The sequence below is a fragment of the Mustelus asterias genome, chromosome 4, assembly GCF_964213995.1.
Source record: "Mustelus asterias chromosome 4, sMusAst1.hap1.1, whole genome shotgun sequence".
In the NCBI taxonomy this organism is placed as follows: domain Eukaryota; kingdom Metazoa; phylum Chordata; class Chondrichthyes; order Carcharhiniformes; family Triakidae; genus Mustelus; species Mustelus asterias.
The window spans coordinates 54069078-54357435 of NC_135804.1; the positions used below are offsets into that span (position 1 = coordinate 54069078).

A 288358-nucleotide genomic window follows, 5' to 3' on the forward strand; every position below is an offset into this window, starting at 1 on the left:
AAGAGAAATGATAAAGGCAAGAAGTCACTTATGGGAGTGATGTACAGGAATCCTAATAGTAACGATATGGTAGGATAGGTATCAAGGAAGAAATTCTAGGAGTTTGTCCGAAAGGTATGGTGACAATCATGGGGGATTTTAATCTACATCTAGACTGAAAGGTCGCCCATATGAAGAATTCATAGAATGTTTTCAGATAGTTTCTTAGAACAGCACATTTTGATGTCAACCAGAGAGCAGGCTATACCCTACCTGGTATTGTGCAACAATGCACCCCTAGATAACAGCAACTATAATATGATTGAATTTTACAGACTAGTATTTTAGACTTAAAGAAGGGTAATTACAAGGGCATGAAAGCAGAACTAGCTAAATTGAACTGGCAAATTAGGTTAAGGGATTGGTCAATAGAAATGCATTAGCAGACATTTAAGGGGATATTTCAGAATACACAAAATAGATACATTCCAATGAGAAAGAAACATTCCAAACAGAGGATTCACCATCCATGGTTAACTAAAAATGTCAAAGATAGTATCAAACATAAAGAAAAAGCATGTAGTTGCGCAAAGATGGGTAACAGGATAGAAGATTGTATAGAATATAAAAATCAGCAGCAAGTGACTAGAAGATTGATATAGAGGGAAAAAATACAGTATTAGAGAAAGCTAGAAATATAAAGACAAAGTTTCTCTAGATATTAAACAAAGGAGTTAACAAACTTAGGGAATTAAAAATGGAAAATGAGATGGCAGATGAAATATTGCATCGGTCTTTACTATGCAGGATACAAGTAATATCCCAGAAATAGCTGCAAATCAAGAAATGGAAGGGAGGGAGAAACTCGAGAAAATTACAATCACCAAGAAAGTGGTTTAAGCAAATAGTTGGAGTTGCGGGCTGACAAATCCCTGACTCCTGTTGGACTTCATCCTGGATTCTTAGAAGAAGTGGCTAATGAGATAGTTGATGTATTGGTTTCAATGTTCCAAAATTCCCTAGATTCAGGGAAGGTTCCATTAGATTGGAAAATAGGGAATGTAACTCCTTTATTCAAAAAGGGAGACAGAAGGCAAGAAACTATAGGCCAGTTAGCTTAACAACTATCCTAAGGAAGATGTTGGAAACGATTAAAAAATACATTATTGCAGAGAACTTAGGAAGAGTCAACATGGTTTTGTAAGAGGAAAATCACATTTAACCCATTTATTGGAATTCTTTGAAGAAGTAACATGTGCTATGGAACCGGTGGATGTACTGTTCTTAGATTTCTAGAGGGCATTTGATAAGGTGTCACATCAAAAATTATTGCAGAAAATGAAAGCTTGTGTAGAAGTACGCATAATTTTTTTCTGGTTGGCAGGATGGGAAAGGTGTGCCACAGGGATCAGTGCTCGGGCCTCAACTTTTTACAATTTATATAAATGACTGATGAAGATACTGAAGGTGTGGTTGCTAACTTTGCAGATGACACACAGATAAGTAGGAAAGTAAGTTGTGAAGAGGACATGAAGTTACAAAGAGACATGGGTAGGTTAAGTGAATGAGCAAAGATCTAGCAAATGGAATATAATGTGGGAAAATGTGAAATTGTCCATTTTGACAGGAAAAATGAGAAACAAAGCATATTGTCTAAATTATGAGAGATTGCAGGGCTCTGAGATGCAGAGAGATCTGGATGTCCTAGTGCAAAAATCACAAAAGATTAGTATGCAGGTACAGCAAGTAATGAAGAAAGCTAATGGAGTATTTTTGTTAACTGCAAGAAAGTTATTATGAGGATCCCCCTTTCCCCGGGAACTGTGCGCTTTCTCCTCATTGGCTGCGGTTGATGCGCTTCCATGCAATAGGCCCCAGGTGGGCCACGTGACCCATGAACAATCACCCGTTATAGGGGCTACGCTATCATACATGTATTATGTACCGTTCTATCCAGAGCTGCTCCTCCCTTTCCAATCTTTTTTTGGAATGTCATGCACTTTGGAATATTTATTTTCCAACCGTAGTCACCTTTGAACCTGTTTCCGTAATGGCAATCAGATCTAAACGTATTTGTCTCTATTTGTGCGACTTGGCAGTTAATCTATCTCATTCAAAATGCTTTGTTCATTTTGATAAGGAGCCTTTTTTAAACTAATATTATTTTCAAGGTCCTTATTCAGTGATGCATTAGTACCATTAAACTCGCTGTCCCACTCTGTACAAAACAAGCAAAATATACAAAATTTATATTGTTACGCTGTCTGACTGCCTTGACTTACTTCACCTGATTCCTCTCCATCCTCTTTCAATATAAAACCTATTCTCAGCCCCAGTTATTCAATTTGCCAGGACAGTGATCCCAGCCTGGTTTAATTGGAGCCCATCCCAAAGGAACAGCTACTTCTTTCATGAGCACTGATGCCAGTGATCCATGAATTTTCTAGTCTGCATCACTTTATGCCAAGAAAACTGTTCACTTAGTATCATACCTATTAATCTAATTTCTACATCGACTTTCAGAGATCCAAGAGTGGGATGGGATGGGGATGTTTTGGGGTGAAGTGGATGGCATTGGAGGTGTGGATAAATAATGGAATTGGTTATGTGTGGTAAATTGGGCAGGACAATCATTTGACACAACCTATTATTCAAAAGCTATTTGTGTGAAAAAATGGAGGTTCACAGCATTTGAATGAAAAGTTTTATAAAGCTATCAGGTCAATTAAATGAATACCAGTGTTGATTGACAAAGAAGATGATAGTCTGTACTCTCCAGAGTTCCCAAACAGTCTAACTCCAATGGGCATGCCACCACACAAACACAAAGTCAAGGAAGGAGCAGTTGAAATGTTGCTGTGAAACTTGAATCCGAAACGACTTTCGTCTGGAATAAGATGGTAACAATATTTTTGATGATAGGTGCTGAAATTACAACAGGAGGATTTCAAGGAAATAAATTGTTAATTCCTCAAATAACATTGAGCCCTTCAGATATGAAACTGCCTTTTCCACCCAGGAGGTAGCAATTCACAATTAGACTTTCATAAAAGGTCACAAGGCTAGACTCTTGACAAAATATGTATTTACAGGTCTCAGAATTATTTTTACATATAAACAGCTTTAAGTAGTTTTTATTTCCCAGAGAAATCTTGATCCTGTTAAAGTCTTCAGTGAAAAATTGTTGGAAACTGTATTTAAAGAAGCATTGTTGCAATAAAGATATCAATTTGACCATAAATGTTTTGTGAGCTCTGCGAGTTTCCTCTTATTTCTTGATTAATATTCTGTCTGACAGTATAGCTACTGTCAGGGAGCTTATAAATTACTCCCACTGTGTTTTATGATCCTTGTTATTTCTTATCCCTATCTTTACCAATTCTGTTTTGCACGCTTCCAAGACAAGTTTCTTCTTCATTACATACCTGAAATCATACTTTAATATCAGACCTTGTCCATTATTGCCTGTTTTTTTTTTAACATTTCCCTGGAATATTCCTAACCTGGGTCACTATGCAATCATGTCTCTGTGATGGCTATAAATCATACACATTCATGTCAAATTGTCTCATTAATTTATCAATATTGTTACAATGCTTTATGCATTCAGATAGAGTGCCTTTAATTTTATAATTTTCCCTGATTTGACCTTATTCACTGGTGCACCATTGCGAATAAATTTTTATGTTCCTTCCTGAAACTGTTTATCTTTACTCAGATCACTGTGGTACTCTGCTCTGTGGTCTTGAATTTAGGCTTTAGATTTATACATTTCCCCTCTGTTGAACTCTCTCCATATCTTTTAGTTTAGTTCAAAGACCCATCTACAGCCCTGCTTATAGAGTTTGCCAAGACAATAGCTCCTAGCCCAGTTTAATTGGACACATCCCAAAGGAACAACAACCTCTTTTCCCAAGACTGGTGTCAGTGCCATGAATTAAAACTCCTGCTGCCCACACCACTCTTTTGGCCACATACTCAACTTTCTAATCAGTTTGACCTTCTGCTAATTTGTGCATGCCTCAGGTAGAAGTTCAGAGTTTTAACCTTGGAGGTCCTGCGTATTAATGTGAAACTTGGATCTTCAAAGTCATTGAATCATAGAACAGACATGGCATGGAAAAAGGCCACTTGGTCCATCGTGTCTGTACTGGCTGAGAAATGAGCACCCAGCCTAATCTCACTTGCCAGTATTTGGAACATAACCCTGCAGGTTATAGAGTCATAGAGGTTTACAGCATGGATACAGGCCTTTCGGCCCAACTTGTCCATGCCGCCCTTTTTTTTACCACTAAGTTAGTCCCAATTGCCTGCATTTGGCTCATATCCCTTTATGCCCATCTTATCCGTGTAAATGTCTAAATGCTTTTTAAAAGACAAAATTGTACCCACCTCTACTACTGCCTCTGGCAGCTCATTCCAGACACTCACCTCCCTCTGTGTAAAAAAATTGACCTTCTGGACCCTTTTGTATCTCTCTCCTCTCACCTTAAACTTATGCCCTCTAGTTTTAGATTCCCCTACCTTTGGGAAAAGATGTTGACTATCTACCTTATCTATGCCCTTCATTATTTTATAGACCTCTATAAGATCACCCCTCAGCCTCCTATGCTCCATGGAAAAACGTCCCAGTCTGTCCAGCCTCTCCTTATAACTCAAACCATCAAGTCCCTGTAGTATCCAAGTAAATCTTTTCTGCATTCTTTCCAGTTTAATAGTATCCTTTCTATAATAGGGTGACCAGAACTGTACACAGTATTCCAAGTGTGGCCTTACCAATGTTTTGTACAACTTCAACAAGACATCCCAACTCCTGTATTCAATGTTCTGACCAATGAAATCAAGCATGCTTCACCACTCTGTCCACCTGTGACTCCACTTTCAAGGAGCTATGAACCTGTACCCTTAGATCTTTTTGTTCCGTAACTCTCCCAACGCCCTACCATTAACTGAGTAAGTCCTACCCTGGTCAGGGGTGGGACTGTGTAACTGAGTAAACAGATAAGGGGATGGTGAAGGAGCACTCGAGGTGCATACCCAGATACATTTTAAACGAGTTGCTCAGAAGATCCTGATTCTAGGTTCTATGTGTGCCATTGGATCCCACGCGGATCATAACAATTGGATTCCAACAACCCCCCCCCCCCCCCCCCCCCGCCTCCATGCCAGTGTCTTCTCCAGCTGTGAGGAGGTGACTTTAACCCTCCTGGTTCCATTTGCAGAGAACAGTATCTATTTTTCTGGCTACACTGCCCCCTCCTATATTCCTTCTCTTGCTCCCCAATGGAATTGTCCCCAGTACTATGGTATCTTGGCATGTTTGTTCATCCTTCCCTGCAGACTGTACTCTTTGCCCAAGCATCATGAACCTTTTACCTACACAAATTCAAAATACTGCAGATGCCAGAAATCTGAATAAAAATAGAAAATGCTGGAAATAATCAGCATCTACGCAAACAAATAAAGTTAACGTTTCAGGTCCATGGCCTTTCATCAGAGCCTTGTTGAATAAAGAAAAAGGGCAGAGCTCCTCTACCACTGCAAATGGGATCCCCTTATCTGTTTATTCAGTCATACAGTCCCACTCCTGACCACTAACCAGACTTCAGCTACTTCCTAACCTAAAGGATGCGACTGCTTCCTGGATCAAAGTGTTCACATAAGTGTCCACATAACTTGCTCTGATGCTTCACAATGTCTGCAGCTCAGACTCCAGCTCAAAAACTCTAAGATGAAGTTCCTTCAGTTACAAACGCTAACCACAGATTGGTTATCCAGGATTTCTATTCTCTTAGCAAACTCTCATGTTCTGCAGTTGCAGCATAGTACCTGCCTTATATAAACTTTGGTTTATTTATTTATTAATTAGTCCATATATTTAATCAACAGAGTCTGTAGTCTTTTAACAAAGTACTCAATCTACCTTAAGTAATAGCCAGATTTTCTTGTTAAACATTAATGATCTTGATTTGGAAGTACAATGTAAAATTTTGAAATTTGCAGATGGCAGAAATCTTGGAATTATGAACTGTGAGGAGGATAGTGACAGAATTCAAAAGGTCATGGACAGGCAGGCAAGTGGCAAATGAAAGTGAATGCAGAGAATTGTGAAGTGATATGCTTTAGGAGGAAGAACAAGGGGAGACATTATAAAATAAATCCTACAATTCTGAAGGTGGGAACTGCAACAGAGAGAGACCCAAGGAGTATATTTAAAAATAGAAGCAAAGAGTACAAAAGTAAAGAAGCTCTGATGAAACTTTATAAAACACTTATGGAGATACAACTGGAGTATTGCACCCAACTCTGTGCAGCAAACTTTAAAGGCAATATGAAGACTTTAAGAAAGGGAATAGAAAAGGTTAAGAGAATGAGGGACACCAGTTATGTGGATAGATTGGAGAAGCCGGGGTTGTTCTCCTTAAAGAAAGGGTTGAGCAGAGTTGTTCAAAATTATGAGAAATCTGGGCAAATCAGAAACTATTCCTAATGTTGGAAGAGTCAAGAAGCCGGGGTCACCAACCTCAGATAAATGGCAAAAGGATCGACACCGACATGAGGAAAAAATGTTTGATGCAGTGAGTGTTTAGGGTCTGGAATGCACTGCCTGAGAGAGTGGCAGAGGCAGATTCAGTCATGGCTTTCAAAAGGAAATTTGCTATTAATCTGAAAAGATTACTGGGCTACAGGGAAAAGTTTGGATGACTGGGACTATCTGGATTGCTCCTGTTCTTGGGTGCCATTAACATCACGGATCATTAGATTCAGATTCTGTTCAGCTGAGCCCCTCTGACCCAGTGGTATCAAGTTATGCATCTTATTTTGAGCTGCCTGTGAGAACTTCCATTGAAGACACTGCCAGCAACAGCTCAACACTTAACTGCCAATGACAGAAGGGCACCTGCTCAGAGGTTTCACTGTCACTATTCAGTGTGTTAAGACCCAGGCCAAAAACTTGAAGGTGTTTTAGACCTTAAGGTTTTACATTTGAATTTGGCACGGGTGAGCATAAGATTTTTCACTGCAGGCATGATTCAAGTGACCCACTAGGAAACAAAGTTTATTTAAGAACACAGTTAACATATAATAAGATAAATCAGCATAACTTTTACCAATCACAAGAAACAACCATGATATAGTATAAACCTTAACAGCTAGCTATCTATGATGTTCCAAGTCAAACAACATCCCACAAACATACAACCCCTTCTAGACTTGTCACAAAAAGCAAGAATGCTCATGTGATGCTGGATTTTGCAGCTTTTTAACACCTGCTGTGAATTGTCCTTTCAATGTTGGACTAAAACTCTGAGGCTTCCCTGTCCTGGAACTTCCAGCACACCTCTGGAGAGAGAGAGAGGGAGAAAGAAACACTGCTTTTTATCGCAAATCCAAACAGCATCTGAGAAAAATGAAACTAAAACCTTGGACTTTACTGTGGAAACAAATTGTCCCCAGACATCACCTGACCTGTCAATCATGATCCACTGAGCAAAGGATCAGAAAACCCCATGACACTGCATTAGTTCAGATTAAAAATAAACATGATGTTCATTATATTGCTTCAGTAACAATTAGAGATACTGGCTGCAAACAAAATGGTGCCAAAACAAAACGCTAGGAGCTGCTTGAAAAAACTGCAGAGAAAAATTAAAATACATTTCTTAAAGGCACAGTATTGTCACAAGTGCCATTAATAAAAAGAGACTCATTCACCCGGTTTCATGTATCAATTTTTACATGGTTCTCCAAAAGAAAAAAAGTGGATATCTATAAATGATAAAAACTTCAATGACCCCTCAGTTCTCTGTCCAATGTGATGGCATCCACTCTTGTTCATTTCTACACCGTGCTGCACATGTAACCTTGGAAATAACTTGTCTTTTCCTGCAGCTGAGATGCATGGGGTTGTCATCTTTGTTGTGCAGATGCCAGTGGGGGCACCTCCAGAGGCTACTGCACTGGTGTTGTTGCCTTTGCTACTGAGCCTTGCTGCACTAATGCAGTCAGAAGGCCCAAGGAGACTGATAACAATGACAATGATGCCCTGGGGACAGTGGCTCTCTATAAGGTTGGCCACTCACTTCATGGAAGTGGCTGTGTTGTGTTTAAATCAGGCCCATTCTTTGCTACTCTACCTCCATTCCTGTCCCCAAGGGCACCAAGTAGTCACTAAACCTGCCCTCCAGCCAATTATCAGGCTGCACCCATGTATACTTCAGTGACCCAGTGGGGGTTTGTGGGGGATTGACAGTGGGTGTGTGGAGCTGTGGCTGGTTTCCCCAAGGGTGGGTTCCAGACCCTGAAACCGTCTCAGCATCTGTTTGCTGCTCTAGGTGGGAAAATAATAGAATCACAGAATCCCTACAGTGCAGAAGGAGGCCATTTGGCCCATCTATTCAGCAAGTACCCTCCGGCAGATCATCTTACCCAAGCCCTATCCCTATAAACCATGTATATACCCCACTAATCCCCCTAATCTTTATATTTTGGGACATTAAGGGGCAATTTAGCATGGCCAATCCACTTAATCTGCACATCTTTGGATTGTGGGAAGCAACCAGAGCACCCAGAGGAAACCTACGCAGACACGGGGAGACTGTGCAAACTCCACAGAGACAGTGACGCAAGGCTGGAAATTGAAGCTGGGTCTCTGTCGCTGTGAGGGGGCAGTGCTAACCAGTGCCACTATGCTGCCCATGTGTCATTGTGCCACACACCCATTGTGACAATGTATTGCCAAGGAAAAATCCTGCTCCAACTCCAACCTTTGTCATCTGAAATCCCTGTTGCTTCATCACTCACTCAGCAATAACCTGCTCACCAATGTTGAACTTGAGTTCCACCAGGATCACTCAGCTCCTAAGTTCATTATAAATTTTATCCAAATATGGATTGAATTCAAGAGGTGAGTTGAGAGTGACTTCCCTTGATACCAAGGCAGAATTTGACTGTGTGCTGCATCAAGGATCCCTAACAAGTTGAAGACAATGGGGATCGGGGAAAAACCCTCTACTAGTTGAACTCATACCCAACACAAAGGAAGATTGTGATTGTCGGAAGCCAATCATCTTGGCCCTAGGATATCACTGCAGCACTTCCTCATATGGTATCCTAGACCCAACCATCTTCAGTTGCTTCATTAGTGACCTTCCGTCCAACATAAGATCAGAAGTGGAGATGTTTGCTGATGATTGCAAAGTGGCTAATGCCATTACAACTCATCAGACAATGAAGCAGTCTGTCCTCACATGCAGCAAGTCCTGGATAACATTCAGACTTGCGCTGATAAGTGACAAATAACATGCACACCTGCCTCATAAATACCACACAATGTCAATCTCCAACTGGAGAAAATCTGACCATCTCACCTTGACATTCAATGGCACTCCCATCATTGAATGCCCCACCATCGACATCCTGGGGGTTAACATTTCCCAGAAACCTAACTGGATCGGCTGTATAAATTCTGTGGTTCCATGAGCAGGGCAGTGGCAGGGAATTCCATGGTGAGTAACTCACCGCCTGATTCCCCCAAACTCATCCCATATCTATAAGGCACAAGTTAGGAGTGTTCTGGAATACTCTTCACTTGCCTGGATGAGTACAGCAAAAACAACACTGAAAATGCTCTATACCATTCCTGACATTGTACAACATCCCTCACCTCAAATATTCATTCCCTCCTTCACTGCCACACAGTGGCAGCCGTGTGTACCATATACAAAATACACTGCAGCAACTCACCAAGATTCCTTTGACAGGACTTTGCAAACCTGTGGCCTCTACTACCTAGACAAACAAGGGTAGCGGACACATGGGATAATTCCCAACTGTAATTTCCCCTTATTACCATCTCAGTAGAGACCAGTAAGTCATTTTGATAAAAAAGAGGAAGAAATCCAATATCCCAGTTACTTACTGAAGAATGAAGCCACAAGATCCCACGGTTTAAAACAGCTGAGTATTTTATTTTACAAGAGTCAAACAAAGAAAACACTAGATAACATTCGGTAACCCCCTCGACTCTCAAACCCAAAATCAACATAATTTAAGCACGAATTAACAGGAAAATTGCAGTCGATTATAAACTATAAATTATATATTAAATGGCAGATATGTTAAAGACAGATCTTAGGAATTGGCTCAGCAGACCATACAGTGTATATGTCATCAATCTCTGTCACAAAATTATTTAAAATTCTGTGTTGCTTGTGAATAATTTAAATCTCTCTTCTTCTAGGATTTGGCCTGATTCTCCAGCCAACACCAGTGCACAATCAACCTGAGTTCCACGGGTCTGGTCTGCACCAAAAATAGCACAACTTTGTGCAACCTCAGCAACATTGCTTTTGATGGTCTGTATGGTGTTGAACCACCAATTCTATCTTCAAATAACAGAAAAAACTGCAGTATTTATATCTTTGCCGAATCTCAGCTTCTGGATCTGATCTCCATCTTCTTCAGCGTGCTTTACTGCACCACTAGGATCATCATCCAAGCTTGGGTGACTGAGTCCTCTTATAGGAGGAAACTAATTTTGATCTTCCCAGAAGTTTTGGTTTCTAGTCTGAGTTTCAGTTTCCTTAGAAACTGGAAGGATCTGTTTCCTTTCTCACTTTTCTTTTGTGGCTTCCCTTTAGAGCCGCAGATTCCAGCACTGTTCCTTCCCTTGGGAAAAAGGAAAGCTTTACCAAAGCAAAGTTTTCATTGCAACCATTTTGAAATACAGCAAGTTCTTATCTTCATATGCATTTTAACAAATAGATTATTCCACACTGCACAGGTAGTCCTTTTCATATTTCACAATTACACACACAGAGTGGGATTTTCCAGCCCTTCCTGCCAGCAGAATCATCCTGTCCCCCTGCCGAAGGCAAACCCTCCCCACAGTAGGACAGGTGAGCCACGCAAAAATCCCACCAACCGTGTTTCGAAAACCTTAAGGGCTTAACCAAAGCAAAAGCAAATAAATGTAACAATTAGGATTAGCAGGATTCAAACATCCTGAGTGATCATAACTCTGGAATCTGCCTTCTCTCCAACGTCTCTTCTTTAAATCCAGACAAAGTGTTGGGATTACTTTGCGTTTCCTGGCAACATGCTTAATTTTTATTTTTCAAACTCCAGTGAAACACCAGTGAATTGTGATTGGGGTAAATTACGTGTTGGTTTGATTATCTGAAATATATACTTCAAATTGTTAAAGGGCGAAGACAAGATTCAATGTTTCCTTCTCACTTGTGGAGTTGTTTCATTGATATTAATTAAGTTTTCTTGAGAAATAACTGACTGGAGCTCTTTGTCATCATGATCATCTTATAGTGGCACACTCCTATATCTATATCACTAACATCAATAGATATTTTGAATGGTTTATTGAAATTTGGAACGGCCTAAACAGGTTCACTTATAATACAATCTGACAAGACTTTCTCCAGTCAACTTATATATCTTGCATCAAAGGGTTCATTAATGGTGTGACTACCATGCTGAAATTCAGGACAAACTTCCTGTAGAACCAACACATTCTGAGGACCATATTATTCCCAGTTTTGTTTCAGGAAAGGGCAAGTCCATAATCATTTGAATGTTAAGTTTCTGGGCAACACGCGATCTTGCCCCATGACACGTCCCAAAAAGGTACCTTTGGCCATGACAAACGTCACCAAAGTTTTCACCAAATCAGTTTCACCCAGTCTTTCAAATAGTGCATTCAGGAATTCAACATGTTCTTCACAATGCTATCAGTGAATCAAATCAAAGGAGCTGGTGTTCTCCAGTCATACTGACACCAAAATGTGATGGATCATTAAATTCTGCATTGATTACAGGAAAGCTAATGCTGCAAGAAAATCTGATTCTTATCCAATTCCCTTTTGTCAGGGTTCCATTGATAGAGTAGAAAATTCAGATTTTGTTAGTAAGATTAATTTGCTGAAAGGTTATTGGCAAGATCCATGAACAGATAAAGTCAAATATCAATAGATAATGGGTATACATAGCATAGTGGCGTAATCCAGCGATTATTTGGTTTGTCGACGTGGTAGCTAGTGCATTCTTCATTCCAAACGTACATTGGTACAGGGAATCACGGCTTATCAAAGTCAAGGTTTATTTAAAAGCAAAATACTACAGATGCTGGAATCTGAAACAAACAGAAAATGCTGGAAAATCTCAGCAGGTCTGGCAGCATTTGTGGAGAGAGAATAGAGCTCATTGCCAAAATTGTATTGCCCAGCCTGCCACAGAATCAGAGTGGGCGAGGGGCAGACAATGGAAATGTCCACTGATCTTGGGGGGGATTTTCTGGCCTTGGGTCAAGTGAGGCCGTAAAATCCCGCCCAATGTTTAGAGTCTGGGTTACCCTCTCAGCAGGTCTGACAGCATCTGTGGAGAGAGAATAGTTCTTTTGCCACAGATGCTGTCAGACCTACTGAGATTTTCCAGCATTTTCTGTTTTTGTTTGAGATTTATTTGTTGTCTATGGGAGTTTGCTTTGTACAAATTGGTTGCCCTGTTCCCTGCATTACCACAATCACCATAGTTCAAATAGTACTTCACTGATTGTAAAGTACTTTGGGACATTCTGAGATTGTGAAAGCCGGATGTAAATGGCAATTATTTATTTCAATGTAAGCTTTATAGTTTTGACTGTTACATGTAGGCTATTACATTGGTGAAGCTTCCTCAGATGCATGAGAACTTGTAGAATTGGTTTTTGGATTAGTGAAATAGGTTCAATATAGGCTATCTCTACTCATGGATGCAGGATAAACCCTTCGGCACTACAATTACACGAGGTCTCAAAAGAGCTCTGCCAAGTAACGCAGTCCTCAATTAATCTTAATCATACATCAAATACTCAATGTATACATTGTGACGCCGGTGTCCCTCTATCTTCTGGCTAACCAATCGGTCAGGTGTGCAATGGATGGAAGCGTTCATTACAATGGCAACATTGAATGTCCTAAAGTGACTAATCTGTTGAAATCCAGGATTAATCAAATTGTCTTTTAGAAGCATTGACACAGAACAGCTGAGACTAATAGCCTTGACTAACGCCCCGCCCGCCAAAGGAAATGTTAAAATCCCTTTGAGCGGTGCCGTATAGGAACTGGTGGAGAGGAGCATACAAATGGTGTGTGTAAGGGATTTACTATCAGTCTGAAAAATTCAAACCGGCCAGAATAGGAAATGACATCTTGTGTATTTTTGCAGGCGCTGTTCAAGGTGCTGACGCTGTTATTTTGTGGAGCTTTCGTTATAACTCATTGTTCTGGTAAGTTTGCAAGTAGAGAATTGCTTCACAATGTAGTTAAAAAGCGAATACCACCCGCCCTGTCCCTGCTGTGATCCCCTTTCCCAGCCTAGTAAATGTTTTAAATCTCAAACCAGCGACTCTCGACCACTGGTTGAAAAGGTTTAAGGGTTTTGGAAATATTAATATCGAAATGTGACTTTTTTATCAAAACAATTTTGCATTCATGGTCTTAATTCGATCAGTTAGTTTATACTAAACTAGTGTTTTAGTGTAAATTAACTTTGAACTCTTTATCGCTATGACATGATCTCGTGATCCTCTAGCCTTTAATCAGGGATAACGGTCTTTCTCAAATGGAGATAAGAATCGCAACTTCGAGTGACATGTGAGCATAATCCCACAAGTTTAGATTTGATCTAGGAAAAGCCACGTGACTGATTTTGTGTAAATGGCTGAAGTAACGGTAGTTTTAATAATTACTCAATTTGTGTTTAAGTTTAGTCATTAGTGTCACAAGTAGGCTTAAATTAACAGTGCAAGTTACTGTGAAAATCCCCTAGCCATGACACTCCGGTGCCTGTTTGGGTACACTGAGGGAGAATTTGGCATGGCCAATGCATCTAACTGGCATGTCTTTTGGACTCTGGGAGGAACCAGAGCACCTGGAGGAAACCCATGTAGACTCTACACAGACAATGAGCCAACCTGGGTCCCTGGTACTGGGGCAGCAATGCTTACCGCTGCACTACCTTGCACAGACAGTGACCCAAGCTGGGAATCAAACCTGGGTCTCTGGTGCTGTGAGGCAGCAAAGCTAACCACTGTTGCCTTATTTTGGGCAAATATATTTTTATATAAACTTATCACAGTTGTGCTTTTGTCATGAACTCTCAAAAAAGTAGATGTGTTGTGAAATTTGGAATTAACATGGGGGGGAATGGTGTATGGAAATTTGGTTTAAAAGTTGAATACAATCCCTAGTAATTAAGAGCAAAATACTGCAGATGCTGGAAAATCCAGTAGGTCATACTGACTCAATGTTAACTCAGTTACTGCTGAGATTTTCTATTCCCAAAATTGATTTGGAGGGAGACTGAAAGCAAGCTGAGCATCAGATATTGCTGGAAATATCACTACTTATGGCTTTTGGTGAGGTAGTGGCTTGCAAAAAGGGTTTATAAAGACTGAATGAGAACTAAGTAGTTCTGCTTTAATTTGTACCAATTTTATCCAATAGGTTGTGATCCTAATCCTTGTAAAAATGAAGGGACCTGTAGTATTGTGAATGATGTTGCTCAATGCAAGTGTGTTCATGGACTTACAGGCGAGACATGTGAAGGTAAAACTGCCCTATTAGTCATTTTTCAATGTAAGCAGGTGAGGAGTGGTGTACTGAAATTAAATGCAGTGGGTACAGACATTGATGCCATCAACTTGCATGTATCTAAATTTACTGCAGCAATAGTGAATTATCTCTTTCTCTGGTTTTTAAAACTGATCACACCATTCCCTCATCTAGCTGGGTGGTACTACCCTCACCTCGCTACAACTCTTGTATACCTATCCTTGCTCCATCCTGTTTCTCCTTTACTTCAGGACAACATCTGAAAATCCATCTTCAATAGTCGATAAACATTTAAGAACATAAGAAATAGGAGCAGGCCATCTAGCCCCTTGGGCCTGCCCTGCCATTCAACAAGATCGATAAGGGAATTAAGGGATATGGGGAGCAGGTGGGTAAGTGGAACTGATTTGCCTCAGATCAGCCATGCCCTGCCATTCAACAAGATCATGGCTGATCTGAGGCAAATCAGTTCCACTTACCCACCTGCTCCCCATATCCCTTAATTCCCTTATCGATCAGAAAGCTATCTGCCTGTGATTTAAACATATTCAACAAAGTAGCCTCCACCACTTCAATGGGCAGAGAATTCCAGAGATTCGCTACCCTCTGAGAGAAATTCCCCCTCAACTCTGTTCTGAACCGGCCCCCACTTATTCTGAGGCTGTGCCCTCTAGTTCTGGTTTCCCTTCTAAGTGGAAAGAATCTCTATCTCTACCCTATCCAGCCCCTTCATTATCTTGTCTCTATAAGATCACCCCTCAGCCTTCTAAACTCCAACGAGTACAGACCCAATCTGTTCAATCTCTCATAATCTACACCCCTCATCTCCAGTATCAACCTGGTGAACCTTCTCTGCACTCCCTCCAAGGCCAATATATCCTTTTGCAAATAAGGGGACCAAAACTGCGCACAGTACTCCAGCTGCAGCCTCACCAGTGCCTTGTATAGTTGCAGCAAGACCTCCCTGCTTTTATATTCTATCCCCCTTGTGATAAAGGCCAACATTCCATTTGCCACCTTGATCACCTGCAGACTGAGTTTTTGCAATTCGTGCACAAGGACCCCCAGGTCCCTCTGCACAGTAGCATGATGTAATTTTTCTCCATTTAAATATTTCAATTTACTATTTCTTCCAAAGTGGATAACCTTAGATTTGCCAATGTTATATTCCATCTGCCAGATCCTCACCCACTCGCTCAGCCTATCCAAATCTCTCTTCAGACTTTCCGCATCCTCCATGCAATTTGCTTTCCCACTCATCTTGTCATCAGCAAACTTTGGTACCCTACACTCAGTCCCCTCCTCCAGATCATCTATGTAAATGGTAAACAGTTGAGGCCCTAGCACTGATCCCTGTGGCATGCCACTGGTCACTAACTGCCAACTAGAAAAGCACCCATTTATTCCAACTCTCTGCTTCCTGTTAGATAGCTAATCCACAATCCACGCCAGCACCTTACCCCCAACTCCGTGTACCCCAATCTTCTGCAGCAACCTTTTTAGGCACCTTATCGAATGTCTTTTGGAAATCTAAAAACGCCACATCCACCGGTTCCCCTGTCAACCGCACTAGTCACATCTTCATAAAAATCCAGTAAATTTGTTAAACACTACTTTCCCTTCATGAATCCATGCTGCTTCTGCTTGATCGAACCATTCTTATCCAGGTGCTCTGCTATTTCCTCTTTAATGATGGACTCTAGCATCTTCCCAACTACAGACGTTAAGCTAACCGGCCAATGTTTACTTCAAAAACCTTGACAAGACAAGTCTTTGCTCTTCAGTGGAACTGGCTTATTCATAACCTTGGTGTCAAACTTGAGGATTCTGCTATAGCTAAGGCTGTCTATTTTCATCACCTAACTCTACTCTTGCCTCTGCTTAATGCTGCTGAAGCCCTCAACTAAATCTTTGTTATGTGGATTTAACTACTCCAATACCTTCCTCTAGTTCTACCCTCTACAAACTTCATTTATTGCCCATACGTTAATGTGAACCTGGTTCTGCTATATTCTGTAGCCATTAAGCAATATCTCAACTTCTCTCCTTTTGCATCTCTACTCCTGCCAATTCTGGCTGCTTGAAACATTGTTTAACCACTGTCATTAGTGACTGCTATCGGCCAGATAAAGTTGCCTCTTTTTTGAACATACTTGACCTAAAACAGATTATCGTGGATCTCTGCTGTCATTTGGGGTTGCCTTGTATAAATACAAGGCCACATGAAAAATTGCAGTTACAAAATCAATTAATTGCCTGTAGTAGGAAGAGATTAAAAGCAACTTTCTTTTCTCTCTAGATATAAAAATGGATGTGATGTGTAAGCAGACCTACATAAAAGTCTCGGTCTTAAAGGATTACTTTGACTGGAAAAATGTAACCAAGGACTCTGTACAGCTGTTTGAGGGTGCCTGCAAAGCTGCAATAGAAGTTATAAATGGGAATGAATACTACACTATTACCATACACCACAATAATTACTCCAGTTGTGGTACTGTTCTGGTGGTAAGAATTTAATTGAACATGTGATGGGCTGAATGGCCTCCTGTGGTGTTCTGATTTCTATGAAGCTATTTATTTAACTAGATGTCCCCACAGGAGTTCTAGAAGTTTGCTAGTTGTCAATTAGCAACTACATAGCAGTCACAGCATTAGATATGCAGGTTAGTCCGTCACTTGACTAGCAACTTGGTTTGGAGGGAGAAAATGTGAAATTGCACATCTTTCAAGTGTTTGAAGATGACCAATACATTCTCAACTTTCCACGGGAATGTCATAGAATAGTCATAGAAATCCTACAGTACAGAAAGAGGCCATTCGGCCCATCGAGTCTGCACCGACCACAATCCCACCAGGCCCTACCCCCATATCTACCCACTGATCCCTCCAACCTACGCATCTCGGGACACTAAGGGCAATTTTTAGCATGGCCAATCAACCTAACCCACACATCTTTGGACTGGGAGGAAACTGGAGCACCCGGAGGAAACCCACACAGACACGAGGAGAATGTGCAAACTCCACACAGTGACCCAAGCCGGGAATCAAACCCAGGTCCCTGGAGCTGTGAAGCAGCAATGCTAACCACTGCTACCGTGCTGCCTGTCTGTGGACTGTGCTTCTTCCTAATAACTGCAGTTACAGCAACCTCACTATCTAAATAGTACTTTGGAGAATATACCAAGTAATTGAGGGGGGGGTGGGGGGGGGGGGGAAACCTGTGAATCAGTGGCTGTATTACCTTAAACCAGGATTAATAAACTTTCTTCCATTTTCTAAATAGAACAGTATGCCACACATGGCAATAAAATCACAGGGCAATACTGTTGCTCCCAAATAGAGGTTTATTAATATCGTGTCTATTTCAAATTATTCTGCACATCTGTCTATAAAACTGCTGCATTCAAAGCACGTGATATAGGTTACAATTTGTGCTGTAAGATCATTGTCCCCAGCATCAGATTTAATCCAGTCAGGCCTCCATTGAGGTACAGGATTTTTTTGTCTTGGCTATACAATGCAGATTCACCAGAATGATGCAGAGACTGCTTGAGGAATGGTTGAATAAACCAGTGCTCTCTCTGGAGTTTGTAAGGACATTTGGGGACCCTGAATTAGTTGAGCATTAGCCAGAGGTAGACTTGGAAGGCTGCCTTGTCTACAGAACAGCACACTGGCTGTCTTGTCTCAAGTTCAAAGTGGCATGAAGATGACTAAGTAAACCATGCTTAATGCTGGTAGTGTCAGGGGTGTGTATGTAATATTCATTCTATAGTAAGAAGCAAGAACATGCATCCATCTGCAAGTAAGACCAATATGAGCATTATTGAAACACACAGCACTAGTACTTTTTTTATTTGAGTTATGAACATTGCTGGCTAGGCCAACATTTTTGCCCATCCCTAGTTGACCTTCAGAAGGTACTGGTGAGCTACCTTCTTGAACTACTATTGGGAGAATTCCAGGGTGTTGACCCAGTGACAATGAAGGAATGGTGATATATTTCCAACTCTAGATGGTGAGTGGTTTCGGTTTGAGTTTCATGTATCTGCTACCCTAATTCTTCCAGTTGAAAGTCAAGGGTTTGGAAGGTCTTGTCTAAGAAGGGGCCTTGGACAAGAATTTTCTGTAGCATATCTTGTTGATGGTAGACACTGAGGGGAGTGAATGTTTCAAGTGGCTACTTTATTCTGGATAATGTCAAGCTGCTTCAAGCTGCACTCCAGGTAAATGAAAGGGTATCCATTACTGCTATTCTTTGACAGTCTTTGGGGGGTCAGGAGGTGAGTTACTTGCTATGTGATTCTCTTGACCTGCTCTTTTAGCAATATTTATATTCTAGTGAGTTCCTGGTCGATGGTACCCCTGGCTGCTGTGAACATCCCCACTTATGATTGGGCCTAGGACACTACCCTGAGGAACTATATCCTGGAATGGCATTTGATTGACAGTCTGTGAGCAAGTGTTGCTCTATACTATTGGTTACCCCTTCCATTATTTCCATTCAGTAAATTGATGGGGTGGTAATTGGTTCAGTTTTACTTTGTGTACACAAAATACCTGAGATTGTAAAATGTAATCTAGATTCCAATTTGAATTAAAATGCACTGAAGCCCTCTGATATTCAATCATAAGCACTGATTGTTCAAACTGTTTATTTTTTGTGGTCGAGAATAAAAATGTTGCCGAACCACTTGGAAATTCAGTTTAGCTTCTAATGGAAAGTTTGCTCATTCATAGAGTAATGCTACACACATCATGTATATGAATGGATTGCAGACCAAACAAATGACAGGAATCATCACCCGACTGCCTTCTGAAGCAATTGACTTCACTTGTATATACCATCGGCAAAGAACAGTGCAGCTTAAATTCCCAATACAGCCAAAAACAACGCAAGTATTTTTTGGTTTCTTTTTTGATTACAATTTTTGACTACTTGCATTATCAAATTGTAACATGCTTGTCTTTGTCCATGGAAATGAAAAACTGTTGCTGGCTTTCAGACTCTACTTAACTAGCTGAGATCTTCACTTGTCATTGGACTAGTGTTTTCAAAAAATCCTAGTTGTAGAGGAAAACTTGTTGCAAGGAACTTGCTAATCTCAACTTGGGTTCTGAAATGGTCATAGAATCATAGAAGAATCATAGAATCCCTACAGTGCAGAAGGAGGCCATTCAGCCCATCGAGTCTACACCGACCACAATCCCACCCAGGCCCTACCCCCACATATTTTACCCGCCAATCCACGCATCTCAGGACTCTAAGGGGCAATTTTTTAACCTGGCCAATCAACCTAACCCGCACATCTTTGGACTGTGGGAGGAAACCGGAGCACCCGGAGGAAACCCACACAGACACGAGGAGAATGTGCAAACTCCACACAGACAGTGACCCGAGCCGGGAATCGAACCTGGGACCCTGGAGCTGTGAAGCAGCAGTGCTAACCACTGTGCTACTGTGCCGCCCCACTTCACTTTTTCTTTTTTCACTTTTTCAAGAAATGTTTGTCATAACTATGCTAAATCCAGATGAATTCAAAGGGACTCTGTTAAATATCACCAGGGACACAAGATGCATTTGTCTCTGGTACTGGCATCTAACAAATGCATGGTATCCAGTCTCGTGTGCGACTGTGCAGAGGGACCTGGGGGTCCTTGTGCATGAATTGCAAAAACTCAGTCTGCAGGTGATCAAGAAGGCGAATGGAATGTTGGCCTTTATCACGAGGGGGATAGAATATAAAAGCAGGGAGGTCTTGCTGCAACTGTACAAGGCACTGGTGAGGCCGCAACTGGAGTACTGTGTGCAGTTTTGGTCCCCTTATTTGCAAAAGGATATATTGGCCTTGGAGGGAGTGCAGAGAAAGTTCACCAGGTTGATACTGGAGATGAGGGGTGTAGCTTATGAGGAGAGATTAAACAGATTGGGTCTGTACTCGTTGGAGTTTAGAAGGATGAGGGGTGATCTTATAGAGACATGTAAGATAATGAAGGGGCTGGATAGGGTAGAGGTGGAGAGATTCTTTCCACTTAGAAGGGAAACCAGAACTAGAGTGCACAGCCTCATAAGGGGGGGCTGGTTCAGAACAGAGTTGAGGGGGAACTTCTTCTCTCGGAGGGTAGTGAATCTCTGGAATTCTCTGCCCATTGAAGTGGTGGAGGCTTCCTCATTGAATATGTTTAAATCACGGGTAAATAGTTTTCTGATCGATAAGGGAATTGGGGGTTATGGGGAGCAGGTGGGTAAGTGGAACTGATTTGCCTCAGATCAGCCATGATCTTGTTGAATGGCGGGGCAGGCTCGAAGGGCCAGATGGCCTACTCCTGCTCCTATTTCTTGTGTTATGTTCTTGTGTACCCTTCTTCCAACTGCCTACACTGCTATCTTTATGTGTAAATGCTCTGGATTTGATCCTGTAAATGCATGTTACACAATACAATTGTCCAACCAAGAAATGTCTTAGTGGAGCAAGATGAATTTGTCATCCATAAACCAAAAACTCCCTGCTGACTTTAATGCAGGAAGTTCTGATTTGATCCAACTTGACTATTGCTTGTGCCCAATCTGAACATGGCTACCAAGTTCAAGCATGAAAGTGCTGCCCACCCATATGGATCAGAAGTACAGGTATGAGTGCTATGGCCAGTCAGGAGGCTGCTTTCCATTGTGTCACTAAACACCACATGGATGCAAAACTTTCCTCCAACTTCTACTAGCTAGGGTTCTACAAGCCACTACGTATTCATCCTAACTATACCACTAGTCGGGTATCATATTGGAAAACCCAAATATCCTGACACGCTCAGCCCCAAGGCTTTGGATAAAAGATGTTTAGCTTGGACTGTATATATCCTGGGCTGCTTTCAGTATTTGGCAGCAGTTCAGTGATAAAACACCATTCTAATTTCTTTAATTGAAAGAACTATTGTCACATGTATACAGTGGAAAAATTGTTTCTTGCATGCTATCCAGACAAAGCATACAGTTCATGGTGAAGTTTTAAAAGCATAAGACTAAAAGATAAAATTTGAAGCTGGGGACAGCTCACAAAGTCACCATGCTCCAAGGCCATCTTATGATCCTCTTCTCAGTCCAACCACTCACTTCACTGCTTTGCCCAAGAATTTAAACATTAAATGCACTGTTGGTCCTTGTAGTTTTTAAATCCCACATCTAGCTTGCAGTTCCCAGCAGATGTCACTCCATGTTAGTGGCAAACTGCTTCTGAGTGACAAATGCATGCATGTGAAAAGGGACCATTCCAGCTCAGTGATGGGGTGATTCTAACCAATTTATTTCCTTCAATGCTAATTTTGTGGCCTACATGTGTTTTTTCAATTGTGCTCTTAGCAGGATTCCTGAATCCACAGGAACAGTTTTTGTTTACAAGCTGCTCTTCATCTAGAAGTTGCACAAATAATTTAACTACCTTGCTTGCTGGAGTAATTGTAAAGATATGACTTTCTGAATTCATGATGGGTCCTTCTCTGATCTTAACACTGACAACTCTAAGTCCCAGTTAATCAGTTTCTCAATCAAGCGTTTGTTTACTTCCAACTCCGTCTGAAACATTAACCTTTACAATTTGAAAAAGGAAATACAATACCATTGTGCTCACAGGCTTCAGTGGAAATCTATTGTGGGTTAAATGATTTGCATTATTGCAGGGAAGTGATCTCTGACCTAATTCCCTCAATATTGCCTTTCAGTTGTCTGTAGTTGGGTGTCAAATCACTTCCTGCCTTTGCCACTTGCTCAACATGAGCCACTCTAGAAGAAATGGGTGAATGTATTGACATGATTCTTGGCAGTGGAAATGATATGAAGTCTAATGTACACATTTGTTTTTAGAATTGCAGTGCTACATGTGCTTGAAGGAATAGTCACTGTATCAATGACTCTATATGAAAGCTCCAAGTATGAGAATGCTTATGTGGAGTTGCCAGTTCTCTCTTGGACCGAGCGACTGTACATCAGTCTGAAAATTGAACCAGGAGAAAATAATTTTTTTGACTTGACAATAAATGATTGCTGGGCTACACCAACAAAAAATCCAGATGCCTTGCCCCAGTATTATTTAATTAAGAATGGGTAAGTAAAATGTACTTTACCTGGCATAGTGCCCTAACATATTAAGGTTGTTGCTGGTATGACCTTTATCCACACTTGAGACCCATTTTCCAAATGCTTGCATCTATTGGCATTGTAGATAGTGAATCACAATGAGGTAGTGAATAATTGCTCGCTAGATTTTCTATTTTGTCCTTGCTGACATATTAAATGCCTTCACATACCTGAGTTTTAATCTGCCCCAATACTGTAAACAACTTTTATTTCTCATTAGATGCCCTACTGATGAAACTGTGCAATATCACAATCAAATTGGAAATGAGACGATGGCCAACTTCAGTGTGCAGATGTTTCGATTTGTGAAGTATCCAGTAGTGTTCTTGCATTGCAGAACTGAGATTTGTTCACCTGACAGCTTGGAACCTTGTATGATTGTAAGTTGCACTTCCCAATATCTAACTTTGATCAAACTAATGTATAGTAGCAGCATTTAAATTTTCACCAATTACTTTTAATAGGACTGTCCTGGCCTAGCACTGAAGACCAAAAGGGATGTTAACACTCAGTATGAAGGGTTATTGACTTATGGACCCATTCATTGGACTCGCACTAAAACACGTGTGCATGAAGTTGGTAAACCTAGTAAGTTTTTTAAATTTCATGCAACTGGGACAACACAACAATTCCTGTTGCCACCCCTTAACTTTCCATTTAAGACAGTGATGCCCAAGGTTGATGCATCTAATAAGTGATTCTGCTCCCAGATGACTTTGCACAGTACCTATCAACTGAAGTTTGTCATTTGTAATTATCTGCAAGTACTGTGACCTCCATCTGATTTATATGGATGTCACATCTGTTGCATAGTTCAGCAAACACCATGTCCAACCTGAGCTTTATGCTAGGTAATCCAAGTTTGAGAATTCTTGGGCAATTAATTGGCCAGACAATTCAGCTTAAGTGAGCAATGCTCAATTTATCACAGCTTCTGTGACACTTTTTTCCTTCTGCAGACTTGATGCTTGCTACAGTTCCTGGTATTGTTGTGATATCGTCCATGGTGTTCCTTGTCCTTGCAATTACTTTGGCTAAAGTAATGAAGAGGGGACCAGCTAGAGTCATTTGAAGCTCTTTCTGACAATTGATGTAAAGAACAAATTAAAATAAAGTGAATATGCATAACTTGTGTTGAGACATTCATTTAATATCAATTCCAACTGTGGTCTGGCTTCAGTAGTTTGTATAAATTGAGTACCACTGAGCTATATTACAAGTCTAGTAAGATAACATCCAAGCTAACCAATTTTTGTGCTTTGAACACCTGCTCTAATCCTTTAGGTCAACTTGTAATTGAGAACTAGTTTTGATACATCCCATAGTATTCCTTCCAGCACCTGATTGCAGTTTTGCACTAATTTTATAGCCAGAGTTGCATGGAAATGTGCTGATTCTGCTAGTACTGTTTTTAACCATAATGCATTGCTCAAGAGGAAATGGGTTTCGGTAACATTCAATAGGGAATGGGGAAAGAGCTGCAAGTGGATTTCTTTAAAATGGGTTATTGCTGTACTAACTACCCTGAACTTGTTTCACTCAATTGTGATTGGAGAATGCTGTAAACTGTCAGCTGTTTTGAGACAGCTGCTTAAATGATAAACATCTGCATTGTGATTATGTTACTGAATTTGACAAGGGAGACTGGGGCATAAAAAGCCCATGGAATTTGAGGGAGTGTTAACATGGATTGAAAACTGGTTGGCACATAATATAGATTTTTTTAAGTGGAAAGATGTAACTAGTGCAGTACTGCAGGGATTAGTTCTATCCAAGATGGGTGGAAGAGGTTGAGGATATTGATTCTACAACACTACAGATTGGGTGAAAACATGGCAAGGAATTTAAGTGAGGTTGTGCACTTGGGTAGGAGGAATCAAAAGGGAAACTAAGACCACAGGTGAGTCCAGTACAAAGGGATGTAAGTGTTCTAGTGCATGAATCCCCAAAAAGCTAGCAGGCAGGTCAAAGTAGAAACGGTTTTGGAACTTTGAAAATAGGGAGGGCTTTGTTATACTGGGTTCTGCATTTTGGTCCCCTTAGTAACATTCTTGCAAAGTCTCCCTGCAAAGAGACTAATAGCCTGGATCTGCATTCCTTTGAGTGAGGGGTGACCTTATTCAAACACTGAAGCCCCCTCAGGCTCTTCTCTCGGTAGATAGTGAGATGGGTCTCTAACAAGACTAAAAGATAAAGGGCTGGTCTTAAAACTGAGGCCGCAAAGATTTTTTTTCAGGTGGGGGCGGGGGGGGGGGGGGGAGGAGGAGGAATCTCAATTTCCAACCCCAAAAGGTGGTGGCGGTTGGATCATTTGGGGATTGATTGATATTTTGATAGCTGAGGGCTATGGGAAATAGTCATGATGTGGAGATGCCAGTGTTGGACTGGGGTAAACATAGTAAGGAGTCTAACACTAGGTTAAAGTCCAACAAGTTTATTTGGTAACAAATGCCACTAGCTTTCGGAGCACTGCTCCTTCGTCAGGTGAGTGGGAGTTCTCCCACTAGCCTGACAAAGGAGCAATGCTCAAAGCTAGTGGCATTTGCTACCAAATAAACTTGTTGGACTTTAACCTAGTGTTAGACTCATTACTATGGGTAATAGCACAGGAAAGGCTGGCATAGATCAGCCATGATCACTGAATGATGAGGCAGAAGAACCTGCATTTGTGGACTGTTACATAATAAGAACACTTGCAGACAGTGAATTGCAGTGTAGCTTATACTAAAAATATTGAATTTCAAGCCTAAAAGTTGCATAAAGGGACAGAACTAGGTGAAGAATGTAGCTATATTGATATCCTGTACCTTTTTTATAGGGCTGAACTGAGTTTGATTTATGCAGGACTGTTAGTAGTTGGGGCATTAGTGCCAGGCAGTAACCCAGATATTATACAAGTGGTACCTGCCCTCTTACCAATTGGCTCAGCTTCCTGCAAGATCATCCATAGGGTCCAGACCAATCATATGGCCCTCAGGAAATGCCTGTCACACTAAGTTTAATTGGTCTAAAGACTTCCAGGTTCTGGTAGTCAGTTAGGTGGGAGGCTCTTCTAAACTTAAAAGGCCTGATGAGAAAGGCAAACTCAATACTCCTAGGACCTAGTGGCTCTGCAGCAACCTCTGGCCCCCTGTCACTACTTTGATATATACATTTTTCCTGTTTCAGCCTAACCCGATTCCTTTAAACCATCTAAATTTGTTCTGTTTTCTTCAGTGATCAATGACTTGTATGTTGTCCAGATACATCCCTACACTAGGGATGTCTTGCTAGAGACTCTCCATCATACACTGGAAAATGGCACAGGTTGAGGAGACTCCAAAAGGCAGCCTTGTATACTGGTACAACCCTTGTGTGTATTGATTATCACCAGCTTTTGCGAGTCCTCATCCAACTCCAGCTGCCGATAGGCATGCCTGAGGTTCAGCTTGGTATATTTCTAAACCTAGTTTTAAGATCTTCAATTCTTGGAAGAGGTATCTGTGCTCCACTATTGCTAGTTAATTTGTAATCCCTGCAAATTCTTGTACCCAATTTGGTTTTAAAATGGGGACTTCAGAGAACTGTATGGGCTTTATGAGCTTGATTTGCACCTTCTGATGAAGGGCATAAGGCACCAGATGGCCCTGAGGAAATTTGTGTTGCTTCCTGATCTAAATAGATTTTACCATATCCATCCTAATTAATCCTGTAAAACTTTGGAATATTTATACAAGAGCTCCTAAAAAATCTCCACCCTCGGGTTTAATATTTCCAGTGGTACAGTGATTAGCACTGCTGCCTCGGTGCCTGGGATCTAGGTTCAATTCTGGCCTCGGGTCACTATGGTTGGAGTTTGCATATCTCTTCTCCCCCTCCCTCCCTCCCCCCCCCCCCCTGCTGTGTCTGCATGGGTTCCCTCCATGTTGAACCTGGTTGATTGGCCAGGGTAAAAATTGCCCCTTAGAGTCCTGGGATGTGTAGGTTAGAGAGATTAGCGGGTAAATATGTGGGGGTAGGGCCTGGGTGGGATTGTGGTCGGTGCAGACTCGATGGGCCAAATGGCCGCCTCCTGCACTGTAGGGTTTCTATGATATTTCTACGATTTGTGTTCTGGTTTTCTCCTACAGTCCAAAGCATAGCCAATCTAAGTTGTCCCTTAGGGGGATTAGCAAGGTAACTGTGGCATTACAGGGATACGGCCTGGGTGGGATTGTGGTTGGTGCAGGCTCGATGGGCCAAATGGTCTCTTTCTGCACTATAGGCATTCTGTGACCCTTGATTATCAAGACCAGCAGCTTCCCTGACTGGTTCTGATATGTTACTCTTGCTGCACCTAAAGCGTCTCTGCAGGATATGTGAACCTGAGGTACCTGACTCATTTAATCTAAATGGTTGGATTTCTTTTTGGAAATAACAAAATGCCTGTTCCTTAGGACTAAGGTCACTGCCCTGTATTGACTTCCATTTTAAGTGCTTTCCCATTTACTAGCAAGCTTATCTCTTAGGAGGCACTTTGCTGAGCTGGACCTGATTTAAGGTGAGTGACTCAGGTCCTTGCTGGGCTCCACATCTAATTTCAGGGGAGTTAAGCTAGTAGTCACTATCTTTTCTTTTGTGCTGACTGTACTGGTTGCTTCACTCTACCATGCTTTTAAGTGACCTTTACTACTACATTGAAGCGCACAATTCTTGCATCGACGAACTTCTTGGGAGTGTTCTTTCCCATATCGAAAACACACTTTAGCTCTTGCTGTTGTACTACTTCAATCTGGCAATGTTGCTCCTGGGCTGTTCAGCACCAGAGTTATTTTGTGCTATAAATAATTTACCTTTGGCACACCTTGCAACTCTCTTATCCTGCTCTGCACATTCAGTTGCCTGGCTTAGCTCTACCGCTTTTTATAAAGTGATTTTGGTCTCAACTAGTAACTACTTTTTATATGGTTAGATTTTTTTTTTGTACCACAGACCATTCTGTCCCTTAACATTTCTCCTATTGCTGGGCCAAATTCGCAGTTTTCTGCCAGTTACTTAAGTCTTGCCATGAACCCTGAGACTGTCTCCCCTGACTCTGCTTTCATTAAATTTGTATCTCGGCATAATGATTGAGGGATGGGGTTTAAAATGATTTTGACCATCTCCACAACCTGGTCAAAGGGCTCTGTCTGGATAATGTTCTCACTAAACTCCAAGTCTATGGGTCAGGCTGTTATTTAATTTGTTACAAAGAAGTAACTGTCCCCAGTTGTCTATTTGGAGTCGAGGCTCAATTTTTCCCATTCTAGGCATTGTACAAAGTAAATGTACCTTGTGTCTTCATATTCTCAACACTTACAGAATCTCTGACAACTTTGATATTTTGTCTCATCACCGTAATGGATCGTAATGGCTTAAATCAACAAAGGCTTTATTGCCAAACAAGAATAAATATACAACAGGGTCAGACTAAATTACAATGTGACTGCTCTACATGACTCTCTGGCTCTAACTTTGAGTCTCTCCTTAACCCATGATACGTGCCTTCTTGCTGCTTGGCTTCTCATGATGACAATCCATAGGGTCCAGAAGGATCACAGGACTCTCAGCTGGCGGGGATATTCACAGACATCTTCAACTTCTCTTTACAACAATTTGAGGTCCCTATCTGTGTCAAGAAGACAACCATCATCCCCGTACCTAAGAAAAACCAAGCAGCGTGCCTTAATGACTATCGGCCGATGGCTCTGACATCCATCATTATGAAGTGCCTTGGAAGGTTAGTCATGGCACGAATCAATGCCAGCCTCCCGGACTGCCTGGATCTCCTAGTTTGCCTACTGCTGCAACAGGTCCACATCAGATGCCATCTCCCTGGCCCTGCATTCAACCCTGGAACACCTAGATAACAAGGACACCTATATCAGACTCCTATTTATTGACTACAGCTCAGCCTTCAACACTATTATTCCCACGAAACACATCTCTAAACTCCAGGGCCTCGGCACCTCCCTCTGTGACAGGGTCCTGGACTTCCTAACTCACAGACCACAATCAGTAAGAATAGGCAACAACTCCTCCACGATCATCTTCAACACTGGTGCCCCACAAGATTGTGTTCTCAGCTTCCTGCTATACTCCTCCTACACGTGTGACAGTGTGGCCAAATTCCCCTCCAATTCGATTTTCAAGTTTGCTGACGACACCACTGTAGTGGGTCGGACCTCAATGACGAGACAGAGTACAGGAATGAGGTAGAGAAACTGGTGCAGCAACAATAATCTCTCCCTCAATGTCAACAAAATGAAGGAGATCGTCATCGACTTTAGGAAGCATAAAGGAGAACATGTCCCTCTCTACAGCAATGGGTACGAGGTAGAAAGGGTCGAGCGCTTCAAGTTTTTAGCTGTCCAGATCACCAACAACCTGTCCTGGTCCCCCACATGCCAACACTATAGTTAAGAAAACCCACCAATGCCTCTACTTTCTCAGAAGACTAAGGAAATTTGGCATGTCAGCTACGACTCTCACCAACTTTTACAGATGCACCATAGAAAGCATTCTTTCTGGTTATATCACAGCTTGCTCTGTCCAAGACCGCAAGAAACTACAAAAGGTTGTTAATGTAGCCCAATCACACAAACCACCCTCCCATCCATTGACTCTGTTGACACTTGCAGATGTCTCGGCAAAGCAGCCAGCATAATTAAGGATCCCACGCACCCCAGACATTCTCTCTTGCACCTTCTTCCTTTGGGGAAAAAGGTACAAAAGTCTGAGGTCACGTACCAACCGACTCAAGAACAGCTTCTTCCCTGCTGCCATCAGACTTTTGAATGGACCTACCTTGCATTAAGTTGATCTTTCTCTATACCCTAGCTATGACTGTAACACTACATTCTGTACTGTCTCGTTTCCTTCTCTATGAATGGTATGTTCTGTCTGTATAGCGCACAAGAAACAATACTTTTCACTGTATGTAATACATGTGGCAATAATAAATCAAAGCCAAATCAAAATGTGCCCTTAAAGTATTTAGCTTCTACAGTGCCTTTCCTTCATTGTCACTGGTTCAAGTTCCTGGAAGTCTCTAACAGCTCGCTCTGTGTGTACCTGCACCAGATTTGCAATTGTTCAAGAAAGTGGCTTACGACCACCTTCTCCAGGGCAATTACAGTTGAGTAATAAACAGTGGCATTGGCGATTTAAGAAAACTGCTGCTTTATATGGATGAGCACAGTAAGAAGTCTCACAACACCAGGTTAAAGTCCAACAGGTTTATTTGGTAGCAAATACCATAAGCTTTCGGAGCGCTGCCCCTTCGTCAGATGGAGTGAAAATCTGTTTTCCAACAGTGCACAGAGACACAACATCGAGTTACAGAATACTAATTAGAATGCAAATCTCTACAGCCAGCCAGGTCTTAAAGGTACAGATAATGTGGGTGGAGGGAACATTAAACACAGGTTAAAGAGATGTGTATTGTCTCCAGACAGAACAGCTGGTGAGATTCTGCAAGATCAGGAGGCAAGCTGTGGGGGTTACTGATAATGTGACATAAATCCAACATCCCGGTTTAGGCCATCCTCATGTGTGCGGAACTTGGCTATCAGTTTCTGCTCAGTGACTCTGCGCTGTCGTGTGTCGTGAAGGCCGCCTTGGAGAACGCTTACCTGAAGATCCAAGGCTGAATGCCCGTGACTGCTGAAGTGCTCCCCCACAGGAAGAGAACAGTCTTGCCTGGTGATTGTCGAGCGGTGTTCATTCATCCGTTGTCGTAGCGTCTGCATGGTTTCCCCAATGTACCATGCCTCGGGACATCCTTTCCTGCAGCGTATCAGGTAGACAACGTTGGCCGAGTTGCAAGAGTAGGTACCGTGTACCTGGTAGATGGTGTTCTCACGTGAGATGATGGCATCCGTGTCGATGATCCGGAACGTGACCTTATATGGATGATGCAGTTTGACGTGTTGGAGGGGAGGGAATTTCCGGAGAATAAAAGTCTCAACCTCTGCTTGCTGGTGTCACTGAGCATGGAGAAGGGGCTGGGAGAGGAGGGTTGTCTCGCAGCTGCAGCTCTGGCACTGGAAAAATTTCAGGACGGGTCCGGGGGCTGCCCGGCTTCTCGCTTCACTTCCATCGATGCCGACTGCCTGCAGCAGCCGAAGCGCATCGGCTCTGGGGGTTTTGGCGACGTTTACAAAGCGCGGCACCGGAGCTGGAGCACTTGGGTAGCGATAAAGTCAATGAGAATGAACCGAAAGTATGGAGCCTGCAGCTACCCAGTAGTCGCACTTTGTAACAAGGAAGTGGGCAGAGTATAACTGGAAATTAGCTTGTTGTAATTGCGGATTTACAGTAAATCCCAATAGAGTTGGTAAATTATTGTGAAATGATTGGTGAAGAGTTTGTTCTCTGTGACTAACTGAAATAACTTTTGAGGGTGTAACTCAGGGAGCTGAACATTCACTGATCCTACATGAGTTCCGGAGACGATGTCTTAACTGGGCTGGGTGTGTAGGGGGTAGGGGAAATGTGAATGTCCTATTTTAATAGAGAGGACATCCGCCTTTCTCTCCAAGTCACTACAGGAGGGCTGCAAATGTCCCACTTGGGGGCTGCTGTGTTCGTTGTCGGAGTTAAACAGGAATCACTCCCTGAATTTGTTTAAAACAAACGAAAAACTTTACAGCATTTTCATTTGTTGGCAAAGGGGTAGAATTTACTGCAGATGACGAACAAATGGCGCTGTTTATTAGACCTGCCTTGCCAATCCCCATCAGAGTTTGCACAGAAAATTGCTATATGCGGGAGATAAAATGTACCTTTTATAGCACACCTGGGATCTAAGTGAACAGGGCAGGCAGGAGAGGTGATGATGTCATGGTATTGTTACTGGATAGAGATCCAGAGACCCACCATAGCAAATGGTGAAATTTGAATTCAATAATAAAGTCCAATGGTAATCATGAAACCACTGGTGATTGTGGATGGCATGGTGGCACAGTGGTTGGCACTGCTGCCTCACAGCGCCAAGGATCCGGGTTCGATTCCAGCCTCGGGTGACTGTGTGGAGTTTGCACGTTCTCCCCATATGTGCATGGGTTTCCTCCGGGTGCTCTGGCTTCCTCCCACAGTCCAAAGATGTGCGGGTTAGGTTGATTGGCCATGCTAAATTGCCCCTTAGTGTCAGGGGGAGTAGCAGGGTAAATATGTGGGATTACGGGAATAGGGCCTAGGTGGGATTGAGGTTGGCAAAGACTGGGTTGACTGGCCTCCTTTTGCACCGTAGGGATTCTATGATTGTCCTAATTTGGTTCACCAATGTTTTTTAGGGAAGGAAATCTGTCTACAAGTGACTCCAGATCCACAACAGTGTAGTTGACTCTGAAATGGACGAGAAAAGGCAATTAGATAGTCAAGGATGGACAATGTTTGCCCAGCCAGCAATGCCCACATTCCATGAATGATCTTTTTTAAAAAGTTGACTGCGTAGTCCAACCAGATTGAAGGATCATTATAGAACAGTGCAGGATGGCAACCAGCAACATATTAATTAGGATATTGAGTTCAATGTCAAGTCGAGTAGAGAAAACAAAATAAAGTGAAGGACAGCAAGTTTGAATCTCCTTCTGATACTCCCTTGAATGAGGATATTTGCCTTAGAGCCTATGGCAAGAACCTACAGGTGGAGGAGTCCTTTTGCACTGCGGCTACCGCATGCTATCCAGGAGACTCTTGCCATCTGCCATAATGGAAACGATTGTAGGTTGATAACTAATCTGTTTGGTCACATCATGAACATATCGTCCAAGGCCATCAAACCCTGAAGTGGGACTTGAACCCATAATCTTTGGCTTAGAGATGCTACCCACTACAAGACCTCCACAAGGTTGGATTAAGAGAGAGAGAGAAAGAGATAAACAAACCCCAGAGAAAGTAAACAAAGCAATTGAAAGCTGAAGGATTCAGACTTCACATTTGCAATAGTTAATTTTCAATGCCAGAGAGGTTGCTCAACAATAGTTAGGACATATCTTGTCATTAAAATGGACAAAACCTAACTATCTGGGTCAATTTGGTCCATAGCTGCCATTCATTCGAGTACAGGAATATCACACTATTCAACATATGAGTCAACCACATTGCCGTGAGTTAATGTCCTTCTCTAAAGAGCATTACTGAACCATCTGGGCTTTTATGACAATGGTTTCATGGTTATTATTAGACTTTTAATTCCAGATTTTTATTGAATTCCACTATCTGCCGTGGTGTGGTTTGAACCTGGGTCCCCAGAGCATCACCTTGGGCCTCTAGATTTCTAGTCCAGTGGGAATACCACTATGCCAGTCTGCCCCGGTGAAGTTAGCTCTGAAGTGCTTTGGGACATTCTGAGATTTTAAAAGTGCCATATGAACACAAATTGTTGCTGTTCCATCAATGTTTAAGTTGTGATGTTTTAATGTGATGATGTATTGCATTGTTTCTATACATAATCCTCACAGATCTGAACTCCAATACTGTTGTCTTGTGCTTAGCCCTTGGTGCACTGTGGTAAAATGATAGGACTCTGGAATTTTGCCTGTTTAAGCTATGTTGGTGATGAAGTGCATCATTGTGACATCTCTTTGTGACCTGCATGCTATTACAGTGATGCGCGTGAGTTATTGGAAGAAGCAGAGAAGATGCACAAGGCACAATTTGAGCACGTTCTTCGGCTATATGGATTCACTAAATGGTCCTTGGGGAATGGAACTCCATCGCTTGGCTTGGTAACTGAATTCATGGAGAATGGATCATTGGATAAACTCCTTGAGCACTATGCCGTCCCTTGGCCTCTTCGCCTGCGTTTTGCATATGAGATCGCTTTAGGAGTGAACTACCTACATAACCTCAAGCCAGCCCTCTTTCACCATGACCTGAAACCTGCCAATATTCTCCTGAACAAGGACTATCGGGTTAAGGTGAATTGAATATAAGGTCAAGCTTGATGCACTATTCTAAAGAACCATTAATATTGCCATCACTGACTGCCTTGGGAAGATTTGAGAAATGGTGGCTTCTCTCTGGAGCCAGTATCTGCAAAACAAACAGAGAGGAAAAAAAAACGGCAAATGGCAGAAATCTAAAATCATATCCGAAAATGTTGCAGAGCAGATCAGTCAGCATCTACTAGGTGGAAAGACAAGTTAACATTTGGGATAAATATACTGCATTACAATCTGCAACATGAACCTGGGGCTTGGAAGCAGGACCTATGCCAAGCTGTTGGGTAGGAGGGTGAGGCTTGTACAATAACTGTATGTTCACTGTGCTGAATATGCATTCCCCAATCATTGAGGAGGATAGAGTCACCAGAAACAAAGTCACAAATAGCAAAGCACCTTGTACAGAAGCTGCCTCGAACTGCCATATAGCCATGAAATCATCCGGTTATATTTGTGGGAAAGCTTCCACAAATGTTAGGTGACTTGGCCAATTTTACACTCCTGCCTGAGTGAAAAGGGACTTTCTTGCTCCAAGTCTTCTTTCAAATCATGTGTCTCATGTCTGATCTTTCTTTCTTTCTTCCTAGATCTGTGATTTTGGCCTGGCAAAATGGCGGAGGTCCACCGGCCAGCATAGCATCAATAGCGAAATTGAGGGCACACTATATTATATGCCACCCGAATGCTTCAAAGACATCAATACCAGAAAAGCTGTGAAGTATGATGTATACAGGTAAGTTAGAAAAGTTTCTCTATTGTAATACTGACAGAATTTTGTCTTGTGTTTCTGAAGTCTGGTTTCAACAGTTCATTAGACCAATGAGTCCCCAAGTATCATTCAACCAACTCACAAATACAAAAAGGGGCATCAACCATCTCTGCAATACCTGGTTGTCCTTTCAGTTCTCTTGCCTCCTCTCGGGATATTGACTCTTGCTGGAGCCGCTTTGTTGTGAGATTGGACAGCTATGTTGGTAGCACAGCTGACTCTTGAGACAGCTCTGATAGATTTCACTTTGTTGTGGCCTTGTGGACCAATGGCTGGTTACAGAGATTCCCTCACTTGCATTTTTGTTTCGATAGCGATATTATGCCTGGATAGCAAGTTGCAAAGTAACTTGTGCGCACATTTTCTAGCACAGGTCATTAGATAAGAACACAAGAAATAGAGCAGGAGTGGCCAATATGGCTCCTCGAGCCTGCTCCTCCATTCAATACGACCGTGGTTGAACTTAGGCTTCAACTCCCCATATTCCTTGATTCCCTGAGAAATCACAAACCTGTCTATCCCACCCTTAAATGTATTGAACGATGGAGCATCCACAACCCTCTGGGATAAAGAAATCTGACTGGAAATATTTCTTGTCCTAAATGATTGCCCACTTATCCTGAGTTTATGCCCTCGTGTTCCAGATTCCCAGCCAGGGGAAACAACACATCAATCCCTTTACAATGTTTCAATGAGGTCATCTCTCATTCTTCCAAACGCCTGAGATTATAGAGCCAGTTTAGTCAGTCTTCCATCGTAAAACAACCTTCACCCCAGGAACCTGCCCAGTGGACCTTCCATGCACTACCTCCTAGATAGCACTCAGAACTTTATTTTGAGTTTTTTCCCTTACTTCATCCACAGTCCAGCAATGTCATGAGAGATCTGCTAATAAGTAAAAGTTTTGATATGTCTGTCACACTTTGTGTACCGTGTTTTGTCCAAGAATTAAAACATGTCATTCCCTGCTGGAGATGTTTTGATAACTGCATTTTTCAGCTCACCTTTTTCTATTTATAATCTTGTAGCTATGGAATTGTCATCTGGGAGATACTAACCTGTCAAACGCCTTATAAAAGTAAGTCCGATGGATTATGTGTTTTAGTGGCTGAGGGCATGCGGAGGAGCTAGTGCTGTAAAATGAAGTGAATGTTACTTTTCATCTTTCCATTGTCATCAGAAGTTGCAGCTTTGTGAAAAGTTCACTCGTTGAGAAATGTATTGGGGAAATGGCCAGTTTTTAAAATTCCAAACTTGAAGAGCCAACGTTTTATTGAACAGCAAGTGTAGACGAGTTTGTGCAACTTCAGGTTGTGATATTTTGCCTGTTCACTGATACGGAAACACTGCTGTCTCATTGTATAGCGATTGGTCCCGAGTTTGTGCCATTTGTTCAATGATGTTTCTGTCTCCCAGATGCTGTAAATTCCCAGCACTTAAAACTTTGTGTGGAAAATGGTGGTCGGCCAGACATTAAGGATATTCCTATTGAAAGACCGGAATCATCTGAAGTACTTGTTGACTTGATGGAAAAATGTTGGCGTGAGAACCCTGATGAACGTCCGACCTTTTTAAGTATGTATTTACAGTCACAGACATTATGGGCCTGATTTTATCAAAACTTCGCGCCTGTTTTCGGGCGCAAAATCGCGGTAAAGTTGGGCATCGGGCCTTTAACGCGATCTGCACCTGAATCCGAGCAGATCACGCCTTTACCGACACCTGATTCGGGCGCGGGGCCGGCCCGCGTCCAAATCGGGTGCATTTAAATCGACTTAATGCATTTAAATCGACTTAATGAACCGCGCGCCCAACTCTACCGCCAAGTCCCACGTTACTGTCTTCTGGCCCCATCCGCGTCTGAGCTGTAACCGACCTGCAAAATAAAAGTCTGAAGCCGCCGCTGCAGCCTCCGAAGAGCGGGGTCAGAGACTGCAATGGCTCTCTGACCCAGGTCATCCTCTGGTCGGGGTGGGAGGGGGGTGGGAGGAGGAGAGGAGGTGTGACGTCTCATCCCCTGGTGGGGGTGGGGCGTGGTGTGACGTCTCATCCCCTGGGAGGGGGGGGGGGGTGGTAGGGGAGGGGGAGTGACGTCTCATCCTCTGAGGGGGGTGGGAGGGGAGGGGGTGTGACCGATCATCCCCTGGGCCGGGGGTGGGGGGGGGGGTGTGTGACGTATCATCCTCTGGTCTGGGGGGTACCGCTGCGTGTCTGTGGCCGATCCCTCCTGGCACCATCACTGGTACACTACCAGCCACAGATTACTCTTCCCTGCAGTTGCAAGAGAGCGGGAGAGATGGCTGTGGCTGGTAGTGTACCAGTGACGGTGCCAGGAGGGATCGGCCACAGACAGGCAGCGGAACCTCCCCGACCAGAGGATGAGACGTCACACCCCCTCTCCATCCCGCCCCCCCCCCCCGGGGATGATCGGTCACCACCCCCACCCCTCCTCCCCCACCCCCACCCACCCACCCCAACCAGAGGATGAACGTCAGAGAGCCGCTCTCTCTGCTTTCTGCTTTTTTTCGCACCCAGGCGCGCTGTCAGATTTTTTTCAAACTGCGCATGCACAGTTCAGAGCTCCGATCGGTCCGCCAGCGCTAAGCCCCGCCCACAGCGCGGATCGGGCCGGAGCCAGCAAAACGCGTATGGGCGCGCTGGAAAGAGGATTCCAGGCGCTGATATATTTGACGCCCAGATTCGGCACTTAGACTCAAAATGGTAAAATTCCCCCCATTTTCGAAATTTTACCGCTCGCCCGCCACGGGAATCGGAGCGGACGAGCGGAGGAGCAGGGGAAGGTACATTGACCTTCAGCAGGATTTTCTGGTTTTGGGGCGAGCGAGGTTGTAAGGTCCACCTTATGAAACATTACACAATCATGAGATAGCTCAGGCAGCAATTACTCTGATAATTGCTGAGAAGTAATATTCACAGCCTCCACCTTTCACCATCTACAACCATCTTTTATCTGCTATGTTTGATTCCATCCGTAACATTTGATGCCATCTCTTGGCCTTTGCTGTTTCGTAAGTCACTAACAGCGATGCAGTTGCTTGTGGAAAATATATATCCTTCAGCCTTGTGTATTGCACAGTCTCCAATACACACTATCACAGCGTCAGGATCGAGCTGGTAGATTTACTGCCTCATTAACACACGGCCCAGCTGCCACCATTTTGGAAAGCAAAGGCCTTGCCTGTTTACATGGGATCAATCTCTCGATTTTGCAAATTGTGGTCCTTGAACATAGTTAAGACTCTGAGTGCAATTTTAAGGGACACACGAAAGGACTGTCCCGGGTGAGATAGAAAGGGCCTGGAAATTGGATAGTCAGTCTGCGGAACCAATTAGAAATGGTTTGGCATGAGAGGCAGTCGGTCTGTGGATCAAAGTGGAAATGCTCTCAAATGAGAGAGTCAATCTGATCTGCGGTGATCGGTGAGGAGGTTACAGTGTTTCATTACAATGGCCGGATTGAGAATATTTCAACACTTACAGCTGATGTACCTCTTTTGTCACAGAGTGCGTATATGATCTTGAACTAAAACAGTCCAATGAACAGGAGCTTCAATTTGCAATCCGTACGCTGACCCAACAGGTACAGTTTACCATAGCACCATGCTGCCTGTGACACAACAGGTACAGTTTACCATAATACCATGCTGACTGACGCAACAGGTACAGTTTACCATAGCACCATGCTGCCTGTGACACAACAGGTACAGTTTACCATAATACCATGCTGACTGACGCAACAGGTACAGTTTGCCATAGCACCGTGCTGACTGTGACACATCAAGTACAGTTTATCATAGCACCGTGCTGACTGACGCAACAGATACAATTTACCATAGCACAGTGCTGACTGTGACACATCAGGTACAGTTTACATAGAAAATAGGAGCTGGAGTAGGCCGTTTGGCCCTTTAAGCCTGCTCCACCATTCATTATTATCATGACTGATCATCCAATTCAATAGCCAGATCGCGCCTTCCCCCCCATATCCTTTGATCCCCTTTCGCCCCAAGTGATATATCTAACTCCTTCCTGAAATCATACAATATTTTGGCCTCAACTGCTTTCTGTGGTAGCGAATTCCACAGGCCTACCACTCTCTGGATGAAGAAATTTCTCCTCATCTCAGTCCAGAAAACATTACATATCAGAAATGTTGAGGAGTCTATAGAATCTTGCAAGATGACCCCCCCAATGCATCTACTATTTCTCGGGCCACTTCCTTAAGTACTCTGGGATGTAAATCCTGAGGATTTATCAGCCTTCAATCCCATCAATTTCCCTAACACCATTTCTCTGCTAATGCTCATTTCCTTCAGTTCCTCCCTCCTACAAACCCCTTTATTTCCCAACATCTCTGATACGTTATTTGTGTCCTCCTTTGTGAAGACAAAACCAAAGTATGTATTTAGTTGGTCAGTTATTCCTTTGCTCCCCATTATAAATTCCGCTGTTTCTGACTGTGAGGGACCTACATTTGTCTTCACCACTCCTTTTCTCTTCATATACCTATAGAATTTATTTACAACATAGAACATTACAGCGCAGTTCAGGCCCTTCGGCCCTCGATGTTGCGCTGACCTGTGAAACCAATCTAAAGCCCATCTGACCTACACTATTCCAATATCATCCATATGTTTATCCAATGACCATTTAAATGCTCTTAATGTTGGCGAGTCCACTACTGTTGCAGGCAGGGCATTCCACGCCCTTACTACTCTCTGAGTAAAGAACCTACCTCTGACATCTGTTCTATATCTATCACCCCTCAATTTAATGCTATGTCCCCTCATGCCAGCCATCACCATCCGAGGAAAAAGGCTCTCACTGTCCACCCTACCTAATCCTCTGATCATCTTGTATGCCTCCATTAAGTCACCTCTTAACCTTCTTCTCTCTAACGAAAACAGCCTCAAGTCCCTCAGCCTTTCCTCATAAGACCTTCCCACCATACCAGGCAACAGCCTGGTAAATCTCCTCTGCACCCTTTCCAATGCTTCCACATCCTTCCTATAATGCGGTGACCAGAACTGTACGCAATACTCCAAGTGCGGCCGCACCAGAGTTTTGTACAGCTGCAACATGACCTCATGGCTCTGAAACTCAATCCCTCTACCAATAAAAGCTAACACACCGTACGCCTTCTTAACCCTATCAACCTGGGTGCCAACTTTCAGGGATCTATGCACATGGACACTGAGATCTCTCTGCTCATCCACACTACCAAGTATCTTACCATTAGCCCAGTACTCTGTATTCCTGTTACTCCTTCCAAAGTGAATCACCTCTCACTTTTTACTGCATTAAACTCAATTTGCCACCTCTCAACCCAGCTCTGCAGCTTATCTATGTCCCTCTGTAACCTGCAACATCCTTCCGCACTGTCCACAACTCCACCGACTTTAGTGTCATCCGCAAATTTACTAATCCATCCTTCTACGCCCTCATCCAGGTCATTTATAAAAATGACAAACAGCAGTGGCCCCAAAACAGATCCTTGCGGTACACCACTAGAACTGAACTCCAGGATGAACATTTCCCATCAACCACCACCCTCTGTCTTCTTACAGCTAGCCAATTCCTGATCCAAACCGCTAAATCACCCTCAATCCCATGCCTCCGTATTTTCTGCAATAGCTTACCGTGGGGAACCTTATCAAACGCTTTACTGAAATCCATATACACCACATCAACTGCTTTACCCTTATCCACCTCTTTGGTCACCTTCTCAAAGAACTCAAAGGTTTGTGAGGCACGACCTACCCTTTACAAAACCGTGCTGACTATCCCTAATCAAATTATTCCTTTCTAGATGATTATAAATCCTATCTCTTATAATCCTTTCCAAAGCTTTGCCCACAACAGACGTAAGGCTCACTGGTCTATAATTACCAGGGTTGTCTCTACTCCCCTTCTTGAACAAGGGGACAACATTTGCTTTCCTCTAGTCTTCTGGCACTATTCCTGTAGACAATGACGACATAAAGGTCAAAGCCAAAGGCTCTGCAATCTCCTCCCTAGCCTCCCAGAGAATCCTAGGATAAATCCCATCTGGCCCAGGGGACTTATCTATTTTCACACTTTCCAGAATTGCTAACACCTCCTCCTTATGAACCTCAATCCTGTCTAGTCTAATAGCCTGTATCTCAGTATTCTCGACAACATTGTCTTTTTCCTGTGTGAATACTGATGAAAAATATTCATTTAGCGCCTCTCCTATCTCTTCGGGCTCCACGCACAACTTCCCACTACTGTCCTTGACTGGCCCTAATCTTACCCTAGTCATTCTTTTATTCCTGACATACCTATAGAAAGCTTTAGGGTTTTCCTTGATCCTACCTGCCAAAGACTTCTCATGTCCCCTCCTGGCTCTTCTTAACTCTCTCTTTCGGTCCTTCCTGGCTAACTTGTAACTCTCAAGCGCCCTAACTGAGCCTTCATGTCTCATCTTTACATAAGTCTCCTTCTTCCTCTTCACAAGAGATTCAACTTCTTTAGTAAACCACGGTTCCCTCGCTCGACCACTTCCTCCCTGCCTGACAGGTACATACTTATCAAGGACACGCAGTAGCTGTTTCTTGAACAAGCTCCACATTTCAATTGTGCCCATCCCCTGCAGTTTCCTTCCACATCCTATGCATCCTAAATCTCGCCTAATCGCATCATAATTTCCTTTCCCCCAGCTGTAACTCTTGTCCTGCAGTGTATACCTATCCCTTTCCATCGCTAAAGTAAACGTAACCGAATTGTGGTCACTATCACCAAAGTGCTCACCTGCCTCCAAATCTAACACCTGGCCTGGTTCATTACCCAGTACCAAATCCAATGTGGCCTCGCCTCTTGTTGGCCTATCTACATACTGTGTCAGGAAACCCTCCTGCACACATTGGACAAACCTGACCCATCTAAAGTACTCGAACTATAGCGTTTCCAGTCAATATTTGTAAAGTTAAAGTCCCCCATAACAACTACCCTGTTACTTTCGCTCCTATCCAGAATCATCTTTGCAATCCTTTCCTCTACATCTCTGGAACTTTTCGGAGGCCTATAGAAAACTCCCAACAGGGTGACCTCTCCTTTCCTGTTTCTAACCTCAGCCCATACTACCTCAGTAGACGAGTCCTCATCAGAAGTCCTTTCTGCCACCGTAATACTGTCCTTGACCAACAATGATGTGGAGATGCCGGCGTTGGACTGGGGTGAACACAGTAAGAGTTTTAACAACACCAGGTTAAAGTCCAACAGGTTTATTTGGTAGCAAAGCTAATGGTGTTTGCTACCAAATAAACCTGTTGGACTTTAACCTGGTGTTGTTAAAACTCTTACTGTTTTGACTAACAATGCCACACCTCCCCCTCTTTTACCACCTTCCCTGATCTTACTGAAACATCTAAACCCCGGAACCTGCAACAACCATTCCTGTCCCTGCTCTATCCATGTCTCCGAAATGGCCACAACATCGAAGTCCCAGGTACCAACCCATGCTGCAAGTTCACCCACCTTATTCCGGATGCTCCTGGCATTGAAGTATACACATTTCAAACCACCTTCCTGCCTGCCAGTACACTCCTGCGATGCTGAAACCTTATCCATTACCTCACTACTCTCAACCTCCTGTACACTGGAGCTACAATTCAGGTTTCCACCCCCCTGCTGAATTAGTTTAAACCCTCCCGAAGAGCATTAACAAATTTCCCCCCCAAGATATTGGTACCCCTCTGGTTCAGGTGTAGACCATCCCGTTTGTAGAGGTCCCACCTACCCCAGAATGAGCCCCAATTGTCCAGGTATCTGAATCCCTCCCTCCTGCACCATCCCTGTAGCCACGTGTCCAACTGCTCTCTCTCCCTATTCCTCTCCTCGCTAACATGTGGCACGGGTAACAAACCAGAGATAACAACTCTGTTTGTTCTAGCCCTAAGCTCCCACCCTAACTCCCTGAATTTCTGCCTTACATCCCCTTTTCCTACCTATGTCTTGAGTGCCTATGTGGACCACGACTAGGGGCTGGTCCCCCTCCCCCTTAAGGATCCCGAAAACACGATCCGAGACATCATGGACTCCGGCACCTGGGAGGCAACACACCAGTCCCTCTCGTTCCCACAGAATCTCCTAAGTGTCCCCTTAACTATGGAGTCACCAATAACTAATGCTCTACTCCTCTCCCCCCCTTCCCTTATGAGCAACAAGGACAGACTCTGTGCCAGAGACCTGTACCCCATGGCTTACCCCTGGTAAGCCCCCCCCCCCCTTCCAAAACGGTATACTTGTTATACAGAGGAACGGCCACAGGGGATCGCTGCACTGACTGCTTCTTACCCCTTCTGACAGTCACCCAAGTATCTTCATTTCCAGGAGTATCTGCCTCCCTGTAGCTTTTATCTATAACTGTCTCTGCCTCCCGAATGCCTCCCGAACAATTTATCATGGCTAATCCACCTAACCTGTACATCTTTGGAAAATCCGGGAGTTTTATTCACTGTTGGCATGGACTGCACTTATGAAAGCCTCCTCAATAACAATTAAATGAAGCCTGCCCCAGGTGAATTAAGATGGGTGATGTTAAGTTTGTAAAGTCTGTAGAAAGAATCGGGAGGAGGAGAGTGCACAGCTTTGAAGGCATGACAAGGCGTGAGTTGGAGAAGAAAACACTGTAATTTGCCCTGATTGAGGCAGCCAGGAGGTTGGAGGATTTGGAAGGAGGCACTGCATGACATTTTTGCAGCTTAGAGTCCAGAGGGGAAGCTGACAGTATCTCGGTGTAAAGTTGTGGGTCTTGTGTTTCTTCTGATCTTTTCACTTTTCTTGCTGTGCAGGTGCCACATCTTGTGGATAGGTATATTGACCGGAGCACTCCAGGATCCAGCGAAGCCACCTGTGACCTCTGCGGTAACCAACATCAGGATCTGCTTTCACAAACTCACATTACTGTCCAAATTAAGGAACAATATTCTTCTTTGAACTTGGGCACCCTTTCAATCATTGGACAACAATTTCACCTTCAGATCCATCATTTTTAATATTCTTTGTCAAGAGATCTTACAGTGAGCCCCTGCAGCCACCCCTCCCTCACTCCCCACCCAACAACTGGCGCTGTGAAACTGCCCCCACCCACTGCTGCTTCCTTAGGGACCACCCAGCACAGGAGGTGTTTCAACTAAAATCAAACCCAGCACTGGAGATGTCATAGCTAAGAGCTGAGCACCCAGTGCAGAGGTGTCATAGCCAAGAGCAGACCACCAACCATCCAGCACAGTCCCTCTCTGTGCCTCCTAATCAATTCGGGCTCCACTTGGCAATGAGGAAAGCAGAGAATTTCGAACTGATCTTGCTCTCTGATATTTAATTTTACAGCTACAACACTCAGCAGCTCCTGAAACCTCGTTAGTATTTATAATTCTGACCTTTCCTGTGTCATGCAGCATCACTGAGTGTGGCGAGATGAGGGGATGGTGGTGGGGAAGTAAGTGATATGTTCCCAGGGCGGCACAGTGGTTAGCACTGCTGCCTCACAGCGCCAGGAATTCCAACCTTGGGTCACTGTGTGGAGTTTGCACAGTCTCCCCGTGCCTGCATGGGTTTCCTCCCGGTGCTCCGGTTTCCTCCCACAGTCACAAAGATGCGCAGGTTAGGTGGATTGGCCATGCTAAATTGCCCCTTAGTGTCAGGGGCATTAGCAGGGTAAATATGTGGGGTTACAGGAATAGGGCCTGGGTGGGATTGTGGTCGGTGCAGTCTCAATGAGCTGAACGGCCTCCTCCAGTACTGTAGGGATTCTAATGTGTTAGCTGCTCAGTGAACCGGCAGACGTGATGATGATTTTCATCAGGCTCCCGTTCCGATGAGGGCCTTTGAATGCCAAGCCGATCAAAAATCACCGCCAGTGTAAACCAAAACCAGAAAAATGGACCACTCGCGGTTTCCACGGCACTGACTAATTGTGCTCACCAACAGTGTCTACCAGGCCTCAGATTAGCTGGGGCACCAAGGGCTCTTATTTTGAGCAATGACCATAAATACTGAACAAGTTAAAAAAATCAGACAACCAAACTTTAGTCTTGTCTAATTGGGCAGAAGAAGCATTCATCAAAATTTTGAAACTAGATTTGAAGCAGCGATTGGATGCTCTGACTGAGTTGAAACCGGTTTCTCTGTTTTGTATATCTCTTCAGCTGCACAAAGCTTTTAGCAAAAGAATCTTTGAATCTCCAGGAGGATGCTGCAAATCTGAAATAAAAGCAGAAAATGCTGGAAAAGTTCAATAGGTCTGGCAGCATCTGTGGAGAGAGAAACAGAATTAACATTTCAGATTGATGACTTTTTCCCCAAGCTGTCTTTGAACTATTTCCTCTTCTCTCTTCCCATGTTTAATAACACACAAGGCAGACAAAGCATTTGCTCATGTCTGCTTCCATTCCTAGTCTATTTACCTTGAATAGGGTTTGCTAGCTCGTCGCCAGTGGGGCGCCACTCCACACCAAGCATGGCTGACCCAGGAGTCTCTCCTGCCCTTACTGTATCAGAAGGATTTACAGGTGGATAGTCAACCTGTTTGGCAGGTAATGAATGTACCTTCCGAGGCCATCAAGTCCGGGAGTGGGACTCGAACCCGGAGTTTGTGGCTCGAGGTACGCTATCCAGTGCACAAGACCCCCTGTTTACCTATTTAGAGTCTGTTGAATTTGCCCGAGAGTATAAGGTCAGGAATGCTAGATTTGTTGTTTCTGTGGCTATTTGCTTCAGTTTCACTGAGGGAACTGGGTTCACCAGCGTCGACTCGCCCAGGTGTTTTACAGAAAACTCTATCTGTGTCTCTGTTTCTTGACAGTATTATTGAGTATAGGTTATTCATGAAAGGCCACCTTCTCAACCTTACCCCTCGCCTGAGGCGCGGTGAGCCTCAGGTTAAATCAGCCTACAGTCATTTGGGACTATGGCAACTTTTACCTGTTGGGTATGATACCTGAATGAGCTTTTCCTTCCCTACCTGGTGTGGATGCTTTGGGATGATATCACCAGATGGATTCCCTTAGACTTGAGCATGGATTTTCTGAACCGGCTTCTCGGTATTAATCTGCACACAGCAAATACCAGTGACGCTGAACAGACATTTTTCAAGGACTAATACCAGCACTGGATGGTCAGCCCATTGTTCGCTGTAAATGGTGCACAGAAGTACAAGTGCTTTTGAAGGGAGTCATTGCTAAGCACTGGGACATTCCCAGTTCCTCGTTTACTTACACTTTGAAGAGGGAAGAAGCTTTTTAAAAATCAGATGTTGTCCATCTGCTGCAGTTCCCCTGAGTCACCACTTGGCAGCACTATAGGCCCTTGCCTTCACATTGTACAGAAATGCATCCGTCAGTGTTGTCAACACTGACTTGATCTGTGTTTTAAATGGTCTCCACTCAGGAATGCAGACATCCCTCTGTTGAAAGATAAATTCCTGTTACAGTATCTCCTGCTTATTGCGAACTGTTTTCTGTTTTGTTTAGAACCAGTTCAGGAACAGAATGAAGCCACCAACCTTCTGGGTGAGTCAGTGATTGTCTCCATGGAAACAAGTATTAAGTAGGCGCCCCAACACTGTGTTTCCCTAAAAGCTTTGTTTTAATCTTGGGGCCTTTCCAATCTCTTCTCTGTGCTGCTTGAACTAATCTCTTCTGGTGTCAAAGTAATTGGTCTTAGTTTATGATCATTGTTCCTGATCTGTGTGTTGTATGCATGTACACGTGTGTTCGTGTGTGCATGCATGTTGCTCTGTGTGCACAGACGTGCAGGTTAGGTGCATTGCCCATGCCACATTCTCCCTCAGTGTACCTGAACAGGAGCTGCAGTGTGGGGACTAGGGGATTTTCACAGTAACTTCATTGCAGTGTTAATGTAAGCCTACTTGTGACACTAAATAAACGTGTATGTGTACACATGCATGTGTGTTTATACATGTTTCTGTTTGCACGTGTATGTATGCACATGTATGCATGCATATTCATGCACCAGAGCCTATTTCATTCAAAGAGCATGGGGTGCTGACTGTGAGGTTCAGAGCCCGGAGCTCAGCTTTAAACTGTTTGGGTGAGTGAGGACTGGAGAGATTTCACCTGTATTTGTATGGTCTGCTCTCACTTATTATCTCAGCTGCCTGTCTGTGTCTTGAGGTGGCAAGAGAGAAACAGTGACTAAAGTAAGTGGGGCTTTGCAAATGGGACCTGACAACATAGTACAAAGTGAGTACGTTCACAGCAGTGTAATGGGAGCAGCACAGTTTGGGATGGACATGAGACTTTAGAGAAGATGCAGAAAGGATGAATGGGAGATTCCGGGATGAAAGACTTTGGTTACTTGAATAGATTGATCATTTATATAATCAGCAAATTTACCAACCATACCTTCAGTCCCTTCATCCAAGTCATTTGCACAATTTCTAAAATGTTGAGGCCCCAGCACTGACCCCTGTGGCGCATCACTTGTTACAACTTGCCAGACAGTAAATGGTTCATTTATGCTTACTCTCTGTTTCCTATTAGTTAGCCAATTGTCTATCCATGCCAATGCTACCCCCATGCCATGAACTTTTGCTTTCTGTTATAACCTTTGATGCGGCACCTTATTAAATGCATTCTGGAAATCTTAAGTACAGTACATCCACTGGTTCCCCTTTATCAACAGCATGTGTGACTCATTGAAAAACCCCAATAAATTTTCTGATTTCATGATTTTCTTTTCACAAAACCATATCGACTGCCTGATTACCTTGAATTTTTCCAAGTACCCTATTGTATTGTTATTAATAATGGCTTCGCTATATCAGATGCACACTAACTGTTCTGCCGTTTCCTTCTCTCTGTTTCCCTCCCTTTTTGAATAACGGAGTTACATTCACTATTTTTCAATCTAATGGGGCCTTCCCTGAATCTAGGGAATTAAAAAAATTAAAACGGATGCATCGTCTATCTCATTAGCCATGTCTTTGAAGACCCTAAGTTGAATCCATCAGGAGTCAGAGATTTTGTCAGCCTCCAACTCCAACGATTTGCGAAGTACCACTTCACTGGAGATAATAATTTTCCTGGTATCTTCCTTCCCTTCCATTTCCTGACTCACAGCTCTTTTTTGGATGTTACTTGTGTCATCTATGGTGAAGACTGATGCAAAATACCTGTGTAATTAGTCTCCATCTCCTTATTTTCCATTATTAACTCCCCAGACTCACTTTCCAGAGGATCAATGCTCCTTTGTTAGCTCTTATGTTTTTAAAATACCTATAGAAACTCTCACTATGTGTTTTCATGTTTCTAGCTCGCTTTCCCTCTTACTCTTTTTCCCTTCTTTATCATTTATTTAGTCATTCTTTGCTGTTTTTAATATTTGTTGCATTTTAAAATTCTTCTGACCTGTCACCTTTTTTGCACAACAAAATGCTTTCTCTTTTAAGTTTGATGCTATGTTTTTTAGTTAACTGTAGATGGTGGGTTCCTGCCCTCGGAATTTTTCTTTCTCATTGGAATGTATCTATTCTGTGTATTCTGAATTATTCTCTTAAATGTCTGCCACTGCATCTCTTGTGACCTATCCCTTAACCTAATTTGCCAGCTCACCTTGGCCAGTTCTGCTTTTGTGTCCTATTAATCACCCTTATAAGTTTAAAATACTAATCTTGGCACCGTTCTTCTCTTCCTCAAACGGAATTTAAAATTCAATCATATTATGACCGTTGCTACCTAGGGGTGCCTTTTACTAAAAGGTCATCAATGAATCCTACCTTGCTACACAATACCAGGTTTAGTATAGCCTGCTCTCTGGTTGGCTTTAGAATTGCTTTTCTACAAAACTATCCTGAAAACATTCTATGAAATCCTCTTCTGTGCTACCTTTGCCTACCTGATCTCTCCAGCCTATACATTGCTCCCACAGTTGACATCTTGCCATTATAATTTCTCATCTCTACCCAAACAGCTTCTACATCTGGCCTCCTGAACTTCGGCCTTTGGTCTCTATTTTACTAATACCATCATTAATAAATGGAGCCATACCTCCAAGATTCCCTAGCTTCCTGACCTTCCTAAATGTCATGTACTGTTCAACACTCGGGTCCCAACCGATGTCATCCTCCGGCCTTGTCTCTGTAATGGCTATCAGATTGTATTTATTTATTTCTATTAGTGTTATTTCCTCCTGCACTGTTTGACCCTGATAGAGGAGAGGGTTTGAGACTGTTGCACTCAATACTGACAAAGGTTTAGCTCGAGGGATGACTTTCAGTAGATTGCAATGAGATAGCTGCTCTGCTATGTGAAAACCCTGAGTCCTCCACATACTGCAGTTCCTCTGAGCCACCAATAGGTAGCAGTACCTGCCCATGATTTTGGATTGTACAGCATTACATACAGTAAGAAGTCTCACTACACTAGGTTAAAGTCCAACAGGTTTATTTGGTAGCACAAGATTTCGGAGTGTCGCTCCTCCTAAGAAGGAGCGACATTCCGAAAGCTTGTGCTACCAAATAAACCTGTTGGACTTTAACCTGGTGTTGTGAGACTTCTTACTGTGCTGACCCCAGTCCAACGCCGGCATCTCCACATCAGCATTACATACGGCAGTGTTGTGAAAAATGACTTGACCTGTGTTTTAAATGGCCCCCACTCAGGAATGCAGAGCTCCTTCTGTTCAAAAATGAATTCATGTTACAATGTCTACTTCTAACTGCTAACCATTCTCTGTTTTATTTAGAACCAGTTGAGGAACAGAATGAACACAAACACTTTGTGGGTGAGTCAGTGATTGTCTCCCTGAAAACAAGTATTAAGTAGGCGCCCCGACACTGTGTTTCCCTAAAAGCTTTGTTTTAATCTTGGGGCCTTTCCAACCTCTTGTCTGTGCTGCTTGAGCTAATCTCTTCTTGTGTCAAAGTAATTGGTCTTAGTTTATGATCATTGTTCCTGATCCGTGTGTTGTATGCACGCACGCGTATGTTTGTGTGTGAACGTGTGTGAACGCATGTTGCTCTGTGTGCACAGACGGGCTGGTTAGGTGCATTGCCCATGCCACATTCTCCCTCAGTGTACCTGGACAGGCGCCGCAGTGTAGCAACTAGGGGATTTTCACAGTAACTTCATTGCAGTATTAATGTAAGCCTACTTGTGACACTAAATAAACTTTAAAACGTGTATGTGTACACATGCATGTGTGTGTATATGTGTTTCTGTTTGCACATGTGTATGTATGCATGCATATTCATGAACCAGAGCCTATTTCATTCAAAGAGCATGGGGTGCTGACTGTGAGGTTCAGAGCCCGGAGCTCAGCTTTAAACTGTTTGGGTGAGTGAGGACTGGAGAGATTTCACCTGTATTTGTATGGTCTGCTCTCACTTATTATCTCAGCTGCCTGTCTGTGTCTTGAGGTGGCAAGAGAGAAACAGTGACTAAAGTAAGTGCGGCTTTGCAAATGGGACCTGACAACATAGTACAAAGTGAGTATGTTCACAGCAGTGTAATGGGAGCAGCACAGCTTAGGATGGACATGAGACTTTAGAGAAGATGCAGAAAGGATTAATGGGAGATTCCGGGATGAAAGACTTTGGTTACTTGAATAAATTGTAGAGACTAGTCTATTCTCCTACAGGAGGGACGGTTGACAGGAGGTTTAATAGAGATGTTCAAAGTTATGAGAGCTTTAGACAGAGTAGAAATGGAAAAGCCGTTCCCATTGGTGGAAGGGTCAAAGACCAGAGGCTATCAATTTAAAATGATTGGCAAATAAAACAATGATGACAAGAGGAAAAACATTTTTGCCCAGTAAGTGGTTAGGATCTGGATTTCACTGCCCGAGAGTGCGGTGGGGGAAGATTCAATTGTGGCTTTAGGAAGAGAAGTACCTGAAGAGAGAAGATTGTCAGGGTTGAGGTGAAAAAGTGCGGGGAGGGGGTTAAACTAACTGAATCATTCTTGCACAGAGCCAGCATGGAGACAAAAGGCTAAATTGCCTCCCCACACGAATTTATGAACATACGAATTAAGAGTAGAAGTAGGCCATTCAGCCCCTTCATGATAGATTGGATTGTAACTTCAACTTCACATTCCCTCCTACTCCTTATAACTTTTCACCCCTTTACTTATCAAGGATCTATCTACCTCTGTCTTAAAAATGCTCCAAGACTCTGCTTCCGACCCCTTTTGAGGGAGGGAGTCTGAAAGACTCAGCACCATCTAAGAGAAATAAAAATCTTCTCATCTCTGCCTGAGATTGGCGACCCCTTATTTTTAAGCAGTGACCCCTTGTTCTAGATTCTCCTACAAGAGAAAACATCCTCTTCACACCTCCCTTGTCAAGACCCCTCAGGATCTTGTATGTTTCAATCAAGTGGCCTCTTAGTCTTCTAAACTCCAGTGGATGCAAGCCTAGTCTGTCTAACCTTTCCTCATAAAACAACCAATGGGCGGCACGGTAGTACAGAGTTAGCACTGCTGCTTCACAGCTCCAGGGTCCCGGGTTCGATTCCTGGCTCGGGTCACTGTCTGTGTGGAGTTTGCACATTCTCCTCGTGTCTGCGTGGGTTTCCTCCGGGTGCTCCGGTTTCCTCCCACAGTCCAAAGATGTGCGGGTTAGGTTGATTGGCCAGGTTAAAAATTGCCCCTTAGACTCCTGAGATGCGTAGGTTAGAGGGATTAGCGGGTAAATATGTGGGGGTAGGGCCTGGGTGGGATTGTGGTCGGTGCAGACTCGATGGGCCGAATGGCCTCCTTCTGCACTGTAGGGTTTCTATGATTTCTATGAACCCACCCATTCCTGGTATTAGTTTAGTAAACCTTCTCTGAACTGCTTCCAGTGCATTTATATCCTTTCTTAAATAAAGTGACCAATACTGTACACAGTACTCCAGATGTGGTCTCACTAATACCCAGTACTGAAGCACAAAAGCATAACTGTCCTACTTTTGTTATCAATTCCCCTCACAATAAATTGTAACATTCTATTAGCTTTCCTAATTACTTGTTGTACCTGTATACAAATCTTTTGTGATTCACGCACTAGGACACCCTGAACCCCCTACATCTCAGAGCTCGGCACTCACTCAACATTTAGATAATTTGCTTTTTTTTATTCTTCCTGCCAAAATGGACATTTTCACATTTTCTTACATTATACTTCAAATCTAGATTTTTGCTCACTTATTCATCGTATCCATGTCCCTATCTAGCCTCATTACGCCATCTTCACAACTTTGTTTCCTGCATATCTTTATATAATCAGCAAATGTACCAACCATACCTTCAATCCCTTCATCCAAGTTATTTGTATAATTTCTAAAAAGTTGAGGCCCCAGCACTGACCCCTGTGGCGCATCACTTGTTACAGTAACTTGCCAACCAGTAATTGGTTCATTTATACTTACTCTGTTTCCTGTTAGCTAGCCAATTGTCTATCCATGCCAATGTTACCCCCTACACCATTAACTTTTATTTTCTGTTATAACCTTTGATGCGGCACCTTATTAAATGCATTCTGGAAATCTAAGTACAGTACATCCATTGGTTCCCCTTTATCAACAGCATGTGTGACTCATTGAAAAACCCCAATAAATTTTCTGATTTCATGATTTTCTTTTCACAAAATCATATTGACTGCCTGATTACCTTGAATTTTTCCAAGTACCCTATTGTATTGTTATTACTAACAGCTTCCCTATGTCAGATGTACACTAACTGTTCTGCCGTTTCCTGCTCTGTGTCCCTCCTTTTTGAATAATGGAGTTACATTCACTATTTTTCAATCTAATGGGGCGTTCCCTGAATCTAGGGAATTAAAAAAATTAAAACGGATGCATCAACTATCTCATTAGGCATGTCTTTGAAGACCCTAAGTTGAATCCATCAGGAGTCAGAGATTTTGTCAACCTGCAACTCCTACTATTTGCGAAGTACCACTTCACCGGCAGCACATTGGCACAGTGGTTAGCACTGCTGCCTCAGAGCGCCAGGGACCTGGGTTCAATTCCGGCCTCGGGTGACTGTCTGTGTGGAGTTTGCACATTCTCCCCATGTCTGTGTGGGTTTCCTCCGAATGCTCTGTTCCTCCCACAGTCCAAAAATGTGCAGGTTAGGTGGATTGGCCTTGCTAAATTGCCTGTTTGTGCCCCAAGATGTGTTGATTAGGGGGCTTACTGGGGTGAATACTTGGGGTTACAGGGAACAGGTCTGGGTGGGATTGCTCCTTAGTGTCAGGGGGATTACGTGGGGTTACAAGGATAGGGCCTGGGTGGGATTGTTGTCAGTGCAGACTCAATGGGCCAAATGGTGGCCCCCTGCACTGTAATGGATTCTATGATTATAAATTTCTTGAGATCCTCCTTCCCTTCCATTTCCTGACTCACAGCTCTTTTTTGGATGTTACTTGTGTCATCTATGGTGAAGACTGATGCAAAATACCTGTGTAATTAGTCTCCATCTCCTTATTTTCCATTATTAACTCCCCAGACTCACTTTCCAGAGGATCAATGCTCCTTTGTTAGCTCTTATCTTTTTAAAATACCTATAGAAACTCTCACTATGTGTTTTCATGTTTCTAGCTCGCATTCTCTCTTACTCTTTTTCCCTTCTTTATCATTTATTTAGTCATTCTTTGCTGTTTTTAATATTTGTTGTTTTTAAAATTCTTCTGACCTGTCACCTAATTTTGCACAACTAAATGCTTTCTCTTTTAAGTTTGATGCTATGGTTTTTAGTTAACTGTAGATGATGGGTTCCTGCCCTCGGAATTTTTCTTTCTCACTGGAATGTATCTATTCTGTGTATTCTGAATTATTCTCTTAAATGTCTGCCACTGCATCTCTTGTGACCTATCCCTTAACCTAACTTGCCAGCTCACCTTGGCCAGCTCTGCTTTTGTGTCCTATTAATCACCCTTATAAGTTTAAAATACAAATCTTGGACCCGTTCTTCTCTTCCTCAAACGGAATTTAAAATTCAATCATATTATGATCGTTGCTACCTAGGGGTGCCTTTTACTAAAAGGTCATCAATGAATCCTACCTTGCTACACAATACCAGGTTTAGTATAGCCTGCTCTCTGGTTGGCTTTAGAATTGCTTTTCTACAAAACTATCCTGAAAACATTCTATGAAATCCTCTTCTATGCTACCTTTGCCTACCTGATCTCTCCAGCCTATACATTGCTCCCACAGTTGACATCTAGCCATTATAATTTCTCATCTCTACCCAAACAGCTTCTACATCTGGCCTCCTGAACTTCGGTCTTTCGTCTCTATTTTACTAATACCATCATTAATAAACGGAGCCATCCCTCCAAGATTCCCTAGCTTCCTGACCTTCCTAAATGTCATGTACTGTTCAACACTCAGGTCCCAACCGATGTCATCCTTCAGCCTTGATTCTGTAATGGCTATCAGATTGTATTTATTTATTTCTATTAGTGTTATTTCCTCCTGCACTGTTTGACCCTGATAGAGGAGAGGGTTTGAGACTGTTGCACTCAATACTGACAAAGGTCTAGCTCGAGGGATGACTTTCAGTAGATTGCAATGAGATAGCTGCTCTGCTATGTGAAAACCCTGAGTCCTCCACATGCTGCAGTTCCTCTGAGCCACAGAGTTTCACTGGCTGTCTTGTCTGGAGACAATACACATCTTTTTAGCCTGTCTTGATGCTCTCTCCACTCCCATTGTTTTGTTTCTTAAAGACTGGATTAGTTGTAAGTATTCGCATTCCAACCATTATTCATGTAAATTGAGTCTGTGTCTTATAAGTTCTGTTTGTGAACAGAATTCCCACTCACCTGAAGAAGGGGCTCAGAGCCTCGAAAGCTTGTGTGGCTTTTGCTACCAAATAAACCTGTTGGACTTTAACCTGGTGTTGTTAAACTTCTTACTGTGTTTACCCCAGTCCAACGCCGGCATCTCCACATCATGACCACCAATAGGTAGCAGTACCTGCCCATGATTTTGGATTGTACAGCATTACATACAGTAAGAAGTCTCACTACACTAGGTTAAAGTCCAACAGGTTTATTTGGTAGCACAAGATTTCGGAGTGTCGCTCCTCCTAAGAAGGAGCGACATTCCGAAAGCTTGTGCTACCAAATAAACCTGTTGGACTTTAACCTGGTGTTGTGAGACTTCTTACTGTGCTGACCCCAGTCCAACGCTGGCATCTCCACATCAGCATTACATACGGCAGTGTTGTGAAAAATGACTTGACCTGTGTTTTAAATGGCCCCCACTCAGGAATGCAGAGCTCCTTCTGTTCAAAAATGAATTCATGTTACAATGTCTACTTCTAGCTGCTAACCATTCTCTGTTTTGTTTAGAACCAGTTGAGGAACAGAATGAACACAAACACTTTGTGGGTGAGTCAGTGATTGTCTCCCTGAAAACAAGTATTAAGTAGGCGCCCCGACACTGTGTTTCCCTAAAAGCTTTGTTTTAATCTTGGGGCCTTTCCAACCTCTTGTCTGTGCTGCTTGAGCTAATCTCTTCTTGTGTCAAAGTAATTGGTCTTAGTTTATGATCATTGTTCCTGATCCGTGTGTTGTATGCACGCACGCGTATGTTTGTGTGTGAACGTGTGTGAACGCATGTTGCTCTGTGTGCACAGACGGGCTGATTAGGTGCATTGCCCATGCCACATTCTCCCTCAGTGTACCTGGACAGGCGCCGCAGTGTAGCAACTCGGGGATTTTCACAGTAACTTCATTGCAGTATTAATGTAAGCCTACTTGTGACACTAAATAAACTTTAAAACGTGTATGTGTACACATGCATGTGTGTGTATATGTGTTTCTGTTTGCACATGTGTATGTATGCATGCATATTCATGAACCAGAGCCTACTTCATTCAAAGAGCATGGGGTGCTGACTGTGAGGTTCAGAGCCCGGAGCTCAGCTTTAAACTGTTTGGGTGAGTGAGGACTGGAGAGATTTCACCTGTATTTGTATGGTCTGCTCTCACTTATTATCTCAGCTGCCTGTCTGTGTCTTGAGGTGGCAAGAGAGAAACAGTGACTAAAGTAAGTGCGGCTTTGCAAATGGGACCTGACAACATAGTACAAAGTGAGTATGTTCACAGCAGTGTAATGGGAGCAGCACAGCTTAGGATGGACATGAGACTTTAGAGAAGATGCAGAAAGGATTAATGGGAGATTCTGGGATGAAAGACTTTGGTTACTTGAATAAATTGTAGAGACTAGTCTATTCTCCTACAGGAGGGACGGTTGACAGGAGGTTTAATAGAGATGTTCAAAGTTATGAGAGCTTTAGACAGAGTAGAAATGGAAAAGCCGTTCCCATTGGTGGAAGGGTCAAAGACCAGAGGCTATCAATTTAAAATGATTGGCAAATAAAACAATGATGACAAGAGGAAAAACATTTTTGCCCAGTAAGTGGTTAGGATCTGGATTTCACTGCCCGAGAGTGCGGTGGGGGAAGATTCAATTGTGGCTTTAGGAAGAGAAGTACCTGAAGAGAGAAGATTGTCAGGGTTGGAGTGAAAAAGTGTGGGGAGGGGGTTAAACTAACTGAATCATTCTTGCACAGAGCCAGCATGGAGACAAAAGGCTAAATTGCCTCCCCACACGAATTTATGAACATACGAATTAAGAGTAGAAGTAGGCCATTCAGCCCGTTCATGATAGATTGGATTGTAACTTCAACTTCACATTCCCTCCTACTCCTTATAACTTTTCACCCCCTTACTTATCAAGGATCTATCTACCTCTGTCTTAAAAATGCTCCAAGACTCTGCTTCCGACCTCTTTTGAGGGAGGGAGTCTGAAAGACTCAGCACCATCTAAGAGAAATAAAAATCTTCTCATCTCTGCCTGAGATTGGCGACCCCTTATTTTTAAGCAGTGACCCCTTGTTCTAGATTCTCCTACAAGAGAAAACATCCTCTTCACACCTCCCTTGTCAAGACCCCTCAGGATCTTGTATGTTTCAATCAAGTGGCCTCTTAGTCTTCTAAACTCCAGTAGATGCAAGCCTAGTCTGTCTAACCTTTCCTCATAAAACAACCCACCCATTCCTGGTATTAGTTTAGTAAACCTTCTCTGAACTGCTTCCAATGCATTTATATCCTTTCTTAAATAAAGTGACCAATACTGTACACAGTACTCCAGATGTGGTCTCACTAATACCCAGTACTGAAGCACAAAAGCATAACTGTCCTACTTTTGTAATCAATTCCCCTCACAATAAATTGTAACATTCTATTAGCTTTCCTAATTACTTGTTGTACCTGTATACAAATCTTTTGTGATTCATGCACTAGGACACCCAGAACCCCCTACATCTCAGAGCTCGGCACTCACTCAACATTTAGATAATTTGCTTTTTTTTATTCTTCCTGCCAAAATGGACATTTTCACATTTTCCTACATTATACTTCAAATCTAGATTTTTGCTCACTTATTCATCGTATCCATGTCCCTATCTAGCCTCATTACGCCATCTTCACAACTTTGTTTCCTGCATATCTTTATATAATCAGCAAATGTACCAACTATACCTTCAATCCCTTCATCCAAGTTATTTGTATAATTTCTAAAAGGTTGAGGCCCCAGCACTGACCCCTGTGGCGCATCACTTGTTACAACGTGCCAACCAGTAATTGGTTCATTTATACTTACTCTGTTTCCTGTTAGCTAGCCAATTGTCTATCCATGCCAATGTTACCCCCTACACCATTAACTTTTATTTTCTGTTTTAACCTTTGATGCGGCACCTTATTAAATGCCTTCTGGAAATCTAAGTACAGTACATCCACTGGTTCCCCTTTATCAACAGCATGTGTGACTCATTGAAAAACCCCAATAAATTTTCTGATTTCATGATTTTCTTTTCACAAAATCATATCGACTGCCTGATTACCTTGAATTTTTCCAAGTACCCTATTGTATTGTTATTAATAACAGCTTCCCTATGTCAGATGTACACTAACTGTTCTGCCGTTTCCTGCTCTGTGTCCCTCCTTTTTGAATAATGGAGTTACATTCACTATTTTTCAATCTAATGGGGCGTTCCCTGAATCTAGGGAATTAAAAAAATTAAAACGGATGCATCAACTATCTCATTAGGCATGTCTTTGAAGACCCTAAGTTGAATCCATCAGGAGTCAGAGATTTTGTCAACCTGCAACTCCTACTATTTGCGAAGTACCACTTCACCGGCAGCACATTGGCACAGTGGTTAGCACTGCTGCCTCAGAGCGCCAGGGACCTGGGTTCAATTCCGGCCTCGGGTGACTGTCTGTGTGGAGTTTGCACATTCTCCCCATGTCTGTGTGGGTTTCCTCCGAATGCTCTGTTCCTCCCACAGTCCAAAAATGTGCAGGTTAGGTGGATTGGCCTTGCTAAATTGCCTGTTTGTGCCCCAAGATGTGTTGATTTAGGGGGCTTACTGGGGTGAATACTTGGGGTTACAGGGAACAGGACTGGGTGGGATTGCTCCTTAGTGTCAGGGGGATTACGTGGGGTTACAAGGATAGGGCCTGGGTGGGATTGCTGTCAGTGCAGACTCAATGGGCCAAATGGTGGCCCCCTGCACTGTAATGGATTCTATGATTATAAATTTCTTGAGATCCTCCTTCCCTTCCATTTCCTGACTCACAGCTCTTTTTTGGATGTTACTTGTGTCATCTATGGTGAAGACTGATGCAAAATACCTGTGTAATTAGTCTCCATCTCCTTATTTTCCATTATTAACTCCCCAGACTCACTTTCCAGAGGATCAATGCTCCTTTGTTAGCTCTTATCTTTTTAAAATACCTATAGAAACTCTCACTGTGTTTTCATGTTTCTAGCTCGCATTCTCTCTTACTCTTTTTCCCTTCTTTATCATTTATTTAGTCATTCTTTGCTGTTTTTAATATTTGTTGTTTTTAAAATTCTTCTGACCTGTCACCTATTTTTGCACAACTAAATGCTTTCTCTTTTAAGTTTGATGCTATGGTTTTTAGTTAACTGTAGATGATGGGTTCCTGCCCTCGGAATTTTTCTTTCTCACTGGAATGTATCTATTCTGTGTATTCTGAATTATTCTCTTAAATGTCTGCCACTGCATCTCTTGTGACCTATCCCTTAACCTAACTTGCCAGCTCACCTTGGCCAGCTCTGCTTTTGTGTCCTATTAATCACCCTTATAAGTTTAAAATACAAATCTTGGACCCGTTCTTCTCTTCCTCAAACGGAATTTAAAATTCAATCATATTATGATCGTTGCTACCTAGGGGTGCCTTTTACTAAAAGGTCATCAATGAATCCTACCTTGCTACACAATACCAGGTTTAGTATAGCCTGCTCTCTGGTTGGCTTTAGAATTGCTTTTCTACAAAACTATCCTGAAAACATTCTATGAAATCCTCTTCTATGCTACCTTTGCCTACCTGATCTCTCCAGCCTATACATTGCTCCCACAGTTGACATCTAGCCATTATAATTTCTCATCTCTACCCAAACAGCTTCTACATCTGGCCTCCTGAACTTCGGTCTTTCGTCTCTATTTTACTAATACCATCATTAATAAACGGAGCCATCCCTCCAAGATTCCCTAGCTTCCTGACCTTCCTAAATGTCATGTACTGTTCAACACTCAGGTCCCAACCGATGTCATCCTTCAGCCTTGATTCTGTAATGGCTATCAGATTGTATTTATTTATTTCTATTAGTGTTATTTCCTCCTGCACTGTTTGACCCTGATAGAGGAGAGGGTTTGAGACTGTTGCACTCAATACTGACAAAGGTCTAGCTCGAGGGATGACTTTCAGTAGATTGCAATGAGATAGCTGCTCTGCTATGTGAAAACCCTGAGTCCTCCACATGCTGCAGTTCCTCTGAGCCACCAATAGGTAGCAGTACCTGCCCATGATTTTGGATTGTAAAGCATTACATACAGTAGTGTTGTGAAAAATGACTTGACCTGTGTTTTAAATGGCCCCCACTCAGGAATGCAGAGCTCCTTCTGTTCAAAAATGAATTCATGTTACAATGTCTACTTCTAGCTGCTAACCATTCTCTGTTTTGTTTAGAACCAGTTGAGGAACAGAATGAACACAAACACTTTGCGGGTGAGTCAGTGATTGTCTCTCTCAAAACAAATATTATGCTAGGTACCCCAACACTGTGTTCTCCTAAAGTCTTCACTTTAACCATAGTGGCTGCAGGGTGAGGAGGGAGCAAGTGACCTCTTTCTATGCTCTTTCACCATTTTGATTCTGTGCGAGTGTCAGGGTTACCCGGTGCCGCTGGCTTGTGATGAGTTGTACTCTCCCAAGCTCGTGTAACATCACTCACTAGTGAACGTGCGACCTCCATTCCCGCTCTGCAACTGCTGGATCCACATCAGGAATCTTCCCTCTCAATCCAAAATCCCGTTGCAAATACTGGCTCGTGGTTTAACTCGGATAGATCTGATCTATCTATTTCAATTGGGTTGCTGGCTCACTGGCCAGCTGAAGCCCTGTTAAAGAGATGACGGCATGGTGGTAATATTAGTAATCCAAAGGCCAGGTTAATACCCTGGGAACACTGGTTCAATCCCTCATGGAATTTAAATTCAATTAATTAATAAAAATCTGGAAAATAAAGCAGATCTCAGTAATGCTAACCATGACAATTCTCATTGATTGTTGTAAAAACCCATCTGTTTACTAATGTCTTTTAGGGAAGGAAATTTGCCATCCTTACCTGCTGTGGCCTATATATGACTCCAGAGCCACAGCAACATGGGTTGACTTTTAAATGCCCTTGAAATGGCCGAACAAGCCACTCAGTTCAAGGGCTTTTCGGGATGGACAATAATATGTTGGCCTTGCCCATATCCCATGAAAACATGAACAAAAACTCATGAAGTTAGAGGCCACACATTTTATTGAAGAGTTTCAATAAAGAGGAACTGTTTCCACAGACAGGAAGGCAGTAACTGTGGTGAACCATAGATGGTTACCACTATGGGTACTGAACCATAGATGGTCAGCACTATGGGTACTTGTACATATGTTACTGTTGTCACTGTTGGGGTTAGGGTTGGGGTGTTCTACCTGTTGGTATTGTTCTGTGGTACACTCCAGTTGGCTCCGCCTACTTGTAGGAGTATAAAGGTCACTGCACTGCCTGGTGACCCTTTAGTCTGGGATTGTATTGTTACATAGTATGCTCCATTCTTGTTACTAATAAAAGCCTTTATTTCCCGGGTACGATCTAGCCTCCCGAGTGATTTAATCGCGCATCAGTAACCATTGTCACTAATTTAAGGTAATTAGCCAAAAAACCAGCAGAGACACGATTTTTGTTCTCCCATGAGTTGGTGTGATCTGGAAAGTGCTGATTGGAAAGGTTGATGAAAGCAGATTTAATTGCAACATTCAGAAGGGAATGGGTTATATATTTGAAAAAGAAGCATTGGCAAAGCTATAAGGAAAGAGCAGGGGAGTGGGACAAATTGGATAGCACTAGCATGGTGGGCCAAATGGCCTCCTTTGATGCAGTATCCTCCCATGATATCTTTCTATAAGCTGCTCCTACATACTAAAATAGCAAAACCTGTGGATTTGTGCACTGAGTGACAATATGAGCTTGTTATGTCAACATTCTCCATTCTAACCTATTTTTTACATTTGTTTAATTAGTTTATAGTACAGAACATGGTCAAGAAATTAACTCCGAGAATTGTATTGCTGGTGAGTTTGATGCTGGCTTCCTGCGCTGATCAAAATCTGTGGAATGCTCTTAGCTCACTAGGGTCTCCTTGTAACAAGAATTGAGAAGGGCAATTTTCCTCTCTGGGCCTTCACAGATGAGCTGAGACACACAAAGGCCTGGATTTTACGACCTTGCTTGGGCGAGGCTTGGAAAATTCCACCCGAGGCCAACGGAGAATTCAGTTCTGTGAGCCACGCCCGCCCAGACGTTGCGGTAAAATTCCAGCCAATGTATCCAAGCTCTGTGAAACCTGTGAGGACAGATATACTGTTTGAGGTTTAAAGATAGTCTGGGTGGTAATGTGGAAATGAAGAAATAAAGCTCATCGGTGCGAATCTTTGGTGTTCGATTGCGAGTTCTGGGGATCAGCAGCAGTACTAAGAATAGGTTTCTGCAGAAGCTCTTGAGTGTGTGGCAGTGAGTAGCTCTCTCACCCACCCCATACTAATGAGTCTGTATTTACTGCATTTACAAACTCCATTGTGAGAATGCCCAGGGAATTCTAGGGCAAATACCCAGTGTGACTGTCCCTCCTCCATTTTCTCCTCCGCTGTGCCTGACTATTAAATATTCTCCAAGTGTAAAGAAGAGGAAAGCTTCCCCCCAAGGAGTGAACAGTGCTCCTGTGCCTAGCCGGACAGATAGCGCTCCTCTCCTTATGTCCTGGACTAACTTACTGAGGAAAGCAAAGAGTCAGTGGTGAGAAAGATATCCAGGGAGAATTGGATTGCTGGTGAGTTTGATGCCGCCTTCCTGTGCCCATCAACACCAAGCGAACAATAGAGATATGGGAGGATTGAGCTTGAACAATACCTCTTCTGCTGACTCATGGCATCAGTCGATAGGGCCTTTCATCTAGTCCTCTGACCCCAGGAGGCATGTGTCTAAGTAAAGACTGGAGGTTTTGGTGAGGGGAGGGAGGGGTGAAATTGAGGCCAGTACCCTTTGTTCATGGTATTGTTAGGATGCACAGGCGAACGGTATTTACATACTTTGAGCACATATAAATAGAGGACAACTGGGACACTGGGAGGAGAGATGTAAATCGGAACAGTCAATAAACTCTCTGAATGGAAGAATGTTCTGTGCCTTTATTTCTGTTTCACCAGCTTGCATCCTCTTAACACCCTTAAAAAAATAACTATGTGATTTTCATTATATCCTTTTGTAGAATCAGTTCAGAACACTAGCCAAGAAGAAATTGTAAAGTGTGAGTAATATTTTTACACTGTTTGAATAGGAAATACCATGACTACTTGGAATTTTCCTGTCTGTGAGCTGATTGGAGACAATGAAACCTAATGGATTATGGGCGGCACAGTGATTAGCACTGCTGCCTCACAGCACCAGGGACTCGGGTTCAATTCCGGCCTCAGGTGACTGTGTGGAGTTTGCACATTCTCCCCGTGTCTACGTGGGTTTTCTCTTGGTGCTCTGGTTTCCTCCCACAGTCCAAAGATGTGCAGGTCAGGTTGATTGGCTATGCTAAATTGCCCCTTGGTGTCAGGGGGTTATGTGGGGTTACAGGGATAGGGCCTGGGTGGGGCTGTTGTCAGTGCAGGCTCAATGGGCTGAATGGCCTCCTTCTGAACTGTAGGGATTCTACGATTCTGAAGTATCCGAAGTCTCTCTTGATAATGTCTGTTCTTTATGTAATATGTTCATGGCCTCCCTCAGCTTCTTACATAAATCTCACGAGCAAATCCTTCAAGGATATATTTTAGTGCAGAATTCATCACTGCTCCCTGTACTAGGTAAGGTGGTTGCAGAATTCAAAGTCTGGACTAAAGAAGGCAGACTAGGGGGGTTAATTTAAACAACCCTGATTTTTCCACTTGCCATCTTTCCAAATACAGAAAGGTATCTTGCTGTGCTTTTCTCTTTATAAGTAGCGATGTATCTCCCAACCCTTCAGTTTTGGTGTGATCCAATTTCTATTACTAACCCCACATCAAACTTGTGATGGGATGAACTCAAAAGGGTTAGTTTATTTACACACAGTCAAAACATAGGAGGGTGGGTTGCCACATGACCTCCTGTACACTCATACATAAAAGAAGGATAACGAAAAGAAAGATTTACAGTGCAAAGACCACAGAGAAAAGGATTCTTTTTTCACACGAGCCCAGAGTCAAAGTCCAGTGAGTTATTCCTTCATGGAAGGTTGCAGGTTGAAAACCTATGTTGTATAATCCACTTTTCCAGTGGAATTGACTTCACATGAGGAGATGGGCATGCAAAGGTGAATCAGTCTTGTAGGTGATGGTGCAGAGATTCCAGTAGAAACAGTGTAGATGGGGCCATGTATTCAAGCTGGACAGAGCCCCTTATCCATGCTGCTAGTTGTAAGTTATAAATTGGCAGACTGAGGTTTTTCTTTCAGTACAGTAAGGCAACATTACTAGTTACACAAGTTAGAGGATTCCATGTGATATCACTCTCACCTCTTTATGGTGTCTTTGACGAAGGGAGCATCTCCTCCATCAGGGTTCCTGAGATGGTTAAATGTTTTAACCTTGTCTTTGACAAAAGGATGTGTCTCGACTGTCTGACTTCTTGAGATGTTTAAATGTTTCAACCATTAAGACTTGAAAGGAAGGTTGCGAGTAACTTTCCCATATCCTTGAACCTTATGATATTGAACGTTATGATATTTCAAGTGCTCATGCGAATATTTTTTAAATGTATGGCTCACACAAGGAGAGGGTTTTTAAATTTTTACTCCACTCTTAAAGTTACAGATGGATAGGCTCTGGTTGGACAAGCCTGGCTTATGAAATGCAGATGCTCTTTGAATTTGGTCTCTGCAGCCCACAGGAGCCATGGATGTTTCTTCACAGATGATGACAGGGCAGTGCCACAGAAACTTGCTGTGCAGGTTTCTGTGGCACTGCCTTGTTAGCTTCTATTGTTCAAAGGTCACAGACAGACAGAGCTTCAGCCACTTTAGAAGGGTCTTTGTCCAGTTTTTCTAAATTTTAGAAATTAGGATTTCCACATATTTTTATGAAAATAGAGTGTCAGGTTTGTCCCCTGACAAGGAACTAGAAATGGGCAATAAATACGAGTCTTTCTCATTTCCTATGAATGAATTGAAAAAAAAATCACTGAACAAAAGTGATTTAAAAATTATGGAATATTTATTCTGTTGGAGTTGCCACTGAATATTAAACCCCAACCTAGTATTTTAATTCTGTGGGCATTAACACACATTTAAGTGTATTTATTGGTTTCTTTGTACCCTGTTTTATATTTAGCCTTTTTATTTGGTTTCAGATCCTCTATCCATTGTTACTTCAGATGAATGTATGACCCTGGCCAAGTTGATCAATAAAGACTGGAAGATGCTAGGCAGATCCTTGGGTTTGACTAACGGGGATATCAACTGCATTGATCATGACAACGATTGGGCTGGCTTGGACGAGCAAGCCTATCAGATGCTTCAGAAATGGATGCAGCAGCAAGGGAAGAGTGCTAATCGCAGATTGCTAGTGTTCCACCTGAAGAAGATAAAGAGGAATGACCTGGCAATGCTGTTTTGCTGTTGACACAGTGACAGATTTGCTGTTTGCCCTAACTTGTAGCAAGCTTGGAGAATATATTGTTGATTGTCGTGAAAGCCCATTTGGTTCACTAATGTCCTTTAAGGGAAGGAAAGCTGTCATCCTTACCTGGTCTGGCCTACATGTGACTCCAGATCCACAATGATGTGGTTGACTCTTAATTGCCCTCATGTTAGAGCAATAAATGCTGGCCCAGCCAGCAATGTCCACATCCCATGACTGAATTTCCTGATCAAGTCCCAGATGGGGTGCAATGCCTTATCTTGTCAGCTTGGATCTTGTTTGTCTCTCTTGTGGGGACCATGAATTGGATTCAATTGGAATTTGAATTTGGTTTTTGGAGCAAGCCAGGAGATGGATTTGGATTAGCCCTGTCCACTCTGAGCATTGGCTTTGTAACTTTAAGAGTGGAGTAAAAATTTAAAAACCCTCTCCTTGTGTGAACCATACATTTAAAAAATATTTGCATGAGCACTTGAAATATCATAACGTTCAAGGATATGGGACGAGGAAATAGGATTAGTGTGCCTTTAATGGTAGTTGTCGGTGCAAACTCAATGGAACGAAGGGCCTTTTCTGCACTGTATGTATATATGACATTTAATAGTGGCAGAAGATACAGCCCCACTTTTGCCAATTGTACAGTGTTCTCAGAGTACAATTAAGACCTTGTCGCATTGCATTCGCATCACTCACTATACATGAACTTTCCCACTGGGGAAAAATCAGATTTGCAATTTTTATTGGTCATGGATTTTCTTTTAATCCAGAATTTTATTATGCTCTGAAATACACTGCCTGGAATGTTGGAGGGAGCAGACCCAATAAAAGGGAACGAATAGATACAAAATTTCAGGGCAATGAGGAAAGAGCAGGGCAGGGGGATGAATTCCTCCGTGCAATATAAGAACGTAAGAACTAGGAGTAAGCCTTCTGGCCCCTCGAGCCTGCTCCACCATTCAATAAGATCATGGCTGATCTTTTTGTGGACTCAGCTCCACTTATCCGCCCGCTCACCATAACCCTTAATTCCTTTACTGTTCAAAAATTTATCTATCCTTGCCTTAAAAACATTCAGTGAGGTAACCTCAACTGCTTCACTGGGCAGGGAATTCCACAGATTCACAACCCTTTGTGTGAAGAAGTTCCTCCTCAACTCAGTCCTAAATCTGCTCCCCCTTATTTTGACGCCATGCTCCCTAGTTCTAGTTTCACCAGCCAGTGGAAACAACTTCCTTGCTTCTATCTTATCTATTCCCTTCATAATCTTATATGTTTCTATAAGATCTCCCCTCATTCTTCTGAATTTCAATTAGTATAGCCCCAGTCTACTCAGTCCCTCCTCATAAGCCAACCCTCTCAACTCTGGAATCAACCTAGCGAATCTCCTCTGCACCCCCTCCAGTGCCATTAAATCCTTTCTCCAGTAAGGAGACCAAAACTGTACACAGCACTTCAGGTGTGGCCTCACCAGCACCTTATACAGCTGCAACATAACCTCGCTCTTTTTAAACTCCATCCCTCTAGCAATGAAGGACAAAATTCCATTTGCCGCCTTAATTACCTGCTGCACCTGCAAACTCCCTTGTGACTCTTGCACAAGGACACCCAGGTCCCTCTACACAGCAGCATGCTGCAATTTTTTACCATTTAAATAATAGTCCATTTTGCTGTTATTCCTACCAGAATGGATGACCTTACATTTACCAACATTGTACTCCATCTGCCAGATCCTCACCCACTCACTTAGACTATCTGTATCCCTTTACAGACTTTCAGCATCCTCTGCACACTTTGCTCTGCCACTCATCTGCAAATTTTGACACACCACACTTGGTCCCCAACTCCAAATCATCTATGTAAATCGTAAACAATTGCGATCCCAACACTGATCCCTAAGGCACACCACTAGTCACCAATCGTCAACCAGAAAAACACGAAAAAGTATTGTTCTATGTGAAGCCAAAACCTAAAGTTCTGCAGTCTCCTCCAGAAATTTTTCTCTTCTCTAGCTGCTAGTCATAAAGCAAAGCTTCCAACACAGGTGGGACTTGAGTAATGTCGCAACTTGATCAAAATCTTTTATGCTTTAGTGTCATCCTCTGATTGTAAAAAAATAAAGCTGTATATTTTTACTACATAATAAAGTCTCAGGTTATTTTATACTCTATCATTGAAAGAAAAGAGGTGAGAAAGTAGCTTCAGTCAGTCAGAAGGACGGCAAAGTGGGGATAGTGTTTGCCAAGCAAGAAAAATCATAGCTGAAAACTAACTTACTTGTTCCTTCACTGTCGCTGTGTCAAAATCCTGGAACTCCCTCTAACCTCATTGTGGGCGTACCTACACCACATGGACTGCAGCGGTTCAAGAAGGCAGCTCAGTCACATCAAGGGTAGTTAGGGATGGGCAATAAATGCTGGCCTAACCAGTGACATTCACACCTCAGGGGACAATTAGGGATGGGAAGCTATTGCTAAACTAACCAGCGACTTCTGCATCCCATGAATTAATATATAAACTGTTGTGTCCTCCCCCCGGGTTATACTTTGCACTCTGGGGGGGGGTTCCCTTCAACTGCTTCCTGTCTTTCACTACCTGTTGTAAACCTCGCTGACGTGAAGTCATGTCAACGAGGGGGGAATTCCTTACCGAGGGAGGAACAGACGGGAGGAGGGAGAGGAGCCCTTTCAGTTGATGTTAAATGAATTTAAATAAGGTTCCCACCCCTTTTCACAGGGAACCTCATTGTGACACTGGTGGGGAAAATTTGAGAAAAGATCTTGCCACTGAGATACTTGGTTCTGCGGGATTTACCAGCAGTGTAGCCATTTCCGCTCACGGCAAACACCAGCAGAAAATCCCCCTCCCCTACTTTTTAAATGTCTGAGTGATTTTACTCCAGGGTTGCTGATAATAGTGTCATGGGCATTGATCCGTAAACATGGAGGATTGGTAACCCTATGACACGCTATAGTCAGTTTCCCTATTGGGGACCATCAGGACCATTAATATTGTGATAAAAGCAAAATATGGCAGATGCTGGAATGTGAAATTAAAAAAAATGCTGGACAAACTCAGCAGGTCTCGGCATGTGTGGAGAGAAACAGATTAACATTTTGGATCTAAGTGACTTCTATAGAATTGTTTGTGGCTGTTGTATCTTTTCAAAGCTCCCATTTGACTCAAGTTCAGTGATTGTGCAAGCGAGTCATTTAAATGTAATGGGGGTGATATTGAGGCGGCACTCTCTGTGGGAATGGCGAACATGCTCAGAATCCAGATAGACTAGAAAATGAGATTTGCACTGGTGAGTTTCTGAGTTCCGGATCTTTCAGCCCCCTCACTGGCGTGAAACACGCCACGGGACCCCAGAAAGCACGCTTTTAATACATTAACTTGTCATCAGCTAACACCGTCTCCCTCACTGGATATTCAGTGGGTACTGGCATGATGTCATAACGACACCTTTTACAACAACTCTAAATAAGTGTGAACTTGGCACCTTCACCTCCGAGGGGGATTTCGGAGGATAGTGCTCAAGCAGCCAGCACTCTCCGGGGTATCGCTGCTCAGGGAGCACTGGAGCGGAGGACACAGGTAAATGCAACTTGGGATGGGGGGTCCCACAATCGTCACATCGGGGAGAGGCGTTGCTTTCCTTACTTTCCCTTCATTTCAGGGCACTCCTTGCTCTAAAGGAACTGTGAGGTTGGTGTGCAGGCAATGCTTCCCGTGACCTCCTTCCTGGCGTCCTGTCCATATAGCAGCTGAGGGAGAGTCTTTCCCCAGTGGGAGCTGGCCAGAGGGTGGGAGGGTTTGAAAACAAGAGGCTCAGCATGGAGGACGCGAGGGGGGAGGAAGAGGGGGGTGGTGGTGGGGGGCTGACTGTGAGTTGCCCGGGTGGTGTCCCATGAGAGGGCGGATTGTCAGGGCAGAGTGGGGGAATCAGGAATGGGCTGTGTCTCCCCTCATGCGGCCTGAAGGACTTTGCACTCAGGAAAGGATGACTACGGTGTCATTGGAACCCACATCTGGGCAGCGGTGTGAGGACAAAGGGGAGAGGCTTCCTGGATGGCCAAAACCAATTATCGGGGTGCTTGCATGTAATGGTAGACTTCAATGGGTCATGGAATGCTCTCCACTCTGCAATTCTTGTGACCTGGGAGAAAGAGAGGAATGAGCAGGACATGCTAATTGCTGGCCTCACACAATTCAGCTGTACCTTGTCTGCCATAAGAGGAAGACACTTGCCTGAACAGCGACCCCAGCCTCCTCTCACTGGCTATGGGAATCAATGCTGTGCAGCCAAATAGCACTGCCGTTTAGTGGAGGCCACCTTTGAACCCTTAACCCTTTGTAAGCATATGTCCCCAGCATTGAGCTGACACTCCAGGAAAGGCTTAACATCACAGATAACACTGGCGTGATGGTGAAGTCTATCATCACTCACCCCATTCGAGGTCATGACAAGGTGCATCGGTGAGGTCCCCCGTCAGGACGCAAACACTGGTCACATGCAACCACTCGACTGCCCGCTAATGTGATGCCAAGTTTCTTTGGGGGGGATGGGGGCTGGGGGAATGTGAGTGTTTGGTGCCACTGAGACCCTGGTGGGTCCACACACTGCATCTGGCTGGAGTTGACAGGGACCAATGTGGTTATAGTGTCCGAATGGAGGGTGTGAGGGATGGCATTGAGACGCCTACTGAGTGTACTGCGATTGGATGGTCATCCCAGAGAAATTGAGGGAGGCGGATTGGGACTCTCTCATGAACCCTTATTCCTCACTGTGGTCTTTTCTTCGCAGTGCATGGTCTGGAGGATCATGGAGCCTGCTGAGTTGGCTGTTCTAGTTATTGGCATAGAGCAGCAGCAGAGATACCAACATGCCGTGGCACCTGGCCAGAACCAGCGCCTGTGGAGGAAGGAGAGGCTGGGCCTGTTACTGTTCCAGGAGCAACACCCCAGATGCGTATGCCTCATAGGTACCGGCTGAGGGCATTCTGACATTGGTCATCGTACCTGCAAGTGCCTTAGAAGGCTGCGTCTGTCCCAGGAGATGGTGGACCACCTCTGCCAGACCCTACAAGAGCTGGCACCCCATGGAATGGGAGGACACCCACTGCCTGTGACCCTTAAACTCCACAGCGTCTTTGAATTTCTACACGAGTGGCTCATTTCAGGGCAGCACGGGCGACCTGTGTGGTATCACCCAGTCAGCCACACAAATGCATCCAGGAGGTTACAGATGCCCTTTACGCGAGGGTTCACAAACATATCAGCTTGGACTGGGCCCAGGTGAGTCACGATGCCAGGATCATGTGCTTCGCCACCTGAGCAGGCTTGCCTCAGGTGCAGGGTTTAATTGACAGCACACACATGGCCCTGCGCGGTTCAGGGTGCCATGTGGCGCCATTCATTAACTGCGAGGGAAACTCATCCCTCAGCTTATCTGTGACCACATGATGCACTTCATGCAGGAGTGTGCCCATTCTCCAGGGAGCATCCATGACAGACACATCTTGGGGTGCTTTCAGATCCCAGCCATCTTCAAGGGAACACAGTGGATGGCTCCTTGGAGACAAGGGCTATCTTCTCAGGAAGTGGCTGATGATGCAGTGCGGAGGCCACAAACACCAGCTGAGACACGTTATAACAAGGCTCACACTGCAATGCGCAACTGGTCGAGTTGGCAATTGGCCTGCTGAAGATGTAGTTCCGGTGCCTGGACCGGTTTGGGGAGCCCTATATTATTCAGCTACTAATTTAAACTTTTTCCAAGCATTCCAGTTTAATATAACAAACCAAAGACAGGAGTCAACTCAAATTCCCTTAACAACCTTCCTTTTATTTAATCCTTTTGGTACCAAACTCAAACTTACAACACTTCAACTTTTTTACTGAACTTAATTCTGAATTGAATATTAATTCTAACTGAATATTAATTCTAACTGAACATTAGCTTTTTAACTGAACATTAATGCTAATTCTTTAATTGGAAACAGACACTACCCAGTTTAGAACAAAATGTCCAGGTCCGTTCCTGTAAGAGGAATTTTCTCAGGTATCCCCTGGGGTGCTCTGTACTTGTTGAACCTCACTCAACCAATACACAGACTGTGAAATACAGTATATAGTTAAAGAACAAAAAGGAATTTATTTGGTAATGCATGCATCAGGAGAGAGACACAGTCAATGAGGGTTGACTGTCCTCTCTGAGGTAATATTGCTCAGTAAAATTATTATATTATTCTGAACATTTCAATATCCCACCCAGTCTCATCAATCAGACTGGAGGGCCCAATCACAATATTAGACATTATTACCTTAGACAATAACGTTCCACCTGTCAACAGGAATAGGAACTTATTAGCTTATTGCCCATATAGGTTCCTTCCCCTTTACCTAGGAAACCTAACCCACGTCATTACCAGTAACCAAGGCCATTACTAACATCTGTGATTTTTAATTGGTGAAAGGAGTCACTCTTTCGTTGGAACCTGGGCCTCCTTTATCAGCTTGAGAGACTGCTCCAGCCTCGCTACCCATGAATGAATTTACTCCCTTAAATAGCAGGCCTTTCGCATATTCAAAAACAGATAACAGAAGCTGGCTTTCTGTGCTCTATTGTATTAACAGAATTTGGTCTGTCTACCACTGTGTTTCCCATCATGCTGCATTCAGGACGAAGTTGGCCAAGGCACACAATGCATATGTCTTGAAATTACAGTTTAAGCTTATATTACTTGGTTAATTTGTGGTTATACAGTTTATAATATCTTTGTATATTTGTTCCAGGCACATTGTGAATTCTTATTATGTATAAAAGGCACTTTATAATTACCTTAACCTAGTCTACTTATTATAGTAAAACTAAAATGAAGGGCCTGATACTAGAATTCTATACTACCCCCATCAGTCCCTGCTTTTGGCTCTTGGCTATAGCCCAAGATAAGGCCACTAAATAGAAGTGTCCCAATTCTTGTTCCTGTGTCCTGAAGGATGACGTTCCGTCGTATCCTTGCTTGCTTAACTTCATTGCCGTCTCTGGTACCATCCCTTCTGTGGACTTGGACAACCTTGCACAGGCACACTTAACTACATTGACAAGCACCATCAGTGCCAAGATCACCATGAAGAATATTGCAATCCCTTGTAGGATTGATGTTTCCAAGGAGCCTCGCCTGCCTGAGAGCCAACCAGCTGAGGTAAATGGTTCAGGGTCTTTGAGTTTCTCCACCTCTTTCCTGATATGATTAACCAGATCAGTTATGTTTTCTGAACTATCTGATATGTACGTGCAAAACTCTGATCCAATCACTGCACAAGTTCCACCCCTTGCCACCAAGACATAATCCACTGCCAAGTACCACACAGTGTGCATGGCTACCATCTCATCATTAACCTTAGCAAGGGCAGTTACTGTACCATTGGCAACTTGTTCCAAAATGGAGCGTAGAACCAGAATTTCACTCATCGCTTTAGCTACTCCATATTGGGGAAACAATACGCCAATGAACCATTCTATTTCTGTAATAGCTCGTTGATGTCTTGGCAGAGGAGGGAGTTTAGGCGTGTGATGTATGGGATTACATATCCAATGTAACATGACCCCTTCCATCCCACAGGGAGCCAAGAATATGCCCTATCCCCACAAATCCAATATGTTCCATTGAGAGTTGGATAAGTGTTGCCTCCTCTAAAGCAATGAGAAATATTGCAAGACTGGTCATTACTGGGTGGACTCAGGCATGGCCGGATGGTTCGATCTACCATGTGGTCACATTCACTCATGCATAAGTTTTCCCTTTGGCCTTCCATGTTTCTAGCACAATATATCCCTTTTGGTTTTGGTGTTGGCTGTTTTAAAACTAACTAGGAGCTGGTTTCCCTAAGTTATAGATAGGTGTATCGGTGTTTATATGACCTAACTTCCCTGCACAAGACTCACTGATATGAAATTCTTTTCTTACCTCTCTACTGATTCCCCCTCCTGTATGTATGGGGATGTGTGAATATACCCAACACTTCGCCTGACTGGTCAATCTAGCATATGTGTGTGCCATACATAAGTAAGTATTAACACGGACCTCCCGAGGGGAACGCTGAAGGACCTCAGTTGCTGGTCCCACCTGAGTCAAAATCTGTACATTCAATACTATAAAGATATAATCACGTGCATTCATTAAAGCAGTCTCTACAACTTCTGTCTTACAATCAAACACAATTGTTGATCAATGTCGGGTAATAATACAGCTTTTTTACAAAACTTGCACAATCACCACGCCACACTTTGCATACACTCGCGACTTGACTTGCTTCTGCGTTGGGGGATGCCCGGTTGATCTTGATTGGAGCTGTGGCAGGTCAGAGATCTTCTGTGCACATAATCTGCAATAGAATCCAGATGGCCTCACGACCTTAAATTTAGCAATCAGAATAAATTTGATCTAATCAGATTCTCTCCACTTCCACTATTATAATAAATATTCAGTTGCTGGTTTGCTATCTTGGGGCTTATCACCAGGGTACGGCTTTAACTGAGTCCAGTGCCTCCAGCGCAGGCCGCACTTCTCATCAATTAGAGCACATGTCTGCCCTGTAACCACCACATCAAAAGGCCCTTCCAAGCGTGTTCCTAGCCCCTTTTTGTCTGTCATGAGTTTCACCATTACCTTATCTCTCGGTGAAGGCAATTTAGGAGTACTCTTTCCTGGTGCTGCTGTTGCATGATCACCTGCTTTTTAAGAAAATGTAGATGGTCTATTAGATCCCTCCATATTCAATTCATCCTCTCCACCATCCCTCAACTCTGAGGGTGACATGGTATGTGAAACCTCTGCTTTATTCCCAACATACGACAGACCTCTTTCAAAACTCTCCCGGTGAAATGAATTCCCTGATCAGAATCCAGCTGAAGAGGTATTCCCCACCTGGGAATTATCTTATTTGCTAATATCACAGCTACTGTTGTAGCTGTGGCATCTTTACATGGGAATGCTTCAACCCACCGAGTAAACTGGTCTATAATTACTAAACAGTACACTGTCCCTGTACCTGTGGTGATGGCCCTGTAACATCCATTTGTAAATTCTCCCAGGCTCCTTTGGGTCTGGTTGACTTCCCATTTTAGTCTTGCAGGGACATCCTGGCACCACTAGGGTGCACTGCAGACACTTCTGACAATACCAACATTTCTTCAATAAGTCAAGCATTCTGTCCCTGCTCGTGTGTGCTATTCTGTGATAAATCATCAGCAGTGAATGCTGTATTACTTTAGGGACTATTATTTTCCCTTCTCTACTCCATATTCCATCATGACCTTACCCTCCTCCATCTTTTTTCCATTGCTCCTTTCCCTCTTCATCTGCTTGTTCCTGCTTGAGATAGAGAGATAGGTTCTTGATTAATCAGGGGATCAGGGGTAATGGCAGGAGAATGGGGACGAAAAAAAATCAGCCATGATTGAATGGGCCGAGTGGCCTAATTCTGCTCCTATGTCTTATGGTCTTTCTGCACGTGTTTTACATCAATATCTGGACTGTCCTCAACTGTTACAGCTGCCAACCCTACAGACTGTGTCCACTCACAATCCAGTTTTAATAAGGCTTTTGCTGCCTAGTTGGTAAAATGATTCCCTTGCTCTACTTTATCCTCAATTTTCCTGTGAGCTTGAACTTTTATTACTGCTGCTTCTAAAGGAGCACTGGCTGCCTGGAGTAAATTCCTGAGTATGCGGGCTATGGACGATTATTTTTCCCAACGAGGTGTGGGGCTCCGACAAACTGACCGCCCACGAGCAGAAGCTAGTGCCCTCACACACTGATACATCCCTCTGGCAACTGAACGGAGTAATACCCTATCAGTCTCAATCTGTCCCCATGCTGCTGAGCAACTGTAGCTGCCTTTATTCCATCATTTTCCTCAAAAAAATGTGTGATGGTTTGGTGACTGTAAGGGGAAAAATACAAGGGAGCACACTTTAAAATGGCAATACAAGAAAGCACACTCTAAAATGGCTGCCTGGCACATAAAGGGTTAACTGGGAAAGAAGCCAGAAAAGCAGACACAGGTTCCCGCTGTTCAGAAATCACTAAGTCAACACCTAACAGACAAGCCATTTCCAAATCACAGACAGTGACTCATAGCAAACAAACACCTCAGGAAGCCAAGCCAAGGGTCAAAACATCTTTTAAGATAAGGAAACCCCGAAACAAAGAGCTTAGATTAACGTTAGAGGAACACGGGAAATATGAATGCGAGGGAACCGATTAGCACCTGAACGAGACGAAACTAGCCATTGATAGATACAGACATAAGGAGATGTACCCATTCATAAAATGTTAAATGTCTATACCTGTTTGTACTTATGTAAACATGAGGAAATGTACCCATTCATAAAATGTTAAATGCTTGTACTCACTTAAACGATGTGATAATATTCGAATCACCGGCTTACCCATTGTGTAAAGCGTATAAAAATGAACCGCTCCCGACATACTAGTGAGAGAAGGTTTGCTCCAGACATGTGCCTTGTCTCCACGGAGCTCCGTTTAATAAATCGTATTTTCTGAATCTCGAAGTCTGACTACTAGTGGATTTTTCTCACAACAATTGGCATAGTCGGCAGGATCCTATTACTGGTGAGATCGATTGGTCACGGTCGCAACCGGGGTAGAGATCACGGAATCTGTGACAGTCAGACTGGATCAGGAAATACGGTTTATAAGGGGAAATATTTGTACTGTTTATTTGTGATAGTATTTGTTATAGTGATAAGTACTAACTGCTGATAGTAATAAATAACTGTGATTTGTGCTGATCGACAAAAGGACAAGGTAGTGCCTGTCTCAAAACCTCTGCCTTAGACTGGCTATTAAGAGCAGAAATCTGCCACGTGAATGTCAGGAATTGAAGTGAGTGAGAGACACCAAGGGCACTAAAGGATTGTGAAGCACAAAAGGGCAGAAGTCGGTTTAACATCACCCTCTGTAGTGGCGAACAGACGCAGAGGTGCCAGCTGATTGCATGAAAGTTATTGAAAAGTTGGAAACTGTACTGTCAATGTTGTGAAAAGCGGGGCGGAACAGGAGTTTGATCAACTCTGACCTAAACCAGAATCCGGTGGAGAAGCACATTGCCGAAGTGGTAATCGTGGAAGCCGTGAGTATAACTTAAAACCCTGTAACGGCAGTGAAACACGGTGTGAGAATAGCAATAGTGGCCGGGGATAGTGAAGTCCCTACGGCAGAGAGCACACTTTGCTAAGAGTAGTAATAGTGGCCGGGGGTAGTGAAGTCCCTACGGTAGAGAGCACACTTTACTAAAGAATAATCGTGGCCGGGGTTAGTGAAGTCTGCGAAATGGCAGATAGTGAAGTTAAAAGGGGATCTGCAGGTTCCCTGATTGAAATCTACATGACAGACAGGAAGGAGTTAATAAAGAGAATGCAAAAGGATGGCTGGGATACTTCTCAAACCTTAGAGCAGCAGAGAAAGTGGATAGATAAAGTAAAAAGAAACAGAACGAAGAAAGCAGGAATAATGTTAACACATCAGTTAGCAGGTCTAATTGAACAAACAATTGCCTCTACAAGGAAATGGAGAGAGGATAAAGAAAGAATTAGAGAACTAGAATCCCAAGTGAGGGAATTGGAAAAACAAAATCAGGTTTTAGAAAGGCAAGGGGGAGGAGAAACTGATCGTCTACCTTCTTATGAGTCCACCCAGCAAGGGCCAACGGCACCCTCAGGAGAATGGGAACAGCTGGAACACAACTTAGCGCCCATAACCAGAGGGGGGACCGCAGCGCGACCCAAGGCAAATTATAAACCCTTTACCCCAGGTGAGAGACAGCAGATAATGGCTTCCCTGGGCAAATTACAAACTAGAAGCGCGAACACTACATTCTGGGAAGAATTAGACACAATCTGGGTAGGACATCAATTACACCTAAGAGACGTACACCAGCTGGTCAGGGCAGCCTGTCCAGCGGATAAGTGGAGGCAGGTAGTAGGGGGACCCGTTGCCCCTATAGCACAGGATTATAATGGGGTACAGTGGACACATGTAATCCCCCTAACAGCAGAAATAGATGCCCAACAGGCACCCTTCTTACAGTTTAAAGAAGAAATTCAGAGGGTCTTAGGGAATGCTCCCACTAACTGGAGCAGAATTACCACCACAAGACAGCTAAAGGGAGAAGGAGCCTCTGAGTACGGGGAACGACTGTTCCGGATATACCAAGAGTGCTCAGGACAAGGGAATCCAGGGCGAGGAGATCGAGCGTTCATCCAGGCTTTTAAGGATGGACTCTCTAGTTCTCACCAGGTCATCCTAAAAATGGGAGTGATTATGTCCCAAGATTACGATGAATTGGTAGAATGGGCTAGTGGCATACCTGGAGATGGATAGGAGAGATCTTAGTTTTTATATTTGTGTGTTTGTGAGATCTGGTAGCTTGTCGAATGTAGGTGGTTGTTGTTGTATTAGATTGAGAGCAGGGAGCTGCAGAAGCCTCTTTGTTCCTGTGGAATGTTTGCTGTAGGCAGTGGGTGCAGTGCATTGCACCTTGGTTTAGCCTCAGGGGGGCTGGGAGAGTGTTAAAACTGTTAAAGATTAAAGTGATAAGATTTCTTGAATTTACTTCTGTTTTGAGTTAATTACAGTTTGGAAGAAAGAAGAATAAAAGCGACTGTCTTAATCAATGTTCTGTATTCTCTTTGAATGTTTCACACTCATCCCAGTTTGAAATGATAAGTTTGAAATGAAAAAGGATGTGCTGTGGAATGACGTTTGGAAGCTTCCATGTGTATGTGTGTGTGTTTAAACAAAGTGGTTGCGTGGATGTTTTGTTGTTGTTTGCTTTAATGTTTTAATGTTAAGAAAGAATTTAAACCTTGGAAGGAAGCATGTGCTCTTTCCTTTGTCTTGAAGTAGAAATTATAAGAGTTAGTTGAGGAGTTAAGAGAAGAAAATAAGTAATTTTGTGGAAAGGTAGAAAAGCAGGAACAAAAGACTAAGGTAAATATATTGTCTATGAGTCAGTTTAAAGTATATCAAGTCAGTAAAATACAGTATTAATCGCAGAATATCGCGATTTACGAACGTCAGATAGTTTAATATTCTGAACTGGTTAAAATTATGTACTGCCGTCGGAATTTCATGTGCCATTTATTGTTCAAGGTTTGCCAAATATAAAAGCACTGCAAAGCTTAAAATCTAGCCAGTTAAGAAACCAAAATGTTCCTAATCAAATAACTGGTATGTACTGTACCTGCTTTGATTTTGATTCGGCGCCTGTTACTTTTCCTAGAGTGCGGGGGTTTTGATCTGGAGCTCAGTTTAAAAATGGAAACGGCTTGAATTAAAAGGGTTTGGATATCACGGTTACGATGTGTAAAGTGGTATGATACAACTGCCGCTTGATTATTTTTATTATACAGTACAGCACTGCCATATAGACACAAGAGTAACATCAAATCCTGAAAAGCCTTAACCAACTTTGTATGATATATTCATATACTATATTGTGTATTGATAAAGACATAATTATTTTGTGAAGTACTGTGGTGCGGCGCTTGCACGCAAACAAATGATCAAATTAGAGATAATGTAAGAGTACTCATATAAAGATCGGAACTGTATGGCATGTGATTTTAATGGGGAAAGCGATATCTTTTGATAAGATTACATACAAATGAATGGATGTCCAACTGCAGCCAAAAAAGGCCAGTACAAAGTGTTATTTAATTCACACTAAGCTTGCTATGGAAGGGGGATATATAGTTAAAATGTATAATGCACTAGCTAAAGCCATACAAACATCAGGGAGAAGGTGGACAGAGGTATTGCCCACTATTTTAAAGAAATTAAGAGCTACCACAAACCGGACAACCGGATTAACCCCTTATGAGCTAATGACAGGACGGGTGATGCAATTACCAGAAAGCATCATAACAGGTGGGACCGATGTCGGTCCACTAAAAGATAAAATCAAGAGATACGTTCTGGACCTGAGCACCCAGCTAAAAGGGATGCGCAAATTGGTAAAAGACAATCAGGAAATAAAAGACGCAGAGAGAGAGCTGGAAATGCTCCCTGACGTCCCAACAGTGGGAAGTCGCGTCCTAGTAAAAACACTACCCGACAAACCAGGGTTTGCACCAAAGTGGAATGGGCCATATGAAATTATAATTCGTGGGGACACCTGTGCCTGTATAGACATAAGAGGGAAAGGTGTCTGGAAGCACTGGACGCAGCTGAAATTACACAAAGGAGATAAGTAGCTAAATTGATGAACGAACTGAACTGCTTTCCTCAACACAGGCAAAGACTGCAAGCAAGAGCCGGCGTGCGCGGGTTAATAAATGAAATAACTGTAAAAAATTGAATTGTAGTGTTAAGTTTTATAACTGTTGCGAATATGTATGTAATCGCGTATGTAATTGTATTATTTTGTGTTGTGGCAACTGTAAATCTGACTGGGCTGGAAGATAATTTGTTTTACAAAGCTCACATACATTTACATGGGAATCGGACTGTATGTTACCCATTAACTCAATCTGTAGAAGCCCTATTTGTAGCCACCCCTGGGTGGACCCCTCATGACTTATATACTGTAGATACATCAGAGACACCCTGTAAGGGACAAATTGGCAAATAAAGAAGAGGTTTACAGGGGAGATGTGTGGGACTTGTAAACCCCACAAATCCTACATGCGAGGGGTCCCAAAAGGAGGGAGGAAAAGCTTGCCCAGATACTGCAAGCTATCCGCTTTGTTTCACGGGGCAGGGATGGGGATATGCCTATGCCCTAGTCCCCAAGAATGATTCTTGTGTACAGACACAGTGTGTCCGTCAACATTGTCGGATTAACAAGGGACAGATTACTTGTATTTGTGACGAATGGAAATGTTTAAATATAACCACGGGAAGACAGCTTATTTGCGGGCAATGTAATGGAACTCACGTAAGCTCAGCCAAATGGACATACCCCTTTGATACTTACCAGGTGGTGGGATCAAACGGGAAGCCAAATAAACTGAACAAATGGCAGTATGAGCAAACTCATAATCAGGACACTAAATGTTACCGGGCTAAGAAGGGGTATGTATTCCTCTTCAATGGTACCTACATGACAAAAACACCAAACCTCCCAAACCGTTTTGTGGTAGGAACAATCGGGCCACTGACTGTTCCATGCCCTCAGAAGGGGTACATTCGGAGGAGAATAGTAACCCGGGCTATTAGCAGGGAATTCTGCGCTGACTGGGAAGCCCTGGGTACACTGGGATCCTCACTGGGGTATGGGTTCCTTGGAGCTTTATCTCTAGGGGGGTCAGCCGGGGTAATTGGAGCAAAGAATAGAAACCATATTGTTTGTGGACTAACAATCCTGGGAAACAGCACTTCAAAAGCATTGGAGGCTGTTAACCAAGAAATGGCTGAGTTAAGATTGTATGCTCAGCAGACACGATACGCAGTGGACTACCAGTTAGCACAACAAGGGGGAGTATGTGCAATCATAGGCAACAAATGCATAACCCATGTCACAGATGAGTCTTACAATATTACACAGGTCATCAATGACATCAGGACGCAACTTGATAACTTTAGACAGGGACCCAGGAGAGGAAGTAGTTGGCTGGCATGGCTGGTGGGAGAATCCTGGGAATCGTACCTGTTACATGGATTGGTCATACTCATTGTCATTATACTTGTCGGTTGTCTGACTGTGGGATGCCTTTAAGTCTGTTTTAAGATAATGTTGACAAGAATTGTGCCAGGAGCCAGTGTGTACATCGAAGAAGAGCCCCTAATGAAGATCCCCGAAGACGTCAGAAGAAATGAAGATACTGGAAGAAATAAAGACATCAAAAGAAGAAAAGAAGGAGAGAAGAACGAAGACCTGTATGTGTGAATGTATGAGTGTTGGTCTGGGGATTGTTCAAGCTATAATCCGACCAAAAAGAGGGACTGTAAGGGGAAAAATACAAGGGAGCACACTTTAAAATGGCAATACAAGAAAGCACACTCTAAAATGGCTGCCTGGCACATAAAGGGTTAACTGGGAAAGAAGCCAGAAAAGCAGACACAGGCTCCCGCTGTTCAGAAATCACGTTAAGTCAACACCTAACAGACAAGCCATTTCCAAATCACAGACAGTGACTCAGAGCAAACAAACACCTCAGGAAGCCAAGCCAAGGGTCAAAACATCTTTTAAGATAAGGAAACCCCGTAACAAAGAGCTTAGATTAACGTTAGAGGAACGCGGGAAATATGAATGCGAGGGAACCGATTAGCACCTGAACGAGACAAAACTAGCCATTGATAGATACAGACATAAGGAGATGTACCCATTCATAAAATGTTAAATGTCTATACCTGTTTGTACTTATGTAAACATGGGGAAATGTACCCATTCATAAAATGTTAAATGCTTGTACTCACTTAAACGATGTGATAATATTCGAGTCACCGGCTTACCCATTGTGTAAAGGGTATAAAAATGAACCGCTCCCGACTTACTAGTGAGAGAAGGTTTGCTACAGACATGTGCCTTGTCTCCACGGAGCTCCGTTTAATAAATCGTATTTTCTGAATCTCGAAGTCTGACTACTAGTGGATTTTTCCCACAATAGTGACCAAAGCTGGGGCTGTCACTAAAGCCTGCTTCAAATCTGAAAAAGCCTGTATTGCTTCATCTCCCCACTTTATCTTTTCCTGATTAGCCCTTCCTCCTTTTATCAAGTCTTGTAAGGGCTTTGCCACTTGGGCAGAATCTTCCACAACATTCCTACAATAATTAAAAAGTCTTCAATTCTTACCCCTTTTCCGGTGAAAAGCCTTTGTACACAAATAACCTTCCCCCAGTCCTCTGGAAACTATCTTTTTTCCCCCCGAATACGATAACCTAATAACATATTTGAAACAGAGATCAAATCTTTCAATTTGATCCTAGGACATAACTTACTTTAATTGTTTGTTCTTGTCTTAAATAACATCATTTCATTAAGGTAACTTGCTTACAGCACATTTTCTGATGTCAGAATCAGCCCAAACTCAGACAACAGTGTTTTGGGCTTTCAGCTGCCCATTGGTGTCTATCTTATCTCTTCTTTCCTTTAAGAAAACGTTGTTCCTTCATCTATAGCCATCACCTAAACTGTGTTCTACTTCCTAGAATCCCTTTAAATGTCTCTCTTGTATCCAGTGAATCCCACTTTTGATTCTGTCCTCCTCTGTTTACTATCAGCTCCTCTATAATGTACCTTTTATTACCCTGTTCATTTTCCTTTCGCATTTATTCCACTGAACTATTCCCTCATCTCTAATTATATTAATCTCTCAATTTGGTGTTATAGGCGGGCTCTCCCTTTTAGCCCGTCTGGCATCTAACACAGCTTTCAACCTTCCCATATTCAAAATTTACAACAGGGTGTGCTTTGTGTTAAAAACTCCTCCAGTTTTGTGGTTGATTCACTACTTTGGATTTGGTAAAATCTTTATCATTATTTCCAGATGAACTTTTCCCCCACCCCCATCCCCACCCCCACCACTTTATTGGTCTGAAGTCTTTCCTACAGTCCTTATTATCCTTTCTGCTAGAATTCAATCCAAGAGCACCATGTTCCAGTGGTCCAGCTTCTTCCTGACCCAGAGCTGGAATCAATGTCCGGTGAAATCGAATCCCCCTTTCCAAACCAGTCTTTCATGCAAGCGTTCACTTTCCTGATCCCTTTGTGTCTCTATCAATTAGCTCATATCCCATGTTATAATTCTGAGATTACGCCCTTCAAACTTCTTCTTTTCACTTTAACTCCAAAGCTTCTGATATTCGCTGAGCCGAGCAGAATCTCTTTCCTGTTCTTCCCCATGTCACTGATCATGACATGGACCATGACCACCCCTCCCTTGCTAGGAACCTTCCCAGCTGCTTTGAAGTACCCTGCCTCCAGGTAAACAGTACAGGACTTTGGACTGTGACCGCAGGGTATACTGTCTATCTCTTGAATTATTGAATCCTCTGTTAACTGTAATATTTCTGTTCCACTCCTGCCTCCTGCTCACAGTAGGTCAGTGAGCATCTGTGTAACCCACGAGACCGGTGAAGTTCAGAGTCTTGACTTCCTACTTTTTGGACTCCGTGTGGAAGATGAATTTATTTGCTTTGGCCAAGAGTGGATTTGCTAATGTTGCTCCTATCACCTGCTGCAGCCCAGGATTATGTAGAAATACCAAGTCACCGTCACATTCAGAGTGTGTGATCTGGGGCTGAGTTCCTGTTGCTGCTGCAGGAGACATAATTGTGTAACTGTGCACCTTGTGTGTCTGGTGAAGCAAAGTTCTTGTTTGCTGAACACATCAGATAATACCTCTTGCAACCACTTCTCCCTTGTCCTCTTCCCCACTCTTCGGGTTGAATTTTATAGAGCCTGCAGGAGTGGGATGGGTGAAAGGAGGAACCTAAGGATTGGGAGGTAGGGTGGCAAGTGGAGTCTCCATTAGCTTCCTGCTGCCACAGAATTCAATCAGTGGTGGAAAAGGTGCAAGACAGTCCATCTGTCCACCAGCCAATTAAAGGCCTCTTCTTGCCCTCCCCGCACCAAAGTTCGCCTGACTAGCTCAGGCGACCCCTGACTTCACTTATAAGCTGTGAGGGCAATTTCCACCGCTGTGCTCGCTCTGCTGGGTGCAGTCCCAAGAATGGCCAGCACTCCCAGTGGCGCTGCTCGGACTGAAGATCTGCCAGCCATGTTTTTTTAAATTCATTTGTGGGTCAGGGACAATGCTGGCTGGCCAACATTTATTGCCCATCCCTGGCTGCCCGTGGGCTGTTAAGAATCAACCACATTGCTGTGGCTCTGGAGTCACACGTAGGCCAGGCTGAGTAAGGACAGCAGATTTCCTTCCCTAAAGTCCATTAGTGAACCAGATGGGTTTTTCCGACAATCGACAGTGGGTTTCAGGGTCATCAGTTGACTCTTAATTCCAGATATTTTTCAGTGAATTCAAATTCCACCATCTGCCCTGGCAGGAGTCGAACACAGGTCCCCAATACATTAGCTGAGTTTCTGGATTAATAGTCCAGCGATGGTATCACTAGGCCATCACCTCCCTATGTGATTAGTTGACAGCTCCTGGGGGCAGACTCACATCTTTTAAAGGGATGGAAGCTCAATTGGTAGCTCATTAGCCACACCATATGGTTGAAATATGGTTGGGGATTCCCTCATATGGCTGAGGCAGAGTTGCCCCCTGACTTCCTGACCCACGGCTAGAGCCAGCCCTTTCTCTTCCTGGTTTTCTTGCCACAATGGCAGACAGAGGAACCCAAGCAAGCTCTCGGGAAAATTGAAAATGTGAATAAGGTTCTGAAACAGAAGTCAGGCCCTCATTTACATTTTATTTATTCAGGCATCTGGTAAAATAACATTGACTCAAAATGGCTGCTGGTATATATCTGAAAGGAGAGATCCTAAACCAATTGGAGGGCCCAGTGCCCATTTTGTGACACAAAATAGACAATTGTAAGTTGAAACTTTCTCATACTACCCAACATGTCGTGATCATAGATGCAAATAAGGACGGAACTTTCGATTCCATTGAACAAATGTCTGGATTATTAGAGTTGTTTGTCACCTTTGTTTCTGTGAGGTGTGTTTGTTTTGAATTACATGTAAATTTTGATTTGACTGTTTCTTTGTCCATTGTTGGAAATGTAATTCATTTAGGAGACATGTTACTGTCATTGTCATGGATTTAACAACAGAGAATAGAATACATTATTAACTGAAAGAGTTAAAAATGCAACAGCTCTGCCATTTTATCCATCGATTGCCTGATATTTCTCTGACCTTTTTTCCTTGGCTTCTTCTCCGTCAGGAAAGGGCGGCCATTTTCAAGAACATTCAAAGTAATGGTTTAGGTTGAACTGCCTCAGGTCCTGTAATCTAAGAGACCAAGCAGAAAGGTGAGGCTGGGGACCTAAAAGGAGAAACCCACTCATCATTTGCAAGCTCTTTGTGGATCTTCATGTCTTGAGTGCTTTTGGCTCCTGTTCTCACCAATAACTAGAAGGTCTGGATGCTGATAGCCAACTTAGGCCTGCACCTGCATTCCTGACTTCCAGTTACAAAACTCTGCGAAGGGGTAGGCCTACCCAGGTAAGAATTATGTTGTACTGTTGAAGGGCTTTATAAGATTTCCCAATTTCTTCATCTTATGGATGATACAGAAAATTCCAATCAAGAAGCAAAAGCAACTATCAATAAACTTATGGAGAAGTGGAATCAAATGAAATTATTTAGAATACATTTGACAACAATTTAGGAATATAATAGGACAAATTCCATTGCACCTGTCCATATTGCAAAACTACAATTCCAGCCTGCAGTTCTTCATTCATTGAAGTCAGTACAGAGTAAACCACAGGTTTACCATGGTAAGCAGTTTTCCAATATGGACTCCCAGCATACACCAGGATCAAATGAATTTACACTTAAGTGCTAAAGTAATTTGAAACATTCATCTTTAAGCCAGTGCTTCCCAAACATTTTCCTGGTGTGACTCCGTTTTAATTCCTCATGTGACTCCAGAGTGAAAACTTTGGGCGTACAAGAGTTGTTGAGTGGGACAGGGCAGGGGTTGAGGCTTCAGCTATTGAGTGGGGGATGAGGGGTTTTAGTTCTTGACTGGGATGTGGAGGGGAACAGGAACTGAGTCTGGAGGGAAGGTATCGTGTATTAAGTAATATGAATCATATTTTGAATGTAATAGGAACCTTATTATTCATGTACTAGGATCTTGGTTATTAATGTCATATATATTTAATATAATAGGATCCACACTATTGATGCAATAGTTCATTGAAAATGTTTTATTGTTATTAATGTATTTGGTCTCTAATTATTAACGCAGTAGCATCCTGATTATTAATCTTATAGGATCATGATTATTGACATAGTTCATTCATGAAGGAATAGGCTTGCTGAGAAAAATGAGCGCTTCCCTTTTCAAAGGCTTTTGCTGAGGTAGCAATCAGGCCTCAGAGAGCAGTTAATGGAAGCTACATCCACAAACAGAAAGGGTTGAGGATTTAAAAGGGCCTCACAGCTGTCAGAAATCAGCCCAAGCTCCACAGCAGCCATTACTGCCTCAGAGCTCACAACCCCAAAATCCTGTCCTGTGACCCCAGTGGGGTCATGACCCACAATTTGGGAACCCTCGTTACATGTTATAATAATGAGGCCTGTAGTACTTTGCACATACCACTACTTCTGTCCTAAAATGTTCCCATTATGACTACTTTCTGTTCCCTATTTTAAATTTGTTCTCTAATTTAGTACAGCCACCTGCTCCATGACTCCTTAGCCATTGGTCACATGCTGACAAAGGCTTTATCAAGTCCAAGCCTGTTCTATCCACTGATGGCCCAATCCTTGCTTTGTTTACATGAAAAGAAACCCATGTCGAGCTAAGATCTGGCCTCAGAAAATAATGCCTGAGGCGATTTCTGAAATCTCAGCTTGTGTACTTTGTTGCTTCTTGTTCCTTCTTGAGTTTGCTCAGACGGAGTGCCTTAACTGAGACAAATCATTCTACTCAAAAAGGTAATCTATGATCATGCCCAATGACGCCCTCCAGATCCGATCCTACCAGATGCTACAGGGTGAGAGAGTGGAACTTATTAGCATGAGGATACATGAGCTGCTTTGAGTGAATCTGCGGTACCTACCTCCTCCATCCCAATAGAAACATTTGTCTTTGGATTGTCAGGAAACCTCCCTCCCCAAACTCCTGAGCATGTGGGCCAATCAGTGATTTTTGTTTTGAACAAACGAGTGCTATATCTTTCAGGGTCAGACCACTTTCCGAGTCAGCAGCCCCCAGGGAGGCCCACATGTATCCTAAAAGCGGTTGCTGTGTCTCCATTCACTTGGTGTACTGTTATGATCTCCATAAAGTACGATAACTTTTAAAGAGAAATTTGAACTTCCAGTTAACAGCATGAAAGAATGACACACCAAAATTTCACAATTTTAACTTTATTGTATCAAATTAGTTTTAAAATGCTATTGACTAAACACTACTTCTTGTACGCAATTTTTACTTTAAACAACACCAAAAATGATTTCCCATTTAACTTTTAGCATGACAGAAAATCTCCCGCTATGGTTATACATTACATTGTCTCTTAAATGAACATTTCACTTTCCAGGAACCAGTCTCAAATTATTCTCAGCTCCTGATGGTTTGCTTCCTCTTTATTTAATCTCGGAATTGCCTTTCACTGTCACAGTTATGGTGTAGATCCCTTCCTCTAGTTCCATCTTCAACCTGAGCATGAGCTCCCCAACCACATTCTGCACGGTGAATGATTGAGACAACATATTCTCTGCTTAAGGTGCAGTCCTGGCAGCCCCTATTGTTTGCTCTGTACCTCGCAGATAATTGTAGACCAGAAGACAAAACTGTAAACTACTGACTGTTTATGATATTCAGGGGTTTATAGGGAAGTGTGTAATCTTATCTTTAAAAGGGCTGCCTCTATGCTCTTCGCAGTAAGAGTTTTAACAACACCAGGTTAAAGTCCAACAGGTTTATTTGGTAGCAAACACCATTAGCTTTCGGAGCGCTGCTCCTTCGTCAGATGGAGTGGAAATGTGCTCTCAAACAGGGCACAGAGACACAAAAATCAAGTTGCAGAATACTGATTAGAATGCGAATCCCTACAGCCAGCCAGATCTTAAAGATACAGACAATGTGAGTGGAGGGAGCATGAAGCACAGGTTAAAGAGATGTGTATTGTCTCCAGACAGGACAGCCTGCAAGTCCAGGAGGCAAGCTGTGGGGATTCGCCTTCTAATCAGTATTCTGTAACTTGATTTTTGTGTCTCTGTGCCCTGTTTGAGAGCACATTTCCACTCCATCTGACGAAGGAGCAGTGCTCCGAATGCTAATGGTATTTGCTACCAAATAAACCTGTTGGACTTTAACCTGGTGTTGTTAAAACTCTTACTGTGTTTACCCCAGTCCAACTTCGGCATCTCCACATCTATGCTCTTCCCCATGGCAACAGGAAAAGTAGAAATGCTAATTAATTATCCTTGATTCAGCTTCCTTTCATCTTAGAAATAAATAGATAGTTTATAGCATGACTTTTTTTTTACAATCCAAAACCTATGACACCTTTCTGGGGCTTTGGGAGCCTCATGGTTTATTCATGGTAAGCTTAGAGACTGTGGTCATTGTCCCTACATATAAATACCTTTCTCTCAGTTAAACCAGCTAAGTCTTTTTTTGATCTCTCACAATTAAACTCCCAGGCTTACTGTCAGGACAGATTGCAGAACAGGTTGCATGATCCCCTTCACTTACCCTAAATTTAAAGAACCATTCCTTATAAATCTCATAATTGTAACAGTGCCGACCACCACACAAACACTGGGTTCCTACTATGGAACTCAATGGAGCAGGAAGTTCTATTTAAGGAGGCCCCATCTCTTGTCCATCATTTGCCTTAAAGTTCCAACCTTTTCAGGACACTGATGAAACTAACTCTATGGAATCCACCTTCAGAATTCCAGTCCTTAATTATTTTTCTATCAGCATTACCTTACTGTGAGACAGTTATTATTAGATGTCTTTGTACTCATAGACTAGAGGGAGCTTTGGTCCAAAGTATATATGGTTTACAGTTATAAAATAAGCAACATTACAAGAAATAAAAGATGCTAAAATACAAAGGTTACATTTGCAGCATTCTACCCAAGTCATTCAGATATAAACTGCTGAACGTCACAGTCTTCTAAAGTAATCAAACTTCTAGCAATCAGCCGCATGCGCTGGCTCTGCTGTGAGAACCAGTCTAAAATCTCTATTTTAAATAAAGCATATTTAATTTAATGATTTATTATTTTATTGGACCTTGTGCTGCTTTTGGGACAGCGGGTCAATCAATTTCAATATTTCTTAAGCAATGCAGTCACCTAACAACTCCTATAGATTCCATAACAAGCAGAAACTATTAATTAACGATATCCATGTTATGTTCTCTTAAGCTGACGCAGGGTTACAGGATCCTGGGGGAAAGGCATTGATTGGGATTGCTCCACAGTGAATAGGAATGGACTTGATGAGCTGACTAGCCCCTTCTGTGCTGTGAATGGGGGCAATTCTCCCATCCCGACACGCTAATGTTTTAGCGCGTAAGGCCGGGAGAATCACGTGTGCGCCAATTCGCAGGATTTGCGCATGCGTTCCCGACACGCGCGCATCTCCCAGCGACAGATATCCGGCGGGGACAGCAGGTGAGTTATTGTAATCTTATTTAAATGTAATTTAAATGTGATTATCGGGCCCAGGACTGAATTCTCCAGGCCCGCTAGCATCTCCCACCCCACCAGTACAATTTCACTCCGGCGGGGTTTAGAGTAGCTCCCCACTTTCAGGGAACTAGCGGGAGATCCCGCTGGAGTGAAGGGGCAATCAGGGCCACCAAGGGGGTTGGGTGGCGGGCTATGGTGCCCCCTGGGCAAGGGCACCCTGGCAGTGCCAGCCTGTGCCTCCCGGCAGTGCTCAAGGGGCAAAGTAACCATGTCCAGGGGGCAACTTAGCACTGCCCATCGGGCATTGGGGCCTATTGGGGACAGGGCTTAGGGGGCGATTGGTGGGGTTGGGGGGTTCCGTTGCCATACTGCATTGGGATCTGGTTGGGTCAGGTGAGAGGCCAGTGATTGGGGTGGGCTTGTGGGGGGGGGGTTGGTCTGCCGGGGGAGTTGGGGGGGGGGTTTGCCTTCCATCGGTGGGGGGAGTCTGCCACCCGTGGGAGGGGGGGAGTCTACCTCCCGTGGATGGAGGGAGTGTTGGGGGGGGGATCCTCACTGCTGGAGGGGGGGGGGGGGGAGCTGGCGATCGGGGTGCTCCGGGACGGGGTGGGGGGGGAAGAAGTCGGGGCTAGCCTGGGAATGGATGGGGGGCCGCAATCAGGCCATGGGGGATGGTGGGGTGGAGGGTTGGAGGGGCAGCACTGTGAGGGTCCCGGGCTGGCCAGCAAACTGCAGGCTGACAGTTCGGGGCCACTGCACATGCGCAGAGTTCCGGAACTGTCAGACTCCAGCGTGAATAGGCCCCGCCCCTGAGCTTTTAATGATATTCACGACTGTCACCTCTGCATTGCACAGCGTGTGGGCGATTCCAGTCTGAACTCCCAATGAAAAAGCAATCGTGAGTTAGACCGGTTTTCCTGTGAATGCAGCACTTAGAACTCTTTTTGGGAGAATCGCCCCCAAAACCTCTATAATTCTCTATAACTACTGCAGAGAGAGTGTGGATTCCTACATGAGCTCATCAAGGATGTGCCAAGTGGACAATGGCTGGGATTTTCCAACCCTTCCCAGCAAGATCAGGCCGAAGTTGATCCCTGCTGCGGGTTTCTTGGCAGTGGAAGGGGGGGTTGGGTGGGGGGAGAGGCGTGCAAATTTGCGCTGACTTTGGCAGGATTGGAAAATGCCGCTGGCCGTCAGTGGTAGCTCTTTGCAGGAAAAGACACTGTGGCAGGCTGGAAAATTCCAACCCATGTTCAATGAGCTTCAGACAAGGCCTTTAGATCCTTCTGATGATTTAGACAGCAGCTTGCAGAAAATGCTTCCTCACACCACTTTAATTGCATGCTAAAGATGAGAAGCTGTGTTCTGCACACAGTTACCCAAAATATAAAGTATTTTTCAGTACACAAAATAGAGTTGAAAACTTTCTAGTGCACCTGGATTTTGAAATGACAGTTATTCTGCCGATGAATTTTTAGTTTTGCCTATTTGAACTCTGTAGATTAGAACCAATAGAGTTACAGGATATAGTCAAGCCTCAATAAAACAGCAACCTTGAATGAGGTTCATTTATGGTGGTTTAACTTGAGTTTATTAATAAAGCATGCTGCATCTGTCAGATGAGCAACTATTTAGAGCTTGGCATCACCGCTTTTCAAGAAGGCCTGTTGTTGCATCTTGTGACATCCAGGCACTTAACAGGCCAGCGGTCGGCCTTCCCCAGGGATTAAGGACCCCAGGGACAGAGGTCATGCCTGCCGAGAGCTGCTGACCAATCAGACGGTTGCTGCTGGCGATTCTACACCATAACAAAGTAATGTATCAAGGAGGATTTAGGAATGAGTGAGTGACGCTGGGAGGTGGGTGGCAAGGTGGGAGTCTCTGGTTTGGGGATGAGGAGACATGGCAGCAATGGTAGGGGTTAGCTTTCAATGTGCCCATCTTTCTTCAGGTAATATTGATCAGATACTGAATGACCTCCAAGAGCCCACTGTTTGCTTGTCGTGCCCTCTCCCTCGGGTGAGCTTTCTGCATTGATTGCCCACTTAAGGTCCTCAATTGGCAGTGGAGTGGGAAGGCCATAACTAATGAAGAATTATTATTGATTGTCACTTTCAGGAAGGAAATCTGCCAACCTGGTCTGGCCAACATGTGACTCTGGACTGAGAGCACTGTGACCGACTCTTAACAGCCCTCAGTTAGGAATGGGTGGCAACAAATGCTGGGCTTGCTAGCAATGCCAACATCCCATGAAAAAATAAATGAAAACATCGAAAAATAGACAAAACTCCAGGCAAATATTACAACATGAGGAAACATTTTGGGATGTACAGACAATTCTGTGAGTAAGCATCTGCGGCACGGTAGCACAGTGGTTAACACTGCTGCTTCACAGCTCCAGGGTCCCGGGTTTGATTCCCGGCTCGGGTCACTGTCTGTGTGGAGTTTGCACATTCTCCTCGTGTTTGCGTGGGTTTCCTCCGGGTGCTCTGGTTTCCTCCCACAGTCCAAAGATGTGTGGGTTAGGTTGATTGGCCAGGTTAAAAATTGCCCCTTAGAGTCCTGAGATGTGTAGGTTAGAGGGATTAGCGGGTAAATTTGTGGGGGTAGGGCCTGGGTGGGATTGTGGTCGGTGCAGACTCGATGGGCCGAATGGCCTCCTTCTGCACTGTAGGATTTCTATGATCTTATTGCGACTTGTTTTAACTTTTTACTTGTTCCTCTTAAATGTCGTTGTTATTGCTCAGTGAATTTCCAGGACTGTGTAAAACTGGAGATGACAGTTCAAACTAACCTTAAATGTTTCTGAATAATTGTTTACGTTCTGCCATTTTATAGTTTGGTGTTGGTAGCTTTCAAACAAATTGACGGATCCAATTGCTGAACTTTCTGCTGCTTGATATTTACTGACTGAATGGAACTGATTCTGATCATGATGATGAATTGGAATTTGATCAGTAATTTATCAGAAAAGTTCTCATTTCAACCAATCACAAGTGCTTGTCCTATGGGCTGTGATGTGATGATGCAGACTCAATGCAAGCTGTTCAATTATAAAGACAAAGATCTTCAAAATAAGTGGGAATTCCTGGCAAAGAAATGTTGGAAATTTTAGTCCTGATTTCTTGGACACACTGAAACCGTGAATAAACAAAACAACTTCACTCATACTTAAAATAGTAAGACATCTCACAACACCAGGTTAAAGTCCAACAGGAGCAGTGCTCCAAAAGCTCATGATTCCAAATAAACCTGTTGGACTTTAACCTGGTGTTGTGAGACTTCTTACTGTGCCCATCCCAGTCCAATGCTGGCATCTCCACATTATACTTAAAATACTTTACAAAGAGTGATGCCCTTGAAGGAAAACATGTTTGAAGCCCATTATAAAGATGAACGGATCACAGGTAACTCCATTTTCACCTAATCTTTCAATGTTGTTGTGAAACTTGATATTTCCTCTTTGGATGGTCGTTTCAGAGCACAGTACCACAAGAAAATGAAAAATCCTGCAAAGATTCAAGATAAATTACATGGCCATTAGTTACTCCATGCTGTGCTCATTGCTCTATTTAATTTTTGCCTACACAAGCTACCTTATAGTTGTTCAGAGCTGCTGAAAAATGTAAGGCTCATGACAAGGATAAAATCATCTCTGCAGACTTTTCTTATTCATTGAAGGACTTCGCTGGTTCGGCCAGCATTCATTGCTCATCCCTAATTTCCCTGGGGGAGGTTATGGTGAGCTGCCTTCTTGAGCCGCTGCAGTCCATGTGGTGTCGGTTCACCCACTGTGCTGTCGGGGAGTAAGTTCCAGGATTTTGACCCAGTGATAGTGAAGGAACAGGGAAATATTTCCAAGTCAGGATGGTGAGTGACTTGGGGGGGAATCTCCAGGTGTTCCCAAGTATCTGCTGGTCTTGTCCTTCTGGATGGTAGTTTGAAAGGTGTTTTCCAAGGCACCTTGGTGAGATCCTGCAGTACATCTTGTAAATGGTACATACAGTTACCACTGTGCGTCAGTGGTGGAGGAATTGAATGTTTGTGGAATGGGTGCCAATCAAGCTCTGCTTTATACAAAAGGCATTCCTGATTATTTCCATTTCGAAGAACTTGGGCTGGATTTTCAATTGCGTTGGGGTTGGGAGTGGGTGCAGGCGTAATTTTAAAAAGCATTCCTGGAAGGGGGTATTGGACCGCACTGCTGCTAGAATATGACACAATTTTCAATGTGAGAGGGGGAATAGGGAATTCGTAAAACTTCAATTAATAGCTCATTAATCTCCTTGAGGAGCTAGTTAATTGGGTTAGGGAGGGTCAGAAGGGAATTTTCAAAGTGGAATTGGCCAAACCCAAAAAATCCAAAGCATGTTAATGTGCAGCTGTTGAGTTCTAGGCAGATGGAAGCTAACTTTTTTTACATTCACAAATTTCAGGAGCAGGGGAATTTTGTGCTAGATCTTGTGCTTTACATTTCCTTTGGCTGTTTGTGCTTGGTGAGGCTGCTGGCCCTACGCAATATTCTCTGCTCTCTTCTACATGTTTGCGGCAGGCTCCATCATGGCTGCCTTTTGCAGCTCAAGTTCTGCAGGCAGCTCTCATCTCTTGGTTCCCCTCAGCACTGCTAATTGGACTCCAAGCTCACCTCCAGGCTAATTAGGATATTGACATGATAAAAGGGTGTTGTGAGTGCGATACAGATGCAGTTCAGGGTTGAGACCTGAGAAATTATACAAATGTCTTGTACCTGACCCCGATTTTAAAATCCCAGTCCCTTATTACATAAATTAAAAGAATAAAAAAAAATTACACTAATGTTCTTATCATTGTCTATTACCATTGCTTGACCACCAATATATACATGTAGCACGAGCGTGTTGACTAACCTTGCAAGGAATTTAAGATGGAGAACAAGTACATTTGAACCACATGGAGTGGTCGAAACGAAAAGAAAGCCAAAGCCCACGTTGTGCCCAATAAGCAACAGAGACCAAGAACTGTCCACAGATCCTTCCAAACAGACCTCTGCTCATTACTGCTCTGTCTCCGCAGACAAATTAGCTTGGCACAGGTGGTGATCAGCATTACTGTATTCCCAAAGCATACAACACTGAAATAGCCACAGTTTGTAACATAATGGACTACCTCGTTTGTTATCCAGCACCTGTTCAAAAAGAAAGAAGCCTTGAAATAATCAATATTGAGCTTTACTTTAGATTTTATACAGGATTACATGCTATTGTGTCTTCCTAGTGCCTGACCAAGTATCTTTAATCAGACGCAAAGGGGACGATCTTACAAAAAAGATTCAAAGTCAAGGACCAGCATGAAAACGGGAGAGTTTCTGATCCATTTTTTTGGGCGAGTCCAAATCTGTGATATTATGCACTTTGTGAAAAAAACCAGCAAAAACTGTTTCTCGCCAGTAGGGGGAGGGGGTGGGGCTTCAATTGCCCGACTGCTGGTTGAGAGCAGCAGAGGCACAATTGTGCATGCGCAGGTCCGTCAGCTATGAGAGCAGAGAAGGACTGTTACTCAGCCTTTGCAGCTCTCAGCCAGCCACCATGTCCTCAAGCTGGCATCTTCCTCAGCTACCGCGGAGACCTGCGGCCTATTGTGACACACCCCAGCGCTCGGACTGACCCCCCTGCCTCTCCCCTCCCCTCCACCCCCCACTGATCGCAATGCAGAGTGACAGCGGGCACCCCTCCCTCCACAACCTCCCCCGGCCCCTGATCGCCACGCCCAAAACCCCTTCTGATGCCCAGCCTGACCACTCCCCCACCCCCCCCCCCCCCCGCCCCATGGTCAGCCCCCCTGATCGCTGTGCAGCGTGGCAGTTTCCCGCACCACCACTGATCGGCCGCCCCCAGTCAGGCCCCACCCCCATGGCACTGTCCTCTTGCCCCTGACCTTGTTGGGGGGGCCTGAATGGCCATTGGTTCTATCGGTGAAGTCATCATGTCCCCATTGCTGAGAATTAGCTGTGATTTGCACCAGAGAGAACCTCTCCCGGTGAGGCCACAGAGGCAAGTGAGCCCAGACGATAACTTTCCTGGCTCGCTAATTTCATGTAAATAATATTTAAATAATTTATTCAGCCTCATGGTGGAAATGGGCACGAGGCTGACCTCGCTGGATATCTGGCACCGGTAAGATCATGAGAGGTGAGAAATCGGGCATAAACCTGATTTCTCGGCTGTTGTGCGATCTTATTGGCTCGCTCTGCCTATCGGCCAGTGGGGCATGATGGTAAGATCGCCCCCGAAACGACCCCCCCCACCCCACCAACTGTTGGACAAATTCTTGTTCTTCACGCATAGAGAATACAAACTGAGATATAGGCGGCGATTCTCCTGAATTGGGGCTAAGTACCCATACCAGTGGGAAACCTGAAGAAGGATGCTAATCTTTTCATATCGGACAACCCGCTGACTTTCACACTGTTCTGAGACCGGGATGCTATTTTTGAAGGAGGTGAAACCACAGACTGTCAATCAGGATCTCCATTGTGGTCAGGACCAATGGGGTACCTCCGATGCAGTCAGCCATGAAGGGAAATCAAAATAAACACAGGTGGCTGGAGGATGATAGAAATCCATTGATATGAAAGCTGAATCTTTTACAAGGCACTGCAGATTGTACTTGTTGCAGATCAAAGGTTTCAAATGCAATGGAGAGGGTTTCAATAATTTCAGCTTGCTGGGAAGCCTCAGCAACTTCAAATCAAAGCTGGGTGCATACAATGGGGCTCAGTGCACAGCTGCGCAAACTGGAAACCCCCTCCCCCAGGTGAAATTGACATCGCTTCTCCATTAGAGGATTTCAACAGGTCTGCTCTCACCTGCAGCTTTTGACAGGGACAAAGGAAAATCTGTGCTACAGAATGGAGTGCTGCAATGATTTAAAATCCTGCCAGGTTGAGGGGGGGGGGGGGGGGGGGGCTGGGGAGGTTGCGGGGTGGGGGCGGTTTTGTATGGTGGTTAAAGCTACCTGATCACTTCAGAATTTGCAAAGCTAACAAGAAGGAATGCCGATGTTGATCAGAAGGCTGCCTGAAATCACCATGCCAAGGGTGATCTTTAGGTCTGCCAGAGCAAGAAAGGACAGTCCAGCCACAGGACCACCATCCTGGAGGAGAGTGATGAGGTCAACACCTTGCCCCCAGCCCGAGCCCACCCAACCCCCAGGAACCTTGATGGACCCTTCCTCTGCAGCCTGGCAGCAGCAGAGGGGTAAATAACCAGTGGACCTACCTCCCCGTGCCCCATGGGGCCCAAGGCGCCAGGCCAGGTTGTTGGCATTGCCAAGGTGCTTGGCCTGAAGGGCGGCTGTGTGGGGTTCTGAGGAGGAAGGGGAGCTGAGTGGAGGGACTGGGAGAGGGTCTGGTTGGATAAACCTCATGCCAGTGCAGGCGGGTGGGGTGGGGGAGGATGCCTCTCATTGCTGAGGGGTCGGTGGTGCTTCCTCGACCCTCGGGTCCACAATGCAACTGAGAGCCTGTATGAAAGTCTGCTCACTGCAGATCCCGTTAGGGGGAGGGGAGGGTGGGTGAATAGCGAGGGCCATTGGACTCGGGCTGCAAGATCGCTAATTATATTTAAATGTGTCTGGTTTTGAATCTGCATCGGGTTCCTGCCAGCTATGGACAGGAACCCGATTGAGGCCGACAGGGTGGCCTGGGAAGGTCGCAGTGGGTTTGGCGCCCAGTGGAAACACTGCTCCATTGACTCCCGATTCTCCAAGCCATCGTGATTCGCGATTGGAGCTAACAATCCCCCCCCTCCCCCTCCCTCCGGTGTGTCAGCATTTTGGACAGTTGAGGCTTCAACCTAATCCCTCCCTTATAGGTTCAGATGGAGTGTAGCTTTGTAACAGGAACAAAAAACTGTTTACTTATCTGCGTAAGGAAATGCCAAGTGTCACAACTTACCTCCTCACATGATATACCACTTGCTGCTTCACAAGCAATTAGTCTTTGTGTAATTCTGCCTATTTGTTTCACAGTCTAAAAGTGAATCATGTTAAAGCTGTATAGAACAGGAAATAGTCACTTACTGTTCCATGCAGCTCTTTTTGAAATTATTTTGCTACAAGATCAGGTCACAGGTTAGGAATCCTGCGGCAAATAATTCACCTCCTCATCCCATCAACAAGGCCCAAGTCAGGAGTGTGATGGAATACTCCCCACTTGCCTGGATGGATGCAGCTCCAGCAACACTCGAGAAGCTCAACACCATGCAGGACAAAGCAGCCCACTTGATTGGCACCCCTTCCACAAGACCATAGACATAGGAGCAGAATTAGGCCACTCGGTTCATCGAGTCTGCTCCACCATTCAATCATGGCTGGTATTTTTCTCATCCCCATTCTCCTATCTTTTCCCCATAACCCTTGATCTCCTTATTAATCAAGAACCTACCTGTCCTAAAGACACTCAATGGCCTGTCTTCCACAGACTTCTGCAGCAAAGAGTTCCACAGATTTATCATTCTCTGGCTGAAGAAATTCCTCCTCATCTCTGTTTTAAAGGATCGTCCCTTCAGCCTGAGGTTGTGCCCTCTGGTTCTAGTTTTTCCTACCAGTGGAAACACCCTCTCCACGTCCACTCTATCCAGGCCTTGCAGTATCCTGTAAGTTTCAATAAGATTTTCCCTCATCCTTCTAAACTCCAACAAGTACAGACCCAGAGTCCTCAATCATTTCTCATATGACAAGCTCTTCATTCCAGGGATCATTCTTGTGAATCTCTTCTGGACCCTTTCCAAAGCCAGCCCATCCTTCCTTAGATATGGGGCCCAAAACTGCTCACAATACTCCGAATGGGGGCTGACCAGAGCCTTATGCAGCCTCAGAAGTACATCCCTGCTCTTGTATTCTAGCCCTCTCGACATGAATGCTAACATTGCATTTGCCTTTCTAACTGCCGACTGAACCTGCACGTTAACCTTAAGAGAATCTTGAACAATGATTCCCAAGTCCCTTTGTGTTTCTGATTTCCTAAGCATTTTCCCATTTAGAAAATAGTCTATGCCTCCATTCCTCCTTCCAAAGTGCATACATTCAAAGAACAAACATTCACTCCCTCTGTCACACAGTGGCAGTCATGTGTACCATCTACAAGATGTACTGCAGCAACTCACCAAGGCTTCTTAGGCAGTACCTTCCAAACTCGCAACAACTACTATCTAGAAGAACAGGGGCAGCAGATACCTGAGAACACCACCACCTGGAAGTTCCTCTCCAAGTCACCAACCTTCCTGACTTGGCCACTGTTGATGGGTCAAATTCCTGGAATACCCTCCCTAACAACACAGTGGATGTATTTAAACCACATGCACTGCAGTGGTTCAAGAAGGTAGTTCAATGCCACCTTCTCAAGGGCAATTAGGGATGGGCAATTAATGCTAGCCTAGCCAGCGAAACCCACATCCTTTGGATACATTTTTAAAAATCCTTTCCTGCCTTACAAAAATGTTGATTCCTACTGGCTTACAGTTGCACAGGCACCTGTCACCCTTCAATATCCTGTGATGATAATGAATGGCAGTAACTGACGGCAGAATCCATTAGTCTGCTGCTGGCTCCACTGAAGTTCATACATTCTCAGCTGTGCTCACTGGATGCTGATCAGAAACACGAACACTGGAAGATTCCCCTCTAAGTATTCCAGTGTTCGGGTAACACAAAACAGATCTGGCATTGATCTTCAGAACTGACCAGCTCACGTTTGGAATGGAAATATATCTCTCCTGAAACTCTAGAGGCAGTGGAAGAAAATTAAATACCAACATTATTGCTTTTGGCATTTTTACCAAGATGGGGGAGACGGTGGTGTACTGGTAATATCACGGGACTAATAATTCAGAGGCTTGGGCTAATATTCTGGTAACATGAGTTGAAATTTTACTTTGGTAATTGGCGGAAATTCAATTCATTCAATTAAAGCTGGAATACAAGGCTAATTTCAGTAATGGTGACCATGAAAATATTATTGATTGCTGTAAAAACCAATCTGGTTGACTAATGCCCTTCAGGGAAGGAAATTTGCCATCCTTACCTCATCTGGCCTACATATGATTCCAGCTCCACACCAATGTGTTGTCTCTTTAACTTCCCGCTGAAATGGCCGAGCAAAGCCACTCAATTCAAGGGTAAATAGGGATGGGAAGGAAATGCTGGCAAAGGCAACAGTGCCCACATCTCATGAAAGAATTTAAAAAAAACGTACATTGAAACAGTGTTGTTCCTGTCTTGGGTTTCAATCGAAAACCAGCCATAATTGTCTTTGTTCACTCCGATACACACAAACACCACTATAGCAGGAATACCTGTCGATATAAGAAATTGATTTAGGTTTATCTGCATTTAAAGAATACAATACACAAGAACGCACAAAAATAGGAGCAGGAGCAGATCATATGGCCCATTCAGCTTGCTCCGCCATTCAATATGATTATGGTTTAATTTTAGGCATCAACTCCATTTTCCCACTTGCTTCCCACATTCCTTATTTCCCTGTAAGTCCAAAACTCTGTCTATCCCAGCCTTAAGTGTATTCCGTGATGGTGCATCCACAACCTACAGGGGCAGAGAATTCCAAAGATTTAAAATCCTTTGAGGGATACAAGTTCTTCTCATCTCAGTCCGAAATGACTGGCCCCTCATCCTGAGACTGTTCCCCTTGTTTTAGATTCCCTGGCCAACAGAAATAATCTCTCAGCATCTAACCTATCAAACCCCTTCAGGATTTTGCAGATTTCAATGAGATCACCTCTCATTCTTCCAGACTCCAGAGAATGTAAGCCTGATTCAGTTTCTCATCATGGGACAACTCCCGTCATCCCAGGAACCAATTTAGTGAACCTTCACTTTGCTGCCTCCAAGTGTATCCTTTCTTTAATTATAGAATCCCTACGGTGCAGAAAGAGGCCATTCAGCCCATCGAGCCTGCAAGACACCAATCCCACCCAGGCCCTATCCCCCTAATCCCACTCCGGCACCTGTTTGGGTACACTGAGGGAGAATTTAGCATGGCCAATGCACCTAAGCAGCACATCTTTCTGACTGTGGGAGGAAACCAGAGCACCTGGAGGAAACCCACGCAGACACGGGGAGAATGTGCACACTCCACACAGTGACCCAAGCTGGGAATCGAACCTGGGTCCCCCTATTAATCCACCTAATACCAAAGGGAATTTTAGCAAGGCAAATCAACCTAACAAGAGCATCTTTAGACCGTGGGAGGAAACTGGAGCATCCGGAGGAAACCCACGCAGACAAGGGGACAACATGCAAACTCCACACAGACAGTTATCCGAGGCCGGAATTGAGCACGAGTCTCTGGTACTGTGAGGCAGCAGTGCTAACCACCGGGCCACTGTGCCATCATGTGGAGATCAAGACTGCACACAGTACTCCAGATGTAGGGTGCAATTTTCCCACCTCACTACACTGCTCAAGTAGCGTAACCCAGCTGGAAATGTAAGCAGGACTCAGAAAATTGCGGCCGGCAGGTCGCGAATCATCAGGCCATTTTCTTTTGCGTAATCCCAGCACGAGGCTGATTTAAACATTGATATCTTAATTTAAACCCTTTTAGCGAGCTCCAGACACTATTGTTTGGGCTCACTTGGCTCTCCGACCATGCTGGTGAAGGTTCCCACCAGCGGGGATCCCAGCTGGTCCCCAGCAATGGGGACCGGACATGGTGGCCTCATCGGTGGGACTGGAGGCCATTGAGGTCTCCTGAGAGAACGGGGTAGGGAGGGGGGTGCATTGCCCTTGGGAAGTGCCAGCCTGGCACCCAGGCACTGGCCACTGAGCACTCTGCACTGCTAACCTGGCACACTGGCAGTGCCCACTGCGCAGAAGCAGTGCCAAGGGGGCAGGGCCTCACAAGGGTGGAGCCAGATGGGGGCAGAGCCAGGCGGGGGAAGTAGGTGGGAAAGGGGGACTCAGCACTGGGAGTGGGGGCTCATGGTGGGGCCAGCCATCAGGAGTCAGGGCTGGTGAATGGGACGCCGGCGATGTTTGGGGGGGAACGGAGGGATATCAATCGATCTTGCAGTTTACTGGGAGATCAGCGCATGCTAAACTGCCCCCTGACCCCTCTGCTGCCAGCCTCTCAGCGGGTTTAGGCTCTGCCCCTCGCCCAACCCCTGCCCAACCTACTGGTGTGAATCTCTTGATGGCCTCTGTATTGCGCAGAGTGCCATAAATTCATGAAACTCAGCTTGCCCAAAACACTTGATTTTTTGGGGGAGAAAAGCGCCCCTGTTGTCTCACCAAAACCCTGTACAATTGTAGCAACGCTTCTTATTCTTGCACTCCAACCCCCTTACGATAAAGGCCAACATACCGTTTGCCATCTTAATTACTTGCTGCATCTGCATACTAACTTTGTGTTCCTGGTACAAACACACTCAAGTCTCTTTGAACGTCAATTCATTATGCATCTTATCACAAATATTAGGGAAGAAAAAGTTCCTTGAACCAAGGGTTGCCGGTGCTAGAGAGCTATTTTGCATTTTTTTTGGATGTAATTTCAGTTCAGAAAGGCAATGTTAGATGTTAAGCGCCATTGACAAAATTATAAAAAGGAACATATATTAAATTTTGGATTATAATCCTAGCTACTTTTTGGGTACTATCCTGAATCACCTCTCAGCTGATCCCTCTGAATTTTAGCTTGTAAAAAACAAATGGTAAATAGATCAGGAAGACTGATTTATTTCTCCACAAAGGAAAGGAGCTCAGAGAGTATCACCATCCTCCAGACAGTCTTTTTAAAAAGTTGCAGCCAGAGTATAATATTCCAGATATTATGTGGATCTGGAAAGTTCTCCTGGTAAATTTTTCACCCCACAAATGCATCTTTTACTAACCAGTATCTTATAACTGGGTGCAAGGGATCAAGCAGGCAATATGGGGCTGTGTTGCAAAGATGAAAGATGAAAGGCATGCCCATTCTTTGCATTGGGCGCTGATGAAATTTCAAAATGTCAACCTCCTACAGATATGCCAGCTTTCCATTTTTATACTTGGCATATAAGTTGAACCTAGTTTTTGGAGGGATTTTAATGTTTCAAAGGTTGACTTGGGCGGCACAGTGGTTAGCACTGCTGCCTCACAACAGCAGAGACCCAGGTTCGATTCCCAGCTTGGGTCACTGTATGGGGTGTGCACATTCTCCCCGTGTCTGTGTGGGTTTCCTCCAGGTGCTCTGGTTTCCTCCCACAGTCAGAAAGATGTGCAGGTTAGGTGCATTGGCCATGCTAAATTCTCCCTCAGTGTACCCAAACAGGTGCCGGAATGTGGCAGCTCGGGGTTTTTCACAGTAACTTCATTGCAGTGTTAATGTAACACTGTAAGTGCATTTGTGTAAGTCCAAAGTGTAAGCCCATTTGTGACAATAATAAATACACTATGAAAAAACAAACTTAAGCTGACATTTACTTATGAATTCTCAAAGCATTCAAAATAAATTTGGATAGCTCGAAGCATTAATATCTGCAGAGAAAGATGTTCCTGTAGCTATAATGGAGATTTGCACTTAGCCTGGTCAAAATGGTTTCAGGAAAGATTGCGATGGGATAAAGGAGGTGTTGCCAGTGTTAGTGAAGAACTCTACCACAGAACTGATGTAGCGCAGGAGAAGAGTTAAGAAATAAAAGCCACAACAGGTTAGGTTCAATATACGAATAGACATGAATAAAAAGGATAAGATAAGATTGTTGCACTGGGGAAAGGCAAACTTGAGTTGCATGGAAAAGGATCTGGCCTAAGATGGATAGGGAGAAAAATTTGCAGAATTACTTCTCACTGCCCTGTCAGTGCTGTTCCCATCTCTGAGCCAGTAGGTTGTGGATTCAAGCAGCACCATGAACTTGGATGAGATATAAAGCTGAAGTCACTTAGTTTCTGATGGAGTCGATCTATAATATCCCATTGGACTTTTCAAAGATGAACACACAGCTTGTCCAGTGCCTTGACCAATATTACCCCATCAATCAGTAATGCATCATTAATCATTTACTGTTTTTCTACAAATTAATTATTGTATTTGTGTCCATAACAACAGACCACATTTCAAAATTCGCCCATTGGTTGTAAAGAGCTTTCAGGCCGACTATGTGGAAAGATGCCAAATAAATGCTTTCATTCTCTCCTGCTTTACCTCTTCATCTTTCATCCTCCACTTTCATCCACTGCTGTCTTTTGTGCTCCTCCTCCATTTCTTGTTTTCAATCTTTTCACATGCCATGGACTGGGGATGTGTTTGGGCAGGTGAACAAGTTAAGATAGCACAACAGCAGGGACCCAGGTTCGATTCCCAGCTTGGGTCACTGTATGGGGTGTGCACATTCTCCCCGTGTCTGCGTGGGTAAGTGGCTTGACAAGTACTGATGTCAGGCAGGCCAGGACATGTGAGCAGATGGATCGGGGAGTACGTAGAGCAAATACATACTGTAATTCAGTCATCCTTTCTAAATATTTTGTTTGTTACCAACAGTGGCAAAATAATTAGAAGTAATCCAGTAAACGCTAATGAAGCTGTATAATCTTCTAACTGAAATCAGTTAATACAATGGGAGATGGGTAGGCTTCATGAGAGTATTATATTTAGAGAATACTTGTTCTTCACTATCCACTGGGTACCTGTCCTCGTCATACTATTGTGTGAAATATTGTACTGGAGCAATTTTCTGTGTGTAAAGCACAAAATGTGGTCAATAAATCAGTCCACAAAAAATGCAAAGGGAATAAATCTTACTCACCCCAACCAACTACAGCCAGTTTCTGCATGTAGTATTTTATATAGGTATTGAAAACTTTGATCAGCATCAGGTACAGCTGAAATGCTTCGATTCCCATCCAGGTAAAGGTGCACAGCAATGAATAGTGTAGACAAACAGCAATGGTCTTACAGAAACCATCATTTTTCACCATACTGAGCCATACATTGGTCAGGAAGTTGATGTTTAGAAGAAATAAGGCAGCACAGAGGTTCATGTGGATCTTAGTGATGTGATCACTTTTAATCTTCCTTAAAACAACAACAAAAAAATGTTTTACCAACATCGTGAGGGTAGATATCCTGTTATACTTCAGGCACCTGAAAAACAGTATGTGTATGCAAGCAGACAGTTCACTTTTACAGCCCTTCCCACATTACTTTAATCATCTCTATTCATTGGTAGAGACCTCTGCATGTCCAGCTGAATTTTTCAATCTCCAATCATTGGTGGAAGATATGTGAAACTGCTGAAGATGTGGTGTGAAAGGCTAAAACAAAGAGAGGTGATTGAGAAACTTCCCACAAAAGCTCCAGGAAAAAGTTGAAAAACAACCAAAAGTTTGCTTTCATTGAACATTAGAAGCCTAACAGTGCGTAAGTGGACATGCGAGCTGATTTGTAATATAACTGGTATAATTGGCGCCTATAAATGAGTGAAGGTACCATTCATTATGTTCCTATCTATTCACGTACACCCTGATTTTCTGCAAGTAGGTTCCTTAAAATATACCCATCCATGTCTGAGTGAGTTTTTGTAAGCAAATGGGAATGATGGACGTGTCAAGACTGTAAGAGGTGAGAGTTTGTGGAAGGTGAGATTGTCCTGGACTCTCACATTTACAATAAAGGTTCCTGATTTGAGAAGTGCAGGTCAGAGTCTTTCATTTGGAGTGCGAGTTGGAAACACACTGAGACAGAAGGGAGGGGATGGAATTTCTTGACAGTTTTCTCCAAAGTTTAATCACACCTCAAGGGAAAGGAGAGGTACAGAAACAAGTGTGACTGTCAATCAGCAGGGTGAAGGAGAATCCAGGGGAGATGGGAAACAAGGTGCAAAGACACCAATCCTATCCAATAGACGAATGAGGGGAGACCTCACAGGGACTTAAAATTCCAACAGGGCTGGACAGGGTAGATGCAGGGAGGATGGTCCCGGTGGTGGGGGAGTCCAGAACCAGGGGTCGCAGTCTGAAGATTCAGGATAGACCATTTAGGACAGAGATGAAGAGACACTTCTTCACCCAAAGAGTGGTGAGCCTGTGGAATCCATTACCACAGGAAGTAGTTGATGCCAAAACATTGAATGTATTCAAGAGGCGGCTGGATATAGCACTTGGGGCGAATGGGATTACAGGTTATGGGGAGAAAGCAGGATTAGGCTGTTGAGTTGGATGATCAGCCATGATCGTGATGAATGGCGGAGCAGGCTCGAAGGGCCAAATGGCCTCCTCCTGCTCCTATCTTCTATGTTTCTATGCCACCTGTGGGGATAAGGATGCAGGCTGTGCTGTGGGCAGTCACAATGCTATCCCTGATAATGTGGTGCAGGGGGAAGTCCAAGGGGTTATGGGGACAGAGAGTGGAATAAAGAGGCTGCAATCATAGGGAATTCAATAATTAGTGGATAGAAAATGTCTTCTGCAATTACAACCAGGAATCTGGAAGAGAATTTTGCCTGTCTTAGGATACCTCAGAGCAATTGGAAAGAAACTTGGAAAGGAGGGGGAAGGTCAAGTAGTCACAATGCATGTTGGAACCAATAGTGAAGAAAAACACGAGGTTCTGGTAAGAGAACATTAGAAGTTAGGAATTGTTATTTTTAAAAAGGATCTCAAGGGTGGTAGTCTCATGATTACTACTCAAGCCACATGTTAACTGGCACAGGGTTAGGTAGATGAGGATGGTAGAAAGACAGGTTTGGAAGCTGAATCTAGTTTGGGATGAACCAAAACAGAGAAGGGAAGTGTAGGGGAACATCCAAGCAACAGCAATTACAACTTAATAAGCTTACTAAAACCAAAGTAGCAATTTTGAGAATATGAGAACGGAAATGGAGAAAGCAAATTCAAACATTTGCTGACAAACATAGAAATGGAACACAGTGGGAAACATGAAAAATAATGATCATTAGAGTTTAGTAGAAAAAATGGAAGAAGAAGCTAGCCAGCAATGTCATAACACGGATAAATACAGAAATGATGACAAAATTTAAACTAAAGAAAGAGGTATACACTAAGTACATCAACAACAGAGGCAAGAATAACATAACGAAATTGGGAAAGATTAGGAGAGATTTAAAAAATTAGAAAGACAAAGAGAAGCTATAAAATTAAATTATCAAGGAAATTGAAAATAGATAGTAAGGCATTCTGCACACACATAAAAAAAACAAAAGAAAAATCAGGACTGAAATAGAACCATTAAGTTATGGAAAAGATAAAGTCACAGAAAATGATGGCAAAATGGCAGAAATATTAAGTAATTGCTTGCCATGGTAGTTACCCGTGAGATTAACATGGTGGCATGACATTAGAAAAATAGATAGAAATGGTATAAAGTTATTTATGATAGAAGGGGGGAATAATTGATAAACTAGTCAAACTTGGGTAGGATGCACATCCTGCTCCAAATGAATTGTATCCCTGCATATTAAAATAAATTAATAGCTGAGGCATGATTACATATATAATTTAATTAGAGAAGGGAATAGTGCCGGAGAACAGGGTGACAATCAATTTGTCTCCAATACATAAAGAGGGCGATAGAAAGACATCCAGAGAACCATAGATCATTAAGGTTAACTTGGTGGTAGGAAAGCTAATGGAATCTTTAACCAAAGCGCAATATTAAAAACATCTAGGAACTAAAAGTGTAAGAAGAGCAGTCAGCACGGGTTTCAAAAGGGAAAGTCATGCTGAACCACCTTTACTGAAAGTATATTGTGATTTCCAGGAAGTCTCTGCTAAGATGCAGCAGAGACTCATGATTAACGTCACAACATGTGAAGTCAGGTAGCAAGTTGCAGGCTGCTTACAAAACAGATCACAGAGGGAATAAAGTTAGAAATACTTTGCAGGTCAGGAAGCATCTGAGGAACAAAGATAATGTCAATGACCCAATGCCACTGACAATTCAACATAACAGCAAAAAGTTAGTGAGGTAAAGGTTCCAAATAAGTGCAGAGGCAAAAAGGTGTGCCGGAATTTTTCAATCATTCACACTGGCGGGATTTTCCCATCCAACTGCAGTGAACGGAGATTCAGCTTGTTATCAAATTCACCGCCTTCGCTGCAGCGGGAGCGTGGCGTGAACCGGAGGTAAGGTTGCGTCTGTGGCTCGGGGTGGTAGGGAAACTAAAGTAGACTATGTGATAAAAAAGAAGGCAGAAGAGTTTACAAAAAGGGTGATAGTGTAAGGTAAAGGTAAAGGTGATGGAACCAATAAAGAAACAATAGATGGATCTAGAGGAGGTGGAAAAAGCAGAATTATTATCAACAGCCACCATCCACAAGCAAAAAAAGGGTAGTTTATGATCTGACATTTTTAAATTCAATGTTAAGCACACAAAGCTATAAAACAGCTAATTGAAAGCTGTTTCTCAAGCTCACGTTGAACTGCTATGGTATAGTGCAGGCTGAGGACAGAGGGGTCAGAGTGGGGTGGGGAAACAAAATGACCATTGACTGGAATTTCATTCTGACTGACTGAATATTCAATGACTGACTGGAAAACCGCCCACAGATCATGTTAATAGTTGAGCTCAGGAAATCCTAGCAGTTCTGGGCCTGAGTTGGAAACATGGATTTTGCAGAATTGGCTTTAATTTGCCAGCTCCAGAAAGGCTGGTTCGGCCTCGGTTAACTTTATGTCAGCAGAGTGCATCCCAAAGGAGGCTGCCAAATGAGTTGTCTCTGAACTCAAGCTGGTTAACGGATCATCTTGTCTAGATTACAAACTTAGACCATACATCCAATCCAAGTTTGTCAAGGTTGGTCTTGGGTCAGAGAGTGGGCTTGGAGCAGTAAACACTAAATTTGATATCAATCATGGATGGTGAATACAGCATCAGAATAGTGATGAGTGTAATCACCTGATATATTAGATAGGAGAAGATACTCGGCCTAGCAAGCCTATGCTTTAAAACTACTCTGCAATTTCCCATTGGTGACTCTGGGCCGAACCTTCTGTTCTTGGTGAATGTCTTGCTTGCTTCTTGAATACTAACTCTGTGGAGGAAAGCCCTCCATATCTTCAGACAGTTAAATAGACAGCAACATGCCTTCCTTCAGACAGTTAAATAGAGAGTGACAGGTCTTCCCTCAGACAGAGGAATTCGCAAGTAGACTTCCCACCCACCAAGGCTGCTGACCAACCAGAGGCAGGCGAGCTCTTCCACTTGGCAGCACCATGGAGGAGCCTGTGGCCACTGCCTGAACAACAACCCCACCCCCAGGAAATCCAGGATCATGGGATGACCTAGGAAGAGGTAAGTGCTGTTGAGGGCGGAGGACATTGCGCAGGGTGGGGGACTTAGGAAGAGGGGGCCATGAGGCTGGGCAGCAAGGGCAGGGAGTTGTCTGTCAGTGGTCAGCCTCCTGCCGTATATCCATGTCCTCAATCGTGCATGGACTAGTGCAGACTGAGGGACCTTTCCCCTTGCAGCTAACATAATGGGGGAGATCTTACCGGCTCGTCACACTGGTTGACTGGACTGGAATTGTGAGCTGGTAAGATCGCGAGAGAGACGAAAAACCTGGCTCACAACTGGTTTCTCGCCTCTCACGGTGATACCAGTTCTGAATTGCCAGCATAATCAGCCTCAGGCTGATTTTAATATGTATTATCTAATTTAAATATTATTAGTGAGCCTGCGACATAATCGTCCGGGCTCACTTGCCTTAACAGTTCCGCTGGTGCAAGTCGTCATCGGTGAGGATCATGTATGGTCACACACCAACAGGGACCAGACATGATGGCCTCGCCAGTGGGACCAGAGGTCATTGAGGCCCCCCTCTGTGTCGGGGGCAGGCAGTGCCACTCGGGCACCCTGGCACTGTCAACCAGACAATGCCGAGGGGCAAGGCCTAAGGGAAGGGGACAGGGCCTAAAGGGGAGGCAACATGTTGGGAGCTGCGCACTCTGCAATCAAGAATCATCAGGGCAGCGATTGGTTAGGTGGGGGGGGGAGCTGAATGGAGGGTAGTGGGGGGGGAGCTGAATGGAGAGGGGGAACAGGGGCAGTGATCGACTGAGGGGGATGGGGGTGGCGATCAGCCAGGAAGGCGGGGGTGCTCAGGGATCAATTGGATGTTTGGGGTGGCGATGTCCAGGGGAATGGGGGAGTGACAATCTCCCAATGCACTATGTACACATAGTGCATTAGGAGATCAGGTGCATGCACAATAGTGCTCTCTAGCAGTCAGCAGCCGTCTTCTGTCCCTTACTGGTGAGAATCACAATTTGCCTCTTTATTTTCTAAGTGTGATCAGATTTGAATTCTTCTCTTACTGAAAAAACAGATTTGAAACGCTTTTTCAGCACTTAGAATTTTTTTGGTAAGATCGCCCTGAAGTGTTAGTTTTACCAGATGTGCAGGCTACATGTCAGCAGGCCTACCCAGAGCTGGGAGGTTACAGTGGAAGCAGGAAGAGGCTCTTAAGTGGTCATTAGTTGGATCATGGGCATTCCTACCCATAACGTACTTCCAGTAGATGTGGGAAGGTGTCGTGTTTTGGTCCTGATGCCAATCTGCCCCTCTTTCCTTGCCTCCTGCACGGGCAGAGGATTCTGCCTTCTGGAACAGTGCCTACTTTCCCAATAGAAATTCATCTCATCAATTAGGCGGCACGGTGGCACAGCGATTAGCACTGTTGCCTCACAGCGCCACAGATCCAGGTTCGGTTCCCGGCTTGGATGACTGTCTGTGTGGAGTTTGCACATTCTCCCCGTGTGTGCGTGGGTTTCCTCCGGGTGCTCCAGTTTCCTCCCACAGTCTAAAGATGTACGTGTTAGGTTGATTGGCCATTCTAAATTGCTCCTTAGTGTCAGGCGGACTAGCTAGGGTAAATGCATGGGTTTATGGGGATAGGGCCTGGGTGGGATTGTGGTCGGTGCAGACTCAATGGGCCGAAAGGCCTCCTTCTGCACTGTAGGGATTCTATGATTCTATGAATTTAAAAAAACTTGCCACAGTTTTGTTTCCATCACTCCTGCAAATAATCTGTATTTAATAATGTATCACTACTAAAATTTTGTATTTGTTTTGGGTTCTTTAACTTGATACATTTAAACAAAGAGAGAAAATTAATTCAATAAAGTTCAAGAGAGATTCAACAGTCATATGGCTTTCATGGCTTGATCAGATCTGGATGTGTGAATGAACTGAGCAATATTCCATTTGCGTTCATGATATATCGATCAATAAGCTTTCATGGAAAACCCAGAATTTGATATACGAGTTGAAGTTATTGGAATGCTGGAAGGCAGTCCCATTGAAGATAATCTGATAGTACTCGCTGTGTAACTCACCTGAATGTACAGTAAAGGATAATTGTGATGGCTGAGAAGACGGCAGAAATTCCACAGCCAATCTGTGTGATGTAGATCAGTGACATCAGGACGCCTTCATCCAAAGCTTCCTCCTCACCAAAGTTCTTTGGGAAATAAAGGGGTAGGCAACACTGAGCAACAATTAAAACATCCCTCGCACAGAATACCTTGGTGCCTGTTCAAAACATTTATGGATAAAGCTACTTGAATATTTGGAGCAGCTCAAGTGCATGGAAGTGTGAGTTGGGAAAGGTATTGTAGTCTTGTGTAGATCCCTTGTGAGGGTGCACTTGGGCTATAAAGTCAGAAATGTTCAAGGAACTTCAGGCTTGCCAAATGGTCCCAAATTCAAAGGTGAAAGGAGGTGAACAGCACAGGAAGGTTTGATTTAAGAGGAGAGGCTGGGGCTTTTCTTCCCTGGAGCATAGGAGGATGGTTTGACTTATTATTCTCATATGTATTGGCATACAGTGAAAAGTATTGTTCCTTGTGTGCAAAACAAACAAAGCATACCGTTCATAGAGTACATAGAGGAGAAGGAAAGGAGAGGATTGAGAATATAGGGGGCAATTCTCCCAAAGAAATTCAATGGGCGGGATTTTATGGCCTCGCTCGGGCGAGAACAGAAATTCCCGCCCGGGGTCAACTGAGATTTCTGTTGTCGGACTCTTGCCCACGCCAATTCCATGGCGGGCGAGGTGATAGAGGTCCGGCCTAGCGGGGCCTATTCCCCTGGAGAGGCCAGCAGCATAGCGCTGAGTGCAGGCCACTGCTCATGCACCGGTCTCTCAGTGTCGAGATTGGTGCATGTACAGTGGCCTCTGTCTGCTGGCGTCCTGTTTGCTGGCCAGCTCGATCATTTGCCCCCGTACATGTCCTGGCCAGCCTCGACCCCCCCCCCCCCCCCCCCCGGAATCCCTACCCCGATGGGCAGTGCCAAGATGCCCTGTGGACATTGGTACTTTGTCTGTTGTGCAGTGCCAGGGGGCCAGGCTGGCATTGTCAGGGTGGCAATGTCCAGGGGACAACCCCCAGTGCCCGATCTTCTGGGAGGGGCCTCGATTGGCCCTCCTTCACCTCAGTGAGGTCGGCCCCTCTCCCCACCCACCACTACCCCCCCCACCCACCACCACCCCCCCCCCCCCCCCCCACCACCATCAGGGTAAATACATGGGGGTTATGGGGATAGGGCCTGGGTGGGATTGTTGTCGCTGCAGGCTCGATGGGCTGAATGGCCTCCTCCTGCACTGTAGGGATTCTATGTGCAATTTCAGCTGATGCATCTTTCAAAAATGTTGTCTGGGAGAGGATTGAAACCTGAGAACCAGGGTGAGTTCAGTCCTTGGAGTTTGAGTTGGGAGATTCACAAATCATGACATTTTTCCATAGAAATTTTGGCAAAGCAGAAGGCAATGAAGACTTTGAAGGAGAAACTGAAATGCTCAAATGAGGAAAATATTTGAGGGGATTAAGGGGATAAACTGAGGTGCTTACTGGTGATAACAGACACACTACCATTGCTCATCTCATCATGTACAATGATCAGAAGTCTATAACTTACCAGTAACACAGCAAAGTAGGACAGATGGTTACACCGACATATGGTTTGAGTATCCTGCACTGTTGTAGTACAACCAGTAGATTTCCACTCATCTGTTGCATTCTCTGTAACACAAGTTGATGGTCTAACAATGACAGTTTAAATGGCTTTTCTTAAAGTAACTAAAATAATTTACTAGGCGTTTTGCTTACCATCCTCATTTTCATACAAGAATACACACTGTTGGGAGGATTTATTCTGAAATAAAAAGCATTTGGTTAGTTTGTGTTCACTGTAAAGCTCATGGTAAGTCAGTATACCACCAGGGAGACCATTGTCTTTAGAATACAATGCTCAGGCTACAAGTGGAATATACTGCTGACTGCATCTCACGCTGGGATCAATACAACTGAGCCATGCCCAGGTACATTTGCAGAGTTCTGCTATGGCTTAATGTTCTACGATCACATGACGACGCCTCCACATATCATTGAAAAGACCAAAAATATATTTAGAAAATCCTCAGGAAATCGAGGGCACGTGGTTTTACAGGGCAGGAGTTCTACTGCACCCAGTATGTTTAAAATGGAATAAAACTAATTACTCTGGCACTCCCAAATCTTTATTTCACTGGGCTAAAATGCCAGAGCTGGACTCTTGATGCATTTCCAAACTGATTTGCATCAATATGGAGGTGGCAGTATATTTGCATCCTGAGCGAGGTGCTTCAATTTGTGACAGTGCAGCAGTTTGTGTGCGTGGGAGTTAAGTTTCACTCCCTACAGCCGATAACCAAGGAAGGCGATTTTCCAGCCTCACCTCACTGCACCTGCCGCAGATTGCACTGATCCTGGCAAATTGCTTGTGGGCCTAAAAACCTTGTGGGCGCCAAACTGTTTGTGATCTTCCTGGAGCCCCTCTACGGGCATAAGCTGCATCTCGGCCAGAAAGGGCTGAAGGCCGATTACCATTTTTAAATGTGCTTAACCTGATTGATGCCAGCTTCTCCAGCTCCCAGGATCTTCTGATCCTCTGGGCGCGGCACATGTCCGGGGGGAAATCACTACTGGTCTCTGCCTCGTATTCGGCACGCCAGAGGGTCAGGAGATGCCCGGTGGTCGGTGACATGGCTGGGCAATACCCACCTGGCACATTGACAGTGTCAGTTGGGCACTGCCAATGTGCAAGGTAGTGCCAAGAGGGTGGGGACTGAGGAGGTAGGGGCTGAGTGGGGGCGATGAAAGGGGTGGGGCATGAAGGGGCATTTCGGGGGTCATTTGTGGGGGGGGGGGATGTCGGGATCATGAAGGGGGTGCTTTGGAAGTGTCCCAATTCTGGTAGTGCACATTGAGGAGGAGGTGGGGAAATATATTGGCGATGAGGGGGGTGGAGCGGGATACTGATGTCCATGGGGATAGGGAGGGATGGGCTCTCCCACTGCACTAAGATTCGGGTGCCCATTCAATACAGCGCTGATCGCTTTCTAGCCGGCTCACTTGTGTGTTTAGGCCCCGCCCCTCCTAGAACTGGTGTACAGCTCACCACTCTCCCAAAAAATGACTCGGTGTGGGATGATTACGGTCTGGTCTGCGCTGGATCAAAGAACAAAGAACAAAGAAAATTACAGCACAGGAACAGGCCCTTCGGCCCTCCAAGCCTGCACCGACCATGCTGCCCGACTTAACTAAAACCCCCTATCCTTCTGGGGACCATATCCCTCTATTCCCATCCTATTCATATATTTGTCACAATGCCCCTTAAAAGTCACTACCGAATCCGCTTCCACTACCTCCCCGGCAACGAGTTCCAGGCACTCACTACTCTCTGTGTAAAATATCTGCCTCGTACATCTCCTTTAAACCTTGCCCCTTGCATCTTAAACCTGTGCCCCCAGTAATTGGCTCTTCCACCCTGGGAAAAAGCTTCTGACTATCCACTCTGTCCATGCCTCTCATAATCTTGTAGACTTCTATCAGGTCTCCCCTCAACCTCCGTCGTTCCAATGAGAACAAACCAAGTTTCTCCAACCTCTCCTCATAGCTAATGTCCTCCATACCAGGCAACATCCTGGTAAATCTTTTCTGTACCCTCTCCAAAGCCTCCACATCCTTCTGGTAGTGTGGCGACCAGAATTGAACACTATATTCCAAGTGCAGCCTAACTAAGGTTCTATAAAGCTGCAACATGACTTGCCAATTTTTAAACTCAATGCCCCAGCCGATGAAGGCAAGCATGCCATATGCCTTCTTGACTACCTTCTCCACCTGCATTGCCACTTTCAGTGACCTGTGTACCTGTACACCCAGATCCCTTTGCCTATCAATACTCTTAAGGGTTCTGCCATTTACTGTATATTTCCTATCTGTATTAGACCTTCCAAAATGCATTACCTCACATTTGTCCGGATTAAACTCCATCTGCCATCTCTCCGCCTAAGTCTCCAACTGATCTGTATCCTGCTGTATCCCCTGATGGTCCTCATCGCTAACTGCAAATCCACCAACCTTTGTGTCATCCACAAACTTACTAATCAAACCAGGTTTTCTCAACATTATGATACATAGGGCAGAATTTTACAAAACAAAATCTTTAGTGCCAAACGAATGAGAAAATGGGAGAGTGTTTCAAACTTGGTTTTGCGTGAATTTGAATATGCAATCTTATGGCACTTAGTGCAAAAATAGTGCCAGGATGTGATTCCCACCAAAAGGGGGAGGGGCATGGAGTGTGAGCTCGCCAGGGAAGCCAACTGCTGAGCTGCAAGGGCGCCATTGCACAGGCAACGTACTCCCAGTGTACTGGGAGACTCCTGATGACCCCCCACCATGGACATCGGGACCCCCCATGGACATAACCCTCTGTGCAAAGTTTCCTCCCTCTCACTCTGATTGTTCCCCATCGCCCCCTAGCAAAGTTCTCTCCCCCCACCCCACCGATCGCACCCCCGCCAGCAGAGTCCCCCATCCCTCCCACCCATTCGCCACCCCTGCAGAAACCCCCTTCCCTCTCCCTTGTCATAGTTATTGCCATCCCCAGTCTTTGCCCCCAATCTGGCTCCCCTCCTTGGCACTGCCTCTGCCAATTTGTGGTGTCCGGTGGGCAGTGCTGGGTGCCAAGCTGGCAGTGACAGGCTGGCACTACCCGGCCCTACCTAATCACCCGGAGGTTTCAATGGCCTCTGATTCTCCCCACCCCCCCCCCCCCCTCCAATCCTCCCCGGGAGGCCATCATATCTTGTCCCGATTGGTTAGGACTGGATGCAATTCTCGCTGGGAAGAACCTCAGCCAGAGAATTAATCTTATGACCTCGTCCCGTCTCACCGAAAGTCAAGCGGGATGAGGTCATAAGATTGTGCCCACAGTCATTTTTTGGATAAAATCATGGCTAAGGTGTTTATTGATATATCATTGAGGTATTTACAAATATTCAAGTGGCTGATTTAAGTAGCCCTCAGGAATGCATGCAGGTATCTCAATGCAATACTCCATAAGGCCATAAGACATAGCAACAGAATTAGGCCACTCGGCCCATCGAGTCTGCTCCGCCATTCAATCATGGCTGATATTTTTCTCATCCCCATTCTCCTGCCTTTTCCCTATAACCCCGATCCCCTTATTAATCAAGAACCTATCTATTTCTGTCTTAAAGATACTCAATGACCTGGCCTCCACAGCCTTCTGCGGCAAAGAGTTCCACAGATTCACCACTCTCTGGCTGAAGAAATTCCTCCTCACCTCTGTACTCAATGTAATTAATATCCTAATTAATGCACCCAGGTAGGTTGGGAAAGTTCCTGTGCAGGCTGAGCTGAGGTCGTCCCTTTTAAGTCAATGTGCATCCGTAGCCAGTCAAAAAACATTAAAGGGCTCATGTACTTAAATGAATAGGCCACCCATAACAGAGAAAAACAGGTGGAATGAAGCTCAGAGTGCTCAAGTTTGTGCAACATTGACTTTGCTGGACTGTGCTACTTAAGGCCAGCAAGCAACTTTTAAAAAGGAGCATTCTGTTTGAATATGGTACTGGAACTGAAGGAATGTGAGAAAGAAGAATAAATTTTGGTGCAAAAGACAGAGAGCATCTTGCAAGATTCTCAGAAAGCACTGAATACTTGCATAATTGTAGTAACTAAGAGAAATCAACGTCTCGTTAATTAGTACCGACATGGGGCCCTTCCTGCTGCTGAACACATATTTGGTTGTCTGTATTTAAGGGAGGGTTTTATTTCAAAATGGCAGTGCTGGCGTGAAATCTGCTTGAATGATTGATGCACTCTGTAAACGTCCAGCAGGTGCTCCTTGTGTGTGCGTGCTGACACCATCATCAAAATGGCGCCTCCCATGACTCACATCAGAAGTGCATATATAAGGCGCTGATGCCATTTTGAAGCTAAAACAACACTGAAAGCTCCAAAAGACAGGCGATTAGGAACTGAATTTTGAAGTTTAAATTGTTTAGACAGAATCAACAGAGAACAGTACTTCATATTTTACCCAGGGTAATAAATGTTTATAACAATCTTTTAATCTTTTAGCCGAGATAGTTGAATCATCGATAGTCACGGGTGAGGTACCTGTACATTGGAGAGTGACAAATGTTGTACCTTTGTTTAAAAAGGGCTGCAGGGAAAAGCTGGGAACTACAGGCCAGTGAGCCTCACATCTGTGGTGGGTAAATTGTTGGAAGATATTTCGAGGGCCAGGATCTACAGGCATTTAGAGACACAAGTACTGACTAGGGACAGTCAGCATGGCTTTGTGAGTGGAAAATCATGTCTCACAAATTTGATTGAGTTTTTTGAAGGGGTAACCAAGAAGGTAGATGAGGGCAGTGCAGTGGATGTTGTGTACATGGACTTTAGCAAGGCCTTTGACAAGGTACCGCATGGTAGGTTGTTGTATAAGGTTAAATCTCACCGGGATCCAGGGTGAGGTATCCAAATGGATACAACATTGGCTTCTTGACAGAAGCCAGAGGGTGGTTGTAGAGAGGTGTTTTTCAAACTGGAGGCCTGTGACCAGCGGTGTGCCTCAGGGATCAGTGCTGGGTCCACTGCTATTTGTCATTTATAGTAATGATTTGGATGAGAATATAGGAGGCATGGTTAGTAAGTTTGCAGATGACACTAAGATTGGTGGCACAGTGGACAGTGAAGAAAGTTATCTTCAATTGCAATGGGATCTTGATCAATTGGGCCAGTGGGCTGACGAATGGCAGATGGAGTTTAATTTAGACAAATGCGAGGTGATGCATTTTGGTAGATTGAACCAGGGCAGGACTTACTCAGTTAATGGTAGGGCATTGGGGAGAGTTACAGAACAAAGAGATCTAGGGGTACATGTTCATAGCTCCTCGAAAGTGGAGTCACAGGTGGACAGAGTGGTGAAGAAGGCATTTGGCATGCTTGATTTCATCGGTCAGAACATTGAATACAGGAGTTGGGACGTCTTGTTGAAGTTGTCCAAGACATTGGTAAGGCCACAATTGGAATACTGTGTGCAATTCTGGTCACCCTATTATAGAAAGGATATTAATAAACTAGAAAGAGTGCAGAAAAGATTTACTAGGATGCTACCGGGACTTGAAGGATTGAGCTATAAGGAGAGGCTGGATAGACTGGGACTTTTTTCTCTGGAGCGTTGGAGGCTGAGGGGTGATCTTATAGAGGTCTATAAAATAATGAGGGGCGTAGACAAGGTAGATAGTCAATACCTTTTCCCAAAGGAAGGGGAGTCTAAAACTAGAGGGCGTAGGTTTAAGGTGAGAGGGGAGAGATACAAAAGTGTCAGAGGGGCAATTATTTCACACAGAGGGTGATGGGTGTCTGGAACAAGCTGCCAGAGGTAGTAGTAGAGGCGGGTACAATTTTGTATTTTAAAAAGCATTTAGATAGTTACATGGGTATGATGTGTATAGAGGGATATGGGCCAAATGGAGGCAATTGGGATTAGCTTAGGGGTTTTACAAAAAAGGGCGGCATGGACAAGTTGGGCCGAAGGGCCTGTTTCCATGCTGTAAACCTCTATGACTCTATGACTAATTCTGAGCCATTCAAAATTGAATAAAACAATAGCTATGTATCAAACAGAATGGATTATTAGAATGTTTGTTCGGGTAGCAAAAAGATAAAATTCAATCAATGTGAAGAGTTGAATGATTTTCTTACCCTTGTCTTTTCATTGTGACTAATTGTAAGCGTCACAAGCTCTGAGAGATTCTGAATGCTTGTGTTTCCTACTGTAATTTCATATACATCTCCACTTATTAGGTCAGTATTATTTACATCCTGTAGGAAAATAAGCCATGAGGAGTGTCAGTAATGCAGAACAGGGAAGAACATGGCATCAGACACTTGCAACACCTTAAGAATATATAAATGAGGGCTGAATATGGTTGCAATGTCTGGTGTTCCATTTCCTCTGTGAAATGGAATAGATACAAATTAGGCTGGTATCCAGACCCAAGATTTCAAACTTGCGCGGGAGTTTCTCGATGGTCGAGAAGGGTAGGCTGGAGTCTCTGCTTCCTATCCCAAACTGAGCTTACAAAGGCCGTCAGTGTAGGAGGGGGGTCAAGCTCCAGAGGCAGCGACTCCCAAAGATAAGAATATCCACATCCCATGGCTCTCAGAGCGGGACAGATCTTTTACGATTGTTACATCAACTGAAACTAGTTATACTAATCCACTGAATGGCAGAGCTTGACCCCATCAGAGTGCCCAGGCCTGGGTTATAGCTCCAAGCCAGATCACTTGCTAGCAGTGCAAAAAGTCCCCATGGAAATTAGGTCCAAGGTGGTCCCTTTAGCTACTGTGTATGTGCAGCCACGCAAAAATATTTAACATGGCGAGCACTTAAGTAACTCACCCATGCACCCTCCCCCTGTCAAAAAAGATGTGCATATGGTGTCCTTGCTAGTGGCCTGAACTCCTGAATCTCTGAAAGCCAGATTTAATGGCAGAGGGTTTACAATGGGAACATTCCAAAACTACTTGCGAAAACTCACCAAAAAATGGCAGAGTATTGGTTCCGGCTCAAAGAAGCAGTGTTTCACTCTGCTGGAGCCGGTGTGTTTTCAGTCCGAATCTTATGGTTCATTGGTATCCATTTTTATTCCCATGAGTTTCACACTGCTCCAACAGCACGTTCCCACTGATTCGCCCGCCCTGCAATGACTTAACTGCTGCAAGCTCTGGGGAGCTCTATATATGATGTGGAGATGCCGGCGTTGGACTGGGGTAAACACAGTAAGAAGTTTAACAACACCAGGTTAAAGTCCAACAGGTTTATTTGGTAGCTGTGGCTTTTGCTGTGGCGTTTGGTAGGTGTGGCTTTTGCTACCAAATAAACCTGTTGGACTTTAACCTGGTGTTGTTAAACTTCTTACTGTGTTTACCCCAGTCCAATGTCGGCATCTCCACATCATGACTACCATCGACACCGCAAACCGCCGGCTCCAAGTGGAGAGGATTTCCAAGAAGATCGCGCATATCGAGGTGTGGCTTTTGCTACCAAATAAACCTGTTGGACTTTAACCTGGTGTTGTTAAACTTCTTACCGAGCTCTATATAAACAGCTCCCCAGCAGTCATTGAATCATAGAATCCCTACAGTGCAGAGGAGGCCATTCGACCCATCAAGTCTGACTCAGTGTATTACCCAATCCCTCTTCCTTGCCCTATTCCTGTAACCCACACAGTTTGGCTAATCTATCTAACCTACCCATCTTGAGCTACTGAGGGGCAATTAGCATGGATAATCCACCTAAGCTTAAGTTTTAAGTTTATTTATTAGTGTCACAAGTAGGCTTACATTAACATTGCAATGAAGTTACTGTGAAAATCCTCTAACCCGCACATCTTTGCAATGTGGGAGGAAATTGGGGCATCCAGAGGAAACCCACACAGACACGGGGAGAATCTGCAAACTCCACACAGTCAGTCATCCAAGGCTGGAATGGAGGTATGAGGCAGCAGTTCTAACCACTGTGCCACCGTGCCACCCAAATCCACAGCACTTGTTCCACAATGACTATAGGGGATGGCAGCCAAAAGGCCTGCATTGCGCTTTTCAGAGGGGAGCCCTCACCAGGATGCTGGACGGAGTACAGGAGAGGTGGGACATCCTATACCCCCACTCCAGGTGATGGCCTCCCAGGAGGGTCACCACCCCCACCTGGGATGCTGTGACAGCCCTGGTCAGTGCAAGTGCATTCCAGAAGAGGATAGGGCAGCAGTTTGGGAAGATGATGAATGGTCTTCTTCGCTCAGTCAGGGTAAGTGAACCACCCCCAGTCTCCCACTAGACCCGCTCTCACACTCCCAACATTTCTCTCACTCAGCCACTTGACCTTTGTCAACACCAGGCACCAGATCCCCCCTCCCTCCTACAATCACCATGTTCTCCCAGTAGCTGTTATCCTTCTCACACTCCAGCCACACCCAAGCCCCATGCCTACTGCACCTCATCACCATCTTAAGTGTCAACACTCCTACCTGCACTCTATCTGTGTCATTACAGGACAAACTCAACCATAACAAGTGTGAGTGGACGCAGCCAGCTGGAGTCATGCTCGAACTCCAAACCATCACATGTTTTGGGGAGCGAGACCTTGACCTGGCAGGGAGGAGGAAGAGCGCGCCCGCACTGCTGGTGAATTGGGGGCAGCAGAGAAACGTGAGAATCCTCAACATATATGCTGTCATTCCTCAAGTCTCAAGTGGGTAAACAATGTTCCCTCTGTATCCCCTGTAATGCACTGATGGCATCTCCCTGCTCTTACAGCCTAGACCATCCTTGGGCCCCCAGCACCCACTGGACTCCAGCAGCTCAGAGGGGAACCTCTCCAACCCTACTGTGGAAGATGTGTCACATTTATCACCTGCACCCGGCACCACCACAGACACTCACTAAGTAGACAGGCTTTTGGGTTATTCACTGGGGAGCACCTCACAGCTGAAGATTCACAACAGGCAGAGACAGGGACATCCCAGGGGACTGGCACTCAGAGAGATGCTGGAGCCCAGGACTCTGCTGAGCGCCTTGCCAATGATGCCTGGGCCCAGTAATCCTATAGCTGCTGGAGCTGCAAAGGCAGAGTCGTGAGTATCAGGAAGGGATGACAGAGTTCAAGGCCGATTGGAGGAGTCCCATTGCTTTCTGCCCGAGGAGATCGTGCCGTCCCTGCAGCGCACCAAGGCCAACACTGCGAGGTTAGCATCTGCAGTGGAAACCTTGGTGCAGGAGCAGGGAATCTACACGTGTCAGTGCCAGAGGACGGCGGGGCTTCTGAATCTCACTCCATCCCATGGAGGAGCACAGAGGTCCCAGGAACACAAAGACAACAGGATCAGCAAGAGTACAGTCTGGGGCTCTCCAGCCAGAGGGCGTGAGATGTCTCCAGCCTATCTGACACACCTCTCCCTGTGAACGACACACCTCCAGCCCCTGACACTGAGGAGGGCAGCAATCAACCATACAAGTGGCTTCCCACAATGTGACAAAAATTTTAATTGGTACAGTGAATCATGCTAAATTACTAACAATACATTGTAGTCTCAATGTTAAATTTTAAAGTATCAAAGCAGAAACTGATATATTCTGGATTGAATAGAGAGCCTCAGAACAGATTGGGGATGCGCAAAGGTACTGGGCGTTCAAATGAACAGGCTGTGTATAACAAAAATAATTTGGAGGGTACACCAATCCACTAATATTTAGCCAAGGAAGCTCAAAGAAGTGCTGACTGTATTGGAATTGCCCCCCGCTAACAAATTAACAGCGAATATCATCTGGGTATATGCCAAAGGAGCGCTGTGTTTGAACTGGTTCCATTAGCTTGACTTTGGTTATAGGCAAATTGTTAGACACGATCATTAGAAATACTTTATAGTTCGACAGTAAAGTAGAGTGTAAAGTAAAGTTTATTTATTAGTCACAAGTAAGGCTTACATTAACATTGCAATGAAGTTACTGTGAAATTTCCCTAGTTGCCGCCCTCCGGCACCTATTCGGGTTAATGCACCTAACCAGCATGTCTTTCAGACTGTGGGAGGAAACCGGAGCACCCGGAGGAAACCCACACAGACACGGGGAGAATGTGCAAACTCCACACAGACAGTGACCCAAGCCAGGAATCAAACCTGGGACCCTGGCACTGTGAAGCAGCAGTGCTAACCACTGTGCCACTGTGCTGTACAGAGTGTGGAGTTTCATCAAGTCTATTGTTATAGGAAATAGAGGTAGTTTTAACTGATCTATATTTGTATTTATGGTTATTTCAAATAAGGTATAACTTAAAGTGGGTTGAATTTTGTATTTCTGTATTTGAAAGGGTTAATGACTTCAGTTTGGTTTAGATGCATGTATATAGTGATGAGAGTTCACTGGACAGGACCAGGGAGCTGGGAAAAGTAGTCTTCTCAAAAGAACAAAAGAAAGTCCAGAAACCAGGGAGATGTCAGGATTTCACATGTACAGCCTGTCCTCAGGCTCCCTTTGCAGCCTCCTGCACATCAACCCCCTGAACCCATGAGCACACCCCCTGGAGTGCGACCCCATCCGCTGGCTATCTCCCTCCTCCTAGCTCTCTGGCGCCCCCATCCCCATTGACTCTCTGGAGGATAGTGGCGACCTGTGTGGTCTCCATTGAACTCTTCCTCGGAGGCGAGATGGCCAGGTTCAAGATTTTAAAAACCTGTTGCAAACTTGCGTGATGTCACACTGGTGAGGTTGGTATTTACAATGATTGAGTTGAAAGAAGAGGTTACAGTGGGACTGCCCACTAATAATATTATAATACATGCAAATGAGGTTCTTGGCCTTCTTGGGCATGAATCTTGTTATGTTTTTGGCAGAATGCGAGGACGGGTGTGGCGGGGAGGGGGCGGAAGTGTGGGAGAATAGCATTGAAGATCTAACCGACAGAATTCATATTTTCAGCCACTCATGATACTTTGCACCAACGTTGCCATTTGTGCTCGCAGCGAATGCCGGTGCAAAATCGCGGTCGGCGTCTTTGTCTGTACAGCTATATGAAAAGAAGAGTCAAAAGACACTTCAGAGAAACAAGATGGTGGGCTGGAATCATGAGCCTGTTGACTGCTTTCCCTGTGGATTGATTGATCCCCCCCATGCTTGAAAAAACTCCTTTCTATTTTCTCCTTTTAAAATTGCATTGTCTTGATGACAAAAAGTGTTTGTTTTATTCTGTAATTATGCATCTCTATGCGTCTGGTGCGTAAATATTTTACCTCAAATAGCGATGTATCATTGTGTATTATCAAAGTGATTCTTGATAGATCATTGAGCTGCTCCTTAGCTTTCTTGGACAATTCTGCTGGGAGGTCCACCTCGAAATCAAAATTCTTTGAATCAGAGTTTTTTTCACCTACCTGTACAAGACAAAGAGCAACCATTGAACTGATCAGATTGTTCAATTGTAACTTGTAATACAATGGATTTGGATTATGCAAAATCAGTAATGTACACCAAAAAGCATCTTCTCTGATAACACATCAGTCCCTCACTACTGCACTGAAGTGTCAATGTAGATTGTGCTAAAGTACACGGAGAAAGTTTGAATTCATCGCTTTCAGACCAAGAAGTTCAAGAATTTATAAATAAACCATGTAATTAAAATGAATGAAGAATTATATTTACATATTGCCTTTCACATTTCTTTTTACATTGATGAAGAAATTAATGGGATTTGGTTAACAAATCCACTGGACCTGATAACCTGTACTGTAGGGTTTCAAAGGAAGTAGCTACAGAGATCATGATAGCCTTGGTTTTTGGTCTTTCAGAATTCCTTGGTTGCTATAATGATCCTCATGGATGGAAAGGTATCAAACTTAACCACGCTAGTGAAGAAAACGAGAGAATGGGAAAGCAGGGGAACTACAGGGCAGTTAGACTGACAGCATTGCTGGGGAAAATGTTAGAATCTATTATAAAGGACATGGTAAGAGTATTTAGAGATGTGATCAGGCAAAGTTCATATGAATTTATGAAAGGGAGCTCATGTTTGACAAATAAGTTAAGAGATTTTGAGCCTATAACTAGCAGAATAAATAAGGGCAGACCAGTAGATATAGTGTATTTGGAGTTTCAAAGAATGTTTATGGTGCCAGACAGCAGGTTATTACACAAAATTAGGGCTTATGGAACTGGGGTAAATATTAGAATGGACTGTGGACTGGCTACTGGACAGAAAGCAAGAATAGGACAAGAAACAGTTGAATGTACAAATACTACAGGAGGAGGACAGATTTTAGTGAGTTAAAAAGAAATCAAAACTTTACCAAGAGCTCCTTGGGTATATAAAAATATAGCGCGGGATTCTCCAATCTCATCCGTACCCGCCCCGTTGCTAAGAGAATGGAGAATTTGATGCTCAGCCTAAACTCCATTCACTGCAGCAGCACCGAAGGATCGCAGCCACGGACGAGGTTGGAGATTTTCATGATTGAAATTTAAATAAAACGGAAAAATTAGACATTGGATGATTGCGTGATTGAGTACTAGGTTGAATCTCGAAGGTACTGAAGAAAGCTAAGAAAATAATTAAGAGGGTCAAAGAGAGAGAACAAAAATAGATTAACAACCAACATAAAAATAGTAAAATGGTAATGGGACGGACATGGGTCCATAAAGAAGGGAATCCTTATTAAAGACCATATTAGAGACCATAGAGACTAATGAGCACTTTGCATCTGCCCTCACTAGTAATGTGTATCCTGCCAATGTAGCAGTAAAGGAGGAGGCAGTAATGAAATTGAATGGGCACCTCCTCCACAATTATCCTCAACACCAGTGCCCCACAAGGCTGTGTCCTCAGCCCCTTTCCATACTCCTTATACACTTATGACTGCATGGCCAAATTCCACTCCAACTCCATTTTCAAAGTTTTCTGATGACACCACTATAGTGGGTCAGATCTCAAACAATAAAGAGACGGAATACAGGAAAGAGATAGAGAATCTGGTGAAATGGTGCGATGGCAATAATTTCTTCCTCAATGCCAGATTACCTAGATCCACTACAGTTCATCTAGCACCGCAACAGGTCCACAGCAGACGCCATCTCCCCAGCCCTATACTCAACCCGGCAACACCTGGATAACAAAGACACCTATATCAAACTCCTGTTTATTGACTACAGCTCAGTCTTCAACACCATTCATCCTACAAAACACATCTTTAAACTTTATGGCCTGGGGCTCAGCTCCTTCCTCTGCGACTGGATCCAAGACTTCCTAACCCACAGACCACAATCAGTAAGGATAGGCAACAGCAGCTCCACAATCATCCTCAACATTGGTGCCCCACAAGGCTGTGTCCTCATCCCTTTACGATACTCCTTATACACCTATGACTGCGTGGCCAAATTCCCCTCCAACTCGATTTTCAATTTTGCTGATGACACCACCGTAGTGGGTCGAATCTCAAACAATGATGAGACAGAGTACAGGAAAGAGGTAGAGAATCTGGTGAACTGGTGCAATGACAGTAATCTCTCCTTCAATATCAGCAAAACAAAGGAGATAGTCTTTGACTTCAGGAAGCGAAGCGACATGTTCCTTTCTACATCAACATGGATGAAGTGGAAATGGTCAAGAGCTTCACGTTTTTAGGTGTCCAGATCACCAACAACCTGTCCTGGAACCTCCATGCAGACGCTTTAGTTAAGAAAGTCCACCAATGCCTTTACTTTCTCAGGAGGCGAAGGAAATTTGGCATGTCCGCTATGATTCTCACGAACCTTTACAGATGCACCATAGAAAGCATTCTTTCTGGTTGTATCAGAAAGAATGATACATTCTTTCTGATACAACCTTGATATGGCTCCTGCTCTGCTCAAGACCGCGAGAAACTACAAAGGGTCATGAACGAAGCCCAGTCCATCATGCAAACCAGCCTCCCAGCCATTGACTCTGTCTACACTTCCCACTGCCTTGGAAAAGCAGCCACATAATCAATGACCCCATGAACCCCGGACATACTCTCTTCCACCTTCTTCCATCTGAAAATTTAAGGTCACGTACCAAAAGCTTCTTCCCTGCTGCCGTCAGACATTTGAATGGACCTACCTCGTATTAAGTTGATATTTCCCTACACCCTAGCTATGACTGTAACATTACAGAATGTTTTACATTCTGTACCTTCTCCTTTCCTTCTCTATGTATGGTATGCTTTATCTGTATAGTGCACAAGTAACAATACTTTTCACTGTATACTAATAGATGTGACAATAATAAATCAAATCAAAATAAATGAAGGAAACAGTCATTGACCTCAGGAAATGTAGTGGAGGACATGCCCCTATCTATATCAATGGTGGAAATGGTCAAGTTTCTAGGTGTTTAGATCACCAACAATCTGTACTGGTCCCTCCATGCTGACGCAGTTAATGTGATGCTGGATCTTGCAGCTTTGCAACACCTGCTGTGACTTAGTCCTTTAGATGGAGAATTGAAACTCTGACTTCCCTGTCCTAGAGCTCCCAGCACACCTCAAGGAGAGATAGAGCCACTAATGGCCCCTAGCTTTTAGCCAGCAAATGACTTCAAGAGACAGAGGCACTCTTTGTCTCTAGTTACTAGCTAGCCAGCCGCCAAGAGCTAAACTTCCAATACCAGGGAGAGACACAGAAACACACTTCTTGCAGTCTAGAGTCTAACAGTTTCTAACTAGCCAAACAAAGTGAATCCTTGAATTCCTCTGTGAAAGAACTACCATGACCTGTCAATCAGTGCTCCCCGAACAATTCAAAAGGGTTGTAAAACTCCAGGACATTGCATTAGGCCCAAATTAAAAATAAACAAAAAGCCCATTTATATGGCTGTAGCAGCAATAAAATGACAGACAGCTTGATGCCTGCTTATAACTGCAGAGAACATACTTAAAATACATTTCTTAAAGGCACAGTAGTGTCACAGAGTGAAAAGGCTAAGAAGAAGAAGCAGCTTGGAAGTGGACGGCTGTTTTGTGAGATTGCACTATCTATTAGATTGGCAGGTATGTTGGACCTGTTAGGCTTTTCTTGCCTTTTTTGTACACTGACATTTATTCTCATCATTCTATCAATGTGCTACCAGTTTACTGAGTTAGGCTATATTACTGGCTGCAGATTTGCCTTGGGATGTACTGAGAACTGGCAAAATTATGAAGAGTAGATTCGCTTTCCAAGCTAGATGAAACTAGTACTAGAGATAAACATTAATGGACCAAATTATCTAAATCTCATTCATTTCCTTTTACTTTCTTAGAGGTATATTAAAAGCTAAATGCAACTTGAGAAAAAGATCAAAACATCAAATATAAACTTTGAAATTTATATACATTGGAAACCATTTTAGTTTGCTTTTACAAGGCAGACATTCTTTTCCGCCTTCTTCATTAGGTCAGAGATCCAGGGTGAGCCCTTCTGGCCGTTCATGCTGGCAGGATATCCTGGTCCCACCATCAACGCACTGCTGCCATAGGTTTCCCTGCGGTGAGAGGTGCATTCAGCAGGAAACCCTGTTGACAATGGCAGGACCTGAAGGTCCCATCACCAGTTGATGGTGAACTTCTATTGCGGAAAATCCCACCCCCGAGAGTTGATTGCCCAGTTATGCTGCAACAGGTACAATGTGTGAGTAAAAGACACTTACCCAAGAGGAATTGGCAATTAGTTTTATTGGTTTAAATTCTGAGATAGAACTTATTCTGCTATAAAATTTCATGTTCTGGTTTACTCGTGTGACACTGTCGCCTGAAATGGAACATCCTAATAGTCTTTCCAAGCATCGCCTGTGTTAAAATACACAAAGTGAGTTATGTAGATGGTAAAATTACATTTCATAAATTAATTACCAACAGGGCGGCACGGTAGCACAGTGGTTAGCACTGCTGCTTCACAGCTCCAGGGACCTGGGTTCGATTCCCGGCTTGAGTGACTGTCTGTGTGGAGTTTGCACATTCTCCTCGTGTCTGCGTGGGTTTCCTCCGGGTGCTCCGGTTTCCTTCCACAGTCCAAAGATGTGCGGGTTAGGTTGATTGGTCGTGCTAAAATTGCCCCTTAGTTTCCTGAGATGCGTAGATTAGAGGGATTAGCGGGTAAATATGTAGGGATATGGGGGTAGGACCTGGGTGGGATTGTGATCGGTCAGACTCGATGGGCCGGTGGCCTCTTTCTGCACTGTAGGGTTTCTATGATTCTATGATTCTAGATGAATTAGGAGCAGGAGTAGGCCATTTGGTCCATCGAGCCAGCTCTGCCATTCAATAAGATCATGGCTGATCTACTGTAACTTCAACCCCACATTCCTGCCTGTTAGAAATTTAAAATGGTTGCAGGTTGCTTTAAGAGCTGATCACCTGATTTGATGGTGATGTCACTAGCGTGTTGCCACAGGCTGCTGTTTTACTTTCAGTTTTGTATTCTGTGCATTGCAGAGAACATCGAGAATAAAACTTGTGTGTTAGTCTGAATATATATGTGCAAACCAAGTCTCTTCTTTCTGTGTAAAACCCATAAACCCTAACATAGTTAGGACATTACACTGCCTACCCTGATAACATTTCACCCCCTTGTTAATCAAGAATCTATCAAGCTCTGCATTAAAAATATTCAAAGACTCTGGGCCCTATTTTACCATTTTGATTCTTAGTTTTGAAACTAAGAGTGTTTCCGATCCAATGTTTAGGCTAGTTCTGAGGTGCCCCCATATACACTCTGCCTGCAAAAATATCAGCGAATCCAAATCGTGCTGCACAAGCCTGCGGGCAGGGCTTAATGCCCCTAAAACCCTGCAGCTCCGATCAGAGCCTCCAACTGTGCATGCGCAAAAAAAATGATGGAATGCTGCTCCTCTGCCATATTCCTCCCAGGTTGGATAATGCCTCCCTCTGGCCCCCACAACTTTGCTTGATCCCCTTATCAGCCCCACACCCCTGCCACCTAGACTGATCACGGGCCCCTGATCTCAGGCAGAGTAGCAGCGGGCCCCCCCTTCCCCCATTGATCTCAGGCACAGTGGCAGCAGACCCCCTCCCCCCACCGATCTCAGGCAGAGTGGCAGCGGACCCCCTTCCCCCACCCGCATGCTCCCCAGAATCACAGCTCCTTGAAAAGTTGAGAGGCTGCAGCAGTGCAATTTGCAAGGGCTTTGTGCACGTGCTTCAGCTGGCAGAGTGCCGAGTGCACTAGGACCCAGCAGCATCTCCAAGACCCGAGGTCAGTGCTGAGATTTGGGTCCGTACTACAAATCGGACATTGGACACCCTGCTGAACAACAGCCCCCCCCCACTGCCCCACACACTTGGCGAGCCCCCCGCCCGACCCGAGAAACCAAATGGCCACAACAAAAGGACCCCCGTAAGCAGCAAAGAGCCGTTGGACACTAAGCACTCACCTCCTCACTAACCCTCACTGATGGAGCTCCCGAATCGGACTTATACGGAGCATGTCTGTTTCATGCTGATTCCGGCTGGGCGAACGCGGTGGTAAAGGGGGAAGTGCTGGTAAAATTGGGCGTGCAGCTCATTAAGTCAATTTAAATACACGCAAATGCATTTAAATTGCTGTCATGATCTTTTTTGGCGGGGTCCCGATCGTGGCCACTTTTGGGCCTTGGTAAAGGGGGAACGGGTGCGGAGGTGGGCACAGATCGTGCTACTCGCCTCATGCCTGACTTTACCAAGTTTTTGCGCCCGAAAACGGGCACAATGCTATGGTAAAATCAGGCCTTTTGTTTCCACTGTCTTTTGAGGACGAGAGTTCCAGAGACTCATGGCCTTTTGAGAGAAAACATTTCTTCTCACCTCCAGCTTAAACGAATGATCCCTTATTTGTAAACAGACCCTTAGGTTCAACTAGTTATCTCAGTCTATAAAGGACTTCATTGCCATTCACTTTTTTTATTCTGTGGTTGAGTTTTTTTGACCCTGTTGTGGTGGAATATGCCACGAGGAATGTGACTTCCCAGCCAAAGGTTCATTAACTTCTGGAGAGTAGACAATCCCAGCAGCAGCGAGGCTGGAAAATCCCGCCCAATTCTTTTCCCTTAATTTCTCCCTTTATCTGGCTTGTGTGTTAATAGGTTTCAGTAACTAACCTATAGATCTATGGTTCAATCAGGCATTGACTGCCTGCCAACGAAAGAGCCCACAATAATGCCACTGAGTATGCTGAGTATCATTCAGGAGGCATGGGAGAACGATCCCTGAGCATTCCTGAGCCATTGCTAAACTCAGATGGGCGCAGGGATAATAAGACTTCAGTGAATCACTTATGAGTCTAATCGACATCCCACAGCCAGCAGGCGGGATTCCGGAATCTGGCCCTTCCTCCCCCCAATAGTTGGTGAGAGTTTTCCCAATGTCCAGAATCTGATGCAGGCGTTTCCACCTGATTCTCCTGGCACCATCCTGCATTTCGGTCTGCTCTGGTGGGCAATATATTCCATCCAGTGTTTCCAATGCTTGATTTTGACAACATCGGTATCATAAAGTAACAAGAAAATGTCGTAGGTCTACTTGTTAGTGACTTGATTAAAGCGGCATAATGTGGAGGGGCATTTATATCAAGGGGGCGATCTTACCATCTCGCCCTGCCAGCCAAAGGACAGGGCGAGCCGGTAAGATTGCAAGAGGGCCGAGAAATCAGGTTCGGGCCCAATCTTCATAGCATCATAGAATCCTTACAGTGCAGAAGGAGGCCATTCAGCCTATCGCATCTGCACCGACAATAATCCCATCCAGGCCCTATCTTCATAACCTCACATATTTACCCTGCTAATCCCTTTAACCTACGCATCCCAGGGTCAATTTAGCATGGCCAATCAACCTAACCCTCACATCTTTGGACTGTGGGAGGAAACCGGAGCACCCAGAGGAAACCCACGCAGACATGGGGAGAATGTGCAAACTCCACACGGACAGTAACCCATGCCGAAAATCGAACCCAGGTCCCTGAAGCTGAGGCAGCAGAGCTAACCACCGTGCCATCGTGCTGCCCGTATCTTACAGGCACCGGATATCTGGTGAGATCAGCCCTCATTGCATAGTGTGTTTGCCAAATAGGCCAGAAATGAATTGTACTGATCTGTTAGGGGAAGCAATAGCCGAGTGGTATTATCACTAGACTATTAATCCAGCAACTCAGCTAATGTTCTTGGGACCTGATTTCGAATCCCACCATGGCATTTGGTGCAATTTGAATTCAATGAAAAAGAAATCTAGAATTAAGAATCTATTGATAACCATGAACCCAATTGGTTTAATAATGTCCTTTAGGGAAGGAAATCCTTACCTGGTCTGGCCTACGTGTGACTCTAAAGCCACAGCAATGTGGTTGACTCCCAACTACCCTCCAAGCGCAACTAAGGATGTGCAATAAATGATGGCCAACCAGCAAAGCCCATGTCCCACAAATGAATACAAAAAACTGAGAAGAAGTTTTGAAATAAACTGCTGTAAACAAAATAGATCATTGGAACAAAATTTAGAAGTGGTCTGTTCTTTTCTAATTCCTATTTAGTTTTCAATTAAAGACTAAGAAGGATGATTCTCCTGGGCAGGAAAACAGAAGTTTTTCCTGCTTGTTTTTTGGGCGTACTTTGTTGAATGAATCTCCTGCACTCTGTGCAGCACAGAGTGCCACAGGGGGATTCATGTTGGTAAGGGGGCAGTGGGGCCTGAGCCCTCTGGAGAAGCCAGCAGCATAGTACTGATGGGCCATTGCGCATGCACCTATCTGTCAGTGGGGAGATTGGCGCATGCACACTGGCTGCCCCTGTAGCCAGCCTCCAAATCACCGACATCCTGATTTCTTCCCAATTGCCCCCTCCCCATGATCAGCTCTTATTTCCCTCCCACCAGGTACACTCCCTCCCACCCCACCAATCCCGAAGGCAGAGTGCACAACGGGTCACCCCCCCACCTACCCCGCCCCCCCTCACCACCACCGATCGAGGCCCCCCCACCACCAATCGGCCCCGCACCATGGCATTGCCTGGTGCCTGGTGGGCAGTACCAGGCTTGCACTGCCCATGCGTCCTGCCCCTGACTTCCTGAAGGGCCTCAATGGCCTCTGTCCTGACCAGCGGGGTGATTATGCCTGGTTCACATTGATGGAGACCAGCCTTAATGCCTGCTGGTGGGAACCTCTCCCACTGGCGGGGGAGAGAGATTGGCGAGCCCAGATATTACTGTCCCTGGCTCGGTAATGATATGGAAATATGAATTTCCATATTGTAACCAGCCTGACGCTGAGTTCCGGCTGATGATGTCAAATAAAATGTCCTGGGAGACTCGCAATCGGCCAGACGCTGGTTGCGAACCCTGCTACAGGCAGGATATTTCCTGGCACGCTGTACTTCTTGAGCAGCACAGCGGGGTGGGAGAATGTTTCTTTTTTTATGCCTTTTCCCTGATTATACAGCACTGAAAGCATTGACTCAGACCACATAAACTTACCTTTTCCATTTTTCCTTTCTCCTTTCCCTTCTATTGCATTCCTGTACATTGTTGATTATTTCTTCAAGATTACTTGCATTTAGCTGTTCTGAAAAGGAATGACAAATGAAAATTGATTTCAGGGTCAATTTTTCAGGCTGCTGGCCCCAACCGGGATTCCCAATGGCCCGTTGAATTGGGCATGAGGGACAAATCGGGCTTCGTCAGACCGTGTCTCCCGACCCACTGAGCCTGGCCTGATCAGGTTCTCATCCAGTGCAGTCCTGTTTTATATGAATTTAAATTCAATTAGTGGACTGGATTCACTGGTCTCCTGGAATACTTCCACCACATCCCACCTCAGTGTGATGTTCCATGGATGCCAATTAGTCCTGCTCCTGACAGTTGGGACCAGGCCCCATGGACTCCAAGGGGGGGTGGGGGGGGGAATGAGGTAAAAACAGCCTCCAACTGTGTCCATCGGCTGCTGTGCCGCTGCCAGGTTGCAAAGGGGGGCCCCTCAAGGGACCTGGGGGTTGAAGGTGCGCTTAGGCTTGGGGAAAAAGGTTGACCTTGGGGCTCTCTCGGGGAATGGGACTCTCATGGCTGGACTTCTCCTCATTGCCCTGGAAAATGTGGAAATTACTCTTTGGATACTGATTTTAGGTATCTTTCTGGTAAAAAAACATTTATTATTGTCCCGTGTTCTGTAAAACCTTTGAAGTGGCCTGGTCCCATTAAAATCCATTCCCCTGGAACTTATGGAAACATTCAAAATCACAGCAGCACTTTTTTCTACTGGAGAGCTTGCTTTTGGTTGATTTCAGTAGCCCCAGGTATTACCTGATCTCTTTGAAGTGCTTTGATTGACAGGAGCTGTCTTTTTCACTAGGGGAATTCCCTTGCTTTCTCTCAAGCCCCAGCTGCTCAGAAAACTCTTAGAACTGCTTTGGTTGGCAGAAACATTCAGTTTCACCAGGGAGATTCCGTTCCTTTCTCTCATAAGCCCCAACTGCTCTGAAACCTCTTTGAAGTGCTTTGATGGACGGACGCATTCGATTACATTAGAGAAATCCCCCTTTACAGCTTGAATGAGCTCAGCAGCTCTGAAATCTCTTGGAACTGCTTTGATTGACAGCTCCAGAGCAGATCAAAGAGGGGATTAGCCAAAGTTTGCTTACAAGGAACTGATAATCATTTGCTGCTCAAACTTTTTCTGACTGATAGCTCCAGGGCAGATCAAACAGTTCATTGTTGACACATCAGTTCATATTAAACCTGAAGTGCTTCCTTTTTCACCACGCCTGTTCTGTCTGGCCCCATTTTTTTAAACAGTACATTTTTTCAAGAATCTGACTCTCCCTGGAAAGCAGATATGCTTTCTAATATCTTTGTTTCCCTCCTGCAAAGCTTCTCACTGAACCCATAAGCTTCATATTACCATTTCTGTTTCTCTTGCTGTTTATTTTCTAATTCTGCCAAACTTCAAGGTTGGATAGGCTGGGCTTTTTATCTTTGAGATAGAGGAGGCTGTGGGAAGATTTAATTCAAGTACTTACGATAATGAGGGGGCTTTGACAGTGTGGGAATGGAAGGATCTATTTCTAAAAGCAGAGGAGTCACCAGGCGGTATAGATTAAAAGTGATAGGCTGAAGAATTAAAAGGGTTTTGTGGGGAAATTATCTTAATCTGAGAATGAGGGTGGGTGGTGGGGTGAGGTAGAGGCAGAATGCTTCTAAAACATGCTTGGTTATCCATTAGAAGTACCATGATCTATGGGGCTACTGCCAAGGGCTGAAAAATGAATCTCTTTCAGCTGGCAGACATTGGATGGGCTGAATAGCCATCTCCTCTGTTATTATTATCTATAAATCTATAGCCAATCTCCTTACTTCATCCAACAAGAACCTCAGAAGGACAATTCATAACAGTTAAATAAGACATTCAAACAATTCTGCCATTGATCTATGAGATGGGGTGCAGAATCTTGTCCTTTTGAACATTAGCTCATTTGGTATTTCATTGGCTCTTAGAAATTTCACTTTTGTTGACTTTTGTTGAGGCTCCCTTGGATTAGAAATTGAGCTTAGAGTTATGACAATAGCATACTTAACAAACATGCCGGATCCTACATGTGAAGACTGTTAATCAAAGCACCAGACTTTCTACATGATTTGGCTTTCCCATCATCAATGTTCACCTTCTTAAGAACAGTGCATAATATTTCATTGGCACTCTGGGACACCATGAGGACATGATAAGGTGCTACGCACGATATGATGGTTTTCTCATTATTTTCAGCATCTACAAGTGAGATAGTGGGCAGTTGGTCATTAAGAGGTATGCAAGGGCTGGTATTTGGGTAACTCTCCTTCCCTATGTGGGGAGTGTTTGACTTCCAATGATTGAATGGGATTGGAAACTCGTGAAGCCTTATATGTACTAATTTATACATCTGATCCATTGAAGACATGGCTGAGCAGGCAAGAAATCATTGGTTAGTGATACCCCCCTAAGCTACCTACTGGACATCATGGAGGACTGCTGCAATGTCCTCTACTCTCCCACGCTGGCCACAGGATGCTGCTCTCCACTAGTTAGAACCTTATCAGCAATGAGTGCTCCCAGGCCTTGTTATTGTTTGAAGCCTGATATTTAATTGGCCACTTTTGATTGAAGTGGGTGGTTGGATTGTGACGCTCATGTCATTATGGCCCATGTTGGAGGATACTTGTCCAAGGGAAGAATCACTCTGACTCAATATCCTCCTTGTGAAACCTGAGGGCCTCACAAGTGGGCCTGCCTCGAGTGGCCCTTGCAATTATGACTTTCCCTGTACCAGTGGCTTTGTCAACCTCATCTGTTTCGATATCCTTCTCATTGGAGGAGACATGCAGTTGTCATCTGACAACTGCTCCCCCCTTTTCAGTGCGCAGGAAAGAATGATGGACCCTCTGTGGAGTGTACTGCAATGATCCTCCAGATATGCTGAGGCATCACAATCACACTTTTAAGATTCCTATGGTCTACTCCATCAATGTGAGGTTGGTGGTACAAGGTTCATTGTACCTTCTCTCTGATGCATTTTGTGGCTGGCACAAGGGCGTCAACAGCCATGTCTTTTCATGGTAACCCTTGTGACCAAGCAGCTAACCCTTGATCCTCTGTGGTCTCTCTAAAGTCCAAAATGTGCGACCTACCCACAATACGCGAGTCCAGAAATTTTCCAGGAGCACTCTTCATTTTTGGGAACCTGGAAATCACAGCAAAGCCCAGTGCTCTGGAGTCATGGCTGGCTTGGCCGCTATCAAAGTTAATATATTTGTTGGCCTTGGTGAAAAGGGCGTCTATTATCTCCTGGATACGTTTGTGAATGGAAGCATGAACAATCCGCAGAGGTTTCCTGTGGAGCCATGGAAAGAGCTAATAGCACAGAATTTAAAGTGGCAGGGACTTTAACAGTTGCTGCCAGTGAATGTCCTCCCAGTCCCTGTGGTGTCAAATTCTGCACAGAATTGCAACGGCATCTGCCATGTAAGTAAACTTCCGTTCTGAGTCACTGAATGGTTCTGTGCTTTTGAAACGTTTTGTGCATGGCAGAATTGTAGATGTGAGCCAACGGATTGCTGGGCATGCAGGGGCATCAGTGACATTGCCTCTTGCTCATCTGCAGGAAAAAACATCAGTCTTCCGTAGATCCTCAGTCTTGAGAGCCACCTATTCATGATGTTCATGTGAGCCTCATCCTCTGCATCTCGAGAGGCACCTGCTGCCTTTTACTCACGAGAGTGTAGCTCCTTCCTTTGATGATCCAGGTGCCTCAATCACTCTCCCCTCCTCTTTTCTCCTGTACTTGGTGATGCAGGCTGTAATAAGTCCAGCATCCATCTTATTGAAGGTATCCTCTCTGCTCCACAAATCAGAAAAAGACATGAGTGGGCATGAGTCTCCAATGTCCTATTTCTGTTTATTAATACTGAGTGGCTGTGGGTTCAAGTTGTTGGGTCCAATGTTTGCCCCTAACAGGCACTGAAATCTTGACCATCGCACTTTACCTCTCATGGTGGCCTGAGCAAGACTTCATCGCAAGAGTTCCTGAGAGTTCCGTCCTGAGCCTAACCATCTTCAACTGCTTCATCAATGACCTTCCTTCCATCATAATGGCAGGGGGGTGTTTGCTGATGATTGTACAATGTTCAGCACCATTCAGATCTCTTCAGATACTGAAGCAGTCCATATTCAAATGCAGCAAAACCAGGACAATATCCAGACTTGTGACAAGTGGCAAGTAACATTCGCACCACGCAAGTGTCAGGAAATGAACATCTCCAGCAAGATGGAGTCTAATCATGACCCTTGACATTCAATGGCTTTACCATCACTGAATCCCCCACTATCAACATCGTGGGGGTTACCATTGACAAGAAACTGAACTGGACCAGCCTTATACCTGGTGTAGCTACAACAGCAGGTCAAGGCTAGGGATCCTGAGGTGATTAGCCCACCTCCTCACCATCGCCACCCACCCCCACCCCTCCGAGCCACAGACAAATCAAAAGTCATGAGTGTAACTCTCCACTTGACTGAATAAGTGCAGCTCCAACAACACTCGAGAAGCTTGACACTATTATTATATATTTAAGTGGCTGATTAATTGCTTTAAGAGCAGGTCACATGACTTGATCATGAGGTCATGGGGTGTTTCACAGATTTCTGTCTTTCATTTTCTGTTCTGTGCAGAGAACATTTCTTTCAATAAACCTGTTGTGTGCTACTGTGAATCAATGGGCCCGGTTTTACCATTGCGTCGCGCCCGTTTTCGGGTGCGAAAACGTGGTAAAGTCGGGCGTGAGGCCATTAACGCGATCCACGCCCGCATCCGCGCAGATGGCCACTTTACCGAGCCCGGAAATGGCCACGATCCGATTCACGCCTGTAACGGGCGCAACGGCGATTTAAGTGCATTTGCATGCATTTCAATTGAATTAATGAAGTGCCCGCCCAACTTTATCAGCATTTCCCCCTTTACCACCGCGCTCGCCAATCCGGAATCGCGCCATAATGGACATGCTGAATAAAAGTCTGTTTCGAGCGCTCCAGCTGCTGAAGACGTAAGTTCAGAGTTTCCAATGGCTCTCTGACTCAGATCGGTGGTGGGGAGGGGAAGAAGGTGGGCCCGATCATTCTCTGGTGAGGGGGGTGAGGGAGGAGGGAGACCCGATTGTTGTCTGGTTGAGGGGGGGTGGGGGCGGGGGGAGGTGGGCCAGATCATTCTCTGGTGAGGAAGTGGGGAGGGAGGAGGAGGTGGGTCAGATATACCTCTGGTGGGGGTGGAGGGGAGGGAGGCCAGATCATTCTCTGGGGTGGGGGGGGGGGGTGGGCTGCGGGGGGAGTGAGGCCAGATCATTCTCTGGTTTGGAGGGGAGGAGAGAGGTGGGTAAGATGTATCTCTGGTGATGGGGGGAGGGAGGCCCGATCGTCCACTGGTGGGGGGGGGGGAGGGAGGCCAGATGGATCTCTGGTGGGGGGGTCAGCTGCCACTCTGCGGGCGATTAGTGGGGGGAAGGAGGCAGTGGGTCGCGATCGGTCTGGGTAGCGGGGGGGGGGGGTGGATAAGGGGGACAGTTGTTGTGGGGGTGGGGCGATGTCTGTGGGGGCCATCACTCCCGCTTTTCGCTCCCGGGCTGCTTTATCTGCTTTTGCGGCCCGGGAGTGATGTGACAGGGGTGCGCTTTTTCAAATTTTTTTTCAAACTGAGCATGCGCAGTTCAAAGCTCCGATCGTTTCAGGCACGCTAAGCCCCGCCCACAGCGCAATTCAGACCCGCAATTTGTTTTTCAGGCTAAGTGCTAATGGGGGCGCCTGAAAGCAGATTTCCAAGTCGGATCCGAATTATGCCCAGATTCAGCACTTCGAAAGAAAATGGTAAATTCGGGCCCAATATGCGCAAACCACAGGCACAATTTTCCAAAAGAAAACTAATTACCCAACAAGCCGGAAAACGGGGCTTTTCCCTGCCCGCTCTTTGAGCGAGCTTAGTAAAATTAATTTCCGGCACTCTGTGCAGTACAGAGGCTGTCAGGGGATTTCACTGGTGAGGGTGCTTAATCCTGCAAGAGAGGCCAACATCAGATTGCTGAGGGGGTCAGTGCACATGCGCCAATCTCCCAGTATACTGGGAGATCAGTTGACATGTGCCATCCCTCCCCCGGACATCGCTGGACTCCTGATCACCAGCCCCGACCCCCTCACCAATCAGTGGCCCTGAAACCCTGACCAATCGCTGGCCTCGACTGCCCCCCTACCCAATGGCCAGCCTCCTGATGGCCGGACCCACCCTCTGAGCGTGGCCCCACCACCAGCCCCCACTCGTCCATGCAGAATTCCCCCCATTCCCTCCCCACCTACCTCCTCTACCCCTGGTCAGGCTTCACCCCCTCATGCTCCACCCCCTGACACTGTCCACTGTCAGCTGGGCACTGCAGGGTGCCAGACTGACAGTTTCAGGGTGCTCAGTGGGCAGTGCCAGGGTGCCAGGCTGGCACTGCCAAGGTTCCAGGCTGGCACCGTCCAAGGGGCACCCTGCTTCCCCAACCTCACAATGGTCCTCAATGGCCTCTGGTCCCACCAGCAAGGCCATCACACCTAGTCCCCGTTATTGGGGACCATACCCGATCCCCGCTGGTGTGGACCTCCACCAGCAGGGTCAGAAACGTTAGCAAGGCTGGACGATACCATCCCAGGCTCGCTAAAGAGATGCAAATAAGCATTTTCATTTTGTAATCAGCCTCGCTCTGTTCCCTGGCACGAGGCTGATTACGTGGAAAAAATGGCCTGAGGAGATCACGACTGGCTGGACACCGGTCGCGATTCCTGTTTTTGTCCACCCGCTGACATTTCCCGGCTCGCTGCACTAAGTAACCTTCTCATAAGAAAAAATCCCTGCAAATCTGGGATCAACTTAGTGAGCTTCTCTGGATTGCCTCCAATGCCAGTGTATCTTTCTTTAGATAAGGGGATCAAAACTGTTCACAGTATTCCAGGTGTGGTCTAACTAGTGACTTGTATAGTTTTAGAAATTTGTAAACTCTATTCTCTTTGAAATAAAGGCCAACATTTCATTTGCCTTCCCTTTCCCCTGAAATTACATGCTAGGTGTTTGTGATTTATGCATAAATTGTTGTTCAGAATTGGTAGTCTTATGAATTTGTCCTGATGAGTGCAAGATGAAAAGCGGCAAAATAATTTTTCTTTTAAGCAATGCAATGTTTGTATCGTCAATGATGCTTTGCATTTGGGAAAACCCAGCAATATGGGCAAATTCAAGGGCCTTCTCCTACACATCTGAGGGGCATCCGTCAACTGCATTAGGGTCAATGGACAAAATACTGGCTGATGATGTTGCTGTCACCTGTTATTTCCTGCAATGAAGCTGTGAATAGAAGATGTGGGCCACCATTGCTTCATATATCCATAAACAATGTTAGACTCCAATTTCTGATGCAACAGGCGACATAGGTTAGTAACTGAAGGCCTGTTGAATCAGCCTCCGCATATATTTTGCTTCTGTCAGGTTGAGGTAAGTAGTCAGCAAGGGTGCTGACCACTGACTTGAAGAAAGCATCTCACAAACATCTAATGTGAAGCATCAGCACCAATGAAGCAGTTGAGGCTAACTCGTTGAATGTTTTAAAGGCAAAGATAGATTTTTGAACAGTAAAGGAATTAAGGATTATAATGAGCAGGCAGGTAAGTGGAGCTGAGTCCATGAAAAGATCAGCCATGATCTTATTGAATGACGGAGGAGCCTTCAGGGGCCAGCTGGCCTACTCCTGCTCCTAGTTCTTACGTTCTTATGTAATGATCTTCAAGCCATGGGTTTCACCTTTCCCAATGGCGGTTTAAATCTGGAGCCAAATCAAAAAGGTCTCCAGGTGTGGAGCAGTCGCAAGCTGGGACAACACCCAATCACAATGAAGTATTCGCATAGAGTCATAGAGGTTTACAGCATGGAAACAGGCCCTTCGGCCCAGCTTGTCCATGCCGCCCTTTCTTTTTTAAAACCCCTAAGCTAATCCCAATTGCCTGCATTTGGCCCATATCCCTCCAAACCCATCATACCCATGTAACTATCTAAATGCTTTTTAAAAGATAAAATTGTAACTGCCTCTACTGATACCTCTGGCAGCTTGTTCCTGACACTCACCACCCTCTGTGTGCAAAAATTGCCCCTCTGAACATTTTTGTATCTCTCCCCGCTCACCTTAAACCTCTGCCCTCTAGTTTTAGACTCCCTTACCTTTGGGAAAAGATATTGACCATCTAGCTGATCTGTGCCCCTCATTATTTTATAAACCTCTATAAGATCACCCCTCAGCCTTCTACGCTCCAGAGAAAAAAGTCCCAGTCTGTCCAGCCTCTCCTTATAACTCAAACCATCAAGTCCCGGTAGCATCCTAGTAAATCTTTTCTGCACTTTCTAGTTTAATAATATCCTTTCTATAATAGGGTGACCAGAATTGCACACAGTATTCCAAGTATGGCCTTACCAATGTCTTGTACAACTTCAACAAGACATTCCAACTCCTGTATTCAATGTTCTGACCGATGAAACCAAGCATGCCAAATGCCTTCTTCACCACTCTGTCCACCTGTGACTCCATTTTCAAGGAGCTATGAACATGTACCCCTAGATCTCTTTGTTCTGTAACTCTCCTCAATGCCCTACCATCAACTGAGTAAGTCCTGCCCTGGTTCAATCTACTAAAATGCATCACCTCGCATTTGTCTAAATTAAACTCCATCTGTCATTCGTCAGCCCACTGGCCCAATTGATCAAGATCCCGTTGCAATTGGAGATAACTTTCTTCACTGTCCACTTTGCCACCAATCTTAGTGTCATCTGCAAACTTACTAACCATGCCTCCTATATTCTCATCCAAATCATTAATATAAATGACAAATAACAGTGGACCCAGCACTGATCCCTGGGGCACACCGCTGTTCACAGGCCTCCAGTTTGAAAAACAACCCTCTACAACCACCCTCTGGCTCCTGTCAAGAAGCCAATTTTGTATCCATTTAGATACCTCACCCTGGATCCCGTGAGATTTAACTTTATGTAACCACCTACCATGCGGTACCTTGTCAAAGGCCTTGCTAAAGTCCATGTAAATAACATCAACTGCACTGCCCTCATCTACTTCCTTGGTTACCTTCAAAAAACCCAATCAAATTTGTGAGACATGATTTTCCACTCACAAAGCCATGCTGACTGTCCCTAATCAGTATTTGCGTCTCTAAATGCATGTCAATCCTGTCTCTTAAAATACCTTCCAACAATTTACCCACCACAGATGTGAGGCTCACTGGCCTGTAGTTCCCAGGCTTTTTTTATGCAGCCCTTTTAAACAAAGGCACAACATTTGCCACTCTCCAATCTTCAGGCACCTCACCCATGACTATCGATGATTCAAATATCTCGGTTGGGGATCCGCAATTTCCTCCCTAGCCTCCCGCAATGTCCTGGGATACACTTCATCAGGTCCCGGGGATTTATCTACCTTGATGTGCTTTAAGACTTCCAGCACCTCCTTCTCTGTAATATGTACATTCCTCAAGACATCACTATTTATTTCCCCAAGTTCCCTAACATCCATGCTCTTCTCAACAGTAAATATTGATGAGAAATATTCATTTAGGATCTCACCCATCTCTTGTGGATCCACACATAGATGACCTTGTTGATCCTTAAGAGGCCCTACTCTCTCCCTTGTTACTCTTTTGCCCTTAATGTATTTGTAGAAGCTCTTTGGATTCTCCTTTGCCTTAGCTGCCAAAACAATCTCGAGTCCCCTTTTTGCCCTCCTGATTTTTCTCTTAACTCTACTCCTACACCCCCTATACACTTCAAGGGATTCACTTGATCCCAGCTGCCTATGCACGTCATGTGCCTCTTTCTTCTTCTTGACCAGGGCCTCAATATCATGAGTCATCCAGGGTTCCCTACTTCTGCCAGCCTTGCCCTTCACTCCAAGAGGAATGTGTTTACCCTGAACCCTGGTTAACATACTTTTGAAAGCATGCCACTTACCAGAAGTCCCTTTGCCTTCCCGCAGACTCCCCCAATTAACTTTTGAAAGTTCCTGCCTGATTCCATCAAAATTGGCCTTGCCCCAATTTAGAATTTTAACTTTTGGGCCAGACCTATCATTCTCCATAGCTATCTTAAAACTAATAGAATGATGGTCACTGGTCCCAAAGTGATCCCTCACTAACACTTCTGTCACCTGCCCTTCCTTATTTCCCAAGAGGAGGTCAAGTTTTGCCCCCTCTCTAGTCGGGTCATCCACATACTGAATGAGAAATTCCTCCTGAATACACTCAACAAATTTCTCTCCATCCAACCCTCTAATACTATGGCTGTCCCAGTCAATGTTGGGAAAGTTAAAATCTCCAACTATTACCACCCTATTATTCTTGGAGCTATCTGCAATCTCCTTACATATTTGCTCCTCAATTTCCCGCTGACTATTTGGGGGCCTATAGAACAACCCTATCAAAGCGATTTCCTCCTTCTTATTTCTCAGTTCTACCCATATAGACTCAGTGGCCGAACCCTCAGATATATCCCCTCTCAGTATGACCGTGATGTTTTCCCTAATCAAAAGTGCAACTCCCCCTCCTCTCTTACCTCCTGTTCTATCTTTCCTATAGCATCTGTACCCCGGAACATTGAGCTGCCAGTCCTGTCCCTCCCTTAGCCATGTTTCAGTAATTGCTATAATATCCCAGTCCCATGTACCCATCCATGCCCGAGTTCATCTGCCTTGCCCGTCAGGCCTCTTGCATTGAAATAAATGCAGTTTAATCTGGATTTCCCTTGCTCTCTGTCTTGCTTTTGCCTGATCTGTCTGGATTACTGTCACTGCCTTTACTAATGTGCTCTCTTTAACTTCAGTGCTTTAACATCATCAGCAAACCAGGAAGTTAAAAGCAGTTAGTTTTAATTTAATCTTTTAGATAGCAAAATAAATGATTATGTTTGTATTATGAAAGAAGCTAAAATATTATAAACAAACCTTACATAAATATTATTTAAAAATGTGTCATTGCTTATCAGAATGGAGAAATTTATAATTACAAGATCTAAAATTAGCTTGCCAGTGTCAATGAGAATGTTTTAGCCACAGTTTAAAAAGCCGGCTATATCTCATTCAACGAGGTGTACATTTTTCAAGGGTATTTCCAGAGATACTAACTGTGTAAAATTATCAATTACATGATTGCTTAGGGTTTGCAGTTTTGGGCAGGGAGCTTAACAGCGCACAAACTCCTAAAGTTGCTGTCAGTTTTAGTGGAGTAAGGACTGTGAACACTGACAGTTTTAATGTCATTGCTACCATAGCAAAATTCGATTATTGGTCGAATTTGGTCTTTTATTCGCCATAGTTCTGTTGCTGCTGCAGTTGCCATAGCTTCCATGGTAATCACAGAATTTATTACATTTCTTTCTCCTTTTCTCAAATTTAGACTGTCCTGAATTTCCATTTCCAGATTTTGCCCAGCAATGAATTGCCTGGTAACCTGGTCCCTAGATTTACCAATCTTCAACTTTCCAAACCCACGACCAATACCATCTAAAAGGACAAGAGCAGCAGATACCTGGGAACACCACTACATGGAGGTTCCCCTCCAAGTCACTCACATCCTGACTTTGAAATATATCTCTGTTTCCTCACTTTCACTGGATCAAAATCTTGGAACTCTCTCCCTAACAGCACAGTGGATGTACCTACACCTCAGTGACCACAGTGGTTCAAGAAGGCAGCTCAGCACCACTTTCTCAATGGCATTTAGGAAGGCGCAACAAAAGCTGGCCTGGCCAGTGATGCTCACATCCCATAAAGGAAATATTTAAAAATCCAACAGAGATTAACATTAGCCCAGTATCATCACTGACATATTCACTCACTTACAGTTGCAGGAGTTCCACTTGCCCTTGTTAATATCCACACGATTCCCAGCCTTTGTCAGTTTCAGCTCTTTCTTCTCTCAAGCATCAATTATTTCGTTCAAAACGTCACCCTTTGTCAATCATAGCATTCTTACCTCTGAATCAGAAGCTTGTGGGTTCAAACCTCACAACAAAGACGAAAACAATCAAACTCGGCTGACATTTCAATGACAGACTGAGGGAAGGATGCAGATGCTGCCCTTCATTTGAGAAATTAATCAGAGGTCTTGACCACCCTCAGAGGTTAAGAACAAAGAACAGTACAGCACAGGAAACAAGCCCTTCGGCCCTCCAAGCCTGTGCCGCTCCTTGGTCCAACTAGACCAATCGTTTGTATCCCTCCATTCCTAGGCTGCTCATGTGACTATCCAGGTAAGTCTTAAACGATATCAGCGTGCCTGCCTCCACCACCCTACTTGGCAGCGCATTCCAGGCCCCCACCACCTTCTGTGTAAAAAACGTCCCTCTGATATCTGAGTTATACTTCGCCCCTCTCACCTTGAGCCCGTGACCCCTTGTGATCGTCACCTCCGACCTGGGAAAAAGCTTCCCACTGTTCACCCTATCTATACCCTTCATAATCTTGTACACCTCTATTAGATCTCCTCTCATTCTCCGTCTTTCCAGGGAGAACAACCCCAGTTTACCCAATCTCTCCTCATAGCTAAGACCCTCCATACCAGGCAACATCCTGGTAAACCTTCTCTGCACTCTCTCTAACGCCTCCACGTCCTTCTGGTAGTGCGGCGACCAGAACTGGATGCAGTACTCCAAATGTGGCCTAACCAGTGTTCTATACAGCTGCATCATCAGACTCCAGCTTTTATACTCTATACGCCGTCCTATAAAGGCAAGCATACCATATGCCTTCTTCACCACCTTCTCCACCTGTGTTGCCACCTTCAAGGATTTGTGGACTTGCACACCTAGGTCCCTCTGTGTTTCTATACTCCTGATGACTCTGCCATTTATTGTATAACTCCTCCCTACATTATTTCTTCCAAAATGCATCACTTCGCATTTATCCGGATTAAACTCCATCTGCCACCTCTCCGCCCAATTTTTCAGCCTATCTATATCCTGCTGTATTGCCCGACAATGCTCTTCGCTATCCGCAAGTCCAGCCATCTTCGTGTCATCCGCAAACTTGCTGATTACACCAGTTACACCTTCTTCCAAATCATTTATATATATCACAAATAGCAGAGGTCCCAGTACAGAGCCCTACGGAACACCACTGGTCACAGACCTCTAGCCGGAAAAAGACCCTTCGACCACTACCCTCTGTCTCCTATGGCCAAGCCAGTTCTCCACCCATCTAGCCACTTCTCCTTGTATCCCATGAGCCTTAACCTTCTTAACCAACCTGCCATGTGGGACTTTGTCAAATGCCTTACTGAAATCCATATAGACGACATCCACGGCCCTTCCTTCATCAACTGTTTTTGTCACTTCCTCAAAAAACGCCACCAAATTTGTAAGGCACGACCTCCCTCTTACAAAACCATGCTGTCTGTCACGAATGAGATTGTTCCGTTCTAAATGTACATACATCCTGTCTCTAAGAATCCTCTCCAACAACTTCCCTACCACGGACGTCAAGCTCACCGGCCTATAATTTCCTGGGTTATCCCTGCTACCCTTCTTAAACAACGGGACCACATTCGCTATCCTCCAATCCTCAGGGACCTCACCCGTGTCCAAAGAAGCGACAAAGATTTCCGTCAGAGGCCCAGCAATTTCATCTCTCGTCTCCCTGAGCAGTCGAGGATAGATGCCATCAGGCCCTGGGGCTTTGTCAGTTTTAATGTTCCCTAAAAAACCTAACACTTCCTCTCTTGTAATGGAGATTTTCTCTAACGGGTCAACACCTCCCTCCGAGACACTCCCGGTTAACACGCCCCTCTCCTTCGTGAATACCGATGCAAAGTATTCATTTAGGATCTCCCCTATTCCCTTGGGTTCTAAGCATAATTCCCCTCCTTTGTCCCTGAGAGGTCCGATTTTCTCCCTGACAACTCTTTTGTTCCTAACGTATGAATAGAATGCCTTAGGATTCTCCTTAATCCTGCCTGCCAAGAACATCTCGTGACCTCTTTTTGCCCTTCTAACTCCCCGTTTGAGTTCTTTCCTATTCCTCCAGAGCTCCATCTGTTTTCTGTTGCCTGGACTTAACGTACGCCTCCCTTTTCATTTTAATCAGATCCTCAATTTCCCTGGTTACCCACGGCTCTCAAATCCTACCTTTCCTATCTTTCCTTTTTACAGGCACATGCCTATCCTGCAGCCTTATCAATAGTTCCTTAAAAGACTCCCACATGCCAGACGCGGACTTACCCTCGAACATCCTCTCCCAATCAACATCCACCAATTCCTGCCTAATCCGGCTATAGTTAGCCTTCCCCCAATTTAGCACTCTGCCCGTAGGACAGCACTCATCCTTGTCCATTACTATCCGAAAGTTAACAGAGTTGTGGTTACTATTTGCCACATGTTCCCCTACCGAAACTTTGACGACCTGACCGGGCTCATTTCCCAGAACTAGGTCCAGTATAGCCCCCTCTCTAGTCGGGCTATCTACATACTGTTCCAAAGAACCTTCCAGTACGCATTTTACAAATTCCTCCCTGTCCGGACCTCCAGCTCTAAGCACTTTCCAGTCTGTGCCAGGGAAATTAAAGTCCCCCACTACAACAACCCTATTTTTTCTGCACCTATCCAGAATCTCCTGACATATCCTTTCCTCCACTTCCCGTGGGCTGTTGGGTGGTCTGTAGTACACCCCCAGCATAGTGACTGCACCCTTACTGTTTCTGAGTTCCACCCACAGCGACTCAGTACATGACCCCTCTAAGTTGTCTACCCTCTGCACCGCGGTAATATGCTCCTTAACTAATATCGCTACTCCCCCACCTTTTTTAGCCCCTCCTCTTTCTCGCCTAAAACACTTATACCCCGGAATATTCAGCTGCCAGTCCTGTCCTTCTTTTAACCCAGTTTCCGTCACCACAACCACATCCAAATTCCGCATAAGCATTAAGGCCCTAAGTTCGCCTGTTTTACCCGTTACGCTCCTCGCATTGAAGCAGATGCACTGCAGACCTCCAGGCCCACTCAGGTCATCCTCCTCCAGAGTGCTCCTCTTCTTAGCTAGCCTTGCCCTGGCCCCCAGCTCAACCCCAGCCTCAGTATTTACTGACCTACTGTTTTGTTCCCCACCCCCCTGCCACACTAGTTTAAATCCTGCCGAAACACTCTAGCAAAACTCCCAGCCAGGATATTTGCTCCCTTCCAGTTAAGGTGTAACCCATCCTTTCTGTACAGTTGCCATCCTGACTTGAAGATTTCCCAGTTATCTATGAATTTAAAAACCCTCCCTCTTGCACCAGTCCTTTAGCCATGCGTTCAACTGTAGAATCTCCCTGTTCCGAGCCTCACTTGCACTAGACACCGGGAGCAGTCCAGAGATTGCTACCCTGGAGGCCTTACTTTTTAGCCTAGCACCCAACTCCCTGACTTTCTCTCGTATGACCCCCCTGCTCATCATTTTCACCAATGTGTATAATCACATCCGTTTGACTACCTTCCATTTTAAATATGCTTCCTACCCTCTCGGAGACATCCAGTACCCCGGCACCAGGGAGGCAGACTACCATCCTGGATTCTCGTTCAGTCCCACAGAACCGCCTGTCCGTGCCTCTAACCATTGTGTCCCCCACAACTATCGCTCTCCTAAACCCAGAAGGGGAAAGAAGTTCCCTTTCGGACCCCTGAGCCTGTCTCCGTGGAGGTGATCTGGTCCTCGTCGCTTACCCCTGGAGGGTCATCCCCCTCCACAGAATCCAAAACAATATACCTATTTTGGAGGGGGACAACCACAGGGGATCCCTCCACAGACTGCTCACTCCCTTCCCTTCTCCCATCTGTTGCCCATCCCTTTCTCTTATGGGAGACTGCCACTGGGGTACTTTCTGGCATGTCACCCTTCTGACTATTACCCCTCCTAACTGTGACCCACGTGTCTTCCTTCCGAGACCCTGGTGTCACTACCTGACTATAACTTTTATCTATTAATCTCTCATTTTCCCTAACTAAACTGAGTTCATCGAGCCTCAGCTCCAGCTCCCTTACACGATCCTTCAGGAGTTGCAGTTCCACACATCTGGCACAGATATGGACTTCCAGGAGGCAAGTTGTCTCCAGGAACTCCCACATGCCACACCGAATGCAGTATACTGGCCTCCCACTCATACCAGCCATGTCCTTTTTAGTTTTTGGGAGATAAAACAAAAAAGGGGGTGTAACAGAAGAAAAACAAACAACCTGAAAGGTGTTTTTAAAATGCATTGTTGATCATTTTCACCTTCTATTCTGCAATAATTTTCACATCTTTTTTATTGTTTTGCAGCAGGAAAGGGAAAGGAACTAAAAGTGAGCAGAGATTCCCGATAAAGTATGAAAATTAGGACACTGACCATTAGCCTTATCACAAAGGAAACTGCATGCTTGATCTGTAGAGATAAAAAGAAACAGCTGTAAATATTGGAAGTCAGAAAAGTAAAATCGCTCAGTCTCTCGCTTGTTTTTAGTTCTCATGACAGTGATGCTAACCAGTAGTTGAAAACATTAGTTTAAAACGTAGTTTAAAAATTCACTTCCTGACATAGTCAGAACTCATGTGGAAGAGCAGAGGGTTAAAACTGCAAGGTTAGCAGCAGAAATGGCAGATGATTATCAATTAATTCATAAATCAAAGTTTGGTTCGCAACATCAGTTTCGGTCTGTGAGGGATACAAACTGGGGAAAATAAATCCTCAGGTGGTCAAGGTAAAGGCGACCGTGTGGGAGATAATAAAGATTTTACTCAGGTTTAAAAGGAAATGCAGGAATGTGGAAGAGAAATGAAAAGCCTCAGAGGTTTTCACTGTAATAAATTAGGCCATGCAAAGTTGCAGTGTTGGTGGTTTAAGAAAAGCACTGGAAAGACTGACGTGGTCAAAGGGGATAAGCCAATGGGGCTTGTTAAAGTGAAAAGGGAAATACCAGTTGAAGCGAAAGAGGTGCAAAAGAATATACAGCCTGGTCAGGGGTTGATTGCTAAGAAGGTGCCAGATCTCTTTAAAGAATTTACATGTGTGGATAAAGTTTACTCATGTGTACCAGGAGTAGGTAGAGAAGTCAAAAGTTTAAGAGAAACGGGAGCAAGTCAATCTTTGATAGCAAGAGATGAGGAGTTATGGAGTTTGGAAGGAGTATTGCCAAAAAAGGTGGCAATATGTTGAATTCAGGGTGAGAAGAGTAGTGTTTGATTATATAAGGTGAGGTTGGAGAGTCCAGTGAAGAGTGGTGAAGTGGTAGAAGGAGTAATAGAGAAATTATCTTTTCCAGGAAAAAAGTTTATCTTACTTAACGATATAGCTGGATCACAGGTGGGAGTGATGCCTACTGTTGTTGAAAAGCCAGTGGAAAATCAAACAACTGAGTTGTTGAAGAACACATATCCTGGGATTTTTCCTGATTGTGTAGTAACAAGATCGCAAAGTCACAGGTTAGGACAGGAGGAGGAATCAAAGAGTGAAGATAAGGAAGTTGAAGTTCAATTATTAGAAATGATTTTTGATCAGATGATTGAAAAAGAACAAGAACAGATGGAGGATGGAGTGGATATTTTTGGTTCAGGAAGTTGGCAGAGTTAGAACTATAGATAGAATCATAGAAACACTACAGTGCAGAAAGAGGCCACCTGGCCCATTGAGTCTGCACTGACCACAATCCCACCCAGGCCCTACCCCAACATCCCGACACATTTACCCACCAATCCCTCTAACCTATGCATCTCAGGCCACTAAGGGGCAATTTTTTAGCATGGCCAGTCAACCTAACCTGCGCATCTTTGGACTGTGGGAGGAAACCGGAGCACCCGAAGGAAACCCACGCAGACACGAGGAGAATGTGCAAACTCCACACAGACAGTGACCCAAGCCGGGAATCGAACCCAGGTCCCTGGAGCTGTGAAGCAGCAGTGCTAACCACTGTGCTACCGTGCCGCCCTACAACAGAAGGATCAAGAAATAAAACAGTAATATTTGAAAGCATGCACAGAAGAGGAATCTGAGTATATACCAGAATGTTATTACTTAAAAGTGATGTCTTAATGAGGAAATGGAGACCGTACATATTCAGGCGGATGAACAGTGGGCAGAAGTTCATCAAGTGGAATTGCCGGTAGGGTATAGAAAGGAGGTGTTGCGAGTAGCACATGAGGTACCAATAGGAAGTCACTTGGGACTAAAGAAAACTGAAAAAACTTTTTTATTGACCTGGACTGTATAAATATGGAGTAAAATTTTGTTGGTCATGTCACACACGTGAGTACACAGGGAAACCTCAAGCGGTGAGAAAACCTTAATATCCATTCTAGCATTTGAGGAACCATTTTCAAGGGTCTTAATCCCTAAAATGAAGAGTGGGAATCAATGGGCCGGATTTCACCATTTTCATTCTAAGTGCTGAATCTGGGCGCAATTCAGACCCAACTTGTAAATCTGTTCTTAGACGCCCTTATGCACACTCAGCCTGAAAAAAAATCGTGAGTCCCATTCGCGCTGTGGGCGGGGCTTAGTGCGTGTGAAACGATCGGAGCTCTGAACTGCACATGCGCAGCGAGAAAAAAATTTGAAAAGCGCACCTGTGTCAAATCACTCCCGGGCCGCAGAAAGCGGAGAAAGCGGCTCGGGAGCAAAAAGCGGGAGCGATGGTCCCCACACACATAACTGTCCCCCTTATCCACCCACCCCCCCCACTATCCAGATCGATCACGAACCCCTGCCCCCTTCCCCCCCCACCAATCGCCCACAGAGTGGCACCCCCCACCCGTCCCTCCCCCACCAGAGATCCATCTGGCCTCCCCCCCACAGAAAATGATCTGGCCTCACTCCCCCACTCCCCAGAGAATGATCTGGCCTCACTCCCGCCCCCCCCCTCACCTCCCCAGAGAATGATCTGGCCTCACTCCCGCCCCCCCTCACCTCCCCAGAGAATGATCTGGCCTCACTCCCGCCCCCCCTCACCTCCCCAGAGAATGATCTGGCCTCACTCCCGCCCCCCCTCACCTCCCCAGAGAATGATCTGGCCTCACTCCCGCCCCCCCTCACCTCCCCAGAGAATGATCTGGCCTCACTCCCGCCCCCCCTCACCTCCCCAGAGAATGATCTGGCCTCACTCTTGGCCCCCTGCCCTTCCAGAGAATGATCTGGCCTCACACCCCCCCACCCCCCACCCCCAGAAGTACATCTGACCCACCTCCCCCCCCCAACCAGACAACGATCTGCCCTCCTCCCCCCCCCAACCAGACAACGATTTGCCCTCCTCCCCCCCCCAACCAGACAACGATCTGCCCTCCTCCCCCCCCCAACCAGACAACGATTTGCCCTCCTCCCCCCCCCAACCAGACAACGATCTGCCCTCCTCCCCCCCCCCAACCAGACAACGATCTGCCCTCCTCCCCCCCCCAACCAGACAACGATCTGCCCTCCTCCCCCCCCAACCAGACAACGATCTGCCCTCCTCCCCCCCCCAACCAGACAACGATTTGCCCTCCTCCCCCCCCCAACCAGACAACGATCTGCCCTCCTCCCCCCTCCAACCAGACAACGATCTGCCCTCCTCCCCCCCCCAACCAGACAACGATCTGCCCTCCTCCCCCCCCCAACCAGACAACGATCTGCCCTCCTCCCCCACCAACCAGACAACGATCTGCCCTCCTCCCCCCCCCAACCAGACAACGATTTGCCCTCCTCCCCCCTCCAACCAGACAACGATCGGCCCTACCTCCCCCCTCCACCAGAGAATGATCTGACCCACCACCCTCCGCCCTCCACCACCGATCTGAGTCAGAGAGCCGATGGAAGCTCTGAACTCACCTCTTCAGCAGCTGGAGCCCCCGAATCAGACTTTTATTCAGCATGTTCAATTTTGGCATGATTCCGGATTGGCGAATGTGGTGGTAAAGGGGGAAATGCTAATAAAGTTGGGCGGGCAGTTCATAATTCAATTTAAACTTAATTCAATTTACTCAGTTAATGGTAGGGCGTTGGGGAGAGTTACAGAACAAAGATCTAGGGGGACATGTTCATAGCTCCTTGAAAGTGGAGTCACAGGTGGACAGAGTGGTGAAGAAGGCATTCGGCATGCTTAGTTTCATTGGTCAGAACATTGAATACAGGAGTTGGGACGTCTTGTTGAAGTTGTACAAAACATTGGTAAGGCCACACTTGGAATACTGTGTGCAGCTGGAAAGTCAATATCTTTCCCCAAAGATAGGGAAGTCTAAAACTAGAGGGCATAGGTTTAAGCTGAGAGGGGAGAGATACAAAAGTGTCCAGAGGGGCAATTTTTTCACACAGAGGGTGGTGAGTGTCTGGAACAAGCTGCCAGAGGTAGTAGTGGAGGCGGGTACAATTTTATCTTTTAAAAAGCATTTAGATAATGACATGAGTACGATGGGTATAGAGGGATATGGGCCAAATGTGGGCAATTGGGATTAGCTTAGGGGTTTTAAAAAAAAAATAAGGGCGGCATGGACAAGTTGGGCCGAAGGGCCTGTTTCCATACTGTAAACCTCTATAACTCTATGACTCTAAATGCATGTAAATGCATTTAAATCGCCGTTGCGCCCATTTCGGGCGAGAATCGGATCGCGGCCATTCCCGGGTCTCGATAAAGTGGCCATCTGCGCGGACGCGGGCGCGGGCGCGGATCACGTTAATGGCCTCACACCTGACTTTATCACGTTTTTGCGCCCAAAAGCGGGCACGATGCAATAGTAAAATCAGGTTCAATCTCTATTGACCATAATGGATGTGTCTCCCAGGTTTCCAGAGGCCATTCCAGTATGCAATATTACAGCTGAAAGGATTGTAGAAGTTACTTAATTTTTTTACTAGATATGGACTACCCACAGAAATACAATCAGATCAAGGAACAAATTTACATCAAAGTTATTGAAGAATGTTATGGACAGCTTGGGAGTAAAGCAATTTTAATCAACTGCATACTATCCAGAAGTGTTAGAGTGGTGGCATTTACCTTTAAATACAATGTTGAGGGCTTATTGTCAAGATTATCTGGAGGATTGGGATAAAGGAATTCCATTTGAACTCTTTGCAATTGGGGATGCAGCTAACGAGTCAACCAAATTCAGTCCATTTGAATTGATTTTTGGCCATGAGGTAAGAGGACAACTTAAATTGATTAAGGAGAATTGGAGAGTCAGCGTTCTGAGACTACATTATTGGATTATGTGTCAAATTTTAGGGAAAGGTTGAATAGAGCAGGCTAATTGGCTAGGCAACATTTAAACGTGACATCATGTGATGACACAGGAAGCAGATAAGAAATCAAATATTCGTAGTTTTGCCAGTGGGGGTGAACCTTTAAAAGCAAGGTTTCATGGTCCTTATCAAATTGAAAGGAAACTGAGTGAGATGAATTATTTGATAAGTATGCCAGATAGAAGGAAAACTCACAGAGTGTGTCACGTGAATGTGCCTAAAAAATATTTTGATAGGGACAGGAATTATTTAGTTACCTTCCAGAGGAAAACCAAATTTACTCAAAAGAGAGTTATTAATATCACATGTGGGAATAAGTAGGGAAGTACTAAAATGGTTGTACATGATGTCGATGTTTGAAATGCTGTTCCAATTAAATAACATCCTTGCAGACATAGCCTTTTCAAGTTGCCACAGGTTCAGAAAGAGAAGCTGATGTTTACTCGATCTGAGATGCAGCAGCCGAAAGTCTCGATCAATCACACAAAACTGGTAGAAGTGGAGAAGGAGAACCCGTTACTGGACAATAATGTGACTAAAGAAATTGAGCAGATGTGGAGACAGATACAAGACAAGTTGACTGTTTTGGAACCTGTTACCGAGTTGTTCAAATTGCCTGAATGTAAATTGCAGGACTGTGAAAACAGCTCATTACGCAAAGAGAAGTGTTGATAAATCAACAATTGTGTGTGATCTCAAAAAGGAGTTTGAGGAGAGGAAGTATTGGACTACTGTGGATCAAAGGAAAAGACAAATGAGGCTGTTTGCCAAAACTGTACCATCATCTGAAATGAACTGCTGTCATGATGAATCCGCACAGTTTGGGCGGACATGGATGTCCAGTGAAAGAGTGCTGTTCCCAGCTGGTTTTCAAATACATTACAATGGTTTTCATATCACCATAACTGCCACAGTGATTTTTGGAACCACGGTTGAAATGGATTCTGACACCAAGGAAGACAATCTGCTGTGTGTCTTTGCTGAACAGTGTACAGAAAGTGACAGTGCAGTTCCAGAGCAAACAAAGGAGTCAAATTCCTTAGCAGAGGAGGAGCTAGGGCCAATTGACAAGAAAGGAGACAGAGATTAAAATGACCTTTCTCAACGGCCCTGACTATACACGTGTACAGTTATACCCTGCTGATCCTGCCTAGTTCTCTGAGGCCATTACCAAAGCTAATTTATCATTGTTACAGACAAAAGTGAGCTCGAATTTGGAATCAAAGCAGGATTAAGGATTGAAGGAGAGTCTTGGAGAAAAGCAGTTTGTCACAAATGTGATGAAAGAAGGAATGTTTGATGGTGGCAGACAAGAACTTAAATGGACTATATTACTGTTATGTTTGCATGTTTTGATTTTGTAAAATGTATGGATACATGTAGTGTACTAATAGTGTGAAACTGAAAGGGTTTGAAAAAGGGAGCCATTTTTGATTATTGATGGTTAATTTTATTCTCAAGGGGGAGGTGTGATGCTACTGTACCTTTAAGAAATGTATTTTTAAAAATCATATTCTCTTCAGTTTGTAAGCAGCTTAGTTTGTTTTTATTGTGGCACCGATTGCCTGCTTAGATGTCCTTTTGTTCTGCTTAAATTGTTTAAATGGGGTTTTGTTTATTTTTACTCTGGGCCGAATGCACTTTCTGGGAGTTTACAACCTTTTAAAATGTTGTGGGAAGATTGATTGACAGATCAAAGTCACGTGGACCCTTACCAGAGGAATCCAAGGATTCCTCTTCAGTTTGAGTTGGGAGCTGTGTGGAATCCAGACTGAAAGGCAGTTGTATTTCTGTGCCTCTGTCCCTGTTATTAGAAATTCTGCTGTATTGGAAGAAGGTTTTCTTGCATCTCTCTCTGGAGTGAAAATTCTGCTGTCGGTGGTTTGCTAACTGGTAATTAGAGGCAAGTATTCCCTCTGTCTCTTGCAGCGGTTTGCTGCCTAAACACTAGAGTCCAGCAGTGGCATTATCTCTACCTCGAGGTCTGCTGGAAGTTATAAAGCTGGGAAGTCACAGCTTCAATTCTCCAACCAAGGAACTAAGTTTCAGCATCGCGTGTGCATTTTTATTTTCTGTGCTAAACCTGTGGCAGGTGCATGTTTATAAGGAGGTTTTGTTGTATTGGAACAGTGCATTTCGTCATTAAGATAAAAACAATATCATGTTTTTTTATTCTTGCGTGTAATTGGTAAAAACTGTTGCTAATTTTCTTTCTCTGTGTTAACTACATTCTGAAATAAACTTTGTTTGATTAAAGCTTCCCAGTGGGTCATTTGAATCATACCTGAAGTGAAACATCATGCGGGTGATTTGCCCAAAAAAGTTCTAAGCATTGAATTCGTGTGAAAACTGGAGTAAATCATGTTGTTTTTATCAGTGGGAGTTCAGAGAAGAATCACCCACACTCTGTGCACTGCAGAGTGCCTCAGCGTGAATCATGTGAAAAATCAGTGGGCAAGGCCTATTCCCGCTGGAGAGGTCAGCAGCATAGCACTGAGTGGGCCACTGCGCATGCACTGATCTGTCAGAGTGGAGATCGGCGCATGCTCAGTGGCTTCTGTCTACCAGCCTCCTGTTCGCTGGCCAGGTCCGTGATCACTGCATCGCTGGTCCCCCCACAGCTTGATTGCAGGTTCCCCAAGCATGCCCGGGATTAGCCTCGACCCCCCGCCTGACCGCAGTCCCTTTGTCCCATCCACATCCTCACATCCCCATTCCCATCGGCAGTCCCTCCCTCTATCCCTGCAGCCCTGACCCCGCCAGCAGGCTGACCAACACCCCGTCCCCGCATCCTGATGGCCAGCCCACCCACTGACCTCCCTTCCCTTGTCACTCAGCCGAAATGCAGAGTGCCATCAGGACCCCCCACCCCCACAGATCATCCCCATCAGGCCTTGCCCCCATCAGGCCTTGCCCCCATCAGGCACTGTCCGCATCAGGCCCTGCCCCCATCAGGCCCTGCCCCCATCAGGGCCTGCCCCCATCAGGCACTGCCCCCATCAGGCACTGCCCCCAACAGGCCCTGCCCGATGGAGACTGCCAAGGTGCCCTCTGCGCATTGGCAATTTGCCCCTTGCGTGTTGCCAGGGAGACCAGGCTGGAAGTGCCAAGGTGCCAATTCCCAGGGGACATTCCACCCCCCGCTGACTGACCCTCTGAGGGGCCCCACTTGACTCCTCTTCACTCCAACAGGGCCGGGTCACTCGCTCCCCGAAAGTGGGGTGCTATAGTAATCTCGGCTGGAGTGAAATACTCGTGGCGTGGGGGGACAGGCTAGTGGGCCCGGAGACTTCTGTCCTGGGCCCGCTAATACCATTTAAAACAGATGCAGATGAAGGGCTGCATATATAATGCAGCTCCGTGCCTATTCCTGGTGCGGAGCTGACGGCACCAGGAAATGCTCTCGGGGCTGGACCGCACTAATCCGGCGCTCCCTAAATCTCCTGGCTCGCTGCAGTACAAAATCAGCGCAGCGGGATGAGAGAATCGCCGCCACCCCCCCACATGTTTAACCAAGCCAAACTCAAACTGATAAACTTAAGGTCCAGGCTGACTTCATCAAATACCTTGGAGTGTCTGACCTGGATTATAACAGCAGAATATGGGGGTGATTCTCCCACCCTGCCCCGTTAATTTTCTAGCTCAGTGGGGTGGGAGAATCTTGCTGCGGGGAATGTGCAGGATTCACGCAGACGTTCCCACCGTGCGGCACCTCCCAGCACCGGATTTCCAGCGCCATCAGATCCATGCTGGAAACCGGCGGGATCTCAGGTAAATTTAAATCTTTATTTATTTACATTTAATTTTAATGTAATTGGTGGGCCCGGGACTGAATTCTCTGGGCCTGTTTGCCTCTCCCACACCGACAGAGTATATCACTCTCACAGGGGTTACACTAGCTCCCCACGTTCGGGGGGCTGGTGGCGGAGTGGTGCCCCCTAGGCATGGGCATCTTGGCAATGCCAGCCTGTGCCCCGGCACTGCCCAAGTGGCAAAGTGCCAATGCTCAGAGAGCACCTTGACACTGTTCATCGGTTATGGGGCCCCACGGGACATTTTGAGGGCGGGGCCTCACGGTACAGGGTCTCGGGGCAATTTTAGGGAGTGAAGGTCCCACTGCAACTTTGCGTTGGAATCGATGGGGGCAGGAGGGAGGCCGGAGATTGGGGCAGGAGGGAGGCCGGAGATTGGGGCAGGAGGGAGGCCGGAGATTGGGGCAGGAGGGAGGCCGGAGATTGGGGCAGGAGGGAGGCCGGAGATTGGGGCAGGAGGGAGGCTGGAGATTGGGGCAGGAGGGAGGCCGGAGATTGGGGCAGGAGGGAGGCCGGAGATTGGGGCAGGAGGGAGGCCGGAGATTGGGGCAGGAGGGAGGCCGGAGATTGGGGCAGGAGGGAGGCCGGAGATTGGGGCAGGAGGGAGGCCGGAGATTGGGGCAGGAGGGAGGCCGGAGATTGGGGCAGGAGGGAGGCCGGAGATTGGGGCAGGAGGGAGGCCGGAGATTGGGGCGGGCTGGGGAGCTGCCTGCACTGCAGGGGTTGGGGTGGCTGGAGATGGGGACGGCCTAGGACGCGGGGTAGAATGGTCAGGGGGGTCACAATCGGGACATGGAGGGGTTGGAGAGTCAGTACTCCAGGGCTGGCCAGTGATCGAGCTAGCCAGCAATTGGGAAGCTGACAGTGTGGGGTCACTGCACATGTGCAGAGGCCCCTCGGTTTCAGCCTCCTGGGCGGGAGTAGGCCCCGCCCCTTAAATTTAATGTCATTCACGCTGGCGACCTCTGCATTGCACAGAGTGTGGGAGATTCTAGTCTGAACTCCCACTGCGAAAAACAGCGTGAACTACTCCAGTTTTCTCACGATTCCAACACTTCCGCCCAATGTGTGAGATGTTTCCACTTCATCAAGGGGATGTTTGGTGAACTCTGCCATTTGCTTGGTGAACCACAGCCTCAGGATTGGGTGAGGCATTGCCAGTGGCCAAGAAGTGACAATGAACGTTTCTGTGAGTTAACATTCAGTAAAAGTGCTGAAGAGTTGCAAATGTTGTAAGTTTGAGATTGGTGCTGAAAGTGTGAAATAAAGGGAAGGTTGTTAAGGGAATTTGAGTCGGCTCCTGTCCTTGGTTTGTCACATTAAACTAGAATGCTTGGGAAGAGTTTAAATTAGTAGCCAAATAATAAGCAAGAGGAGGAAGAGCCAATGCCGATGCAGAGAGAAAACCCAGAGACGGGGACATAAACGTTCCCTCTCTGACCGGTCTGCTGGTGGTCAGCTCATCCAGTGCACTCAAACTCAGTTCCCCATGCCCCAATAGTTCCATTCCTTACCATCCCACCATTACTGATCACTGTGTTCTCTTGGTCACAATGCTGAAACAAAAGCCACCACAGAACAAATATTCCAAACTAAATTTCCAATATTCTGTACCAAACCTAACAAATTACACTTGTAAATTCCTTGAGTGCCTGCCTTGTGGTCCCTTTGCTTGTCCTAGGGCTCCGATGTAGTTCTAACCTAATGGCTGCAGGATGTTGAAAGAAGGCTGCTGCTGAATAGTGGGAAATATAGCAGGTGGCTTTGGAAGATGACTTGGAGTTGCCCAGGCCTAAAAGACCTCGCTTTGGACTGCACCACCTCAATATTGGCAGCAGCTACCTGAGCTGCCAGCTTGACTGGAAGCAATCAGGGTATTGGTGGAGTGGCACTGGTAGTCAGAACATCACCCTTTGTTCAATCATAGCATTCTTACCTCTGAATCAGAAGCTTGTGTGTTCAAACCTCACAACAAAGACTAAAACAATCAAACTCGGCTGACATTTCAATGACAGACTGAGGGAAGGATGCAGATGCTGTCCTTCATTTGAGAAATTAATCAGAGATTAAGATAAAAGATTTGTTTGCTCTAATTGAGCATGAGCAGAAGAATGATCATGGCCAACATTTATCCCAAATTCAACATATCTAAATTAAAACAGACAGGCCAATCATTTGACTAACTGCGAATAAGGGATATTTCCTCTCCAAAAACTGGATTTAACAGTGACTAAACATCAAAAATATTTCAATCTCTGTCATGTACTTTTGGAAATCCTGAGGTTAAGAAAGGTGTTTTTAAAATGCATTGTTGATCATTTTCACCTTCGATTCTGCAATAATTGTCACATCTTTTTTTTTGCTTTGCAGCATGTGGTGAACCATCATTGGTTCCCACTAGATAGTACTGAGCCAGGGTCTGGCCAGTACTACAAGTATGTATATATGTTGCTGTTGGGGTTAGGGATGGGTTGTTCTACTTGTTGCTGTTGGGGTTAGGGTTGGGCTGTTACACCTGTATTATAGTTATTATGGTACATCCCAGTCGGGCTCCGCCTCCTGGGAGAGGTATAAAGGTCACTGCTCTGTCTGGGACCCCTCAGTCTGGGATCGTGTATATAATTAGTAGCTTCGTTGTAACAGCAAATAAAAGCCTTTATTTCCTGAGCATCTCAAGCCTCGTGTGTGATAACGCGCATCACAGCAGGAAAGGTGTTGAAGGGAGATTGAAAGAATAGGTTTAGAGGGAACAATATCCTTGGTTTAGGAGCCTGTATAACAATTTATGTTCAAAGGTACCAGTATAGCAATTTATATTGGTAGGAATAAATAGTATATAATAAATATGTATGAATCCACCATTATATGATCACAAAGGGCATGCATGAAAACTCCACCATGTTAACAGGAGCTCAGGATCGCAAAACGACACAAGATGGATGCCAGCTTTTAGCCACATTCCTGAACACCATCAGCTGGCTTGAGCATAAGCTTGTGTACAATAGCTAACAGACACTGGTGACTGGTACCGGTCTATGATCTGAGGTCTCAGATGTAAACAAGACACAGAGGATTAGGGGGGATTAGGGAGGACAGTCATGGAAGATGATAAGGAGGCCCACTGGACAAGGAGTATTGTACACTCAAGAACTCCAGATGGGAAAAAGAAAGATCATATTGATGAGGTGCCATGAGTTGTGTCCATGAGACCAAGAGCTGATCATGCACAAGCCCACCTTACGTAATGCTTATTTCATTGGATATGCGACTAATGTATGTAATCTGTAATCAATATGATTGGACAAGGTCCAGCCGTGATGGTCTGTGTAGATGTTTGAAAAATGTATAAGAATGGATATTTTTCCTTTGTTCATTGGAGAGAGGCACTGGGCTTTAACAGAAGCCATCTCCCCGCCGGCGCAAATAAACCGCTTGATGCGAGGACCAACCCTGAGTGTTGAGTGATTTCTCTGAAACTCTCTCCCACGAACAAAAGGTAAAGGAACTAAAAGTGAGCAGAGATTCCTGATAAAGTTTGAAAGTTAGGACACTGACCGTCATCAGCTCTGTTGCATGCTTGACCTGCAGAGATAAAAAGAAACAGCTGTAAATATTGGAAGTCAGAAAAATAAAATCGCTCAGTCTCTCCCTTGATTTTAGTTCTCATGACAGTGATGCTAACCGATAGTTGAAAACATTAGTTTAAAACGTAGTTTAAAAATTCACTTCCTGACACAGTCAGAACTCATGTGGAAGAGCAGAGGGTTAAAACTGCAAGGTTAGCAGCAGAAATGGCAGATGATTATCAATTAATTCATAAATCAAAGTTTGGCTTGCAACATCAGTTTCAGCCTGTGAGGGATACAAACTAGGGAAAATAAGTCCTCAGGTGGTCAAGGTAAAGGAGACCTTGTGGAAGATAATAACGACTTTACTCAGGTTTAAAAAGAAATGCAGGAATGTGGAAGGGAAATGAAAAGCCTCAGATGTTTTCACTGTAATAAATTAGGCCATGCAAAGTTGCAGTGTTGGTGGTTTAAGAAAAGCACTGGGAACACTGACGTGGTAAAAGGGGATAAGCCAATGGGGCTTGTTAAAGTGATAAAGGAAAGACCAGTTGAAGCGAAAGAGGTACAAAAGAATGTACAGCCTGGTCAGGAGTTGTTTGATAAGAAGGTGCCAGATCTCTTTAAAGAATTTACATGCGTGGATAAAGTTTACTCATGTGTACGAGGGGTAATTAGAGAAGTCTACATTTCAAGAGAAACGGGAGCAAGTCAATCGTTGATAGCAAGAGATGAGGAGTTATGGAGTTTGGAAGGAGTATTACCAAAAAAGATGGCAATGTGTGGAATTCAGGGTGAGAAGAGTAGTGTTTGATTATATAAGGTGAGGTTGGAGAGTCCAGTGAAGAGTGGTGAAGTGGTATAAGGAGCAATAGAGAAATGATCTTTTCCAGAAATAAAGTTTATCTTACTTAACGATATAGCTGGATCACAGGTGGGAGTGATGCCTACTGTTGTTGAAAAGCCAGTGGAAAATCAAACAACTGAGTTGTTGAAGAACACATAGCCTGGGATTGTTCCTGATTGTGTAGTAACAAGATCGCAGAGTCACAGGTTAAGACAGGAGGAGGAATCAAAGAGTGAAGATAAGGAAGTTGAAGTTCAATTATTAGAAATGATTTTTGATCAGATGATTGAAAAAGAACTAGAAGAGGTGGATGATGAGGTGGATATCTTTGGTTCAGGAAGTTGGCAGAGTTACAACAGAAGGATCTAGAAATAAAACAGTTGTATCAGAAAGCATACACAGAAGAGGAATCTGAGTGTATACCAGAATGTTATTACTTAAAAGTGATGTCTTAATGAGGAAAAGAGACCGTACATATTCAGGCAGATGAACAGTGGGCAGAAGTTCATCAAGTGGAATTGCCGGTAGGGGGTATAGAAAGGAGATGTTGTGAGTAGCACATGAGGTACCAATCGGAAGTCACTTGGGACTAAAGAAAACTGAAAAAAGCATTTTTATTGGCCGGCACTGCATAAATCTACAGTTAAATTTTGTTGGTCATGTCACACACATGAGTACACAGGGAAACCTCAAGCGATGAGAAAACCTTAATATCCATTCTAGCATTTGAGGCACCATTTTCAAGGGTCTTAATCCCTAAAATAAAGAGTGGGAATCAATATCTATTGACCATAATGGATGTGTCTACTAGGTTTCCAGAGGCCATTCCATGATGCAATATTACAGCTGAAAGGATTGTAGAGGAGTTACTTAATTTTCTTACGAGATATGGACTACCCACAGAAATACAATCAGATCAAGGATCAAATTTACATCAAAGTTATTCAAGAAGGTTGTGGACAGCTTGGGAGTAAAGCAATTTAAATCAACTGCATACCATCCAGAATTGCAGGGCACGTTAGAGCAGTGGCATTAACCGTTAAAGACAATGTTGAGGGCTTATTGCCAAGATTATCTGGAGGATTGAGATAAAGGAATTCCATTTGAACTCATTGCAATTGGGGATGCAACTAACGAGTCAACCAAATTCAGTCCATTTGAATTGATTTTTGGCCATGAGGTAAGAGGACAACTTAAATTGATTAAGGAGAATTGGAGAGTCAGCGTTCTGAGACTACATTGTTGGATTATGTGTCAAATTTTAGGGAAAGGTTGAATAGAGCAGGTGAATTGGCTAGACAACATTTAAACGCGACATGTGATGACACAGGAAGCAAAAATGAAATCGAATATTCGTAGTTTGCCAGTGAACTTTTAAAAACAAGGTTTCATGGTCCTTATCAAATTGAAAGGAAATTGAGTGAGGTGAATTATTTGATAAGTATGCCAGATAGAAGGAAAGCTCACAGAGTGTGTCACGTGAATGTGCCTAAAAAATATTTTGATAGGGACGGGAATGTTTGAGTTACCTTTCAGAGGAAAACCAAATTTATTTGAAAGAGTTATTAATATCACATGTGGGAATAAGTTGGGAAGTTCTAAAATGGTTATACATGATGTAGATGTGGGAAATGCTGTTCCAATTAAATAACACCCTTGCAGACATAGCCTTTTCAAGTTGGCACAGGTTCAGAAAGAGAAGCTGATGTTTACTCGATCTGAGATGCAGCAGCCGAAAGTCTCGATCAATCACACAAAACTGGTAGAATTGGAGAAGGAGAACCCGTTACTGGACAATAATGTGACTAAAGAAATTGAGCAGATGTGGAGACAGACACAAGACAAGTTGACTGTTTTGGAACCTGTTACCGAGTTGTTCAAATTGCCTGAATGTAAATTGCAGGACTGTGAAAACAGCTCCTTACGCAAAGAGAAGTGTTGATAAATCAACAATTGTGTGTGATCTCAAAAAGGAGTTTGAGGAGAGGAAGTATTGGACTACTGTGGATCAAAGGAAAAGACAAATGAGACTGTTTGCCAAAACTGTACCATCATCTGAAATGAACTGCTGTCATGATGAATCCGCACAGTCTGGACAGAGATAGATGTCCAGTGAAACAGTGCTGTTCACAACTGGTGTTCAAATAAGTTACGATGGTTTTCACATCACCGGAACTGCAACAGTGATTTTTGGAACCACGGTTGAAATGGATTCTGACACCAAGGAAGACAATCTGCTGTGTGTCTTTGCTGAACAGTGTACAGAAAGTGACAGTGCAGATCCAGAGCAAACAAAGGAGTCAAATTGCTTGGCAGAGGAGGAGCTAGGGCGAATTGACAAGAAAGGAGACAGAGATTAAAATGACCTTTCTCAATGGCCCTGACTATACACGTGTACAGTTATACCCTGCTGATCCTGCCTAGTTCTCTGAGGCCATTACCAGAGCTAATTTATCATTGTTACAGACAAAAGTGAGCTCGAATTTGGAATCAAAGCAGGATTAAGGATTGAAGGAGAGTCTTGGAGAAAAGCAGTTTGTCACAAATGTGATGAAAGAAGGAATGTTTGATGGTGGCAGACAAGAACTTAAATGGACTATATTACTGTTATGTTTGTATGTTTTGATTTTGTAAAATGTATGGATACATGTAGTGTACTAATAGTGTGAAACTGAAAGGGTTTGAAAAATGAAGCCACTTTTGATTATTGATGGTTCATTTTTTTCTCAAGGGGGAGGTGTGATGCTACTGTACCTTTAAGAAATGTATTTTTAAAAATCAAATTCTCTTCGGTTTGTAAGCAGCTTAGTTTTTTTTTTATTGTGGCACCGATTGCCTGCTTAGATGTCCTTTTGTTCTGCTTAATTTGTTTAAATGGGGTTTTGTTTATTTTTACTCTGGGCCGAATGCACTTTCTGGGAGTTTACAACCTTTTAAAATGTTGTGGGAAGATTGATTGACAGATCAAAGTCACGTGGACCCTTACCAGAGGAATCCAAGGATTCCTCTTCAGTTTGAGTTGGGAGCTGTGTGGAATCCAGACTGAAAGGCAGTTGTATTTCTGTGCCTCTGTCCCTGTTATTAGAAATTCTGCTGTATTAGAAGAAGGTTTTCTTGCATCTCTCTCTGGAGTGAAAATTCTGCTGTCAGTGGTTTGCTAACTGGTAATTAGAGGCAAGTATTCCCTCTGTCTCTTGCAGCGGTTTGCTGGCTAAACACTAGAGTTCAGCAGTGGCATTATCTCTACCTCGAGGTCTGCTGGAAGTTATAAAGCTGGGAAGTCACAGCTTCAATTCTCCAACCAAGGAACTAAGTTTCAGCATCGCGTGTTCATTTTTATTTTCTGTGCTAAACCTGTGACAGGTGCATGTTTATAAGGAGGTTTTGTTGTATTGGAACAGTGCATTTAGTCATTCAGATATATACAATAACATGTTTTTTTATTCTTGTGTGTAATTGTAAAAACTGTTGCTAATTTTCTTTCTCTGTGTTAACTACATTCTGAAATAAACTTTGTTTGATTAAAGCTTCCTAGTGGGTCATTTGAATCATACCTGAAGTGAAACATCATGCGGGTGATTTGTCCAAAAAAATTCTAAGCATTGAATTCGTGTGAAAACTGGAGTAAATCACATTGTTTTTTATCAGTGGGAGTTCAGAGAAGAATCACCCACACTCTGTGCACTGCAGAGTGCCTCAGCGTGAATCACGTGAAAAATCAGTGGGCAAGGCCCATTCCCGCTGGAGAGGTCAGCAGCATAGCACTGAGTGGGCCACTGCGCATGCACTGATCTGTCAGAGTGGAGATCGGCGCATGCTCAGTGGCTTCTGACTACCAGCCTCCTGTTCGCTGGCCAGGTCCGTGATCACTGCATCGCTGGTCCCCCCACAGCCTGATTGCTGGCCCCCAAAGCATGCCCGGACTTTGCCTCGACCACCTCCCTCCCCGCAGTCCCTTTCTCCCACCTACATCCTCACATCCCCATTCCCATCGGCAGCCTCTCCCCCTATCCCTGCAGCCCTGACCCCGCCAGCAGGCCGAACCCCCCCACACCTCCCCACTGCCCCTCCCGACCAATGGCCAGCCCAAATCACTGACCTCCCTTCCCTTGTCACTCAGCCCAAATGCAGAGTGCCATCGGGACCCCCCACCCGCACAGATCGTCCCCATCAGGCCTTGCCCCCATCAGCCCGTGCCCCCATCAGCCCGTGCCCCCAACAGGCCCTGCCCCCAACAGGCCTTGCCCCATGCTGATGGAGACTGGCAAGGTGCCCTCGGCGCATTGGCAATTTGCCCCTTGCGTGTTGCCAGGGAGACCAGGCTGGCAGTGCCAACATGCCATTGCCCAGGGGACATTCCACCCCCAGCTGACTGACCCTCTGAGGGGCCCCACTTGACTCCTCTTCACTCCAACAGGGCCGGGTCACTCGCTCCCCGAAAGTGGGGTGCTATAGTAATCTCGGCTGGAGTGAAATACTCGTGGTGTGGGGGGACAGGCTAGTGGGCCCGGAGACTTCTGTCCTGGGCCCGCGAATACCATTTAAAACAGATGCAGATGAAGGGCTGCATATACAATGCAGCTCCGTGCCTATTCCTGGTGTGGAGCTGACGGCACCAGGAAATGCTCTCGGGGCTGGACCGCACTAATCCGGCGCTCCCTAAATCTCCTGGCTCGCTGCAGTACAAAATCAGCGCAGCGGGATGAGAGAATCGCCCCCCACGCCCCCACATGTTTAACCGAGCCAAACTCAAACTGATAAACTTAAGGTCCAGGCTGACTTCATCAAATACCTTGGAGTTTCTGACCTGGATTATAACAGCAGAATATGGGGGTGATTCTCCCACCCTGCCCCGTTAATTTTCCAGCTCAGTGGGGTGGGAGAATCTTGCGCCGGGGAATGCGCAGGATTCACACAGGCGTTCCCACCGTGCGGCACCTCCCAGCACCGGATTACCAGCGCCATCAGATCCATGCTGGAAACCGGTGGGATCTCAGGTAAATTTAAATCTTTATTTATTTACATCTAATTTTAATGTAATTGGTGGGCCCGGGACTGAATTCTCTGATCCTGTTTGCCTCTCCCACACCGACAGAGTATGTCACTCTCACAGGGGTTACACTAGCTCCCCACTTTCGGGGGGCTAATGGCGGAGTGGTGTCTCCTAGGCATGGGCGCCATGGCAATGCCAGACTGTGCCACCGAAGTGCCAATGCTCATCGGTCATGGGGCCCCATGGGGCATTTTAGGGACGGGACCTCATGGTACAGGGTCTCGGGGCAATTTTAGGGAGTGAAGGTCCCACTGCAACTTTGCGTTGGAATCGATGGGGGCAGGAGGGAGGCCGGAGATTGGGGCAGAAGGGAGGCCAGAGATTGGGGCAGGCTGGGGGGGCCGGTGGGCGGGGGGGGCTGCCTGCACTGCAGGGGTTGGGATGGCTGGAGATGGGGTTGGCCTGGGAAGGGGGGAGTAGAATGGTCAGGGGGGTCACAATCGGGACATGGAATGGTTGGGGGTTCAGCACTGCGGGTGTCCTTGGCTGGCCAGTGATCGAGCTAGCCAGCAATTGGGAGGCTGACGGTGTGGGGTCACTGCACATGTGCAGAGGCCCCTAGGTTTCAGCCTCCTGGGCGGGAGTAGGCCCCGGCCCTTAAATTTAATGATATTCACGCTGGCGGCTTCTGCAGTGCACAGAGTGTGGGAGATTCTAGTCTGAACTCCCACTGCGAAAAACAGCGTGAATTACGCCAGTTTTCTCACGATTTCAACACTTCCGCCCAATGTGTGAGATGTTTCCACTTCATCAAGGGGATGTTTGGTGAACTCTGCCATTTGCTTGGTGAACCACAGCCTCAGGATTGGGTGAGGCATTGCCAGTGGCCAAGAAGTGACAATGAACATTTCTGTGAGTTAACATTCAGTAAAAGAGCTGAAGAGTTGCAAATGTTGTAAGTTTGAGATTGGTGCTGAAAGTGTGAAATAAAGGGAAGGTTGTTAAGGGAATTTGAGTCGGCTCCTGTCCTTGGTTTGTCACATTAAACTAGAATGCTTGGGAAGTGGTTAAATTAGTAGCCAAATAATAAGCAAGAGGAGGAAGAGCCAATGCCGATGCGGAGAGAACACCAGAGATGGGGACATAAACGTTCCCTCTCTGACCGGTCTGCTGGTGGTCAGCTCATCCAGTGCACTCAAACTCAGTTCCCCATGCCCCAATAGTTCCATTCCTTACCATCCCACCATTACTGATCACTGTGTTCTCTTGGTCACAATGCTGAAACAAAAGCCACCACAGAACAAATATTCCAAACTAAATTTCCAATATTCTGCACCAAACCTAACAAATTACACTTGTAAATTCCTTGAGTGCCTGCCTTGTGGTCCCTTTGCTTGTCCTAGGGCTCCGATGCAGTTCTAACCTAATGGCTGCAGGATGTTGAAAGAAGGCTGCTGCTGAATAGTGGGAAATATAGCAGGTGGCTTTGGAAGATGACTTGGAGTTGCCCAGGCCTAAAAGACCTCGCTTTGGACTGCACCACCTCAATATTGGCAGCAGCTATCTGAGCTGCCAGGTTGATTGGAAGCAATCAGGGTATTGGTGGAGTGGCACTGGTAGTCAGAACATCACCCTTTGTTCAATCATAGCATTCTTACCTCTGAATCAGAAGCTTCATAGAAATCATAGAAATCATAGAAACCCTACAGTACAGAAAGAGGCCATTCGGCCCATCGAGTCTGCACCGACCACAATCCCACCCAGGCCCTACCCCCATATCCCTACATATTTACCCACTAATCCCTCCATCCTACACATCTCAGGACACTAAGGGGCAATTTAGCATGGCCAATCAACCTAACCCGCACATCTTTGGACTGTGGGAGGAAACCGGAGCACCCAGAGGAAACCCACGCAGACACGAGGAGAATGTGCAAACTCCACACAGACAGTGACCCAAGCCGGGAATCGAACCCAGGTCCCTGGAGCTGTGAAGCAGCAGTGCTAACCACTGTGCTACCGTGTCGCCCCGACGAAGCTTGTGGGTTCAAACCTCACAACAAAGACTAAAACAATCAAACTTGGCTGACATTTCAATGACAGACTGAGGGAAGGATGCAGATACTGTCCTTCATTTGAGAAATTAACCAGACGTCTTGACCACCCTCAGAGGATAAGATAAAAGATTTGTTAGCTCTAATTGAGCATGAGCAGAAGAATGATCTTGGCCAACATTTATCCCACATTCAACATATCTAAATTAAAACAGACAGGCCAATCATTCGACTGACTGCGAATAAGGGATATTTCCTCTCCAAAAACTGGATTTAACAGTGACTAAACATCAAAAATATTTCAATCTCTGTCATGTACTTTTGGAAATCCTGAGGTTATGAAAGGTGTTTTTAAAATGCATTGTTGATCATTTTCACCTTCGATTCTGCAATAATTGTCACATTTCTTTGTTGTTTTGCAGCAGGAAAGGGAAAGGAACTAAAAGTGAGCAGAGATTCCCGATAAAGTATGAAAATTAGGACACTAACCATGAAACGTTTTACAAATGTCCTCGAAATTGTCATCTGTAGAGATAAAAAGAAACAGCTGTAAATATTGGAATTCAGAAAAATAAAATCGCTCAGTCTCTCGCTTGTTTTTAGTTCTCATGACAGTGATGCTAACCAATAGTTGAAAACATTAGTTTAAAACGTAGTTTAAAAATTCACTTCCTGACACAGTCAGAACTCATGTGGAAGAGCAGAGGGTTAAAACTGCAAGGTTAGCAGCAGAAATGGCAGATGATTATCAATTAATTCATAAATCAAAGTTTGGCTTGCAACATCAGTTTCAGCCTGTGAGGGATACAAACTAGGGAAAATAAATCCTCAGGTGGTAAAGGTAAAGGAGACGTGTGGAAGATAATAAAGACTTTACTCAGGTTTAGAAGGAAATGCAGGAATGTGGAAGGGAAATGAAAAGCCTCAGATGTTTTCACTGTAATAAATTAGGCCATGCAAAGTTGCAGTGTTGGTGGTTTAAGAAAAGCACTGGGAAGACTGACGTGGTCAAAGGGGATAAGCCAATGGGGCTTGTTAAAGTGATAAAGGAAAGACTAGTTGAAGTGAAAGAGGTGCAAAAGAATGTGCAGCCTGGTCAGGAGTTGATTGATAAGAAGGTGCCAGATCTCTTTAAAGAATTTACATGCGTGGATAAAGTTTACTTCTGTGTACTAGGGGTAAGTAGAGAAGTCAAAATTTCAGGAGAAACGGGAGCAAGTCAATCGTTGATAGCAGGGGATGAGGAGTTATGGAGCTTGGAAGGAGTATTGCCAAAAAAGATGGCAATGTGTGGAATTCAGGGTGAGAAGAGTAGTGTTTGATTATATAAGGTGAGGTTGGAGAGTCCAGTGAAGAGTGGTGAAGTGGTAGAAGGAGCAATAGAGAAATGATCTTTTCCAGAAATAAAGTTTATCTTACTTAACGATATAGCTGGATCACAGATGGGAGTGATGCCGACTGTTGTTGAAAAGCCAGTGGAAAATCAAACAACTGAGTTGTTGAAGAACACACAGCCTGGGATTTTTCCTGATTGTGTAGTAACAAGATCGCAGAGTCACAGGTTAAGACAGGAGGAGGAATCAAAGAGTGAAGATAAGGAAGTTGAAGTTCAATTATTAGAAATGATTTTTGATCAGATGATTGAAAAAGAACTAGAAGAGGCGGAGGATGAGGTGGATATCTTTGGTTCAGGAAGTTGGCAGAGTTACAACAGAAGGATCGAGAAATAAAACTGTTGTATCAGAAAGCATACACAGAAGAGGAATCTGCGTGTATACCAGAATGTTATTCCTTAAAAGTGATGTCTTAATGAGGAAATGGAGACCGTTACATACTCGGGCGGCACGGTAGCACAGTGGTTAGCACTGCTGCTTCACAGCTCAAGGGACCTTGAGTCACTGTCTGTGTGGAGTTTGTACATTCTCCTCGTGTCTGCATGAGTTTCCTCCGGGTACTCCGGTTTCCTCCCACAGTCCAAAGATGTACGGGTTAGGTTGATTGGCCATGCTAAAAAATTGCCCCTCAGTGTCCTGAGATGCGTAGATTAGAGGGATTAGGTGGTAAGGATGGAGGGATAAGGCGGTAGGGCCTGGGTGGGGTTGTGGTCGATGCAGACTCGATGGGCCAAATGGCCTCTTTCTGCACTGTACGGTTTCTATGATTCTATGATTCAGGCGGATGAACAGTGGGCAGAAGTTCATCAAGTGGAATTGCCGGTAGGGTACAGAAAGGAGGTGTGTTGCGAGTGGCACATGAGGTACCAATGGGAAGTCACTTGGGAGTAAAGAAAACTGAAAAAACTTTTTTATTGTCCTGGACTGCATAAATCTGTCGTTAAATTTTGTTGGTCATGTCACACACGTCAGTTCACAGAGAAACTTCAAGCGGTGAGAAAACCTTAATATCCATTCTAGCATTTGAGGAACCATTTTCAAGGGTCTTAATCCCTAAAATGAAGAGTGGGAATCAATGGGCCTGATTTCACCATTTTCATTCTAAGTGCTGAATCTGGGCGCAATTCAGACCCAACTTGTAAATCTGTTCTTAGATGCCCTTATACACACTCAGCCTGAAAAAAAATCGTGAGTCCCATTCGCGCTGTGGGCGGGGCTTAGTGCGTGTGAAACGATCGGAGCTCTGAACTGCACATGCGCAGCGAGAAAAAAATTTGAAAAGCGCACCTGTGTCAAATCACTCCCGGGCCGCAGAAAGCGGAGAAAGCGGCTCGGGAGCAAAAAGCGGGAGCGATGGTCCCCACAGACATAACTGTCCCCCTTATCCACCCACCCCCCCCCACTACCCAGGTCGATCGCAAACCCCTGCCCCCTTTCCCCCCACCAATCGCCCACTGAGTGGCAGCAGACACCCCCCCCCCGTCTTATCCCCACCAGAGATCCATCTGGCCTCCCCCCCATAAAATGATCTGGCCTCACTCACTCCACCCCCAGAGAATGATCTGGCCTCACTCCCGCCCCCCTCCCCCCCACAGAGAATGATCTGGCCTCACTCCCCCTGCCCCCCCACAGAGGTACATCTGACCCACCTCCCACCCCCCAACCAGACAACGATTTGCCCTCCTTCCCCCCACCAGACAACAATCTGCCCTCCTCCCCACCCCCCACCAGACAACAATCGGCCCTCCCTCCACCCGCCCCACCACCAGACAACGATCAGCCCTCCCTCCTACCTTACCCCCAACCACCAGAGAATGATCTGACCCACCACCCTCCGCCCTCCACTACCGATCTGAGTCAGAGAGCCGTTGGAAGCTCTGAACTCGCCTCTTCAGCAGCTGGAGCGCCCGAATCAGACTTTTATTCGGCATGTCCATTTTGGCACGATTCCAGATTGGCGAATGCAGTGGTAAAGGGGGAAATGCTGATAAAGTTGGGCGGGCAGTTCATTAATTCAATGTAAATGCATTTAAATCGCCGTTGGTCCCATTTCAGGTGCAAATCGGATTGCAGCCATTCCCGGGTCTCGGTAAAGGGGCCATCTGCACGGACGCGGGCGCAGATCATGTTAATGGCCTCACAACCGACTTTACCACGTTTTTGCGCCCAAAAACGGTCACGACGCAATGATAAAATTGGGCCCAACATCTATTGACCATAATGGATGTGTCTACTAGGTTTCCAGAGGCCATTCCATGATGCAATATTACAGCTGAAAGGATTGTAGAGGAGTTACTTAATGTTTTACTACAGATGGGCTACCCAGCGAAATACAATCAGATCAAGGATCAAACTTATATCAAAGTTATTCAAGAATGTTATGGACATCTTGGGAGTAAAGCAATTTAAATCAACTGCATACTATCCAGAAGTGTTAGAGCGGTGGTATGAACCTTTAAAGACAATGTTGAGAGCTTATTGTCAAGATTATCTGGAGGATTGGGATAAAGGAATTCCATTTGAACTCTTTGCAATTGAGGATGCAGCTAACGAGTCAACCAAATTCAGTCCATTTGAATTGATTTTTGGCCATGAGGTAAGAGGACCACTTAAATTGATTAAGGAGAATTGGAGAGTCAGCGTTCTGAGACTACATTGTTGGATTATGTGTCAAATTTTAGGGAAAGGTTGAATAGAGCAGGTGAATTGGCTGGACAACATTTAAATGTGACACAGCATGTGATGACACAGGAAGCGGATTAGAAATCAAATATTCGTAGTTTTGCCAGTGGGGGTGAACCATTAAAAACAAGGTTTCATGGTCCTTATCAAATTGAAAGAAAATTGAGTGAGATGAATTATTTGATAAGTATGCCAGATAGAAGGAAAACTCACAGAGTGTGTCACGTGAATGTGCCTAAAAAATATTTGGATCGGTACAGGAATTATTGAGTTACCTTCCAGAGGAAATTAATTGAAAGAGTTATTAATATCACATGTGGGAATAAGTTGGGAAGTACTAAAATGGTTATACATGATGCAGATGTGGGAAATGCTGTTCCAATTAAATAACACCCTTGCAGACATAGCCTTTTCAAGTTGGCACAGGTTCAGAAAGAGAAGCTGATGTTTACTCGATCTGAGATGCAGCAGCCGAAAGTCTCGATCAATCACACAAAACTGGTAGAATTGGAGAAGGAGAACCCGTTACTGGACAATAATGTGACTAAAGAAATTGAGCAGATGTGGAGACAGATACAAGACAAGTTGACTGTTTTGGAACCTGTTACCGAGTTGTTCAAATTGCCTGAATGTAAATTGCAGGACTGTGAAAACAGCTCATTACGCAAAGAGAAGTGTTGATAAATCAACAATTGTGTGTGATCTCAAAAAGGAGTTTGAGGAGAGGAAGTATTGGACTACTGTGGATCAAAGGAAAAGACAAATGTTTGCCAAAACTGTACCATCATCTGAAATGAACTGCTGTCATGATGAATCCGCACAGTCAGGATAGACATGGATGTCCAGTGAAACAGTGCTGTTCACAGCTAGTGTTCAAATAAGTTATGATGGTTTTCACATCAGCATAACTGCCACAGTGATTTTTGGAACCATGGTTGAAATGGATTCTGACACCAAGGAAGACAATCTGCTTTGTGTCTTTGCCGAACAGTGTACAGAAAGTGATAGTGCAGATCCAGAGCAAACAAAGGAGTCAAATTGCTTAGCAGAGGAGGAGCTAGGGCCAATTGACAAGAAAGAAGACAGAGATTAAAATGACCTTTCTGAATGACCCTGACTATACACGTGTACAGTTATACCCTGCTGATCCTGCCTACTTCTCTGAGCACATTACCAGAGCTAATTTATCATTGTTACAGACAAAAGTGAGCTCGAATTCGGAATCAAAGCAGGATTAAGGATTGAAGGAGAGTCTTGGAGAAAAGCAGTTTGTCACAAATGTGATAAAAGAAGGAATGTTTGATGGTGGCAGACAAGAACTTAAATGGACTATATTACTGTTATGTTTGCATGTTTTGATTTTGTAAAATGTATGTATACATGTAGTGTACTAATAGTGTGAAACTGAAAGGGTTTGAAAAATGAAGCCACTTTTGATTATTGATGGTTAATTTTTTTCTTAAGGGGGAGGTGTGATGCTACTGTACCTTTAAGAAATGTATTTTTAAAAATCAAATTCTCTGCGGTTTGTAAGCAGCTTAGTTTTTTTTTTATTGTGGCACCGATTGCCTGCTTAGATGTCCTTTTGTTCTGCTTAATTTGTTTAAATGGGATTTTGTTTATTTTTACTCTGGGCCTAATGCACTTTCTGGGAGTTTACAACCTTTTAAAATGTTGTGGGAAGATTGATTGACAGATCAAAGTCACGTGGACCCTTCACAGAGGAATCCAAGGATTCCTCTTCAGTTTGAGTTGGGAGCTGTGTGGAATCCAGACTGAAAGGCAGTTGTATTTCTGTGCCTCTGTCCCTGTTATTAGAAATTCTGCTGTATTGGAAGAAGGTTTTCTTGCATCTCTCTCTGGAGTGAAAATTCTGCTGTCAGTGGTTTGCTAACTGGTAATTAGAGGCAAGTATTCCCTCTGTCTCTTGCAGTGGTTTGCTGGCTAAACACTAGAGACCAGCAGTGGCATTATCTCTACCTCTAGGTCTGCTGGAAGTTATAAAGCTGGGAAGTCACAGCTTCAATTCTCCAACCAAGGAACTAAGTTTCAGCATCGCGTGTGCATTTTTATTTTCTGTGCTAAACCTGTGACAGGTGCATGTTTATAAGGAGGTTTTGTTGTATTGGAACAGTGCATTTCGTCATTAAGATAAAAACAATATCATGTTTTTTTATTCTTGTGTGTAATTGGTAAAAACTGTTGCTAATTTTCTTTCTCTGTGTTAACTACATTCTGAAATAAACTTTGTTTGATTAAAGCTTCCCAGTGGGTCATTTGAATCATACCTGAAGTGAAACATCATGCGGGTGATTTGCCCCAAAAAGTTCTAAGCATTGAATTCATGTGAAAACTGGAGTAAATCACGTTGTTTTTTATCAGTGGGAGTTCAGAGAAGAATCACCCACACTCTGTGCAATGCAGAGTGCCTCAGCGTGAATCACGTGAAAGATCAGTGGGCAAGGCCTATTCCCGCTGGAGTGGTCAGCAGCATAGCACTGAGTGGGCCACTGCGCATGCACTGATCTGTCAGAGTGGAGATCGGCGCATGCTCAGTGGCTTCTGTCTACCAGCCTCCTGTTCGCTGGCCAGGTCCATGATCACTGCATTGCTGGTCCCCCCTACAGCCTGATTGCTGGCCCCCCAAAGCATGCCCGGACTTTGCCTCGACCACCTCCCTCCCCGCAGTCCCTTTCTCCCACCTACATCCTCACATCCCCATTCCCATCGGCAGCCTCTCCCCCTATCGCTGCAGCCCTGACCCCGCCAGCAGGCTGAACCCCCCCACACCTCCCCACTGCCCCTCCCGACCAATGGCCAGCCCAAATCACTGACCTCCCTTCCCTTGTCACTCAGCCCAAATGCAGAGTGCCATCGGGACCCCCACCCGCACAGATCGTCCCCATCAGGCCTGCCCCCATCAGCCCGTGCCCCCATCAGCCCGTGCCCCCATCAGGCCCTGCCCCCATCAGGCCTTGCCCCATGCTGATGGAGACTGCCAAGGTGCCCTCTGCGCATTGGTAATTTGCCCCTTGGGTGTTGCCAGGGAGACCAGGCTGGCAGTGCCAACATGCCATTGCCCAGGGGACATTCCACCCCCAGCTGACTGACCCTCTGAGGGGCCCCACTTGACACCTCTTCACTTCAACAGGGCCGGGTCACTAGCTCCCCAAAAGTGGGGTGCTATAGTAATCTCGGCTGGAGTGAAATACTCGTGGCGTGGGGGGACAGGCTAGTGGGCCCGGAGACTTCTGTCCTGGGCCCGCTAATACCATTTAAAACAGATGCAGATGAAGGGCTGCATATACAATGCAGCACCGTGCCTATTCCTGGTGCGGAGCTGACGGCACCAGAAAATGCTCTCAGGGCTGGACCGCACTAATCCGGCGCTCCCTAAATCTCCTGCTCGCTGCAGTACAAAATCAACGCAGCAGGATGGGAGAATCTTGCGCCGGGGAATGCGCAGGATTCACACAGGCGTTCCCACCGTGCGGCACCTCCCAGCTCCGGATTTCCAACGCCATCAGATCCATGCTGGAAACCGGTGGGATCTCAGGTAAATTTAAATCTTTATTTATTTACATCTAATTTTAATGTAATTGGTGGGCCCGGGACTGAATTCTCTGGGCCTGTTTGCCTCTCCCACACCGACAGAGTATATCACTCTCACAGGGGTTACACTAGCTCCCCACATTCGGGGGGCTAGTGGCAGAGTGTTGTCTCCGAGGCATGGGCACCGTGGCAATGCCAGACTGTGCCACCGAAGTGTCAATGCTCATCGGTCATGGGGCCCCATGGGGCATTTTGGGGACGGGACCTCATGGTACAGGGTCTAGGGGCAATTCTAGGGAGTGAAGGTCCCACTACAACTTTGCGTTGGAATCGATGGGGGCAGGAGGTAGGCCAGAGATTGGGGCAGGCTGGGGGGGCCGGTGGGGGGTGGGGGGGGGGTGGGGGGGGGGGGGGGAGGGGGGGCGGGGGTTCTGTCTGCGCTGCAGGGGTTGGGATGGCTGGAGATGGGGTGGCCTGGGATGGGGGGAGTAGAATGGTCAGGGGGGTCACAATCGGGACATGGAATGGTTGGGGGGTCAGCACTGCGGGGGTCCTTGACTGGCCAGTGATCGAGCTAGCCAGCAATTGGGAGGCTGACAGTGTGGGGTCACTGCACATGTGCAGAGGCCCCTAGGTTTCAGCCTCCTGGGCGGGAGTAGGCCCCGCCCCTTAAATTTAATGATATTCACGCTGGCGGCTTCTGCAGTGCACAGAGTGTGGGAGATTCTAGTCTGAACTCCCACTGCGAAAAACAGCGTGAATTACTCCAGTTTTCTCACGATTTCAACACTTCCGCCCAATGTGTGAGATGTTTCCACTTCATCAAGGGGATGTTTGGTGAACTCTGCCATTTGCTTGGTGAACCACAGCCTCAGGATTGGGTGAGGCATTGCCAGTGACCAAGAAGTGACAATGAACGTTTCTGTGAGTTAACATTCAGTAAAAGAGCTGAAGAGTTGCAAATGTTGTAAGTTTGAGATTGGTGCTGAAAGTGTTAAATAAAGGGAAGGTTGTTACGGGAATTTGAGTCGGCTCCTGTCCTTGGTTTGTCACATTAAACGAGAATGCTTGGAAAGAGTTTAAATTAGTAGCCAAATAATAAGCAAGAGGAGGAAGAGCCAATGCCGATGCGGAGAGAGTACCAGAGATGGGGACATAAACTTTCCCTTTCTGGCCGGTCTGCTGGTGGTCAGTTCATCCAGTGCACTCAAACTCAGTTCCCCATGCCCCAATAGTTCCATTCCTTACCATCCCACCATTACTGATCACTGTGTTCTCTTGGTCACAATGCTGAAACAAAAGCCACCACAGAACAAATATTCCAAACTAAATTTCCAATATTCTGTACCAAACCTAACAAATTACACTTGTAAATCCCTTGAGTGCCTGCCTTGTGGTCCCTTTGCTTGTCCTAGGGCTCCGATGTAGTTCTAACCTAATGGCTGCAGGATGTTGAAAGAAGGCTGCTGCTGAATAGTGGGAAATATAGCAGGTGGCTTTGGAAGATGACTTGGAGTTGCCCAGGCCTAAAAGACCTCGCTTTGGACTGCACCACCTCAATATTGGCAGCAGCTATCTGAGCTGCCAGCTTGACTGGAAGCAATCAGGGTATTGGTGGAGTGGCACTGGTAGTCAGAACATCACCCTTTGTTCAATCATAGCATTCTTACCTCTGAATCAGAAGCTTGTGAGTTCAAACCTCACAACAAAGACTAAAACAATCAAACTCGGCTGACATTTCAATGACAGACTGAGGGAAGGATGCAGATGCTGTCCTTCATTTGAGAAATTAATCAGAGATTAAGATAAAAGATTTGTTAGCTCTAATTGAGCATGAGCAGAAGAATGATCTTGGCCAACATTTATCCCAGATTCAACATATCTAAATTAAAACAGACGGGCCAATCATTCGACTGACTGCGAATAAGGGATATTTCCTCTCCAAAAACTGGATTTAACAGTGACTAAACATCAAAAATATTTCAATCTCTGTCATGTACTTTTGGAAATCCTGAGGTTATGAAAGGTGTTTTTAAAATGCATTGTTGATCATTTTCACCTTCGATTCTGCAATAATTGTCACATCTTTTTTTTTGTTTTGCAGCATGTGGTGAACCATCATTGGTTCCCACTAGATAGTACTGAGCCAGGGTCTGGCCAGTACTACAAGTATGTATATATGTTGCTGTTGGGGTTGGGGATGGGTTGTTCTACTTGTTGCTGTTGGGGTTAGTGTTGGGCTGTTACACCTTGTATTATAGTTATTGTGGTACATCCCAGTCGGGCTCTGCCTCTTGGGAGAGGTATAAAGGTCACTGCTCTGTCTGGGACCCCTCAGTCTGGGATCGTGTATATAATTAGTAGCTTCGTTGTAACAGCAAATAAAAGCCTTTATTTCCTGAGCATCTCAAGCCTCGTGTGTGATAACGCGCATCACAGCAGGAAAGGTGTTGAAGGGAGATTGAAAGAATAGGTTTAGAGGGAACAATATCCTTGGTTTAGGTGCCTGTATAACAATTTATGTTCAAAGGTACCTGTATAGCAATTTATATTAGTAGGAATAAACAGTATATAATAAATATGTATGAATCCACCATTATATGATCACAAAGGGCATGCATGAAAACTCCACCAAGTTAACAGGAGCTCAGGATCGCAAAACTACACAAGATGGATGCCAGCTTTTAGCCACATTCCTGAACACCATCAGCTGGCTTGAGCATAAGCTTGTGTACAATAGCTAACAGATACTGGTGACTGGTACCGGTCTATGAACTGAGGTCTCAGATGTAAACAAGACACGGAGGATTAGGGGGGATTAGGGAGGACAGTCATGGAAGATGATAAGGAGGCCCACTGGACAAGGAGTATTGTACACTCAAGAACTCCAGATGGGAGAAGGAAAGATCATATTGATGAGGTACCATGAGTCGTGTCCATGAGACCAAGAGCTGATCATGCACAAGCCCACCTTACGTAATGCTTTTTTCATTGGATATGCGACTAATGTATGTAATCTGTCATCAATATTATTGGACAAGGTCCAGCCGTGATGGGCTGTGTAGATGTTTGAAAAATGTATAAGAATGGATATTTTTCCTTTGTTCGTTGGAGAGAGGCACTGGGCTTTAACAGAAGCCATCTCCCCGCCGGCGCAAATAAACCGCTTGATGCGAGGACCAACCCTGAGCGTTGAGTGATTTCTCTGAAACTCTCTCCCACTAACAAAAGGTAAAGGAACTAAAAGTGAGCAGAGATTCCTGATAAAGTTTGAAAGTTAGGACACTGACCGTAATGACGTCTGTTGCATGCTTGACCTGCAGAGATAAAAAGAAACAGCTGTAAATATTGGAAGTCAGAAAAATAAAATCGCTCAGTCTCTCCCTTGTTTTTAGTTCTTATGACAGTGATGCTAACCAGTAGTTGAAAACATTAGTTTAAAACGTAGTTTAAAAATTCACTTCCTGACACAGTCAGAACTCATGTGGAAGAGCAGAGGGTTAAAACTGCAAGGTTAGCAGCAGAAATGGCAGATGATTATCAATTAATTCATAAATCAAAGTTAGGCTTGCAACATCAGTTTCAGCCTGTCAGGGATACAAACTTGGGAAAATAAATCCTCAGGTGGTCAAGGTAAAGGAGACCGTGTGGAAGATAATAAAGACTTTACTCAGGTTTAAAAGGAAATGCAGGAATGTGGAAGGGAAATGAAAAGCCTCAGATGTTTTCACAGTAATAAATTAGGCCATGCAAAGTTGCAGTGTTGGTGGTTTAAGAAAAGCACTGGGAACACTGACGTGGTCAAAGGGGATAAGCCAATGGGGCTTGTTAAAGTGATAAAGGAAAGACTAGTTGAAGCGAAAGAGTTGCAAAGGAATGTGCAGCCTGGTCAGGAGTTGATTGCTAAGAAGGTGCCAGATCTCTTTAAAGAATTTACATGCATGGATAAAGCTTACTTCTGTGTACTAGGGGTAAGTAGAGAAGTCAAAATTTCAGGAGAAACGGGAGCAAGTCAATCGTTGATAGCAAGGGATGAGGAGTTATGGAGCTTGGAAGGAGAATTACCAAAAAAGATGGCAATGTGTGGAATTCAGGGTGAGAAGAGTAGTGTTTGATTATATAAGGTGAGGTTGGAGAGTCCAGTGAAGAGTGGTGAAGTGGTAGAAGGAGCAATAGAGAAATGATCTTTTCCAGGAATAAAGTTTATCTTACTTAACGATATAGCTGGATCACAGGTGGGAGTGATGCCTACTGTTGTTGAAAAGCCAGTGGAAAATCAAACAACTGAGTTGTTGAAGAACACATATCCTGGGATTTTTCCTGATTGTGTAGTAACAAGATCGCAGAGTCACAGGTTAAGACAGGAGGAGGAATCAAAGAGTGAAGATAAGGAAGTTGAAGTTCAATTATTAGAAATGATTTTTGATCAGATGATTGAAAAAGAACTAGAAGAGGTGGAGGATGAGGTGGATATCTTTGGTTCAGGAAGTTGGCAGAGTTACAACAGAAGGATCTAGAAATAAAACAGTTGTATCAGAAAGCATACACAGAAGAGGAATCTGAGTGTATACCAGAATGTTATTACTTAAAAGTGATGTCTTAATGAGGAAATAGAGACCATTCATATTCGGGCAGATGAACAGTGGGCAGAAGTTCATCAAGTGGAATTGCCGGTAGGGGGTATAGAAAGGAGATGTTGTGAGTAGCACATGAGGTACCAATAGGAAGTCACTTGGGACTAAAGAAAACTGAAAAAAACATTTTTATTGGCCGGCACTGCATAAATCTGCAGTTAAATTTTGTTGGTCATGTCACACACATGAGTACACAGGGAAACCTCAAGCGATGAGAAAACCTTAATATCCATTCTAGCATTTGAGGCACCATTTTCAAGGGTCTTAATCCCTAAAATAAAGAGTGGGAATCAATATCTATTGACCATAATGGATGTGTCTACTAGGTTTCCAGAGGCCATTCCATGATGCAATATTACAGCTGAAAGGATTGTAGAGGAGTTACTTAATTTTCTTACGAGATATGGACTACCCACAGAAATACAATCAGATCAAGGGTCAAATTTACATCAAAGTTATTCAAGAAGGTTGTGGACAGCTTGGGAGTAAAGCAATTTAAATCAACTGCATACCATCCAGAATCGCAGGGCACGTTAGAGCAGTGGCATTAACCTTTAAAGACAATGTTGAGGGCTTATTGCCAAGATTATCTGGAGGATTGAGATAAAGGAATTCCATTTGAACTCATTGCAATTGGGGATGCAACTAACGAGTCAACCAAATTCAGTCCATTTGAATTGATTTTTGGCCATGAGGTAAGAGGACAACTTAAATTGATTAAGGAGAATTGGAGAGTCAGCGTTCTGAGACTACATTGTTGGATTATGTGTCAAATTTTAGGGAAAGGTTGAATAGAGCAGGTGAATTGGCTGGACAACATTTAAATGCGACATCATGTGATGACACAGGAAGCAAAAATGAAATCGAATATTCGTAGTTTGCCAGTGAACTTTTAAAAACAAGGTTTTGTGGTCCTTATCAAATTGAAAGGAAATTGAGTGAGGTGAATTATTTGATAAGTATGCCAGATAGAAGGAAAGCTCACAGAGTGTGTCACGTGAATGTGCCTAAAAAATATTTTGATAGGGACGGGAATTTTTGAGTTACCTTTCAGAGGAAAACCAAATTTAGTTAAAAGAGTTATTAATATCGCATGTGGGAATAAGTTGGGAAGTTCTAAAATGGTTATACATGATGCAGATGTGGGAAATGCTGTTCCAATTAAATAACACCCTTGCAGACATAGCCTTTTCAAGTTGCCACAGGTTCAGAAAGAGAAGCTGATGTTTACTCGATCTGAGATGCAGCAGCCGAAAGTCTCGATCAATCACACAAAACTGGTAGAAGTGGAGAAGGAGAACCCGTTACTGGACAATAATGTGACTAAAGAAATTGAGCAGATGTGGAGACAGATACAAGACAAGTTGACTGTTTTGGAACCTGTTACCGAGTTGTTCAAATTGCCTGAATGTAAATTGCAGGTCTGTGAAAACAACTCATTACGCAAAGAGAAGTGTTGATAAATCGACAATTGTGTGTGATCTCAAAAAGGAGTTTGAGGAGAGGAAGTATTAGACTACTGTGGATCAAAGGAAAAGACAAATGAGACTGTTTGCCAAAACTGTACCATCATCTGAAATGAACTGCTGTCATGATGAATCCGCACAGTTTGGGCGGACATGGATGTCCAGTGAAAGAGTGCTGTTCCCAGCTGGTTTTCAAATACATTACAATGGTTTTCATATCACCATAACTGCCACAGTGATTTTTGGAACCACGGTTGAAATGGATTCTGACACCAAGGAAGACAATCTGCTGTGTGTCTTTGCTGAACAGTGTACAGAAAGTGACAGTGCAGTTCCAGAGCAAACAAAGGAGTCAAATTGCTTGGCAGAGGAGGAGCTAGGGCCAATTGACAAGAAAGGAGACAGAGATTAAAATGACCTTTCTGAATGGCCCTGACTATACACGTGTACAGTTATACCCTGCTGATCCTGCCTAGTTCTCTGAGGCCATTACCAGAGCTAATTTATCATTGTTACAGACAAAAGTGAGCTCGAATTTGGAATCAAAGCAGGATTAAGGATTGAAGGAGAGTCTTGGAGAAAAGCAGTTTGTCACAAATGTGATGAAAGAAGGAATGTTTGATGGTGGCAGACAAGAACTTAAATGGACTATATTACTGTTATGTTTGCATGTTTTGATTTTGTAAAATGTATGTATACATGTAGTGTACTAATAGTGTGAAACTGAAAGGGTTTGAAAAAGGGAGCCATTTTTGATTATTGATGGTTAATTTTATTCTCAAGGGGGAGGTGTGATGCTACTGTACCTTTAAGAAATGTATTTTTAAAAATCATATTCTCTTCAGTTTGTAAGCAGCTTAGTTTGTTTTTATTGTGGCACCGATTGCCTGCTTAGATGTCCTTTTGTTCTGCTTAATTTGTTTAAATGGGGTTTTGTTTATTTTTACTCTGGGCCGAATGCACTTTCTGGGAGTTTACAACCTTTTAAAATGTTGTGGGAAGATTGATTGACAGATCAAAGTCACGTGGACCCTTCACAGAGGAATCCAAGGATTCCTCTTCAGTTTGAGTTGGGAGCTGTGTGGAATCCAGACTGAAAGGCAGTTGTATTTCTGTGATTCTGTCCCTGTTATTAGAAATTCTGCTGTATTGGAAGAAGGTTTTCTTGCATCTCTCTCTGGAGTGAAAATTCTGCTGTCAGTGGTTTGCTAACTGGTAATTAGAGGCAAGTATTCCCTCTGTCTCTTGCAGCGGTTCGCTGGCTAAGCACTAGAGACCAGCAGTGGCATTATCTCTACCTCTAGGTCTGCTGGAAGTTATAAAGCTGGGAAGTCACAGCTTCAATTCTCCAACCAAGGAACTAAGTTTCAGCATCGCGTGTGCATTTTTATTTTCTGTGCTAAACCTGTGACAGGTGCATGTTTATAAGGAGGTTTTGTTGTATTGGAACAGTGCATTTCGTCATTAAGATAAAAACAATATCATGTTTTTTTATTCTTGTGTGTAATTGGTAAAAACTGTTGCTAATTTTCTTTCTCTGTGTTAACTACATTCTGAAATAAACTTTGTTTGATTAAAACTTCCTAGTGGGTCATTTGAATCATACCTGAAGTGAAACATCATGCGGGTGATTTGCCCCAAAAAGTTCTAAGCATTGAATTCGTGTGAAAACTGGAGTAAATCACATTGTTTTTTATCAGTGGGAGTTCAGAGAAGAATCACCCACACTCTGTGCACTGCAGAGTGCCTCAGCGTGAATCACGTGAAAAATCAGTGGGCAAGGCCTATTCCCGCTGGAGTGGTCAGCAGCATAGCACTGAGTGGGCCACTGCGCATGCACTGATCTGTCAGAGTGGAGATCGGCGCATGCTCAGTGGCTTCTGTCTACCAGCCTCCTGTTCGCTGGCCAGGTCCGTGATCTCTGCATCGCTGGTCCCCCCACAGCCTGATTGCAGGTTCCCCAAGCATGCCCGGGATTAGCCTCGACCCCCCGCCTGACCGCAGTCCCTTTGTCCCGTCCACATCCTCACATCCCCATTCCCATCGGCAGTCCCTCCCCCTATCCCTGCAGCCCTGACCCCGCCAGCAGGCTGACCAACACCCCGTCCCCGCATCCTGATGGCCAGCCCACCCACTGACCTCCCTTCCCTTGTCACTCAGCCGAAATGCAGAGTGCCATCAGGACCCCCCACCCCCACAGATCATCCCCATCAGGCCTTGCCCCCATCAGGCCTTGCTCCCATCAGGCACTGTCCCCATCAGGCGCTGCCCCCAACAGGCCCTGCCCCCATCAGGCCCTGCCCCCATCAGGCCCTGCCCCCATCAGGGCCTGCCCCCATCAGGCACTGCCCCCATCAGGCACTGCCCCCAACAGGCCCTGCCCGATGGAGGCTGCCAAGGTGCCCTCTGCGCATTGGCAATTTCCCCCTTGGGTGTTGCCAGGGAGACCAGGCTGGCAGTGCCAAGGTTTCAATTCCCAGGGGACATTCCACCCTGTGGTGAACCATCGTTGGTTACCACTGTGGGGTTATTCCAATGTTACTGTTGGGTTAGGGTGTTGACACTGTGGGGTTGTTATAATATTGTTGTTGGGCTAGGGTGTTTACACTGTGGGATTAATATACCTGTGGTGGATGCTGTTATGGCACATCCCGGTCGGGCCCCGCCTCCTGGGGAGTGGTAGAAGACCCTCTGCTCAGGCGGAACCCCTCCAGTCTGGAATGGTGTACTCGTGTTTAGATAGTTCCATTGTTTGTCAATAAAAGCCTTCAATCGCTGAAGCCTTGTCCCTCGTGCTTGATTGTCGCGCATCACACCCCCAGCTGACTGACCCTCTGAGGGGCCCCACTTGACTCCTCTTCACTCCAACAGGGCCGGGTCACTCGCTCCCCGAAAGTGGGGTGCTATAGTAATCTCGGCTGGAGTGAAATACTCGTGGCGTGGGGGGACAGGCTAGTGGGCCCGGAGACTTCTGTCCTGGGCCCGCTAATACCATTTAAAACAGATGCAGATGAAGGGCTGCATATACAATGCAGCACCGTGCCTATTCCTGGTGCGGAGCTGACGGCACCAGGAAATGCTCTCGGGGCTGGACCGCACTAATCCGGCGCTCCCTAAATCTCCTGGCTCGCTGCAGTACAAAATCAGCGCAGCGGGATGAGAGAATCGCCCTCCACCCCCCCCCACATGTTTAACTGAGCCAAACTCAAACTGATAAACTTAAGGTCCAGGCTGACTTCATCAAGTACCTTGGAGTTTCTGACCTGGATTATAACAGCAGAATATGGGGGCGATTCTCCCACCCTGCACCGTTAATTTTCTAGCTCAGCGGGGTGGGAGAATCTTGCTGCGGGGAATGTGCAGGATTCACGCAGACGTTCCCACCGTGCGGCACCTCCCAGCACCGGATTTCCAGCGCCATCAGACCCATGCTGGAAACCGGCGGGATCTCAGGTAAATTTAAATCTTTATTTATTTACATTTAATTTTAATGTAATTGGTGGGCCCGGGACTGAATTCTCTGGGCCTGCTTCCCTCTCCCACACCGACAGAGTATATCACTCCCACAGGGGTTACACTAGCTCCCCACTTTCGGGGGGCTGGTGGCGGAGTGGTGCCCCCTAGGCATGGGCATCTTGGCAATGCCAGCCTGTGCCCCGGCACTGCCCAAGTGGCAAAGTGCCAATGCTCAGAGGGCACCTTGACACTGTTCATCGGTCATGGGGCCCCATGGGACATTTTGAGGGCGGGGCCTCATGGTACAGGGTCTCGGGGCAATTTTAGGGAGTGAAGGTCCCACTGCAACTTTGCGTTGGAATCGATGGGGGCAGAAGGGAGGCCGGAGATTGGGGCAGGAGGGAGGCCGGAGATTGGGGCAGGAGGGAGGCCGGAGATTGGGGCAGGAGGGAGGCCGGAGATTGGGGCAGGAGGGAGGCCGGAGATTGGGGCAGGAGGGAGGCCGGAGATTGGGGCAGGAGGGAGGCCGGAGATTGGGGCAGGAGGGAGGCCGGAGATTGGGGCAGGAGGGAGGCCGGAGATTGGGGCAGGAGGGAGGCCGGATGTTGGGGCAGGAGGGAGGCCGGAGATTGGGGCAGGAGGGAGGCCGGAGATTGGGGCAGGAGGGAGGTCGGAGATTGGGGCAGGAGGGAGGCCGGAGATTGGGGCAGGAGGGAGGCCGGAGATTGGGGCAGGAGGGAGGCCGGAGATTGGGGCAGGAGGGAGGCCGGAGATTGGGGCAGGAGGGAGGCCGGAGATTGGGGCAGGAGGGAGGCCGGAGATTGGGGCAGGAGGGAGGCCGGAGATTGGGGCAGGAGGGAGGCCGGAGATTGGGGCAGGAGGGAGGCCGGAGATTGGGGCAGGAGGGAGGCCGGAGATTGGGGCAGGAGGGATGCTGGAGATTGGGGCAGGAGGGAGGCCGGAGATTGGGGCAGGAGGGAGGTCGGAGATTGGGGCAGGAGGGAGGCCGGTGATTGGGGCAGGAGGGAGGCCGGAGATTGGGGCAGGAGGGAGGCCGGAGATTGGGGCAGGAGGGAGGCCGGAGATTGGGGCAGGAGGGAGGCCGGAGATTGGGGCAGGAGGGAGGCCGGAGATTGGGGCAGGAGGGAGGCCGGAGATTGGGGCAGGAGGGAGGCCGGAGATTGGGGCAGGAGGGAGGCCGGAGATTGGGGCAGGAGGGAGGCCGGAGATTGGGGCAGGAGGGAGGCCGGAGATTGGGGCAGGAGGGAGGCCGGAAATTGGGGCAGGAGGGAGGCCGGAGATTGGGGCAGGAGGGAGGCCGGAGATTGGGGCAGGAGGGAGGCCGGAGATTGGGGCATGAGGGAGGCCGGAGATTGGGGCAGGAGGGAGGCCGGAGATTGGGGCAGGAGGGAGGCCGGAGATTGGGGCAGGAGGGAGGCCGGAGATTGGGGCAGGAGGGAGGCCGGAGATTGGGGCAGGAGGGAGGCCGGAGATTGGGGCAGGAGGGAGGCCGGAGATTGGGGCAGGAGGGAGGCCGGAGATTGGGGCAGGAGGGAGGCCGGAGATTGGGGCAGGAGGGAGGCCGGAGATTGGGGCAGGAGGGAGGCCGGAGATTGGGGCAGGAGGGAGGCCGGAGATTGGGGCAGGAGGGAGGCCGGAGATTGGGGCAGGAGGGAGGCCGGAGATTGGGACAGGAGGGAGGCCGGAGATTGGGGCAGGAGGGAGGCCGGAGATTGGGGCAGGAGGGAGGCCGGAGATTGGGGCAGGAGGGAGGCCGGAGATTGGGGCAGGAGGGAGGCCGGAGATTGGGGCAGGAGGGAGGCCGGAGATTGGGGCAGGAGGGAGGCCGGAGACTGGGGCAGGAGGGAGGCCGGAGATTGGGGCAGGAGGGAGGCCGGAGATTGGGGCAGGAGGTAGGCCGGAGATTGGGGCAGGAGGGAGGCCGGAGATTGGGGCAGGAGGGAGGCCGGAGATTGGGGCAGGAGGGAGGCCGGAGATTGGGGCAGGAGGGAGGCCGGAGATTGGGGCAGGAGGGAGGCCGGAGATTGGGGCGGGCTGGGGAGCTGCCTGCACTGCAGGGGTTGGGGTGGCTGGAGATGGGGACGGCCTGGGACGCGGGGTAGAAAGGTCAGGGGGGTCACAATCGGGACATGGAGGGGTTGGAAAGTCAGTACTCCAGGGCTGGCCAGTGATCGAGCTAGCCAGCAATTGGGAGGCTGACAGTGTGGGGTCACTGCACATGTGCAGAGGCCCCTAGGTTTCAGCCTCCTGGGCGGGAGTAGGCCCCGCCCCTTAAATTTAATGATATTCACGCTGGCGGCCTCTGCAGTGCACAGAGTGTGGGAGATTCTAGTCTGAACTCCCACTGCGAAAAACAGCGTGAATTACTCCAGTTTTCTCACGATTCCAACACTTCCGCCCAATGTGTGAGATGTTTCCACTTCATCAAGGGGATGTTTGGTGAACTCTGCCATTTGCTTGGTGAACCACAGCCTCAGGATTGGGTGAGGCATTGCCAGTGACAATGAACATTTCTGTGAGTTAACATTCAGTAAAAGTGCTGAAGAGTTGCAAATGTTGTAAGTTTGAGATTGGTGCTGAAAGTGTGAAATAAAGGGAAGGTTGTTAAGGGAATTTGTCCTTGGTTTGTCACATTAAACTAGAATGCTTGGGAAGAGGTTAAATTAGTAGCCAAATAATAAGCAAGAGGAGGAAGAGCCAATGCCGATGCGGAGAGAAAACCCAGAGATGGGGACATAAACGTTCCCTCTCTGACCGGGCAGCTGGTGGTCAGTTCATCCAGTGCACTCAAACTCAGTTCCCCATGCCCCAATAGTTCCATTCCTTACCATCCCACCATTACTGATCACTGTGTTCTCTTGGTCACAATGCTGAAACAAAAGCCACCACAGAACAAATGTCCAAACTAAAATTAAAGCTCTCCTATATTCTGTACCAAACCTAACAAATTACACTTGTAAATTCCTTGAGTGCCTGCCTTGTGGTCCCTTTGCGTGTCCTAGGGCTCCGATGCAGTTCTAACCTAATGGCTGCAGGATGTTGAAAGAGGGCTGCTCCTGAATAGTGGAAAGTCTAGCAGGTGGCTTTGGAAGATGACTTGGAGTTGCCCAGGCCTAAAAGACCTCGCTTTGGACTGCACCAACTCAATATTGGCAGCAGCTATCTGAGCTGCCAGCTTGACTGGAAGCAATCAGGGTATTGGTGGAGTGGCACTGGTAGTCAGAACATCACCCTTTGTTCAATCATAGCATTCTTACCTCTGAATCAGAAGCTTGTGAGTTCAAACCTCACAACAAAGACTAAAACAATCAAACTCGGCTGACATTTCAATGACAGACTGAGGGAAGGATGCAGATGCTGTCCTTCATTTGAGAAATTAATCAGAGATTAAGATAAAAGATTTGTTAGCTCTAATTGAGCATGAGCAGAAGAATGATCATGGCCAACATTTATCCCAGATTCAACATATCTAAATTAAAACAGACAGGCCAATCATTCGACTAACTGCGAATAAGGGATATTTCCTCTCCAAAAACTGGATTTAACAGTGACTAAACATCAAAAATATTTCAATCTCTGTCATGTACTTTTGGAAATCCTGAGGTTAAGAAAGGTGTTTTTAAAATGCATTGTTGATCATTTTCACCTTCGATTCTGCAATAATTGTCACATCTTTTTTTTTGTTTTGCAGCATGTGGTGAACCATCATTGGTTCCCACTAGATAGTACTGAGCCAGGGTCTGGCCAGTTCTACAAGTATGTATATATGTTGCTGTTGGGGTTAGGGATGGGTTGTTCTACTTGTTGCTGTTGGGGTTAGGGTTGGGCTGTTACACCTTGTATTATAGTTATTGTGGTACATCCCAGTCGGGCTCTGCCTCCTGGGAGAGGTATAAAGGTCACTGCTCTGTCTGGGACCCCTCAGTCTGGGATCGTGTATATAATTAGTAGCTTCGTTGTAACAGCAAATAAAAGCCTTTATTTCCTGAGCATCTCAAGCCTCGTGTGTGATAACGCGCATCACAGCAGGAAAGGTGTTGAAGGGAGATTGAAAGAATAGGTTTAGAGGGAACAATATCCTTGGTTTAGGTGCCTGTATAACAATTTATGTTCAAAGGTACCTGTATAGCAATTTATATTAGTAGGAATAAACAGTATATAATAAATATGTATGAATCCACCATTATATGATCACAAAGGGCATGCATGAAAACTCCACCAAGTTAACAGGAGCTCAGGATCGCAAAACTACACAAGATGGATGCCAGCTTTTAGCCACATTCCTGAACACCATCAGCTGGCTTGAGCATAAGCTTGTGTACAATAGCTAACAGATACTGGTGACTGGTACCGGTCTATGAACTGAGCTCTCAGATGTAAACAAGACACGGAGGATTAGGGGGGATTAGGGAGGACAGTCATGGAAGATGATAAGGAGGCCCACTGGACAAGGAGTATTGTACACTCAAGAACTCCAGATGGGAGAAGGAAAGATCATATTGATGAGGTACCATGAGTCGTGTCCATGAGACCAAGAGCTGATCATGCACAAGCCCACCTTACGTAATGCTTTTTTCATTGGATATGCGACTAATGTATGTAATCTGTCATCAATATTATTGGACAAGGTCCAGCCGTGATGGGCTGTGGAGATGTTTGAAAAATGTATAAGAATGGATATTTTTCCTTTGTTCATTGGAGAGAGGCACTGGGCTTTAACAGAAGCCATCTCCCCGCCGGCGCAAATAAACCGCTTGATGCGAGGACCAACCCTGAGCGTTGAGTGATTTCTCTGAAACTCTCTCCCACTAACAAAAGGTAAAGGAACTAAAAGTGAGCAGAGATTCCTGATAAAGTTTGAAAGTTAGGACACTGACCGTAATGACGTCTGTTGCATGCTTGACCTGCAGAGATAAAAAGAAACAGCTGTAAATATTGGAAGTCAGAAAAATAAAATCGCTCAGTCTCTCCCTTGTTTTTAGTTCTCATGACAGTGATGCTAACCAGTAGTTGAAAACATTCGTTTAAAACGTAGTTTAAAAATTCACTTCCTGACACAGTCAGAACTCATGTGGAAGAGCAGAGGGTTAAAACTGCAAGGTTAGCAGCAGAAATGGCAGATGATTATCAATTAATTCATAAATCAAAGTTAGGCTTGCAACATCAGTTTCAGCCTGTCAGGGATACAAACTTGGGAAAATAAATCCTCAGGTGGTCAAGGTAAAGGAGACCGTGTGGAAGATAATAAAGACTTTACTCAGGTTTAAAAGGAAATGCAGGAATGTGGAAGGGAAATGAAAAGCCTCAGATGTTTTCACAGTAATAAATTAGGCCATGCAAAGTTGCAGTGTTGGTGGTTTAAGAAAAGCACTGGGAACACTGACGTGGTCAAAGGGGATAAGCCAATGGGGCTTGTTAAAGTGATAAAGGAAAGACTAGTTGAAGCGAAAGAGTTGCAAAAGAATGTGCAGCCTGGTCAGGAGTTGATTGCTAAGAAGGTGCCAGATCTCTTTAAAGAATTTACATGCGTGGATAAAGTTTACTTCTGTGTACTAGGGGTAAGTAGAGAAGTCAAAATTTCAGGAGAAACGGGAGCAAGTCAATCGTTGATAGCAAGGGATGAGGAGTTATGGAGCTTGGAAGGAGAATTACCAAAAAAGATGGCAATGTGTGGAATTCAGGGTGAGAAGAGTAGTGTTTGATTATATAAGGTGAGGTTGGAGAGTCCAGTGAAGAGTGGTGAAGTGGTAGAAGGAGCAATAGAGAAATGATCTTTTCCAGGAATAAAGTTTATCTTACTTAACGATATAGCTGGATCACAGGTGGGAGTGATGCCTACTGTTGTTGAAAAGCCAGTGGAAAATCAAACAACTGAGTTGTTGAAGAACACATATCCTGGGATTTTTCCTGATTGTGTAGTAACAAGATCGCAGAGTCACAGGTTAAGACAGGAGGAGGAATCAAAGAGTGAAGATAAGGAAGTTGAAGTTCAATTATTAGAAATGATTTTTGATCAGATGATTGAAAAAGAACTAGAAGAGGTGGAGGATGAGGTGGATATCTTTGGTTCAGGAAGTTGGCAGAGTTACAACAGAAGGATCTAGAAATAAAACAGTTGTATCAGAAAGCATACACAGAAGAGGAATCTGAGTGTATACCAGAATGTTATTACTTAAAAGTGATGTCTTAATGAGGAAATAGAGACCATACATATTCGGGCAGATGAACAGTGGGCAGAAGTTCATCAAGTGGAATTGCCGGTAGGGGGTATAGAAAGGAGATGTTGTGAGTAGCACATGAGGTACCAATAGGAAGTCACTTGGGACTAAAGAAAACTGAAAAAAACATTTTTATTGGCCGGCACTGCATAAATCTGCAGTTAAATTTTGTTGGTCATGTCACACACATGAGTACACAGGGAAACCTCAAGCGATGAGAAAACCTTAATATCCATTCTAGCATTTGAGGCACCATTTTCAAGGGTCTTAATCCCTAAAATAAAGAGTGGGAATCAATATCTATTGACCATAATGGATGTGTCTACTAGGTTTCCAGAGGCCATTCCATGATGCAATATTACAGCTGAAAGGATTGTAGAGGAGTTACTTAATTTTCTTACGAGATATGGACTACCCACAGAAATACAATCAGATCAAGGATCAAATTTACATCAAAGTTATTCAAGAAGGTTGTGGACAGCTTGGGAGTAAAGCAATTTAAATCAACTGCATACCATCCAGAATCGCAGGGCACGTTAGAGCAGTGGCATTAACCTTTAAAGACAATGTTGAGGGCTTATTGCCAAGATTATCTGGAGGATTGAGATAAAGGAATTCCATTTGAACTCATTGCAATTGGGGATGCAACTAACGAGTCAACCAAATTCAGTCCATTTGAATTGATTTTTGGCCATGAGGTAAGAGGACAACTTAAATTGATTAAGGAGAATTGGAGAGTCAGCGTTCTGAGACTACATTGTTGGATTATGTGTCAAATTTTAGGGAAAGGTTGAATAGAGCAGGTGAATTGGCTGGACAACATTTAAATGCGACATCATGTGATGACACAGGAAGCAAAAATGAAATCGAATATTCGTAGTTTGCCAGTGAACTTTTAAAAACAAGGTTTTGTGGTCCTTATCAAATTGAAAGGAAATTGAGTGAGGTGAATTATTTGATAAGTATGCCAGATAGAAGGAAAGCTCACAGAGTGTGTCACGTGAATGTGCCTAAAAAATATTTTGATAGGGACGGGAATTTTTGAGTTACCTTTCAGAGGAAAACCAAATTTAGTTAAAAGAGTTATTAATATCGCATGTGGGAATAAGTTGGGAAGTTCTAAAATGGTTATACATGATGCAGATGTGGGAAATGCTGTTACAATTGAATAACACCCTTGCAGACATAGCCTTTTCAAGTTGCCACAGGTTCAGAAAGAGAAGCTGATGTTTACTCGATCTGAGATGCAGCAGCCGAAAGTCTCGATCAATCACACAAAACTGGTAGAAGTGGAGAAGGAGAACCCGTTACTGGACAATAATGTGACTAAAGAAATTGAGCAGATGTGGAGACAGATACAAGACAAGTTGACTGTTTTGGAACCTGTTACCGAGTTGTTCAAATTGCCTGAATGTAAATTGCAGGTCTGTGAAAACAGCTCATTACGCAAAGAGAAGTGTTGATAAATCAACAATTGTGTGTGATCTCAAAAAGGAGTTTGAGGAGAGGAAGTATTGGACTACTGTGGATCAAAGGAAAAGACAAATGAGACTGTTTGCCAAAACTGTACCATCATCTGAAATGAACTGCTGTCATGATGAATCCGCACAGTTTGGGCGGACATGGATGTCCAGTGAAAGAGTGCTGTTCCCAGCAGGTTTTCAAATACATTACAATGGTTTTCATATCACCATAACTGCCACAGTGATTTTTGGAACCACGGTTGAAATGGATTCTGACACCAAGGAAGACAATCTGCTGTGTGTCTTTGCTGAACAGTGTACAGAAAGTGACAGTGCAGTTCCAGAGCAAACAAAGGAGTCAAATTGCTTGGCAGAGGAGGAGCTAGGGCCAATTGACAAGAAAGGAGACAGAGATTAAAATGACCTTTCTGAATGGCCCTGACTATACACGTGTACAGTTATACCCTGCTGATCCTGCCTACTTCTCTGAGCACATTACCAGAGCTAATTTATCATTGTTACAGACAAAAGTGAGCTCGAATTTGGAATCAAAGCAGGATTAAGGATTGAAGGAGAGTCTTGGAGAAAAGCAGTTTGTCACAAATGTGATGAAAGAAGGAATGTTTGATGGTGGCAGACAAGAACTTAAATGGACTATATTACTGTTATGTTTGCATGTTTTGATTTTGTAAAATGTATGTATACATGTAGTGTACTAATAGTGTGAAACTGAAAGGGTTTGAAAAAGGGAGCCATTTTTGATTATTGATGGTTAATTTTATTCTCAAGGGGGAGGTGTGATGCTACTGTACCTTTAAGAAATGTATTTTTAAAAATCATATTCTCTTCAGTTTGTAAGCAGCTTAGTTTGTTTTTATTGTGGCACCGATTGCCTGCTTAGATGTCCTTTTGTTCTGCTTAATTTGTTTAAATGGGGTTTTGTTTATTTTTACTCTGGGCCGAATGCACTTTCTGGGAGTTTACAACCTTTTAAAATGTTGTGGGAAGATTGATTGACAGATCAAAGTCACGTGGACCCTTCACAGAGGAATCCAAGGATTCCTCTTCAGTTTGAGTTGGGAGCTGTGTGGAATCCAGACTGAAAGGCAGTTGTATTTCTGTGCCTCTGTCCCTGTTATTAGAAATTCTGCTGTATTGGAAGAAGGTTTTCTTGCATCTCTCTCTGGAGTGAAAATTCTGCTGTCGGTGGTTTGCTAACTGGTAATTAGAGGCAAGTATTCCCTCTGTCTCTTGCAGTGGTTCGCTGCCTAAACACTAGAGACCAGCAGTGGCATTATCTCTACCTCTAGGTCTGCTGGAAGTTATAAAGCTGGGAAGTCACAGTTTCAATTCTCCAACCAAGGAACTAAGTTTCAGCATCGCGTGTGCATTTTTATTTTCTGTGCTAAACCTGTGACAGGTGCATGTTTATAAGGAGGTTTTGTTGTATTGGAACAGTGCATTTCGTCATTAAGATAAAAACAATATCATGTTTTTTTATTCTTGCGTGTAATTGGTAAAAACTGTTGCTAATTTTCTTTCTCTGTGTTAACTACATTCTGAAATAAACCTTGTTTGATTAAAACTTCCTAGTGGGTCATTTGAATCATACCTGAAGTGAAACATCATGCGGGTGATTTGCCCCAAAAAGTTCTAAGCATTGAATTCGTGTGAAAACTGGAGTAAATCATGTTGTTTTTTATCAGTGGGAGTTCAGAGAAGAATCACCCACACTCTGTGCACTGCAGAGTGCCTCAGCGTGAATCACGTGAAAAATCAGTGGGCAAGGCCTATTCCCGCTGGAGTGGTCAGCAGCATAGCACTGAGTGGGCCACTGCGCATGCACTGATCTGTCAGAGTGGAGATCGGCGCATGCTCAGTGGCTTCTGTCTACCAGCCTCCTGTTCGCTGGCCAGGTCCGTGATCACTGCATCGCTGGTCCCCCCACAGCCTGATTGCAGGTTCCCCAAGCATGCCCGGGATTAGCCTCGACCCCCCGCCTGACCGCAGTCCCTTTGTCCTGTCCACATCCTCACATCCCCATTCCCATCGGCAGTCCCTCCCCCTATCCCTGCAGCCCTGACCCCGCCAGCAGGCTGACCAACACCCCGTCCCCGCATCCTGATGGCCAGCCCACCCACTGACCTCCCTTCCCTTGTCACTCAGCCGAAATGCAGAGTGCCATCAGGACCCCCCACCCCCACAGATCATCCCCATCAGGCCTTGCCCCCATCAGGCCTTGCTCCCATCAGGCACTGTCCCCATCAGGCGCTGCCCCCAACAGGCCCTGCCCCCATCAGGCCCTGCCCCCATCAGGCCCTGCCCCCATCAGGGCCTGCCCCCATCAGGCACTGCCCCCATCAGGCACTGCCCCCAACAGGCCCTGCCCGATGGAGGCTGCCAAGGTGCCCTCTGCGCATTGGCAATTTCCCCCTTGGGTGTTGCCAGGGAGACCAGGCTGGCAGTGCCAAGGTTTCAATTCCCAGGGGACATTCCACCCTGTGGTGAACCATCGTTGGTTACCACTGTGGGGTTATTCCAATGTTACTGTTGGGTTAGGGTGTTGACACTGTGGGGTTGTTATAATATTGTTGTTGGGCTAGGGTGTTTACACTGTGGGATTAATATACCTGTGGTGGATGCTGTTATGGCACATCCCGGTCGGGCCCCGCCTCCTGGGAGAGGTATAAGACCCTCTGCTCAGGCGGAACCCCTCCAGTCTGGAATGGTGTACTCGTGTTTAAATAGTTCCATTGTTTGTCAATAAAAGCCTTCAATCGCTGAAGCCTTGTCCCTCGTGCTTGATTGTCGCGCATCACACCCCCAGCTGACTGACCCTCTGAGGGGCCCCACTTGACTCCTCTTCACTCCAACAGGGCCGGGTCACTCGCTCCCCGAAAGTGGGGTGCTATAGTAATCTCGGCTGGAGTGAAATACTCGTGGCGTGGGGGGACAGGCTAGTGGGCCCGGAGACTTCTGTCCTGGGCCCGCTAATACCATTTAAAACAGATGCAGATGAAGGGCTGCATATACAATGCAGCACCGTGCCTATTCCTGGTGCGGAGCTGACGGCAGCAGGAAATGCTCTGGGGGCTGGACCGCACTAATCCGGCGCTCCCTAAATCTCCTGGCTCGCTGCAGTACAAAATCAGCGCAGCGGGATGAGAGAATCGCCCTCCACCGCCCCCCACATGTTTAACTGAGCCAAACTCAAACTGATAAACTTAAGGTCCAGGCTGACTTCATCAAGTACCTTGGAGTTTCTGACCTGGATTATAACAGCAGAATATGGGGGTGATTCTCCCACCCTGCCCCGTTAATTTTCTAGCTCAGCGGGGTGGGAGAATCTTGCTGCGGGGAATGTGCAGGATTCACGCAGACGTTCCCACCGTGCGGCACCTCCCAGCACCGGATTTCCAGCGCCATCAGATCCATGCTGGAAACCGGCGGGATCTCAGGTAAATTTAAATCTTTATTTATTTACATTTAATTTTAATGTAATTGGTGGGCCCGGGACTGAATTCTCTGGGCCTGCTTCGCTCTCCCACACCGACAGAGTATATCACTCTCACAGGGGTTACACTAGCTCCCCACTTTCGGGGGGCTGGTGGCGGAGTGGTGCCCCCTAGGCATGGGCATCTTGGCAATGCCAGCCTGTGCCCCGGCACTGCCCAAGTGGCAAAGTGCCAATGCTCAGAGGGCACCTTGACACTGTTCATCGGTCATGGGGCCCCATGGGACATTTTGAGGGCGGGGCCTCATGGTACAGGGTCTCGGGGGAATTTTAGGGAGTGAAGGTCCCACTGCAACTTTGCGTTGGAATCGATGGGGGCAGAAGGGAGGCCGGAGATTGGGGCACGAGGGAGGCCGGAGATTGGGGCAGGAGGGAGGCCGGTGATTGGGGCAGGAGGGAGGCCGGAGATTGGGGCAGGAGGGAGGCCGGAGATTGGGGCAGGAGGGAGGCCGGAGATTGGGGCAGGAGGGAGGCCGGAGATTGGGGCAGGAGGGAGGCCGGAGATTGGGGCAGGAGGGAGGCCGGAGATTGGGGCAGGAGGGAGTCCGGAGATTGGGGCAGGAGGGAGGCCGGAGATTGGGGCAGGAGGGAGGCCGGAGATTGGGGCAGGAGGGAGGCCGGAGATTGGGGCAGGAGGGAGGCCGGAGATTGGGGCAGGAGGGAGGCCGGAGATTGGGGCAGGAGGGAGGCCGGAGATTGGGGCAGGAGGGAGGCCGGAGATTGGGGCGGGAGGGAGGCCGGAGATTGGGGCGGAAGGGAGGCCGGAGATTGGGGCAGGAGGGAGGCCGGAGATTGGGGCAGGAGGGAGGCCGGAGATTGGGGCAGGAGGGAGGCCGGAGATTGGGGCAGGAGGGAGGCCGGAGATTGGGGCAGGAGGGAGGCCGGAGATTGGGGCAGGAGGGAGGCCGGAGATTGGGGCAGGAGGGAGGCCGGAGATTGGGGCGGGAGGGAGGCCGGAGATTGGGGCAGAAGGGAGGCCGGAGATTGGGGCAGGAGGGAGGCCGGAGATTGGGGCAGGAGGGAGGCCGGAGATTGGGGCAGGAGGGAGGCCGGAGATTGGGGCAGGAGGGAGGCCGGAGATTGGGGCTGGAGGGAGGCCGGAGATTGGGGCAGGAGGGAGGCCGGAGATTGGGGCAGGAGGGAGGCCGGAGATTGGGGCAGGAGGGAGGCCGGAGATTGGGGCAGGAGGGAGGCCGGAGATTGGGGCAGGAGGGAGGCCGGAGATTGGGGCAGGAGGGAGGCCAGAGATTGGGGCAGGAGGGAGGCCGGAGATTGGGGCAGGAGGGAGGCCGGAGATTGGGGCGGTAGGGAGGCCGGAGATTGGGGCAGGAGGGAGGCCGGAGATTGGGGCAGGAGGGAGGCCGGAGATTGGGGCAGGAGGGAGGCCGGAGATTGGGGCAGGAGGGAGGCCGGAGATTGGGGCAGGAGGGAGGCCGGAGATTGGGGCAGGAGGGAGGCCGGAGATTGGGGCGGTAGGGAGGCCGGAGATTGGGGCAGGAGGGAGGCCGGAGATTGGGGCAGGAGGGAGGCCGGAGATTGGGGCAGGAGGGAGGCCGGAGATTGGGGCAGGAGGGAGGCCGGAGATTGGGGCAGGAGGGAGGCCGGAGATTGGGGCAGGAGGGAGGCCGGAGATTGGGGCAGGAGGGAGGCCGGAGATTGGGGCGGTAGGGAGGCCGGAGATTGGGGCAGGAGGGAGGCCGGAGATTGGGGCAGGAGGGAGGCCGGAGATTGGGGCAGGAGGGAGGCCGGAGATTGGGGCAGGAGGGAGGCCGGAGATTGGGGCAGGAGGGAGGCCGGAGATTGGGGCAGGAGGGAGGCCGGAGATTGGGGCAGGAGGGAGGCCGGAGATTGGGGCAGGAGGGAGGCCGGAGATTGGGGCAGGAGGGAGGCCGGAGATTGGGGCAGGAGGGAGGCCGGAGATTGGGGCAGGAGGGAGGCCGGAGATTGGGGCAGGAGGGAGGCCGGAGATTGGGGCAGGAGGGAGGCCGGAGATTGGGGCAGGAGGGAGGCCGGAGATTGGGGCAGGAGGGAGGCCGGAGATTGGGGCAGGAGGGAGGCCGGAGATTGGGGCAGGAGGGAGGCCAGAGATTGGGGCAGGAGGGAGGCCGGAGATTGGGGCAGGAGGGAGGCCGGAGATTTGGGCTGGAGGGAGGCCGGAGATTGGGGCAGGAGGGAGGCCGGAGATTGGGGCAGGAGGGAGGCCGGAGATTGGGGCAGGAGGGAGGCCGGAGATTGGGGCAGGAGGGAGGCCGGAGATTGGGTCAGGAGGGAGGCCGGAGATTGGGGCAGGAGGGAGGCCGGAGATTTGGGCAGGAGGGAGGCCGGAGATTGGGGCAGGAGGGAGGCCGGAGATTTGGGCAGGAGGGAGGCCGGAGATTGGGGCAGGAGGGAGGCCGGAGATTGGGGCAGGAGGGAGGCCGGAGATTGGGGCAGGAGGGAGGCCGGAGATTGGGGCAGGAGGGAGGCCGGAGATTGGGGCAGGAGGGAGGCCGGAGATTGGGGCAGGAGGGAGGCCGGAGATTGGGGCAGGAGGGAGGCCGGAGATTGGGGCAGGAGGGAGGCCGGAGATTGGGGCAGGAGGGAGGCCGGAGATTGGGGCAGGAGGGAGGCCGGAGATTGGGGCAGGAGGGAGGCCGGAGATTGGGGCAGGAGGGAGGCCGGAGATTGGGGCAGGAGGGAGGCCGGAGATTGGGGCAGGAGGGAGGCCGGAGATTGGGGCAGGAGGGAGGCCGGAGATTGGGGCAGGAGGGAGGCCGGAGATTGGGGCAGGAGGGAGGCCGGAGATTGGGGCAGGAGGGAGGCCGGAGATTGGGGCAGGAGGGAGGCCGGAGATTGGGGCAGAAGGCAGGCCGGAGATTGGGGCGGGCTGGGGAGCTGCCTGCACTGCAGGGGTTGGGGTGGCTGGAGATGGGGACGGCCTAGGACGCGGGGTAGAATGGTCAGGGGGGTCACAATCGGGACATGGAGGGGTTGGAGAGTCAGTACTCCAGGGCTGGCCAGTGATCGAGCTAGCCAGCAATTGGGAGGCTGACAGTGTGGGGTCACTGCACATGTGCAGAGGCCCCTAGGTTTCAGCCTCCTGGGCGGGGGTAGGCCCCGCCCCTTAAATTTAATGTCATTCACGCTGGCGACCTCTGCAGTGCACAGAGTGTGGGAGATTCTAGTCTGAACTCCCACTGCGAAAAACAGCGTGAACTACTCCAGTTTTCTCACGATTCCAACACTTCCGCCCAATGTGTGAGATGTTTCCACTTCATCAAGGGGATGTTTGGTGAACTCTGCCATTTGCTTGGTGAACCACAGCCTCAGGATTGGGTGAGGCATTGCCAGTGACAATGAACATTTCTATGAGTTAACATTCAGTAAAAGTGCTGAAGAGTTGCAAATGTTGTAAGTTTGAGATTGGTGCTGAAAGTGTTAAATAAAGGGAAGGTTGTTAAGGGAATTTGTCCTTGGTTTGTCACATTAAACTAGAATGCTTGGGAAGAGGTTAAATTAGTAGCCAAATAATAAGCAAGAGGAGGAAGAGCCAATGCCGATGCGGAGAGAAAACCCAGAGATGAGGACATAAACGTTCCCTCTCTGACCGGGCAGCTGGTGGTCAGTTCATCCAGTGCACTCAAACTCAGTTCCCCATGCCCCAATAGTTCCATTCCTTACCATCCCACCATTACTGATCACTGTGTTCTCTTGGTCACAATGCTGAAACAAAAGCCACCACAGAACAAATATTCCAAACTAAAATTAAAGCTCTCCAATATTCTGTACCAAACCTAACAAATTACACTTGTAAATTCCTTGAGTGCCTGCCTTGTGGTCCCTTTGCGTGTCCTAGGGCTCCGATGCAGTTCTAACCTAATGGCTGCAGGATGTTGAAAGAAGGCTGCTGCTGAATAGTGGGAAATATAGCAGGTGGCTTTGGAAGATGACTTGGAGTTGCCCAGGCCTAAAAGACCTCGCTTTGGACTGCACCAACTCAATATTGGCAGCAGCTATCTGAGCTGCCAGCTTGACTGGAAGCAATCAGGGTATTGGTGGAGTGGCACTGGTAGTCAGAACATCACCCTTTGTTCAATCATAGCATTCTTACCTCTGAATCAGAAGCTTGTGAGTTCAAACCTCACAACAAAGACTAAAACAATCAAACTCGGCTGACATTTCAATGACAGACTGAGGGAAGGATGCAGATGCTGTCCTTCATTTGAGAAATTAATCAGAGATTAAGATAAAAGATTTGTTAGCTCTAATTGAGCATGAGCAGAAGAATGATCATGGCCAACATTTATCCCAGATTCAACATATCTAAATTAAAACAGACAGGCCAATCATTCGACTAACTGCGAATAAGGGATATTTCCTCTCCAAAAACTGGATTTAACAGTGACAAACATCAAAAATATTTCATTCTCTGTCATGTACTTTTGGAAATCCTGAGGTTAAGAAAGGTGTTTTTAAAATGCATTGTTGATCATTTTCACCTTCGATTCTGCAATAATTGTCACATCTTTTTTTTTGTTTTGCAGCATGTGGTGAACCATCATTGGTTCCCACTAGATAGTACTGAGCCAGGGTCTGGCCAGTACTACAAGTATGTATATATGTTGCTGTTGGGGTTAGGGATGGGTTGTTCTACTTGTTGCTGTTGGGGTTAGGGTTGGGCTGTTACACCTTGTATTATAGTTATTGTGGTACATCCCAGTCGGGCTCTGCCTCCTGGGAGAGGTATAAAGGTCACTGCTCTGTCTGGGACCCCTCAGTCTGGGATCGTGTATATAATTAGTAGCTTCGTTGTAACAGCAAATAAAAGCCTTTATTTCCTGAGCATCTCAAGCCTCGTGTGTGATAACGCGCATCACAGCAGGAAAGGTGTTGAAGGGAGATTGAAAGAATAGGTTTAGAGGGAACAATATCCTTGGTTTAGGTGCCTGTATAACAATTTATGTTCAAAGGTACCTGTATAGCAATTTATATTAGTAGGAATAAACAGTATATAATAAATATGTATGAATCCACCATTATATGATCACAAAGGGCATGCATGAAAACTCCACCATGTTAACAGGAGCTCAGGATCGCAAAACGACACAAGATGGATGCCAGCTTTTAGCCACATTCCTGAACACCATCAGCTGGCTTGAGCATAAGCTTGTGTACAATAGCTAACAGATACTGGTGACTGGTACCGGTCTATGATCTGAGGTCTCAGATGTAAACAAGACACGGAGGATTAGGGGGGATTAGGGAGGACAGTCATGGAAGATGATAAGGAGGCCCACTGGACAAGGAGTATTGTACACTCAAGAACTCCAGATGGGAGACGGAAAGATCATATTGATGAGGTACCATGAGTCGTGTCCATGAGACCAAGAGCTGATCGTGCACAAGCCCACCTTACGTAATGCTTTTTTCATTGGATATGTGACGAATGTATGTAATCTGTCATCAATATGATTGGACAAGGTCCAGCCGTGATGGGCTGTGTAGATGTTTGAAAAATGTATAAGAATGGATATTTTTCCTTTGTTCGTTGGAGAGAGGCACTGGGCTTTAACAGAAGCCATCTCCCCGCCGGCGCAAATAAACCGCTTGATGCGAGGACCAACCCTGAGCATTGAGTGATTTCTCTGAAAGTCTCTCCCACTAACAAAAGGTAAAGGATCTAAAAGTGCGCAGAGATTCCTGATAAAGTTTGAAAGTTAGGACACTGACCATAATGACGTCTGTTGCATGCTTGACCTGCAGAGATAAAAAGAAACAGCTGTAAATATTGGAAGTCAGAAAAATAAAATTGCTCAGTCTCTCCCTTGTTTTTAATTCTCATGACAGTGATGCTAACCAGTTGAAAACATTAGTTTAAAACGTAGTTTAAAAATTCACTTCCTGACATAGTCAGAACTCATGTGGAAGAGCAGAGGGTTAAAACTGCAAGGTTAGCAGCAGAAATGGCAGATGATTATCAATTAATTCATAAACCAAAGTTCGGCTTGCAACATCAGTTTCAGCCTGTGAGGGATACAAACTTGGGAAAATAAATCCTCAGGTGGTCAAGGTAAAGGAGACCGTGTGGAAGAATATAAAAACTTTACTCAGGTTTAAAAGGAAATGCAGGAATATGGAAGGGAAATGAAAAGCCTCAGATGTTTTCACTGTAATAAATTAGGCCATGCAAAGTTGCAGTGTTGGTGGTTTAAGAAAAGCACTGGGAAGACTGACGTGGTCAAAGGGGATAAGCCAATGGGGCTTATTAAAGTGATAAAGGAAAGACTAGTTGAAGCGAAAGAGGTGCAAAAGAATGTGCAGCCTGGTCAGGAGTTGATTGCTAAGAAGGTGCCAGATCTCTTTAAAGAATTTACATGCGTGGATAAAGTTTACTTGTTTGAAATGCTGTTCCAATTAAATAACACCCTTGCAGACATAGCCTTTTCAAGTTGCCACAGGTTCAGAAAGAGAAGCTGATGTTTACTCGATCCGAGATGCAGCAGCCGAAAGTCTCGATCAATCACACAAAACTGTTAGAAGTGGAGAAGGAGAACCCGTTACTGGACAATAATGTGACTAAAGAAATTGAGCAGATGTGGAGACAGATACAAGACAAGTTGACTGTTTTGGAACCTGTTACCGAGTTGTTCAAATTGCCTGAATGTAAATTGCAGGACTGTGAAAACAGCTCATTACGCAAAGAGAAGTGTTGATAAATCAACAGTTGTGTGTGATCTCAAAAAGGAGTTTGAGGAGAGGAAGTATTGGACTACTGTGGATCAAAGGAAAAAACAAATGAGACTGTTTGCCAAAACTGTACCATCATCTGAAATGAACTGCTGTCATGATGAATCCGCACAGTCTGGACAGAGATAGATGTCCAGTGAAACAGTGCTGTTCACAACTGGTGTTCAAATAAGTTACGATGGTTTTCACATCACCGGAACTGCAACAGTGATTTTTGGAACCACGGTTGAAATGGATTCTGACACCAAGGAAGACAATCTGCTGTGTGTCTTTGCTGAACAGTGTACAGAAAGTGACAGTGCAGATCCAGAGCAAACAAAGGAGTCAAATTGCTTAGCAGAGGAGGAGCTAGGGCCAATTGACAAGAAAGGAGACAGAGATTAAAATGACCTTTCTGAATGGCCCTGACTATACATGTGTACAGTTATACCCTGCTGATCCTGCCGAGTTCTCTGAGCACATTACCAGAGCTAATTTATCATTGTTACAGACAAAAGTGAGCTCGAATTTGGAATCAAAGCAGGATTAAGGATTGAAGGGAGAGTCTTGGAGAAAAGCAGTTTGTCACAACTGTGATAAAAGAAGGAATGTTTGATGGTGGCAGACAAGAACCTAAATGGACTATATTACTGTTATGTTTGCATGTTTTGATTTTGTAAAATGTATGGATACATGTAGTGTACTAATAGTGTGAAACTGAAAGGGTTTGAAAAATGAAGCCACTTTTGATTATTGATGGTTCATTTTTTTCTTAAGGGGGAGGTGTGATGCTACTGTACCTTTAAGAAATGTATTTTTAAAAATCAAATTCTCTTCAGTTTGTAAGCAGCTTAGTTTTTTTTTATTGTGGCACCGATTGCCTGCTTAGATGTCCTTTTGTTCTGCTTAATTTGTTTAAATGGGGTTTTGTTTATTTTTACTCTGGGCCGAATGCACTTTCTGGGAGTTTACAACCTTTTAAAATGTTGTGGGAAGATTGATTGACAGATCAAAGTCACGTGGACCCTTCACAGAGGAATCCAAGGATTCCTCTTCAGTTTTAGTTGGGAGCTGTGTGGAATCCAGACTGAAAGGCAGTTGTATTTCTGTGACTCTGTCCCTGTTATTAGAAATTCTGCTGTATTGGAAGAAGGTTTTCTTGCATCTCTCTCTGGAGTGAAAATTCTGCTGTCGGTGGTTTGCTAACTGGTAATTAGAGGCAAGTATTCCCTCTGTCTCTTGCAGTGGTTCGCTGGCTAAACACTAGAGACCAGCAGTGGCATTATCTCTACCTCTAGGTCTGCTGGAAGTTATAAAGCTGGGAAGTCACAGCTTCAATTCTCCAACCAAGGAACTAAGTTTCAGCATCGCGTGTGCATTTTTATTTTCTGTGCTAAACCTGTGACAGGTGCATGTTTATAAGGAGGTTTTGTTGTATTGGAACAGTGCATTTAGTCATTCAGATATATACAATAACATGTTTTTTTATTCTTGTGTGTAATTGGTAAAAACTGTTGCTAATTTTCTTTCTCTGTGTTAACTACATTCTGCAATAAACTTTGCTTGATTAAAGCTTCCCAGTGGGTCATTTGAATCATACCTGAAGTGGGTTGGTAAGTTTGCTGACGACACCAAGGTAGGTGGTGTTGTGGATAGTTTGGAGGGATGTCAGAAGTTGCAGCGAGACATAGATAGAATGCAAGACTGGGCGGAGAAGTGGCAGATGGACTTCAACCCGGATAAGTGTGTGGTGATCCATTTTGGCAGATCCAATGGGATGAAGCAGCAGTATAATATGAAGGGTACCATTCTTAGCAGTGTAGAGGATCAGAAGGACCTTGGGGTCCGGGTCCATAGGACTCTTAAATCGGCCTCGCAGGTGGAGGATGCGGTCAAGAAGGCGTACGGCGTACTGGCCTTCATTAATCGAGAGATTGAGTTTAGGAGTCGGGACATAATGCTGCAGCTTTATAGGACCCTGGTTAGACCCCACTTGGAGTACTGCGCACAGTTCTGGTCACCTCATTACAGGAAAGATGTTGAAGCCATTGAAAGGGTGCAGAGGAGATTTACAAGGATGTTGCCTGGATTGGGGGGCATGCCTTATGAGGATAGGTTGAGGGAGCTTGGTCTCTTCTCCCTGGAGAGACGAAGGATGAGAGGTGACCTGATAGAGGTTTACAAGATGTTGAGAGGTCTGGATAGGGTAGACTCTCAGAGGCTATTTCCAAGGGCTGAAATGGTTCTACGAGAGGACACAGGTTTAAGGTGCTGGGGGGTAGGTACAGAGGAGATGTCAGGGGTACGTTTTTCACTCAGAGGGTGGTGGGTGAGTGGAATCGGCTGACGTCGGTGGTGGTGGAGGCAAACTCGTTGGGGTCTTTTAAGAGACTTCTGGATGAGTACATGGGATTTAATGGGATTGAGGGCTATAGATAGGCCTAGAGGTGGGGATGTGATCGGCGCAACTTGTGGGCCGAAGGGCCTGTTTGTGCTGTGGCTTTCTATGTTCTATGTTCTATGAAACATCGTGCGGGTGATTTGTCCAAAAAAATTCTAAGCATTGAATTCGTGTGAAAACTGGAGTAAATCACATTGTTTTTTATCAGTGGGAGTTCAGAGAAGAATCACCCACACTCTGTGCAATGCAGAGTGCCTCAGCGTGAATCACGTGAAAAATCAGTGGGCAAGGCCCATTCCCGCTGGAGAGGTCAGCAGCATAGCACTGAGTGGGCCACTGCGCATGCACTGATCTGTCAGAGTGGAGATCGACGCATGCTCAGTGGCTTCTGTCTACCAGCCTCCTGTTCGCTGGCCAGGTCCGCGATCACTGCATCGCTGGTCCCCCCACAGCCTGATTGCTGGCCCCCAAAGCATGCCCGGACTTTGCCTCGACCACCACCCTCCCCGCAGTCCCCTTCTCCCACCTACATCCTCACATCCCCATTCCCATCGGCAGCCTCTCCCCCTATCCCTGCAGCCCTGACCCCGCCAGCAGGCCGAACCCCCCCACACCTCCCCACTGCCCCTCCCGACCAATGGCCAGCCCAAATCACTGACCTCCCTTCCCTTGTCACTCAGCCCAAATGCAGAGTGCCATCGGGACCCCCACCCGCACAGATTGTCCCCATCAGGCCTGCCCCCATCAGCCCATGCCCCCAACAGGCCCTGCCCCCAACAGGCCTTGCCCTATGCTGATGGAGACTGGCAAGGTGCCCTCTGCGCATTGGCAATTTGCCCCTTGGGTGTTGCCAGGGAGACCAGGCTGGCAGTGCCAAGGTGCCAATTCCCAGGGGACATTCCACCCCCAGCTGACTGACCCTCTGAGGGGCCCCACTTGACTCCTCTTCACTCCAACAGGGCCGGGTCACTCGCTCCCCGAAAGTGGGGTGCTATAGTAATCTCGGCTGGAGTGAAATACTCGTGGCGTGGGGGGACAAGCTAGTGGGCCCGGAGACTTCTGTCCTGGGCCCGCTAATACCATTTAAAACAGATGCAGATGAAGGGCTGCATATATAATGCAGCTCCGTGCCTATTCCTGGTGTGGAGCTGACGGCACCAGAAAATGCTCTCGGGGCTGGACCGCACTAATCCGGCGCTCCCTAAATCTCCTGGCTCGCTGCAGTACAAAATCAACGCAGCGGGATGAGAGAATCGCCCCCCACCCCCCCACATGTTTAACCGAGCCAAACTCAAACTGATAAACTTAAGGTCCAGGCTGACTTCATCAAATACCTTGGAGTTTCTGACCTGGATTATAACAGCAGAATATGGGGGTGATTCTCCCACCCTGCCCCGTTAATTTTCCAGCTCAGCGGGGTGGGAGAATCTTGCGCCGGGGAATGCGCAGGATTCACACAGGCGTTCCCACCGTGCGGCACCTCCCAGCACCGGATTACCAGCGCCATCAGATCCATGCTGGAAACCGGCGGGATCTCAGGTAAATTTAAATCTTTATTTATTTACATCTAATTTTAATGTAATTGGTGAGCCCGGGACTGAATTCTCTGGGCCTGTTTGCCTCTCCCACACCGACAGAGTATATCACTCTCACAGGGGTTACACTAGCTCCCCACTTTTGGGGGGCTAATGGCGGAGTGGTGTCTCCTAGGCATGGGCGCCATGGCAATGCCAGACTGTGCCACCGAAGTGCCAATGCTCATCGGTCATGGGGCCCCATGGGACATTTTGAGGGCGGGGCCTCATGGTACAGGGTCTCGGGGCAATTTTAGGGAGTGAAGGTCCCACTGCAACTTTGCGTTGGAATCGATGGGGGCAGAAGGGAGGCCGGAGATTGGGGCAGGCTGGGGGGGCCGGTGGGCGGGGGGGGGGCTGCCTGCACTGCAGGGGTTGGGATGGCTGGAGATGGGGTTGGCCTGGGATGGGGGGAGTAGAATGGTCAGGGGGTTCACAATCGGGACATGGAATGGTTGGGGGGTCAGCACTGCGGGTGTCCTTGGCTGGCCAGTGATCGAGCTAGCCAGCAATTGGGAGGCTGACAGTGTGGGGTCACTGCACATGTGCAGAGGCCCCTAGGTTTCAGCCTCCTGGGCGGGAGTAGGCCCCGCCCCTTAAATTTAATGATATTCACGCTGGCGGCTTCTGCAGTGCACAGAGTGTGGGAGATTCTAGTCTGAACTCCCACTGCGAAAAACAGCGTGAATTACTCCAGTTTTCTCACGATTTCAACACTTCCGCCCAATGTGTGAGATGTTTCCACTTCATCAAGGGGATGTTTGGTGAACTCTGCCATTTGCTTGGTGAACCACAGCCTCAGGATTGGGTGAGACATTGCCAGTGACAATGAACATTTCTGTGAGTTAACATTCAGTAAAAGAGCTGAAGAGTTGCAAATGTTGTAAGTTTGAGATTGGTGCTGAAAGTGTTAAATAAAGGGAAGGTTGTTAAGGGAATTTGAGTCGACTCCTGTCCTTGGTTTGTCACATTAAACGAGAATGCTTGGAAAGAGTTTAAATTAGTAGCCAAATAATAAGCAAGAGGAGGAAGAGCCAATGCCGATGCGGAGAGAGTACCAGAGATGGGGACATAAACGTTCCCTTTCTGACCGGTCTGCTGGTGGTCAGTTCATCCAGTGCACTCAAACTCAGTTCCCCATGCCCCAATAGTTCCATTCCTTACCATCCCACCATTACTGATCACTGTGTTCTCTTGGTCACAATGCTGAAACAAAAGCCACCACAGAACAAATATTCCAAACTAAATTTCCAATATTCTGTACCAAACCTAACAAATTACACTTGTAAATTCCTTGAGTGCCTGCCTTGTGGTCCCTTTGCTTGTCCTAGGGCTCCGATGCAGTTCTAACCTAATGGCTGCAGGATGTTGAAAGAAGGCTGCTGCTGAATAGTGGGAAATATAGCAGGTGGCTTTGGAAGATGACTTGGAGTTGCCCAGGCCTAAAAGACCTCGCTTTGGACTGCACCACCTCAATATTGGCAGCAGCTATCTGAGCTGCCAGGTTGATTGGAAGCAATCAGGGTATTGGTGGAGTGGCACTGGTAGTCAGAACAACACCCTTTGTTCAATCATAGCATTCTTACCTCTGAATCAGAAGCTTCATAGAAATCATAGAAATCATAGAAACCCTACAGTACAGAAAGAGGCCATTCGGCCCATCGAGTCTGCACCGACCACAATCCCACCCAGGCCCTACCCCCATATCCCTACATATTTACCCACTAATCCCTCCATCCAACACATCTCAGGACACTAAGGGGCAATTTAGCATGGCCAATCAACCTAACCCGCACATCTTTGGACTGTGGGAGGAAACCGGAGCACCCAGAGGAAACCCACGCAGACACGAGGAGAATGTGCAAACTCCACACAGACAGTGACCCAAGCCGGGAATCGAACCCAGGTCCCTGGAGCTGTGAAGCAGCAGTGCTAACCACTGTGCTATCATGTCGCCCCGACGAAGTTTGTGGGTTCAAACCTCACAACAAAGACTAAAACAATCAAACTCGGCTGACATTTCAATGACAGACTGAGGGAAGGATGCAGATACTGTCCTTCATTTGAGAAATTAACCAGACGTCTTGACCACCCTCAGAGGATAAGATAAAAGATTTGTTAGCTCTAATTGAGCATGAGCAGAAGAATGATCTTGGCCAACATTTATCCCACATTCAACATATCTAAATTGAAACAGACAGGCCAATCATTTGACGAACTGCGAATAAGGGATATTTCCTCGCCAAAAACTGGATTTAACAGTGACTAAACATCAAAAATATTTCAATCTCTGTCATGTACTTTTGGAAATCCTGAGGTTATGAAAGGTGTTTTTAAAATGCATTGTTGATCATTTTCACCTTCGATTCTGCAATAATTGTCACATTTTTTTGTTGTTTTGCAGCAGGAAAGGGAAAGGAACTAAAAGTGAGCAGAGATTCCCGATAAAGTATGAAAATTAGGACACTAACCATGAAACCTTTTACAAATGTTCTTGAACTTGTGATCTGTAGAGATAAAAAGAAACAGCTGTAAATATTGGAATTCAGAAAAATAAAATCGCTCAGTCTCTCCCTTGTTTTTAGTTCTTATGACAGTGATGCTAACCAGTAGTTGAAAACATTAGTTTAAAACATAGTTTAAAAATTCACTTCCTGACACAGTCAGAACTCATGTGGAAGAGCAGAGGGTTAAAACTGCAAGGTTAGCAGCAGAAATGGCAGATGATTATCAATTAATTCATAAATCAAAGTTTGGCTTGCAACATCAGTTTCAGCCTGTGAGGGATACAAACTTGGGAAAATAAATCCTCAGGTGGTCAAGGTAAAGGAGACCGTGTGGAAGATAATAAAGACTTTACTCAGGTTTAGAAGGAAATGCAGGAATGTGGAAGGGAAATGAAAAGCCTCAGATGTTTTCACTGTAATAAATTAGGCCATGCAAAGTTGCAGTGTTGGTGGTTTAAGAAAAGCACTGGGAAGACTGACGTGGTAAAAGAGGATAAGCCAATGGGGCTTGTTAAAGTGATAAAGGAAAGCCAGTTGAAGCAAAAGAGGTGCACAAGAATATACAGCCTGGTCAGGGGTTGATTGAGAAGAAGGTTCCAGATCTCTTTAAAGAATTTACATGCGTGGATAAAGTTTACTCATGTGTACCAGGAGTAGGTAGAGAGGTCAAACGTTTAAGAGAAATGGGAGCAAGTCAATCTTTGATAGCAAGAGATGAGGAGTTATGTAGCTTGGAAGGAGTATTGCCAAAAAAGGTGGCAATATGTTGAATTCAGGGTGAGAAGAGTAGTGTTTGATTATATAAGGTGAGGTTGGAGAGTCCAATGAAGAGTGGTGAAGTGGTAGGAAGGGAACAGAGAAATGATCTTTTCCAGGAATTAAGTTTATCTTACTTAACGATATAGCTGGATCACAGATGGGAGTGATGCCGACTGTTGTTGAAACGCCAGTGGAAAAACAAACAACTGAGTTGTTGAAGTACACACAGCCTGGGATTTTTCCTGGTTGTGTAGTAACAAGATCGCAGAGTCACAGGTTAAGACAGGAGGAGAAATCAAAGAGTGAAGATAAGGAAGTTGAAGTTCAATTATTAGAAATGATTTTTGATCAGATGATTGAAAAAGAACTAGAAGAGGCGGAGGATGAGGTGGATATCTTTGGTTCAGGAAGTTGGCAGAGTTACAACAGAAGGATCTAGAAATAAAACAGTTGTATCAGAAAGCATACACAGAAGAGGAATCTGAGTGTATACCAGAATGTTATTCCTTAAAAGTGATGTCTTAATGAGGAAATGGAGACCGTTACATACTCGGGCGGCACGGTAGCACAGTGGTTAGCACTGCTGCTTCACAGCTCAAGGGACCTTGAGTCACTGTCTGTGTGGAGTTTGTACATTCTCCTCGTGTCTGCATGAGTTTCCTCCGGGTACTCCGGTTTCCTCCCACAGTCCAAAGATGTACGGGTTAGGTTGATTGGCCACGCTAAAAAATTGCCCCTCAGTGTCCTGAGATGCGTAGATTAGAGGGATTAGGTGGTAAGGATGGAGGGATAAGGGGGTAGGGCCTGGGTGGGGTTGTGGTCGATGCAGACTCAATGGGCCAAATGGCCTCTTTCTGCACTGTACGGTTTCTATGATTCTATGATTCAGGCGGATGAACAGTGGGCAGAAGTTCATCAAGTGGAATTGCCGGTAGGGTACAGAAAGGAGGTGTTGCGAGTGGCACATGAGGTACCAATGGGAAGTCACTTGGGACTAAAGAAAACTGAAAAAACTTTTTTATTGTCCTGGACTGCATAAATCTGTCGTTAAATTTTGTTGGTCATGTCACACACGTCAGTTCACAGAGAAACTTCAAGCGGTGAGAAAACCTTAATATCCATTCTAGCATTTGAGGAACCATTTTCAAGGGTCTTAATCCCTAAAATGAAGAGTGGGAATCAATGGGCCTGATTTCACCATTTTCATTCTAAGTGCTGAATCTGGGCGCAATTCAGACCCAACTTGTAAATCTGTTCTTAGACGCCCTTATACACACTCAGCCTGAAAAAAAATTGTGAGTCCCATTCGCGCTGTGGGCGGGGCTAAGTGCGTGTGAAACGATCGGAGCTCTGAACTGCACATGCGCAGCGAGAAAAAAATTTGAAAAGCGCACCTGTGTCAAATCACTCCCGGGCCGCAGAAAGCGGAGAAAGCGGCTCGGGAGCAAAAAGCGGGAGCGATGGTCCCCACAGACATAACTGTCCCCCTTATCCACCCACCCCCCCCACTACCCAGATCGATCGCAAACCCCTGCCCCCTTCCCCCCCACCAATCGCCCACAGAGTGGCAGCAGACACCCCCCCCCATCTTATCCCCACCAGAGATCCATCTGGCCTCCCCCCCATAAAATGATCTGGCCTCACTCACCCCACCCCCAGAGAATGATCTGGCCTCACTCCCGCTCCCCTCCCCCCCCCCACAGAGAATGATCTGGCCTCACTCCCCCTGCCCCCCCACAGAGGTACATCTGACCCACCTCCCACCCCCCAACCAGACAACGATCTGCCCTCCTTCCCCCCACCAGACAACGATCTGCCCTCCTCCCCCCCACCAGACAACAATCTGCCCTCCTCCCCACCCCCAGCAGACAACGATCGGCCCTCCCTCCACCCCCCCCCACCACCAGACAACGATCAGCCCTCCCTCCTACCTTACCCCCAACCACCAGAGAATGATCTGACCCACCACCCTCCGCCCTCCACCACCGATCTGAGTCAGAGAGCCGTTGGAAGCTCTGAACTCGCCTCTTCAGCAGCTGGAGCCCCCGAATCAGACTTTTATTCGGCATGTCCATTTTGGTGCGATTCCAGATTGGCGAACGCAGGGGTAAAGGGGGAAATGCTGATAAAGTTGGGCAGGCAGTTCATTAATTCAATGTAAATGCATTTAAATCGCCGTTGGTCCCATTTCAGGTGCAAATCGGATTGCAGCCATTCCCGGGTCTTGGTAAAGGGGCCATCTGCACGGACGCGGGCGCAGATCATGTTAATGGCCTCACAACCGACTTTACCACGTTTCTGCGCCCAAAAACGGTCACGACGCAATGATAAAATTGGGCCCAACATCTATTGACCATAATGGATGCGTCTACTAGGTTTCCAGAGGCCATTCCATGATGCAATATTACAGCTGAAAGGATTGTAGAGGAGTTACTTCATGTTTTACTACAGATGGGCTACCCAGCGAAATACAATCAGATCAAGGATCAAACCTATATCAAAGTTATTCAAGAATGTTATGGACATCTTGGGAGTAAAGCAATTTAAATCAACTGCATACTATCCAGAAGTGTTAGAGCGGTGGCATGAACCTTTAAAGACAATGTTGAGAGCTTATTGTCAAGATTATCTGGAGGATTGGGATAAAGGAATTCCATTTGAACTCTTTGCAATTGAGGATGCAGCTAACGAGTCAACCAAATTCAGTCCATTTGAATTGATTTTTGGCCATGAGGTAAGAGGACCACTTAAATTGATTAAGGAGAATTGGAGAGTCAGCGTTCTGAGACTACATTGTTGGATTATGTGTCAAATTTTAGGGAAAGGTTGAATAGAGCAGGTGAATTGGCTGGACAACATTTAAATGTGACACAGCATGTGATGACACAGGAAGCGGATTAGAAATCAAATATTCGTAGTTTTGCCAGTGGGGGTGAACCATTAAAAACAAGGTTTCATGGTCCTTATCAAATTGAAAGAAAATTAAGTGAGGTGAATTATTTGATAAGTATGCCAGATAGAAGGAAAACTCACAGAGTGTGTCACGTGAATGTGCCTAAAAAATATTTGGATCGGTACAGGAATTATTGAGTTACCTTCCAGAGGAAATTAATTGAAAGAGTTATTAATATCACATGTGGGAATAAGTTGGGAAGTACTAAAATGGTTATACATAATGCAGATGTGGGAAATGCTGTTCCAATTAAATAACACCCTTGCAGACATAGCCTTTTCAAGTTGGCACAGGTTCAGAAAGAGAAGCTGATGTTTACTCGATCTGAGATGCAGCAGCCGAAAGTCTCGATCAATCACACAAAACTGGTAGAAGTGGAGAAGGAGAACCCGTTACTGGACAATAATGTGACTAAAGAAATTGAGCAGATGTGGAGACAGATACAAGACAAGTTGACTGTTTTGGAACCTGTTACCGAGTTGTTCAAATTGCCTGAATGTAAATTGCAGGTCTGTGAAAACAACTCATTACGCAAAGAGAAGTGTTTATAAATCGACAATTGTGTGTGATCTCAAAAAGGAGTTTGAGGAGAGGAAGTATTGTACTACTGTGGATCAAAGGAAAAGACAAATGTTTGCCAAAACTGTACCATCATCTGAAATGAACTGCTGTCATGATGAATCCACAGTCTGGACAGACGTGGATGTCCAGTGAAACAGTGCTGTTCACAGCTGGTGTTCAAATAAGTTACGATGGTTTTCACATCACCATAACTGCCGCAGTGATTTTTGGAACCATGGTTGAAATGGATTCTGACACCAAGGAAGACAATCTGCTGTGTGTCTTTGCCGAACAGTGTACAGAAAGTGATAGTGCAGATCCAGAGCAAACAAAGGAGTCAAATTCCTTAGCAGAGGAGGAGCTAGGGCCAATTGACAAGAAAGGAGACAGAGATTAAAACGTCCTTTCTGAATGGCCCTGACTATACACGTGTACAGTTATACCCTGCTGATCCTGCCGAGTTCTCTGAGCACATTACCAGAACTAATTTATCATTGTTACAGACAAAAGTGAGCTCGAATTTGGAATCAAAGCAGGATTAAGGATTGAAGGAGAGTCTTGGAGAAAAGCAGTTTGTCACAAATGTGATGAAAGAAGGAATGTTTGATGGTGACAGACAAGAACTTAAATGGACTATATTACTGTTATGTTTGCATGTTTTGATTTTGTAAAATGTATGTATACATGTAGTGTACTAATAGTGTGAAACTGAAAGGGTTTGAAAAATGAAGCCACTTTTGATTATTGATGGTTCATTTTTTTCTTAAGGGGGAGGTGTGATGCTACTGTACCTTTAAGAAATGTATTTTTAAAAATCATATTCTCTTCAGTTTGTAAGCAGCTTAGTTTGTTTTTATTGTGGCACTGATTGCCTGCTTAGATGTCCTTTTGTTCTGCTTAATTTGTTTAAATGGGGTTTTGTTTATTTTTACTCTGGGCCGAATGCACTTTCTGGGAGTTTACAACCTTTTAAAATGTTGTGGGAAGATTGATTGACAGATCAAAGTCAGGTGGACCCTTACCAGAGGAATCCAAGGATTCCTCTTCAGTTTGAGTTGGGAGCTGTGTGGAATCCAGACTGAAAGGCAGTTGTATTTCTGTGATTCTGTCCCTGTTATTAGAAATTCTGCTGTATTGGAAGAAGGTTTTCTTGCATCTCTCTCTGGAGTGAAAATTCTGCTGTCGGTGGTTTGCTAACTGGTAATTAGAGGCAAGTATTCCCTCTGTCTCTTGCAGTGGTTCGCTGCCTAAACACTAGAGACCAGCAGTGGCATTATCTCTACCTCTAGGTCTGCTGGAAGTTATAAAGCTGGGAAGTCACAGTTTCAATTCTCCAACCAAAGTATTAAGTTTCAGCATCGCGTGTGCATTTTTATTTCCTGTGCTAAACCTGTGGCAGGTGCATGTTTATAAGGAGGTTTTGTTGTATTGGAACAGTGCATTTCGTCATTAAGATATATACAATATCATGTTTTTTTATTCTTGTGTGTAATTGGTAAAAATTGTTGCTAATTTTCTTTCCCTATGTTAACTACATTCTGAAATAAACTTTGTTTGATAAAAGCTCCCTAGTGGGTCATTTGAATCATACCTGCAGTGAAACATCATGCGCGTGATTCTCCCCCAAAAATTCTAAGTGTTGAATTCACGTGAAAACTGGAGTAAATCACATTGGTTTTCTCAGTGGGAGTTCAGAGAAGAATCGCCCACACTCTGTTCAATGCAGAGTGTCTCAGCGTGAATCACATGAAAAATCAGTGGGCAAGGCCTATTCCCGCTGGAGAGACCAGCAGCATAGCACTGAGTGGGCCACTGCGCATGCACTGATCTGTCAGAGTGGAGATCGGCGCATGCGTAGTGGCCCCTATCTGCCAGCCTCCTGTTCACTGGCCAACCTCGTGACCCCCGCATCGCTGGCCCCTTGCTTGGTGAACCATAGTCTTAGGGTTGGGTGAGGCATTGCCAGTGCCCGAGAAGTGAATGAACCTTTATGTGTCTGGCCTTTAAGGTTGAGTATGCAATGTTCATAACACCTCCCAGTTTGCTATCTACTGCTGCATAAGAGAGATCACTGAGATTCTATATTCCAAGAGACTGGGAAACATTCCATTCTTTTTCACCTCAAGGGGAGCGAAATGAGACTTTACGAGGTTTGAAGGTTTTCCATGGTTTTGGAGCCATGGATTGCAAGCATGTTGCTTGGTGGGCACTGTATGTAAAATCTAAGATGTAGAGCAACCGAAAAGGATTCCATACCCTCAATATCCAGCTGGTATGTGACCATACTCAGTGAATCATGCAAGCCAAGCTGTCATGATGCCTCCATTCTGCACCAACCCACTGTGCTATCAGCACTTGAGCCACTATGATCACTTAATGAGTGGATACTGCATGACTAAGACTTTGCACTGACCAGCTGGCTCATGAGTCCAGTATGAAAGCCACACACACGTGGGCAGCATGCTTATAACAACTGCTGTTGGAAAGCTTAAACAACACTGCTGCTGCCTGGAGAGCTCAGGAGGAGCCCTGCAATCCTCACCAGAGTGCATTTGATTACTTATTGTGGTCTGCTGCATTCTCTACAACTTCACCATCATGAAACCTTGTCACCAGGTATGCAGTGAGCAGCCGAGAAGGAGGAGGAGGAGCAGCATGTGGACGGAGAAAGAATGAATGTTAAGATATACAGTCACTCAACAGCATGTTTAATGTTGGGTTGCATGCAACTGTCATGTAAATGAGCAGGCAGCATGAAGTTTACATGTTGCTTGCGTTGGAAATAATGGGCACCAGTTAACTGCACAGTGTGATCCACATGCCCATTTTCAGAGACAAACAAACTTCCTGACCCCCCTCATGTCCATCTCATGAATTATCTCCCAACTGGGCCAATGGGTGAAGAGAGCCTGAGGGAGTGATCAAACCAAATGGAGGATTCACAAATCTTGTTTTTGAAGAAACTTATAAGATAATGAACTAAAAATCAGAAATGGAATATGAAAAATAAGACTCACCTTTCATCTTGCACTTATTGCCATTGTGTTTGCCTATGGATATAAAAAGGAAAATATCACATAAATTGAGGAGACACTGGATTCAAAATGAGTTGCCAATGAATTTCCACTGTTAGGGATGCTGTTTGTCAACCTTCTATAAATAAATCAAAAAAATTCAAAGGTGTTTATAAGTTACAGATGACACCAAGCTGGATGCAGTAGCCAAAGGTCCTAAAAGATCTGGAAAATTCCAACTCAATCTGAACAGAAAGGCAGAAAGGCACCAATTTGCATGTGGCTTAAGCAATAATCCGGAGATAATTGCCCACAATGTCCTGTCTTTTAATTTAGTTCTTAACTCCTGATTCTCCCTCAGCAGGGTCGGGCACTGGGGGGTGCCCCCTGGACATTGCCACCTCGGTAGTGCCAGCCTGGGCCCCCTGGCACTGCCCAAGGGGCAAAGTGCCAATGCCCAGGGGGCACCTTAGCACTGCCCACCGTGCAAGGGGCATTGCCAAGGGAACGGGTCTTAATGGGGGTGGGTATGATGGGGCGGGATCTCTGGGGACAATTGGTGGGGATGGAGTCTCCCGCTGCCACTCTGCAGTAGGGATTGGTGGGAGATGGAAGGACGCCAGCTATGGGGGCTGGCCATCAGAGTTGGGGGGGGGGCAGGCTGCTGGGAGCATCAAGGCTGCGGGGGGAGGGGGGGAGGGGTTGGCACTACAGGGTGGGGGGGAATCAGTGGGGCACAGGAGGTCAGGGCTGTGGGGGGGGGGGGGGGGGGGGGGGGGTTGGTGGTGTGGGGTCAGGAGATCGAGATAGGCCACGAGAGGTTTGGCGGGGTGTTTTCCTGGGCATGTTCGGGAGGCCAGCGATTGGGCCCTGGGGGGTCAGCGATGCGGGGTTGCGGGGCTGCTGGCCAGCAATTGGGAGGCCAGCAGACAGGGGCCACAGCGCATGTGCCAATCTTGGCACCGACAGATCGGTGCATGTGCAGTGGCCCATTCAGTGCTTTGCTGCCGGCCCCTCCAGGGGGAATAGGCCCTGCCCACTGATTTTTGGATTGATTCACACTGGGGCACTCTGCAAGCACAGAGTGGGAGATTCATTTTGAAACTCCGGCTGAATAAACCTACGTGAATTACTCCAGTTTTCCCGTGAATTCGACACTTAGAATATTTTGGGGAGAATTCTGGCCCATTGTGTTCAACAATTCAGTTCATTCGGATGGGATCGTGCTGACATTCAATCCCAGAGATAATGTAGTTTCTCTGCCACTATGAGTGCTGTGTAAAGAGCTAAGCTGCTAAAATTACAATGCAATGAGTCTGAGAAATTATTACATTTTGTTGGAACATTCCTTACTTTTGGTAAAATTTCTAGAATGCAAATTATTTAATCGCATTATGATGCATTTATGCAGACAAACAGAAGCAATTTCACATTAACTCAAAATTTCGCCACCCTCCATGTGTGTGGTAGAGCTTAATGTGTGAATGCTTCAGGACACCTGGGTCAGGATTTTGAGTTTCTGCAATGTAGCAAGGATTTGGAAAAATGATGGCAGGGCATGAGAAAAGGCCAAAGCCGATACCGGGCCATACAGGGCAGAGAGGCCCAAGACCAGGGACAATGCAATTAAATTGCATCTCTATGACAAAGGTTATCTCCATGTTGGTGAAGTTATTAGTAAATGGCCACCCCATTAAAAATGGAAGTGGATACCGGGGCTGCCGTCTCCATTATCAGGGAGCAGACTTACAATTGCTTCCGGGTTGGCATTCATCTCCTGTGCTTATACAGCACAAAGGCCAGCTTGGCCACCAAGGAGGAACAATTACTGATAAAGGGCACCATGCTGACTCTAGTGACTTACAGGCAGCTGTCGGCTCAACTTCCGGGATTAGTGGGTAAAATATGTGGGGGTAGGGCCTGGGTGGGATTGTGGTCGGTGCAGACTCGATGGGCCGAATGGCCTCCTTCTGCACTGTAGGGTTTCTATGATTTCTATGATTTCTATGATCATTGTATGGAGACAAGGACATAGCCTTATGGGAAGAGATTGGCTCCAATGCGTCTGACTGAACTGGCTGAAGCTTTTTAGGCTGGGCTCAGGGGGACTGTACAAAGTTATCAATAAGTACCTTCCAAAGAAGGACTTGGCAAAACAAAGAGAGCACAAGCTAAGATTTACATCGACCCCAATGCTACGACCAACTATTTTAGAGCAAGACCAGTTCCATACTCCCTACTGGAAAAGATAAAGTCAGAACTAGAACGCCTGGAAAAGCTGGGCGTCTCAAGACCTGTACAATTCGCAGAGTGGACCTCATATGTTGTTCCTGTCCTTAAATTAGATAAGTCGGTCTGACTTTGTGGAGACTATAAGCTTGTGGTCAATAGGGCTTCTAAGCTTGACAATGCCCGGGATTGAAGACCCGTACACCAGATTAATTGGGTAAGAAACATTTTCAAAGTTGGACATGTGCCATGCGTATCTCCAACTTGAATTGGATGAGAATTTCTGAAAGTACGTAAGAGTACGCACAAAGGTCGATACGAATACAGTGCCTGCCCTTGGGGATCTTGTCTGCATGCATCATTTTTCAATGAGTCTTGGAGAGCATATTCCAAAGGTTACCTCAGGTCGCAGTGTACGTCTGGAAGAGATCTTGCGGTGATTTTCGGAGGTCAGGATACACCTGAAAAGGGAAAAATGTGTCTTCCCAGCAAGAACATGACCTATGTGGCAATCGAGTGAATGGCAAGGGCCTTCAACTGGTGGAAAACAAGGTAAGGTCCATCAAGGAGGTACCAACTCTAAGGAACCCCACTTAACTGAAATCCCTTCCTAGTTAGTGAATTATTATGGGAAGTTTATTCCTAATTTAGCTTCACTGCTAGCCCCCTGCATATCCCACTATGGAAACAGCAGGAGTGGTCTTGGGAGCTGCTGCAGCTGGAGGCTTTCAACAGAGTTAAAAAGCAACTTTTGTCCTCTAATTTATTGACTCATTTTGAGCCCAAAAAGGACCTTATCTTGACATGAGATGCCTCCCCTGACGAGGTTGGGGCAGTACTGGCACATGCTCGAGAGACAGAACAGAGAAGCCTACTGCATACACATCTAGGACTCTCTCAGATGCTGAGTGGTGGTATTCCCAGATCAAGGGGTTGGCAGTGGTCTTTAGCATTAAAACATTCCATCAATACGGCTCCAGGAGAAATTTTTCATCGTGACTGATCATAAACCGTTGCTGGGGCTTTTTAAAGAAGACAAGGCAATACCCTACATTGTCTCCATCTGGATACAGCATTGGGCCTTGTTATTGGTGGGTCATGAATACTCCCTGGAGCACCACCCCAGGACTTGGATAGCTAATGCCAGTGCACTGAGTCATCTGCCATTGCCTGGAAAACCGGCCTCACCATGAGCTGTGAAAGAGGTTGTGATGACCCTCAATTTTTTTGGACACCTTGTCGGCATCTGCAAGGCAAATCAAGGACTGGACACAAAAGAACCCAGTCCTGTCCAAATTAAAAAACATTATTCTGTATGAGGGATTCAGAGGACAATCCTCAGATGAAATGAAACGCCTTTGGATGAAAAAAGACAAATCTTTTGTTGAGGATGACATCATTCTCTGGGGTTCCCGCATGGCTGTCCCTTGCCAGGGTGATGTCTGATACTTATGGAATTGCACCATAGCCACCCTGAGATTTCGAAATGTAAATGCGAGCCAGGAGCTACGTATGATGGCCTGGCCTTGATGCAGACATTACTAACTTGGTCAGACAGTGTGAGTCATGCCAAGAGAATCAAAAACTGCCCCCACCCCACCCCTCAGCCTCCCTTCATCCATGGGTGAGGCCTAGTAGGTCCGGGATGCAAGTGCATGTAGACTTCGCTGGGCCCTTTTTGAGCTCCATGTTCCTGATCATGGTCGACGTGCATTCCAAATGGTTGGAGATACATTGGATGAACTCTGCTACTTCCCATGCTACCACTGAGAAACTACAACCAAGTTTCTGCATGCACTGGATAGCTGAAGTTCTGATCTCAGACAATGACACTGCCTTTACAAGAACCACGTTTCAGACATTCATGCATTCCAATGGAATAAAACACATTAGGACAGCACCCTATCACCCGTCATCGAATGGGTTGGCTGAACAAGCGGTGTAGATTTCAAGCTAAGCATGAAGCTGATGCGCAACAATCAAGCACGAGGTACAAGGCTTCAGTAATTGAAGGCTTTTATTGACAAACAATGGAGCTATTTAAACACGAGTACACCATTCCAGACTGGAGGGGTCCCGCCTGAGCAGAGGGTCTTATACCTCTCCCAGGAGGCGGGGCCCGACTGGGATGTGCCATAACAGCATCCACCACAGGTATATTAATCCCACAGTGTAAACACCCTAGCCCAACAACAACATTATAACAACCCCACAGTGTCAACACCCTAACCCAACAGCAACATTAGAATAACCCCACAGTGAGGGCGCCAAGCGTAGAGACTCCTGGTGGTCATCCTCCTCCTCCGCCAGCCACAATGGCGTCGTCCTGGGCTCGCACGTGGACGGACCTCGTGGGTACTGCGACGCCGATGGAGATGATCTCCGTTCTGGAGGGTCACAGGCTGCACTGCCGTTCTTGGGCTTCGATCTGCAGACTTTCGCGTAGTGCCCCTTTTTACCGCACTGATTGCAGATCACCGTTTTAGCAGGACACTGTTGCCGTGGATGCTTGGCTCCTCCGCAAAAATAGCACCGCGGGCCGCCTGGGGCTGCCGCCGTCGTCGGGTCGATATGGGAGCGCGAGCCCGTGGGGCGAGGAGGGATTTGTGACTGCTCCTGCCACGTTGTCTCCACGTGGTCCTCTGGATACAGAGCCAAGCTTTTCGACGCCGCCTCCAGCATTTCAGCCATCTCCATCGCTTGGGTCAGGTTGAGATTCCCTTTCTCCAACGGCTTGAGCCGGATGTACGAAGACCCTACCCCTGCCACAAACGCATCTCGGGCGAGGTCGTACATGTACTGCTCAGCCGACACAGCTTTGCAGTCGCAGCCCCTGGCAAGCTGCAAGAGCTCATTGGCATAGTCCTCCATGGTTTCGCCCAACTGCCTACGTCGTGTAGCGAGGAGGTAACGAGCGTGGATCTCGTTGGGAGGTCTCGTGTATCGCTTTTTCAAGAGCTCGAGGGCCCTCGGGTAAGTGGTGGCCGCACGAATCGCGAGGTAGACAGTGTCGCTTACCCTCGCATGGAGGACCTGGAGTCTGTCGTTATCCGTAGTAACTGCTGCAGAGGCTGCCAGGTAGTCCTCGAAACACTTCAGCCAGTGGTCGAAGGTGTTAGAGGCGCCGACCGCACGTGGATCCAGCGTCAGACGCTCTGGTTTTAGCATTTGCTCCATACTCTCTTTTCTGTCGAGAGTTTCGTGTTTGTCAATAAAATTGATGCGCGACAATCAAGCACGAGGTACAAGGCTTCAGTAATTGAAGGCTTTTATTGACAAACAATGGAGCTATTTAAACACGAGTACACCATTCCAGACTGGAGGGGTCCCGCCTGAGCAGAGGGTCTTATACCTCTCCCAGGAGGCGGGGCCCGACCGGGATGTGCCATAACAGCATCCACCACAGGTATATTAATCCCACAGTGTAAACACCCTAACCCAACAACAACATTATAACAACCCCACAGTGTCAACACCCTAACCCAACAGCAACATTAGAATAACCCCACAGTGGTAACCAACGATGGTTCACCACAGAAGCAAGCTGCAGTGTCCATAGAGACCAAACTGGCATGGTTTATATTTGAATACAGGACTACCCTTCACACAAGTGGAAGTGGAAATGAATAGGGTTGGGAAGCATTTTCTGATCAGGGCCAGTGTGATCTCCTGGACTTGTTTCGTTCGCCTCAGGGGGTCGGAGAGGAATTTCCCAGATTTTTTTTCACCATATTGGCCCTGGGGTTTTCACTCTGGGTTTTCGCCTCTCCCTGGAGATCACATGGTCTGGAATGGGGGGGTGGGGGTGAGTTAATAGGTTGTGATGAACAAAGCATCGTAGCTGTGAGGGACAGCTCGGTGGATAGGATATTAGTATATAGATAGGCTGGAAAATTGGGCGGGGATCCTGGATTCAGGATTCAATCCTGGACTGGGGAGCGGCGCAGGCTTGGAGGGCCGAAGGGCCTGTTCCTGTGCTGTATTGTTCTTTGTTCTTTGTAATAACAGGAATTGGCCCCAACAGAATTGTTAATGGAACAAAGGCTTTGGACAAGATTCAGCTTACTGTTCCCAAACCTTGCGGGGAGGGTGGAGTCCCAACAAGGGACCCAGAAGAACAACAATGATTCTGTAAGAACAGATGGAACATTTAAAAGCGGCGACCCAGACCACATGAGGAACTTCGGGAATGGTCTCAGCTGGGTTCCCTGGATTGTAACAGAAAAAACTATGTCATAAAAAGTCCAAATATAGAGCAAGATCGTTAGAAAACACCTGGATCATCTCTGGAGTAGGGAGCCCGTGTCAGTACAGACCTCATTACCAGTCATGGGGATGGCCATTGCCAGCGTAGAGACACAAATGGGGGTCGACTCCACACCAGTCTCTCCGGGCAATGAAGACACAGAGTCCGACATTGAAGCGGAAGAGATCGGCGCCCCCACGGAAGTAAGACCTCAAGAAGAGTCTGGGTTGGTGGCTTTGTGGCACTCTCTCTGGAAGCTTCACACTGCAGATCCGGTCCTGCCTTCAGCCGACCCCAAGCCAGTCGCTAAGTGTTGGAAATGACCCTCCCCCTTTGTGGGGTTGCAGAGGAAGAGAGGGACTTGAGGGGGGAGGGACGTTATGATGTTCACAGGGGATCATCAATAGATCTCCCCATGGATCTTGTTGAATACAAGCTCCTCTATTAGGTGACTGGGGGCTCGTCCAATAGGGAAAGAGCAGTGGGGAGTTTAAAAGCAGTTGGCTCCACTCAGGCCGGCAGTCAATAGATCGGAAGTTATCTGCATTCTGTAGCCATTGAACGGCACTCAACTACCACTGGAAATAAATAGGTGATTGGTGATGGAAAACTGGCCTTGGTAAGATTATTACATCCTACTTTTTAGTTTAGTTCTAAACTCCTCATTCACTTTCAGCAGAATCTCCTCCTGAAGAGGAATATCTTATTTGTTTTGACATGAATCACGGCAACTGGTTTTTGTTCTCCCCTTTCTAAATTTCTCTCTATCTGCTTCAGGATATTCAGAGAGTGCCATCACTCTCCTTAATTACAGAATCCCCTATCAGTACCACATTTCAATTTTACTCTTCCCCTTTGGACAACTTTCTTAGGCTCTGGAGCTTGGTCTGAATTGTGTCTCTCAACCTCATGAACTTGAGGGGAGTTGTCTGGGTCCAAATTCTAAAGGTTGCTAACCCTCCAACTGGAAAATTTTCCTATCTGATTCCTAAACAGTCAACACTTTAACTTGAGACTATGGCCCCAGATCTAGATTCTGCAGCCAATGGAAACACCACCTTTCAGTATGTATCCTGGCAAGCCTGCTAAGGATTTATAAATTGCAACATGAGATCACCTCTTACACTTCCAAACGTTTCAGAGAATACACGCTCATTCTATTCAATCTTTCCTCATAGGGTAAACTTCTCAGCCTGGTGTTGTCGTGGATTTCAGGAAGGGTACCATTCCCTGGCTGGATAGGGAAGTTACAGGCATAGCTGGATGGCAGAATTAATAGAAGTACATATCTTGGTGCCAAAACCCAGGACCCCTTGCAGAATGAGATTTAACTTGGAGATGTTAAAACAAAGACTAAGGGCTGGGCTGATTTAAAATACAATATGCAAGGAGAGAAATGAAATAAGCATCCGTGTGTTTGTCTGGAAACTCGGAGTGCTGGGAGGGGTTATAGTTACAGGACCGCAAAGTGTCTGGAAATTCACAATGGATATACATTAATATTTAGCAGATTCCATCTCTGTACATGAACAGTGAATCGGGAGCAATTAACATGTACCCTAGAGCTATTGAAACCGGAATTCTTCTGTGTAACATCATTGAATATGTAATGGTAAACGATCGCCAAGCATTGTACACGGCCTCTGGGAAGATATGTTTCAATGTGACAGAGTGTAATAGTCACAGTGTAAGAACTCGGTAATGGCCTTTGTCTGCAGAGGTGGCTCTTTCTCTCTCGTTGCAATAATATCAAAATCTGCTGTAATCCTGCATCTAGTTGGGGTCTCATCGAGGTTTCTTTGTTTCTCCAGGCCACCCTCAATTTGGCAAGTAGTAGCCCTCTTTAAATTATAGACCCTAATAGATTTTCCCTACAACACTGGAATCAGTCTAGTGACCCTTGTCAGTCTAGTGCCCTTGGGGTGGCACAGTAGTTAGCCTGTTGCCTCATAGTGCCCTGGACCCATGTTCAATTCCCAGCTTGGGTCACTGTCTGTGTGGAGTTTGCACGTTCTCCTCGCGTCTGCACTGGGTTTCCTCCCAGTGCTTCGGTTTCCTCCCACCTGTCTGAAAGACGCACTGGTTAGATGCATTGGCCATGCTAAATTCGCCCTCAGTGTACCCGAACAGATGCCGGAGTGTGGTGACAAGGGGATTTTCACAGTAACTTCATTGCAGTGTTAATGTAAGCCTACTTGTGACTCTAATAAATAAACTCAAACCTTGTTGCACCCCAGCTAAGGCAAATATGTCCTTGCTTCAGCACAGAGAACAAAATGATATTCAGTGCTCCAATAATGAAATCACCAAAGCTGTTGGTTGTAGCAAAACTTCTTTCCTCTTATACTTCAACCTCCTTGCAATAAAGGCTGGCATTCCATTTGCCTTCTGAATTGCTTGCTGAAATTGCATTTTAACTTTCTGTGATTCATTTGTAAGCATATCCAGATCTATCTGTTTATTTAAATAATCTGTTTTTCTATTCTTGTTACTAAAGTGGATAATCTCACACTTCTGCTCCACCATCTTGTTTAAATTCTATGTTTTGCTTTTACAGCCTTTTTCTGTTCTCTACAGTCTAGAACAGTCCCTGTCTTTTGGAATGTGTCAAACATAATCCCGACATTTAAGAAATGACAGAGAAAGCAGGGTGCTGTAAACCAAATAGCCAGACTCCAGTAAGACTGAAAATCTTAGTTTATTATGAAGAGTGTTGTAACAGAACACTTAGATCATCGTAATATCATAGGAAGAGACAACACGGATATAAGAAAGGGAAATTTTGTTTGACAAATCTGTTCATTGGGATAGAGGCATACAGGCATTCAACCCTAGAGACAGAGCAGTTTCCACATTGCTATGAATGCCTGGTAAAGAGTTGCCCATTCAACAGAAGTCCTTCCACCTTCTGCCACCTTGCATTGACCGGAATGGCCCACGTTTTAGGCTGCAAATGGACTTTGAAGGCTGCCCCTTAGTACAGATTTTGTCAGTTTCAAGATGCAGCTTAATCAGTTATAATGCAAGCCTGAGGTTGCTAGTAAGTACCCGAGTTTTACAAGGCGTCTTTCTTTTGGTAGTGTCGGTTCATACAGACTTCAGCACACAAATTCTTAAACGTGCATAGACAGGTTAAGAAAAGGCATTATAGAAAGTACTAGCAATTATATAGTACCTTTCATGAGCTCAGGATATGCCACAGTACTTTACAGCCAGTGGATTAATTTTAAAGTGAAATTATTGTTTTGTGGAAAAGTTAAGAAAGCAAATCGTTTTGGAGCGTTTGACAAAGGTGGATCAAATGGAAAAAGTGCAAAGAAGATTTACAAGGATGTTGCCAGGACTAGTGGGCCTGAGTTATAGGGAGAGGTTAGCCAGGCTGGAACTTTATTCCTTGGAATGTAGGAGAATGAGGGGTGACCTTATTGTGGTGTATAAAATCATGAGGGGCAGAGATAGGATGAACGCACATAATCTTTTTCCCAGGAAAGGCGAATTGAAAAGAGGGCATAGGTTTAAGATGAGAGGGGAAAGATTTAAAAGGAACCTGAGGGGCAACTTCTTCACGTAGAGGATAGTGCATTTACGAAATGAGCTGCCAGAGAACGTGTTTGAGGCAGATACAATAGCAACATTTAAAAAGCATTTGGATAAGTACATGGATGGGAAAGGATTAGAGGGATATGGGCCAAACGGGGGCAATTGGGACTAGCTGGGAGGGCACCATGGTTGGCATGGACCAGTTGGGCCAATGGGCCTATTTCCGTGTTGTATTGCTCTATTACCCTATGACTCTAAACACAAAATGCAGAGGTCAGTCAGTCAGTCACAACGTATAAAACAAATTGAAAGCTTGCAACCTTTTAGTTCTAATAAAATAAGAAGCTGTAATATAACTTACCATCACTTTGCATACATGGAAAAATGAGGACAAACAAAATGACGCATATTGTTTTCCACATGAACGTAGTTCTCCTTGTGTTTGCCATTTTACAGATGCAATGACCTGTTCGGAGATAGAAACATTCAATGTAAGACATCATACAGAAGAATTCTCAAAATCCAATGCAGTTTATGGCACGTAAGCCAGATAATAGATGCAGGGTGGCAATAAAGGGTGTTGGCAGACAGAAATGCACACTTAAAGGCAATATACTTGAGCACCTCTTAGCACCTTTCTCAGTCTTTATCATCACTACTTACATTCCCTTTGTCCAATTACAGCTCCCCACCCTCCCCCCCCCCCCCCCGCCCCCACATAGTATAAATCTTGTCTGATTTTCTTTGTCTTCTGAACCATCTGATGAAGGTTCATCCAGACTCGAAATGTTGGCTCTATTCTCTCTCCACACATGCTGTCAGACCTGCTGAGTTTCTCCAGCATTTTCTGTAGAAGTGCAAACTTGTGTGGATAAAATGGAAATATAAATACGCAATGTTCTCAGAAATCGCTAGGGTTGGAGTATTGGCAGAGGAGCAGGAGAAATGTAAGTGATGCGCGATTAATTCACTCGAGAGGCTAGATCGTACTCGGGAAATAAAGGCTTTTATTAGCAACAAGAATAGAGCATACTGCTTAACAATACTATCCCAGACTAGAGGGTCACTAGGAAGTGCAGTGACCTTTATACCCCTATAGGAAGGCGGAGCCAACCGGAGTGTACCACAGAACAATACCAACAGGTGGAACACCCCAACCCTAACCCCAACAGCAACAAGAGTAACATATGTACAAGTACCCATAGTGATAACCATCTATGGTTCAGTACCCATAGTGGTAACCATCTATGGTTCACCACAGTAAGTAAGCAAACTGGCCCTGAAATTTGAAAAAAGTGCTCCCATTACAGATTTCTAACTGCCAATTCATTCGATTGTTGAACCTGACATAAATTGTGAGATCAGCTTTTTTAATTATATACTGACTTTGGCTGAGTGCAATTCCTAATACTGCTCTTCAAATATGGGCGTAAAACAATTATGACTTGAAGATTTCAGTAGCAAGCGAGGGGAGCAGCAGGTAAATACTGACTATTATGTAAAAATGAATGTAATCTCAGTGAGTGGTAATAAATGGCTCAGTTGAGATTTCACTATAGTTTGAAAGAATATTTCACACAAACCAGTCTCCCATCCATTGACTCTGTCTACACTTCCCGCTGTCTCGGCAAAGCAGCCAGCATAATTAAGGACCCCACGCACCCCGGACATTCTCTCTTCCGCCTTCTTCCGTCGGGAAAAAGATACAAAAGTCTGAGGTCACGTACCAACCGACTCAAGAACAGCTTCTTCCCTGCTGCTGTCAGACTTTTGAATGGACTTACCTCGCATTAAGTTGATCTTTCTCTATACCCTAGCTATGACTGTAACACTACATTCTGCACTCTCACGTTTCCTTCGCTATGAACAGCATGCTTTGTCTGTATAGCGAGCAAGAAACAATACTTTTCACATGTGACAATAATAAATTAAATCAAGTCAAATATCTTCCACTGGGGGTGCAGGAGCTAATTAACAGAAGAAATAATTTAGAAGAGACAAGGGCATAAAATGATAAACATAACCTTCAGGTATTCCAGGATGAAATGCAAAGAAGCCTTAGGTTGATTGGCTATAGTAAATTGCCCCTTAGTGTCAGTGGGCCTAGCAGGGTAAATAAGTGGGGTTATGAGGATAGGGCCTGGGTGGGATTGTGGTCGGGACAGACCCAATGGGCCAAACAGCCTCTTTCTGCACTGGAGGGATTCTATGATTCTAGAAGGCCGCTTTGGAGGATGTTAGGTGGAGATGCCGGTTCTACCTAGTTTATTCCCACAAATACATTCATAGGATTGCAGCAACTCTGTCAGTTCGCTTCTGCTCTTATCTGGGAGATGACTTATTTACTGGTTTAAATTTTCCAGCATTTTCTCAAGTGAACTATAGGAAAGTCACTGTTATTATTTAATGCTTGGTCTTCCCCTTGCTTCCTTACTGACAAGACCTCCTGCTTGTTCTCATCGCCTCTAACCCAATATTTCTTTAACATATTCACATGACAAACTCTGTGATTTGCATCTGTCTGGGGTGCATACCAGATAGTTTACCTTGCTCAAATTTCTTTCTATGTGATACAGCCCACTGAATCTAGCTTTCAGGGTTTCACCTGACACAGGTAATAGCATGAGCTCTCTCTCTCCTGTTGTAAACTACAAGTCAGGGCTTTCCTATCAGCCCTGGCTTTCAATCATTCAGCTCTGACAAAAGGTCATCCAGACTTGAAACGTTGGCTCTACTCTTTCTCCACAGATGCTGTCAGACCTGCTGAGATTTTCCAGCATTCTCTGTTTTTGTTTCAGATTTCAGCATCTGCAGTATTTTGCCTTTATTTCATGTCTTACTGGATTGTCTCTAAATGTTTTCCTGCCACCTCACAGCCCTGAAATTTGAGACCTAACCTAAAATGGTAGTCTCTGACTTTGTATTTCATAACTTCTCACAAATTAATTGCAATGATCCTCTAACCTCATGCCTGTAGACTAATTCAAAAGGACTAAATTTAGTAAATTGACATCCCTAATCGCAAATAATAAAAATGGAATCCCTTTGTCCCAATCATGAGGATAGTCTTGGTTACAAACTCTCATCACGGTTTTCAAAGTCTGGTACCACCTCTCTCATGCTCCTCGGGACCCTAAGCTGATGATTTATACTGTTTGATTTCTGGGCTATTCATGACCTCTTTGAATAGCCCTGACATAAAATTTGCCATGGAGATCAGACGTGATGGCCTTGCCGGTGGGACCAGGGACCTTTGAGGCCCGCAAGTGGCCCAGGGCAAGGCTGGGCAGTGTTCCTTGGGCAGTGCCAGCTTGGAGCGGTGGCACTCAGGGTTATACTCTGCAATGGAAATTGGCCAGGACGGCAATTGTCTCGAGGAGGGGGCAGCGACTGGGGCCAGTGATCATCCAGGGAGAATCAGGACTATTGATTGGCTTGGGGGATGGCAGCAATCAGGGGCAATGGTTTGGGGGGGCAGTGATCAAGGCCAGCAATCTGGAGAGGCATTGTCTGGGGGGGTTGGGTGGGCGGGGGGGGGGGGGGGGGGAGTGAGAGATTTCCCACTTGTACACAGTGCACTGGGAGATCAGGGTGCATGCGCAATAGCATGACTAGCAGTTGGCAGCCGGCTTCCCGGCATGACTAGACTCCATCCACTCCCTCTACTGGCGAGAATAACACTTAAATCACCCTTCAATCTCCAGCATAATGATTTTGTGTGGCCCAAATCATTGCAATGAAAACATCTTAGCTGGTATTTCCGGCTGTTCACACCCTGACACCGATGCTGTAAGAGAGGGTGGAGAATTTGGTGCTCAGCCAAATCTCTGTTCACTACAGCAGGACCAGAAATTCCCGCCGGCGTGAACTGCCGAAAAATTTCACCCCTAACCTTTTCTATATCTCTCACCCCTCCAGCAGATTCTGTTTTGTTTTGAGGTGAAGCCTGAATGGCGGTTGTAACCACTCCCATTCTGGCTGGCCTATCGTCTCTCACACTTCCCAATTTCCATCTTCCTCAGATTTAAAAGTGGGTCTATGAACCAGCTCATAGTCATCTGCAAGCTCCACAGCTTGCCTGGCAGGTCTAACTATCTGTTCCTCAACATGATTGCTAATCATTGTAGGCAACGAATCTTTAAATTCCTTCAACAGAATTATCTCTCTAAGGGTGTCATATTTTCCTACCTATCTCTGTGTCATCTGAAAATTTAGGTACCGTGCATTCAACCTTTCATCTAAGCCATTGATATAAATGATAAGAGGTTGAACCCTCAGCCTAGACCCTACAGGACTCCACTTGTCATATCCTGCAGATTCGATGGGTGAAACTAGAACTAGGGGGCATAGCCTCAAAATAAGGGGAAGCAGATTTAGGACTGAGTTGAGGAGGAACTTCTTCACACAAAGGGTTGTGAATCTGTGGAATTCCCTGCCCAGTGAAGCAGTTGAGGCTACCTCGTTGAATGTTTTTAAGGCAAGGATAGATACATTTTTGAACAGTAAAGGAATTAAGGGTTATGGTGAGCGGGCGGGTAAGTGGAGCTGAGTCCACGAAAAGATCAGCCATGATCTTATTGAATGGCGGAACAGGCTCGAGGGGCCAGATGGCCTACTCCTGCTCCTAGTTCTTATGTTCTTTTCTTTTCTATTTTTCCTGTTGAAGTGGACAAGGTTTGGAAAGATGTGCAGTTTAGCTGGATTAACAGCCATACTAAATTGCCCCTTAGTGTCCCAAAATGTGTAGGTTAGATGGATTAGCCGTGGGAAATGTGTGGGTTTATGGGAATAGGGCCTGAGTCAGATACTCTGTCAGAGTCGGTGCAGATTCGATGGGCAGAATGACCTCCTCTGCACTGTAGTGATTCTATGATTCTAAGGCAACTCATCACCACTTTCTCAAGGACAACTAGCAATAAATGCTGGGCTAACCAGCAACATTCACATCCCATTCATATGTTAAGGAAATGCAATTGGGGACACACTGGGGAATCATTATTTCTTTTACTGCTGATCTGAGGTCCCGAAAATAAAAGGAAAATCAAACTGCGGCAAATAGTGGCAGATTAAGCAGGATGCATGAAGTTCTGGATGGTTGAGGATTTGGGCACCTATTCACACTGTGACGCAGCTGGTCCTCTTAGTTGGTCTCTTATCTGCACCATTCTACAAGGTAATGTCAAGTCCAGTCATGGCTGCCATTAGCTTTGTCCTCCGGAGTCAGTCTCTGTCTACACACAGCTCCAGGCATCACTTACAAGGCATCGAGTCCACCTCTGGCCCAATTAGAGGCTTTGCATGTCAAAATAGTGACGTGTCAGCGTGGGAATGATCTGGATATTAGGTTTCTGAGAAATGCGAAATGTCCCAACAACGAATTAATTGTTGTTCTTTGTGGGTCTGAAGCATATGGCTGGGGTGAGTAGAATAAGCTAGCCACACTGTAGCTAACCAGCCCACTCCTTCTGCCCCTACATAAATGAGGAAGTCATTTATTTGTCAATGCTTCACTTTGTTTAAAAAAAACATTTCCTCTGCCTCTTTAATGTGTGCTTTCCTCCACAACTTGTGCCTATATATGTACATTAAATTGCCATCAGTTTATCCTGGATGTCATAATCTTGTCAGGTTGCCCAATATGAGATTATGAAATGTATGGCACTTCTACTTCAATGTTGCGTGCAGTCAGCAGCGAGCAGTTACTCATGTTTTTGTTGCAGGTCCACATAACGTCTTTTATAGGAAGTGTTAATTCCTGATTTTTGTGCCCACAGATCACAAGTGTAAAAATGCTTCAAACCACAATGAGACTGAAAGAGCTAGAAATAACCTTACATATTTTTGAACATTCACAGACATCAAAATTGTACATTCAATAAATCACACTGAAAAAATGTAAGCATAGTTAAAAGAGGGCAAGCTCCTTCAATTACGTCATTGCACTGCATTGCCAAGTGGCATCAAACGTTTTCAGGGTTTTAAAATTAATTTTCTTGTTTTTCTCTTTTTCAGCTTTGATCTTCAAACACTGTGGAGGTTGGAAGTTGTGTTTTCTTAATTTGAAAGTCATTATTATCCTGAAGCAACTACTGGTTCTGTTCTTACAAGCAGTGGCCTGCCAATGGAATGCTACCAATGCTGTTCACAGGATAGTTAGAGGCTCTCTCCTATTCCCTCTCTCCTAATGTGGATTTCTAACCTTGGTACTAGATTTTCCCCTGCAGCAGAGTTGACACTGGAAATGTGGCGTAATTGTACTCCCAGCCAGTCCGGTGATCCAAGTTTTCCTGTCTCTATTCCATTTTTATTTATTCGTTCATGGGATGTGGGCATCACTGGCTGGGCCAGCATTTATTGCTCATCCCTAATTACCCTTGAATTGAGTGGTTTGCTAAACCATTGCCGAGGGCATTTAAGAGAGCAATTTGGCCTGAACATCAGCAGAGATCAGTGTGAGAGGTCTCCACTGCACTCAGGGCATCCAGTTTGAGACCTGCCACCTGCTGCAAGCACAACTGCAGTTGTAGAACAAAGAGAGGACGCATTGCCAATGATGGTTAAGGTGCCCATGACAATGTGCCTTGCTCCTGCTTGTTCGACCACATCTCTCAGTTTGTTGCCCACTGTTGCGCAAGGGGGATCACTGAAGAGCTGTACGCCAAGAGAGTTAATTATGTAGCATTTTTAATGACCCAAGGACTCAAAGCTCATTACAGCCAATAAGGTGCTGCCATTGTTGTAGGAACACAGCAGCCAATTTGTGTACAGCAAACTCCCAAAAATAGTAATGAGATAATGACTAGATCATCTTTTTATGACGTTGAATGAGTAACAAACATTGGCCAAGACACAAGGGATAACTCCCCTGCTCTTCTTTCAAATAATGCCATTGGGTATTTTACATCTAACAGCACAGGCGGAATGGGGCCTTGTATTAACATCTCATCTGAAAGACTGCACCGCTGACAGTAGAGTGCTCCTCAGTACTGCACTGGAGTGGTGGCCTTGACTTTGAACTCAAACTCTGGAGTGGCACTTGAACCCAGGTCCTTGCAATTCAGAAGCAACTGAGCCACAGCTGACACCTCTACATTGAAAGTGTTTAACTTTCTATTGCCAGAAAGAAACAGATAGAGTGAGCAGAGAGCTACACAAGGATTTCAGTCTTCCGCATGGTACGTGGTTCCATTGAGGACACCTGGAATTTGCTTTGGGGGCATTGCTTACCAATTCAATGGGATTTTACTTTCTCAATGCCCAGCTGGTCTGAGCCTACATGCAGAAAATCATACATGTTAGTGCCCAGTTTTCTGGCAGCAGCCATGATGTCTTTCATCTGCACAATCTGCTGTACATGTGGGTAGCATGGTGTATAGCATGTGCCACGCAAAATTAGATTGAGTAAACCGTTGGAGTGCTTAAGAACTGCTTCTGCTGCCTGGAGGACAAGTGCATGTCAGATTTGTGGTGGTGTGCGATGTGATGCACAACCTCACTATCAGGAAGAAACACCTTGTCTTCAAAGGTACTGTGACCATCTAAGGAGGAGGTGGAGGAGAGGAAGAAGGGAGGAGGAAAACTGTGGTCACTTTCCAGCAAGGCTTTCCTTGATTGACTCATCTGACTGCAGCACACAGAAAACACAATGCCAATTTGCCATTCATCAACAATCCCACACTGTTCCTTCTGGTAGCGACCATCACAATGATCTCTTGACCAAAATGCCAAAATAAAACCCACCACAAAGCAAACACTCCAAATCAAATTTATGAGTTAACATGTTGCTTTAAAAGGCAACTAAACATCACTGTGCCTGGGACCCTTGGGGGCAATTACAATTGCCAGGCAAGCCAGACTGGACATAGAGGGCGGTCAGGTTAGATTTTGTAGTGGGCTGCAGATCTGGAATTTGGAGGTGGAACAAAGTCACTGATCATAGCAGGGGCTACCAAAAGACTGCGACTGGCAGCAGGCAGGCTGAAGACTTCCTTGAGGGGCTAGGAGGGGAACACTTCTCTTCCTCCTGGCCCACAAGCAATGCTGTAAAAAAAAATATTTGTCTTCTGAAGCTGGCAGCTCCAGTTTCCATTGTGGCAGCCTTGAGAAGCCCAACAGGCAGCAGTCAAATTTAGATTACATTGCACTGCGAGAGCTGGATTTCAAAATGTTCATGAAAATTCCCGCCTTACTCATACAGCTTGCTAGCTGTCAGCATAAAACTGTAGCTGGATAGGGGTTTATCCTTCATTTTATTAGGATCGAACTTCTAAAATTTCTAGCATTTTAAAAGCCATTCAATGCACATCAAATAAGAGAAAGAAATATTTGTTTGCAAACATCTAACCTTCCTAAAGATTATGAATACCTCTACAATTCTCCCCAAAGCTTCTCTATTTTAAGGCAACAATTCCAACTTCTCCAGTCCCACCAGATAACTGAAGTCCTTCAGGTTTGGTATAATTTTTGTAAATCTCCTTTGTACCTTCTCCAAGACCATGGCTGGAATTTTCCACCCCTCTCCTTGGTGGGTTTTCCTGTGGCAGTGGTGGGATCTTCCAGTCCTGCCGAAGTCAGTGACAATTTGCATGGCTTGCCCATCCAGCTACCAGGGAGCCTGACACAGGGGTCACCTTCAGTGGGACTGGAAGATCCCACTGGTGGAAAGGGCTGGAAAATCCCGACCCAATTAGAAAAACTTGCCTGGAACTGTTACAAAAACTAATATATTCTTACAAGGTAAGTGATTAGGTATTGCCCATCTTTCACCAATGCACAGCTTGTAAAGGCACCAATTAGCATTACACACTCATTAGTACTAACCAGTAGACAGACCCATTCAACAATCAAATGATCAAATGACTTACTTATGATTGGAACTTACTTTTGAACAGGTACAAGTTGGATGGCCAACAGAATTCTCCTACCACAATTGGAAAACAATTTAATTTAAAGGTGAACTTACTTCTGTATTTGTACACAGCCTATCACAATTGGACCCAAGTGAGAAATGCAGAAGTTATGGAAACCACAAAGAAATACTAGCAAATTCCAGAAATGAGCATGTGGGTTTTTGATCATTGAAAAAGCCATTGTACAGAAGTGATTCCTGATTATAGATTTAAACCTTTAAATTAAGTCCATCGCTTTATTTTTAAATTAAGTATGTAGCTTTTAGTGCAGAAGCCACAGTACCTATTTCCTGATTGAAGTTCAACATTTCTTTTGCCTGTATTCCCTCTTCTCTTGGTCCCTTCTCTCTAGTCTCTTCTTTCTGTGTTTATCCTTGGAAAAAGAAACTCTACCTCAAGTTATTTACAGTGGTCCATACAAACTGCCTTTGGTCTTCCCTTCACAAGGAGATTTTTGCAGCTGTCAATTTTCTCACATCCTCCTTTAGATGCACTTGCCCTCAGCAAGGCATTATTCTCTCTTACCTTGCCAATTCTCTTTGGTATTGTCACCATCTTTCCTCAGTCAAATTTAAAGATTGAACGTATCCACCCCTCTGCCAAAATCATACACTACGCCAGGATCACCATGGTGAGCCAAGATACTCGTGACTTTGTTGGTCCACAACCAGCTTAAACTCCTATCTCTATTCCGCACTACCTCCCCCCCCCCCCCCCCCCCCCCGCAACCCCCACCCACTAAATAAGCTTTAGTCAATTTTAATTTTTGTTTTTTGTTACAGTAAAAATCTTAACATGAGAAATCATGCCATGTGATCATTTGAGTTAGACACTGTGAAGTCGGGAATGGGTTAATGAACTTTGTCACACTTAAGCATTAAGACCCGAACTCTGTGATTTTGTTGAGAACACTGCAGAGTTCATGTTTTTGTCAGAGTTCGGTGTTTTTCATGTCTGTGCCAGATAAGAGGAACAGCTATTCTTGTTATTAAGAAATGCGATTAACCCAGTTCAAAATAAGCTAAACGGTCTCCATTTTTATGTACCTTTGTTTAACACGATGGAGTTGACATGTATGCCTTCTGTCTTTGTATAACCATAGATTCATATATATATATATTCATCATACGTTATTCATCTTATCCTGATATAAAGTATTATACAAACTTGTATGTATATTAGTTAACTTGTTTGTGCAAAACCTGTGATGTTGTTTCAAGGATATAAATGACGAACAATCGTGGCCTTGGAGATCGAACAAACTACGCAGAGGAAGATACTGCTAATACAACAAGAATCTCACCATGAACAATGACAGACATCTTAGAGAATTGCAACGTAATGAGGGCGGGGCCCGGGACATATATAAACTCTGTTCTTACTTGTGTTCGATGAGAAGGCTGGGGCTCCACTGTTAGGAACCTCACTTCTCCCACAATTGTGAAAATAAACCTGCATTTTGAACCACTAATAGTGTCAGAGGTTTTTTTACCTACAACACACTGCAAATTCAAACCTCTTTAGAAAATTTATCAGTGTCTAAGGAAATTGTGACACCATCTACACGACAATGCCTGCCTCTTAAATTAGGATCTTCTGTATTCATTCAAACAAGCCATTGCTATTCAAATACAAGTTCTTTCTTTTTAAATGCTGTGTGGGGACAGATGTAAACATCACTTTTTCAAAGGAACCTTGTATTGTTTAGAAGGTCAATCGTCTCAGGATCAGGATATTACTGCAGGTTCCTTTGAGCAGTGGGCTATAACCAACCTACAGTTGTTTCATCAATGATCTTCCTGTCACGATAAGGTCAGTAATGGGGGATGTTTACTGACATAGTGTTCAGTACCATTCACAACCTCTCAAGTAGTTTGTGCCAATATGCAGCAAGACCTCGACAGCTTTCAGGCTGATATTGATAAGTGATAACCTTTGCTCTACACAAGTGCCAAGCAGCGACCATCTCCAACTGGAGAGAATCTAGTTATCTCTCCCTGTTCAATGGCATTACCATTGCTGAATCACCCACCATGAACATTCTGGGGGTTACCATTGACCAGAAGCTTAACTGGACCAGCCGCACAAATACTACAGCTACAATAGGGGGACAGAAGCTGAGAATCCTGCAGTGAGCAACTCACTCCCTGACTCTCCCATTCTACAAAACACAAGTCAGGAATATAATGCACTTGCCTGGACGAGTGTGGTTCCAACACCACAAAGAAGCTCAACATCAACCAGGAGAAAGCAGCCCACTTGATTGGCATCCCATCCACCACCATAAATATTCACTCGCTCCACCACAGGGCATACAGTGGCAGCAGTGTGTACCACATACAAGAACTTGTGATTACTATCACTTAGAAGGACAAGGGCAGAAAACACATAAGAACACCACCACTTGCATATTCTCCTCCAAGTCACACACCATCCTGACTTGGAAATATGGCCAGAATTCTCTGGTCTTGCACGCCCTGCTACTGCTGCCAGTGACAACGGAGAATTTGGCGCCCAGCAGCAGGACCAGATAATCCCGGCCGCGGGCAAGGTCGGAGAATTCTTGCCTATATCTCTGTTCCTTCACCGCCACAGCTTCATGTTTCCGGGACTGCCTTCCTAACAGCACTGAGGGTGTACCTACACTACATGGACTGCAGGGGTTCAAGAAGGCAGCTCACCATCACCTTCTCAAGGGCAATAAGAGATTAGCAGCAAATTCTAACCTTGCTAGTGACACTCACATCCAATGAATTATAGAAAGAAAAATACTTGAGGTGCTGGTGGTCTGCTGAATGAAAATTCCTGTCATCACGAGAAAAGGTGTTGCCTTCAAATTTAGGTTCTTAGATTTGATGTTTTGCACCCAGGTTAATAAATTGTTAGATTTACTCTGATACCAAACATATAAGGAATGTAACTAGGATTATTAAGAAATAACTGAAAGTAATAATTTACATGGTATTTACATCAGAGAGAGCCTTTTAGCTGGAAACTATGACTTCACACTATGGTTCCCTTTTTTAAAAAATTGTGAAATATAAACCTCATCTGCCTTTTCTGAACTGGTTGCTAAGGTTGAATCTATGGGCAGGATTTTCCAGCCGCACTCGCCTCGAAACCAGAAAATCCCTCCTGAGGTCAACAGACCTTTCCATGGTCTGCCCCTCGCCCACTCCAAGTCCCATCACAGGTGGAACGGGAAGATTCGCCCTATAGGTGACAGTGGTAACTAAAGAATGAAATCTCAATCAACCTAAAACCTAACTATTAAAATCTGCGTAGATTTTTCTGCTTCCTGCACTCGCCTCCTGACCTCCGACTTCTCGAGGTGATGTTGCCAGTTGTGCGCTGGAGATTGGCACAGTTCAGAATGAGTTGATTTGGGAACTGTTAGAGCTAACAGATAAAAAGCTTTCACTCCATTCCTCTCAGCTAAGTTGTGACTGTGGCCTCAGTAAAAGCACAGAGTGTTAACAGTACCCTGCAAATTAGTTTGATCCTAAACTGCTGAGGTACATTCTTCTCATAATTATTCAGCTGAAACTCCCACTTATGATTTTTTTCTAATGCCATCTTCATTACTGTATCCCCTTTTTGGTATTTACATTTGTAATGACCTGTGGAGATGGTAAGTACCTGCTGCGTATGGGATTTGTCTCCCATTGTAATTCTGGTGTGACACCAGTGGAAGCCACCGGAAAACACAAGGGGAGGTATTTTCCGTGTGCCACCCCCTCCCCCGTCCCCCCGTCCCCCAAACCCCCCGCAGCATGTTGGCCAGCAGCAACATGGTGGCACAGTGTTTAGCACTGCTCACTGCTGCTTCTCAGAACCAAGGACCTAGGTTCTATTCCTGGCTTGGGTTACTGTCTGTGCAGAGTCTGCACATTCTCCCCTTGTCTGCGTGGGTACTCTGCTTTCCTCCCACAGTCCGAAGATGTGCGGGTTAGGTGGATTGGCCTTGCTAAATTGCCCCTTAGTGTCAGGGCGATCAGCTAGCACAAATGGGTGGGGTTATGGGGATAAGGCCTGGGTGGGATTGTGGTCAGTGCGGACTCGATGGGCTGAATGGCCTCCTTCTGCACTGCAGGGATTCTATGACTCCCACAGGTTTCTGTGATGGAGCCTCGACTTTTAACAATTTACATCAATGAATTCGATGACAGGAAGGCTAATAAAATGCTACCTTTTATTACAAGAGGAATTGAACATAAATGTATACAGGGCATTTGTGAGGCCGCATCTCGAATACTGTGTGAAATTTTGATCTCCTTATTCAAGGAATGATGTAAATGCATTGGAAACAGCCCAGAGGAGGTCTACTAGATAGATACCCGGAATGAGCTGATTGTTTTATGAGGAAAGGTTAGACAGACTGGGCTTGTTTCCACTGGAGTTCAGAAGAGTGAGAGGTGACTTGATTGATTCCTGTTTTGGGGGAGTCCAGAACTAGGGAGCATTGTTCTAAAATTAGGGGTTGCCCTTATCAGACAGAGATGAGGAGAATTTTTCTCTGTCAGAGGGTTGTGTGACTTTGGAACTCTACCCAAGAAGGTGGTGGAAGCAGGATCACTGAATATTTTTAAGGCGGAGGTAGATAGATTCTTGTTAAGCAAGGTTATTGGGGAAGATAAGAAATAGAACACAAACAGATCAGCCATGATCTTACTGAATGGCAGATTAGGCTCGAGGGGCCAGATGGTCAACCTCTGCCCCTATTTCACATGTTCTAATGTTTGTATGTGTGAATAATGCCAGAGGACTGAGGATTGCAAATAGTACAGGCTGCGATTCTCCTATTCTTGGACTGAGTGCCCACACAGTCGGGGAAATGAGAGTGTTTCCCACTGGTGTAGCAGTGCCCATCAGGTGGGATTCCCCTACCTGAAAGATGTTAATGAGCTTATTTCTAACAACCCACCAGCTCGCCCCGTTGCTCAGAGACTGGGCCGTCATTTCCAAAGGATGCTCCGATCTCCACATTCGGAGATAGGCCCCTCCCCCCCAAAAATTAAATGGTGCCCCCTCCCTCACCCGACCACTGACCAGGGGAGCACCACCAACCCCTTACCAAAGAGGGGCATCCTCCCTCCTCACCCACAAATAACAGGTAACCCCCGCCCCCATACCACACAGGCATGAGGGTGAACCGACCTCTCCCCAGACACTCCACAGACCTTCCCCTTCCCCTACAGACCCCCCACTCAGCCTCCTTTCAGGCCGCGCACTTTGGTATGCCCATGGTGCACCCTGGCACTGACACCCTGACCGTACACCTTGGGCTCCAAGGGAGCTCGAGGAGGGAGGTCCAGTAGCCGTTTGCCCCTGACCATTGACCAGGCTGCAGAGGACGGATCCCTTAAGGGTCCTGGGGATTGAGTGGGCTCAGGGTGCGGGGTTGTGGCTGGACTGCCCTTCTAGCCCTGCCAGACCTGAAGACCACCCCTGGCATGGTGATTTCAGGCAGCTCTGTGATCAATTTCTGCATTCCCGCCTGTCAGCTGTGAAAGTTCTGAAGTGGCCAGGTAGCTTTAATCTCCATACCCACCCACCCACACTGACTCCTTCCCCCATCACCAGAAGGCTTTTAAATAATTGCAGCACTCCATTCTACAACAGACATTCCACTTTGAAATGGTTTGCAAAAGAGAAAGTTAAACCACAGGCTGTCAATTAGGATTAGACTCTGTCAACATTGCGGTCAGGGTCAATGGGGTACTTGAGATGCATTCTAAATAAATAAGAATAAACACAGGTGGCTGGAGGATGATAGACCACCATTGAGCTGACAGCTTAATCTTTTACGAGGCACTGCATGTTGAATTTGTCGCAGGTCAAAGTCTTCACATGCAATGGAGAGGGTTTCAATAATTTCAGCTTGCTGGGAAGCCTCAGCAACTTCAAATCAAAGCTGGGTGCATACAATGGGGCTCAGTGCACAGCTACGCAGAATGGAAATGCACTGTGGATACTGCCAAGGCGCATGGCCTGAAGGGGGGCCAGAGTGGAGGATCTGAGGGGGAAGGGGGGCCAGAGCGGGGGAAGGGGGGCCAGAGCGGGGGAAGGGGGGCCTGAGCGGGGGAAAGGGGGGCCTGTGCGGGGGAAGGGGGGCCAGAGCGGGGGGAGGAGGGCCTGAGCGGGGGAAGGGGGGCCTGAGCGGGGGAAAGGGGGGCCTGTGCGGGGGAAGGGGGGCCAGAGCGGGGGAAGGGGGGCCTGAGCGGGGGAAGGGGGGCCTGAGCTGGGGAAGGGGGGCCTGAGCGGGGGAAGGGGGGCCAGAGCGGGGGAAAGGGGGGCCTGTGCGGGGGAAGGGGGGCCAGAGCGGGGGGAGGAGGGCCTGAGCGGGGGAAGGGGGGCCTGAGCGGGGGAAAGGGGGGCCTGTGCGGGGGAAGGGGGGCCAGAGCGGGGGAAGGGGGGCCTGAGCGGGGGAAGGGGGGCCTGAGCTGGGGAAGGGGGGCCTGAGCTGGGGAAGGGGGGCCTGAGGGGGGGAGGGGGCCTGAGTGGAGGATCTGAGGGGGAAGGGGGCCTGAGTGGAGGATCTGAGGGGGAAGGGAGCCTGAGTGGAGGATCTAAGGAGGAAGGGGGCCTGAGTGGAGGATCTGAGGGGGAGGGGGCCTGAAACATAGAAACATAGAAAAACTACAGCACAATACAGGCCCTTCAGCCCACAAAGTTGTGCCAAACATGTCCCTACCTTAGCGATTACTAGGCTTACCTATAACCCTCTACCTTACTACGTTCCATGTACTTATCTAAAAGTCTCTTAAAAGACTCTATCGAATCCGCCTCCACCACCGTTGCTGGCAGCCCATTCCATGCACCCACTACCCTCTGAGTGAAAAACCTACCCCTGACATCTCCTCTGTACCTACTCCCCAGCACCTTAAACCTGTGTCCTCTTGTGGCAACCATTTCAGCCCTGGGAAAAAGCCTCTGACTATCCACTCAATCAATACCTCTCAACATCTTATACACCTCTATCAGGTCACCCCTCATTCTTCGTCTCTCCAAGGAGAAAAGACCGAGCTCACTCAACCTATCCTCATAAGGCATGCTCCCCAACCCAGGCAACATCCTTGTAAATCTCCTCTGCACCCTTTCTATGGCTTCCACATCCTTCCTGTAATGAAGTGAGCAGAACTGGGCACAGTACTCCAAGTGGGGTCTGACCAGGGTCCTATATAGCTGCAACATTATCTCACGACTCCTAAACTCAATTCCTCGATTGATGAAGGCCAGCACACCATACGCCTTCTTAACCACAGCCTCAACTTGCACAGCTGCTTTGAGTGTCCTATGAACTTGGACCCCAAGATCCTTCTGATCTTCCACTCTGCCAAGAGTCCTACCATTAATATTATATTCCGCCATCCTATTTGACCTGCCAAAATGAACCACCTCTCACATATCTGGGTTGAACTCCATCTGCCACTTCTCCGCCCAGTCTTGCATCCTATCAATGTCACCCTGCAACTTCTGACATCCCTCCACACTATCCACAACACTGCCAACCTTTGTGTCATTAGCAAACTTACCAACCCATCCCTCCACTTCCTCATCCAGGTCATTTATAAAAATCACAAAGAGTAAGGGTCCCAGAACAGATCCCTGGGGCACTCCATTGGTGACAGACCTCCATGCAGAAAATGACCCATCTATAACCACTCTTTGCCTTCTGTGGGCAAGCCAGTTCTGGATCCACAAAGCAATGTCCCCTTGGATCCCATGCCCCCTCACTTTCTCAATAAGCCTTGCATGGGACACCTTATCAAATGCCTTGCTGAAGTCCATATATACTACATCTACTGCTCTTCCTTCATCAATGTGTTTAGTCACATCCTCAAAAAATTCAATTAGGCTCGTAAGGCATGATCTGCCGTTGACAAAGCCATGCTGGCTATTCTTAATCATATTATACCTCTCCAAATGTTCATAAATCCTGCCTCTCAGGATCTTCTCCATCAACTTACCAACCACTGAGGTTAGACTCACTGGTCTATAATTTCCAGGGCTATCTCTACTCCCTTTCTTGAATAAAGGAACAACATCCGCAATCCTCCAATCCTCCGGGACCTCTCCCGTCTCCATTGATGATGCAAAAATCATCGCCAGAGGCTCAGTAATCTCCTCCCTCACCTCCCACAGTAGCCTGGGGTACATCTCATCTGGTCCCAGCAACTTATCTAACTTTATGCTTTTCAAAAGCTCCAACACATCCTCTTTCTTAATATCTACATGCTCAAGCTTTTCAGTCCGCTGCAAGTCTGCACCACAACCACCAAGATCCTTTTCCATAGTGAATACTGAAGTAAAGTATTCATTCAGTACCTCTGCTATTTCTTCCGGTTCCATACAAACTTTCCCACTGTCACACTTGATAGGTCCTATTCTTTCACGTCTTATCCTCTTGCTCTTCACATACTTGTAGAATGCCTTGGCGTTTTCCTTAATCCTGCCTGCCAAGGCCTTCTCATGACCCCTTCTGGCTCTCCTAATTTCCTTCTTAAGATCCTTCCTATTAGCCGTATACTCGTCACGATCTCTAACATTACCTAGCTCCCTGAACCTTTTGTAAGCTTTTCTTTTCTTCTTGACTAGAGGAGTGGAGGATCTGAGGAAGAAGGGGGCCTGAGTGGAAGATCTGAGGGGGAAGGGGGGCCTGAGTGGAGGAACTGAGGGGGAAGGGGGCCTGAGTGGAGGAACTGAGGGGGAAGGGGGCCTGAGTGGAGGATCTGAGGAAGAAGGGGGGCCTGAGTGGAGGATTTGAGGGGGAAGGAGGCCTGAGTGGAGGATCTGAGGGGGAAGGGGGGCTGAGTAGAGGCTCTGAGGGGGAAGGGGGGCTGAGTTGGGTGTGGGGTTGGAGAAACCTCATGCCTGCGTGGTGTGGGAGGGAAAGGATGCCTCTCTATGCTGAGGGGTTGGTCGTGCTTTCTTGACACTCAGGGCCCAACATTCCAGGTCCTTACTTGTGAGGTCCTGTATGAAGGCCCGCCCACTGCAGATCCTGCTGGAGAGGCGGGTGAATAGCGGGAGCTGTTTGAATCAGGCTTCAAGCCCGCTAATTATATTTGAAGTAGTAAATTTGAATATTTAATCGGGGCTAGCGGGGTGGGCTGGGAGCATTGCAATGGCTTTGGCACCCAGCACCAAACTCGTCTTTTGCCCAATGCCCGATTTTCTAGGCCATCACGATACTCGCCGGGAACTAGCAGGATGGAGAATCCCACCCCAGCATCTCTGTTCAAAGGATGGGGAGGAATAAGCCTGGGAACTGTGGGCTGATCAACGTAATGGTAATAAAGGAGAGAGTCCTAGAAATAATCGAGAGGGAAAAAAAATAATCTTAATTTGAAAAAGGACGTAGATTAATTTGGCTTCACATAAGAAAAAACATATGTGATAAACTCTGCATGAAATAACAAAGAGGGTTGATGATGGTAGTGCAGTTGATGTTGTGTTAATGGTATTTAGGGACATTTTGTAAATATTACATATTAGGCTGCTTAGCAAAAATGAAGCTTGTGGCATTAGCTGGAACTGTGTGATATGAAATTTGCTAAGAGTCACAAAGCAGTGTGATTGGTCATTTTACAGACTGACGAGGTGTATACCTTGGTACTCACTGGGGTTTAGTGTTAGTGATATTGCTCTATCGATATATATTCGTGCCTGAACTTGGTATGGGGTGGCACTATTTACAAGTTTGTAGATGACAGCTAACTTGGTAACTTAATAAAAGGTGTGGAGGATAGTGTGGTAAAGGATTGGAGTGCGGTGAGTACAATACAAATTCACCAGGGTGTTGTTTAGTAGGAGGAAATAAAACTAAAAAAGAAAAACAGAGAAATGAGAGGCCTGCTTTTAACCCTTCCCATGCCATGGGGACAAGGTGGGAGGGAGGATAAAGCAGTGGTCAGGTTCCACCACAATGTCATTTTAACCCCTGGGCTTTGCCAGCGTTAGGGCTGCAGACAGCTCGGCACCTCGTTTATGACACAATTAACATCTGGAATCTGGGTCCTATTAGGAAAAGAGGCCCAGCTGGGCCATTTTATATTTTTTACGGTTTCTGTGTGCAGCAGGAGTAACCCCATCTCAAAGTTCTTTGCCTTCCCTGCCCTAGGCATTTGCCTCCAACATCTCCCTCCTCCACAGTAATTTATGTTGGTAATAAGGACTGTTCCCCAAGTACCTGCCATCAGAGATCCTACTGCTGACCCCTAACTCCTGTCACGTTTGGGTGGAGAGCCAATTCCTGGAGTGAAAAATCTCCCAGGCCTTCCACCAGCTTTGAATCCGGAGCTTCCTGTTCTTACTTAGTTATACAATGCATAAAGCATCAGGAATGAATGAAATGAGCTGTAGGCACAGATTCAACTCGGAAGGAATGATATATTTAATGTTACTGAGACATGGACACAAGACAGTCAGAACAAAATCTACCAAGTTATAAGATCTACAGAAATGAAAGAAAAATGGTAAAGGGGAGGAGTGGCCTCAGTGATTAAGTGATTAAGGATGAAGTCATTTCAATGACAAGTGGGTAAGCAGGCAGTAAAGACTTCATGGGTAGAAATAAGATGTAGAAACAGACTTAAGACTGTAGTGGGAGTAGTGTGCAGAGCCCCTGATAGCAGCTGTGGAGTGGCAGATTGTATAAATGCAGAGATTAAGAGCACCTGTAGCAAATGCAGGGGAATTTTAATAGGGGATTTTAACTTTCATTGAGATTAGGATCATCAGATTTGCATACATCAGGAAAGTAGTAAATTTCTTGAGTGTGTCCCTAGCAGTTTTTGCAACAATGAGTGGAATTTGATAGCCCCTCCCCAGAACAGTCTGAAGGCCGGGGTTGGGGGGTGGAGGGGGGCACATCTAATGGGGTGAGCAGGGGTGAGGTGGAGAGCAGAGCCTAGAAATAAGAGCCAGACATTGCAGGAATTAAATTAGGAAAGAGATCTGCACAATTGTGGTAGATGTTTGGAACACTCTTCTGCTAAGAGCATTGGAATATATAGCAGTTCTTAATTTTGAACTCCTCGAACCCAGGTCCCTGGCGCTGTGAGACGGCAGTATTAACCTGTTTTCCTACCAATGTGGACACTTAGCCTGAAAAGGGGAGAATTCCACCCAGAGACTGTGGTGGACCTCAATTGTGCCTTTGTCCTATATGGACCACTGTTGTGTGTGCTTGTCATACCTGGACACATCCCCTTCCAGTTTGGTTCCTCCCCTCGGTACCTAGTATAAAGGTGGCTGTCTCCTCCCCCTTGTTCAGTCCAGGTTGGTTATTTGTTGGGATGTACTCCTGATTCTGTTGTGAATAAAAGCCTACACTTGTATTGGCACACCGGTAGTCTTTCGCCTTATTGATAGTGCATCAGAGACTAGGATAGTAGCAGTGTAAAGGACAGAGTTTTGAGAATGTGTTCAGGAAAGATTTCTATAGCAGTATGTGTCGAGTCCAATGAGAAGGGAGGCACTGGTCCTTGGGAATGAAGTGGACCAAGTGAATCACGTGTCAGTAACAGAACATTTCGGTGACCATAATCATTGTTCCATAAGCTTTAATTTGCCTGTGAAAAAAGTCAGAAAACAATCTAGTGTAAGAATAATTAACTGGAGGAGAGCCATCTTCAAAATGCATCTGGGTCGAATAAACTGGAATTAAAAGTTGGCAGGAAAATGGTACCTTAACAATGGGTTACCTGAAAAAATAGTTTGGGCAGAGACAAGGTATATTCCCACAAAGGGGAAAAATAGAGCAAACAAATCCAGGGTTGCCTGAGAAAGCAATGGGAGTAAATAGCTGTTGTGGCCAGTGCCAGCAGTCCAGCCACAAGGAACAGAGTACACTGCCAAAAGAAATGTAATTTCCCGATGTGAGTGGACAAGATCAGCAAATGGATCTTCAAAAACAACACATCCTCATCACTCACCTGCCCACAATCTCCATCACTCCTCACATCTTACACTTCATCTCATGCTCACACACTCAGCATTGCTGTGAGCCTCACACCACATCTCTACAGCCTGCTCACATTGACACTTATTCAACCACTTCAGTGTCATCATCACCTAAACACATTGCACCACAGTGGCACAATTTCTCCTCTTCTGCTAGGACAAAGTGGTATATAGTCAGAGGCAGCAGTACTAACGAGCAGAGGGCAGGTATGGTTGTATGTCCTCACCCCAGTGGAAGGCACTGGTGCGACCATTTCTGAGGCTGTGCCCAATGTTGAAAGCATTGAAGATGATAACTTGTTCCTACCGAAACCACCGCTCACATCCCATTTCCCCATATCCTGCAATCTTTTCTGAATTACAAGTTGCAGACGATGTAAGCATGCACCCTTTCCACCCCTTCACACACCCCAACACTAGCCTTGGACCTTTCACTTTTCAGGTGCCCAAGAATTGACACTTGACCGCATAGTATTGTGGGATAAAGGCAAAATACGGCGGATGCTGGAATCTGAAACGACAATAGAAAATGCTGGAAAACCTCAGCAGGTCTGACAGCATCTGCGGGGAGAGAATAGAGCCAACATTTTGAATCTGTGACAAAGGATCATCCAGACGGAAACATTAGCTCTTTTGCCTCTCCACAGATGCTGTGAGACCTACAGAGGTTTTTCAGCATTTTTTTGTTTTTGGCTCGCTCTACAATATACTGAATACAGAGCTTAATTTTCCACTCATTGTGCAAGCACAAAAGTAAATTTGGCGTGTCAGCTACGACTCTCACCAACCTTTACAGATGCACCATAGAAAGCATTCTTTCTGGTTGTATCACAGCTTGGTATGGCTCCTGCTCTGCCCAAGACCGCAAGGAACTACAAAAGGTCGTGAATATAGCCCAGTCCATCACGCAAACCAGCCTCCCATCCGTTGATTCTGTCTACACTTCCAGCTGCCTCGGCAAAGCAGCCAGCATAATTAAGGACCCACGTACCTCGGACATTTTCTCTTCCACCTTCTTCCTTCGGGAAAAAGATACAAAAGTCTGAGGTCACGTACCAACCAACTCAAGAACAGCTTCTTCCCTGCTGCTGTCAGGCTTTTTAATGGACTTACCTTGCATTAAGTTGATTTTTCTCTACACCCTAGCTATGACTGTAACACTACATTCTGCACTCTCTCCTTTTCTTCTCTATGAACAGTATGTTTTGTCTGTTTAGCATGCAAGAAACAATACTTTTCACTATACGTTAATACATGTGACAATAATAAATCAAATAAGGAAAAGTACTGCCTCAGGTTCGCTGATCAGCTGTTTCGGTTGTTTGAGTGCACTATGTCTGTGACAGTAAGTATTGGGCGAGAAATTTCAAAGCTGCTGCTTCAAGCAGAGTGACACAGGTTTACCTCCATTCTTCAGGGGATAAGCAATGGCCCAGGCAACATTCATCATTGATATGGGTGCACACGCATTAAAAAATGGCACTACCCCATCATCACGCAACCCAGCCAGCATGATTCCCAATGTTCCTGGGAGTTAACATGCCTGGAGGAACGAGAGAGTCGCTACTGCCCAGCCCCAATTCAACCAGTTTTCTGGGATGTGACTTTGAGTCCATCTGCAGATAGCAGGCAAATGGCCAGACCCACTGCAGGCCCCACATAATAAATGAAAACTTACCCTTCAGTCTCTGTTCTTCTTTCCCACCTCACTGCAAGCTGAATCTCACCTCCTGTCCAATTCAAAATTGCAGTTACGTGTCAATGATGTCGGGACACACCAGGTAGATGTGACAAAGGAGCACACTGGTTTTGCTATCTGTGCAAGAGAGCAGGTGAAAATGCAAATCAGCAACTGATATCCCTCAGTGATAGTGATTGCTTGTAATTAACACAGTGCCTGTCTGATAAACATTGAGAAATAGTGTTTCATCTGCATCCAATCATTCGTGTTCCAGCCCCAGCAAATCTTACAGAATGTGCTTCATTTACCTCATGTGGGTAGGTTTCCAGCCCTTTTAAGATCTGGCAAATACAGCTCACCAAAGGGGATGAAAGGGTGGGAAGCCATCAATGCCTTCCTAAAAACGATGATGGATAAAGTTTAAGGAATGTAGCCACATGAATATAAGTAGTCATATGTGGCCATGCAAGTGTCAGTAACAATTAAAAGGCATTGTTAAAAAATATATATTTCAGCCTTTGAAAAGGGTTGTGGGCAAAACCCCAATGGCTGGTGTTTGGGTCCTGGACCAGAATCCCAAATGACATTAGGAAGCCAGACGAGACCCCAACAATTTTTCTATTCTGGTGTAACTGTGAGGAAAGGATATTTTATTCCAGGATTGATTCCACTGACATATTCGGGAAATTTCATAGTAAAATAAACTTTATTTAATTACACATTTAATGACAAATTCCGAGCTGAAGTGAGTAATTCACTTACTTTTACAACCTTTGAGCTAAATGTTTTCCAAACACACAGATTGCCTGCAGAATAAATCTGAAATTTTAAACATTCCCCTTAAACATAATATATATATATTTATACCAGCTGCACTACTATTATCAGACTGATAAGTGCGCCTTGTTGTTTGTGGGGTCAGTACACAATGAGTTTGTTAGCGGACAACAAATTGATGAAGTTACGTATATAATATGAAACAGGCCAAACTGCAGTCAGAACCACTCCATTAAAGATTAAAAGGGACAGATCCAGCCAAACAGGCAAGGCATGCTTTTAAAATGCAAACAAGATCTAACACACAAAAGGGGGCCATACAGGGTGGCACCAAAGGAAACTCATCTAATCAAATCAGCACCACTGACCTAATCAAGTGATACCAGGAAGCCGTCTCAGCCTCAAAAGACTTCCTGAGATCAGCCAAACACAGTAAGAAGTCTCCCAACACCAGGTTAAAGTCCAACAGGTTTATTTGGTGGCAAATACCATAAGCTTTCGGAGCACTGCTCCTTCGTCAGATGGAGTGGATATCTGCTCTCAAACAGTGCACAGACACAGAAATCAAGTTACAGAATACTAATTAGAATGCGAATCTCTACAGCCAGCCAGGTCTTAAAGGTACAGACAATGTGGGTGGAGGGAACATTAAACACAGGTTAAAGAGATGTGTATTGTCTCCAGACAGAACAGCTAGTGAGATTCTGCAAGCCCAGGAGGCAAGCTGTGGGGGTTACTGATAATGTGACATAAATCCAACATCCCGGTTTAGGCCTTCCTCATGTGTGCGGAACTTGGCTATCAGTTTCTGCTCAGTGACTCTGCGCTGTCGTGTGTTGTGAAGGCCGCCTTGGAGAACGCTTACCTGAAGATCCAAGGCTGAATGCCCGTGACTGCTGAAGTGCTCCCCCACAGGAAGAGAACAGTCTTGCCTGGTGATTGTCGAGCGGCGTTCATTCATCCGTTGTCGTAGCGTCTGCATGGTTTCCCCAATGTACCATGCCTCGGGACATCCTTTCCTGCAGCGCATCAGGTAGACAACGTTGGCCGAGTTGAAAGAGTATGTACCGTGTACCTGGTAGATGGTGTTCTCACGTGAGATGATGGCATCTGTGTCGACGATCCGGCACGTCTTGCAGAGGTTGCTGTGGCAGGGTTGTGTGGTGTCGTGGTCACTGTTCTCCTGAAGGCTGGGTAGTTTGCTGCAGACAATGGTCTGTTTGAGGTTGCGTGGTTGTTTGAAGGCAAGAAGTAGGGGTGTGGGGATGGCCTTGGCAAGATGTTCGTCTTCATCAATGACATGTTGAAGGCTCCGGAGGAGATGCCGTAGCTTCTCCGCTCCGGGGAAGTACTGGACGACAAAGTCCACCATGTCCCATGTTTGTCTTCTGAGGAGGTCAGTGCGGTTTTTCGCTGTGGCGCGTCGGAACTGTTGATCGATGAGTCGAGCGCCATATCCTGTTCTTATGAGGGCATCTTTCAGCGTCTGGAGATGTCTGTTGCGATCCTCCTCATCCGAGCAGATCCTGTGTATTCGGAGGGCTTGTCCGTAGGTGATGGCATCTTTTACGTGTTTAGGGTGGAAGCTGGAGAAGTGGAGCATCATGAGGTTATCTGTGGGCTTGCGGTACAGTGAGGTGCTGAGGCAACCGTCCTTAATGGAGATGCGTGTGTCCAAGAATGCAACCGATTCCGGAGAGTAGTCCATGGTGAGTCTGATGGTGGGATGGAACTTGTTGATGTCATCATATAGTTGTTTCAGTGATTGCTCACCATGACTCCAAAGGAAGAAAATGTCATCGATGTATCTAGTGTATAGCATCGGTTGAAGGTCCTGTGCGGTGAAGAAGTCTTGTTCGAACCTGTGCATGAAGATGTTGGCATATTGAGGTGCGAATTTTGTCCCCATGGCTGTTCCATGTGTCTGGATGAAGAACTGGTTGTTGAAGGTGAAGATATTGTGGTCCAGGATGAAGTGGATGAGTTGTAAAATTGCATCTGGAAACTGGCAGTTGACGGCATTGAGTACTGAGGCCGTTGCAGCAATGCCATCATCGTGGGGGATGCTGGTGTAGAGTGCCGAGACATCCATTGTGACGAGGAGTGCTCCTGGTTCAACTGCTCCATGTGTGTTGAGTTTCTGGAGGAAGTCCGTAGTATCGCGACAAAAGCTGGGGGTTCTTTGTACAATGGGTTTCAAGATGCCCTCGACATAGCCGGAGAGGTTCTCGCACAGGGTTCCATTTCCTGAAACGATGGGACGGCCGGGTGTGTTCGCCTTGTGTATTTTTGGGAGGCAGTAGAGATCTCCAATGCGTGGAGTACATGGGATGAGAGCACGGAGGGTGTTTTGAAGGTCCGGATCAAAGGTTTTGAGCAGAGTGTTGAGTTGACGGGTGTGTTCTTTGGTCGGATCTGTGGGTAACTGTAGTGTTCCTCGTTGTTCAGTTGTCGGTACACTTCTTTGCAGTAATCTGTTCTGTTCAGTATGACGATGGCCCCTCCTTTGTCTGCTGATTTGATGACAATGTTGCGGTTGGTCGAGAGCGTGGATGGCGTTGTGTTGTGCTTGGGTGATGTTCGGTGCTGTCTTGTGAGTGCGACTGATGAATTTGGTGTTGACGCACCTCCTGATGGCTTGGGCATACATGTCAAGTCGAGGGCAGCGGCCTTCCGGAGGAGTCCAATTCGACTCTTTCCTCTTCGGTTGCACTGCGGATCTCTCTGTCTGCTGTTCCGGTTCATTAGCTGTCTCATTGTGTTCGCTATTGGCCTCTTGGGGTTTGTGGAAGAACTCCTGCAGCCTCATTCGCCTGATGAATTCCTCTGTGTCCGCTGCGAGACTGATGGGGTCTATTTTGGTGGTGGGGCAAAAGTTGAGCCCTCGGCTGAGAACTTCGATTTCATCTAGCTGAAGTGTGTAGTCCGATAAGTTGACAATGGACTTCCCTGCAGTGGTACTGTTTTCTACTGTGGTACCGGGGGAGGCTTGGTTGCTGCTGGTGGTGATGCTGAGTTTCTCAAGTTTCCTGTTCTTGGTGTGCATGTAGATGGTGTAGTTCCTTTGTCTCGTCTGCTTGGCAGAGTTTCGCAGCTGGTCTGCGTCCTGAGCGGAAGTTGAGAATATGGATTCGATCTTGGTTTCCAGGCTGCGGCGTTTGCTGTAGAGCTGGTGTATGAAGTGTTTGAGGAGGGTGAGAGAGGTGCGACGGCAAAGTCTCTCAGTGTAGTCTGTGTTAATTGTTGACCTGAGTGGGTTCGTGATCCGTAGTCCTTTCGGTATCTTGTCTGCTTTCTTGCATGTTTGTAGAAACCGTCCACTCCATCTGACGAAGGAGCAGTGCTCCGAAAGCTTATGGTATTTGCTACCAAATAAACCTGTTGGACTTTAACCTGGTGTTGTGAGACTTCTTACTGTGCTTACCCCAGTCCAACGCCGGCATCTCCACATCATCAGCCAAACGCCCATTGATAAACCCATCGGACAGAAACGATTACCATACCTAAACATTGATACTGTACTTAAAACATCAAACAGAATGGTCAGATACTGTAAACAAAACATTAACATTTGAATCATACAACGTGTCAAAGTTCGAGTATAACTGTAGCCCATTGCGGCTTTTAGAGTGCTTTCGGGACAGTGCTGTTTGTATGTCCTGATTGCACCTCCGTCGACGTCAATAAAGCTGTACCGCTGTTGAACCTGACTCTGAGTCCGAAGTGGTCGTGTTCGCCCACTCGCGCTAACAAGTTAAAATAGTTAAATGTGCTGAACATTTCTCCTTTATCTCCATTCACTTCGTCCAAATAAAAGGTGTTGCTATGGGTACCAGCATGGGTCCTAGCCAAGCCTGCTTTTTTGTAGGTATGTGGACATTCCTTGTTCCAGTCAAATACGGGCACGTTGATTGCTGTAACAGTGCTGGTTACTGCTCTCACCCTGAACTGGAAAATTTCATCAACTTTGCTTCCAATTTCCACTCTTCTGTCACTTTTGGTCAATCTCCAACTCTTTCCTTTTCTTTCTTGGCTTCTCAGTCTTGATTTCTGGAGACAGGCGATCAAATTACAATCTGCATTTGCTGTAAAGGCCAGCATTTGTTGCCCATCCTTACTGTGGTGAACCATAGTTGGTTACCACTATGAGTACTGAACCATAGATGGTCAGCACTATGGGTACTTGTAGATATGTTACTGTTGTCACTGTTGGGGTTAGGGTTGGGCTGTTCTACCTGTTGATATTGTTCTGTGGTACACTCCAGTTGGCTCCGCCTACCTGGAGGAGTATAAAGGTCACTGCACTGCCTGGTGACCCTTTAGTCTGGGATTGTATTGTATATAGTATGCGCCATTCTTGTTAGTAATAAAAGCTTTTATTTCCCGGGTACGATCCAGCCTCCCGAGTGATTTAATCGCGCATCAATTTTATTACTAACAAAATTTTGGTAAAAAAAAACCATGGAGCAAATGTTGAAACCCGAGCAGCTTACTTTAGATCCACGTGCGGCAGGAGCGTCGAACACTTTCGACCATTGGTTAAAGTGTTTTCAAGATTACATCGATGCCTCAATAGTCATTCAAAACGACGCCGATAGACTGCGGGTCCTCCACGCGAGGGTAAGCGACACCGTATACTCATCAATCCGCGATGCCCAAGACTACAAAGGGGCCATCGAACTACTTAAGAAACTGTATAACAAACCGCCAAACGAGATCCATGCTCGACACCTTCTAGCCACTCGACGGCGGCAGCCCGGCGAAACGACAGGACAGTACCTGTGTGAACTTCAGCAGCTAGCCAGAGCCTGCAACTGCAAGCCAGTGTCGGCGGCCCAGTATACGAACGACTTGATCCGAGATGCGTTCGTGGCGGGAATCGGCTCATCGTATATTCGCCTTCGGCTGCTAGAGCAAGGTAACCTAGACCTCGCTAAGACGGTGGAATTGGCTGACACGATGGAAACGGCCTCCAGAAGTCTAGAAACGTACCCCACCGACCACGTGGGAACATCATGGCAAGTACAGCCACCGACTCAACTTTACCCAGCGGCTCCGAAAAACTGCGCAATTGTGCTTTCAACCTCGGACCTGACGACGGCGGCAGCTCCAGGAGGCCCGCGGTGCTATTTCTGTGGATTGGCGAAACACCCTCGGCAGCAGTGTCCAGCTAGAACGGTATTTTGCTCCGCATGTGGGAAGAAAGGGCATTATGCCAAAGTCTGCAGGGCCAAACCACCCTCCAAGCATAGCAGCGCGGCGTGTGATTCTCCAGAGCCTGTCTCCTTGTCTCCAGCTTCTTCGAGGTCTTCCACCACATGCGATTCCAGAGCGCCGCCATTACTGACAACGAAGACGCTAGACATGTGCGACCTGCAGGGGCCGCCACTTTTAGAGCCACCGACCACGTGCGATCCATGGGCGCAGCCATTTTGGTCGGCACCGACTGCAGACGACCAGCAGGGGTCATCATCATCAACCATCTCAGCTGCCTGCAGTTGCAATCAAGACCCAACGGTGGCGTCAATCATCCTGGACCAGGCCAAGCCTCACAGACTCGACAAGTCCATGATGGGCATAGAGGTAAATGGACGCCTAATTCATTGTTTGTTTGACAGCGGGAGCACGGAGAGTTTCATTCACCCTGACACCGTGAAACGGTGCGGTCTCCGGGTACGGACTGTCAGACAGACAATTTCGATGGCGTCGAGGTCCCGGTCTGTACCGTGCTAGGGAGCTGCGTGGTCAATCTGACGGTGCGGGGCACAGTTTATGAGAACTTCAGGCTCCTCGTGTTACCGCACCTTTGCGCTCCAATACTCCTGGGACTAGACTTTATGGTCCACCTGAGGAGTGTAACCCTGCAGTACGATGGGCCACTCCCTCCACTTTCAGTGGAAGCACAGCAGCCTCCAAATTGCCCAGCGCGCTCCACGTGTAGCCTCTCGACACTCAGAATCACCCCACCATCTTTATTCGAGAATCTCGTGCCAGGCTGCAAGCCCATCGCAACCAAGAGCAGGCGTTACAGCGCTGAGGATCGGATCTTTATTCGATCTGAAGTTCAGCGGCTCCTCAGGGAAGGGATCATTCAACCTAGCACTAGTCCATGGAGAGCGCAAGTCGTGGTGGTTAAAACTGGAGACAAACCCCGGATGGTCATAGACTCTCATCAGACCATTAATAGATACTCGCAGCTGGATGCGTATCCTCTCCCGCGCATATCTGACATGGTCGACCAGATTGCGCAGTACCGGGTGTTCTCCACCATTGACTTGAAGTCAGCTTACCACCAGCTCCCCATTCGCCCAGAGGACCGAAAATATACGGCCTTTGAGGCGGATGGTCGTCTTTACCACTTTTTAAGGGTTCCCTTTGGCGTCACGAATGGGGTCTCGGTCTTCCAGCGTGCAATGGACCGAATGGTGGACCAGAACGGGCTGCGGGCTACCTTCCCGTACCTGGATAATGTCACTATCTGCGGCCATGACCAGCAGGACCACGATGCCAACCTTCTTAGATTTTTACGCACTGCGTCTCGCCTGAATCTGACCTACAACAGGGAGAAGTGCGTATTTAGCAAGCGCCGCCTAGCAATTCTTGGATACGTGGTGGAAAACGGGGTCCTTGGCCCTGATCCAGACCGTATGCGTCCCCTCCTTGAACTTCCCCTGCCCACTAGTATCAAAGCACTGAGAAGATGCTTAGGTTTCTTTTCATACCATGCACAGTGGGTTCCCAATTATGCGGACAAAGCCCGTCCGCTCATCAAGTCTACCTCTTTTCCCCTAGCAGCAGAGGCTCGCTTAGCCTTTGAAGGGATAAAAGCCAACATCGCGAAAGCCACGATGCACGCTGTTGATGAGTCCATCCCCTTTCAGGTGGAGAGTGATGCATCTGATTTCGCCCTGGCCGCCACACTTAACCAGGCGGGCAGGCCCGTCGCCTTTTTCTCTCGCACCCTCCAAGGCCCTGAAATTCAGCACTCCGTGGTGGAAAAAGAGGCTCAGGCCATTGTGGAGGCTGTCCGGCATTGGCGCCATTACTTGGCGGGAAAACGATTCACCCTGCTCACGGACTAGCGGTCCGTGGCGTTCATGTTCAACAACACGTTACGGGGTAAGATCAAAAATGATAAAATCTTGAGGTGGAGAATCAAACTCTCCACCTACAACTATGATATCATATACCATCCGGGGAAGCTCAATGAGCCCCCAGACGCCCTGTCACGTGGAACATGTGCAAGTGTGCAGGAGGATCGATTACAGGCCCTCCACAATGATCTCTGCCATCCGGGGATCACTCGGCTTTTCCATTTCGTAAAGGCCCGGAATCTACCCTACTCAGTGGATGATGTCAGGTCAATAACCCGAAGCTGCCAGGTATGTGCTGAATGCAAGCCGCACTTCTACCGATCAGACAGGGCACACCTCATTAAGGCCACTCGCCCTTTTGAAAGACTGAGTGTGGACTTCAAGGGCCCCCTTCCTTCGACAGATCGGAACGTGTACTTCCTCAACGTGATTGACGAGTACTCACGATTCCCTTTTGCCATTCCCTGTTCAGACGTGACCGCTGTCACAGTTATCAAAGCATTACGGGATCTTTTCACCCTGTTCGGTTACCCCAGCTATATCCACAGTGATAGGGGCTCATCATTTATGAGTGACGACTTGAGGCAATACCTGCTCTCAAAAGGGATTGCCTCAAGTAGAACTACGAGTTACAACCCCAGGGGTAACGGACAGGTTGAACGAGAAAATGCTACAGTCTGGAAGGCTGTCTTACTAGCGTTGAGGTCTAAAGGTTTTCCAGTCTCCCGTTGGCAAGAGGTACTCTCTGATGCGCTCCATTCCATCCGGTCCCTCCTGTGTACGGCAACCAACGCTACTCCACATGAGAGGATGTTTTCCTTCCCTAGGAAGTCTTCCTCTGGGACCTCATTACCATCTTGGTTGATGTACTCAGGACCTGTCCTCCTGCGGCGGCATGTTAGGACCCGCAAGTCCGACCCTTTGGTTGAACAGGGCCATCTCCTCCACGCCAACCCTCAATATGCCTATGTGGCATATCCTGACGGGCGAGAGGACACGGTCTCTATTAGAGATCTGGCGCCTGCAGGGGACTTGGAAACCCCAGTCGCTCCCACACCCCTAGTTAGGGACCCCTTGACCTTTATCTCCCCTTCTGACAAGGCGCGGGCAGTATCGGGACCACCACTTAATCCTCTTACTCCCGTGTATAGCTTGCCTGAGTCCAGGAGATTGTCGCCACCTCGAGGCGTGCTCGAGTCCAGCAGATTGTCGCCACCTCGTGGTCCACCCGTCCGTGAGGAACTGGAGGAGTCACTGGACACCGCCTTGGAGAGAAGGTCACCACGGTCACCAGAACCGGCGTTACCGCCAGTGTTGAGGAGGTCGCAGAGACGGTGCGGTCCTCCAATACGACTGAACTTGTGAATATATGAACAGTTGTTCTGTTTTTTGCCCCGCCGGCCTTTGTTTTAAAGGAGGGGTGAATGTGGTGAACCATAGTTGGTTACCACTATGGGTACTGAACCATAGATGGTCAGCACTATGGGTACTTGTAGATATGTTACTGTTGTCACTGTTGGGGTTAGGGTTGGGCTGTTCTACCTGTTGATATTGTTCTGTGGTACACTCCAGTTGGCTCCGCCTACCTGGAGGAGTATAAAGGTCACTGCACTGCCTGGTGACCCTTTAGTCTGGGATTGTATTGTATATAGTATGCTCCATTCTTGTTAGTAATAAAAGCCTTTATTTCCCGGGTACGATCCAGCCTCCCGAGTGATTTAATCGCACGTCACTTACATACCCTTGAGAAGGTGGTGGTAATCTGCCTTCTTAAATTGTTGCAGGCAATGTGGTGTAGCCAGTCCCACAATGCTGTTTGGAAGATTGTTCCAGGGTTTTTATCCAGTGGGAGTGAAGGAATGGCAAAATAGGATGAAATTATGTTCCCTCCCCTGTGGTGAGTTGGGTGGTTGGGGGGCATTTAGTCAGATGGGAGGGTAGTGGGTGGGAACTCACCAACCTCCTGCCTTCACCCCGATTAGTCCAAGGTGAGAAGTTTCATTGGCAGCCTTCTAGCCCTTCACCCTCCCTCCCTCCCACACAAATGCTCCCCTGCCATCACTGCACTTATCTGTCCATGGGTTCTACCTCAATCCAAGGCCTCAGGGAGATGTTGCACCAGGTGGTGACAATCTGCTGGACTCGAGCACGCCTCGAGGTGGCGACAATCTCCTGGACTCAGGCAAGCTGTACACGGGAGTCTGGCTACTCTGATTAGCCAACACCTCTCAACAGCTTGGATCTCTGCCCCTGGAGTCCTCAATCCCTTCACATAAAGAAGCAACACAGGCTCTTGCCAACAGTACAGCTGGTGTCTGAGACCCATTGGGTGGGATTTTACAGCCTCACTCGGGTGAGACCAGAAATTCCAGCCCAAGGTCAACGGAGATTTCCATTGTTAGACCCTGACTCGCGCCGATTCCGTGGCGGCCGAGGTAGCAGAGTTCTTGCCTCTGCAAGATTCCTGCCTTGGTTCCAATGACAATGAGTAGCTTGGAAGGGAACTTGCAGATGGTGGTTTTCTCATGCATCTGCTACCCTTGTCCTTCTAGGTGGTCGAGATCATGGTTTTGAAAGGTGCTGTTGAAGGAGCTTTGGCGAGTTCATCATAGAATCCCTACACTACAGAAGGAGGTCATTCAGCCCATCGAGTCTGCACCAACAACAATCTCACCCAGTCCCTATCCCGTAATCCCATGTATTTACCCTGCTAATCCCCCTGACACTAAGGGCAATTTAGTACGGCCAATCCACCTAATCTGCACATCCTTGGACTGTGGGAGGAAACCGGAGTACCCGGAGGAAACCCACGCAGACACAAGGAGAATGTGCAAACTCCACACAGACAGTCAGCCAAAGCCGGAATTGAACCCGGGTCCCTGGTGCTATAAGGCAGCAGTGCTAACCACTGTGCCACCATGCCGTCCTTAAAGCTGCAGCAGTGTGTGTTGTAGATGGCACATACTGCTGCGATCAAGCAGGCTACTTTATCCGGGATAGCATAGAGTTCCCTGAATGTTATTAGGCCTACGGTCATCGAGGCAAAAGGAGAGTATTCCACCACACACCTGACTTGTGCTTTGTAGATTACAGGCAGGCTTTGGGGTCAGGAGGTAAGTTCATCGCCACACTATTCCTAGCCTCTGACCTTGTAGCCACAATATTTACATGGTTGGTCCAGTTCAGTTTCCGATCAATGGTAACTCTGAGGATGTTGATAATGGGAGACTTAGTGATGGTAATGCCATTGAATGTCAAGGGAAGATGATTAGATTCTGTCTTGTTGGAGATGATCATTGCCTGTCTTTTGTGGGGCTTGAATGCTACTTGCCACTTATCAACCCAAACTTGAATGCTGTTCAGATTTGCTGAAAAGACAGTGATCTGCTTCAGTATCTGAGAAGCCACAAGTGGTACTCAACATTGTGCAACCATCCACAAATATCCCCATTTTCGACCAAGGTCATTGATGAAGCACTGGAAAATGGTTGAGTCAAGGGCACGACTCCAAGGAACTCCTGAAGCAATATCCTGGAACTGAGATAATTGGACCCCAACCGCCACAATCATTTTCTCTTCTTCTATGCATGATTCCAACCAGTGGAGAGATTTCCCCCTAATTCCCATTGGACTTCAGTTTTGCTCGGGCTCCTTGATGCTACACTTGGTCAAATGGTGCCTCGATATCAAGAATAGTCACGGTCACCTCACCTCTGAAATTATGCTCTTTTGCCCATGTTTGGATCAAGGTTGTAATGACGTCAGGAGCCAGGTGGCTCTGGTGAAACCCAACTGAGCAAACTACTCTTGTAAGTGCTGTTTAATGGCACTGCTGCTGACACTTTGCTGATGATTGGGAGGAGGCTGATGGGTCAGTAAGGACAGATTGGATTGGTGTGGACAGAGCATATGTGGGCAATTTACCACATTGTCGAGTAGATCCCAGTGTTGTAGTTGTTGTCAACACCAAACACATCTTCTTCTCCATCCAATTTAGGAACATAGGAACAGGAGTTCAGCCCTTTGAGCTTGTTCTGCCATTATTCAATGAGATCATGGCTGGTCTGTGGCCTAACTCCACATACCTGCCTTTGGCCCATATCCCTTAATACTTTTGCTTAACAAAAATTTACCTACTTCAGATTTCAAGTTAGCAACTGATCTAGAATCAACCAATTTGAGTACCTTGCCCATTATTCCTGTTGCCTGCCACTCAACCAATTTGGAGATGCCAGCGTTGGACTGGGTAAACACAGTAAGAAGTTTAACAACACCAGGTTAAAGTCCAACAGGTTTATTCGGTAGCAAAAGCCACACAAGCTTTCGGAGCTCCAAGCTCCAAAAGCTTGTGTGGCTTTTGCTACCAAATAAACCTGTTGGACTTCAACCTGGTGTTGTTAAACTTCTTACTCAACCGATTTCCCAGCCTGTCCCTGATCCGCTATTAATTTCCTTGGGACTTCTGGCAAGCTATCCACCTTTTCTACTATAAATACTGAGGCAAAGTAGTTATTCAACATGCCTGCCACTTACTCAAAGCCATTAACAATATTCCCGCAATGCTCCTGACCATCAGCTTTTCCTTTATATAAAGTTTCTCCTTATTGATTTTGACATCCTTTGCAAGTTTCCTTTCATAATCCCTTTTAGTAGCTCTTACAAGCCTCCTTTGCTGGTTTTTGTATCTTTCCCAATTGGCAAGATATGTGCTGTTTTTTGCATTTTTGTAAGTCCTTTCTTTTAGTTTTATGCTGTCCCTTATCTCTTTAGATATCTATGGTTATTTTTTCTGTGAAGTAGTGCTTTTCCTTTTCAGAGGTATAAACTGGTTCTGCAATGCGTTAGATGTTTCTTTAAACATTCTCCACTGTTCTTCAGTAGTTTTACCCATTAGCAGATTCTCCCAGTTTATGGGGTACAGTCTCTGGGTGGAATTTTCTTGTTGGTTCCTGTGGCAGGCGGGACACAGACCATGCAAAGGTCCATTGACTTCGGGCGGGATTTTCCGACTTTGGGGCGAGCATGGCCAGAAAATCCCTCACTCTGTCTCATCTCATTAAAGTCGACCTGATACAAATCTGAAATTCTAACAGCTGATTCGAGCTTTTCGCTTTCAAACACTACATTGAACTCGATCATGTTATCATTACTGTTTAATAAATGTTCACAGACAATTATGTTACGAATTAAATCTGGCTCATTACTAACTCCAACATTGCGTGTCCCCTTGTTGCATCCAGGACATATTGCTATAGGAAACTGTCCCAGACACACTCCAGAAATTCACTACCTTTCTGACAGGTGCTTGACTACCTCTCCCAATCTGTGTTAAAGTTAAAATCCCCCATTAATACTGCTCTGCTTTGCTACATATTTGCCTAATTTCTGTATTTATACAATCTACCATTTCAGAGCTGCTACCAAGGTGTCTACACATAACACCTATTACAGTTTTAGATCCTTTACTGTTCCTCAGTTCCACCCATAAGGTCGCCACTGGATGCTTTCCCCTCATTATATCCTCCTTCACCATTGAAGTGATTTTGTTTCTAATCAGTAAGACTGCTCCACCCCCTCTTCCATTATCCCTATCCGTCCTGTGAACCTTTAACCTGGTATATTTAGTCCCCAGTCTCCACCATCCTGCAGCCATGTCTCAGTGATGGCTACTATATCATAATCTCTAATTTGAGTTGGTACTTGCAGCTCATTTAACTTATTCCTTACACTCCATGCATTTGTACATAGAACTGTTATTTGGGCCATACTTTCTAACCTGTCCCTCAGCGCTGATGCTTTATTCACCGGTTTATTATTTCTCTCTTCTAGTTTAATCAATACACTCCTAATAGCTTTGCCATTACTTGCCGTACCTGAAGTAAGATTTCTGACTGTTCTTCCTTACTCTCTGTCGTGTTACATGTCTTTGAAACTGTACTGACTTCGCCCCGAGCCCTCCCCTCCATTTACTAGTTGAAAGTCCTTGTGACTTTCCACTGGGACTTGGTCATAGATCTGTTCAGGTGGAGCCCATCCCAACGGTACAGTTCCTTCCAGTCCCAATACTGATGCCAGTGCCCCACAAAATGTTACCCCTCTTTCCTGAACCACTCCTTTAGCCACGGGTTTACTTCCCTGAGATAAAAGGAAAATACGACAGATGCTGGAATCTGAAACAAAAACAGAAAATGCTGGAAAAACTCAGCAGGTCTGACAGCATCTGCGGAGAGAAAATAGAGCCATTATAATAAAATAAATGGAAATGGGGTGAAGGTGGAGGAGAGAGTTCATGCTCTGAAGTTGTCGAACTTAATGTTCAGTCCAGAGGCTGTAAATGCCCAATTGGAAGATGAGGTGCTCTTCCTCCAGCTCTGATGAAGGGTCATCTAGACTCAAAATGTTGGCTCTATTCCCTTCCCAGAGATGCTGTCAGACCTGCTGAGATTTTCCAGCATTTTCTGTTTTTGTTTACTTCCCTAATTTTCTTATGGCTATGTCAATTTGCACGTGGCTCAGGTAATAATCCAGAGATTATAATGCCTGAGGTCCTGTTCTTTAATTTAACACCTAATTTCTGATGTTCCCCAAACAGGACCTCTTGCCTATGTTATTGATCCTAACAGGGACCACAATTGGATCCTCCCTCTGCCCCTTCTATCCTTTCAAGCCAGTTCAAGATGGCTCACCCTGGCACCAGATAGGCAACAAACTATGCAGGACTCTCAATCCTCCTTACAGAGGAAGCTTTATGTACCCCTGATTATAGACTCTTCTACTACTACCACTTTTCTTTTTGCTGCCCTCACTTGAATGGCCTCCTGTACCACATGCAGCGTTAAGTTTGTCTATCCTCCCTACAGTCTTTTTCTTTGTTCACGCAGGGAATTTTCAAATTCTTATTGGGCCATTCTTTCCCCAACACCCTGGTCCATTCCTCAGCCACTCTCAAAACTGCCTCCCTTTCCCAGCAATTGCAGGAGATGAACACCTGCCTTTTCACTTCCTTACCATCCAAGGTCCTAAATACTCCTTCCAGGTGAAACAGTGATTTACGTGCATCTTATTCAGTTTAGTATACTGTGCTCACTGCACATTGGGCTCTGCATCGGGCAGACCAGATTCAGAGGGTGGTTGTAGAGAGTTGTTTTTCAAACTGGAGGCCTCTGACCAGCGGTGTGCCTCAGGGATCAGTGCTGGGCCCACTGCTATTTGTCATTTATATTAATGATTTGGATGAAAATATAGGGGGCATGGTTAGTAAGTTTGCAGATGATACCAAGATTGGTGGCATAGTGGACAGTGAAGCAAGTTATCTCCAATTGCAATGGGATCTTGATCAATTGGGCCAGTGGGCTGACAAATGGCAGATGGAGTTTAATTTAGACAAATGTGAGGTGATGCATTTTGGTAGATTGAACCAGGGCAGGACTTACTCAGTTAATGGTAGGTCGTTGAGGAGAGTTACAGAACAAAGAGATCTAGGGGTACATGTTCATAGCTCCTTGAAAGTGGAGTCACAGGTGGACAGAGTGGTGAAGAAGGCATTTGGCATGCTTGGTTTCATCGGTCAGAACATTGAATACAGGAGTTAGGACGTCTTGTTGAAGTTGTACAAGACTTTGGTAAGGCCACACTTGGAATACTGTGTGTAATTCTTGTCACCCTATTATAGAAAGGATATTATTAAACTAGAAAGAGTGCAGAAAAGATTTACTAGGATGCTACCGGGACTTGATGGATTGAGTTATAAGGAGAGGCTGAATAGACTGGAACTTTTTTCTCTGGAGCATAGGAGGCTGAGGGGTGACCTTATAGAGGTCTATAAAATAATGAGGGGCACAGATCAGTTAGATAGTCAATATCTTTTCCCAAAGGTAGGGGAGTCTAAAACTAGAGGGCATAGGTTTAAGGTGAGAGGGGAGAGATACAAAAGTGTCCAGAGTGGCAGTTTTTTCACACAGAGGGTGGTGAGTGTCTGGAACAAGCTGCCAGAGGTAATAGTAGAGGCGGGTACAATTTTATCTTTTAAAAAGCATTTAGATAGTTACATGGTGTAAGGGGAAGTTTTTGCTTCCTACCAGCATAAAAGACAAGCAGACATGAGGTAACACAAGCTTTATTTCCTGTCCAAAATAACAAACCACAGGCCCAGGGAACAGTTAGCTAGCAGCTGTCTTCCCCCAGGCCTGTGGTTTGTTATTTTGGACAGGGAATAAAGCTTGTGTTGCCTTTTGTACTGTACTCATGTCTGCTTGTCTTTTTATACTGGTCGGAAGCAAAAACTTCCCCTTACAGCTTTTTTTGTAAGGGGAAGTTTTTGCTTCCTACCAGTATAAAAGACAAGCAGACATGAGTACAGTACAAAAGGCAACACAAGCTTTATTCCCTGTCCAAAATAACAAACCACAGGCCTGGGGGAAGACAGCTGCTAGCCAACTGCTTCCCCTGGCCATTGTGTGCTTTACAATTTATAGGGTTTTGAACTTCGCACCAAACGTATGGTAATGGGCTCATTCAAAGCGGTTGCTGATAGCATGAATGGGACCCACGTGGGTTATTGTCATTTACTACAAGTTACGAGGTCAGTACCTGCTAAAACTATCAGCAATTAACACAAAGCGGTGACACAATAGTGAAGTATTGAAAAGCCATTATAGATAGGTGGGGTTGACCTGTGGCTAATGGTGAAGTGACCCTATTTCTTCTGGCCCGATCTCTTTCTGGAGAGTTCCCTTTGTGATTTGAACTTCTTGCATAATCTGATCAGTTGAGCTATTGTCTATGTTTCCCTGCCTGGAGTCTAAAGTGATTAAAACTGTCTGTAGTGATTAGAGGGTGCAAGGAGCCTCTCCATGAGTCATCGCATTGCTGTGAGCTGCTGATAATATTTTTCATCATTCATTGCCGGGCAAAATAAATTCGATATAAACGTGCAAAAATGTCCATGATATTAACCCCTTCTCTTGCTCCTGGGCGCTGTCCTTGCGTCCCGGTGAACACACCATGATTTCTTAGTGGAGATTCCGGAGTGTTTAAAAGACATTCGGTAGTTCGTCAAAGAGTCTTTGCTTTCCTTCAGTTGACAGACCTGGCGTGATCTGTGCTCCTCCGAGCTCCAACGATGGGTGTCAGCTCGGGGTATCTCCATGGTGGTCTTTAAATAAATGTTGTCGCTGCCTGGGCAGTGTGGTCGCGAAGCTGCGGTGAAGAAGGGGTCTCGGTGCGATACACGGCGACAGCAGTTAGCCTGGGCACAAAACCTTTACAAATTGCACTTATACAGACTGACAGCACACAGCAAGCAATGACTATGCCAATTAGAACTATGGCTCCCTGCATTAAAAATGTCCCCCATGAGTCCCCCATCAGCCAATCCATCCAGCTGCTGTTGGGGATCTCATATAGTTTTGTCATTTCGTTGTGAATGTGTTCCACTAGATTGGTGAGGTTCTCTGAGGCGTCAGGGATGTATGTGCAGCATTCTGTTCCTATTAAGGCGCAGGTACCTCCCTTACTCGCAAAGAGATAATCTAAGGCCAGGCGGTTCTGTAGGGCTACTGTCCTCAGGGCTATCAGCTCGCTGTTTACCTCTGCCACAGCTCCGCAGTAGCATTAGCAACTTCTTCCAGAATACGAGCTTTTTGCACTCGTACTGTGAGTTCGCCCATCTGTAATCCTAGCCCTCCCAGGGGAGGAAGAAGGGCTCCCAGGAATGGAAGGACCCCCCTCCTCGGCCTACCCCCTTTCCATCGGGGATGGTCCTTTAGGGTGGGGATGTGGTGTATGTAGGGAATAGCATAGCCTAGATAGCATGTCCCTGTCCAGTCATGGGGTAACCAAGGGTATGCCCTGTGACCGCAGACAAAGTAAGTTCCATTATAAGCAGCAGGGCTGTTTAAAATTCCTGGCTGCAGAAGGATCTGCGCCGTGCTGTTTGGTGCACACTGGACTCTAGGGGAACTATCAGGTGCTGCTGGCGTAATGTCGAAGGCCTGGTTACAGTCGCGCTTCCCTACTCTGAGGGCCCTGTCTGTCCCTGTTTTGGATATACAGACTGGCCCGATTGGGTGCCCTATCCCAGTGGTGTTTGTCAGGGTCAGGGAGGGTGGCTGGTGTGTGCGGTCGTAACCCGGCAGTCGCCATTTACCGAGTGTCCCTGCTCAGCAGACTGTAGTTTCTCCTGTATAGATTTAAGGTGGTGCGTGAGACTCCTGCCTGCTTCCTGTATAACCCACTCTACGGTCTCTTGGGCTGTCAAAGGGATTGGCCTGAGGGGGATTCCACCTTTGGAATGTATTGGAATGTGGGTACATATCCAGCATTTAGATGCATTCCATTTCTCAGCATATACACGTGACATATACAAGTATGTATTTACATTCAACTCGCGTCGGTAACGGTTTGAGAGACAATCTCCCCTGCTAAGCAGTAAAGCATAAAAACAAACAGCGATATACATCTTCTTGTCCGGTGCTGTGACCTGCCTGAAAAACAGGTACAATGAGCTTGGAGGTACAATTATTATTATTAGACTCGCGTTACTGGATCATTGCTGTTCTCGCATCTTTTTAGTTGTGTCCAATGTTTCCATTGCCCCTTTCCCCTGATTTCAACGCAGGCGCAGGTATCCCCACTAATGAGGACTCAGTGTGGCCCCGACCACCAGGCCTACCTGAAAGGCTAGACCAGGCCTCTCCGGTAGCAATTTAACCATTACTTGGGATCCTGCTTTTGGCACCGTGGCCTGTTCAGGGTACTGCCTTTCTTTATCTTTAAGTTCCTGCTGTTCTCTCGTCTGCTGTCTCATTTCTTTTAGCTGCTCACTCAGTTCTAAGACATATCAGCTGATTTTGTCTTTTAAAGGTCCCAAATCTTCCCCTCCGGTAATTATGCCTTGGGGCAATTGCATGGCCCGCCCGGTCATCAGTTCGTAAGGGGTTAATCCCGTAACGCGATTTGGGGATGCCCTGAGTGTGGTGAACCATCGTTGGTTACCACTGTGGGGTTATTCTAATGTTGTTGTTGGGCTAGGGTGTTTACACTGTGGGATTAATACACCTGTGGTTGTTACTGTTGTGGCACATCCCAGTCGGGCCCCGCCTCCTGGGAGAGGTATAACACCCCCTGCTCGGGCGGGACGCCTTCAGTCTGGAGTGGTGTACTTGTGTTCTAATAGTTTCATTGTAAGACAATAAAAGCCTTCAATTGCTGAAGCCTTGTGTCTTGTGCTCGATTGTCGTGCATCAATTTTATTGTCTTACACTAAACTCTCGACGGAAAAGAGAGTATGGAACAAATGCTGAAGCCAGAGCGTCTGACGCTGGATCCACGTGCGGTCGGCGCCTCTAACACCTTCGACCACTGGCTGAAGTGTTTCGAGGACTACCTGGCAGCCTCTGCAGCGGTCACCACGGATGACGACAGACTCCAGGTCCTCCATGCGAGGGTAAGCGACACTGTCTACCTCGCGATTCGTGCGGCCACCACTTACCCGAGGGCCCTCGAGCTTTTGAAAAAGCGATACACGAGACCTCCCAACGAGATCCACGCTCGTTACCTCCTCGCTACACGACGTCGGCAGTCGGGCGAAACCATGGAGGATTACGCCAATGAGCTCTTGCAGCTTGCCAGGGGCTGCGACTGCAAAGCTGTGTCGGCTGAGCAGTACATGTACGACCTCGCCCGAGATGCGTTTGTGGCAGGGGTAGGGTCTTCGTACATCCGGCTCAAGCTGTTGGAGAAGGGGAATCGCAATCTGACGCAAGCTATGGAGATGGCTGAAATGCTGGAGGCGGCGTCGAAGAGCTTGGCCCTGTATCCGGAGGACCACGTGGAGACAACGTGGCAGGAGCAGTCACTAATCCCTCCTCGCCCCACGGGCTCGCGCTCCCATATCGACCCGACGACGGCGGCAGCCCCAGGCGGCCCGCGGTGCTATTTCTGCGGAGGAGCCAAGCATCCACGGCAAAAGTGTTCTGCTAAAGCGGTGGTCTGTAATCAATGCGGTAAAAAGGGACACTACACGAAAGTCTGCAGATCAAAGCCCAAGAACGGCAGTGCAGCCTGTGACCCTCTAGAACGGAGATCATCTCCATCGACGTCGCAGTACCCACGAGGTCCGTCCACGTGCGAGCCCAGGACGACGCCATTGTGGTTGGCTGAGTCGGAGGAGGATGACCACCAGGAGTCGCTACGCTTGGCGCCCTCAACCATGTGCGATCCATGGGGGTGGCCATTTTGGTCGACGACGACCAGGAGCGACCAGCAGGGGTCCTCAGCATCGACTTCAGCTGCCTGCAGTGACGTCCAAGGGCCAACGGTGGCGTCGATCACCCTGGACCAGGCTAAGCACTGCAGACTTGACTGTTCAATGATGAACATTAAGGTAAATGGTCGTACTGTTTATTGTCTGTTTGACAGCGGGAGCATTGAGAGCTTTATTCACCCGGACACTGTAAAGAGGTGTGGACTCCGGGTTCTACCTGCCAAACAGACAATTACTATGGCATCACGGTCCCGGTCTGTACCGATCCAAGGACGTTGTGTGGTAACTCTGGAAGTGCAGGGCACAAGTTACGAGCGATACAGGCTCCTTGTGTTGCCGCATCTTTGCGCGCCAATTCTCCTCGGACTAAACTTTATGGTCCACATGAAGAGTGTGATCCTACAGTACGGTGGGCCACTCCCTTCGCTGACAGTAGGGGACCAGCCGCAGCCTCCAAATTGTCCAAAGCGCCCCGCATGCAATCTTTCCACACTAAAGATCACCACACCCTCTCTATTTAAGAATCTGGTACCTGGCTGCAAGCCCATCGCTACTAAAAGTAGGCGTTACAGCGCTGAAGATCGGATCTTCATCAGATCTGAGGTTCAGCGGCTCCTCAAAGAAGGGATCATACAGCCCAGCGTTAGTCCGTGGAGAGCACAGGTCGTGGTGGTTAAGAGCGGGAACAAACCCCGGATGGTCATTGACTACAGTCAGACCATTAATCGATATACGCAGCTGGATGCGTATCCTCTCCCGCGCATATCTGATATGGTCAATCAGATTGCGCAGTACCGGGTGTTCTCCACCATAGACCTTAAGTCCGCCTACCACCAACTCCCCATCCGCCCAGAGGACCGACATTACACGGCTTTTGAGGCGGATGGTCGTCTGTATCAGTTTCTTAGGGTTCCATTTGGTGTCCCCAATGGGGTCTCGGTCTTCCAGCGTGCTATGGACCGAATGGTGGACCAGAACGGGCTCCGGCTACCTTCCCGTACCTGGATAATGTCACCATCTGCGGCCATGATCAGCAGGACCATGACACAAATCTCCAGAACTTTTTGCGCACTGCATCTCGCCTGAATCTGACCTATAACAGGGAGAAGTGCGTATTCCGTACGCGCAGGTTAGCTATCCTTGGATACGTGGTGGAAAACGGGGTCATTGGCCCTGATCCAGACCGTATGCGCCCCCTTACTGAACTTCCCTTGCCCGCTAGCACGAAAGCACTGAGGAGATACCTCGGGTTCTTTTCGTATTATGCGCAGTGGGTCCCCAACTACGCGGACAAAGCCCGTCCGCTTATTAAGTCCACGACTTTTCCACTGACGCCAGAGGCCCAATTGGCCTTCAAGGCATTGAAAAGCGACATTGCGAAAGCCACGATGCACGCGGTGGACGAATCCATCCCTTTTCAGGTGGAGAGTGATGCATCTGATTTCGCCCTGGCCGCCACACTAAACCAGGCAGGCAGGCCCGTCGCGTTTTTTTCCCGCACCCTTCAAGGTCCCGAAATTCGGCATTCAGCGGTGGAGAAGGAGGCCCAGGCTATTGTGGAGGCCGTCAGACACTGGCGCCATTACCTGGCGGGGAAGCGGTTCACCCTGATCACGGACCAGCGGTCCGTGGCGTTTATGTTCAATAACACGCAGAGGGGCAAGATCAAGAATGACAAGATCTTGCGGTGGAGAATTGAGCTCTCCACCTATAATTACGATATTATGTATTGTCCAGGGAAGCTCAATGAGCCCTCGGATGCCCTCTCGCGCGGAACATGCGCTATCATGCAGGAGGACCGCGTGAACGCCCTCCATAATGACCTGTGCCATCCTGGGGTCACTCGGCTCTACCACTTCATCAAAGCCCGCAATCTGCCCTACTCGGTGGAGGATGTCAGGTCAGTGACAAGGAGCTGTCGGATTTGCGCGGAATGCAAACCGCACTTTTACCGACCTGACCGGGCACATTTGGTCAAGGCCACTCGCCCCTTCGAGAGGCTGAGTGTGGATTTTAAGGGCCCCCTTCCCTCAACGGACCGGAACGTATACTTTCTTAACATCATAGACGAGTACTCCCGGTTCCCGTTTGTTGTCCCCTGTGCGGACACGTCGACTGCCACGGTGATCAAGGCATTCCGTGATCTTTTTACCCTGTTCGGGTACCCCAGCTATATACATAGCGACAGGGGCTCGTCATTCATGAGTAACGACTTGAGGCAATTCCTGCTCTCATACGGGATTGCCTCTAGTAGAACCACGAGTTACAACCCTAGGGGCAATGGACAGGTGGAGAGAGAGAATGCTACAGTCTGGAAGGCTGTCCTATTGGCGCTGAAGTCCAAAGGCCTTCCAGTCTCCCATTGGCAGGAGGTCCTCCAGACCGTCTGGACTTGTAGATTGTTGATTTTTTTTGTATATATAGTCTGTTTTCGCACCCCGCCGGCCTTTGTTTTCAAAGGAGGGGTGAATGTGGTGAACCATCGTTGGTTACCACTGTGGGGTTATTCTAATGTTGTTGTTGGGCTAGGGTGTTCACACTGTGGGATTAATACACCTGTGGTTGTTACTGTTGTGGCACATCCCAGTCGGGCCCCGCCTCCTGGGAGAGGTATAACACCCCCTGCTCGGGCGGGACGCCTTCAGTCTGGAGTGGTGTACTTGTGTTCTAATAGTTTCATTGTAAGACAATAAAAGCCTTCAATTGCTGAAGCCTTGTGTCTTGTGCTCGATTGTCGTGCATCACTGAGTTTCATAAGCACAGTGGGTAGGTGTGGTGAACCATCGTTGGTTACCACTGGGGGTTGTTATTATGTTACTGTTGGGCTAGGGTGTTGTTACTGTGGGGGTTGTACAATGTTGTTGGGTTAGGGTGTTTACCTGTTATTAGTGTTATCATGGCACATCCCAGTGGGGCCCCGCCTCCGGTGGCGTGGTATAAGACCCTCTGCTCCGGCGGGACCCCTTCAGTCTGAACTGGTGTATTCGTGTTAGTAGTTCCATTGTTACACAATAAAAGCCTTCAATATCGAAGCCTTGGTTCCACGTGCTTAATTGTCGCGCATCAATTTTATTGTGTAACAGAAAACTCTCAGCTGTACAAAAAAAAAGAGTATGGAACAGATCTTAAAACCAGATCGTCTGGCGCTGGACCCACGTGCGGTCGGTGCCGCTAACACCTTCGACCACTGGTGGAAGTGTTTCGAAGACTACCTGGCAGCCTCTGTAGCTATCACTACAGACAGTGATAAACTCCAAGTCCTCCACGCAAGGGTAAGCGACACGATTTATCTCGCCATTCGTGCGGCTCCCACTTACCCGAGGGCCGTCGAGCTCCTGAAGAAACGATACACGAAACCACCCAACGAGATACACGCTCGTTACCTCCTCGCTACACGACGTCGGCAGTCGGGCGAAACCATGGAGGAGTACGCCAATGAGCTCCTGCAGCTTGCCAGGGGTTGCGATTGTAAAGACGTATCAGCCGAACAATATATGTACGACCTCGCCCGAGACGCGTTCGTAGCAGGGGTAGGGTCCTCGTACATCAGGCTTAAATTGCTGGAAAAGGGGAACCTCGACTTGACCCAAGCAATGGAGATGGCTGGGATGCTGGAAGCGGCGTCGAAGAGCTTGGCGCTGTACCCCGAGGACCACGTGCAGTCAACGTGGCAGGAGCAAGCTCAGCTCCCTCCTCGCCCTGCTAACCCGCGCTCCCAGATCGATCCGACGACGGCGGCAGCTCCAGGTGGCCAGCGATGCTATTTTTGTGGTGGGGCCAAGCATCCACGGCAACAGTGTCCGGCAAGAACGGCAATCTGCAGCCAGTGCGGTAAAAAAGGCCACTACGGTAAAGTCTGCAGGTCAAAGTCTAAAAACGGCAGTGCAGCTTGTAACCCTCCAGAACGGAGACAATCTCCTTCGGCGTTGCAGTACCCACGAGGTCCGACCACGTGCGAACCCAGGACGGTGCCATCGTGGCTGACGGAGGAGGAGGAAGACCACCAGGAGTCGCTGCGTTTGGCGCCCTCGCCCACGTGCGATTCATGGGGGCGGCCATCATGGTCCACGACGACTAGGAGCGACCAGCAGAGGTCCTCAGCCTCAACATCGGCGGCATGCAGTGACGCCCAGGGGCCAACGGTGGCGTCGATCTCCCTGGACCAGACTAAGCACCACAGGCTTGAGAATTCCATGATGGATATAAAGGTAAATGGTCGAACTGTGAATTGTCTGTTTGACAGTGGGAGCACCGAGAGTTTCATACACCCTGAAACTGCTAAAAGGTGTGGACTCCGGGTTCTCCCTGCCAAGCAGACAATTTCCATGGCATCATGGTCCCGGTCTGTACCGATCCAAGGACGATGTATGGTAACTCTTGAGGTACAGGGCACAATTTACGAGCAATACAGGCTCCTTGTGTTACCTCACCTTTGTGTGCCAATTCTCCTCGGACTAAATTTTATGGTCCACATGAAGAGTGTGATCCTACAGTACGGTGGGCCACTCCCTTCACTGGCAGTAGGGAATCAGCCGCAGCCTCCAAATTGCCCAAAGCGCCCCGCATGCAATCTTTCCACTCTGAAAATCACTACACCATCCCTCTTTAAGAATCTGGTACCAGGCTGCAAGCCCATCGCTACTAAAAGTAGGCGTTACAGCGCTGAGGACCGGATCTTTATTAGATCTGAGGTTCAGCGGCTCCTCAAGGAAGGGATAATACAGGCCAGTGCTAGTCCGTGGAGAGCGCAGGTCGTGGTAGTCAAAAGCGGAAACAAACCTCGGATGGTCATCGACTATAGTCAGACCATTAATCGTTATACGCAGCTGGATGCGTATCCTCTCCCGCGCATTTCTGATATGGTCAATCAGATTGTGCAGTACCGGGTGTTCTCCACCATAGACCTTAAGTCCGCCTACCACCAACTCCCCATCCGCCCAGAGGACCGACAATACACGGCTTTTGAGGCGGATGGTCGTCTATACCAATTCCTCAGGGTTCCATTTGGTGTCACCAATGGGGTCTCGGTCTTCCAGCGTGCTATGGACAGAATGGTGGACCAGAACGGGTTGCGGGCTACCTTCCCGTACCTGGATAACGTCACCATCTGCGGCCATGACCAGCAGGACCATGACACGAATCTCCAACACTTTCTGCGCACTGCATCTCGCCTGAATCTGACCTATAACAGGGAGAAGTGCGTATTCCGTACGCGCAGGTTAGCTATCCTTGGATACGTGGTGGAAAACGGGGTCATTGGCCCTGATCCAGACCGTATGCGCCCCCTTACTGAACTTCCCTTGCCCGCTAGCACGAAAGCACTGAGGAGATACCTCGGGTTCTTTTCGTATTATGCGCAGTGGGTCCCCAACTACGCGGACAAAGCCCGTCCGCTCATCAAGTCCACGACCTTCCCACTCACGCCGGAGGCCCAATTGGCCTTCAAGGCTTTGAAAAGCGACATTGCGAAAGCCACGATGCACGTGGTGGATGAATCCATCCCTTTCCAGGTGGAGAGTGATGCATCTGATTTCGCCCTAGCCGCCACACTAAACCAGGCAGGCAGGCCCGTCGCGTTCTTTTCCCGCACCCTTCAAGGCCCCGAAATTCGGCACTCAGCGGTGGAGAAGGAGGCTCAGGCCATTGTGGAGGCAGTCAGACACTGGCGCCATTACCTGGCAGGGAAGCGGTTCACCCTGATCACGGATCAACGATCCGTGGCGTTTATGTTCAGCAACACGCAGAGGGGCAAGATCAAAAACGATAAGATCTTGCGGTGGAGAATTGAGCTCTCCACCTATAATTACGATATTATGTATCGTCCAGGGAAGCTCAATGAGCCCTCGGATGCCCTCTCGCGCGGAACATGCGCCATCATGCAGGAGGACCACTTGAAGGCCCTCCACAATGATCTGTGTCATCCTGGAGTCACCAGACTCTACCATTTCGTCAAAGCCCGCAACCTGCCCTACTCGGTGGAGGATGTCAGGTCAGTGACGAGAAGCTGTCGGATTTGCGCAGAATGCAAACCACACTTTTATCGACCAGACCGGGCACAATTGGTCAAGGCCACTCGCCCTTTTGAGAGGCTGAGTGTGGATTTTAAGGGCCCCCTTCCCTCAACGGACCGGAATGTCTATTTCCTCAACATAATAGACGAGTACTCCCGGTTCCCGTTTGTTGTCCCCTGTGCGGACACGTCGACTGCCACCGTCATCAAGGCATTCAGTGAGCTTTTTACCCTGTTCGGGTACCCCTGCTACATTCATAGCGACAGGGGCTCGTCGTTCATGAGCAACGACTTGAGGCAATTCCTGCTCTCATTCGGGATTGCCTCTAGTAGAACCACGAGCTACAACCCTAGGGGTAACGGACAGGTGGAAAGGGAGAATGCTACAGTCTGGAAGGCTGTCCTACTGGCACTGAAATCCAGGGGCCTTCCAGTCTCCCGTTGGCAGGAGGTCCTTCCAAATGTGCTCCATTCTATCCGCTCCCTCCTGTGTACGGCAACCAATGCTACTCCCCACGAGAGGATGTTCTCATTCCCTCGGAAGTCGTCCTCGGGGATCTCATTGCCAGCCTGGTTGACGTACCCAGGACCCGTCCTTCTGCGGCGACATGTGAGGGCTCGCAGGTCCGACCCCTTGGTCGAACCGGTCCAACTCCTCCACGCCAACCCTCAGTATGCCTATGTGGCATATCCTGACGGGCGAGAGGACACTGTCTCCATTAGAGACCTGGCGCCCGCAGGGGACGTAGCAACTCCTGTCGCTCCTATTCCCCCAGTCACGAATCCACTACTCCTCATTGCTTCCCCAGACGTGGCGCGGTCAGCACCGGGACCAGTACATAACAGTTTTACTCCCATGTACAGCTTGCCTGAGACTCGGAGATCGGCGCCACCACCGACGGTTCCAGGATCCCCTGCACCATCGCCTCACCAGGGCCAACTGGCCCGGGAGTCCTTGAGGGGACAGCCGGACGTTGTTTTGGAGAGAACGCCACCGCAAGCACCTGCTCCGGTTTCGCAACCGGTGTTGAGGAGATCACAGCGTCGGTGCGGTCCTCCAGACCGTCTGGACTTGTGAATTCTGTATATATGACCTGTTTTTTCTTGCACCCCGCCGCCTTTGTTTTTAAAGGAGGGGTGAATGTGGTGAACCATTGTTGGTTACCACTGGGGGTTGTTATTATGTTACTGTTGGGCTAGGGTGTTGTTACTGTGGGGGTTGTACAATGTTGTTGGGTTAGGGTGTTTACCTGTTATAAGTGTTATCATGGCACATCCCAGTGGGGCCCCGCCTCCGGTGGCGAGGTATAAGACCCTCTGCTCCGGCGGGACCCCTTCAGTCTGAACTGGTGTATTCGTGTTAGTAGTTCCATTGTTACACAATAAAAGCCTTCAATATCGAAGCCTTGGTTCCACGTGCTTAATTGTCGCGCATCAGTAGGACCTCTGTCCACCTGCTGTGTTTTCCATGTAAAGCCTTTGCGAGTGCAGACTTCAGGGTCCGATTCATCCTCTCTACCATACCTGAACTCTGTGGATGGTAGGGGATGTGGAACTTCTGCTTTATTCCCATCCACCCGCACGTCTTTTTCATAACTGTTCCCGTGAAGTGGGTGCTCTGATCGGAGTCGATCTGCAAAGGGACCCCCCATCTGGGAATTACTTCACTCGCTGGGATTTTTGCCACAGTGGAAGCGGTGCAATCCCGGGTGGGGAATGCTTCCACCCAGCGGGTGAATTGGTCAGTTATGACGAAGCAATATCTCTTGCCCCCTGAAGCAGGAAGTGGTCCCGTGAAATCTATCTGGAGATTTTCCCATGGCCCCCGGGGTCTTGGCTGGTGAGCCATTCGGATCTTTATGGGTCGCCCGGGGTTGTGCTGCGCGCATGTGAGACATCGCTGACTGTATTTAGCTATGTCTCTTCCCGTCCCCGGCCACCACCAATCCCTACTCAGGCGATGATTCATGGCGTTTCTGCCGGTGTGATCACGGCCATGGTTTAACTGCAGCAGGGTGCACCTGATGCAGTCTGGGGCTATTACCTTTCTTTCCTTCCGCCAGATGCCCTGGGCATCTGGTTTCCCGCCCCTTTCTTCCCAGACCTGCTTCTCTGCCTCGGGGGTGTCCCGGTGTAACTGGACTATGTCCACACTGTCTGTGGTGATACTAGCTGTTGGGAGAGCGTGGCTTAAAACCTGCTGCGCTGCCTTATCAGCTGCAGCGTTCCCTGCTTGTTCTGGAGTTTCTATTTTTCTATGCGCCTTGACTTTAATTAGTGCTGCTTCTTTGGGCAGCTTTGAGGCGCGGGATAGAGCTTCAATCCTTTCCTGGTGCTTTATCCTGTCCCGTCCCGATGTGACAGACCCCCTGCGATTCCGGGCGGTCATATAGTCATGTATGACTCCGAACGCGTATTGGCTGTTGGTATATACATTCACGGTTTTGCCCTCTGCCAGGGTCAGAGCCAGTGTTAAAGCCTCTAATTCTGCGACTTGAGCTGACAGGATGCTGTCTAATCGTCCTGAGGCTACCACTTCTAACTTGTCGTTAACTACTGCCCACCCTGTTTTGGGGGTACCGTCAATATATTTCCTGGACCCGTCTACATAGAATGTTAAATCTGCCTGTCCTAAGGGGAGCTCTTCTACTGGGGCTGCGTCTACCTCTAGGTCAATTTCAGCACACACATGTGATTCACCAGTGGCTAAAATCCCTGCAGCGGGGTTTACTCCTGTGTCCCTTATTATGGTGACTGATCGATCTTTGGGGAGCAGAACTGATTCCCACTTAGCTCTCCTTACATTAGAGACTGCTCTGAGCTTACTATTGTTAAGCATTTCAACGATGGTATGCCTGGTGTGGAGGATGATTTCCCCTGTCATGACCGTGGGCTCGCTAATACTAACTGCCCATGCAGCACAGTCAAATGCTGCAACGCAGCGGGACAAGCTGGCTGCCACTGGTGACTGCTGTGTGGAGTAGTAAGCTACGGATCGCAGGGTGTCCCCATGTGTTTGGGCTATTACTGCGGCATAGAATCCCTCCTCATTCTCACAAAAGATATGGAAGGGCTTCCTTGGGTCAGGTAAACCGAGACTCGGAGCTGATATAAGGGCTTGTTTTAACCTTGCATAAGCTTCCTCCTGTTCGGTTCCCCATTCTACCAGTTTGCCTCCCGGGCCTCCCCCCTTTACTAGCCGCTGTATGGGCTCGGCTAAGGTTGCGAAATTGGGGATAAAGGTTCGGTTGTAGTTGAACAGTCCCAAAACCTTGCGGACTCCCCTCAGGGAGATTGGCTTGGGCATGACCTGGATAGCAACCCTCCTCTCATGAGGCATGGTCCTCGTACCCTGGGATATCTCCTGTCCTAAGTACAGGACAGTGTCTCTTCCTATCTGGGCCTTTTTGGGGTTCACCTTCAACCCGCCCCATTCTAAGGCTCGCAGCACCTCAATCAGGGCTGCAGCATGTCCTTGCCTGTCTTCTGAGGCAATTAGGATATCGTCTACATACTGAAGGACAGTGCAGCGGTAGGGGGTGAGATCTACTCCCTCTAATATCCTATTCATAACCTGATGGAAGATGGCGGGCCTGTTATGGAACCCCTGAGGGAGTCTCGTCCAGGTACATTGCTTTTCGCCCACAGTGAATGCAAATTTGTCCTCAGACTCTGTGTCTAACGGCACCGACCAGAAGCCGTTTGCTATGTCTAACACCATGAAAATACTATACTTAGGGCCCAATCCATTCAGGATTGTGGAGGGGCTTGCCACTATGGGATGTACTTTTGGGGTGACTTTGTTTAGCTCCTTATAATCGATTGTTAAACGGAAGGTTTTATCGGGTTTTGCTACTGGCCATACTGGGGAGTTTGTGGTACGAGTAGCGGAGCGTATTACCCCCCTCTCTTCTCGGTCCTGTACAATAGCCCGCATGGCTTGGTATGCCTCCGGCTTTATGGGATACTGTCTGTGGGGTTTGTGGTCTGGGCCGGGGACGTGGACCGGATCCATAGGGACCTTTCCTGTGTCCTGCTTATCCCTGGCCCATACTCCTGTCAGTACTTTACAAATTATTCCAAAAGGCTGGGGCTCTGTGTCCCAGTCCCTCTGAAACGTTTTAACACTCCCGATCGTTGCGATGTTTTGGCAGGGTTGGTGGAGCTTACATTTGTTCCCATTACTGTGGGGCCGATGAATCTTATGATTCCTTGGGTCTATGAACAACATAGAACATAGAACATTACAGCGCAGAACAGGCCCTTCGGCCCACGATGTTGCACCGACCAGTTAAAAAAAAAAACTGTGACCCTCCAACCTAAACCAATTTCTTTTCGTCCATGAACCTATCTACGGATCTCTTAAACGCCCCCAAACTAGGCGCATTTACAACTGATGCTGGCAGGGCATTCCAATCCCTCACCACCCTCTGGGTAAAGAACCTACCCCTGACATCGGTTCTATAACTACCCCCCCTCAATTTAAAGCCATGCCCCCTCGTGCTGGATTTCTCCATCAGAGGAAAAAGGCTATCACTATCCACCCTATCTAAACCTCTAATCATCTTATATGTTTCAATAAGATCCCCTCTTAGCCGCCGCCTTTCCAGCGAAAACAATCCCAAATCCCTCAGCCTCTCCTCATAGGATCTCCCCTCCATACCAGGCAACATCCTGGTAAACCTCCTCTGCACCCTCTCCAAAGCCTCCACATCCTTCCTGTAATGTGGGGACCAGAACTGCACACAGTACTCCAAGTGCGGCCGCACCAGAGTTGTGTACAGTTGCAACATAACGCTACGACTCCTAAATTCAATCCCCCTACCAATAAACGCCAAGACACCATATGCCTTCTTAACAACCTTATCTACTTGATTCCCAACTTTCAGGGATCTATGCACACATACACCTAGATCCCTCTGCTCCTCCACACTATTCAAAGTCCTCCCGTTAGCCCTATACTCAACACATCTGTTATTCCTACCAAAGTGAATTACCTCACACTTCTCCGCATTAAACTCCATCCGCCACCTCTCGGCCCAACTTTGCAACCTGTCTAAGTCTTCCTGCAAACTACGACACCCTTCCTCACTGTCTACCACACCACCGACTTTGGTGTCATCAGCAAATTTGCTAATCCACCCAACTATACCCTCATCCAGATCATTAATAAATATTACAAACAGCAGTGGCCCCAAAACAGATCCCTGAGGTACACCACTTGTAACCGCACTCCATGATGAATATTTACTATCAACCACCACCCTCTGTTTCCTATCCGCTAGCCAATTCCTGATCCAATTTCCTAGATCACCCCCAATCCCATACATCTGCATTTTCTGCAGAAGCCTACCATGGTGAACCTTATCAAACGCCTTACTAAAATCCATATATACCACGTCCACTGCCTTGCCCCCATCCACCTCCTTGGTCACTTTCTCAAAAAACTCAATAAGGTTAGTAAGGCACGACCTACCTGCCACAAAACCATGCTGACTATCACCTATCAATTCATTACTCTCCAAATAACTATAAATCCTATCCCTTATAATTTTTTCCAACATCTTGCCGACAACAGAAGTGAGACTCACCGGTCTATAATTCCCGGGGAAGTCTCTGTTCCCCTTCTTAAACAATGGGACAACATTCGCTAACCTCCAATCTTCTGGTACTATACCAGAGGCCAACGACGACCTGAAGATCAGAGCCAGAGGCTCTGCAATCACTTCTCTTGCCTCCCAGAGAATCCTTGGATAAATCCCATCCGGACCAGGGGATTTATCTATTTTCAGACCCTCCAGAATATCCTGCACATCCTCCTTATCAACTGTAATACTGTCTATTCTACTCCCCTGCAACCCAGTGTCCTCCTCAGCTATATTCATGTCCCCTTGCGTGAACACCGAAGAGAAATATTGGTTCAATGCTTCACCAATCTCCTCCGGTTCCACACATACCTTCCCTCTGCCATCTATAACTGGCCCTAAACTTGCCCTAACCAACCTTCTGTTCTTGACATACCTATAGAACGCCTTAGGATTCTCTTTAACCCTATCCGCCAAAGTCTTCTCATGTCCCCTTTTAGCCCTTCTAAGCTCGCTCTTCAACTCCCTCTTAGCCAATCTAAAGCTTTCTAGTGCACTACCCGAGTGCTCACGTCTCATCCGAACATAAGCCTCCTTTTTCTTTTTAACCAACAAAGAAACTTTTTTGGTGCACCACGGTTCCCTAGCCCTACCAATTCCTCCTTGCCTGACAGGGACATACCTATCACAGACTCGCAGTAGCTGCTCCTTGAAAAAACTCCACATGTCGGACGTTCCCAGTCCCTGTAATCTCCTAGTCCAACCTATGTTTCCTAATTCTCTCCTAATAGCCTCATAATTACCCTTCCCCCAGCTAAAACCACTGGCCCGAGGTTCATGCCTATCCCTTTCCATCACTAAGGTGAACGTAACCGAATTGTGGTCACTATCACCAAAATGCACACCAACTTCCAAGTCTAGCACCTGGTCTGGCTCATTTCCCAGCACCAGATCCAATATAGCCTCACCTCTAGTTGGCCTGTCTACATACTGAGTCAAAAAACCTTCCTGCACGCTTTGAACAAAAACTGACCCCTCTAACGAGCTAGAGCTATAACAATTCCAGTCAATATTAGTCAAGTTAAAATCCCCCATAACAATTGCCCTATTACTTTCACTCCTAAGCAGGATTGACTCCGCAATCCTTTCCTCAACCTCTCTAGAACTTTTAGGAGGTCTATAAAAGACTCCCAACAGGGTGACCTCTCCTCTCCTATTTCTAATCTCCGCCCATACTACCTCAACAGATAAGTCCTCATCAAACCTCCTCTCTGACACTGTGATACAATCTCTGACCAATAATGCTACCCCTCCCCCTCTTCTACCTCCTTCCCTACTTCGACTAAAACATTTGAACCCCGGGACCTGCAGCATCCATTCCTGCCCCTGCTCTATCCATGTCTCTGAAATAGCCACAACATCGAAGTCCCAGGTACTGATCCACGCTGCAAGTTCACCCACTTTATTGCGAATACTCCTGGCATTGAAGTATACACATTTCAAACCCTGCTCCACCCCACCTCTGCAATGCCGTGCATTGCAGTCCCCATCCATGCATCCCTCACTTTCAGCCCCACTACTCAGGATCCCTCCCCCCCCCCGAATCAGTTTAAACCTCCCTGCATGGCCTTAGCAAATTTACCCCCCAGGATATTGGTCCCCTTCTGATTAAGGTGTAGACCATCCTTCTCATAGAGGTCACACCTTCCCCAGTACGAGCCCCAATTGCTTAAGTACCTGAACCCCTCCCTCCTGCACCATCCCCTCAGCCATGAATTCAAACCTTCCCTCTCCCTATTCCTCTCTAAACTATCCCGTGGTACAGGCAAGAGTCCAGAGATAACCACTCTGTCAGTCTTGGCCTTTAGTTTCCACCCCAACTCCATAAATCCCTGCCTAATATCCCCTTCCCCTATCCTCCCTATGTCGTGTGTCCCCACATGTACAATAACTTGTGGTTTATCTCCCTCCCCCCTAAGAGTCCTGAATACCCTGTCAGACACATCCCGGACCCCAGCCCCTGGTAGGCAACACACCAACCCTGAGTCCCTACCTTTAGTTCCGACCCTCCTATCTGTCCCCTTAATTGTGGAGTCCCCAATCACAAGGCCCAGTCTTTTACAGCCCCTAACCACCTGAGCTTTCTCACTCGGCTCACCCCCAGAGATCTGCTCTCTATGCTCAGTTGATTCCTCCTCAACTGTAGCCTCCAGCACCGAAAACCTATTATGGAGGGGAACCGCCCCAGGGGATTGTCTTCCCGATTGCTTCTTACCCCTCCTCCTGGCATTGACCCAAGCCTCATTTCTAGGAGTTACTATTTCTCTATAACTCCTATCAACTTCCACCTCCGCCTCCCGAATTATGCGGAGTTCCTCTAACTCCCCCTCCATCTCCTTTACACGCTCCTCCAGAAGCTGCAATCTAATGCACTTCTTACAACTAAAATCTCCTGAAACACTACTGGATTTCCTCACCACATACATCCCACAGGAGATGCAGCATACTGCCTGAACTGCCATCCCTGAAGCCATTACCAGCAAGAAAAAAAGAAAACAAAAAACTTCCCCACACTTATAATTAGGTTAGAGGAGGATGGAAGGGTGGGATCCTCTACCAGTGTAGAGGATCGGGTATCTCCTCTGCACCAATTTATAGGGCTAGGGGCCCGAGAGAAAAAAAAAACTACAGCTACCGGCAGGCTTCGCGATGCGGCCTTCCGGTTTCCGTTAATTACAAAAAACCTCCCGAAAATTAGACAAAAAAACCCCCAGAATTTACTCACAGTCCGCGCTCTCTCTCTCACCGCTCACAGTCTCCACCCCGCAGGTCCGCTCCCAGAGGAACAGCAGATGAGTATGCTTAATTCCTCTAAAATATCCATTCCTAGCACGGTTCCCTCGTTATTCTGGCACAAAGAACTGGACCGGCACCAGTCGCCCTGCTACCTCTAGGACTACCGTCCTGCTCTTGTAAGCCTTAATACGGGTTCCCCCCACCCCTACGATGTGGGTGTAATCCTTGGTCATGGGAAGGGGTAGGTCGGTCAGGGATACAGAGGCTCCTGTGTCTACTAACATTTCGCAAGGCAGGCCCCCCAGGAGGGCAGGCATGTTGACACGGTTGTCTCCCTCCGTGTCTATGGGAGCCGCCTTTGCTCATGCCTTCCCCTGGTCCCTCAGCCAGTTCAGGAAGGCTTCCTGCATGTCTAAGTGGGTTTCGGGCTTGGGCTTGGGCTTTAGCCTGCACTGCTCAGCTGAGTGATCTGTTCTGCCACAGGTCCCACAAGTTTGTCCAGGTTCTGATCGACAGTGCCTAGCTATGTGCCCAGGTCTTCTGCAGCGGAAGCACTTAGCTGTTGGTTTAAAGTTAGGGGCATCTATTTTTGCAGAGGCTGTCCGGGACCTGGGTGCAGTTCTGTTGCCCCCTGCCCCGGCCCTCGTGTCTACCCGGTTTGCCCACTGTACTGCGGTATCGTAGGTGTTCGTAGTGACAATACCTAATTTTAAAACTTCCTGATGTGTCGGGGAAAGCCCGTCTAAAAACATTTGGATGTATGGGGCATCGTTAGGGTCGGGGTTTTCCTGCCTGGACGACTCACAATAAGCCTCATACAGGCGGGCAGCATAGTTGCTGCTGGATTCTCCTTTTTCCTGCCTACAGGATTGGATTTTTCCCCAGTTGGTGGTAGGGTTTCCCAGAGCTGTACAGACTGCGCGTTTAAAGGCATTGTATGCTTCCCTTTGGATCGCCCTGGAGGCATTGTTAGGGACTCGGTTCGCCCATGCCCCATCCTGGATCGTGGAGGTGGCAGGGTTCTCCGGGTCAGTGCTGGTTAGAGTCCTCCATTTATCTGAGGGGCACTTCACTCTGACTATCTGGTGGATATCACGGGGGTGGAGATCGTGGACATCCCACATCTCCTCAAGAGTCCTCCAGAACTCTGTATTTTTACTTCCGGTGCGCAGAGTACCTAACTCCTTTAGGATAGCCTGCTTTTCTAAGGGAGTGAATGCTTTATAGCGATCCTGGCCATTAGCTGTCCTCTGTACCGGGGCACATTTCTGTACGCTGCCAGGTTCGTACTCGGGTGGTGCACTGGGAAGTCCGGGGTACACCGGAGACATGGTGGTCTCTGGGGCGCTAATTTTACTCTGTGATCCGAGCCTCTAAACTTGCAATACTCTTGTTCTTTTCCTCTATCTTTTTCTGGTAAACCTGGTTCATACGTACCGCTATCACAAACTGTTTAACTAAAATTACTGCAGCCTTTTTAGAAGTGACCTGCTGGTGGCTATTCCACCATTCCCTTTGTAGGGGGAAGGACGCACAGGGGTCCCATCGCTCCTTGCACATTTTCCTGATTAGTTTCTGCTGTTGCATCCCAAATGCTCGGCTAAGAGATCCTTCTGGCCCTCATTCTAGGAAGAGGTTATCCTCTTGCTCCCTTCCTTCCCCTGTGTATGCGCAACCTACTTCAGAATCTCTGTCCTGGGGTAATCTTTCCTTGGGCTCTCCTTCATGGGGCATTCTGTCTCTCTTTCTCTCTCTCTCTCTCTCTCTTGTCTTTCTGTACCTTTCGCATTCCCCCTACCCCGTTCCCCGCTCCTATTGTGAGTGCTTCTGGAATCTGTCAACCCTTTCGGTTCCCTAAGTTCCTGGCTCGCAGAGGTGTGCCTAACCTACCCGCACATCCAATAAGGCCTTTTTCTTTATTCCCCTTATTGGCGCACCGGGTGGTCAGCAGGGACATGAAGGCCTGCCATGACAATGGTCCACCTCTTGCGGACGCTTACAAGTCCCTCTCACAATAGGTAGCCGACCAATAGGTAGCCGACAGCAGTGTACCTAACCGTGTTACAAATTTAAAGTTCTCAAACAGTGAAATTTGTGCAGTAGCCAATCAGTGTAAGTGCACGTTTTGTACCCATTCAGTCTACAGCTGGTATCCAGGTTGGAGGAAGGCCCCTCGTGGTCCCGACGGCGCTCGGATCCTTCCGGACTCTGGCGGTCTGAAATTGACTTCTCACCCACTTGATCCTTGTCACCGTGGGTCCAGCGAGTGGTCGCTTCCTCCCGGGTTTCGGCACCAAACTGTAAGGGGAAGTTTTTGCTTCCGACCAGCATAAAAGACAAGCAGACATGAGTACAGTACAAAAGGCAACACAAGCTTTATTCCCTGTCCAAAATAACACATGGGTAGAACGTAGAACATAGAACATAGAACAGTACAGCACAGAACAGGCCCTTCGGCCCACGTTGTTGTGCCGAGCTTTGTCTGAAACCCAGATCAAGTTATTTCCTCCCTATCATCCCGAAGTACTCCATGTGCCTATCCAATAGCTTCTTAAATGTTCCTAAAGTTTCTGACTCCACTATCACTGCAGGCAGTCCATTCCACACCCCAACCACTCTCTGAGTAAAAAACCTACCTCGGACATCCTTCCTATATCTCCCACCATGAACCCTATAGTTATGCCCCCTAGTTACCACTCCATTCACCCGAGGAAATAGTCTTTGAACGTTCACTCTATCTATCCCCCTCATCATCTTATAAACCTCTATCAAGTCTCCTCTCAACCTCCTCCGCTCCAAAGAGAAAAGCCCAAGTTCCCTCAACCTTTCCTCATAAGACCTACCCTCCAAGCCAGGCAGCATCCTGGTAAATCTCCTTTGCACTCTTTCCAGTGTCTCCACATCCTTCTTATAGTGAGGTGACCAGAACTGCACACAATATTCCAAATGTGGTCTCACCAAGGTCCTGTACAGTTGCAGCATGGTACAATGGGTATAGACGGATATGGGCCAAATGCAGGCAATTGGGATTAGCTTTGGGATTTAAAAAAAAGGGCGGCATGGACAAGTTGGGCCGAAGGGCCTGTTTCCATGCTGTAAATCTCTATGACTCTATGAGAGCCTCTCCATTTAAACCCCAAGCATGACCCTGAGCTTACACCTCACTCTCACACTGACCCCTCTATCCTCAATCTCCTGCAGTAGTCCGATTAAGCTCAATGCAAAATTGAGGATCAGCATCCCACCTTTTGACTTCCAATGTTAACAATTTTAGATGGTAATCACTGACCGCAACCCTTCCCTCCCCCTGTCTCCCCTAGTTGTTTCCGCATTTTTTAAAGAGTTTTTCTCTCGTGTTTCCCTTTTGCTTTTCGATGGAG

The 288358-nt window shown here is 45.9% G+C and overlaps 2 protein-coding genes across 3 annotated transcripts; one reads left to right on the forward strand and one right to left on the reverse strand.

The window, feature by feature from the left end:
* The first annotated feature begins 30707 nt into the window (after window positions 1–30707).
* LOC144493109 (receptor-interacting serine/threonine-protein kinase 2-like) lies at window positions 30708–66856 on the forward strand. The gene is made up of 14 exons (XM_078212011.1): window positions 30708–30937; window positions 33326–33638; window positions 34250–34395; window positions 35460–35509; window positions 35848–36006; window positions 37956–38032; window positions 43266–43338; window positions 45945–45983; window positions 49180–49218; window positions 54775–54813; window positions 59487–59525; window positions 61086–61136; window positions 62330–62368; window positions 64435–66856. Exons 1-14 carry the CDS (start codon window positions 30708–30710, stop codon window positions 64704–64706), a joined length of 1566 nt encoding a protein of 521 aa, XP_078068137.1. The 3' UTR covers window positions 64707–66856.
* A 22812-nt stretch (window positions 66857–89668) lies between these two features.
* Window positions 89669–228306, reverse strand: LOC144492290 (adhesion G-protein coupled receptor G2-like). Of its 2 annotated transcripts, XM_078210280.1 has the most exons (20): window positions 228256–228306; window positions 217883–217915; window positions 210557–210592; window positions 203115–203141; window positions 191088–191114; window positions 179924–179950; window positions 169495–169530; window positions 161101–161127; window positions 148877–148912; window positions 132406–132493; window positions 127599–127737; window positions 123193–123333; window positions 118109–118228; window positions 112154–112199; window positions 111963–112066; window positions 110381–110505; window positions 103833–104101; window positions 99284–99383; window positions 93939–94216; window positions 89669–92561 (listed from the first exon to the last, which is right to left on the reverse strand). In XM_078210280.1, exons 1-20 carry the CDS (start codon window positions 228266–228268, stop codon window positions 92476–92478), a joined length of 1758 nt encoding a protein of 585 aa, XP_078066406.1. In that variant the 5' UTR covers window positions 228269–228306; the 3' UTR covers window positions 89669–92475. The 2 variants fall into 2 exon arrangements, with proteins under 2 accessions (XP_078066406.1, XP_078066407.1); XM_078210281.1 differs by lacking the exons at window positions 169495–169530; window positions 179924–179950; window positions 191088–191114.
* Between the last annotated feature and the right edge of the window lie 60052 nt (window positions 228307–288358).

Coding starts and splice junctions, on each gene's coding strand:
- LOC144493109 (XM_078212011.1), top strand. CDS start 30,708: ATGGAGAAGGGGCTGGGAGAGGAGGGTTGTCTCGCAGCTGCAGCTCTG. Junction 38,033..43,265: donor TCCGTACGCTGACCCAACAG/GTACAGTTTACC, acceptor CTTGCTGTGCAG/GTGCCACATCTTGTGGATAG. Junction 49,219..54,774: donor TGAACACAAACACTTTGTGG/GTGAGTCAGTGA, acceptor TGTTTTGTTTAG/AACCAGTTGAGGAACAGAAT.
- LOC144492290 (XM_078210280.1), bottom strand. Junction 112,200..118,108: donor GTCACAATGAAAAGACAAGG/GTAAGAAAATCA, acceptor TTTTTATTTCAG/AATAAATCCTCCCAACAGTG. Junction 94,217..99,283: donor AGGAACAACACTGTTTCAAT/GTACGTTTTTTT, acceptor CTTTTTGAACAG/GTGCTGGATAACAAACGAGG.